The 285,442-nt window shown below is 39.3% G+C and overlaps 4 protein-coding genes across 5 annotated transcripts in view; 2 read left to right on the forward strand and 2 right to left on the reverse strand.

Annotated features, from left to right (window-relative positions):
- Positions 1-1,347: 1,347 nt before the first annotated feature.
- On the reverse strand, positions 1,348-20,689 carry LOC127635822 (telomerase-binding protein EST1A-like). The gene is made up of 19 exons (XM_052116058.1): positions 20,597-20,689; positions 15,894-18,192; positions 15,408-15,600; positions 15,058-15,168; positions 14,781-14,887; positions 12,192-12,270; positions 11,889-11,999; positions 11,416-11,634; positions 10,113-10,174; positions 9,727-9,872; positions 9,491-9,607; positions 8,758-8,932; positions 8,155-8,371; positions 6,206-6,373; positions 5,854-6,009; positions 5,462-5,606; positions 5,164-5,381; positions 3,021-3,102; positions 1,348-2,914 (listed from the first exon to the last, which is right to left on the reverse strand). Exons 1-19 carry the CDS (start codon positions 20,685-20,687, stop codon positions 2,784-2,786), a joined length of 4,827 nt encoding a protein of 1,608 aa, XP_051972018.1. The 5' UTR covers positions 20,688-20,689; the 3' UTR covers positions 1,348-2,783.
- Positions 20,690-45,155: 24,466 nt separating this feature from the next.
- Positions 45,156-46,378, reverse strand: LOC127635832 (esterase OVCA2-like). The gene is made up of 2 exons (XM_052116072.1): positions 46,051-46,378; positions 45,156-45,829 (listed from the first exon to the last, which is right to left on the reverse strand). Exons 1-2 carry the CDS (start codon positions 46,214-46,216, stop codon positions 45,318-45,320), a joined length of 678 nt encoding a protein of 225 aa, XP_051972032.1. The 5' UTR covers positions 46,217-46,378; the 3' UTR covers positions 45,156-45,317.
- Positions 46,379-139,389: 93,011 nt separating this feature from the next.
- On the forward strand, positions 139,390-236,525 carry LOC127635748 (reticulon-4 receptor-like 1). Its single transcript, XM_052115979.1, has 3 exons — positions 139,390-139,456; positions 231,531-231,982; positions 234,862-236,525. Exons 1-3 carry the CDS (start codon positions 139,390-139,392, stop codon positions 235,741-235,743), a joined length of 1,401 nt encoding a protein of 466 aa, XP_051971939.1. The 3' UTR covers positions 235,744-236,525.
- A 44,686-nt stretch (positions 236,526-281,211) lies between these two features.
- Positions 281,212-285,442, forward strand: part of smyd4 (SET and MYND domain containing 4) — a 6,681-nt gene continuing 2,450 nt past the window's right edge. The window contains exons 1-4 of one of the 2 annotated variants that reach the window (XM_052116063.1): positions 281,212-281,435; positions 281,626-281,770; positions 282,047-282,136; positions 284,337-285,318. In XM_052116063.1, coding sequence (XP_051972023.1) covers positions 281,296-281,435; positions 281,626-281,770; positions 282,047-282,136; positions 284,337-285,318 — 1,357 coding nt within the window. In that variant the 5' untranslated portion in view covers positions 281,212-281,295. The remainder of the gene's footprint in view (positions 281,436-281,625; positions 281,771-282,046; positions 282,137-284,336; positions 285,319-285,442) is intronic. The other variant, XM_052116064.1, reaches the window with a different exon arrangement.

The following is a 285,442-nucleotide window of genomic DNA, read 5'->3' on the forward strand; positions in this document are numbered from 1 at the left end:
CCAGAGATGCTGTCAGCTTTCTGAAGGTCAGCTTTCTCAGTGGAAAATAGACGTCCAAGCGGGGGTATTCCTCCCTAATTTGCTGTAGCAGGTGCACAAGTGTCATTCACTATAGAAACAGCGATGTCCTCCACCATTTTAAACAGTATGTATCCAATGTGGAATCTCTGATAAAAGGTAAGCACCTTGAGTTCTGTAATAAATCAGTTGTCTCTCAGCTGCGATGAGCCTTAATCCTGAAGTTGTCCATTTAAAGCTATTTCCTAACTTTGGTAATGTATTAGTAAACGGGCGATTATGGAGCGCTGGTCTGTCAACAATGACTAATGATTCACTTTACATCACCAACTGGCTCATATTGCACACGAAAATGATATTTTGCCACCACCTGCTGGCTAACATATGTAATTTAAAAAATAAAGACAGTAACTCCTAACAGATCTGGACTGCTCTTACACTTTAGTTTAGAACAGCATGAACACAAGCGGAGTGATACACACATACACCGTAAACCGTCCGATTGCTGATGGTGTCAGACCATCAGTGCTCATGGAATGTCTCTTGTCCAATCAGATTCAAGGACTGAAACTATCTGTGGTATATTATTTATTCTTTAATAGACTACTTTCCTAAGACCTGGACTTAAAAAATAGTTCACCAAAAAAATGTAATTCTCTCAATTCACTCTCATGCCATCTCAGATATGTATCTAACCTTTAAAAAAAACTAAGAGTATCGTAGCTCTGTAGGTCCATACAAGGCAAGTGAATGGTGGCCAGATGGTTGAAACTCCAAAAAGGACATAAAATAATCTGTACGGCTCCAGTGTTTTAAGTAATGTCTTCACAAGTGATATATGAACAGATCCACATTTAAGTTATTTTTTGCTATACATTTTCCTCCCTGCATTGTAGGTGATATACACGAAGAATGCGAATCCTGTTTTCTATAAATCAGGACCTAAATATTGGTCTATTTCTCACCCACACCAATCATATCGCTCCTGAATATATACATTTAACCACTGGAATCATATGGATTACTTTTATACTGCATTTATGTGCTTTTTGGAGCTTCAAAGATCTGGCCACCATTCACTTGCATTGTATGGGCCTACAGAGCTGAAATATTCTTCTAAAATGTTGTTTGTGTTCAGCAGAAGAATGTAATTCATACACGTCTGGAATAGCATGAGGCTGAGTAAATAATAAGTTTACATTTTTGGGTGAACTATCCCTTTAAAATATTTCAAAAAGTACCACTGTATCAGTAATCAATGAGAAATAGCGACATCTAGTGTTCAAATGAAGCAGGAATCACACACAAAAGACAAACAACAAACTCCAGTGTATTTTTAATACATTTTACAACATTAAAAACAAAAGACCTCATGTTACAACAGAACAATGGTATCAAAAAAGGAACAAAAAAGTGAGGAAGATACTTAAACCATTAAAACAAATGAGCTCTTAAATGATTAATAACTTTTATTCTTAAGCGTTCACATTAAAACTAATATTTATCTGTGGAAATGGAAAAAAAAAATTGTAAGGAGACACAAACATATTAATACAAGCTTGAAAATAATTCTATTTTTGACCTTTAAAGCTCTACAGGAAAAACTATTAATTAAACACATTTTTAGACTCTGCTGTGTTTGTGAACAAGCTGGATGACAATCAAACTAATGCATACATCTGGTTTCACCATTTTTGGTACATTGTCCTTTGTCTTTCAAAATGTTTTCCCAAAGAAATGTTTGAACAACCACAGAAAAAGTGCAGCTTTTGTTTTCCATTTAGAGACAGATACACTTGAATTTTCTGTAATGCAATAGAAGCACCGTGACATTTAGACTCTTCCTTAAGCATAAAAGTGTAGAGTGTTAAGACTACTCTCATAACCAATTAATTACATCAGTATTTACTTCACATCAGTGTTGAAAATACTTTTATGTATTGAGATTATATTCTTATATCTTGACATAATTACATATAGAATTTGTGAATCAAAGATGTTTTCATAGAACTAATACAGAAGATTAGATGGTTACGACCGTGTTAGAACTAAATTGTGATTGATAACTGATAAATGAATTGAAATGCAATGCTGACTTAAATACACATGTCAAATAAACATGCTTGGAGCAAACAAAAGCATGCACTGCGGCAATGAAATGACACAATAAACAGCATTACACACGTGCCTTACAGGCCACAGAACAAGAGCGAGAGGGGACATCAAACTGAATGTCTCATCGCCCTGAACCCCTCACACTGCCTCCTACTGGAGCTCTCACCTCATAACAGACCATTGAGGCGCGAACTAAGTTCTCTATTTGCATAGAGATATCTTCCTCACACTGAAACGAACTCATTCGCAGTGCAACTGGCCAATATTTCTCAGTGATTTCACACAATCACTGCAAGCTGGCACTCTAAACAGCAGATGGGTCGATGCTGGTTTCGCTCTAACACCCTGCATGCATTCACTGATGTCTCTTCATCCAGGCCTTCTACACTTCAAACAAACCCCTAAATCAGCTAAACTGGTTTCACCCCCTCCATTCTTTCCTTTCTCTCTTTGAAGCAAGCTGCTGTCCATGCACGCTGCATTTTTAGGGGAAGATAAAGTGGTTTGGTTTCTCACTCTGTGCTCTTTCTGTCAGACAAAAAGCTTGTATTTTCCCCCTTTATATTCATCCTCTCCCTCTCAGGCATAATTTCCTCTCCAACTGTAGTGGAGGACGAATGGTTTGTACAGCGGTAGATCTGGTCTGTGGTTCAGCCTATTTTAGCCCAGCTCAGGAACACCGGAATATCTCGGACCGGAACGTTGCGTGTGAGAGCCTTGACTCGCAGGTTGCGGTCGTCTGTGAGCAGGACCACCTCCCTGCGCAACCTCACCGGCCCATCTGGAAGAGAATTCACAAATGTGTTGGTCAGATCAGAGAATTACAAAAGGAAGAAAACAAGATAAATGAAACTAGTAAGTATTAAGTAATAAGTAAGATGGCTCACTTCTCTCAGCAGGCATGAAGTCCTTGGCTTTGTCCTGACAGTAGTGCAGACAGCAGGACAGGATGACATCATCGTTGTTGCCCTAAGGAGACAGATCCACAATGAATGAGTGGGTTTAAAATAGAGCATAACATTTCATGAGCATATAAACCTTAAAATTATCCTCTAAGGGGCTGTTCGCTCTGGATGCATTCAAAAATACCAAGAACAGAATGCTTGAAATGTGTTTTACGACTTGTGTCATGATTTATGCACTGTTTATAAGAGTAACTTTCATTTCAGCCTGATCTTCACACAAAGTGATTGTATGGCTTCAGAAGGCTTGGAATATACTGAAAAATTCACATCAACTACTTTTTCTGTGGATTTAAGATGTTTTTGCATATTTTTGCAAACTCATAGAAAATAACCACAACAATCCTAGGTGTTTATTCAGTACTGTGGCTAAATTGGTTAGGAATAAAGCCTCAACTGAATTAGATATGACTTCATTAATTTCTTTACTGATAAAATTGAATCAGTATGGAATTATGAGATTATACAGCACCTCAGAAAACAGTCTCACAATTTTCCTCACGAGCAACTTCAATCCTACTCTGTCATTGATCTTGAAGAGCTAACAAAGCTTTTCGCAAACAGCAAATGCAATAACATGCATGTTAGATCCAATATAAACTAGGATCTTAAGAGTGTTCCCTGCTATGAAACATCATCTATATAAATACAGCTCTGTAGAAATGATCTCCACAACACCATTTAAGTAAAAGGTTTGCATAAACATTCATGGGGCTAAATACTAAAATGTACCGATGCACTTTGTGGCCGATCAGGGGAAGACTGGCCATCGAGAGAACCCAGGGGTCCGCGAGAACCTAAAATGAGCAGCCGCTTTATGCAGAAAGGAACACAAAATGGTGCTGTGATATGCAGAAAAGGACAGCGAAACTCAGGCAGCTTTGTCAGGCCAAAGAGGATGCTTACAGAAGTGGGGATAAAATCTTGTACAATCCAGCCAAAAACTGACAAAGGAGATTAGAGTGGCTAAAAGAAGCTACTCTGAGAAGCTGAAAAACAAGATTTCAGCTAATGACCTTGCATCAGTGTGGAGGTCTGAAAGATATTACCAACTACAAGACACCCCCCCCAACTCTGTAGGGAAACAACAACTGGCTGATGACCTGAATGTGTTTTAATGTAGATCTGAAAAGCCCAGTCTCACACCCCACACCCACGCTGACCTTCACTTCACACAAACACCTCATGCAACCACCATCCTCCCCTCTTAAACTACTCAACCTGCACTTAAGATCTGTGAAGAGGATGTGTGTCTTCCGGAAAAAACTCCCGGCCCGGACAGTGTTTCACCCAATTGTTTATAAGCCTGTGCCAAACAGCTGGCCCCCATCTTCAAGACATTATCGAGAATGCAATTGACAGGACATTGTAGATGACATATTAACCCCACATGAAATATGACCCCACCCCCCTTTTTATGGATTTACACAATTCACGTGGGTCATATTTTTAGGTTGGGAAAAAAATTGTAATTCCGGATTCATCTGGAAGAATCACATCCCTGTATTATTAACTCTTCGCTACCCTTAGGACGCGTCCCAAGAAACTTCAAAACGGCAGTTATCAAACCACTTATTACGAAGTCACAGCATGATGCTGGATGATTGGCTAATTATAGGCCGAATCAAATCTCCCATTTATGTAGACAAATCGTGAAGTGTTTAAAGCGACATTTGAGTGAGTAAATAAATGACAGAATTTTCATTTTTTAGGTGAACTATCCCTTTAACAAAACAACACTCATGGCATGAGATGTTTAAAAAATGTGTTAGATGCAATAGAACAGCCAAATATGTATGAACTACCGATGCATTAAAAAAACAGTGCAGATGGAACACAAGACAGCATCCTGTGTGAATGCTTCCCAAGACCAGGAAGTAAATGAGAGCCATTTGAATTTAAGTTAATGATGCAAACTTTCTACAAGTCAAATAAAACGATGTCAAAAGAGACTTTGAGGAACTGAAACAAGTCAAACTCCAAATCAAACTCAACGATCGAACCTGCATTCATTTCTGTAGATCAGTAATACCATACTATTTCTAAAGGGAACCTCCCACACACAGACCTTTTGTCCAGAGGTGTCTTCGCTGCGAAAGGCAATTGACTCCAGTGTGTTTCCTCTGCTGGTGAGCGCTCTGATGCAGGGATTTCTAGACTCAAAGGCTTTTTCCAGAAACATAACTGATGCTTTGGCTTTCTCCTGCACCTGTCTAGTATGAGCGCCATTCCCGATCCCTTCACGACTGTCCTGCCCTTTAGCTAGACCATCCAACTCGGTGATCACTGATGGAAAGAGAATGCAATTAAATTAGACCAAAAAACTAAGAGGAACTGTGCATCTTGATTATCAGTGATGGACTCACCAATAAGAGGCACAACCAGGATGTATGTTCCACAGGCCAGAAGCTTCCTCAGGCCATCCAAGTGATCTATGAAGCCGTTTGTGTCAGGGACCAAATAGAATGGTCTGATCTCAATCTCCAGCTGCCCACCTGTCTGCAAAACCGCCTGAAGGACAAAAAAAATGCATGTACTCTATCATCTTTAACTGGACACATCAATGTCAGAGCCGTAGCTTAGCAGTTGGCACACATGCTCTGACATATTGAGCTGAAACACAATTGAAAGATTTTCCTTTCTTTTAAAATTGAGTTTGAAAGTTTATGTGGCCATTTAAAAAAAAAAAGTGCCACTGTGTATGCATAAAATGTGTTATAAGTTACTTATAAAAGATGGTATTGTGAGATAGAGATACCTGAATTTTGTCCCTGCGTTTTTGCTGCTGTGCCAGCTTGTGTGTGAGAGCATGGCGCCGTGCCCTCAGCTCTCTAATATCATCCTCACTTCCGTCTCCTTCCATCTCTCCTTCCGATGCCGAGAGAGACGATTCCTCCACAATAACATCATCATCCTGAGAAAACAATGGAATTAGTTGAGCCCCACCCAGATGGTTAATTATACTTACACACTGACGGATGGGTTTCTGAAAAAAGATTCTGTTTTCGGAAAAGCACAAAACCAATGATACAATAAAAAAAATTAAAATAAGAGTAAACAAACTGAATAAACTTCTTTCAGGTGTCCAAGAAATCTGAGTTTCACCTTACCTGTTCTTGTGTTTGCATCTTGTCCTCTGCACTTATTCCGGGTGTAGTATGTATTGCCATGGAAACATACTTCCCTCCCTTAAATGCCAGCAGCGGCTCCTCCTGTCCGCACAGAGCCTCCAGGAAGTACTTCAGAACAGTCACTCTTTTACAGTCAGCTGCTATGGCCTACAACAGAAAAACATTTGTTTTTCATGTGTTCAGGCTGCTATAGAAAACATCCTAATTTATGATATTAATTAAATGTGCTTAACATCATCCTATTTATTTAACACATAATTTGTGTGCGATTTCTGAAGTCTGGTTAGAATGAGCCTGTTTACACCTAGTATTAAGATTACCGTTTTGGGTGATCCGATCACTTGTGGTCAGCCCTATTTACAGGTCTAAACGGTGTTGAAAACTTTTTGTGATCAGATCACACAAAACGCATATGACAGTGGTCAAAAATGCATGTGACCAAATTGCATTTGAGGCGTGTAAATGCTAATTCGTCCCAAATCCGTCACTCATTCCTATGTATAAGGAAAATAACTTCTTATGGGCTCAATAATTTATAAATGAAATACAGATGGAATGTTTCACAAAATTAAAGTAATTTGCACTCTTTGAATTGAATAATTTAATTACCTATCATCACAGCTCAATAGGACAGAAATATCACTAGTCAGAAAGTTTGGGCACACCTACTTTTTATTATTAACGCTCAATTTAACAATATAAAATGTTATATAACAAAAATAAAAAATATTAATAATATTACTCTTTATTATTTCCTAAATTTAGAATAATAGCAAAGTCATCAAATCAAGCATCACAGGTAGATGGGAGGAGAAGACTATATACATGTACATTTAACAACAGCTGGATGGAAGAATTGAATTTCATATCCCGAAGCCATATCGACAATGCCCACGCCTTTTGCAATGTGTGTCGCACTGATTTTAATATCGGACACGGTGGGAAAAATTACGTTAAATCACAACGGCACAATTTGTATGTGTTTAGCCTGCCTCTGCCATCCAGCACCCCCCTTCCCCTCTCCCGGATTTGTGTACCCAAATGTTGACAGATAACAGGCTGCGTGTTACATGACAGGAGATTGAACAACTCGGTCAACGCGACGTTGGAAAGTACCTCATACTCTGTTTTGAGGAAATTTAGCAGATTTCTGCTCCCTCTGTCCTCAACTATGGAGAACAGCTGCTCATCCAGGGCCATGAATTCCATAATTTTCCTCGTAATTGCTTTGGTAGTTTCGCTGCTCATTCCAAGGAATGATAGGAGATGCTGCTGACTTGTGACTGGCTTTGAGCTCTGGCTAGCTTTAGCCGCTTTCCCTTTTTAGCTTCTTTTTTAAAATGGGCATTTTCAGCAGGGTGATGGTGTTTTAAATGTCTAATTAGGTTTGTTGTTCCGAAAGTTATTGTGGTGGTTCCCCCGCGGTTTAATTATTACACATTTCGAACTTTATGTATTCTTCACTCACACAGTGAAGATCTTCCACGCCAATGACATTTACATGCGGCTGTGACGTTATAGCCTGCGCCGCTGGCAACAAAACGGACCGGCTTGGAATCGGACAGACGTGAGGCTGACCGGCCGGTTACTGGTCCGGGCTGAGCATGCGGAAAATCGGCTAATTCCGGTCCCTGGCCGGTCGATCAGTGCATCTCTAGTAATAAATATTTAGATCAAAATTATTTTAAGATAATGAAAACCATAAATTCAGTCTAGTGTGCCCAAAGTTTTGACTAGTAGTGTATGAGTGAAACACATGGTTGATAGTACTAAGGTCACTAGAGGACAGCAGCAGTCATGAGATTACAGCTTGTGCCTGAATCACCCAGTACGCAATATGGCAGAGCATACGGGTGATGCAATGGATTACTCGGAGAAGATGTTTGTTTATAAGCCATGCTGAGTGTGCCAGTGTGTACATTACTGACCGTATCTGCTCCCTTGTCTATATAGCAGGGGTCCTGCGGAGCAGCAAGCAGAGGGACAAACCCAGCCAGCATTTTATCCTCCTCTAGCTGCAGGACTCGGAGCTCCTCGTCTCCATCTCCATCTGCATCGGCTTTATACAGCAGAGACTCACTGTGATACACACGTGCCAGAGAGTTGCACAGGTCTGCCAGGCATTGCCACACGTCTGGACTTCCCCTATAAACACAATCACAGATCAGGGCACAGTATTATCCAGAGTTCCAAAAAATGTTTAGCAATAAATATCATTCATATTAATCGGATAAGGATTTTTAAAACCATTTTATTGAGATTGCACTCACAACAAGCACTTTCTGACAGTTTAAAAATATTTTAGAGCCGAGTGTAACTTAAATTGACAATATACATTTTTATGACTTTTGCACCCATTCACATTTTGTTTGGACCTACAGAGCTGAAATATTCTTCTAAAAATAATAATTTGTGCTTTGCAGACGAGTTAAATTCATACACATCTGGGGTGGCATGAAGGTGAGTAAATGATTAGAGAATTAAAATTTTTGGATGAACAATCCCTTTAAATCAACACGAGCAGTACTTACGGCATACTGCATGGAGGTGGGTTCCATTGTTCTGGGTGTCCAAGCATCCAGTCAGACCAGACCTTGATGCTCGGCAGCAGCTCTCTGAGATCAGGGGTGAACGCAGACACACGTACCATCCCCTCCTCATCATCCATCTCATCAAACTCCCCCAATTCTTCGGCAGGGATTGGCTCTAAGAGAGATAAAAAAAGAGATTACATCATTCACAGTAAAGATAGTTTATCTGAATGATAAAATGAAAATGTTGTCATCGTTTACGTGACTTACTTTTTTCCATGAAACAACAAATGTTAGGAAGAATGTTCACCTCAGTCACTCTTTTTTGCCTCTTTTTTTTTTTTTCTCCATACAATGAAAGATAATGGTAACTGAGGAAAACTTTTTTTGATTTTCACAGCAGAAAGAAATCATATGCGTTTGGAACAACATGAGGGTGACAGCAAATGATGACACATTTTCCATTTTTGGGTGAATTATTCCTTAAACATGTTTAATTTCTGAGCAACTAGCAGCACCAAACAGAATCAGAAAAATAATGACTGATTTCAAACAAGATTCACACAGCCCTTCTTTTCCATTGTTTGGTGAAATCAGGTAGTCCACCCCCAAATGCATAGCATTGTTTAACCCAGTCAAGCCACCTAAACAAAAAGATTGCAATTCCATTTGGTCCTGCTAGTGGCACAGAAATGACACTTCAACTAAACTCACAAGATTTTACCAGACTTACCAGCCGGCGTTTCCTTCAAAAGTTCAGTGCAACGCTGTACCAGCAGACCAAACATAGCTAAGCCTAAAGATGTGGTCTGCTCCTCCAATACAGATCGAGTTTCACCCTGTCCTTTAGCTAAGCAAGATAAATTGAGAGACATGGCAGAGAAGAGTGAGAAGCAAGGAAGACTAGGTAAAAGAGAAAAAGTCAAATCTTTGAAAATGAATCAATACTACACATTACTGTACTTTTACCTCTGATCTGTGCATTATGGATGGCGAACATGTTGATAGTGATAATCTGCAGCATGCGTGTGCTGCCGAGGGGGGAGGGGCTATGCTGGAGGAGGGCCCGAAACTCCTGCAGTACTTTACTGGCTACAGCAGGAAAACTCTCCATTCTGAGGACCAATTACAATACAATGTGCAAATGATTATTAGACCGATTATGTTTCTGATATTTCTAATAATGAATTAAGATGCCGTTTCACAGCATAGTTTTTATTTTTTAAAACCCTAAAGGTGTTCTGAGATGATTTGCATTTGGCATTTGATCAAAGGGTTATGAATCACATTAACAGCAAAATAATACATTTAAAAAAATGAAGCTTTAAAATGAACCTGTATATATTAAGACTTACCCTACTTTGGTGAAGAGCTTTCCATGAGAGTACAAGAAACTCAAAATGAATCTCTTATTAAGCTATAAAGAAGAGACAGTAATGAGGAATTGTATATAAAAGCAGCAGAAACTGTTGAAATTACAGTGATCACTCATTATAGTAAAAATGGAACAAGTTTTTCCACATGAAACCAACTGCTCCTTACGGGTAAACAATCACCACAGCTTGATTCGAAAACAAAATGATCAGAAAACTAACTCACCTTGTTTATCTGATCAATCTAAAATGCTCTCATTCAATTAAATCAGTGTATAGCAAGAAGCAATTGATAAATGATGAATGGATGGGCGAATGGAGGTGAAATATCTTAGTATAAGTGTGCATTTAATGCTGACGTGGGAAAATATTCAAGGTTATGAATATGACGGCTGCCTCACAGCCCACTGATGCCCTTTTCTGCCATGTATGGGTGACTCATAGTGAGTCTCAACCGGTGCGAGTCTCACAAACAACTCAAGATGACCTCTTCTAATGTGTGCATGTTTTTGCACAAGCATGTCAGCGCGTATGTCTGCCTTTATTTGTAACAGCGGTCAGCTCACAAAATATTTTCCTTTGTTTACACGTACACTCATTTGACAGATTGTAAACTTAGAAATACAACGTCAGGACACATGGGGTAACGTCCTCGTGGTCGCGATTAGTAGTTCTCGCTCTCAATGGGGCGCATGGTAAGTTGTGTGTGGATCGCGGAGAGTAGCATGAGCCTCCACATGCTGCGAGTATCAGCAGTGTCATGCACAACGAGCCACGTGATAAGATGTGTGGCTTGACAGTCTCAGAAGTTGAGGCAACTAGGACTTGTCCTCCACAACCCGGATTAAAGTGAGTAACCACACCACCACGAGGACCTACTAAGTAGTGGGAATTGGGCATTCCAAATTAGGAGAAAAGGCTAAATTTTACTAAAATATACAACATAAACTTTGACATGTTACTTGAGCATGTAGCTTAAATGTTACAAGTAACTATTTTACTCTGACAAGTGAATGACCAATTTACTTGTCCAGAGGACAAGCACATTACAATGCTTAATGTCGAGGCCTGCGTTATATCAGCCACTTAGTATTTATCACTTTAACCCAGTGCATATGATTGGGACATGTTGTTAGGCCAAGGATACTGATGAAAAAATTACCGGGGAAAAAAAAAACAAAAAACGAAATGAATAAATTACAGTACATGATATAGTTGTTAGCATCAGAAAGGAAATGAATCAACAAACAAGTGGTAAGAAAACAGGTGTTATCCAAGCACTCACATCACTGGCACTCAGAATTCCCAGCTCTCCGTCCTGCTCTGAGTCTTTTCCCGATTCGCTTCCCTTTGTACGAGACGTGCCTGGATGTCCGCTCGGACGAATCCAGATCTCTACACGGGTAGTGTCTTCTCCCCGACCACCACGCCCACCTGCATGACCTTTAGGACCTCGAGTATCTCCATCTATATTCTGCTTCTGTCTGCATTCAATCTGGTCAGCCTGGGAAAACAGTGAAAATTCTCCTTGAACAATTTTGAATGTTCTCCTTGAAGAACTCATAAAAACAATTTCCTTGAACAAAAAAGTGAAAAGTTGTCGAACTATTGCCAACAAATAGCCAATTCTAGTTCTAGCACACAGGAGACAATCAAGCTTTCCCCAAACACAGATTGCAAATATTTCTAAATGGTGATGTCATGCACGATGTGTTATAACTGGCTAATTCAAATGAAGCAGCAGTGTAACATGTATACCTTGCGCTTGGCTTCCTCAAACAAACTCATCAGGCTCTCTTTGGCTGTGAGGATTGGGTTACTCGCAGCTAGACTACGCATGTAATAGTAAACAGCATCAAGCTTTCGCTTCTGATAGAGATTGGGGAAAAAAGAACATGCTTAGATTTCAATTATTATTCATAACTGAAGCAACACCAATAACTAGCAAAATAAAAAACATGGTTTTTAAAATATACATTAATTAAAAAATCATGAAGAAACTGAGTGGCAAGACTGCTCGGTTATTAGACTGTTTCAATAGGTAAATGATTGTGTTCTCACCGTGTACAATGCTAGCAGGGCCAGCTGGTTGTAAGGTCGCCCGTTTTTCGGCGCAATCTGCTGAGCTTTCAGATACCAACTGCACATGAAAGCAGAGAATGATTGCTTAACTCATTAAAATATGCATTTCTGGGCTGCCGCCTGCAATGATTCACACTCAAATTTTAAAGCTCACTATTCACACACACTGTGGACTAAATTAACAAATAATAATAAAAAAAAACTGAAACCCCCCCCCAAATAATAAAAAGACTCCAATTATTCATATTTTTATGTTTATCATAAGATTAAATGTTTATAATCTTTTTTTTTGTCCCAAATTTGTAAGCATGTAATTCTGGTTCTGTTTACTCTATCTCACTTTGAAATTCTTATTTTGTTCCAATAGATGACAGCAAGTACTTTCACATTCCATCACAGTATACAGATCTGATATGTAGGTGGCACTCTAACGCATTTTAGCCCTCACAAATTTGCTCATCCATAGACATTGTCCTATTTTCAGTTTATGCATCACCCTTATCGTTTTATTGAATATCTCGGCCACTTAGTGGAATAGAAGCTGAGATCATCACATTTGATGATGTATAACATTTTATCATCAATAGTCGATAACATATTTTTATGATGATTTGTTTAGCATGCTTTTCCTGCTGGATGGCATATTTTGTTCTGGACATCCAAGATACAATATTGGATTATTCAGTCAAGCAAGCTCACAGACAAGTAAAAAGTGGCTAATTTTTTATATACTTTACCTTTAATAAAGGTAATTAAGGTAAAAGTTATAATGTTTTTTGGCTTACAGCAGCAATAATCTGTGCATAAATGAGGCATGATTTACAGAAATCATTTCTTTGTGATTCTTTTGAAAATCTTTCAAACTGTGGTATTAGGGCAAAAGTCACATTCCTGAGAATAAGATATTTGATATATGACTTTCCATTTTTGTGCCATGTGAAACACTTTTATATTCAAATGAATATTTCTACCCCATTACCTCTAGGAGGTCTACTTTGCGATGCACATGTTTTCAGGCATTATTTTGTTATTTTGTGTAACATAAATGCAAAAGTGTTGGCATTCTCTGAAACGTTCAGATTCTAAGATTTCAAACGATACCTCATATGCCTGATTATGGGGGCTTTATAGGGCTGGGCGATAAAACAATATCGATATATATCATGATAAAGAAAATCCACGATAAGCTTTTGAAGAATTTTCGATATTTACAGCGTGTCGCTAAAACACAAGCAGTTCAGTCCACTGGGGCGGACGAAATCCGCTCAAAGGCGCTCCCAGCGCTAGGAGAGAGCTTGCTCCGCACCGCTGCCAATCCTACGATCCACCTTGCGAGCATGACGCTCTGCTTTCATAGGAATTCTCTCTCAGCATCTCTCACAGGTGCCAGTGGTAACGTAGGGTCAGACTAGATGAACTTGCTAATGCTAGCTGCCGTGCTAACAGTTAGGTTACGTCGGACACCGGATTGATTCCATCTGCAAGACTTCATGACAACGGTTGCGCCCTCTCATCGTCTCTAGTCAAGATCGCGACAGTAAAACAGTAATGTGGACAACAGCTCTGATCTTTCTGCGCTGTAATCTTGAATATTGTTCTCTAGCACCACACATGCATCATTTCTGCCCTGTCCCGATCCGCTCGCGTTGCCTCTTTGCCCTGCATGTGTGTAGACATGAAGCACCGCATGAGTTAACATGGTTTCAAAGCACCTTTTAGACCATAACGTTTTTCCCTTCTAAATGTATCTTTATTAATCAGCATGTTACGAGTCTTTAATAATAAACAAATCGATTTCTGTTCTAATTTTGTGAAAATTAATAAGATGTCTGGAATGGATAAGGAAAGACTAAAATTACTAGTTGGTAGACTAGTCTCTCACTTTAATGAAAATATAAAAATGTTTAAAAAAAAGTATTTATTTTTTTGTTCTAAATTTTCTCTCGGCACACCCCTGAACCCACATTCAGCATCATTCCACAGTCACAAGGGCTTCTATGCCCCATACTTGGGTATCTGAATCTAAAGAAAATAAAAAATATTTCATTTTAATTTAAAAATATTCCAACAAATACTGGACTGCTGTCACTATACTTCAGAACAGACAGATGGTCTTTTAACATTCATTTTCAATTGATAAACTATTAAATATTTTTATATTTTGGAAAAAAGATCCCGCAGACACCACTGCTTTGGCCGTCTCTGGACCCCCAGTGCAGTTTTGTAGAGACTATTTTGAAATAAAAAAAAGAAAGTGCAATGTGTAAATGTATATCGTGATAAATATCGATATCGAACAATATGAAAAAGATGATTGTGATAAAAATTTTGGTCATATCGCCCAGCCCTAGGGCTTTAACGTTTTAAGTTAAATACATTTTCATGAAATGGCAGGTCCACAGAGTTTAAGGGTTTACATTGAACATCTACACAACACAAAAGAAATGGGGATTATTAAATGGATATTATTAAAAACAAGAAATGACAGAAGAATTTATATTGTCATAGGTCATAATAAAACATGTTTGTTCAATTGTATCCTGTGTATCCCCTCTGAACATGACTCACCTTCGTGCCTTCCCATAGTTAGCAGAGTCACTGGCCTGTTCACGATATCGTGAGATATCTCCCTGACAGATCATGCAGCGCTGGGCACTAATCAAAGCATACTTCACCTGCAACAAGGTAAGAGGATTCACACGTGCTGAATTTGTTTGTACAACTTTCAGCTCTTATATAAAAATTGCTTGATCTAAAATGACAGATCAGTTTTCGTACTTTTAAGATGATCAATATAATATTTGTTTGGCTTGAAGTAATAATGTTAAGTATTAAAGGTGTGTACCGTCTTGCGTAAAGGTCTTGCTCGTATAGCCATGCAGTCCATATAGTCTTCCAACTTGAACTGAAACACTGTCTGCAGCTTTTGCAGCAGTGAGTCGAAGAATAATGACCCCTAGATCAAAAAATATACATTGTTCCTTACTTTCCTCCAGCATAAAATCAATATAATCCAGTGGAGCTATATCAAACCACAAGAAACCTCTCTTTCCCAACACAAATTCATAGTTCAATTCTACAATGAAGACCAGTGGTGATGAACTATGACAATTACGAAAGGCAATTAAATAAAATAAATTAGGCCAAGATAGTTAATTTCACAAAGAGGAATTAGGCTGTTTTGCACATGTATACCTCTTCCAGTATGGACATGAGCATAGTTTTGATATGTGGGGAGGTATCTGAGGTCTGGTCCTTCAGTAATTGTCTAAACCTTTCAATCACTTGGTAGAACACATTCTTCCACAGCACCTGGTCCAGATTCTGAGAGTCTGAAAACTCTATGTCTGTCAAAATCACCCGCTCGTACACCGTTAGAAGTTCAGCCCTGTATGAACAAGATAAAAGACAAGGAATGCGTTAGAGGAAGACAGAAAAGTTTAGACTTCTAAGACTACTATAATGTCCAACAAAAAATGAAGCGATGCTATTCAAAGTTACCATCTATAAAGAAACTGTTAGTTTTTTTTGGCTGAAAATGTTTAACGGTGTAATTTTTTTTTATAGTGCTCTAAATTACAATCTTCTAAATGGAGGACTCACCTTCTAATTTATGGTAATCTATTAAATCAATTCTAATATATGCTAATCCACTCACAACTTGGTTAAATTCTTACTCACCTGAGCTGGGCCATCCTCTCCAGTCCTTCCAAGCTCAGTCTGTCCCGGGACAACAGATTACTGAGCTGCAGCTCTTGACTGTCAGCCAACCGCAGCAACTTTCCCAGCTCCCCTACGGTTTGCACCTCTGCCTCTTCTGGGGCAAGAGAGGACCCCGCTGGAGGAGGGTAACTTTGCCCACAGGGTCCATAAAAAGGTGGCATAGCAGAGGGGGGATACATTCCATTAGAACCAGGAATTTGGTAGGGAATACTATATGGGTATGGATAACGTGGTGGGGTGTTCGGGGTATTGGCTGCTAAGGGATAGCAGTAGGGATTGTCAGAATTCTGGAATTTGTAGTAAGCCATCGCAGTAGCTTGCTGATTTTGGAAGTACTCCCCGTGGCTGACCGGAGGACTTCCAGCCGTTTCATCATCAGTGTCCAGGAAGTGCAAGGTGCCATATCCACCCTGTTGAAAATACAAAGCCTGATGGAGAGATGCATTCTGAGACTGCTTGCTTGACACAAGAGCTGGTTTCTTATCTGGGTTGTTTGGGTCCCAAAGGCGTCTTGTCCCACCTCCACGACCCCCTCTTCCTCTGCTCAAACCCATTCCACCTCTCATTCCACCAAGCTGAGTGCCAGGCTCAGGGGCCATAGTCAGATCCGTGTGGGCGGGAAGTACCAGGATGCCCCTTCCATGACCTCTTGGGTTTAGTTTTTTCCGGCTTGCTCGTTCCTCATTAGCAGCACCTGAGGATGTGTTTGAATGCTTGTCCAAAGACACTCTCAAGATTCCTCCTCGACCACAAGATGCTCTAAGGCCTCTACCGCCCCCTTCAAGACCCCTGTGAGATGTCCTTGCATCTTCAGCATCTCGATCTCTTAGATCACTTTTATCTTCTCTCTCCCAAGCCTCATTTTCCTCCAGCGAGTCGGTGGACGACAAGGTTCGAGCTGTCCTCCTCCTCTGCCGGGCTTGGCTCCCTCGGACAAACTCCCTCTGTCCAGATGTCCTCTCTGTAATGCGTACCGCTGACTCTGTAATTGCACCCTCTGCCCTCCATCTCTCAGCCTCTGCAAGCCCGTCCATGCTGGTCCCACTACTGGCCGAACTCGTGCTGTAGGTGCGGTTTCGAGGTCGTCGGATATCCGACTGAGAGTAACGCTTTGATGTGGAGTTGATTCTGTTTGAATCTGCTCCTTCAGACATTTTCCCTCTGTCTCCACCCTTAAATTTCAGTCTGTTGCCTCTTTGTTTTTCATGGTTAAGATTCTGGTCACGGCTTCCTTCTTTTCCACCTACATTTCTCTGTCGTCTTCCCTCTGGTCTTTTACATTTCTCTTGCTCAAGTTTAGATGTTTCAGAGCCTCTTCCTCTTACCTCCCCTTCCTCTTTCTTTGGGAATACCTGGTTGCTTTCCTTCTCCTTTCCTGGTCTGGATTTCCCATTTCCCTTTTCTTTTTTTTGGTCCTCTCCCGCCCCAGCTTGGCTTCTTCGACCTTCTCCACTAGGATTTCTCCTGTGAGGACCATCCTGCTTACATTCCTCTCTATTTTTCTCCAACTCTACTCTAGCTTGGCCGCTGATGCTGAGATTGTTGACTTTACCAGTTATACTCTCGACATTACTCTCGCTGATGTTTGTAGAGGTGGAGTATACATTTCCCTCAGACTGTTTTCCTTGATCTTCCTTTTTCCTGCTATCTTTTCCCCATCGGTTTCTTTGCTTTTCCTCTTTCTCCTTCACTTCCTCCACAGGTAAATTCATACAATCATCTTTTTCCACTGATTTACCACCCACTGCTTCTTTCTTTTTGTCCTCTCTAATGGCACTGTCAAGTTCTTTGCTTGTCCCAGTTTCTCTGTTTCCTTGAGACCTCCGCCCCCCTGGCTGATATATCTCCCGGTCAGGTTTACGCATCTTTCGAGACTGCTTTGGAGACCTGGATGTACCAGCACTGGTGGCGTCAATGTTTTTAACAGCGTTTCCATCCACAAGTTGGTGGTTTTTATCGCTTACACATTCTTTAGGATTATGATCCTTTGTCTCAGGTTGACTGTCATTTGGAAAGTCTCTGCTGTTTATTCCATGGCTGTAAGTGCATTCAGGACTGGTTGGTGAGTTGCCAGTCCTTTTCACGTCATTATCAGAACTGCAATCTCCTTTGGGATGCATGCTGTCTGAAAAAGCAATGTGTGCTTCTCCTGCACTGTCCTTGCATCTGCTTGACTGACCACCACCAGGTTTGTACCGCTGCATGTCTGGACGCTTACTGTCTCGTTGCCATTGTTTCTTACCCTCCTGTCGCAATTCTGAGAAAAAGAAGAAATGAACGCAGTGAAAATTACTTGTAATAACTGGTTGGAAGTAGTGCAGCAGGATTAATCACATTGCAATCGCGATGTCAGCCTGTTCGATTATATGACGGCAAATTCTGCGATTTTATCAAATAAATAAGTGCATGTGTGGATGTGACAGCCCATTCTCTCTGAGAGCTGTTTGCCCATTTTCTACACCGCTAATAAAAAGATGGCCAGTCAGTCTCAGTTTAGGGAGTGGCACATGTGGTCATGTCAGTTTCCGGTGTTCAGCATGGAAATCAGGTGAAGATGGATATCGAGCAGACCGACACTGAGCTGGTGGTCAGAAAAAATAACACAGAAACCCAGATCACAGCTTGGTGATATGTCTTTATTTCATCAATAATTAAAGGTAATATAATACGGGAGTGTGCCATGTAAATAAACACAAACTCCAAAACTGTCATTCTCTGTGCCGTCAGAGCTGCTTCAACCAGTCGCGGAAGAGACCCAATCTAAGCGGGAGTCCAGACCGGGAGAGATATAAAGTTCTGCCGGCTGATGCGCCCACTAACATGGAGACGCTTGTCTCTCACTCCCGCTGTCTGCAGCTCGAGTGTCTGATAGAAACACAGATCACAGCTTTGTGATATATCTTTATTTTATCCTTAATTAAAGTTCATATAATATGGGAGTGAATCATCTCGGTGCTGTCAAGCCACTTCAACCAGTCGCGGAAGAGACCCAATCTGAGCGGGAGTCGAGACCAGGTGAGATATAAAGTTCCACCGGCTGATGTGCCCTCTAACACGAGACGCAAAGTGTTGCATCATTGATGAGATCATCATAAGATCAATCTTATGTGAAAAACAACAACAACAGTTTTAGTGGTTTGATTGAGTGAACCACACTTTTACATCCAGTTTCCTTTTCAAAAGAGTTTATACAAAGTACATGTTACATCCTGTTTAAATGTCCCTGTTTGTTTGTACAATTTATTTTCGTGAAAATGTGCATGTTCTTATTTATTGTTCTATTTTATTTAGGTGTAATATTGAGAAAATAACAAGTTTGCAGTAATGCAAAGATATTATTTAATTTAGTAAAAATATTTTAATTTGAAAAAACTGTGCATTTATAGTTGTTGTTGTTGCTAGTTTGTATGTTTGAGTTGAAAAATACACATTTCAGCATTATCAGTAATCTATTTGTGCATTTTCATTGATAACCAAGCATGTTGACTCATGATACCATTTGTTTATTATATCGCAATCGCAATATTAACCTCAATAATCGCAATATGACATTCTCCCCAAATCGTACAGCCCTCGTTGGAAGTGACAACGTTCCAATGGGTGGCTGAAAAAATAGTAGGGCAGACAAAGCAAGTTATTACATATTGATGAAAAAAATTGTCTTTGAGATAATATGTTGAAGCAAACGATTCACATTCAAGGAATATTACAGGTTCAATACAAGTTAAACATAATTGATGAACACAATAAAAAAAAATGGAAAACTCAAACCGTTCCTTATTTACAAATCACTGCTCCAATAAGGCACTTACAATGGAATTAAATAGAGCCAGTCCAATAAAATTTTAAATACAAACGGTTTCAAAAGTATAATCACAAGACTATACTTTTAAAGTAAATAAGGTCAATTTTGATTTCATGTTGACTTCAAAAACATGAGATCACAATTTATTGATTGGCTTAACTTCACTTAATAACATATCACAAACATACAAGTTATTTAGTCAATATGTAGCGAACTTTATGATTTTGTCTAGTTTAAAATTGGTTCCAGTTCTTTTATATATATAAAAAAGGGTAAGCATCAAGCATGGAGAAAAGGTCAGAGTCAGATCACAACATATGATGCCTCTAGTGATCAAAAAATCAATAATGGATGCTGTTGCTATAGCATCTGAGGAAAGCAACCTGTTGCATGCACTCTAGATTAACCCAGCAAAAGATATTGACTATTCACACAAGGACTGCAATGATTAACTAGTGATTTAAAGTTGAAGAGTTGAGATCTGACTGCTGGCTATATATAAACTCTCCTATTAAATCTACAACATACATGAAGTTGCCGCCTTCTAAACCAGAATGATAATTTGCATTACGCTTGCTTCTTCAAATGCAGAAGCTGATCACTTAAATGCTTAGTTTGATTTACGTGCGGCTGCAAATATATAAGCTTGTTGTGTTACAGGGGAAAATCACGCAGAGGTGGATAATGTTTTTAAAAATAGAGACTCTTATTCCGCTTTAGCGAAGACTGTTATGAACTATTATGCTAGCTAGCTATTAGCCAACTGAACCCTAAGTTTACCGTTTCATTTAAAAATGGAACTTGTGACAGACAATAAGCTTTATTACTTATTAAAGAATGTTTAGGGGACTCTGACCTTTCAAGCTGTCGCGGTGTAAAGTAAAATTTGACGCTTCTTCTCGGAGCTCCGCGGCTGAAATTCGTACTCTCTCCAGCTCGTCGGCCATTTTCGTCGGAACCAAACACAAACAAACGGTGGCTCGGTAGTCCCAACAAACCCCAGAACGCGTTTAGAAATTGACACTTTTCCATCCGTCATGGCCACAAGCGAGGCTGCGTGGCTTGTCATGACGAACAGCCGTTCTGAATAGTCAGTTAAAAAAATGGTAATTGCATCACACTCTTAAAAATGATGTAATAATATTGCAAAAGAATACCTTGCTACGACCCTGGTAATAACATGGTGCTTTGATTCTTTGGTAGTAAATGGTGAACCATGGTATTTACGCAGTAGGCCTACTACAAGGTACTTCAAAGACTTAAATGGAAGTACAGCGTCCAAATGAAAAAAGTAAAAGAAAAACTTGATAAAACAATGTTATTTTATTTATTTATTATTATTATTATTGGTTCCTAATTTAGAATTTAAAATAATGTATATTGTAAACATAAATTGCAAATGGGTTCATCTAAAACAACACAGTGTTTCTAATTGTTTATTTACAAGGGCAGGTTTACGATTTCTGAGGCCCCAAGCATCCGACCAACCCAGGGCCCCATTTCAAAAATATTTGCTTAAAATATGAAATAAAATGTATTTTAAATCATAATTTAAAATTCATCCTATCAACCATTGTAGTCAAGTACATTCAAAATGTAGCATTGTTTTATATATATATATATATATATATATATATATATATATATATATATATATACACATACACACACACACACACACACACACACACACAAACTGGACAACAATAAATAATTGTTTGGTTATAATATTAATAAATAACAACTGAATTCCAAAATGTTACTGGGTGAAGTAGTAGATTTTGCTAAAAAAAAAAAAAACATTGTTTTGTAAAAATATATGTAGGGGAATATATCACTGATCTATATAGGTCAGTGGAATATATACATATTTTTTTTCAAAACAATTGTTTTTAGTTTGTTTTACTACTTCACCCAGTAACATTTTGGAATTCAACTGTTATTTATTAATATTATAACCCAACAATTATTTATTGTTGTCCAGTTTATTACTTTGAGGATTTGTTGTATACAATAGTAATATATCCCTGCCTTATTTACTTTACTTTCACCTGAAGTTTATATTAAATCATTGCCGTTTAGCAAGCGTTGAAACTTTGTTTATTGCAGAACAATCTGGAATACTGTTAAACATTGTAACAGTGCCCTCTTTGCAACCTGAACATGTTCAGAACGTTAAATCTATCTAGACTATGAGGGCATTTCAACGCCATTAATACGAGGAAACGGGAGAACCTGCGCGCGCATAACATCGCGAGGACATGCCTGACAGCAAGACAATTCCCCAAAGTCTCCCGCTCTATCGAATCTAAATGAACTACATTGCGCGCCAGGGTTTAAAACGCGCGCGCGAGTTCTTATTTTTTTCCTTGCGTGACGTTAATCTTTCGCGAGTGCGAGCGTCAATAACGCCTTCATACTAGACACAGTGCACTGATACAGAACGCAGGTCTCGGCATGCATTTTTGAAACCTGGAACTCTTGTGAATTTGACCCAGTGTTTAAAAATGTGCCAGTCCTCCGTGAGACACTGAAGAAACAGCGAGACGCGGTGCAGCATGTATGGACGTTCATCCAGCGCGTTTACACAGGAAAACAATGGCAAACCATTCACTCACAGATACGCGCAAACGGTTTAGGGGCTGTTCACACCGAACGTGTTTTTGTCTGCAAAAAGCGTCTGTCATTTTTTAAGCAAACAATTTCGCTTGGTCAGATGCTTAGGGCCTCAGAAATATATATATATATATATATATATATATATATATATATATATATATATATATATATATATATATATATATATATATATTATTATTTTTTTTATCTCCATAAATTTCAAACTCGAACCCTACTTTCAAAACTCACCTGTTACTAATTTCGTGGTTTGCGTGGTGGTTATAACCGCTACTGTTTATTTATTGTGTATACCATTGTCAGTTTTAGAAATTAACCTTTACATTAAAGCAAGGGCATTTTTTGTCCCCCACATTTTTTATTTCTGGGACATTTTGGTGGCGTTTTACATTTCTGACCCTGATGCGGATGAGAGACATAATATTTGTACTTAAAAAATACAAGACTTGAGAAATGGTAACATATACAGCACCTAAAATATAGGCTTCACTTTCCATTATGCATATACAGGTGAAACTCGAAAAATTAGAATATCGTGCAAAAGTTCATTAATTTCAGTAATTCAACTTAAAAGGTGAAACTAATATATTATATAGACTCATTACAAGCAAAGTAAGATATTTCAAGCCTTTATTTGATAAAATTTTGATGATTATGGCTTACAGCTTATGAAAACCCCAAATTCAGAATCTCAGAAAATTAGAATATTGTGAAAAGGTTCAGTATTGTAGGCTCAAAGTGTCACACTCTAATCAGCTAAACACCTGCAAAGGGTTCCTGAGCCTTTAAATGGTCTCTCAGTCTGGTTCAGTTGAATTCACAATCATGGGGAAGACTGCTGACCTGACAGTTGTGCAGAAAACCATCATTGACACCCTCCACAAGGAGGGAAAGCCTCAAAAGGTAATTGCAAAAGAAGTTGGATGTTCTCAAAGTGCTGTATCAAAGCACATTAATAGAAAGTTAAGTGGAAGGGAAAAGTGTGGAAGAAAAAGGTGCACAAGCAGCAGGGATGACCGTAGCCTGGTCAGGAAAAGGCCATTCAAATGTGTGGGGGAGCTTCACAAGGAGTGGACTGAGGCTGAAGTTACTGCATCAAGAGCCACCACACACAGACGGGTCCTGGACATGGGCTTCAAATGTCAAACGTCTTACCTGGGCTAAAGAAAAAAAGAACTGGTCTGTTACTCAGTGGTCCAAAGTCCTCTTTTCTGATGAGAGCAAATTTTGCATCTCATTTGGAAACCAAGGTCCCAGAGTCTGGAGGAAGAATGGAGAGGCACACAATCCAAGATGCTTGAAGTCCAGTGTGAAGTTTCCACAGTCTGTGTTGGTTTGGGGAGCCATGTCATCGGCTGGTGTTGGTCCACTGTGCTTTATTAAGTCCAGAGTCAACGCAGCCGTCTACCGGGACATTTTAGAGCACTTCATGCTTCCTTCAGCAGACAAGCTTTATGGAGATGCTGACTTCATTTTCCAGCAGGACTTGGCACCTGCCCACACTGCCAAAAGTACCAAAACCTGGTTCAATGACCATGGTATTACTGTGCTTGATTGGCCAGCAAACTCGCCTGACCTGAACCCCATAGAGAATCTATGGGGCATTGCCAAGAGAAAGATGAGAGACATGAGACCAAACAATGCAGAAGAGCTGAAGGCCGCTATTGAAGCATCTTGGTCTTCCATAACACCTCAGCAGTGCCACAGGCTGATAGCATCCATGCCACGCCGCATTGAGGCAGTAATTAATGCAAAAGGGGCCCAAACCAAGTACTGAGTACATATGCATGATTATACTTTTCAGAGGGCCGACATTTCTGTATTTAAAATCCTTTTTATTATTGATTTCATGTAATATTCTAATTTTCTGAGATTCTGAATTTGGGGTTTTCATAAGCTGTAAGCCATAATCATCAAAATGATATCAAATAAAGGCTTGAAATATCTTACTTTGCTTGTAATGAGTCTATATAATATATTAGTTTCACCTTTTAAGTTGAATTACTGAAATTAATGAACTTTTGCACGATATTCTAATTTTTCGAGTTTCACCTGTACATCCTGTAGTTTTTTCTTTCTTCAAATTAACAGATAGACATGTTTGATGTCAAATACCAACAAACCATTAAGACTAGCAAATCTCACAATCTGAACAAAATGTGACTTCTGGTTACATGCATTTCCAGGATATGGTACATTATTTTGAGAGTTTCTAATGAGGAATATTAAAATGGCACTCTGTTGTGTTGTTCATCTTTTAAAGTTTTGTTTTCATTTGTAAGACACTGTTTAGAAAACAATTACAGCTCCAATCTAAGTGCTGAGTCGGAAAAAACATCCCAACCAGCAATTATGTTGTTCAGCTATCAAGTGCTGATGACAAATGATTGAAATTAATGAAATCTCTCCACGTCTCACACACAGCCTTCTCTCACCCATCACTACAGAGAGGTGGGTATTATGAGTCATCCTTGTGAGTCATGTGCTCTGTTGTCATGTGTGTGTGCGTCCGTGCGTGCGTGCGTGTGTGTGTGTGTGTTTGTGGGAATGTTTATGTGGTTTACGACGACAATTTTTTAGGTTACAAACTGGTAATTACAAGGGTATTATGCTATAAATGTGGTTTATGAGGACATTTCTAGTGTCCCCATAATTTTAAAAGCTTAAAAAACATATTAAACTGGTTTTATTGAAAATGTAAAAATACAGAAAGTTTTTGTGAGGGTTAGGTTTAGAGGTAGGTTTAGGGGATAGAATCTATAGTTTGTACAGTATAAAAATCATTATGTCCATGGAAAGTCCTCATAATGATAGGTAAACCAACATGTTTGTGAGTGCGTGCGTGCGTGCATGTGTTGAGAGGAGTGAGGAAAAACCTGAAAAATAAGGAACAAACAAAGATCATTTTTTTTTTTGCAAAATTTTAGCAATTTTGTAGGCTACCGTGTCTTGTTTCAAATTTTTTTGCATTTAATAAAATTGCCAATGCAGTTCTTGCACATGGCCAAAGCTGTCACTGTTGTTGCATTTTCAAGAACATCCTCAAGGACGTTCCTCAGAAATCACTCTGTATTATTTTTGTCTTTAATTCTGTCCTCACATTGACTAGAATATGCAGATATGTCTCAATGCAGATCATAAACTATTAAACATATCACACCCTTTTAAAAACTGTGATGTCAGTTTTCTTTTTCTTGCGTGATGGAAGTTAGTAAAAACAAAAGCAGAAAAGAGTGACAGAAAAGAAAAGAGAGAAAACTCTGCTTCATTAAAATGTAGTTGACAAGGTCAGTTTGTCATCATTTCCCTCACCCTACTCATTTCTAAGAAGCACATACCAGTTCTGTAATTGCACATGCATAAATCACCAGTAACAGAATTAATTAGCTTATTCCTCTTTATTAAATTGGCCTTTTCTGACAGTGAGAGGCAAGTAGAAGGAAAAACAGCACAGTTTGAACATGAAGTAGAAAGAACTAGAGAGAGAGAGAGAGAGAAAACATGGAAGGACACCAGAGAGTCAGTTAGCTCACAGTGATGTTGGAGTAAACAGCTTCATTTCCCTAGCAACATGGCATCAGCTAGGCATTTAAAGGGACAGGGGCCTTTTTCACCTTTAGTCTGAATTGTTTAATTTTGGAAGTGCTTCCTGCTGGAATCATGCTACCAAGCTTGTGGATTTGACATAAGGGCATACAGTACTAAATGACACGCTGATGTCCCATCAAATAACACATTTTTAAATCTCAAATGAAATCGAATTTTTGTGAATATAAAAAAAAAAAAACTTTCGTGGTACCATGGCGTAGTGATGTTTCTGATGGTAATACCAATATACTTAGATATACCATGAAACTGAATGATATCAAAATTCATCTAACACTGCATTTACGTTGAACTCGTTGAAAAGTGTACTTTTTAGTGCCTGTACTTTTACAGTGCCTGTAATTTTATGCCATCTTATTGTACCAATTTAGTACAACTGTAATTAAATAATCTACTCTCGTGTATCAAGTGTGGAATTTAACAAGTACTGTATTCTCAGGGTAAACATGGTATTTCCGGATATATGTAAAAAAATGGTGTAACCATGGTGCATGTTCAAATATACTACATTAATACATACTACTTTTTAAAATCATTTTATATGCACTTAATGCACCAATATAGTGCAAATAAATGGTGATTCATTGGTTCACTCTCATATAACAAGTGTGGATTTATTAAATTTTTTTTTTCCTTTTTTATTTATTTATTTATATGTGGTATTACCACATTTACACGTTGGTTACACTGAATTTATTTTCTGTTTTATCACAGGGCATACATGTCCAAAAACATGGTATTGTATAATCATCATACATGTTATAACCAAAGTAATACTATTGTATTTTATATCTGCAATTTTATACTAGTTTAATGCACCAATGTAGTACATCTGAACAGTGACTATTTGGTCCATTCTCATGTAACAATATAATTTTTGTTCTGTTTTATGAACATTGTAAAGTGTAAACTGGATACTGATGTTTCAGGACCTATGGGGCTGCACTGTGAAGCAGGTAAAGTAAAAATGAGGGACAGAACAGAGGGTGGAGGGGGATGAGATTTTGAGGCTGGTGGAGGGAAGGAGGGAGAGCAGAGAAAAGGCTTGGAATACAGATGAGCCGAGCGGAGGTGGAAAAGACAGGGAGTTTTCTGCAGGTGAATACAGAAGACCAGGGGATTTTTCCTGCCCCCTCATTTAACCATCTCTCTCTCTCTCTCTCTCTCTCTCTCTCTCTCTCTCTCTCTCTCTCTCTCTCTCTCTCTCTCTCTCTCTCTCTCTTTCTCTCTTTCTCACACACTGCTGTTCTCTCCCCCGCTCTCCCTTGAGATGTAAAGGACAGGTGGGTGATCGGCAGCAGCCAACTTTTAAAAGTAATGAGAGAAGAGGTGGATGATGGTGTAAGGAGGAATGGAGTGATCCAGGTGGCACATGGGAGAAACGAGACAGTGATTAATATAAGATATTTAAAGAAGAGATAGCAAAGGTGCTGCAAGAACAATGAGCAATGCAGAGAGATAAACCAAGCAAAAGAAGAAGGGAGGACAAAAATGAGGCATAGAACCTATGACGTACATACACATCCCAATAATCTCAAACCTCGGAAAGCTTTTAAATGTTTAATTCACATTAACAGCTCAAGGGATGAGAGAGAAAATAAGAGGAAAGAGAGAGAGAGAGAGAGAGCATGAGAGAGAGAGAGAGAGAGAGAGAGAGAGTCAAACAGGATACCTTTCTTATTATTATTAATATATTATTATTTTAGGTTTTTTATGTATAAATAAACATAAATACCTAATATACATAAATATTTGTTTTGGTTTGTTAATGAATGCTTTGGCAACATTGTACATTGTATTCATGCCAAAAAAGCTAAACTGAATTGAATTTTATTGAATTGAGAGAGAACCCAACTTTAACTAACCCCAACATTATTTAATATTTATATAAATGAATTGGCCACAATGCTTCAAAACTCTTCTAGCCATGGACTCAATCTAGAGGACAGAGAAATCTGTATATATATATATATAGAGAGAGAGAGAGAGAGAGAGAGAGAGAGAGAGAGAGAGAGAGAGAGAGAGAGAGAGACAGAGAGACAGAGAGACAGAGAGAGACAGAGAGAGCACCCAACAGACATTCTGGATCTTTGAAGCAAAGGAAGTGTGATTAATTTACAAGCCGCTCAGATACCACAGTGTACCAAAATCAAGGGAAAACATTGTAACTTCATAACATGACTAAATTAATTCAGTTCTCAGATAAGGCATGAATTATTCAGAGTGTTTGTAGATTGTGTCATAATTTGCATATTAATGTTTATTTCACTTTTAAGTGCACAAAATATATTATTTAACTTATACTGAAACTTTAACTGGAATTTTTTGTAGTACTTACAAACATATTCTGTATTATTATGTGTTTAATGTGAATGTTGCCTATTATTTATATACTGTGCAGTGGGCTGGGTCAAAATATTGATTGTCCGATTAATAACAATCTTCGTTTGATTGATCCTGATAATGATTATTAAAATCCCAAAACATTTTTACACAATGTGCAACCCACTACATTATGAGGAAATCCCTCACACATGCACTCTGTTTTGCACTCTACGTCTAAAATGTTAAGCTACTGGTTGGTAAATTTTCAGATTTTACTCACCTGTAATTGAGTGGCAAAATTGCTCCGCACCGAGATCCTTTGACTGCATGTTGAGAGTTAAAGTCCAGTTTGACTCATTCTGTGTACCAGGTATCCAAGACAAGATGCATACAATACTTTTGTCATTTAATAATATCACTTTAATAGATATTTCTTTACATGTATTGTATTAATTCAGTGTGATTAATAAATAACGGGTTTAAAAACATTTAATACAATTAATCATGCCCTCGAACAGTAATAAGGAATATTCCTACCATCATAGCAAATCAAGCTTCAAGTACTGCCTTCATGTGTTCAGCAGTGGGCAGTAAGCACATGTGTAGCTGTAGAGATGCATAGCTGTAGAGGCAACAATCCACACTTACAGACAGCAGAGAGCTCAAGATGAGGACTCATACTTGCATTCAGTCACAATTGGATGGAGCCCACCTCTAAATGCAGGGGTCTCGAGTGTAACTTGAGACAACGTCTTAAAATGCAGTGTTTGTGCAATCAAAATGAAGCACTCCAAAAGCATCTATCTGTTGCATGCTTACATAGACGCGTCCATACAAAAGCCCTTATAATAAGTATACCTTGGAAATATTGACAAATCAAATTGCAAAATGGATTGCTGTATACTGTAGGCCAATGATAGGTTTATGTTCAACATATTGCCTTCTAAAACCATTTTTATATTCCCTAATTAATGCTGTACTTGTCTTCCAAAATAATGTTATGTATTTTAATTATCTAAATTATCATGTTAATTATTTATTTGATATAAAATGATTTAAATATAATTGTTTGTAATTATTTAATAATTTATTGAATTATTTTTATTTGGGGATCTCATCAAATATTGATAGTTGTGATTAATTTGATTAATCAATCTTTATATCATGTAATAAATTTGATTACAATTTGTAATCGATTGAGAGCCCTAGTATATATCCTATTTCAAAACACAATATTTATTGATGGAAAAGATGTACATTTTTAAAAAGCCCAAATGTGACTAAAATGATAAAAAAAAAATATGATAAAATAAAATTGGTAAAATGTAATGTACTAAGTTAAGGTACCCTTTATAATTAACAGCAAAATGTAAATAGACATTATAAATATAATGTACCCAAAAATGTTATAAATATACCCAAATTAATCAGAATCTAATTGAAATCTATTTCTATATTATACATTATATTATACAGTATATTGTGTTCTTCTGGCTCTACATCACCACAATGTTGGTGGAACACACACCCAAAAAATTTTTGGCATTTCAATGTATATTAAAACAATACCACCTCATTGACAGTTATTGGTCAAACTAGAGTTACACAGCGGTCCAGGTGTTGATAGAATTTGTTGTTTCGATGTATAATAAATGAACTTTCCGCCTGCATCGGTGAGTGTACATACTTGCATGTGTTGGGCGATACAGGTTGGTGTGGTAGGAGGACTAGGAATGTGTGTGAGTATGAACACGCGGGGGTGGAGGGGGTTTTTACTAATCAGAGTCCACTTGCCTCCAACCCGTGTCTTTTTTCTTTCTCCCTTTCTCTTCAGCAAACCTCATGATTTGCAAGTCAGCCGTGCAATCTGAACAAATAAACACAAACTAGGCTCAGGCATGCAGGGATTTCTGCATGAGTTAGAGACAGACACAGAGAGAGAAAGACATGGTGGGTGGGGGTGAAGAGAAGGGAGGCAGAGAATAAGGCAGGTGTGTGGATTTTTTTTATTGATCTGAGGGCATTCTGTGTGGTGAATACGGAGCACACACACACACACACACACACACACACACACACACACACACACACACACACAAATGAAAGTGGGAAGGGAAAGGAGACAGAGATAGGGTCTGCAAAAAGAAAGATGGGGGCATGTAGAGCAGTTACTCATTGACTTCAGACATTAAATATTGCCGTATTTGAATCAGCCTTAGAAATTCTGTTATCATTAACGGCAAGTATGAAGAATTTACATGTTTACATTGACCATGATATAAATATTGGGGAGGTTACCTCCCCCCATCCCCCTGGAATCTATGCTCCTGATTTTCGGTGTCGGTAGCAAATTGAATACACAATACAGTGACAACGTGGAGAGACACGCGAGAAGGAGGGAGAGAGAAAGAGAGTTAGGGAGGGAGGTGACAGTTTCTGTGGGGGCGATTACATTGGAGAGGGAGGAAGAGAGCAGGATGATAAGGGTGGGCGGAAGTGACAAAGAAAGAAAGAAAAAGAAAGAGAGCGAGAGAGAGAGAGAGAGGAGATAACAAAATTCAGCATAGTCTCGTTATAAAAAAAAAAAACCTTAAAGGGACAGTTCACACAAAAATGACAATACTGTCATATTTGACTCAACCTCATGTTGTTCCAAAACTTTTCTTTTCTCTGTGGAACACACGGCCACAAAAAAAAAAAAAAAAAAAAAAAGATGTTAGCCACAGTCACCATTCACTTTCTTTGTGTGGGAAAAAAGATACAATAGAAAGTGAATGGTGACTGAGACTGCCTTTCTGCTTAACATCTTCTGTGTTCCAAGTAAGAAAGAAAGTTATACAGGGTTGGAACAATATGAGGGTGAGTAAATGATGACAGGATTTTCAGTTTTAGGAATGATCCTTTTGTTCGCACACTATGTTATTGAAACTTTAATGATCTCTGACAATTCTACACGTGTGTGAGTCTTAAAAGTGGATATTTGGCGGTCAGAACGTCTTCATGAATCACTCTGTATTTGAGGCAGTCTACAACATACAGTCCAACAAAAAAAAACTTCTCACAGCTGGAAGTAACTCATAAACAAATACGAATCAAATAGCCAAAGGATGGAGAGATGCAGAGAGTAGGAAGGGATGACAAAAAAGGAGCCCCTGATGAGGAGATGGGCCACTGAAAATAGAAACGGAAGAGAACGCAGCCTGCCAAAAACTCTTCCCACTCAGCGTCTCCGAGTTATTTTCTCTTTGCTGCTCTGAAATAAAATAGATTGAAACCGGCAGTGAGCTTTCTGCAATCTGCAATGTGTGTGTTTCTCTGAATTTAAAAAGGAGCACAACACGTGTTTACCCGAAATACCCTGATAAAGTTCAGCGAGGAGGCTGTGTATGTTAAAGACTAATGCTCAAAAACACCAAACCCAGTCTCTCAAAAGAGAAAATATTCAGTTATATTAATTCTATGATAACAGCTTATTAGTCATATATTAATGGAATAAGCTTCGAATCAACCTGCTGCAATTACACATATAAGGCTTTTGTAATTATTTCTAATGTGCAGGCAACAAGTGTGACTACTGTAAATATACACCACTTAGTATCATGACAACGACTAATAATGTGTGACAAATTATGCTACTATTCTACTTTGTAGTTTGGAATCATCATGACCTGCTCAAATAAGGGAAAATTTTATTGGCTTTAAAGAAAGAATCTTGGAATCACAATGTGCTTGTTGAGCAACTGTGTATGTAATTTTGTATAATTTCACAAATATAGTATCAAATCTTACAAACAACTTGTAAGTATATCCTCACTACTAGAAGCCTAAATAAGTTCTTAAATGGGCCAAATTCAGTGATGCCTTGATTAAATAAAAATAAATAACAGTAAAAAAAAAAAAAATACAATTCTGTAATTTACTCAACCTCATGCTGTTCCAAACCTGTATGACTTTGTTTCTTCCATGAAACACGAGATGTCATGCAGAATCTAAGTCTCAGTCACCATCCTCTTTAATTGTATGTAAAGAAGCAAAGAAAGTGAATGGTGACTGAAGATGTCAGTTCTGAAAGGTTTTCCATGGAAAAGACAAACTGGTCTGGAACAACATGAGAGTTGTAAAATGAACATTTGAACATGGGACATTTTTAGGTTACTTATGGTTATTTGCTTAATTCATGAACAATAGAAGGCAATGGGCCGTACACATTTAACATTTGCAGCTTTGTGTGTGAATAGCCTCCCTTATTAAATTCCAAGTCATTTTTGTTCAAATAATACGTTCACTAATGTAATTTTCTGAATTAGTTTGCATGAAAGAGCACAACGAATGCTCAAAAAGCTTCAAACTTCAGGGGCGTACCCTTTGCGGGGGCACGGGGTGTATTCCGCCGTCGTATTCATCCCACGTTCAAGGAGGAGGATACGAGATATCCGTACCTGACACGTGCATTACGTCTCAGGGTTCCCCAAATCACACTCCAGAATTGGTCATGAGGACGTAGACTACCGGTTGTACATATTTGCGAGAGACTTCAAATCGAGATAAAGTTGTATTGATTTTAGGCGGCTGTGATCAATACGATTCAGTTATGACAGCCTCCCATTGACGTCTTTCTAAATAACTACGCGAAAACGCATCTTCTTGGGATCCGTTGAGATTTTCGACATAACTGCGCGCTCTGGTCGAAATCTGCTCATTACAACTAGTGAGAAATCTATCCCGCGTCATTCATAAGAAATTGAACAGCGATTTACTGTTCTTGCTGGAAATTTTGCGTCCGCGGGTTCACCAAAGGGTGAACGCACAGAATCAAGACCCATGAGAACGTTCCGGCGGGACAATCGATTCAATAAAATGAACTTTATCGCTCGAATATTCGATTTATTTTTCCAAATATGAACCAAAACTTTTAGAGACGAGCATAGGCTATATAAAATGTGTCCCGAATGCATGAATTTCCATAACTTGAATGTTAATATTTGTTCTCAGTCTGCTCTTAGGCAAACAAAGTAGAGCTACATCAAAACCAGCGTTCATTTAATAATTATTTGATGGCCCTAAAACGTATTTAACTTCATTTCCAGACTTGATCGTTTAAATTACAGGTTCAGAAACAGGAACAGGGAACATACAGGCTATTTACAGGTAGAGAGTCGTTTTAACATTGCTCCAGGAGCATTGTGAGAATCCAAACTCTCTACTTGGTCTGTATAAATAGCAGCCCCGTTGACAAAATTCCGTCAATGACGTAGAACACGCGCGTAGTTGAGGAGGTGATGCTTTTTAGTGAATGAGTCCCCCTCCCTCTTCAGCTTACTAGTACTACCAGATCTCTATAAAAAGCGCACGGTAGATGGGAAAGCTTGAGAGTTGCTTGTTTCTACCAGGAAAAAGAAGACAAGACGAGATTGACGAGTGTAGACACTGGTGGCCCATATGGAGAGAGAACAGTCCGGCTAAACTTCTCATTACGCAGCGCGCCTGTGGCAACCGTGCTGCAACACTACTGGAGCGCAAACGTTTAATAGACAAATTACGAGAAAACAGACAGCAGTCATAAAGATCCTGTCGCAATTTTGGACGAGGAGACTTCTATTTCAAGGTAAGTGTGATTTGACACTCTTGGTTGAAATGGGATATTATTGGCTGAAGTTCATTTAAGAAATGCCATTTCTATCGTAGAAGTTTATGTCTTAGAAGTTTTTTCAGGTAGCATTTTTATGCGTGGTTATTAAAAGCTGTACGGTATTTTGAAGATGACCCGAAACTTACTGCAGTATGACTCACTTTTCTGCACGTGGGCAGCATGAAGCCCATTTAAAGAGAGCAGCCTAATGGACAATGCAGTTGACGTTGAAACAGTTCTCTCTCTCTCTCTCTCTCTCTCTCTCTCTCTCTCTCTCTCTCTCTCTCTCTCTCTCTCTCTCAGGGTGAGCAAATTTTAACTGAAAAAGAAAAATTAAAATGCACTTTTATTGTAGTGGATTTTAATATTAATTTGTAATCCAGTGGCATAATTATGAATTGAAAATGGCAGGCATGATATTCAAATATTATTTCCCCAATGTATTTGCGTTTATGAACTGAATATTGTGAAATAAGCCAATCACTGATAGTTGCTGAACATCTGTCTGTACAATGCCCTCCAATCTTCGCTGTTAATCTCTTCTCTCGTCAATGTGTGACATCGGGAGATTTCCGCTCGTCGTTTTTCTGTACACCTCTGTATCCCCTCCGCCCCCTCCCCCCTTCTTTCCGGTTGATACATTCCACATAAACCATCCTTTCATTGTAGCTGTAATATTCAACGGGGTCGTTCTCTTTTTTTCGCTTTACCTCCCTCCTTCCTCTCCTGAGTGTATATGAGTTTCCTTCCTATCTAACGTTTCTGTTCACCTTTTTTTCTACACAGTTTCTGACGTGTTTTCAGGCGTTGAAGTCAGGTCTGCGTCACTCTTGCGCACTTTGCAGATGATTCGTAGTCACCTACAGTAACCCTTTAAAGAGACTCACACACAACACACAAAATGACTGCAGTAAAGCCCTCTAGTTTAATTTTATGCAGGGGTGATACCGAAGGGAGTGGGCGTTTATTTTTCATTCACATGTAAAACATTTATTAATTGATGCCTTTGTGTATTAATGAATATAAAACTGAATTCGCGTAGCCAACACTATTACGAACATTTTGAGTGGCTGAAACCCATATGAAAACACTGATCGTTCCACTAACGGATCAAAGTTGGTTATTTTTCGGGGAACCGATTCCTAACGTTCGAAGAGCTTTCTTTTTTAGGTTTAATAATTTTGTTTTATAACCAAAAGCGAACGTTTCCAGAATGTTCTGTGAACCAAGAAAAAGAGTAGGCTAGAACTTGTGATTCCGAGAGGCAGTTACAACACAAAGTAATAGTCTGTCTTTGGGACGTTGTAACTTTAACAACACCGAGGCTTAATAAAAACGGAAACAATTTAGCAATAAGCTAGGGCTGCTATTTTACATTGGTTTTCTATTATAAGAAGCGGATGCTGTTTTCAGGACCACGGACAGCGGTTCGCGCGCTTTAAAAGCTACATCCGGCTCTCACGCTGGAAGTCTCGAGACTGAACAAAATATAGCCGTCTGCCAACAAAAGCCACTGCAATAAATTACATAGAAAATTAACAAAATTGAGAATAAAATAAATCAAAAAATCTGACAGGAAATGGCCCTATATTTTAAAGGGGTTCAAGCCAGCATTTACGTCACTGTCTCAGCACTGTCTTGTGCTCTTGGAAATCGATGTTCCGAAAACATTCTGCTTGGTCAAACCATTTATAGGCCTAGAGATATGTTTCTAAAATAGATTTCTTTCAATTAACCAATAAGACAAATATTATTATAACAACGAATATATTCTTTTCATCTCTTTATGTCTTCTCTTAAAACAGAGCTAACCCGCAATTATTAGCTCAAGGATCTATTTCTGCTAGACGTTAGGTGCAACCTAATTTTTCAGGTATATTTAGTGAGATTACATGACTTTTTTGACTTGAATAAAACTTTGCTTTTTAATTGAATAGATGTTACCACAATAAGCAAGGCTGGCTGCTCACAAATCATTTTGTGTATATTCTTTGTATAATAAAACTTCTAATATTAGCTTACCTATGGTGCAGTGCAGGTCAAAGATAATCTTTTATGTTAATACACTTAAAATTGCTTCTCTTCAATTGCAGTAGCTGTTTTTTCTGTCTTCCAGTGATCTGAATTGTTCCTGATGTTACCCAGCATGGCTGTAATGGGAGTCTTTACAGAGTATGCCAGCATTTCATGACCTTGGCTCTAGACTGCTTACTGCTTAGGGAGCCCAACAGTACAGTAACAGTCTACAGTCATGGCTACTGAAGTCTGGCTCCAGCCGCTGTCTTACAGTATGATGATGGGTGATTAACTTGCTGTAGGCAGTGATACAAATGTCTAAACATCACAGACATATCACATTCATAACAGGCAGTACTGGTGTTAAATCGGTTTTAGCTCTGGAAACCTAATACTGTTTGGAGTTGCAACTGTTTTATTGTCTTTTACAAAGCTGTAATCTGAATTACAAAGGTTGATGTTGGTAAATTGGAGATCATTGAAAAGGGAACACTTTGTAATAAGGAGCTTTCTCTCTTTCTATCTCTCTCTCTCTCTCTCTCTCTCTCTCTCTCTCTCTCTCACACACACACACACACACACACACACACACACACACACACACACTCACACACACACACACACACACACACAGCTATCATTATGAGGACTCTCCATAGACATAATGAATTTATACTGAACAAATTACAGATTCAATCCCCTTACCCTACCCCTAAACCTAACCCTCACAAAAACCTTTCTGCATTTTTACATTTTCAATAAAACATTGTTTAGTATGTTTTTTAAGCGATTTGAATCATGGTGACTATCACTAGAAATGTCTGTAGAAATGTTTTTAACCTAAAATAAAGTCCTCGTAAACCACTTAAACCTGCCAACACACACACACACACACACACACACACACACACACACACACACACACACACACACACACACACACACACACACACACACACACACACACACAAATACTAAAATATCTAAATACTCTGCTGTGATGGCAAACAGTTTTGTATAACTGAGCCTGTATTGGGGGAGTTCTGTGCTATGGAGGCTTGCCGTTACATCTAACAAGCCAATAGGACTGCACTTTTTCCAGTTACCATGCCAACACCCCCTCATCCCTACCTCTGCTGTCTCCATGGTGACCGTGGCTTTAGATTGTTACTGTAGCGACGGCACGTGGTAACAGTCTACAGCCATGGTCGCCAAGGGGCAGGTGTTCTAGCGACAACTGGAAGCATCAAAGTTAATTGTGAATTGCATGCAAAAATGTGTAACATAAGTGTGACCAGAATGGTGTAAAACAGTTTGAAGATTAAGTGGCAGAATGATTTGATGTTAGAAAGTAGATCAAGTTCTCACTTTATTTATTTATATATCTTTTCCCTCTAAACACTTCTGAAATAGCTCCCTGTTTCTGCAGACATTAGAGTAACTCCAAGATTTATTTCTTGATTTATTTTCTTGTAATGTTCTTACTAATAAGTTTGTGATCCCCCAAAAGAAAATAGAGAAAAGGTGAAGAATGTAAACTTTATTCTTATTAAAGAAAATGGTAATACAATTCAATATGGGCAGATTCATGAAACTGAATATGTTTTCTGTTGTAATAAATGTAATACCTGTACAGTATCATTTAGCTTGTTATTCTCTCTAATGTTTGTGTGATGATGCAGTATCCTCATGGCCAAGATAGTCATTCTAATGTTGGATGCCAATGATTGCTCCTTTTCCAAATTATTTCCTGTGCAACAGGGAGATTCTGTTTCATTTAAACACAGAAAAACTGTGTTATTGACGAAATCCATACATTTTACTGCTTACATTTACATCTATGAACATCAATGTGTTTATTTCAGAGAAATTAACAGATTATAAATGGCAGGGTTTTCTTGTATAATTTCATTTCAATCCACAGAATATTTCAGTCTTGTGTAGCTGAATATGTCCCAGATGTGAAAACGGTTGTGTTTTAAACGTTAATATAACGTTTTGCAGTATTATAGCGCCCTCTGGAGAACAGACACTATAATTGCAGAATGCAATCTGTAAAGTAAAATCGGGCATTTTGTGCATGGTGCCAAAATTAAATCAGAATTAAATTATGTATTTGTTTAAGAAATCTATATAAGAATTCAATTAAATAAAATCCCAGAATCCCAAGAAAATGTCCCATGTTTTGTTTTATTATTTCAAATTATTCAAGTTCTTGTTGTATCAGTTGAAATGAAATCATTTTGGTTATGCTCTGGGCTAGATGCAAACCTTGACCTGAGTCATCTTAAATTAAAATTAGTTTTTAATTATTTTTAACCAGGTATTAATATTTATTTATCTAGATTAAACCATGTTGATCTTCCAAACAACAGATGAAAATATTAGTATAGTTACACAACAAGATGTTGATGCAAGATGCTCTTTTCCCTATAAGTAAGAGACCATGTGCCGATATTTAAACCTCAGCACATAAACTCTTACTGTTCAGGGCTAAGGGCATTATATTGGATAGATACACTCTTTCACACACAATAATTCACAGCCTCTCTAAGAATTAGTTACACATTAAGCCTCTAAAAGTGGTAAATAATCTCACCTGGCAGTGTCAGTACTAGAGACAGAAGAGCATATGCAATAAAAAATATTTTTTGTTTAAAACAAAATACACCATTGTTTAATTGCACATATCATCAAGCAAGTCTGTTCATTTTAAAGACATAAACACCTTAACCAGACATTAAATTTAGTCAGTAGAAAATAAAGTAGTCTCTGATTTATCAGCTCCACCTCCAATTGACCCAAATGCGCCCCTAGAAAAATAACCAGATGGAACAGCCAAACCACAAGTATTTGTATTTTTGTCCAGGTCAGAGCAATCTGGCCGCCAAAACCTTACAGATCATTCCATTGATGTCACAGAGAAAGAAAGAAAGAAAGAAAGAAAGAAAGAAAGAAAGAAAGAGACAGACAGACAGACAGACAGACAGACAGATAGATAGATAGATAGGACTGTGGTATTAACTGTCCACATAAACAGGAAAACCATGTAGCAGCAGGATCGTGTGTTTGGATCAGGCTGGAAATAAACAATAAGTAACTCAAACCACACTGTTCTGGATGAATTCCTGGCATGAATTTTTTGTATGGTTATAAGACTCTGCCTGAACCTCTGGAACAAATAATCAAATTGCCAACACTATCATAAATACACAAAAACACAACATGCCTCATGAGTTATATGGAAGTATCCTGTCCTGACAATACAAAGGGATAATTCTGAAACAAACAAGCTTACTCCACTATACAACTATGATAATTTTAAATAAAATCTTTCAATTTTAAGCACATTCTTCTTATTATTATTATCATTATTAAATAAAAAGTACTAATACACCTTTTCTCATTTTTGTGATCAAAACTCTGAAGTATCAGTCTTCAGTCACTATCATTTTCTTCACTTCTAACTCTTTTTGTCATTCAAAGTATTTGTCACACTAATCTCATACCTTTGTAAACACTGAGCATGCGACTCAAAATGGCATGACATCACAGTGACATCATAGTTGTCCCTTAGGTTCAAATCTACTGCTTGGGAAACTTAAGTGCGAAGTCTCCCACCATCGCTGCTGAGAAATCATTGGTCAATCCTGCCAAACTGGTCCTCACAGTGACCTCTTCGCATTAACACATTTCTTGGAATTAACGTGTTTACTGAATGCTATTCTTGGAAACCTCAAATATAAAGAGTCAACATTCCACATTTCCATTTCTTTGATATTTTCTTCAGTTTTTCCCACTCTTTTCTACTCTTATCATCTTTATTAATCTAAACCACATCCATCAATTCAAACCTACAGTTATCCAAGTGATGTCAGTTCACTTGTTTACTTTAGATTAAACAAGATCTAACCATACACATAACCAGACATGTTATGACATTTAAAATGGAACAAATCGCAATGCCAACTTAAAAAATGTGACTTTCGTAGAATCCCAAGTGACTCAAGCCTTTATGCAAACATTTTTATTCTAAATTCTATATATTGTATAACAGTGAAATTTGAATAAATATATTCACACAGCAAATAAAGCCATTCTGGTATGCTGAATCCACAAGATCCTGGAAAGTCTGCATACAGACATGCAAACACTTTGTTTTACCAGGCAACGTCTTTTAGAGGAAACCATGAGACAAACAGGTTGCTGTGAGACCCAACACATGACTCCGACATAAAAATAATAGGCACCCAGGATCATAACTGCGCCACATGCATCGCTCCTCAAAACATCCTATGAAGTTGTACATTTCAATATGGGTAGCATGAAGGATCTGAGATAGGTGTTAAGAGGCATCAGTGCAATCTTGTGATATAGTCCATTCTGAGATGGAAAGTGAGCTGTGCCTTCTGGATGGGAGAAAGTCACTTCAAGTAACATTTCAGGAAGAAACTGGGGTCTACTATGCTTATAAAAACACTCAGTTGCTCCACCCCCATTCTTAAAACCACTCCTATTTCTTTTAATACAGGTTACTGGCATTCTTCCTAATGCAGTGGCCCAAAAGATTCAAAATCCAACCTGATGCACACACTCCACCTCCTCTCCAGAAATTCCCCAATCTTACACAACCCTCTCTCACCCTTTGCCACTGCTGTTGTGTAAGCCAATGGATTCCTGAGGCTGAGAGTCACAGTCCTGTTGTAAAACTTACTGGCAAGAGGGATTTTCTGTGTTTCTCCTCTTCTCTTGTCTTCCATTTGATCAAAACCATGTGTTTGAGTGCAGAACGAGACACGTGGCACTGAAAAGAACAGAAAAACAAAAGGAGAAGGATATAGGAAGAACTGACAGAAAGAGGGGGGAAACAAAAAAAAGGGCAAAAAAATTCTTAAAGTTTACATGATCATTGACATGATATTAATAGCCAAATGTTCTACTGTAATATAAGAAATTGTTGTATAATTAAATGAAATAAAAGATATTAATGTATTACACAGCTTGTACATTATCCCTAGTACTTCTAGCCTATATATAGCCATTTAAATTCAATAAATGCATATACAGTATATGCATAAAAATTATATACATTTGCCAAAATTGTAAAAATCTAAATGCAAATAAATATTCTGGGATGAAATTTAATTGATTAATTATACAATTGTGACTGGCTGACAGTACATTATCCCTACTTATATAATTTTATATACTTATTTTTATTCTATAAATATATAAAAATGAAGTACGTTTGCTACCATTTTAAAAATCCAGCAGCAAATGAATTATGTTTAGATGATAGAAGATAAAAAATGACAGGTACAAGGGTAGATTTGTGGTATGTGGTTAAAGGAATAGTTCACCCAAAAATGAAAAATGTCTCATCATTTACTCACCCTCGTGCCATTCCAGATGTGTAAGACTTTGTTTTTTTATGTTGAACACAAACAAAGATTTTCAGAAGAATATTTCAGCTCTGTAGGTCCATACAATGGACGTTAATGGTGATCAGACCTTTGTAGCTCCAACAATCACATAAAGGTAACACACAGGTAATCCATAAGACTCCAGTGGTTAAAAACATATCTTCAGAAGCAATATAAAAGGCGTGGTTGAGAAACAGATACAAATGTAAGTCCCTTTTTACTCTAAATATTCACTTTTACATTTGAAAGTCTCATGTGGTGCTTTTTGAGTTTCACTTTCGCATCTGAAAGTAAGTTAAAGTGGAGATTTTGAGTAAAATAGGACTTAAACATTGTTCTGTTTCTCATCCACACCTATTATATCACTTCTGACGATAGGCATATGGATTCCTTTTATGTTTCCTTTATGTAATTTTCTGGAGCTACAAAGGTCTGATCACCATTCACCTGCATTGTATGGCCTTACAAAGCAGAGATATTTAAAAAACTAAATATTTGTTTGTGTTCTGTTGAAGAAAAAAAATCATACACATCTGGGATGGCATGAGGGTGAGTAAACGATGAGAGAATTTTCATTTTTGAGTGAACTATTCCTTTAAGAGCTTATTTTCTTGAAAAGATAAAGCAGTTTAAAACCACACTACTCAGACATCTATCCTTTTTTCAGTCTATTGAGAGGCTGAATACAAACACATCTACGTACAGAGAAACAAAAACAGAGCAACCAAGAAAAAACACAATTCATATTTTTTCACATATATTTGTCAACATGAAATTACTCTTACAATCAGTATTATTCTCATAATGTGAAGTATTGCCAAGTGAAACGGGAAATTCAAAAATGAAGAAAAATGTAGTGAGGTATTTTATCTTTTGGGAGTTCATTAAACTCCAGAAAGGAGCCAGAGTTTAACGTGAGTTTACAAAAATAATATCTAATGGCAAGAATTGGTCAACATACTCTGTAATGTAACAGAAAAGTTGTTTCAGAGGTGAAGCAATCTATTAAAGAAAGTTTACGAAGACAAACCTTTTTTCTTTTTTGTTTGTAATAACATCTGCAGATGAATTGTGCAAAATTAGACCAGAAGCATGCAGTGTGGTCTGCTGAAAACAATACATCACAGCCTAATACACAGAGCTGTTTTATTGCCATTTACAAGAATTAGAGAGGGATGGAGCCAGGGAAGGCGAGAAAGAATCAGAGGAACAGTGAGAGATTGTGTCATTAAAGGGAGGGGGAAGGTGTTGGGACGCTCTCTAGAAGGAAAGAGTGAGAAAGAAGAGAGGAGTGCTTTCCGCAAACATCTGGAAATCATCACGAATGCAATCCTGGACCACAAACTCCCCTCAAGCTACAAGAGAACACAGAGTTCCCATTCTGCCTGTGAGTGCTCACAAACACACACACACACACACACACACACAGACTAAATTGACAAAGAAATCAAAATGATAAACGGCTGCCAGTGACAATAGGGCCACTCACTCTCAACTACCCCTGCTGGGAATAGGAGGTACTGCACTAGTCAGAGCTAAAATGAATTTTATGGGGCTTCTATAAATGCAGGTCATCTCAGGTACATTACATTATTTTAACAACACTAAAAGGATGATTTAGGCAACCTAATAGCTCAAATAACGTGCAATTTTGTACAGAGGACTTTATAAGTGCATTAAAGCTGAAATGTGTAATTTCTGCACCCAGAAGTGTAATTGCAAAAATAAGCATTGTTTTCAAACAGAATTCCTCATATGCCATTAATCAAAAAGCAGACAGTCCCGCCCGAAAATAATTGTATTGGTGTTGATGGACAGGCAATGGCATACACCATTCATTTGCATTGAATGGACCTACAGATCTTTGATATTCTTCTAAAAATCTTCATTTGTGTTCTGCAGAAGAAATAAAGTCATACACATCTGGGATGGCATGAGGGTGAGTTAATGATGAGAGAATTTTCAATTTTGAGTGTTCCAGGTTCAGTACAAGTTAAGCTCAATTGAAAGCATTTGTGGCAGAATGTTGATTACCATATAAAATTAATTTCGACTCGTCCCTCCTTTTATTTAAAGAAAGCTAAAATTTGAGGCACTTACAATGAAAGTGAATGTGGCAATTTTTTTGAGGAATTAAACACAGAAATGTGCAGCTTATTCTGTTAGAACTTGTGTATTATTTTAGCTTTAAAGTTGTTTAAATGGAAAATTTGACAGTTGTGTTAGTGTTTGTTGACATTACATCATCATGGTAACGAACTTGTAAAATCATGATCGCACTAAAATCATGTTTATATTATACTTTTGAAAAACTGAGTAGGCCTATTTTAACATTCAAAAATTGGGCCCATTCACTTCCATTGTAAGTGCCTCACTGTAACCCAGATTTTTGCTTTTAAAGAAAAGGAGGAACAAGTCCAAATTTATTTTTGAGGTATTCAACATTATAACACAAATGCTGTTGATTGAGCTTAACATTCCTTTAAAGGAATAGTTCACCCAAAAATGAATATTCTCATTATTCACTTACCCTGATGCCACCCCAGATATGTATGACTCTCATTCTTCAGTAGAACACAAATAAAGATTTTTAGGATACAGAGCTCTGTCAGGTCCTTATAAAGGAATTATATGGGTGCCAGCACTTTGATGGTCCAAAAGTCACATTTAGGCAGCTTAAAAGTAATCCAGGTGACTCCAGTCAATCAATGAATGTCTTCTGAAGCAAACTGACAGGTTTATGTAAGAAACAAGTCGATAATTAAAATGTTTTTAACTTAATATCTGCGCTTGCATCCAGGGCTCTGATGCTGTTTGAAATGGCCGAACTCTCGTATGACATTTCGTTCTTCTGTTGTAAATAAGTGCCATCAAAGCCCTTCTTATAGTGAAGCCTACAAGGTTAGCAAAGATTAGCGTAACATGGCCATTCCATTTTCATTCTATGGTGGTACACTGGTGAAGAGACAAGATGCCAATCTTTTTGAATGAATTTCTATGGATGAGATGCTTCACAACGCTGAATAAACCACTGTTTCTGTGCAGAAACAGATCATTTAATGAATTAACTCTCCGCTAAACTTCAACATGTTTATCACTAAACAATTCTTTTGGAGTGAACTATGTGTGGAGTTTACTATGATAAAATGCCTTTTAAGTCACGATTTTAAGTCCGGAAGGTTCTCTCCATTCATTTGTATTGCACCAGCAATCTGTTGTAAAATGCTAGTTGACCATTACAGGCATTAAGCTCTGTCCAATGATAGAACCGCAAACGTTATTATCTCGGTACTATAAGATCTCTGGAGCCATTTCCGAATCCTCGCGTGAATTTGCCGACGTGCTTACGTCACAGCTACATGATATAGGTCAACTGCTGGCAGGAAGCACTTATTAAAAGTTAATAATTTTTTAATTATCGATTTATTTTTTACACAAACTTATCAATTTGCTTCAGAAGACATTAATTGATCGACTGGAGTCTCCTGGATTACTTTTATGTATGTGACTTTTAGACCGTCAAAGTGCTGGCACTCATGCGCTTGCATTATAAGGATCTGACAAAGCTCTATCTTCTTCTAAAAATCTTTATTTGTGTTCTGCTGAAGATAGAAAGTCATACACATCTGGGATGGCATCAGGGTATGCGAATGATAAGAGAATTTTCATTTTTGGGTGAACTATTCCTTTAACTTGTATTGAACCCAGAATAATCTTTTATATATCGATACTGTCAATCAAATGAGCTGGAACACAAATAAAACAGACTGAAAACTTGTGAAAGTCTTTATTGAAGTGCTGTAGCTTTTTCCCTGAGAACAAATTACTATAAAACATCCTTTAAGTTTTTTTTTTTTAAGGCTGTAATTATGTTTAAATCACAGCACATTGTATACGTTTTCAATGATTACTTCCATAAACTCACATATTCTTTGATCCCATCACTGAAACTTTTTAAGAAAATCTTGGTAGGTCTGTCTGTGCGCGGATGCTGCAGGAACAAAGTGTCCACCAGGGTGAACAAGGATTTGAGCTCCATCAAATGTGGGCAGCAAGTCTCGACTCATTTGCTCTGGAATCACACGGTCATCCTGTCCAAACACATGCAGAGAGGGGATAGTGATCGCCGGCCCCTTGTAGAACCGCTGATGCTGGGAACAGACACTACGGAATCCAGCGACCAGTATGGCAAAGCGGAAATTAAAGTCAGGCTCTAGTTTGTGCTCCTGTAGGGCACACAGCATAGCCACCAGGGCGGCGCCCTGACTAAAGCCCAAGATGCCATCAAAGGGGCCAAGCTCCTTCACTGCAATCTTTACTGCCTCCAAACTGTCTTCCAGACCCAGGCTGCTCTCACACTCCTGATTAGCATTGAAACTTCGAGCCTGGACATCAGAGAACCACCAGCCCCTCTGGTCCTCATCACCGCCACCCTTTTCTAGCTCCTGATTGGCTGATTTGTAAGATAAGCAGTAAACAAAAGACACAACTGTGACAATGATGTGTTCAATATGATAAGAATGTAACTTAAAGTGTAACTCTGTTTTAAAATAAATGTCTGTCAGTCTATCTGGACTGCATTTTTGGAGAGCACACTTTTTAATGCACATAGGATGCCCAAAAATGCTGTTTAGCGCGCCATAGGGTTTTAAGACAGACAGTTTGGTTACTTACTTTCGTGTTTAATGGCAGGCACTTGGTGTGGTGCACTAATATACACCAGCTCCACTTGTTTCTTTAACAGTTTGCGCAAAGCACCTGTCTTCTCTCTAAAAGTGTTGCTATTTTGACGGTAACCGTGAATACAGAGAATTCTGAGAGGAACAGCAGCTTTAGACATGTCTTTAGATACTTTTTTTCAATTGAATAGCTATTATCCAAATTTGACGACGGAACTGATTACAAGATAAGACAAAATAGGACGTCTTAAAATGACAGATAAATTACCGTTTTAGTTATTGAAATTAATATTACAAAATTTCCGGATGCTTCCTCTGGTGACGCTAATATATTTAGTCGTGCGGAAACAAGACGCATCAAGGGTTCCGCCTGTCCAAGCATTTGCTGGTATTTATTTATTAAACTCACCGGTTTCGTTTTTTAACAGGGTTATCGCTATATGTTATCATAACGTAATAAGGTTATCAAGCTGAATTTGTGATAATTCTAATTTAATTGTGTAAATTGGTGTGAAAACTAAATCTATTTGATAAAATGCTGTTTTTTTATATTATAATTGTTTTAAAATACTTTTCACAGATTTCATAGATAATATTTAATAATATCTATGAAATATTACATAATCAAAGCTTTTATAAAAACTGAAATTGAAACTTCCGAATGAAGACGCCAGAGGGCAATCTGTCCCTGTAGAAATGTGCAATCTGCAAAGTAACTCGTCTCGTTTGCCTCTCATATAGGCCTACATATGCCTGATGGTATATATACATTATAGCAAACAACGGAATCAATTTAATCCTCAATAAATATTCTGTCTCAAGGCTTATCAAAGAATGTACAATTTGAAAATGAGAGAATGTTATCTAATAAAATGTAATGCTACTTTTAAGATTTTGGTAGAATTTTACCTATGTATGTATGTATGTATGTATGTATGTATGTATGTATGTATTTATTTATTTATTTATTTTCACTTAGAGACCTGTAACAAAATTGAGTTCTGTGTAAGAATGACACAGATTGCATTGGTATTGGGATGAATGAGTGACCATGTCAGAGGGGCACATGATGTTTGATTTGAACAAAACAACAACATTAGGCTACATTGAAAAAAAATCTATGGGCAAGAAAAGTTCAAGTTCACAAAGAGTATAATAGTGTTGACAACAGACATAGTGGTATGAAAAGCATGTTTGGAGTAGTAAAATCTAAACGAATAGCCAAAGCTGATCAGCAGTTATTATTAGATCAAGAGCAAAATAGGCAACTTAGCATGGATATGAAATGCTAGATAATTTAAAAATAACTGAAGAACAGAGACAAAGCAAAATATTTATGCATTTCTACAATAATGCATAGCAATTTAAGTATTCTGTGTTTACCCATATTTCCAAATGTTCGCATAACAAAAGAGAAAAACACACCTCTAAAATTTCAGATGATATAAATATCCGAGTCAAAGAGTTTAACAAAAATCTGTATGCATTTAATATTTCATGCTATCCTGGAGGGAAAGGTACTTAATTTGGTTAGATGATTATTTTTGTATGTTGATGTCAGAATTTTCTAGATGATTGTGCCCCCTGAGCACTTGACAATTAATCGAAAAATGAGCAGATACCCTGGAGGACTGATGTCGGTAATCCTTATACCCTTATACAACTCAGTTTATCTGTATGAACAGGGTGGTGCTGCTCTGAGTCTAGTTTAGCAAATTCTTCTGAGATGATAGATAGATAGATAGATAGATAGATAGATAGATAGATAGATAGATAGATAGATAGATAGATAGATAGATAGATAGATAGATAGATAGATAGATAGATAGGTTTAAATCCATATCTTCAAAAGTATCATAATAGGTGTGGGTGAGAAACAGAACAATATTTCATTTAAATAAGTCATTTAGTACTCTAAATCTCCCCTTTAACTTTCACTTTCAGGTGTAAAGTTAAATTTAATAGGCACCACATGTGACTTTCAGATGTAAAAGTGAAAGTGGAGATTTAGTGTAAAAAGAGGACTTACATTTTGATCCGTTTCTCACCCACACCTACTATATCACTTTTGAAGATATGGATTTAACCACTGGAGTTTTATGGATTCTATATTTCCTTTGTGTGATTTTTGGAGCTACAATGTTCTGATAACCATTAAATTGCATTGTATGGACCTACAGAGCGGAGATGTTCATCTAAAAATATTGGTTTGTGTTCTGCTGAAGAAAGAAAGTCATGCACATCTGGGATGATATGAGGGTGAGTAAATGATGAGAGAATTGACATTTTGGGGTGAATAATTTCTTTAAGTATAGAGTACTGCATCTCACCCTTGATGGATTCCTGTTTCTGTCAATTGATAAAAAGAGAGAAGCAAAAAAAACAACACTGAACATATGCTTCAAGCCATAATTAAACCAGGGTTTGTTGCGATGCACCATGTTAACTTAAATTAGTAGCTGTAAAAGAAGAAGAGGTTTAATTAAGGATAGAGGCTCTCATTCTCATTTATTGTCTTGTCTGTACATATTGAAAATATATAATTAACCAGCCATTCCCTATGGGTAGCCACTCTACCTCACTCATTTCATGAACAGATTCACTGAACACATCTATAACTATTTTGCCAGTGCAAACTATCACACATTAAATGCACAAATTTTAACTGAAACGAGGATTGAGTAAATGATGATAGAATTTTCAATTTTGGAGTTAACTATGTCCCTTCAACGATCTTCCTCCATCAAGCAACATCTTGTTCACACCAGTTTATTACCTCTGATTTTTCCCTGTCCTCTGTCTGAACTGCTGCTTTCTTTAATATTCACCATGATCAACTGGAAAGATGAGACACAAATGAGACCAAATAAATAAAACAGGCCCTAAGGCCAGCATTCCTTTCAGTGCTGTTTAAGTGATTTATTCACAAATGCATCTTGTTAGCGGCAGGTAAGGGTGCTCCATTCTCACCCTTTGCAGCAGGAAGTAACCCCTGCAGCAATGTCAGCGCGGAATACAGATGAGAAAATGGATATCCATACTAACACACATGAAATGGGAAAGCATGATTGCGCTGATACACTTGTTCCCACACACAGTGTAATGGACCACTGGGTAAGGATGACACGGATTGCATCATGATTGGGATGAGTAACCATATTTTGTAAAAAATGTGTTAATCAAAACAACAAACAATTTCCACCATTAGCGGGGGGAAAAAATCGTTATAGGGATTATATGGAGGGGCAGTACCAGTCAGTAATATTTTAGATTAATAATACCAAGACATTGACCATATTCAGATGGTCTCTCACCACATTCTTCACAGTTTTTGCAATAAATGCTTTTTGAGTTATTAATAACAAAATGTGTATATATTTTCTAATATGCTGAGAACTTCCCTGACCCATGACTAATAGAAAATATATTTATTTGTATTTCTTCGATTATTTATCGTTATCTTATTTATGTATACATCTCTGCTTATTTACATGTATTTTGAATTTTTTGAATTTTAATTTATTTTAATTTGCACCTGTACTTCTTGTTTTTATGACTCAGTGACTATATTCATACATTGTTAGATCTGTGTAATTTTTTACATCTTTTTGAACATTTATTTTGAACCTTCTGTTTTTGTTTTTTTTAATCCACAGCTTTAGCACAATGTGTGGACTTTTAAGACAGCCCTTTGCCACACCATCCACAGTATTAGCATGTTTCAGCACAATGTGTGGACTTTTCCGACTTTTCAGATCATTGTAAAATCAAAGATCTGGAACGATTTCACCATGATGCTATCTGACCAGATTACAGGACAAATTATTTTATATTTAAATACGCGACAATCTGATATTTTACAGGATGTGTTGCATCCCTACCTGGAGGTCTACTACATTTTCATGAGCAAAGTGTGGATACGGAAAATCGTGAGTTTATCGGGAGAATCTGTAAATCGGGATTTCAGCGGGAGGAGGGGTGGAAAACAGTAGAAACACGGTAAAATTGGGAGTGTTGGTAGGTATGGTTGATGAGTTGTTGTGGTGGCAGTCAGATTCAAATATCTACCACATGTGACATCACAATATGGAGTAAGTAGAGAATGAGTTGTTTTGGAGGCTTGCTTTCAACAAATGCTCTTTTTGCAGTGAGGAGGAAGTTTTGAGTTCTGAAACTTACAGTATGTTTTTATAGTATAATGAAATATTATGTCAAGAGATCAAGGAAAATTTGATTCCTTATGTCATGACCTCTTTTAAAAAACATATTTTTTCAAAAGAATAGCTACAAGACATTAACATTATTTGTGTTAACACGATTTTAGCATGATCGCTTACTAAAACTGCTTACTAAACTTATCTGTGCAAAGTTATAAACAAAATATATAAAAGTACAACTTAGTTTTCAAGAGAACGTAACTGGACATCGTTTCAATATATTTAAATATAAATGGACTGGCCCCATTCACTTCCATTGTAAAAGCCTTACTGTAACTGCAATTTAATAATTTTGATAAATGAGTGACATGTTGAAAAACATTATGTGGTAATCAACTTTAGAGCTTAACTTCTTAACGTTTCTTTAAATGAGGTTCACAGTATTTGGAATTGTTTCAAATTTGGAACATTTCTGAATACAGTTTAAAACCCTGATTGTTGTGTATTTTATATTTTCTAGCAATACACATTAAACAGACATGAAAATTAAATAAACACACAAATGAAATACAAATGTTGAAGGTTCTAGTAAAGATATAAATACCCCAAAAATAATAATAATTGGGACAATCTTAACTCTAACATCAGATAATTCTATATTCCATGGGATTGGGATATACCTCATTCCTTGAAAGTGCCAAAGGTACATGGCTTAAAAAAATACATAGCACAAGGCTTCCTGAAAAATACAGCATCCTTTGACATACATATATTAGAAGCTGTGTTATATCAGATCTCATGAGACTTCACAAATATCAAATTATTAGAGCAACTGTCCATTCCCTTACAATAGAAATGCATTAATGTAGTTACAGTGCATTATAAGAAATGTATGGATTTCGCATATCAGGTAATGTGTTGATGAAGAGAAATAAAGAGGGAGACACTTCAGACAGTTTGGATGCAGGAAAGTATAAAAATAAATGGCATTAATATCACAGTTCCAGTTCAATTGCGGCCATGGAATTATGATGTACTATAAATAATATCGTAAGTAATTTGGTCAGTAAGTTCCTGTAAGTGCATGAGCACATTGCAATAACAAAGCTTCTTTATCATAATCCAAAGTCATACAGTATCATCTCAGGTTTAAACCTCCATATGGTTACTACTCTCAAACAGATACAGTGCAGGTTTTACACATCGAAAGAGATATCACAGCATGTTACCTGTAATGCTGTGCTCTCAAAGAGCTGGGATTTGCTGTAGCTTCTTGCTTGTTTGTGTTGTACCATGTCGCTATCTTTGTGGGTGGGAAGCGCCTATTCCCGTTCCCTGCAGCTATTCTGACGAATAATATTTATGCCTCTCCTGAGTGACCTCGCTGTTTGGTTCATATCCTATCAGCTCAGTTCAGAAAGCTAGCTGTTACAGTTTAATAACAGCAGTGTATCACACAGTAAAATGATGACAATTTGTGCTATTGACTTGTCTATAAACATAATATCTGCAGTCAGTTTGCATCAATGTGGTTTCCTGTCAATGTGGTTTTAAGTGCATTACTGTAAATGTTTCCTGTCCAGAATTATTGTTTGTGGTAATCAACAGGACACCACAAATGCCCACAGGCCTTAAACTGAAAATAATCTGCAATATTCTTTAAATGGTACTGAAATATACACTCAGTGCCTTTGAATTATCTTCGTAACTGTGCTGTCTTAGTACATGGTAAGTGGGTTACACTGATAATTAGGACCATTCTTAAAGTTTCCCCGGAGGACAGGGCAATTAGAGCTAACCATTACACCGCTATTTATAGCATGATATTGTGTCTGTGTTTAAAGTAGAATGGAAGAGAAACTGGAGTGAAAGACAGGTCAAAAGGTTCAATGAATGACATCTATTTTGCTTTTATGATGGTGCTATCCAGAGTCAGCAATTTAAAGACATGTGAGAATGGATAAATGATCTATTTCACAAGTAATTTTATCTGAGGTTTCTATTTGTGAGGTGCAGTAATGTTGTACGACTATGAAATTGTGATGTGAGAGATATTGTAAAAGCAGATTTAGTCATTGAGACTGATTCAATGTTCAGAGATCTGTGAACAGCAGAGCAGAAGAGGAGCTCGTCTTAAACCAAGATAAATTTGATCAGTTATGTTGACTAACTAGAAATAGATTCACCGGCAAAAATGTATTTCATCTCGGCCTAGGTCCCTATCTGGCCTGCATTTTTAGTTCATGCCAGGGTTTTGCCAATATAATATTTAGCCAAAACAATCTTTAGCCAAGACTCATAATTTATTCCGTAATGTGAAACAGGCCTTTATGAAATCAGAATTGGAGTTTTGTGGCTCTTTGTCCATGTCTTTAAGGTCATATATGCTAGTATTCTAAATTTGACAAAATGAACTTGTAGCAGATATACACTGGCATCCAAAAGTTTGGAAAAATGTACAGATTTAGCTGTTTTGGAAGGAAATTGGTATTTTAATTCACAAAAGTGGCATTCAACTGATCACAAAATATAGTCAGGAAATTACTGATGTAAAAAACTGCACCATCACTTTTTGAAAAAAGTCATTTTTGATCAAATCTAGACAGGCTCCATTTCCAGCAGCCATCAATCCAACACCTTATCCTTGAGTAATCATGCTATATTGCTAATTTGGTACTAGAAAATCACTTGCTAATATATCAAACACATTTGAAAACCATTTGGATTGTTTTTGAGTTGTCACAGTATGCAATAGACTGGCATGTCTTAAGGTCAATATTAGGCTAAAAATAGCAAAAAAGAAACAGCTTTCTCTGGAAACCCATCAGTCAATAATTATTTTGAGGAACGAAGGCTATACATTGCTTGAAATTGACAAAAAACTGAAAACCAAAAAACGTTGGGTTATTTATTTTACCCAATAGCTGGGTTAAACATATTGGGTCATTCTGTTGGGTTATTCCTAATGTTTATTGGGTTGTTTCTATAAAAACGCACCCAGTTGGGATAAAATTGTTCTCGCGAGGACATTTTAAATTTCAACGGTCGACCAGTGCCACTGCCAACAGACGATACAGAGGTAAGTTAATAATATCATGTTATATGAATGCTTTTGGTTTTCTTTATCAACATACAATAATAGTTGATTAATTAAATAATTAATAATTTCCCCTTAATTTTGGGTCTGGTGTATTGTTGCTCACTTGGCACATAACACTTGCTATGAAGCCAGCCTATTTTAAACTGTGGCATAGAAACTATTAATTGGGATGCTCCTCCTCATTTTCTGTGTTCCTCCCAACACTTTTTTTTGGAAATCATACATAATATTTCATATATTTCGCCGATGCGCGAAGAAATTGTAAGACGCCTCGACTTTAAGACTCGTTATCTGGTGGTGCAGGCACGGCAGTTTTTCATCAACTGAAAGAAAATAATATTGTAATTTTTACAGTGTAACATTAAAATACTTAAAGCGGAAATCTGAAACATTTTATCTAGAAAGTTATATCTGCAAGGCACTAAATTATATAATACACAAATTGGACTCAACAAGATATTACACCAGGGATCGGCAACCTTTTTGACGTGGAGTGCTATTTTTTTATTTACTAGTCAATGGCTGTGTCGATGAAGGATTAATAGTGGTGTTTTCCTTTTTACATGACGTGTTGTCGGAATGTAGGCTGTCATCTGCGCAGTCTGACCAAAGCAAAGCGGGCGCATTTACGATTAATCGAAAGTGAAGTGCTGCTGGCTCGTGATGTGTGAACGGATTGCAAGCGCAGGGAGTCTCATCACACTTTGTTAGTGTTCATATAAATTATATAAATATAGTCTACTCCTCTCTCGCCATTGCTGGCATGCCAATGATTACCCCTCCAATGCTGGCAGCGTGCCATAGGTTGCCTACACCTGTATTACACAATAGCCAGCATCTACATGACATTGGGTGATAGCCTAATCAGAAGCCATTTTTCAGATAGTTCTGCACCCCTGAATTCACGACGGTTATTACTTTTTTCACGTCGTGACATTTATCACTTTTATTGTGACTTTTTAATGCCAAAAAGCAGCAACATTTTGATGGTGTTCTTTTACCATTGCAGGAAGGTGCCTGGCTACGCCAGAGTCAGCTCCAGGCCATGTCACAGCCACACCAGAGTCAGATCCAGGCCATGTCACAGCCACGCCAGAGTCAGATCCAGGCCATGTCACAGCCACGCCTCAGCCTGCTCCATGCCATGTCACAGCCACGCCTCAGCCTGCTCCACGCAATGTCTCAGCCAAGCTCCAGGCTGCTCCATACCATGTCACAGCCGAACCGCAGTCTACTCCATGCCATGTTTCATTTGAACCACAGACTGCTCCATGTCACAAGCAAACCTCTGCTCACCGGTCCAGGCCCGCCTCTGCGCCACAGTCCAGGCCGCCTCTGCGCCACAGTCCAGGCCCGCCTCTGCACCACAGTCCAGGCCAGCCTCTGCTCCATGGTCCAGGCCCACCTCCATCCCTACGACTCCACCTTGGCTCCACCCCTCGAGCCTCTCATGCTAATAATAATAATAATAATGTCAACAATAATACTAGGATGATTAAAGCAACATTTTGGTCCCCCCAAAAAATAAAACCCAACAAATGAGTTATTTTATAACCCAATTTATTGGGTAAAACTTGCTACCCAATGCATTGGGTTAAAATAACACAACAATGGGTCGGTGCTATATCAACCCACCATTGGGCTATGTGTTTGGTCATTTTTAACCCAACTGATTTTAGTGAGTACACTACAGTCTTCAAAGACAAAGGACAACTGGCTCTAACAAGGACAGAAAGAGATGTGGAAGGCCCAAATACAATTAAACAAGAGGATAAGTACATCAGAGTCTCTAGTTTGAGAAATAGATGCCTCACATGTCCTCAGCTGACAGCTTCATTGAATTCTACCCGCTCCACACCAGTTTCATGTATAACAGTAAAGAGAAGACTCAGGAGTTCAGGCCTTATGGGAAGAATTGCAAAGAAAAAGCCACTTTAGAAACAGAAAAACAAAAAGGAAAGGTTAGAGTGGACATGGAAACAAAGACATTGGACAACAGATAATTGGAAAAGAGTGTTATGAATCTTAAACTCATTGAGCTTTTGTGGGATCAGCTAGACTGTAAGGTGCGTGAGAAGTGCCTGACAAGACAGACACATCTATGGCAAGTGCTACAAGGAGCGTGGGGTGAAATGTCACCTGAGTATCTGGACAAACTGACAGCTAGAATGGCAAAAATCTGCAACGCTGTCATTGCTGCATGTGGAGCTTAAGAATTCTGAATTTTTATTTCCAATTTTAATAATACATTTTCACATTATTAATGTCCTGACTATACATTATGATCAGTTGAATGCCACTTTGGTGAATAAAAGTACCAATTTCTTTCCATAAGAGCAAAATCTGTACATTATTCCAAACTTTTGGTCACCAGTATACATAATTTCAAAATTTGAATCTTCCTCTTCTGGGAAAATGGACCAAAGATATTGATGACTCATCTTGCGGGTATATACAAATTCTTGTTCAATAAAATGCTTTCTAGAATGAGAGGTCCCTTCCACCTCATGCCACCTACCACTGTTACTCAAAAATAATTATCTAAAACTGTAATAATATTGCTTCACTGATTACTACATTGGAAAAGAAACCACAATACTTAAGACTTGACGTTTTACTAACTTTCTAAAGCACTTTCCTAGAAAAATGCAACAAATTATTTTTGTTCACTGTCACACGCAAGCTGTACACTCACATGTTTCTCTTTATGATGACTCATTAGAGGGCAAACACCCATCAGCTGTCACAGAAACACATGCAGACATTAACATGATTCATGTTTTAAATGTACACATATTGAATATTATTCCATAAATATATGTAACCCAAGTAATGTATTTTGAAGTAATTAACTTAAAGGGATATTCTGGGTTCTATACAAGTGAAGCTCAATTAGTAGCATTTGTGGCATAATGTTGATTACCCCAAAACATTTTTTTGATCCGCACCTTGTTTATTAAAAACACATGTTACAGTAAGGGACTTACAATGGAAGGGAATGAGTCCAGTCCATAAACATTATTATGCATTCAGGGTTGGGGAGTAATGGAATACATGTAACAGGATTACGTATTTAAAATACAAAATTTAAGTAACTGTATTCCACTACAGTTACAATTGAAATCATTGGTAATTAGAATTCAGTTACATTTAAAAAAATAGTTTGATTACTGAAGAGTTTACTTTGCATTTTATTGTCATTCGTTTCATTTAATATTTAGTCCTTTCAGATGGAAAACATTTATACATATAAATGATGCAAAGTGCATTTGAAAAGCAGTGAAACACTTTCTTATGATGTGTTACATTCATACGAGCAGACAGAGAAGTACATTTGAAGTAAGTTTGGAGCAGAAGAAATAGAAATAAACCTTTAGTAAAATGTTTACTTAGCTTTGGGCTAAGTTAAGTTCTAGCCATTTTACATGTACGTTACCAGGCACAATCATGTTTTTTATCAAGAAAATTCACGTTGGATCATAATTTCTATTTTTCTAGTAAGAACTTTGATATTAGGGAAAAAATCCTATTCTTGATAATAATTGTTTTATTGTTTTCCTGTAGAAATATCTACAAATCCTTAAAACAAGATCAAATTGATTTTTATTGTTTTAGAAACAACACTGCATAAGATATTTAGTTTTTTCAGAGAATGTATTTTTAACATGTGTATTTTGTCTTACAAAGCAGAGTGTAAAGTGCAGCCCAGTCTTTTGGTTGTTTATTGAGGAAGTGATATCAGCTGCCCACTGTTGAAAGTATGTGTGGTCTGCAGAGTGAGCAGGTGTCAGATAGCAGAAGGTCAATAGATGCTAAATGTTCTGCAACGAGGCGATGTTGAACTCGCATTCCATTTGTGATTCCCTCTCCGTCATCAACTTCCTCTTCATACATGTATACAGACAGCCTGGACTGACTGTCACCTCCCATTAGGATCAGTCAGTCTCTCTCTCTGTCTCTATTTACGTTCACACCTGGACATAACTAGAGCTCACTGCCTGAAATCTCACAAATAGGACATTATATAGTAACCTATTAAAAAAGCTGGGGTTATTTGATATTTATCCTGCTCTTTATCAAAACTGACTGGTACTACCTCATTAGGATTGTGCTTGTTAAAATGAGCCTAATTTTTGAGCTTGCACAAAGAATCCATATACAACTCCCTCTAGTATTATTTTTTTACTCCATTTTACTTCACAACTGTGTTTGCACAGCGATAGGCTTCAAATTACAGTAAAGAAACTTCAGATTTTCCCTTGATTAAAGGCAGTGACCCTAGGGTGGATTTATAGTTGATTTAATGTATAATTAATCAGAAATACAAAATTTAAACAATGTTTACCTTATGGTTTCACAACATGATCACACAGGAAATCGACACGATGCTTCTGAAGTTCATGTACCCTAAAAACAAACCCATTCAGCTGAATTTACCAAAGCGCATTTAATTTTGGCGCCACTCTCTGGAAAATTCACCCAAAAACTGGAGCACACATGTGCCCATACATTCAACAACACTTCCAGCTTCAGCCACTGGGGGCAGTGATTCCAATTTCAGTAAGCTCAGACCAATTTCATCTGAAGAACTTTCGATCCACTTTTGTTGAATTAACAGTGAGATCAATTTGAATTTTTATGGATGCCTTTTCAGTAATATGTCTAAGGTAGTAGAGAAACTTTCTGCATGGTGTTAAAACAAATGCTCACAGTAGCTTTGTAAGTGTAGATGGGACCACAAATAAGCTTACACAAAAGCTCCAATGCTTGCAAATGCAGGTCTTAAATAAATAGAAAAGTGCCTAACATATATCGGAGTGTTTCTAAGACCCCAGAGTTCTGAAATATAGATGTTTAAGTGGATGACTAGGAGCATAACTAATTCACATGCACTTAGCCAAGCAAATAAGAAAAAAAAAAAATCAAGAGAAGGATTACATATGGTACTCACTGATCCAAATATGTGAATTATTTAAGGAAGTGGAATCTTCATTAATATATTATTGTATATGCCTTAGTGCAGTAAAGCTAGGAAAAGCAGAGAGAGAGAGAGAGAGAGAGAGAGAGAGAGAGAGAGAGAGAGAGAGAGAGAGAGAGAGAAACTGGAGTAATTTTGGAGTAAAATAGGTTTGGTTATTGACAGTGCAGTTGTTAATATACAGAGAAAGAGTGTCATGATACTTTTATCTCTTGCACTGTTCATTTTCTCTCACAAGACACAAAGTATAAACCTATCCTTACTTCACTCGACACTACAGCAGAGACACTGCATTAATCTCACTGGACAACAGAGAGAGAGAGAAATAGGGTGAAGGAAAAGAGAGAATAAGATTCAGAGGTATGTGAGGAAGACAAAAAGAAAATAAGAGGAAGAGAGGAAGAGATCTGGGCGGTGAGTTGCTACCAAATGAGAAAAGAAATAGGCCTGCATGTCAATAGATGGGCAAACAGACAGACTAATGAACAGGCAGACAGACAATCAGACATATAGATGAAGACAGAGGGATAGGATACAAACAAAATAGAGCTAAAAATAGTTATTTATCAGTATTAAAGGTGATATAATGAAATGCAATAGTTAAGAGTTTTATACTTACCTATCAACTAAGAGAACAGGTGATCACATTGTTTGGTAGCTTGTAACTAACTTTGGTTAAGTAAAGAAAGATATTGCAGAAAAGATAGATATTTTCTCAATTTAATTAGTTTGTTTAAGCGTGAACTTGAAAATATTATTAAATTCTACATTTGTTTTTAATTGCAACATTCCTACAAAATGTATGCTCTAGCTTAGAAGCAAATGTTATTAATGATTCTTTGTTATCTTAACAAAGCACCATAATGTAAAAATCTTAAAGATATCATGTTTATTCCTTAATTTGAGTACATTTCAATGCTAAATAAATAAGTACATTTATTTAACTTTCGAAGCTGCTGTTCCCAATATGCACCAGGCTTGAATAATTAATAAGCCTGCATTGCTTAACTGTTTACAAGTTTATTTCCATCATTTTTATTGATGATATTGTTGTTACATTTGATAACTTCTTGTTTTGTGAAGTCTGAAGTTAGTTGTCTGCTCAAAATGACCAGTTCATGATCCAAAAAGTGTTGAGGTCTGCTTGCGCAACTTCATGTTGTGATCTCATTGCCAGTTCAGCAAGGTGATATTGTCTGAAACACTAGAGCATGCATTAAGCTTTTTTATGGAAAGCTTCTGTAAGTCATGTGGTACATTACTTAACATGCTAATAATGAAAGCTCAAAATGTGGAATGTTCTAGTAAATGCTCATATAAGTTTTGAACTTTCAAGTACATTTTATGTAATTTATTACCATAGAAAAACAGAAACCTAGACCTTAAAAAAAGCACTTCTTAAGTAAATCGTACTCGTCATTTGTTTCATTGTAGGACAAATTGATGCTCATGAATATTTGTGTGGGTAGATGAGATGCATACCCTGCCCTTTTCTGTACCATTGCCCAAGGGCGTAGATTTGGCTTGAACATTGGGGGGTTGCAGCGTGAAGAATTTGCATTTTTCCATTGATTACCTCCTCCCCCCATCCCCTCCGGAGTCTATGCCCCTGCCATTTGCCTTTGTATGATCGAGCTTGCATTTATTGTTTGAAATTTGTTTTGTAGACAAAAATATAACTGTGTCAACATATACATTTATTTAATTAAAAAACTAACATTTTGTTTAAACAAAAAGTTTTTGAAATGGATGACTAAATAATTAAGAAAAGCAGCCACTTAAATGCCCAAAATATAGATGGCAACTCCTTCAATACTGTTTAAAATGCAACCAGGGTGATAAGATGTTTGAGAAAATGCCAAGAGTACATTTCTGCAAAATCTCGGCAAAGTTTGGCCTCTTTGAAGATGCTAAAATATAACACAGTTTGATTTATATTGGCTTTTTTTTTGTCACAACATAATTCCCATATTTCCATTTCTATTATTCCATAGTTGTGATGACTTTACTCTTATTCTAAAATAATAATAAAAGATAAAGAATAAGTGACCCTAAACTTTTGAATGGTAGTGAATGTGTGTCTGTATAAAATGAAGATATAAACACAACAAATGAGACATTAGACACTCCATCTAATGATTGTCAAATCATATGCTGACTTCATATTGATGATACATTGTGCATACAATCAAATACACACCAAATGAAGACTATCTCTGAGACATATCAAAATGTTTCATATCAAATAATGACTGTGCATCAATGTCTGTAATGTACTTTAGAGTTGTGGACTTTAAACAATTTTGTATGTTTGAATTTAAAACAAATAAAGACTTGTTTAATTGTAAGGCACAATATACTGTACCTTTATATATATATATATATACACTCACCTAAAGGATTATTAGGAACACCATACTAATACTGTGTTTGACCCCCTTTCGCCTTCAGAACTGCCTTAATTCTACGTGGCATTGATTCAACAAGGTGCTGAAAGCATTCTTTAGACATGTTGGCCCATATTGATAGGATAGCATCTTGCAGTTGATGGAGATTTGTGGGATGCACATCCAGGGCACGAAGCTCCTGTTCCACCACATCCCAAAGATGCTCTATTGGGTTGAGATCTGGTGACTGTGGGGGCCATTTTAGTACAGTGAACTCATTGTCATGTTCAAGAAACCAATTTGAAATGATTCAAGCTTTGTGACATGGTGCATTATCCTGCTGGAAGTAGCCATCAGAGGATGGGTACATGGTGGCCATAAAGGGATGGACATGGTCAGAAACAATGCTCAGGTAGGCCGTGGCATTTAAACGATGCCCAATTGGCACTAAGGGGCCTAAAGTGTGCCAAGAAAACATCCCCCACACCATTACACCACCACCACCAGCCTGCACAGTGGTAACAAGGCATGATGGATCCATGTTCTCATTCTGTTTATGCCAAATTCTGACTCTACCATCTGAATGTCTCAACAGAAATCGAGACTCATCAGACCAGGCAACATTTTTCCAGTCTTCAACTGTCCAATTTTGGTGAGCTCTTGCAAATTGTAGCCTCTTTTTCCTATTTGTAGTGGAGATGAGTGGTACCCGGTGGGGTCTTCTGCTGTTGTAGCCCATCCGCCTCAAGGTTGTGCGTGTTGTGGCTTCACAAATGCTTTGCTGCATACCTCGGTTGTAACGAGTGGTTATTTCAGTCAAAGTTGCTCTTCTATCAGCTTGAATCAGTCGGCCCATTCTCCTCTGACCTCTAGCATCAACAAGACATTTTCGCCCACAGGACTGCCGCATACTGGATGTTTTTCCCTTTTCACACCATTCTTTGTAAACCCTAGAAATGGTTGTGCGTGAAAATCCCAGTAACTGAGCAGATTGTGAAATACTCAGACCGGCCTGTCTGGCACCAACAACCATGCCACGCTCAAAATTGCTTAAATCACCTTTCTTTCCCTTTCTGACATTCAGTTTGGAGTTCAGGAGATTGTCTTGACCAGGACCACACCCCTAAATGCATTGAAGCAACTGCCATGTGATTGGTTGATTAGATAATTGCATTAATGAGAAATTGAACAGGTGTTCCTAATAATCCTTTAGGTGAGTGTATATATATATATTTATAAAATTTTATATTTTAGAAAATTATATTGTGACTTACAATCCCTACTGCAAGTCTCTTTTTTTTATACATTTCAAAATTATGGAATTAAAAAAAATCTGATCTATATATAAAATATGGACTATCTAAATGTGTTAGCAAGAGCAGTACAATTCAAATGTATGCAATAAAATAACATTGTCATTATTATTGTATCATTATATGAAAAAAATAAGTTGATGGATATCAGTATTATGCCACAAATGCTGTCGATAGAGCTTGACTTGTATTGAAACTGGAATATTTCTTTAAATACAGTCTTTCAATGTAACCCGACCCGACTATATTAAAGAGAACAGAAATGTCTTTAATTTTAAACTGCACAGTTTTTTCCATTCTGCAAAAGCAATATATAACCTACAAGATATATTAGTTAACATTTCAGAGTCAAGCTCTATACTCCTTCACAGTGACTCTACAGAAAGAATGCAATCACCCACTCTTCTCCTCCTCTCCCATTTAAGAACATATACATTGATCCAGAAGTTTCTTTGAAATGGACCACTTTGAGTTTAAGAGTAGAGGAAGGAGAGAATGTAATTTGCTTTACCATCTGCTCTGTGTAATGTTTTCACATGGTGTGTGACTGGTGTGTTATCAGAAACTAAATCTTTAACATGACAGATGCTACACTTGGTAAAAAAAAAGAATAAACAAGAAAAGTAATAGCAACCAAATGTATTAAGGTGTTTATCATGTGTGAACCTCTGTTAAGAGTTTGAAACCCATCTCTGAAGATCTCATTGTCAAGTTCTGTAAAATTCACTTTGTAGAACGCTTCAGAGGCATCATGCACATTGAAAATGTAATAGTAATAATTTGAATTATTTATTGTTATTATAATTAATAAATGATCTTTGATAATGAAATTACACAAGTATTGTACATCTTTTCTTTTTCTTTTTTTTATTGAAAACAATTAAACAATCTACACTGTAAAATCTAATAGATGTCCATACTTACAAACATTTACTTGGTTGCACTTCTTTTTATGAAGTAACAGTTACTTGCATGGTGAATAAAACAATTTACTTATAGTTTTGAGTGACCGTAACTTAAAACAAATAAGTAACAAAGGGAACAATGACGTTTTTTCACCAGTGGGAGGCAGCAATGCACTTAATTGAGCAAAGTCTGCTGAAAAGACAGAGGAGAAGAAGAAGCAGCGGCAATATAACTATAATATTTTGCTTTCCCCCAGTCAACACAGATAACACATTTTGATCACTATGCTGGCACAACTAATAATTTTTTTAACACACAATTAGGAAATGTTGCTGTTGTAGAAAAGTGGTCCCCAGCCACCGGGCCTCGGCACATTCGCTACCGGGCCGAACATGATACATTTAACCTGAATATGAAAATAATATTCTGTTATTATTGTGCTGTTTGTGCTGTAATTACATATTGAACTTGGTGCAGTCTGTCGGTCCTTTTCCATCCATCTCCACTATGTCTCACACACACACACACACACACACAACCGTTTAGGCTACAGATTTTGAATTTTTGAAACGTGTGCTCTGTGAGTTCATCATGGCCTGCGTAAATTGAGTTGCCTCCTAACTTTGTAATAGCTTGCTGATATGAGTAAAAAACTAATGTCGTGCTCCTTCGGAAGGGGTAAGAGAGTTAAATGTCACCTGAATTTAACCGCGTACTCAATGGCGTTATTGACGTTCTCAATCACATCAAAGCACACGCCCTGAACTCGCGTCTGTTTGATAAAGCTGTGTGAGCAAATGGACAGACAGCACAACCGCCTTCTCCGATTCAATGCTCTCTAAATCAGCGACATGGTGAGATGCAATGTTTATATTATAGGGTCGTTCATGAAAAAATATGTACTTTGTTTTAATAAAATCATTATGTTAGACCAACTTAAACAAAAATGTTATATATAAAAAAAACGTATACATTACATTTATAGGCCTAATCAATATTTTGTGTGGTAGTGTAGTGACCTTTCCCCCCACGACCACCTGATGGTCGGTCCGGGAAAATATTGTCTCTATTAAACCAGTCCGTGGTGCAAAAAAAGTTTGGGGACAGCTGGTATAGAATGAGACCTCATAGATATTTATCTAAATGTATTTACATTCATGGCAAAAACATGTGTTTTCATGTCATTTTTGTAAAACATGCGCATATAATTGGATGTGTCTCTAGATAAGTGGAAATTGCTTTTTACTTAAAAAAAAATCAAATGTGTCTATTGCAGAAGAAGTGGTCACAGCAAAAGCCCAAGTGCTCTTCAATGCTTTGTCACTCAGTACACAGGAGGTGAGACTCCAGTAGTTACAATCAGCAGTAGAGCAGTTATTAAAATGTTTATTGTGCTACTACTAAATTAGAGAGACTATCTAATCTTTCATTCCTTGCAGATGCAGTGGACTTGTTTTGGAGTAAGTTGTGGAGGCAGAACCACCAGTGAAAACTTTGAAGGAGCGATGGCCAGCTCTTTTTACAGAGAGACAAGTCACATTCTTTCAGTCGCTGAATTGTCTACAGTAGATGTAGGACAGTGTGACCCCATTTTGCTGCTTCTGTGCTGAGACTCTGTCTGTTTCTCCAAACTGGAGGCATGCTGACTGCCATCTACTGTAGCTTCTGACTATGGATATGTACTGTATACACGGCCCCACTTCAAAATTCCAGAACTAGCTCTTGAATATTTATTTTGAGGAATAACTGAGATTTTGACCAAAAACATTTAATGATGTGGCTGTTGTTAAGAATAACGATGTGTGTTATATTTCACATCTTCTACATTAATACATGCACATGAGCAAGCAAATTATGTTACTAGCTAAAGATAAATAAAAATTTCTCGAAATTATTTATTTTGAGCCTTACTTTATGCCACCACCTCTGTCCTGTCACTCTGCCTGTTGATTCAATAAGTTTCCCATCTACTGGTGAAATTTGGCAAAAAATGTATGTTAACAGTTGTTAAGGTTTGCACACTGGGTTGCAAAAATGTCCACACTGGCACAAGCCTGATTAGTCAATGTTTTTTGCAATGTTGCAGGTGTTTGCAGAGTTCAACAAGATAGCAACCACAAACCTGGAGAATGATTTTTATGATGCATTGGACCAGCACACGCCACGCTTTGTCACAATCTTCAAGTCCAAGAAAGGAAATGTTGGAGAAACATTGGCTGAGCTTCTTCAACAAAAAGATTTACGGGTGAGTCTTCAAGAGGCTTCTTTTATATCTTTATAATGGTGAGTTGACTAAAAATTGTGTTTTACTTTGGTTTTTGCAACAACACTGTTTAAGGAGAAAAATAAGATTGAACTGTCACTGTCACAACTATTGTATATATCTATACAAACAAGTGTAATATAACTTGAATACTATATAATCTTGAACTTTATTTGTTAGTTATCACTTCTAGAAAAAAGATGTGACAGCACTGCTCACGCTTGTGCTCGGATGCCTCCAGATCCTACTTGGTGATGACCCAAGTAAATTCTACAACACTTGCTTAGTAAGTTTGGTTTGGATTTCATCAACCCTCTCCTGCTCTCACGCTTCTGTTACTATGGAATAAAGTAAACATGCCCCCAAAAAATCTTAGAAACTTTTAGATGTATATGGAGATGGTGAACGGTGTTTTGGTTTCCTCGTTTCACATGAACTAGGGCTAATAACATCACCCATACTATGGAGCATATATTTTCACTGAGTTTCACTGCTGAGCTCAAAAGTCTGCTTGATATGCTGCATTTGTGTATTCTGCACAAGAGGTAGAACATGATCACTCTCCCTCACTAGCAAGAACAAACTCCTTAGGACAGCAATGTGAGGAATATTTTGTATTTTGTTTTGCACTCAAAATCTTTAAACTGAAATGTTTTAAGCCTACTAATGTTGATAAACCTTCTAAATACAGGTGCATGTGGATTGAAAATGGCTGTAAGTTCATTGTAGGCAGGGCAGATGACAGTGTGACAATGTATTGATCTTGCATATGGACATCTTCCTGATGTAGTGTTTGTTTTGTTTTTTTGTACAGACAGTGACGAGACCTGGGCAGAAGTTTCTGTTGGGGTGCTGACTGTCATCTCTGAAGATGAGCCTGGCGTGCCAAATAATCTCCACCTAGACAGTAAAAGGGCATCTTTTGTATACTCTCATTTACATAGTCTGCAGAAGCCAGTATGTTCCATGACCATTGTTTTAAACCAGCACAATACACTATTGAACTATTTGTAAAGACCTCTAAAAAAAAAAACCACACACACACAGTTGAAATTGTGTCACTATCATGATTTATTACATGTTCGTGTAATGGATGTTTTCAGCACTTGAGTTACATGAGTAACAGTTACTTGATATTTTTAAGGCAATCGGTTTGCATGGTTTAACAAGTAAATGGGATGGCTGTTCAAGTAAATACAACTGATAATTTCTAAGTAGCAGGAAATGCCACATTAGTTATCCCAACTTAGGTTGGGTAGTGTTGTAAAATAGTAATTGTGAGTAGACTAAACTAATCCAAGAGTACATCTAAAGTACATTTTCAAGTACTTTCAAGTCTAAGTGTACTAAACTAACTTAGCATTTGTTAGTACAACATATAATACTTATTGCACTTTGTTTTTTTAAGGCAATCGGTTTGCATGCTTTTTCTAAGTAAAGTTAACTAATTAGAATTTACAGTGTACATTTGGACAGTCCAATCAAGACTGGACAGCTGCTTCACACTGTAAATCATTTCTGCCACAAGAGTACAAGACAACCCTAAAGTACTTCAGCAGACTGATTCAAACTCAACGTCTAAACAGAGAAAGAGATTTTATAAATCAACAAAGTAAAGATATATTTGAGCAGGTGATGCGAAGTGTGAAAAAGAAGAGAGTGAACAGTGAACAGTAACATATCTGGGCCTCTGCATTCAAGTATGGTTATCCTCTGTTTAATCAGGGAAGGTTAACAACAGTTATGGATGGTGTTAGCAATTTAATATTGTTTTTCTTCTTATTCGTTTGAATCATTTGAAATTTTATTCAAATTTATTTAAAAAAGATTTATTCTTATTTCATGTTCTTAATTGATTTTTTTTTATGCATCTTCTATTTTCTTTAAAATGTATATGCATTTTGAATTGCCATTACGTATGAAATGTGCTATATAAATAAACTTGCCTTGCCTTGATGGGAACCCTGCTGTCAGTCTGATTTATGAAAATGAAAAATGTATAGATCACAATTAGCTGGTTGTATGTTAGGGATAGACAGAAAGATTTAACATAAAACAGCCTAGATAAGTACATGATAGCACAGATTTCTATGATCCTCTGTGGCCTCATTCTACGTTATTTCATGATGTATTCACATTAGACACACATCCTGGCATTTCATATGGTTTCAGTCGCTGTGAAAAATGCAAATATTAAACAGCAAATCTTTGTTAGGGTGAGCGTCATGACATCTGTCAAGAACATGTCCAGGTTCCAGGTCCACATTATGTTGGTGTTTCATTTAGATTATGGATTGAAATATGACCTGGACATGTTTTTGTGAGATTCACTTGTTAAAACTTCACCTGCAAAACACATGTGGTATCCCTAACAAAACTATCATCTATAAATCAGTTCCCTCAGCACTGAACATTCTTTGACATATTGCACAAAATCATGTTTCACGAGTTCGTTTATTTTACAAAAACATGTCCGTAGTGAGTGAGGATTCATTATCGTATCAAGGCCAAGAGCACATCTGCTCTGTGATGGTAGACTGCTTTAGAGTGATTTAGTTTTGTTAAATAATCTTTTCACTAAAACCGATGGTGTTGGAGGGAGAGTGTGTGAAAATAAGATAGGGATACATGAATGAAAGTGATAATCTTGAGGAGAGACCTGTGAGCGATAGCGCATCTATTTATACATTGCTGTTCCACACACACCCAAGCAAACACTGTGTCACTGCTGTCTCAAACCCACAGTGAGTGCCGTTAGACTGAATGAAACAGAACATTGATCACAAAGCATGAATAATCTTGATTTTTAACATACTAGTAGGAAAACACATTTGAACCTTGTCTTGCCAACTCTTTTATTTGGGAATTCAGATAGCTCTGTCATACTTGAATACAGTACATTGTACTCCCTCTTTTTACATAAGTGAAGAACATAGATGGTCTCAGTTGGTCTCCCACCCTAGGCAAGCTAATGATCGGCTGATTTAACTGGTCAGCCAGCTCGTCTACCAGCACTGAAAGCTAACAGTTGCACAAACAAAAAAGTACACCGTCAATTCTGCGACAGTCAGTCGAAAGTTATAGAGCCTAAATTCGTCTATGCTTCCTAAAATTCAAACTCCTGCCCCCAGTCCCCAAAGCTAGAAGTGTTGTGAACGTATGGGCCAAATAAGCTTCAGTTTCTGGAAGGAATATCCACAGAGTGGCACCAAAAACAAGTTGTATTTTTAGTTGGAAATGATGAAATATAGTCAACAGGAATGCATAGTTTATTAAATGTACAGCCTAATGCAAACCCCAACCCTAAATCTAACATCGGTGTAGTAAAAATGTAATTTTAGAGAGAAAATGCACGCACCGAATTGTGCGCACTATTCTTTATGTGATTACTTCCTGGTTCCCATGGGACCAGAACAGTGCCTCTGAGGTTGCTCGCGCAACCTAGCACTAGAACTAAATGTTTTCAAGTTTGAATTGATGCAAAAAGGTCTGATGGGGGATGGCGCGTGCCAGTAAATTGACTGCATTGGGTTGTTTTCAGAGTACATGAACTTTCAGAAGCAACATGTGGATTTCCTGTGTGATCATGTTATACTAGTAAAACTAGTAAAAAAAGGTATACAAGTGCTTCAAAGAACCAAGAAACCGATACATTCATCTGAAGATTGTATCACCAAGAACTTTATAAATCTCTAAAAAAAACTTAGAGCCAACTCAAGAAGCCTAAATGTAAAAATAAAAAATATTAAAGAACACTGAAAAATCTTTATTTTAAAGAGAGTTTTGCAGTCACAAAGCAGTCGTTACTCATTCAGCCTGTAATGATTCAAGCCAACTTTAATATGAGCCAAATTTGAGTTCAGACACTTCTTTTCGCACTGGTGCTCTGCTTCGGCACAATCCATCTGGGGATATATGTGTCAGAACTGGGCTCGTGCCGGTAGAAGGCGATAGAGAAATGGGCCACACGATTCCATCTATCCAGCCCTCAGTGCCTGCTGTTGGGTTTTGGGTCGTGAGCTGGCTGATGTCCCTGCACATCCATGGAGGGCTGGTGTGTGTGAATCGGAGCCTCGCAGAGCTCCCAGCGAATGACCCAACTGACTAAAAAGTTGCACAAGGGCACGGTATCAGTGCATCTAGTTGAGGGCCAGGAAAGAAAGGAAAGAAGAGAAGGTATGGCGGGATCATGCAGCAGGAGAGAAGAAATGGATGGTTGTGGTTCTCAGACATCTTATAGGAGACTGATTAAAGGCATGTAAGACATATCTCTGCTCCTTATATGCATATTATGCTGTCTGCATAGGGCACCAACTCCATAGAGGGGCACCATCTTGCCCTAGGGGCACCAGAAACTCCACCGGCTGCCCTTTCCCGTACATTATACGTTATTCAAGGACCCGAGAGCAGTCACAGATCACAGATGATTGCCTCACAGCACACACCGCGTCATGATCACCTCGGATCCAACCCACCCCCCCAGTATGCACAGTATGTAGTGAACAGTCTACAGTATACTAGAAATCTATTCTAAACATTGCTTGAGATTGAATGAGATTAAATTAAGAGAGGTTAAATGAAGACAGACATACCAGCTAGAGAAACGATAACATCAATTAAGTAATTATATTAACACTAATATAATTACACATCTAATTATGACCATGGCTGTTTTTCAGAGAGGGGCTAAAAGAGAAACCAAGCACAGTACATGTGTGCATGTGTGCGCGTGTGTGCGCGTGTGTGTGTCTTTGAGTGCATAAGGGCTACAGGATGTCAAGCTGAATGAATAATTCAAGTGTACCATCTTCTGTGATAATGAGGAAGCAACAGGCAGGTCAAGACAGATTGAAACATGACAGGAAAGTAATATAGCAGTAAAAGCCATATTCCTCCAGCCCGACAAGCCAAAGTTTGTCTGCATGTGCAGAGTTAAGTGTCATGACAATTTGAAATGCGTGACATGCAAAGTTTAAGGTGAAGGTTGATACCGAAGAGGAAATTGCTTAAACTATATTTTTCACATTTGGAGGGCTTTGGGAGAAAAACAAACTATACAATTTATGTAATTTCTCTGAGATGTAAATCACTGTTGTCACTATTAGCAATTTAAACACTTTTCATGGCAGACACAAATGTAATATAAAATATAACATACAGCTCTTTTCAGGGGTTTAAGCACAGGTTTAAAATTCCTGCTAAAGTCGATAAAAAGATGCTCGACAAATTACATGACCTTAAAAACAACACTTTTACATAAGACAGCTGTTTGTATGCACATGTACAGTATGTGTGTGTTTATGCACATGTGCAAAACAAACAATCTAAACTGCAGTAGGGTGACACCTTCAAATGAGTTGTCCTTTAGAAAATGTAATTGTGTTTTTCAAAGGGCAGGCACAGCACTCTGTCTGTAGTGTGGAAAAAAACAGTAATACCCCGCTCTCTTTTGTTCTGATAAGAACAGTGTTGGGCTAAATTATGATAATGTAAAAGCTTGTTATAGAGTCAGAGACCCTGGTACAATTCCAAACAATTCTCAAGGACAAACCCATACACCTTTCCCCTACAAAAAAATATAAATAAATAATCCACCTTGTAAAATCATGGTTATCTACCAGGAAGAAATGCATTTGTGATATAAGACATTTTCTAATCAATTTAAATGTTTATTCTAATCTGTAGTTCAAATCATATGGACCTTTATCTCATATTTGAGATGCCAAAACAACAAGCTTGTTAGCAGTTTGCCTATGCAGTGAGATCTTCTCACGACTCAAGTGTTTTTCATACTTAATGATGTAGCGTGTCCCTCTGGTAGCATTCAGAGTTCACTGGCACCAGTGAGAAACTCTGAGTCCCATGAGTCACGAAAACCAGCTTTCCTCAGTAGTCTGCACCATCTCCTTGTGTATTCATTATCCCACTTTTCTTGGCAATTAGGTCTGATCTCTCACCTCTCCCTGCTTCCAAATAATCCTTTGCCCTGAACTGTGACAGGAGAGCTGGGGAGAATGCTCTCACGGCTTCCTCGTGTGCCAGGGCTTTTTGTACAGTAGCAGTATGAGGGAAGGAAACTGGTGTGATTTTTACAAATGTGTGCTGGGAAATGTGGCGGTCGAATGCAAATTGCACATGACATACTGCTGTTTGTCTCTGATTTATCCTCTGGGTGTTTTGCATCATTACAGGCGGAATGTTTCGCTTGATAACTTTGCTGACGCAAGAAATGTATTTAAATTACAAATGAAACATGTAGATGCTTCTATCTTAGAATATCTTTGTTAAAAATTTTTTTTAAGAAAGTTACTTTTCTAATGGGACAGAAAGCTAGTCAAACTATAAATAAAGAAATGTGAGTCGTACTTGCCTGTGCAAAACTCGCCGCCAAGACTCGCAGCAAGTGTTGTGGCTGATTAACAGGCTGTTGCTAGGTGATTGCTAAGATGTTCTAAGTGGTTTTTAGTGTATTGCTATGTGGTTGCTTGCATGTTTTGGTAGGTTGGTGTGTTTCTGCTCCCACTTTCAATATAAGACAATAGCAGTTTTGGGCCAGTTTTATCATCCACTGGGGAAAAATCTGAGAAGCCAGTTAGCTTAGGAAAGTAATATCATGCCTCTCCTCAACAAGCCACATGATTCGAGGTCTAACTCATGTTTGTAGCACGAATTGTGTGTTTTTTTTTTTTAAAAAAACCTAATGTGCAATAGTAATAGTGAGGCTTGTTTTAAAAAGCAACACAAAGCATATGTGCATATGTGCACAACTCAGTGCATATGCTGTATCTAGTGTAAAACATATGATAGTGAACATGTATTTATACCACAGTTAGATAGAATTAATTTAAGCAAAATCATACTGTTGGCACACTGCTTGTCCAATCAAATTAGAGGCCTGGAACTAACTGTCGTATAATTGAGATTACGAACCATGTAGAGAAAATACGGTGATGCCAGCTAAAAAAATCTGATGATAATCAAAAGAAAAAGCGAATAATCATATATGGCATTTTCAGGACAAATAAGCGCTCTTAGATTGCATACAGGAAAATAAACTATTTACATAAAAAAATGTGGGGTCCCTTTTTGTCATTTCAGACACACTTTATTTAGCCGAGCTACAGAACCCTACAGTGCTGCAGTAAATAGGATCTTCAAATATATCAGATCCATCGGTCAGGTAAACAAGATAGCATTCGATAAATGGCTTAGAAACAAGCGATGGTGTGATAAATGAAATATCTGAGGAACACAAAAAAGGAGTTGCACTGATCGGTCTGTCTGTCTGTCTGTCTGTCTGTCTGTCTCCTAGGAATGCTTTGTTTACAGAGCTTCCACATATTGACTGACATATCTGGTGGGCGGTGAGCCACGAATGTCTGTAACCTTGGCAGAGCTGAATGGGACTCCCACGATCCACACAACACACGTATTTTAGCTAAAAGTGCAACAGTCGTTGAAGTTCACTGAATTACTGATCTTTTTTCACAGAAAGGAGGGATTGGCAAGGAAATTGAAGACAAGCCCATCTGTTTAAAAGGTTGAGGTCTGAACATCTGACTTGGATGTTAGGAAAGTAGAGCTACAAAACATTCATTACAAGGTAGATATTTGAGGAATGGTCAATAAAAGGTCAGCAAAAGGTCAAACCCCCATCAGGTCAACCAATTATCTGCCAGGAGTGGACACCTTATCTGTTGAGCACAGAGTTCAGTGTTGAAATGTTATTTCAAGGTCAAGGTAATTTATAAATACAAATCTGCGTCATCAAATGTGATCAAATAATATATCATTAATATATTATATATTATTACAGTGGCCTAATATGAACTGCTTGTTTTAAGAATAGTTCACGCTGTGCCAAAATCCATAACAATTCTTCAAAAGCTCAGAAATACACTGAACACAAATTGAGCGTACTCTTGGACTTGCGTCTCTAGAGTCCAATCCTAATATCTTTTCTTCATGTATAATAGGAACCCATGAGACTAACTTTTGAGAGTAAATAGTATTAACAGATCTCAATACATTTAGTAGAATATGATAAAAACAGACTCTGCACTAATCTTACAGTCATAAAGTGCTCACAAACCTGCTGCAAATCTTTGAAAGGTTATTTGTGAGAATTGGTTAAAACTTTACTATTAATGTGTTTATTGCTTTGCTAAGCAAAATAATCCTCTTCCTGTGTCTTTCACATTTGAAAGGGAACCTGATTCAACAGTATTTGTGGCATAATGTTGTATATAAGGCATTTACAAATGGGGCCAGTCCACAAACAGTAGAATACACATTGTTTCAACAGTACAGCCACAAGATGTGCATGAACACTGTACGTGATTTCAGTGTGATTAAATTGCTTACTAACCTTAGCTGTGTAAAGATAATGTATATAAAATCGTACAACTTCATTGCATGATGACGCAACACTGGTAAACCCAGTAAGTAATTTCATCAGACTAAAATCATGTTAACATGTACTGTATAATGATTACATCTTGTGGCTTTTAAAACTGTGTATTTTAACATTTATATACTGGGCCAGTTCACTTCCAATATAAGTGCCTTTCTGTAACCACAATATTTACTTCTTTTTTTAATAAATGAGGGACAAGCCTAATTTTTTTTAATGTAATCAGCATTATGCATTTGTTGATTGAGCATAACATGAATTGAACTCTTCTTTTAATGCAATTATAAAAAATCTGCCGAAGTGAAAAAATAATCCTAAAAAGTCCATGCAAAACTCAATTATTCAGCAACCCTGCTGGAGTGTTATGTGTGGTTGCCAGGACAATGCAATGCAGTTGCTAATGTGTTCAAAGGAGTTTTAAGCATATTGCTATGCACTGATATGGTGTTATGGGTGGTTGCTAGGCCATTGCTAGGGTGTACCCTTATGTTTCTTACTGACCCAAAAGCAGCCTTCCATTCTAGATATGACTTGGGTCCCTCCTTCAATGTAAGTCTATGGAATCATTTTGCCCATTTTATTGCCTACCAGGCGAAAGCTGATGTCCAATACCTTAGAAAAGTGCTAGCACACTTTTCTCAACAAGTCCGTTGATTTAAGGTATTATTTTTGTCTGTAGCACAAATGGTGCATGATGAGGTACATACCGAAGTTTGCTACATAGGGGTAAGGGGTTTGTTCAAATCCCTAATCCTAAGTGTGAGCATTAGTGATGCTTGCATTCAAGCAACAGTAAAAAAAAAAAAAAGTGTTTATCTGAACTGCTTTTAAATTCAGATGGTAAACCCAACAAGACTCCAAGTGGAAGAGAAAGAGAGAGAGAGAGAGAGAGAGAGAGAGAGAGAGAGAGAGAGAGAGAGAGAGAGAGAGAGGGAGAGAGAGAGAGAAAGCAAAAATCCAGACTGGACAATCAACATCTGATGTATCTGAGCACATAGTTCTTGGTGCCCTAGTGTGTGACCAGTTTCTAAATGTCTTCATAAACACTTTGAAACACTAATGTGTGTCAGTTGACCAGGTTCCCCTGGGAGGACAGGCAGAGGCAGCATGACTTCTCCTCTCACGCAATGTTGTTTTGTCTTTCTTTTCATGCATGTCTCAGGCTTTGTTCTTGTTATATGATAAAAGTATCTCTTTGTCCATTTATATGTGCAATGCATGGCAATTAACTTTCCATATATAGTAAATTACCTTGATTAAATTATGCAAAACAATATTAAACAGTTGGCAACAGGTGAATCTGAGATTTTATTTTGACAATTTTGTAATGATTACAAAACCTTCTCTTTTCCTATTGTGTGTGATCACAAATTCAACCCAAAACAGTGAATTAAAAGTGTATTTTTTATTTTTTATAGTCAACATAAAAAGGTGTTCACAACCCATTTTTACTTCTGTAATCTGACATATTTTCACGTGAAACATGATATTCATTAAAGAAAAGTGGTTTTATTTATCCGGAAATAATTTGGATCTGGGTTGAAATGTGGCTATTACAAACTGTAAACAGAATGGAGCCACGTGGTTGGAGGGTAGGGTTTGGTGATGTCATCCAAAAAGTAAAGTAGTTTTGGAGGCGGAGCAAGTTAGGATGTTTTGATAAAAGATTACCAAAACAAACAGTTATTCTCTTTGGAATAACATGCATTGAAGAATCACAATAATACACAATAATACCAGGAACATTTAAGGGTCAATTTTGATTTAATGTTCACTTTAATGCATTGCACTGGAAAGTAACTGATCTGAGAGCACTGTAATATTCATCAAGTTAATTTTAAGTAAAGGTCATGTGTGACAGCGTCTGCAGATTGAGTGCAAGAAAGGCTGTATGTTAGCAATTAAATGTACTAAGATGTACAGTGTGATTAAACTACAGCCTCACAGTAGTTATTCGCTACTCTGCTCGCTAGAGATAAACCAAAATGGAGACTGAAATAGACCACAGGGGACAAAGAACAATTTCTATCTATCAGTGCCCATCCTAAACCCGGCCCCCCAAGGGAGAACGAGAGCGAAGGGGAGCATTATCCTCTTTAAAATGGCCTTGTGAATGACCCTGCTACTTTCTGGATTGTGTGATCGTGTTGTGGCAGATGCTTGTGTCAAATGATGCTTGATAGGGACATTAACCCCTTTCAGCCTACAGAGAGACATACAGGACATGGGGACATTAACACTCTCACCTTACACAGACACAAAGATTAACAGCTTTTTACTGAAGCCACTTGGCTCAACAATGCAGGACTGGTGCTGCTGTGTTGGCAAATTGAAGAAAACAAATATATCCTTACCTGAACCAGACAAGTGCTATTTTTCATTGTGTTCTTGTGTGTTCATTTTTTTTTTTTTTTTTTTTTATAATTGTATCCCCCTTTCTCCCCAATTTTCCATGCCCAATTCCCACTACTTACTAGGTCTTCGTGGTGGCGCAGTTATTCACCTCAATCCAGGTGGCAGAGGACAAGTCTCAGTTGCCTTTGCTTTTGAGAGAGTCAATCCGGAAATCTTATCACGTGGCTCGCTGTATGTGGAGAATCATGCTTTTTTCAACTTACCATGCGCCCTATTGATAGTGAGAACCACTATTTGCGACCAAAAGGAGGTTACCCCGTGTGACTCTACCCTCCCTAGCAACCGGGCCAATTTGTTTGCTTAGGAGACCTGGCTCTAGTCACTCAGTACACCCTAGATTTGAACTCGCGACTTCAGGGGTGGTAGTCAGCGTCAACGTTCTTATGTGTTCTTAAATTCTCGTGGACGTGTTCAACGTCATTATCCACTGCTGAAGTTCAATTCCAATGCTCAAGAACACAAGTACCGACAATACATAAAATCTATCTATCTATCTATCTATCTATCTATCTATCTATCTATCTATCTATCTATCTATCTATCTATCTATCTATCTATCTATCTATCTATCTATCTATCTATCTATCTATCTATCTATCTATCTATCTGTAGTGCATCTGGATAGTATTCACAGCGCTTCACTTTTTCCAAAATTGATTAAATTCATTATTGTCCTAAAAATTCTACAAACAATACCCCATAATGGTAATGTGAAAGAAGTTTGATTGAAATCTTTGCTAATTTATTAAAAATAAAAAAATAAATCACGTGTACAGCATTGTATCGAGGCACAGATCTGGGGAAGGGTACAGAAACATTTCTGCAGCAATTGAAGTTCCCAATGAGCACAGTGGCCTCCAGCATCCATAAATTGAAGAAGTTTGGAACCACCAGGACTCTTCCTAGAGCTGGCCACCCGGCCAAACCGAACAATCAGGGGAGAAGAGCTTTAGTCAGGGAGGTGACCAAGAACCCGATGGTCACTCTGACAGAGCTCCAGCGTTTCTCTGTGGAGAGAGGAGAACCTTCCAGAAGAACAACCATCTCTACAGCACTCCACCAATCAGGCCTGTATGGTAGAGTGGCCAGACGGAAGCCACTCCTCAGTAAAAGGCACATGACAGCCCGCATGGAGTTTGCCAAAAGGCACCTGAAGGACTCTCAGACCATGAGAAACAAAATTCTCTGGTCTGATTAAACAAATATTGAACTCTTTGGCCTGAATGGCAAGTATCATGTCTTGAGGAAACCAGGCACCGCTCATCACCTGGCCAATACCGTCCCTACAGTGAAGCATGGTGGTGGCAGCATCATGCTTTGGGAATGTTTTTCAGTGGCAGGAACTGGGAGACTAGTCAGAATTGAGGGAAGGATGAATGCAGCAATGTACAGAGACATCCTTGATGAAAACCTGCTCCAGAGCGTTCTGGACCTCAGACTGGGGTGAAGTTTCATCTTCCAACAGGACAACGACCCTAAGCACACAGTCAAGATAACAAAGGAGTGGCTACGGGACAACTCTGTGAATGTTCTTGAGTGGCCCAGCCAGAGCCCAGACTTGAACCCGATTGAACATCTCTGGAGAGATCTGAAAATGGCTGTGCACCAACGCTGCAAAGAAGAATGGGAGAAACTGCCCAAAAATAGGTGTGCCAAGCTTGTAGCATCATACACAAAAAGACTTGAGGCTGTAATTTGTGCCAAAGGTGCTTCAAAAAAGTATTGAGCAAAGGCTGTAAATAATTATGTCCATGTGATATTTTTCAAACATTTCAAACAAACTTCTTTCACATTGTCATTATGGGGTATTGTTTGTAGATTTTTGAGGAAAATAATGAATTTAATCAATTTTGGAATAAGGCTGTAACATAACAAAATGTGGAAAAAGTGAAGTGCTGTGAATACTTTCCAGATGCACTATGCAGCCATCCATCCATCCCATTTCTGAAATATTAAGAAAACAATTTTGATCAAGACTTCATCTTGCAAAACAAGAGCCTTGATTGCTCCTCCCATCTTTCCATCGTCAGAGGGGAAAGTCACAGGACCAGACAGGTAGCGCAACATCAGTTTCATCTGAACGGAAACTAAACATCAGACAGACTCTCAAACGAATGGACATAAATTTGATTTCCTAATAAATGATTCTACCATAGAAAGAGAGAGAGAGAGAGAGCCGAGTTAAGAGTTAAGAAGGAGGATAGACATATATTTGGAATATAGGGGAGGCGGGAGAGGGCAAACCTCTCTCTCTCAGTCTTTCCTTCCCCGACACCTCCCTCCAGAAGTACTCTCTATCTTTCCTACTCTGGAGGAAGCTGAACCGGGCGGCTGTCCAATAACGACCCGAGCATCTCTGGCATCCAACGTATTTAAGAATTATATCATTATATCCGCGCTGCAATCGTCGTTAAAGTGGCATACTGTTAGATTTCGTACCACATCGTTGTTTTCTTATAACATCGACCGACATTATGAAACTTTAAATAGTCTTTATGGCTATGTGAAAGGTTCCTGAGGCAATTATAAGTGCTTGCTGAAACCTATACGAAACATTTTTGGCTCAAATCATTCGAAGTGAAAATTTCCTGTCATCGCGAGCTTGGGGATCGCGCGATTTCTTCGTTGGCGATGTTATTTTCTATTTTAATCGATACATGAGACCCGAGGTCAAGAGTCAGGAATTTGCGTATTTGATGTGGATTGCCTCACTTTGAAGATAACCCATACAGCTCAAACTTTTATCACATATGACACGGATTATTAAAGATGAGATGCTTATTTTGACCATTACAGTGGAGTAAAGAGCAGAGCATCATCACCACACCTTCAGGATGTTCAAGCGAGGTAAGATCAATATTTTTGATTTGCTATCTTTTTAATATAATTTTATTTTACGCATACTACATATATTTTATTATATGTTCACGTGTTATGTAATTGCGTTTGTTGGTGCAGCTCAAGCTGATAGAAGGTTATTTCTATTCATCGCGCGCGTGACACTTCCACGCGCATTTCAGAAACTCTTTGCGATATTGTAGTCGGGTTAGTCTCTGGTTCCTCTGTCTCTTTAGGTTGTGGTGAGCTTTAAGACTCTACGACAATGAAATACTCATTAACAGCACGTAATATTTTTCTTAAAAATAGACAAGCATTGCCGCACTGCAGCTGACAACTACTAGAGCTTACTTGATGGCCGTATTTTAACTAGTCCGATTAAAACAGTTGTAAACACTTAGTGATTCTCATCAGGCGGTGCATGGAAACTGCTGGCGCCCGGGGGACCATTGTTTGTGAACTCTTACACATGTTGTGTCTGACTCAGAACAAATATAATTATAGATGCATTTTTATCTGTTTAATTACAATCTCTAAACACGAAAAACATTTTTTGTCTACCTAAATGTGTTTCTAGCATACTGTATTTTGCTTTGTTACTTACATAGTTAAATGTTATTCGTCATACCTACATGGCACATTGCATAAGAGATATGTTTTGGTAGTGCCTTGATTTCAAAACAAACAATATACGAAATAATTCAAGAAACATCCAGGTCATAAAAATGATGGATGTCCACATAGGGGAGCTGTTTTACCTAAACATTTGTCATATAACTTTAGAATAACGTGTGATTACCAACAGATAACATTGAAGACATGGTAATTTTTGGAGTGTTTTTACACACACACACACACACACACACACACACACACACACACACACACACACACACACACACACACACACACACACACACACACACACACACTTGTTGGGTTTCCATGTTTTATGGGGACTTTCCATAGACATAATGGTTTGTATATTGTACAAACATTATATTCTATCCCCTAAACCTAACAGAAAACTTTCTGCATTTTTACATGATCAATAAACGAAATTTAATATGATTTATAATTTGTTTTCCTTATGGGGACTGACAAAATGTCCCCACATTGTCAAAAATGTTGGGTTTTACTAGCCTTATGGGGACATTTGGTACCCATAAAGTGATAAATACACGCTCAGACACACACACACATTTTGTATGTGTGTGTGTGTACAATTTATATGCCATTCATATCAGCAAGAACTACTTTTCATTTCAGTATCTTTTTAGTCATAGGCTTCCATGTTTTTTTTTTTTATTCTGTTAAACATTTGTTTTTATTGACAAAGGTAAAAAAATACCACATAATAACTCCTACCTGTATTAAAACAATAGTTTTGGTGGGGAAAATGCATTATGAATACTAAAGTCACACAAAATTCACCTCAAAGCAAAATGTGCTTAAGGTTTAAAAAAATGTAAATCAGTGGCTTCCTAAAAACACGTTCAAGGAATAAAAAAAGAATGTTAATGCAAACACGTGAGAAGACAATATGGTGACTGAACATTGTAGATTACAATTGCTGGCTTTTCACCCAACTATTTTTATGCGAATTTGAAATTTGCACATAAAAACCTGAATAGAAATGTTTGATATGTGCATAAACTCTCAAAATTCACTTAATGGTTTATGAGCTAGGCAGAGGTGGATTTTTTTTATTTTTGCGTATGACAAAATGTGCATTAAGGTGATGGAAATTAGCCCTTGACATCTGGAAGTGTTTAAACCACAGCTGGTCATTAGAGTGGGTCCTCACAATCGACCAGAACAGTGAAACATTTGGAAGGAAACCCAGCAAATGATAGCCTTATAAAAAAGTACTGTGGCGTTATGGCAATACCATGGTGAATGATTACCATGTTAATTTATCATGGTGATTTGGTGCCCTGTAAAATTATTGTGTGATTACTAAATTCCACAAATTTATTGTAGTCAAAAATATTAGGAGAAAAAACATTTTCCATCATCGTTGAGATCAAAGAGCTTGCAAATTTAGGAAAATATACTATAACTTTCAGAAATCAAAACCTAATTTCAGTTAGAAAAAGCTCTTTATGGAAACAGCTGCACACTTTCATTTCTTACCTTACTCCAAGGTACTTCATAGAATACCATGGTATTACCATGGTACATCTCCAGAAAATCACGGTATTACCATAACACCAAGTCTAAAACACAATGGCCTTTTTTTGAGCAAGAAGAGCCTAAATGTATGCTTGGTAGTCCAACAACTCGGAGCACCAGGAGATCACTAACTGCTTGGATTAAAGAGCCTGTTTCTTTTTCTGCCCACCTCTGTGAAACCATCTCTTAACCTCAGATTGCTCCAGGTTCTCTACAATATACCGCCTCTATTTCCATTATCTCTGCACCTGTGCAAGAGCCTCAGAAAGAGTTGAGACAGCTCAGATTAAATAAAGGGTTGGAAAAAAAAAAAGAATCTATTGGTTGTAGTGCAGACAGGAAACAGGAGGCTACTTACCATACAAAGTGCAGTGGCTGGGCAGTGATCCGGTGCAGCTCGTTGGCCCATTTTAATAGCTTGTTCAGTTGAAAGCTTGTTTAGTCAGAGATCTCTACAGCCAAGCATTTGGAGAATGACACAGAGCCACATACACCCCCACCTGTGGCAGAGAATATCGCCCGTACTTGCCGGATTGCAGACATACTCTTAATGATGATTCAGTGTCAGTGTGTGTGAATATTGCCCTTCTCGCTCTATAATTTCTAAGCATTTATGTTTGTAGGTGTCTGTGGCTGGACTCTGGAGGCATGTGCACTTGCTTGTGGCCAACTATTAGTGTGTGTGGAATGCATTAAAATAGTCCTGTACGTAACTATTTTATAACATGCAATTTGAAAGAGATTAAAAGGCTTTTAAGTAATTGTTCAACAGGTCTTAAAAAGATTATGTACAGCCGATTCCCTTCATATGTGGGAAACAGGCAATAGACCATGCCTGCCTTGTGGAGCCTTGAAACTTAAAACATTTACTCAGTGACATGATATAAACTTATAAAGTTTTGATTTTAGCACTAATTCTAAGTCTTCAACTTTTAAAAGTACTATCATGGCCCGTTTTTACCTTTCTCGCATATACTGCATGCTTTCATTTCAGTGCCCATATTAAAAGTTTACAGCATTCACATTGCGCATACTGTATAAGCAGTGTGTACAAGTACAATTTTGGTAGAAAATAAGATTAAAAAAAAAACTTTAAACTTATTTATTAATTAAAAAATTTGCAGGATTGGCCTTTAGAAAGCTACATAAAATAGTGTTAACTACTCACCCATTGTCTGAAAAATGACATCAGTTGGGTGTAAATGACAAATGTAGTGACAGGTCTTAAAATAAAAAATTGTACATTGAACGGTGGCTAGAAACTACTTAAATTTCCGGAGTGGTGGTGTAGTGGTCTAATGCACATAACTGGTAATCTGGTAATCAGAAGTTTGGTGGTTCGATCCCCACAGCCACCACCATTGTGTCCTTGAGCAAGGCACTTAACTCCAGGTTGCTCCGGGGGGATTGTCCCTGTAATTAGTGCACTGTAAGTCGCTTTGGATAAAAGCGTCTGCCAAATGCATAAATGTAAATGTAAATTGTCTGTATTCAGTCAGATTGAGGAAACAGAAAGTCACTTTAAAGGAATATTCCGGGTTCAATACAAGTTAAGCTAATTCGACAGCACTTGTGGCATAATGTTGATTACCATAAAAAAAGTCTTTGAAGTCTTTAAAATCTGTAATTCTTTTTAATAACATGTTAAAATAAAATAAGGTGTTAAAAGCGTAACCACAAGATATAAACAATATGCATGTTAATGTGATTTTAGTGTGATAAAATCGCTTACTAACCTTTTCTGTGTAAAGTTATATCGTATTTTACAATTCTGTTGCCATAAAGACGTAACGCTATAAACCATAAAACACTGAAACGACCAAATAATACACAAGCATAATAGAAGAATTGATGTAAGTGCTTTTATAAAATTACAAGCCATTTAATCCCTCCAAATAGTGGCCCCATTCACTTCTATTATAAGTTCCTCACTGTAATCTTCATTTTTGCTTTATTATTTTAAGAAAATTAGGGGTGAGTCTAAACTATTTATTTTTGTGGTTATGCCACAAATGCTGTCGATTGAGCTTAATTTAAATTGAACCCAGAATATTCCTTTAAAGCGACTTTCTATTTACTCAATCTGACTGAATCCAGACAATTTAAGTAGTTTGTTGCTACTTCGGGGTATGGGTTCCACGCAGATTAATTTTTATGTAAATGTGATCTTCGTCGTCATGCAAATTAGATGCCATGGCAATCAAGTTTGTAATAGTTCTCAATGGCCCACTTTCGATTATCATTTTATAATTTGTGTCCATTATTAAAGGAAATGCTCAGTGTAGGGTAGTAACTCAGAAGTCTTTTATTATCTTTATAGAGTCACAGATCTTTTATGCAGATTTAGGATGTGTAAAACCGGCATAATTGCACAATTACTGAGCAGTATGTGGAAAAACCATGACCCTTTTGCTAGTATTATACAGTGACTCATACACAAGAACAAATATGTTGTTTGGAAAAGGTCACAGTCATGAACCCATTTGAATGCGACACTTCTCTTTTTAATATATATATTCATAGCCCTTCACCTCATTGCGGATAATTACCACAAGGTCTACTCATATTTTAGCATTTATTCAATCATAAAAATAGACCCACCCAAGTGTGACCCCTTTACTGTGTCATACAGATTTTGAACCTAAACTCTTGGCAAATATTTGGTCCTCTCTCTCTCTCTTTGGAGTGTTAATTAAATCTGAAGGGTTGGAAGGTGCGGTCATTAGCTGATGATAATTAGCAGTCAGCAAGAGAAAAAGCGAACAATAATCTTTCGACAGAGGTCTACCATGTCACAGCCTATTGAGAGATTAATGATGTATTAATAGGCGAAGAGGGAAACCGTGCGGCGAAAGGTGACACGAGTTCCCTTTGGAAATGTTGGACCTGCAACTCTGCATATCGTAGAAGTCATTCCTACAATTCGGAGACATTCCGGCTTTGAAACTTTTGAAAAATAAAACATACTTATACAAATATCTTCATGTTTAATCATTACAGGGAAATGTGAAAGATTGTATTAGTCATACTGATCAAGATAATGACAAAAATGTCAGATGTAAATCCAGTTAAATGGGCATGGTCATGTTGGAAAATAACAGGGTGGAAATTCAGTGGATAAATGAGCCACTACATGGTTTGTGATTGATATCTCGCAAACATATTTGTAAACTAATACTGATGATTTTATTTTTGTTAGCATAAATACTGTATATTGAAATTTTTAATTACACAAATTTCCCACATATCTTCCCATAACAGGGGCATATATGACTAACACAACAAAATAAAGTAAAACATGAATCAAATAAAAGAGATACAAACTTAAAAAAACGATTGGCTGATATCACAGTGTGTGTGATGTCATTTCATAACATACAGTATCTTCAATGAAAGGTCACGGTATCATGACATGACAGGGTTGACAATAAATCAAGGGAATCACAAAAAACCTCCACTATCAGTGTTAAAATCACACATTTACTACAAATGAATACATTTTTAGTGAGAGAATTTAAAACTAAACTCTTAATTTTATGGGGAAACAAATAGAAATCCAATGATTTAGCACTTATATTTTGTCAAAGATGTTTGACGTGTAGTTTGGTGATATGAGGAAACGACTGATTAGCTGTAAACTAATACTGATGATTTTATTATCTCACCGATATCTCGCCGATATCTCACACAACTCATGCAAACGTTGTGTGTGTTTCAGGCCCATTTGTTGATATGTGAAACATTCTTAGCAGTTTGGGTGTGTGACGCTAAAATACTGAACAAACGGCATCACTTATGGATTTCATACGAAACAACAACATTTTTCCCTCAATTATGAGACAATTACTTATTTTACAGGACGTTTGGCAACATATATTTTGCTAATTAATTGTACCTGATACTAATTCAGCGTGAGGGTGACTCCACTCACTGTCATGATTTCTCTCAGTCGAAGACAGTGGTGAAAGTGGTTATCAGGGATGAGGAATGGTATAATTCAAGTGATAGTGCACCAGTTACAACAAAGAATCACCAGTTTCACAAAACAGCATCTAAACTAACACACCAGTAGATTATGGACTTCTGAAGCAGCAAAACATGTGGGTGTACCGAGGGTACACAAATTTTTATATCATACGCAAACAGCCCTGGGAAAAAAGTAAGCACATGGCGTATACGTGCGCATGGCCCCGACTACACCACTGTTCTTGCATATGATTGTCATTTTATTAACTTGATAGTGAAGGTAGGAATGAACCAGCCTTTGACAAATGAAAACATAAAATGCACCTCCAGGGGCATTGCTAGACATAAAGAACATTAGCCCATTAGTTGCATAATGCTACCTAGTTTAAATAATACAAACTGGCCATCCATTGTTTAGGGATGTGGGTAGGTATTGAAAACTCATTTTGCACACTTTTGTTTTGAAGCTTGTCTTTTTATGACCCAAAAATAATAGAGTCAATTAATGTTCTTTACACATGTTTATCCAGAAAAGATTAGTTTCCATTGACAAGAAATTTGCCTGTGCTCACTGATCACAAAATTGCTACATGACTCTGCACAATTACAGCCAATCAGAACATATTTGATGTTTAATATACAGTTATATGGAGCGTGACTTTGGAAAAATGTTATTTTATGGTGGGTGGGACTACCCAGTACGACACAATAGATAACAAGCCAAACAAACCACAAAATGTCATGTGTCGCTCATCATTTATTGTGGCTGTTATGGGGCGAAAACTCAGATTTACATGGCTTTTAGTATGTTCTTGTCACTTCATTGAGTCGCCTAAGGACACAAAGTCAAAGACTTTTAATACCTAATGAACATCACTGGACCACGTTAGTCCCTTTCAAGTCTTCCACTTGCTCTTAATAAAGGTGAGTTAAACTACAGAATGTACTCGTTTGAACTGCCCCATCTGAAGTGAATACGTTGTCCACAAGACTCTTAAATTATATACTACATTCAGAAAATATTAGGGCCTCTCCTTGATCCTGACAGTTTAAAAATTAAGCATTATCACAGACTGTTAAAAGACAGAACAAGGACATGAGGTGTGTTTTATTTTTTTACATTTCTCCCAAAAAAACTACACCCCTTCAACATTAAGATTGTTTGACAGACAACTTCCAGAACTCTGATTCAACATGGCAGCCTTCACTTTCCTTGAGACATGACATAAAGACGTGTTCAAACACATCTAAGACTTTCGACAAAATGAGCTCAAAATCACAGTGCAGGAAATAATATAAAAGGACGTTGCGCTCATATTGGCGTGTCAGAGGTCGCTGTGAGTGTTGGGTATGTTTTATTTTGGGAGACAGGAAGAAGAAGGAACTTTCCCCTTGAATGGCTTCTTTTCCTATTTGTCCTGACACATCTTGTCAGGCCTTTGCCAATGCAACCTGACATAGTTAATGCAGCGGTCTGCAATCAGGTAGCTACCCAATGCAAAACACCCAGAGATACCTTCTCGTTTTCAACCCATGCTTACGTATATGTATTTAGTATGCACACACACACACACACACACACACACACACACACACACACACACACACACACACACACACACACACACACACACACACACACACACACACACACACACAGCGCTTCCCTTAAAATAGTCAGGTGGAACTAAACCTGTTAGCGGTCCCCATCCATCATAGAGTGCCGTGAATGAAAACCACACACAGATAAGCACAACATATAAGCTGATAGAACTGTTATCTGTACATGTGAATAAAGCAACTCTCTCTCTTTTACACACACAAACATGAAGGCTTTGCTTAAAACCACCAAAAACCTCTTTCTGATTCACTTGTTACAGTAGGACCACCAAACTCAACTCTGATACTGATACCCCTGATTACCCCGATTCACTACGGTAAGCCTATGATTTATATTTTGAGTTTTCGCATCGGAATTAGTGCGAAATTGCAGGCTTATTTAATTTGTGTGTTTACGCCATGTTCGTAAGCGCAGAAAACAAAGGTTGACTGCTGTGTTGCGTGTGTGTTGGCAGGGGAAACTGCAGAAGTCTCCAGATGTTTAACTGCTAACTGTTTGGCAAAGTTGTTTACTGGCTATGATGCTTTGATATGTTTTCTAGCAGGGTTGTTCAAGCTTATATTGGTTGGTTGTGCTTTAATGAATCGAACGTTACTCTGAGAATATTGTGTTTACCTATCATGAGGTGTTTAATAGTAACATATTTACTAATATTCATGACTTCTGAATATTTTATAACATTGATGTAATTTCGGTATTCCCTAAGTGTGTGTGTCGCTGTTTAAAAATGTATTTTACTCAAGTTGCAGAAATGCACAAGGTGTTGTATCAATGTAAGAACTGTCGATTTAATGAGTTTAATTAATTTTAAAAATAAAGTGTAAAAAAAAAATGCTGCAATTAATCATATCCCCGACCTGTATATAAATTCTTAAAATAAGGAGTGTACTTGCAATTAGAGCAATTCAAGCTTGATGTACCACATTGATGCAGTAGGGGGCAGTCAGCGCTAAAAGCTGTTAAAAGTTTTCTTAATTTGTTTTTCATTCTGTTCATCGCTTTTATTTTCTTTCTTTGTTCTTATTTTATTACAGACTGTTTACTTGTCTTGAATAATTAATTGAGAACTCGAAACAGGTCTTACTGTACAAATTGAAAAAATTTGTTTTAGTATATGTTGTAGTATTGAAATTGGTATCGAGAGTTGTTCAATTTCAGTGCCAACTTCTGAAATGTTGGTGTTGTGACAACAGTGCTTACAAATATATTTTTTAGGGTAGACCTTGCTATAAAAACATTAAGAAAAAGTACATCTCATTCCTAAGCATGAGCATCCGTTTTAAGCGCTCAAGATTCACTTTAATTTCACATTTTTATAATTCTAAATATGTTTCACTGCTACATGTTAAAATACAAATACCAAAAATACACCCTAAGGCGCAGGGAGGAGATGTTAAAATGAGGATCACGTTACACTGCTGTTGTGAATACAGCTACACACAGAAACTCTTCATGCAGATGTCACTAAAATAAAAGCTCAATGGTTTAGATCTCTTTGGTTTAACTAGTAGCAATTCCCTATGCATTACAGAAATATATTATATTTGTTTAATAAATAATAATAACATTACAGTAACATAATATTCAAGACGACTAGGTTAAAAAAAGTATGATGATGAATAGTGGGCTGAGACAGTATCACAAAGTGGACAAAAACAGGTACACAGTGGACAAGTACAATGTGAAAACAAAGAAGACTGTTTTTTTCTCTCTCTCTTTGTTTCACTGTTTTATTCATTTATTTGTTTGTGGCTGCAGTGAAATTTGTTCCTTTTTAAAAGGACTCAGGTGTGAACCCTCAAAGTGTAGCCTAAGTCTTTTTATTGGCAGTAGATCGTGGGAAAACATTACCAAATTTTGGTAAAAAGGAATCCTGTATTAGTATATCGCAGTTCAAATCGCAATATTTTTTTAATTAATCGCAATATGACTTTTTGTCCAAATTGTGCATCCCTAGTCAGTTTTCACAATATATGTACAGTGTATGATGTAACATACTTATAATATATTTACTAAATATATTTATTATATATTTATAATTATTTAAATTTTTATATTCTAAAATACCTTTTTTGGGGGGCCTTTCACTGTAAATATTGATATACAATTAATTTGATTAATTAATCGGCACATCATTCATTAATTTGATTAAAAAATAAAAATCGATTCACAGCCCTAATCAATCCATTGTCCTATTAACCAATTTTTTTAAATGCCATTATAGGTAATTTACTACAAGGTAGTTCCCCATGAGTGTATGCTCATCTTTAGTTTTTTTTTTTATAATGTACCAATTTCATTGCACAGTAATGTACATATTAATTTGTTAAGCACAAAACCATCTCTCAATTATAACTTTACTAAACTTTAATAAAGAAACGGTTTATTGTATTTATTGTATTATTGTAATTTTTATATTGCATGGTTCTGCATGTTATTTTCAATTATTACAGTTTTGGCCATTGAGGCTGTAGATTGTAATAAAAAATTATTAAGTGTCTTACATTTTAATCAATATTATAAATTACATCTTTTAAATTTAAGATATACGTAGTACAATACAAACATTATTTTGTGAAAATAGCACTCCGGCTTTGCAGATGAATATTTCTGAGTTATCAAAAGCATAGTCCAGGTAACCTCAAACCATAAGATTCATCCACCCAGAAGACCAGTGCAGAAACACAACTGCCTTAAAATATTTTTACGCAAGCAATAATTTTTTTTAGTTTTCAACCACAAATGTGAAAACACATAAATCGTAATTACTGTAGTGTATAATTTTGGTGAAGCCAGTGTTGCTGTGTCAGTCACTGGCTCATTGTTTTGAGTGTCACTGAGCCACATTGTTCACAAGTTGGGATAGGAGAAAAAAATGTAAAGTACACATGTCACATTTAAAATTATTCACTGTTATATTATAGTTTTGAAAAAAAGAAATGAAAAAAAGTTTATTTTCATTTCCAGATATAAACTAGTGAAATGTACGTTTACATTTTTAATTTGGAGTTATCATTTTGTGTGAAATGTCATGCTGTCTTACACACCCATTTTAAAGCGACGCAATAGAGCCCCCTACACGCCCATGTGTGAATTTTTGGCCAACGGCTCAATGTGTGTGCAAAATTTCATGAAATTTTAAGCATGCCAAGTGCCTCAAAAACACCCAAATATAGGAAGGAATAATAACAATTAATGCATTGCCATGGCAACAGTATTTAAGATATCAAATATCCTTTGACAAATATACATCAGCAGTGTCTTGACATTATTCTAAAGATTTTTTTAGCAATTCATGTAAACATAAGAGGGCTGTTTCAAAGTCTGTTCAAAGTGCCATATTTCCTGCTGCCAGTTGGTGGTTTCAATTATGTTAAGTACCCCAAAAATACCAAAAACTACTACTACTAATAATAATCCTTATAAGAACAATAGGGTCTCCACACTTTCAGTGCTTGGTCCCTGAGAAATCAAATCTGCAAAAGGTCTTTTTGTGCTGAACCCCCCCTAAACGGCATATTAAAACAAAACAAACAAAAAGTCGGTTGCTTTACATGTCTGTGTCCTCCTATCTAAGTGGGTGTTTCTTGGCCAGAATAAGTTGCAAAGACCAGACTTCATGCCGATAGTCAAAGGTATGGTAGGTTAATAGATTTGGCAACAAGCTCCCATTGAATGTTTGTTGTTCAACATCTATCCACTCATGTAGACACAACACTTAAACTACTGTTTTTTATATTTTTTTTATATCCATATGAAGGAGTACTCACTCTCTGACTATAACAGATTAAATCTTCCAAGACCTGGGTCTAGATTCACAAAACATTCTTAAGAATACATTTCTTCTTAACTACCATTTCCTTCTTAATTTCTAACTTCAGAAAAAAATTATGAATATTTTGTATTCCCGAAAATCTTATCTTATCTTTTTCTTAAGACTGTTCTTAAGAAAACACATAAGCATTCAAATAAAAAAAAAAAATATTCTTAAAAATCCTCGTAAATAACATCTTAAAGTTAAGATAACCTCACAGGTTTTTCATGAATTTGTTTCATGAATTTACTGGGTTTATCATGTTGAGTCTGAAGTTGCAATGCGCTGATTTTAGGAAAGATGAAAGTTTTGTTTTTAATGATATTTTTATTTTCAACTGTCAAATCATGTAAATGTTGTTTTGAAGCTTCTTAATGTGGTGACCAATCATATTTATTCAAGCATGTGCTGCATATAGTGCTCTCCCTCCACGATCTTCAGAGTTCATAGAAACATAATTATAACAGTAGAAAGCTGAGACTTTCTTTTTCACCCCATCCACATCCCTATTGGAGTAGGGCACAGCGGAGACAGCCTCCGTCACCCTTTACCATTTACCCGCCGCCTCTTAATTTCCGACTTGATATTATTATCAAGCTTCCCAAGGAGAACTTTTTCCTTGCAGTAATGTCCTCAACAAGGACATCCAGCTCTTGTCTACTGAAGTTTTTGTTTCTTTCCTTTTCCTCCATGTCAAATGAAGTTATCAAATGGTTAGCAGCAACCAATTTCTCAAACACATCTCATGCACTTTACATTCAAAATATTACCATCACGGTAATGCTTGCTGATTAAAAAAAAAAAAAAGGTTCATAGATAAATGTATCATTATGATTTACCAGTGTTGAAGTATTGAATTTGTTGTAGGCTATTAGACAAGGCAAGCCCATGTGCAGGCTGATCAGACAATGTCAAAGCATGTCTTTTTATTATTAAGAAAAAAATTAAGAAGTTCTTAAGAAAGAAGAAAATATTTGAGAACTTTTTAAGAATTTTTCAAGAATTGCACATTGGAGCATTCTTACGAACTTCTTAAATTTATCCTAAGAACTTTCTTAATTTTTTTCTTAAGAACATTTTCGTGAATCCAGCCACTGATGTTTATAAATGGGACGTGGTGAGCGAGAGATAGTGGAGAGTTCTGCCTTCACTGTAGGTAAAGATGTAAAGCTTTATCTTAGATATCAAGAACAATGGAGAGCTTGTGTGTATGTGAGTGTAAGTCTACACAATATGTACATGTTTTTGTCTGTGTACGTGAATTATTGTGTGACACTTTTACACTAGTCCTTAGGGGAAAGCATGGCAGAGGCTGTTGGGAAAGCGTTGGGGACAACTGGTGCAAATGTCAGACCAGAAACATGCAATTCTGCTCCAGATAGATGTAACATGCACAACTACAGTAATCTCCAGAATAAAAGGGAATGACAGAGTTGAGCATATTGTGAGCACACAAGAGAAATTGTAGGGGGTCCACAATGCTTGAGTATAAAAGCAACACAAAACAGAGAGAGAGAGAGAGAGAGAGAGGGGGTGTTTATTTCTCCCAATGGGAGACCTGAGACTGTGGTTGGGGTCTAACCCCTGAAGCTGTTAGAAAGAGAAAAATGGCTGTTAAATACACTCAGACATCTCTCCGAAATCCAGACTGGACCGAGGGAGTTTGCCATACACTGTTAGAGACAGAGAGAGAGAGAGAGAGAGAGAGAGAGAGAGAATAGGACTTTAATCGCATAAAACCTTAAAAAAAATTACTCCCCCTCATGTTGTTCTGTTGTTGGTGACTGAGAATAACAAAACGATAGTTATGACACAGATTGTCATCAAACTGAGTTTCAGAGACTGAGGCCATGCCACCACTTATATGTGTTGGTCTGAAAATGTACTTTTCAGTTTCCTAACATCATGGTGTGGCAGGGCGGAGGGAGGGACGAGGCCGTCATTCTGTACACCCGGCCCCTAATTAGGCTGATTAAGCTCGAGAGGGATAAAGGCGACCGGAGATGGCAATGTGACAGAGGGAGAGTTACGGGCAGCTGCCCGACACCTGTGTGTGTGTGTGTTTGTCTTTTTGCTTAAGTTTATTATTAAAATATGATTTATATTGTTAAACCAGTTCTCGCCTCCTCCTTTCCATAGAACTGTGTTACACATGGTTTTCCAAAGTATGCAATAATGTTGGGCATTGTAGGAAAATCCATCTGCCTCTATGTGAATTCCAGTCAACGCAATTTGTGTAGATACACCGCTTCAACCCAGATGGCTTAATTATCATACAGACGAGCAAACATCCACACCTTTGTGTCACATGGGATATCATGTTCTCAGAGACAACATACAATTATAGCTAGGGAGCAACAATGGGACATCCAGAACCATCCCGGGCGAATGGGCACCAAAACTTTTATCAAACCGTAATTTACATGAAAAGCACAACTTAATTTACATTGTGAGTGGCAAACTGTTTCACAGACTGGTTAAAAGGTTTGAGTTTACAATGTTCGTTGTTCAGTCTGACTCTGCTGAGTCCAAGGTGCTTCATGTACTTTGTCACTGCTACACTACAATAAAGACTTCAGCATCTTCAACTTAAGACCAAGATGTCTGTTCCTTCTCTTCTGTATTTATTTCTTACTGCATTTTCGAAAGTTTCTGTTTTTGTTGGAGGAAAACACTAGTCTGAGTGAGAGGTAAACTTAGCAAAATCAATGCATTATCAAGTGGAAAAAAAAACATATTAGTGTGGATGTAGCTTTAGGGCTGTCACACACTTTCAAAAACCCTTGCATTTTTCCTCTTTGTGACTCACCATCCCCGTTGAAATTAATGGATTTCCAGAGTTCTCTGACAAAGCGTGAACTCTAGTGTAGGTACTTTTATTCCCAACATAATCATAAAGAACCTGAGAAATCTTATTGTCTAGTAAAAGAAACCGCACAAAAACAAATAAAAGTTCCCTCAGGCAACATAGTGTGCTAAAATCCCTTCTACCTTTACTAAAACGGTGTGTTGGTTTTTATATTAAAGGTAACTCTGATGGTCACAGCAGCACAATAGAACCTTGTTAAGCTCCCTACAGATTAAATAAACCTTGAATTATTTAGTATAAAATTTATGAGAAAGAAAAAACTGCGTTTCCAGTGCCTTTGTGGAAATGAGAGCTAGTAAAAGGGACCCAGGAGACTGTGTGTCCTATCAAATGCACCCTGACCTTGGCTATTGATTCCTGTGGCTTTGCCTGGCCTTCCTTTACTGTCAGCGTAACTTTATAGCCCTTTACTGCCCACCCCACCACCAGCACCATGGTAAACTGACATTCCAAACACAAAACGTGGGATTGAGCATGTTTCAGACAATATTCATACACAAAGCACGACATTGGTGTTTGCGGTAAGGGGTGTCTGCTGAAGAACATCTATTTGAGAAACAGAGGCAGAGCACATAATACTAACCCTGCATAAAACCTCAACCCTGGTTTAAATTAGTTTAGTTGGTCTCCCTGCCAGGCCAACTGGTGTTTAGCTGATCAAACTGGGATTCCAGCCTGGTTAAGCTTGAGCTAACTGGTTAAAGCTGGTCTAGAGGGTATCCCAGCCTGGTAAAGCTGGTGTTCGGCTCGTTTAAGGTGGTTTAACTAGTCTCCCAGCCAGGCCAAGCTGGCATTTGGCTGGCTTAAGCTTGGTCAATCTGGTGTTTAGCTGGTCAGCTAACTGGTCTCCCACTATGACAGCTGAAAAGTGTCCAAAACTCCTTTAAAACCAGCACACACAAAAAACGCCTAACCAGCTTGGCTAGGCTGAAGACTATCTAACCACCTTAGGCTGTTTTAAGACTTGAATCTCATTTCTCAGGTGTCAAAAGGCATGTTAAAACAGTGTGGTATTTTAAAACAAGCATTGAATGACACAAAGTTTCATTGATTTTACGCTTTTGTAGTATCTAAAGGCCATTATTGACCCCCATCAGACTCTTTCAACTTTCCCTCAAAGCCCTAAATGCTGTACATACCACGAAAATGAGACATGCTGCTGTGACTTTTCACACTAGCATCTGCAAGCTTTTGCTTTGTTATTAATGCTATTGATGAGTTATATTCAGTGTTTTTTAATGAAGTTGCATATTGATTGAGATATGCAAGCTCCTTTCACTTTCCTGTGTTTTTGTCACAGGCGCGTCTCGCAGCCCTCTGTTTGTCTCTCGCCCTATTTTTCTCGGTTTCCCTCACAGTCTCTGTTCCTGTTGAATTATTTAAGTATGTTTTGATTGCAAGAATGATTGGAAATCTAAAGCTGAAACTTTCAACAGCTGTCTTCATGCCTTCCTCTTGTCTCGTCCTCTCCTTCACCTCCCTCTGCTCCCTTATCTATCCGTTTCTATCCATCCCCTTACTGTTTGTAATTGATAGTGTTGAAATAAGTGTGTTTAAAGACAACATAAAGTCAACATTGACCCTAATTACTTTCTAAAATAAAGCTTGAGTCATATTTTAACCCAAAATCGAAAGAAATTAGAAATTTTATTTTGCATAAATGCATTGAGGCTCTTTTTTTGGCTGATAGTAACATAAAAATAATTGTATTATAGTAATTTGTTTGTAAAATTATAATGAAAAAAGTATTTTGAGAATCAATAATGAGAATTACAAAAAACAAACAAAACCTAGTAAAATGTATTATGCCAATGAGAATTTGTGAGAAAAATGTGCTTAACTGGTATGAAAGTATTGTCACAAAAAAATCATAAATTACCTATAAATGCATTACAATTATTTAAAAAAATGGTTTTGATGTGAAAGATTACATGGTCTAAACAGGTTTCACAAGATTCACCCTATTGTGCATGATTCAATTTGTTTTCATAAACTTTCATCACAATGTCTTTACCATCTCAGTCTGTGAAAAAGGTTTCATTTTTTGATGATGTAACCTATAAACAAATGCAAGCTTTGAAACTAAAAGCAATGACAAAAGACTGAACTGAAGCTTTTACCAAGTCTGTTTGTGTGTTCTCAGCTCCGTATATTCAGATTTACGAGAATAAAGATTCCATTATAATACTCCCCCATGTCTGTAACTCCAGCAATGTGTGTATTTTCATATCATAAAACAGCAAAATGTTGGCATCAGAGCTTTGCTTACATAATGGACTGCACGTCTGTTGTCTCTGAGCTCATATGGCATTCACTGTCAAGCAGAAAATTACTTCAACCCTTGTTTCTGTTAGTAATCAAAGGTGTTTGTGTATTGGAGTGTATTGTTAACATTGGCTATGTAAATCTTAACTGTGTGTGTGTGTAGCACATTATCATACTACTTATACTATTGCAGTTGCAGCAGTATATAGTGTAAACTATGCACAGTATGCACATTTTCTGTGTTCATGGAATACTAAAATGACCTATAATATTCACCAAAATACAGTATTCTTGGACTTGACCTTCCATTTACATTCAATAAATGTTGAAACATTTAAAAAGCAAAATAATTTTTTTTCTCCTTTTTTTTTTTTTAGATATCTGTATGCTGAATTTAACATGCAACATAGTAAGGTCATGTGACAACAATGTAGCACACTACAGTTTGAAGTGTTAAACATTGCATAGTGCATATTGGTAACACTTTACAATAAGGTTGTATTTGTTACCATTACTTAATACAATAGTTAACATGAACTAACAAAGAACAATATCTTTACAGCATTTACAAATCTTGGTTAATGTAAATGTTTACATACTAATTCTCTTTTACCTTAAAAGTTGTATATGTTAACATTAGCATTATGAACTAACATTAAGAAACAATTAAGAATAGTATTTTGAAATATATTAGCCAAGCTTATGTACAATTATAAGCTAGTATTTGCTGTAATTAATTTATATATATATATATATATATATATATATATATATATATATATATATATATATATATATCCAAATACTAGCTTATAATTGTTTCTACAATTGGGATAGGGGAGAAATATGAAAGTAGGTTTCATTTTCTTTATGCAGAATGTAACTGCATTTTTTCCTTTAGATTTTGGGGTAAAATATGACACAGATATTTCTTTATGAGAGTATATCTTCACCAAGTATTCCATTACGAACAAAGCCATTGTATTTGTATTCAATGTAAACTAAAACTATTAGGTTTGTTTAATGTTTGTGTGAAGACTCAGAGGACAGAACTGTGCCCATACTCTGAACAGCTCAGTGTGATTCAGGAAGAAAATCACATCAGCTATTCTTTTTCAAGTGAAGGTGTTTGTTTTTAAGCTGCATGTTTGTACTATGTGTATGTGTGTGTGTTTGTGTGAGAGAGTGTTGAATAGGTCAGTAATGCCGAGTTTACACTACATGATTGTGAAGATCACTGACAAAAGCCCGAAATCATAGGCAAATCGAAGCTCGCTTCTTATGAGTGATGATCGCAATGTATGAATTATCAAAGACGTGATCTGAGAGAAGTGCTGACACATCGCTGATGTCAGCGAGATATTCAGCATTTTAAATATCTGGACCTGTCTGCGATTCCAAATCGCGCAATGTGAAATGTGTTTTGACTGAATACAACTGCAGCGTTGACCTACAGCCAATGAGAGATAAAGAAACGGGAAGTTACAGTGTGAGGAGTCTTGATGTACCTGCAACAGCATGGCTGCGGTATCAAGAATGTCGTACTGGACCTAAGAAATAGAGGAAAAATTTGTGGAACATTGGCATGAGCACCAGTGCCTATTTGATGTTTCCTCTGAACTCTACCACAACCAGGCGGAGATAGAGAAGAGTTGGAAAAAATTTGCCAATTCTCTTGGACAGTAAGGTAAGCAAATAGGTCGATTTTTCATATTGTTACCAATAAAATATATGATCCCTTTAGGCGATTAAAATCATACACATCATATTCTGAAATGCATAACATATAATTGTGCATTTGTTTTCATATCTCATATCACTTCTCACGTGTACTCTGTTGTGAAATGTCATTTGGAGTCATTGGGGATTTGTCAATAGTGAAATGTTTTGTAATGTATTCACACCTTTTGCCGATTCCTTTTGTAATTTTAAAACTCTACAAATTCAATGACAAGACAGACAGTTGTGTAATACAAATGGTACCACAATCCAACATCTTTGAAAGCCGTGTAGTGTGTAGGTTGCATAAGAGAAAAGCCTGAGATGGCTCTAAGGACAGCTGAGTGAGATAATACAGCACTTATTAGACTGTGACAGTGTAGGGACAGCTGTGTACTGTCACAGTCACATCTCAGTCGTTTAGAGAGGTCATTCAACTTAGAAACACACCATAAAACTACCAGAATAAAACTCTATACTAAACTTAAATATACATTTCCTGAAAACAAGTCTTACTTATCTTACACAGTTTGGCTTCTCAAGCAAATGTATACTGTTTTAAGCATGTTTAGATTCTTTTACACAAAAAAATTATATATATATTATTATTTTAATTTTTTTAGTTTGTCCTTCGTCTCTTATCCTGGCACTAAAAAACATTTTGACTCTGTAACGCAGTTCAATGGAAAGGAGGAGGCAAGAACCGGCCTGGCTATATAAACAATACTTTAATGATTAACTTAAACAAAAGACAAACACATACACTTGACGGACATGCCCGTAAACAATCTCTCTCTCATCGCACCACCGTCCACAATCGGCCTTTATCCCTCTCGGAGGCTTAATTAGCCTGATAAGGGACCGGGTGTGTATAATCACGACCCGGCCCCGCCCTCCTCCCTGTCACAGAAGCATCTTTGCAGTAATGCGCATTAATTAACATTTTTCAGAGATGATGATAGATCAGCCTATGGTGCACTTGTTTCTGGTGGGTGGATGAAGGAATGAATATTGCTTGAAATGGAGACTAGCTAAATGGAGGTATAACAGTCTGTGGCATAGGGGGCGTGGTCAGGTGACGAGGCTTACCGCTCTCTCTCTCCCGCAGACCGACACATGACCATGCCCCCCCATGCCACACAGTCATTCTTTTGAGACTTGTTATTTAATAAGTGAATATATGAAAGGAGATTTTCTAATCATTAAACCATTTCTGTTTTTAAAGGCTTTTGAAAATGACTACATTTATTAAATTTAGTTACATTTATTTCAGTGGTTCCTCTGATTTGTTTTACTGAGTGTTCCCTTTTATAATTGGTTTGACTCAGCATTTTGAGCAACTATAAAACATAATTGTTTTAAAAAGACCTTATTGAGAGATTAGTACTGGCAGCCCTCATTGATCACCCACTCCATCCTTAACGTTTTGTCTAAAATGAGACATTTCGATACAGTTTTAATCCCGCACTAAAAAACCATCCACATAAATACGCTGAAATATAAATTATTGACCAAAACAAGCACAAGTGAAAATAGCACTAAAATACTGTACAGTATATAATAATAATATGAACATAACAACCCTTTAAGTTCCTATAACTTTTAAATTCCACAAAAAACATGTTATTCCTAATGATAGATTTACTCTGTTTGATTGGCAGATTTATAATTGCTTGTTCCGCAGTTGGTCAATTCCTTATTAATACATGTATGTAATAAAACATTTGTGTTTACAAATAGTCTTTGGAGTATATAGGGTGTAAAATGTGTTGAAACTTGTTTGATTATTTTTGCAGTTCTGTTCGGTGACGAAATAGTGGTGCAGAAATTACACACTTCACTTATAAAGAGCCTAGAAATACAATATGCTTATCTGATATTATCTGCAATAATATTACCATTAACTGCACGGCCTCAAAATGTGCAAAATGAGCTCAATAGGAAAAGTGACAATTTTGATTTTGGAAGGTCTGTTGAACTTTGATGGTTTCGCGTTTTCGGCAGCCAGTAATTCACTGCACAAAACTCCAGTGGTTGGAACAAAAACATTTTTAATTCTTGATGCAAATGAACCAATTTTTTATGTAGTCTTGGTTGTATTTCATTTTACCTAGTGCTTTGTTTTCAATGCATGTAATGCAACCTGTCCGTGTTTCCGTTTTTCCGTGTTTTCTTTGTTCAGCTTTGAGCAATTGAATTTGCAGCAAAATACTGTTAAGTTTGATAAGACGAAACTCAAACAACCAAAGATATGAGAAGGTTCTCCTCCTGTTTACAGTACATGTTGATAAGCCTATGTACGTTGCTATCCTAACTATGCAAGATTATATGATTAGTTGCATTGTATTATTTGCATTAAGCATTGCTTCCCTGCTTTCCATGATGGTTTCAAAACAGACATGAGACCCATTTTTGGGTTTCGACCCACCAGTTCAATCACTGGTCTAGTTTACAGAGCCCCTTAAAGATTAAGTGAAAATTACCAGAGATGAACTAAACTCTACTGAAACACACACACACAGTGAGGATACATTGAGTTAATTGCTTCCCAGGGATAATGGGACAAGAAAGATAAAAGAAATGCCTAAGTAATAGAGAGAGAGAGATAGGAAGAATAATAGGTAACGCATCGAGGCATTCATTCAGTCAATATGTTAAAAGGCTAATCAATAGTATCTCCATGTGTCTTGTAATGGCATAACATCAGATGTGTCATTCACTTTTATGAGAGAGCAATCAGCTATAAAACACTGTGGAGGATACACGCGCACTAATACACAAAGTCTGATATAACCTCCTGAACTGTGTAGACCTCTTGTAGTGACGAACATTGAAATGATCAGGTCCCTGTTCTGTTGTCCACTAAGATAATATCTCTGTTCTCAGTAGAACCCTACAAGTCCAGAAAACATGTATGACCACAGAACTCTTTTTGCTCCTGCTTTACTGTCCTTGCTGGAAAAAAAAAGTTCTTAGCAATCTAAAGGCCTGTTCACACCAAATCCATAATGATTTTGCGAGACAAACCTCTGACGGAAGGACTATTCACACTGAGTCTGTAACAAAATGAAATTAAAAACTATTTCACCCCTGTACAGTAGACGGCACTGTTGCTGGTCTGCAAACATTTATTCCAGTCTCCTGCCCGCACCTTCAGCTGTTGAACATAGTTAAAGCATTTATTTTCCTAATTTGGCCTAACTGTTTCACTACGTTCTTTCAATGATGTTGATGCATTTTGACGAGTATATATTCTGTGTTTTTTCCGAGCAAGATGAGTAAAAAGTGCTGTTGCATATTTACTGTATTTGCTCATTTATTTTGCTACAAGAACAGACAGTTTGTTTGTCTACTGTAGTAAAAAATTGCATGTAACTAGTCTTTATATGGGATATTTTTCTACGAGCTTATGCTTATGAATTGCCGTACCTCACTGCTGTTTTAAATGCCAGGATAATATAACAGTGATATAACATACACATTAAATAAAGTAAGAAAAGAAACCCCCAAAAAACATAAGCAGGCTTTCAAAAACAGACAGGGTTACGTTTGCAGGACAAAGGGTTCATGAACTGTAACTATTTTTAAGCTTATAATTTTCAGGGATATGTATCAGCAGCACATCCAATACCGGTGTTTGCCAGTTGATTAGCACCACCAACGAGCTGGACTTAGCATCTGCAGCAACTCTGGAAAAAAGACAAAAAGCTTACATCTCTTATCTCAAACCTTCGGATTGTAGGTGGACGATTTGTCAGACCCAATGTGAATAGCACCATGGCAATCCATTTTTCCCGTTAAAACTTGCTTAGTAGTTGAAGTTATTATACAAATCTACAAACATGGCATGGAATAACAGAAAAGGAGGAGATTGCATTGTTTCAGGGAATGCAGAACATTGTAAAATGTCCAATACACATTTGCTTTTCTGTGTTGAAATAAAAGCTCCTTGTGAAGTTGAAGTAACTACGACAGTACTTTCGGTGTCAAAATAAAAGCCTCCGGGAGAAGATGAAGTAAACAGGACAGAAATATATTACTTTTGTATAATGCAAATCTAATAATCAGAATAATAATGATAATTCAGCATTATATTATAACAATCATCCTAAAGTGTACCACGGTAATAATGTAGTATTATGCAATGTTCAACTTTTTTATTAAGTTACTGTGTATCATTGTGTATGAAATATAAATTTAAAGTGCATATCAATGAAAATGATTTAATTTCATTCTCTCATGTTTTTATTTAATGAAAAACTAATTATTAGATTTATATTTAATGTCTTTAAAATAATGTAATTTACATTACTTTAATGTCCAGCTGGGAGGAGCCCTCGGGGAAGACCCAGGATTGGGTGGAGAGATTACATCTCCACACTGGCCTGGGAATGCCTTGGGGTCCCCCAGTCAGAGCTGGTTAATGTGGCTCGGGATAAGGAAGTTTGGGGCCCCCTGCTTGAGCAGCGGGCCCCGTGACCCGACTTCAGATAAGCGGTTGAAGATGGATGGATGGATGGTCTTTCAAATATTTAATCTACTTGGCTTTAATGTTTGGATGAAATGATTGTTCCTCTGATTAAACAAACAAACAAACAAACAAACTTTTGAGCCATTTTAGAGTAAATACATAATTATCTAGATATATATTTAATATCATCTATAGGCTGAAAAATATAGAGATATAATTTATAAAACATACGCCCAGCCCTAACCCAAATCTCCACTGCAGCCTTTAAGAGCCTTTGGTCGTTTTGCCCCAATAACTGAACGCTTGTGGCGTACAGTTACCTTTTCAGTGCTTGCATTTCCACTGCAGTTTAGTGCCCCTCAGCGTGGGATTTTAGGCTGATCGTCATGGTTGCACCACCTCTACTGAAGTGACATCATCTTAAACATGACACAAACTGACCAAAACAATAACACAACTGCTAGCTGTTAGCTGCTAGCTCATTGAGCTGCATAAAGCAGTTGTTGCATGGTGATTTTACACAAGTGTAACAGTTAAATGGGAGATTTAGAAGCAAGCTTCCAGTTGCTAGTCAACTAAATAAAGTGAAGCTTTCAAGCAGATTATATAGTTAACATACAAAATGTACCATCCTCCAACTTGGCTGAGTCTAGGGCACTCTCCCTCCCATTGCTTGCCGATTAAGATAGAGTCCATTTGGTCAAACCACTTCCACATATCCTTGATGGTTCTGTAGTCACTTAAATTTTTTTTTTTTTTACCTTTTTCCTACACTGTTGGTAGGTCCAGTGGTAGCCGTGTGCAGCCAACAGCTGAGACACTTCCTCAGAGACTTTTCCTTTTTCCGTTCATCGCTAACGAGTGGACCGTCTGCACCTCGTTTATTGACTACGGCGTGGTTTGCACACAGCCATTTCTTTTTTCACAATTCGAAAGTCGCGTGAACAAATTATACTGTTATCGCTGTTGCTAACTTTAAAACTAGCGGGTTTATATCGCGTGTTGGAAAGGTGGTACTAAAAAGGTTTCAGTACCAGGTACTATCCACAGTGGAAAACCCCAAAAAAGCGTTTAGTTGAGTTGTACCGTGCTGTGGAAAAGCCCCATTAGAGGCAATCAGAGCAATGAAACCATCAACCCTGATGAGAGTCTTCCTCACATCCTCAATGGAAAGCCCATAAACATATTGATCGGCCATTAGCTGTTAACATTGATGTGCATCTAATCATGTACTCTGTGACTTCATCACCTCTTCAGCTCATCAGCTCAGATGCTAATGCTTACTCACTAGTCGTTTCGCTAAGTGGTGGCTAATGCAACATAAAACTAGCCATTAACAGAAGCTAAATTTAAGACCACTGGTAGTTATGGAGAGTTCACTTTACAAAATATTTATAGCAACGTTTAAAGTTTTCATGGTGTCCCAAAGGAAAGAAAAATTACAAATATTTCAATTCATGGAGAACTAAATGGATACTAATGTTTAAGTCTACTGCTTTTCAGATTTTCCTCCTTAGAAAACACCTCAGTAATCCAATATGTGTCAGCTCAAGAGTTTTAGAAGAGATCTCAACAATATCTCAAACAACCCAAATCTGCAATCAAAAGTCAGAGACAGAGGTCTACCGATAATGGATTTTGACAATACGATACTATGGTGGTAGGAAAGACCGATAACTGATTAATCAGCTGATAGTTAAATTGATGTCTTATTCTTTCATTACTATGACAGGGACAGACAAAGAGTACTAAATGAAAAAATATCAGTTTATTGTTCAACCAAAATCCCCAAAATAACCTTAAAATAAATCTGATTTGGTGCGTAACACAGGACTTTTAACGATAAACCAGCCAGAAACACACCAAAGATTCTTATTTTGAAATGACGAAATAAATTATATATCATCATCAATTTTTGCCAAAAATGATAGTTCCAAAAAGCAACTATCGTCACCAATTAATCAGTAAAATTGATATATCCCTCTACCTCTAGTCAGTATGTCAACAATTGTCTCGTTTGTGTTTTTAGGAGAAACTTCTGAGCCAAAATTGATACTTAAATACAGTATAGCTAAGAACTCAAATTCTTCGAGATGTGAAAGAGCAACTTCTTAGGAATACAATTTTTCAATGGGTGAGTGACGCAATCCAAATAATGGTCAATGACAAATAAGATTAACAAAATTGCCTTTAGCTTTTTTTTTTAAAGAGCAAATATATATTTTATGGTTGGAGGAAAGCTAATCCCAGATTAGCACTTTTCCACACAGTGACTTCATCAGTTTTTAAGAAATCCTCAGGATATTTTAATGCAGCCCATGTTTGGCAACACACACAGTCCATATGCAGGTGATTGAGTGTGTCCCTCAGTTCTGAAGATAGAGTCCAGAGGTGAGACAGAGAGGGGACTTTTTATGTAAAGCTCCTTTGCTTTATGCAGGATGAGGGTAGTGCTCTGTGGGCCCTTCTGAATAATGCAGAGACAGGCTGAGCCCCCTGGTCTTTCGTGGAGAGGCATAGGGGGATATGATTAAAGATTTATACCCTCTGGGCCACTGGAGAGAGTCCACCCTGTGGTCTTACTTGGCTGAGGTCCTTTGTTCCTCTGTCAGAAGGGTCATATATGTCCTATGAATAAGGCTGAGAGGACAGTTGGCCTGAATTATTAAGATGTGAGGCACTGTATTAACCAATCACATCAATGTTTCCAGCAAAATTACTGGATTTGGAACAGTTCTGCACTGGGGTTTTCTTTAGAGGTGTACTAACTACTTTTCCACTAGTTTCACACCTGAAGTATTTTGTGTAATTGTGATTTTTGTTGTTGTTGCAATGATGTACACTCACAAACGATCAAGTCTTTATAAAAATGCTGAAGAAAAAGCTGTTTTATTCCACATTAGTGTTGGCCTCCCTTTATGGTGGCTGCCATATTGAGATTACATGATCAGCCGAACACTACTCACTTTATCTCCCGAGGGACGTCTGTCGGGTTAGAAGTCCCCTATGTTTTCTATAAACAATAATAAAAAATCTGTGTTACAGTGAGGCACTTACAATAGAAGTGAATGGGGCCAATCCATAAACGTTAAAATACTCACTGTTTCAAAAGTAGCCACAAGACATAAACTATATGCATGTTATCATGATTGTCGTGTAATAAAATCACTTACTAACCTTTTCTATGAAAAGTTATATGCAAATTTACAACTTCGTTGCCTCTACAACGAAACACTGTAAACCCTAAAACCCTGAAACAAGTGTAATAAATTAGATTAAACAACTTTACAGCGCAAATAATACACAACATTTAACTGAATAATTAATGTAAGTGCTTTTATAAAATGATAAGCTTCACATTCCTGTCTTTAAACCCTTTAAAATTGTCCCCATTCTCATGCATTCTAAGTGCCTCACTTAGTCCTTTTCCACCGACATGGTTTGGGTTCTGTCTCGTGCATTTCCACCGCAGAAAAGGCCATTACAGGGCCAAAAACCCGGTCCCACACCAGCCCCGAAAGCTTCCCTACACAGGAACCGATTACATCAGGGGATGGCGGGCGGGATAATATTTCATCACCATGGTAAAGTTTTCCCAAACAAAAACAGTAGCTACCGTCTGCAGCAAGGAGTGCTTTTTCGCTCTACAAGACATCAAAAGCGTTCAGGTAACATGACGAAATGAGTGCTCTACTTGCAATATGGTATTTACGAATATCCAAGATAAACTAGAGAGATCGCATAAGGAAAAAATACTCAACGAGAATGAAGATACAGCACAAAATGATGCATGCCACCTTCAATCGGACAATTGACCAAATCATTTACAAATTGAAAAACTCTTAAGGGAGTACAGGGACCATAAAAATTACATAAGCAAAGCAACAGTGGACGGAGCAACGATGTTTTGGACTCAGACACCAACCAGCATACTAACTAACGGGGGCATTGAATTCAGCCAGTAACGCTCGTGATAAACAATGAATCGCCAGTGTCCTCTGCAGCTGATCTCAGCAAGTTATTATATTTGCCAACTTTGTAAGCTTTTCTTACAATGCTTTTAAGGTTTGACAGTGTCAAACAATGTTTGTGCTTTTTTTTTGTTCTGTATAGGGGATTTTTGACCAGCTACTCACTAAGTTTGGAAAATCGCGGCTATCTGTTAATTAAAATGGTGGGATTCTCATTCAATAATATGATATGGTATGGCAAAAGTCCAAATAAAACCATCTGCTACACCAATGTTAATAATGATTCCACTGTCAGGGTTGGGAAGAGGTTACTTTTTAAATGTATTCCAATATAGATTACAGAATACATGCTGTAAACTGTCATTTGTAATGTATTCCATTAGATTACTCAAGGTCAGTAACGTATTCTAAATACTTTGGATTACTTTATCAGCACTGGTCGATTTTTTCTAAAAATACACATTGTGGCATCATGAGAGGGCGTGTTCTAGAGGGCAGATACATGGCCCTCAGATGGCTGGAGCAAGATGGCCGTCTGTTAAGGACTACAAAACCCAGGCTGCCTTGAGAGTACAGCTGCAGCTAATGAGACCAGCATGAGGCTCTAATAGTGGGTGTGAGAAACTGTTGGAGTGTGTGGTTGGAGAAAGGACGCATACCTCTGTGAAACAAAGACGAATAAGTTACTTTTGAGCTGAAGAGATTTAAGTTGTAAACCTTTTGTTAAATTATTAAATACACCGACATACTGAAGAGACTGTTGAAGTGGTGTTTACTGGGAACTTGCACACACTAAAGATTCTGACCCTCTCATGCTGTCACATTTGGTGGAGAATGCGGGCAAGTGGATGACTGCTGATGTTCCAGAGTGACGTGGAGGACCTCACAAGCCTGTTTGCTAAGCTAAGTACACAATCAATTGATTCTAAAATGGAAGAGTTACTGAAAACAATGATAGAGCGTAATAAAGTGCAGCAGCAAATCCAAGCTGGTTTGCTGGAGGAACAGAGGCGGGCTAATAACCTTAAAGTTAAAGAATTGGAAATGAAACAAGCCCAAGATGTTAGCAGGATACGGGCTAGTGACTTTATTCCTAAAATGGGAGAGAATGATGATGTTGAAGCTTACTTGCATGCCTTTGAGACAACCGCTCTCAGAGAAAAATGGCCAAGAGCTCAATGGGCCAAATTATTGGCACCTTTTTTGTCTGGAGAATCACAGAAAGCCTTCCTAGATCTAGACCCAACCTTGGCCAATAGTTATGACTCCTTAAAGAAAGAAATATTAAGTCGCAGTGGGCTTACAGAATTCGGAAGGGCCCAGAGGTTCCATGCATGGTGCTTCAAGAAAGAACAGCCACCCCGTACACAGATGCACGAATTAATGCGTCTGGCAAAGAAATGGTTAGAGCCTGATAGGCACTCAGCAACAGAAGTGGTTGAGTCCTTGGTGATGGATAGATTTGTAAGAGCCCTACCCGCTGAAGCAAAACGATTTGTCTGTCTGAATAACCCAAATTCACCCCAAAAATTGATAGAAGAAGTTGAAAGATACCAAGCCAGTGCAGAAATGCTGAACTCACGGTTCCCAACCAGTGTGCAGCCCCAACAAAAGTTTTTCCCTAGAGCCCCTACTCCCAGATGGGCTAGTCCACAGGGAAAGGGTCCAGCCAGCAAGATTCGCCAGTCGAAAGTACATTGTATAAACTGAGAACCTGTTACAAGTGTGGGGAAGTGGGACACATTTCATGGCAATGCAACCAAACAGATGAGCCTATGCCGACGGCTGAGTCTTCAAGTGGCTTGAAAAATAACCTTTTTGCTGCTTTATTGGGTAACTCTGTGTTCCAACCTATGACATGCCCTGTATCACTAAATAGTCAAGATGTAGAGGCATTGCTGGACTCTGGAAGCATGATTACCCTGGTGCACCAATCCTTGGTCAACCCAAAGCAAATCTCACTAGAAAACCCAGTTCCAGTGTCGTGTGTGCATGGTGACACCTGTACATACCCCACATCTGCAGTAACACTAGTCACGACTAGAGGGAAGTATGAAGTTCGAGCTGGGGTGGTGGGATCCCTGCCAGTACAGGTGTTAATTGGACGAGATTTTCCTGTGTTTCACATGTTGTGGCAAGACGTACAAACAAAGAGAGCAAGAGAACCCCAGCGGCACAGGGGTAAAATCAGACAAAATATAATAAATCAGGCAAGTCAAAATGTCCAAACTCTAACACACCATTGCCTTCCAGTGCAGACACGGACGTATAGAGGAGACAACCTGGAAGAGACGGAGTCGGCCTCAGAACAAGCAGATGAGCCACCACCACAGCCCATCACTCAAAACAGGGTACAGTTACAGACGGAACCCGAGGAGCTGGGGTCAACCCAAGGGAGTGATAGTGGTCCAGAAGTGCCAGGGCACCAGAGTTTAACAGGCCAGTATGGAACAGCCCAACTGAATGACCCTACACTCGTTAATGCTTTGAAAAATGTGAAAGTGGTTGATGGAATAGTTCCCAGTAATCTTCCAGTAGTGTACCCATATTTTGCAATTAAGAATGGGTTGCTCTACCAAATAAAAAAAGAGGGGGAGGAGACTGTAGAGCAGTTGCTGGTACCTCAAATTCATAGGGCCACAGTACTGCAACTAGCCCACACTCATCTGCTTGGGGCACATTTAGGTGTGGAAAAAAAACAAAGAAAGAGTGTTAAAACGGTTCTTTTGGCCTGGTGTGCATAAGGAAGTAGAGAACTACTGCCGTAGTTGTCCGGAGTGTCAGCAGTCAGCTCCAAAACCTAATTTTCGAAGTCCCTTGATTCCTTTACCCATCATCGAAACCCCCTTTGAGAGGATTGGGATGGACATTGTGGGGCCTCTTCCGAGGAGCAGCAGGGGTCACCAATATATTTTGGTGATGATAGACTATGCAACCCGCTACCCTGAAGCGGTGCCGTTAAGGAAAGCTACAGCAAAACAAATTGCCAAAGAATTGTTTCTGATTAGTACTAGAGTGGGTATCCCAAAAGAAATTCTTACAGACCAGGGGACCCCATTCATGTCTCGTGTAATGAAAGAGCTCTGCACCCTCCTAAAGATAAAGCAAATAAGAACATCAGTGTACCATCCACAGACAGACGGCCTTGTGGAGCGTTTTAATAAGACCCTTAAGCAAATGCTTCGTAAAACCATTGACACGGATGGCAGAAACTGGGATCAACTCTTACCCTATCTGTTGTTCTCAATTAGAGAAGTACCACAAGCCTCTACAGGGTTCGCCCCTTTTGAACTTTTGTACCCATACAAGCCAAGGGGTCTGCTGGATATAGCAAAGGAAGCGTGGGAAGAACAGCCTTGCCCCCATAGGTCGTTCATTGATCATGTGGGGGAAATGAGAAACAGAATGGCAGCCATTTACCCTATGGTAAGAGAACATATGGAGAAAGCGCAACAGGAACAACAAGCTATATATAACCGCCCAGCTCAACCTAGAGAGTTTCACCCAGGAGACCGAGTGTTAGTGCTGGTGCCCACAGTAGAGTGCAAATTCCTAGCCACATGGCAGGGACCCTTTGAGGTCATAGAGAGTGTAGGGGAGGTCAATTACAGGGTTAAGCAAACAGGCAAGAGAAAGCCTGATCAAATATACCACGTCAACCTCTTGAAACGTTGGCACCCTAGAGACGCGATGGTGTGTTCTCTTCCCCCAAGGAAATCCAGTGATCCACCACGAGAAGAAGTCCGTTTGAACCCAGATCTGAACCCACAGCAAAGACAGGAAGTAATGGAGTTAGTGGATCGTAACAAAGATGTTTTTTCCCCAGTCCCAGGCCATACTCAAGTGGTCCAGCATGAGATCCATACTGTCCCAGGGAAAATTGTACAGCAGCGGCCTTACAGAATCCCAGAGGCCAGACGAGAAGCCGTTAAGGACGAGGTGAGGGAAATGCTTAAGTTAGGGGTTATAGAGGAGTCGCAGAGTGCATGGTCGAGCCCTATAGTGATGGTCCCCAAGCCCGATGGCACAGTAAGATTCTGCAATGACTTTAGGAAGTTAAATGAGATCTCAAAGTTTGATGCATACCCTATGCCCCACATTGATGAATTGATTGACAGGCTAGGTAAAGCACGCTTCATTTCAACACTAGATCTGACAAAAGGCTACTGGCAAGTTCCCTTATCTTCAGATTCCAAAGAGAAGACTGCATTTGCAACACCAGAAGGGCTATACCATTATACTCATCTACCCTTTGGCCTTCATGGGGCCCCAGCCACCTTCCAAAGGCTCATGAACCGTGTTCTTCAACCCCACCAGCAGTATGCTACTGCTTATTTAGATGATGTGGTAATCCACAGCACAGACTGGGAAAGCCATCTTGGAATGGTGCAGAAGGTGCTGGATTCCCTCAGAGAGGCGGGCTTGACTGCAAACCCCAAAAAATGTAAAATTGCCTACGGTGAAACTGAGTATCTGGGCTATACAATAGGCAGGGGTGTAGTACAACCTCAGGAAGCCAAAGTTGGGGCCATTCAGAACTGGCCTAGGCCACAAACCAAAAGACAGGTAAAGTCCTTCCTTGGCCTAGCCAACTATTATAGGAGATTTGTGCCTAACTTTTCAAGTGTAGTTGCACCCATTACAGAGCTAACCACTAACAGACACTCCAGACTGGTAAGGTGGAGCAAAGAGGCAGAGGAGGCCTTTTCCCGGTTAAAGAGGATGTTGTGTTCCAGGCCGATTTTGAAATCCCCAGACTTCACAAAAGAATTCCTGGTGCAGACTGATGCCTCTGAGGTGGGTCTAGGAGCAGTCCTTTCTCAAACACATAAAGGCGAGGAACATCCTGTGCTCTATATCAGTAGGAAACTGGCAAAGCACGAGAAAAACTATGCCACAATTGAGAAAGAGTGCCTGGCTATTAAATGGGCACTAGAGGCACTCAAGTACTACCTATTGGGGAGGAAATTTGTATTAATGACAGACCATGCACCTCTGCAATGGATGTCCCGGAACAAGGAGAGCAACAGCAGAATAACTAGATGGTTTTTAAGTCTGCAAGCCTTCAATTTCTCTGTTGTCCACAGGCCTGGTCGATGCCATGGAAACGCTGATGCCCTCTCTCGCAAGGATGTCCTCTTCACAGGGGCCTGCCAACCAAGAGCCTCAGAGCAGAGGAGGGGGGTATGTGGCATCATGAGAGGGCGTGTTCTAGAGGGCAGATACATGGCCCTCAGATGGCTGGAGCAAGATGGCCGTCTGTTAAGGACTACAAAACCCAGGCTGCCTTGAGAGTACAGCTGCAGCTAATGAGACCAGCACGAGGCTCTAATAGTGGGTGTGAGAAACTGTTGGAGTGTGTGGTTGGAGAAAGGACGCATACCTCTGTGAAACAAAGACGAATAAGTTGCTTTTGAGCTGAAGAGATTTAAGTTGTAAACCTTTTGTTAACCTCTTCCCAATCCTGTAAAATTAGCCTAAAACGCCTAATCAAGGCATACCCAAAGTAAATTTAAAGCTGTTCTTGAACCGTTTGGAGTACATGCATGGTTTTGGTCACATTTGAAAGGGGACACTCTGAAGTTTTTTCTCCAGCAGTCAGAATTACTGTAAGTGCTACTGATTTTGAGTAATAGAAGTTTGAACACAATGAAATAGAATTTTCTTTTTCCGCCTGAAATTTTTTTTGCATACAGATGCCTGCAGATGACTATAACTTGTAGCTATTAGCTTGAGAACACAATGGGATCACAGCATGAATCCTTACCTAGTCCAGGTTCAAATGTTATAACAATATCATAAAAAAATGAATATTTTACACATGTTTTTCTAAGGGTACACCCAGGCGTTTTACAAAAGTGCCTTTGGATACTCCAAAAGGTCACTTTGGAAACCTAGGACAAAAAGGCTGCAACTTTTGAACGCTTCAACGTACAGTCATAATTTTGGGCTCTAATGAAAGATGACACTTAGAGCTATCATATTCCATATCCAGATCCACTATTAGTTTTGCTGACACAGAGTAACTGATGCATAAACACATTAGAGTGCCTTTTCCTTCTTGAAACTAAATGTTGTGCATATAAAAGAGTCAAAACTAGTGCTATGGTGGACAATTTGTTTATATAAAAAATACACAACAAACTATTTACATTAATTTTTACATAAAGTATTTACAAACCATTATAAAATTGTACATGTTTCTAGCAACATGCCAGTCATTGTAGCAGTCACATTTGTGTACAAAGCACATAGGCACAACACAGGAGAGTACTTCACTGGTGTCTTTGCATGACACTGCCTGCACTTCAGACGACCAGCGGTGCAAGATTTGGTGATGTGCAACAGCCTGTGATGTGCTCTTCGTGGAGCAGGAGATACGGGTCTGGCTGTGGATTGAGACCCCAACTCTGCCATGCTCCTCAGCAAGGGTCTCTCTGAAAGCCCTCCTCTCTTGATGAGGTGCTGTCCTGCTGCTCCACTTTATGTGGCCGCTTGCTGAGTGGGGGATAATAAATAAATGTAATTTACAAAGCTAGACACAACTTCTCCATCTTTTCTGTATTCTATATATATATATATATATATATATATATATATATATATATATATATATTAGTTTTTCTTTTCGAGTGTGTAAAAATGTATTATTGTATGTATATTTACTGTAAATACTGTATACTTTGCCAATGTACTATGGAACAAAGAGATGGGCCTACACCTCCCCATGAATTCAGCACTGTAACAAATAGATGGCCCTACACCTCCCCACCTCCCCGCATTGTAACAAATAGACTCTCAAACACAACATATATTCTTATTTTCAACTTATATTTATTGATTTATTTACTATATATATATATATATATATATATATATATATATATATATATATATTTTACAGTAAATATACAAAACATCTATATAGCATGTCAATAGATCTGAAACAAACAATGAACTAAAAACACGCACAAACGGTTCAAACACTCACTGAGGAAACACAGGACAAAGGGTAATTACAAAATGTGTATTCATTATTCAAACTAAAGCTTATTTATGCGGAATATACAGTAATATATGTTATAAACACAAGAAAACACTTACTTGTCCAGAGCCGTGTCTCATCTCTCCATCTGCCTCTGAATCATCTGTATTGTTTTCAGAAATTTCATCTCCAAACTCAGAATTTTGACAATGAATGCCTTCTTATATCACATCCTGGGGTGAAAATCCTGTTTTTCAGGTCCGCTTTCACCATATTTAAATCGCCAAATGTGTAAACAGTTCCAAAGCAGCTCTGCATGCATTTACGCACGGAGGCGCACAGCAGGGGTAAACTCGAGGAAACTTTATGCACAGGAATAACAGAGCCGTCATCTAATAGTTCCACTAAAGCCGCATATCACTGTTTTCAGAATTTCATTGGCTATACGATGCGTCAGTCATTTCCACTCTTCAATGTAATTGGTTTGATCAGTAAACAAAGGAAAGTGGGTATGCCCTTACACTCGACACAGATGGTGGTTGGGTATTGAAGGCTGTGGACAGGACATGGAAGCTCCTATTGGGTCAAATGAGGTGTCAATCGAAAGGCCAGAGTGCGTGCTTCCATTTTGATACCGGATATAGGAAATGTTTACATCTGAACTGAAGTTATTACCGGTAATATGTGAAAGATTAGGCACAGCTGCCAGGTGCTTTGAAATGATGCAACAAGAGTCTGTGGATATTTATTGATGTAATACTGTGATTTGGACTAAACATTTTACTTGATTTGATCATTTGGACATTTGACAATGAAACAACACCGTTTTTGTCGGGAAGTTATGGCTCAGTGTACAACTATGAGGCATCATAGGTGAGTTGCCTAAATTTTGTTATTGGTTGTTTATATGTTGGTGGTCTGACAAAGATATAGATTGTACCTGCTGTTGTGATTGTATCTTAAAATGGTTTATATCAATAGAAAATCAAGAAATGTAGCTTTCCAAAGATATGTGGCATGTGTACCAATGTAACACACAGCTGTTTTGTTTATCGCATACTTTTATTTTGTACATTTAAGGGCCCGTCCGCGGGCCTAGATTTCCATGGTGTTAAATTATTAAATACACCGACATACTGAAGAGACTGTTGAAGTGGTGTTTACTGGGAACTTGCACACACTAAAGATTCTGACCCTCTCATGCTGTCACAACATATACAAAAATAAATTCTCTGAAAAACCTAAATATCTTATGCAATGTTATTTCTAAAACAAGATAAATCAAATTGATCTTGTTTTAAATATTTTTAGATATTCTTACTGGAAAACAATAACAAATTATTTTCAAGAATAATATTTTTGCCCTAATATCAAAGGTCTTACTAGAAAAAAAGAAATTATGATCCAACGTGAATTTTCTTGATGAAAAAAATATGATGCCTGGTAACATGTAACATGTAAAATGGCTAGAAATAGCATTTTAGCTTAGCGTAAAGCTGATAATTTACACAAGGTTTATTTCTATTTCTTCTGCTCCAAACTTACTTCAAACTTACTTCTCTGTCTGCTCGTATGAATGTAACACATCATAAGAAAGTGTTTCACCGCTATTCAAATGCACTTTGGATCACATCCATCTGAAAGGACTAAATATTAAATGAAACAAATGTCAATAAAATGCAAAGTAATCTCTTCAGTAATCAAAATACTTTTTGAATGTAACTGTATTCCAATTAACCATTATTTAAATTGTAACTGAATTGGAATACAGTTACTTATATTTTGTATTTTAAATACGTAATCCCGTTACATGTATTCCGCTACTCCCCAACCCTGTCCACTGTTACATTTTACAGAACTTAGCAAGTTGAGCCATAGTTCATACAATATACAGTAATGTAATTACATTACCTGTCATCTTAGGTGTAGATGTCTGACAATCTTGTTAAGCAATGTAATAATGATGGATTTCATTAATCCGTATGTTTAAATATGTCCTCAAAAACAAGAGTAAAAGCTGTTTACAAACACATTGTTACATGGCATGTTTGTATATGTTTGAGGTAGTCACGTGAAACTACCATGTAGGCAGTAACCTGTTCATCACCGTTCAGCTCTCAGGTCAGTGGAAAAGCATGGCCGGTCAGCATGAGAACTATCGCAATTTTGGTGGAAAAGGGCTAACTGTGACATGCATTTTTGTTTCTTCTTTTCTTTTTTTTTTTTAAGAAAAGGTGGAACAAGTCAAATTATTAGGTAATCAATATCATGCCACAAGCTTAACTTGTATTGAAATTTTAGATTTGAAAATTGTTTAAAAGTATTTTGGTGACAACAAACACCAAGGTGTGCAACAGTACAACCGAACTGTATGACTTTCTTTCTTACATGGAACACCAGATATAGACAGATTGATTCTTTTTTTCTATATAATGAAAGTGAATTGTGACTGAGACTTGCTTTCCACAGAAAATAACATATTCATTTGGGTTTAGAATGGCAAGAGCATTAGTAAATAATGATACCATTTTTTGGGGGAATAAACTATCTCTTTAAGAAGCCTGGTAGAGACACCAACACCAGCATCCAAAACACAACATATGCTCCCACACTTTCCACCTCCTCAACCTCTACACCTTGTGCAGGATATTTTGATGCATCTCTTAAAGTAAAAATATTTCACCCGTCAGTCGCGACTCTGGTCCAAGGCAGAGGACATGTAACAGCACCTCACTGTGCTTCTCTCTCTGCCTCACATTCATCCAACAGACAGATTTAGGGGTTGAAACCTCTCTGCATGTCCTCTCAAAATGAAGCTCTGCCCTTTTCACACAAAGTCCTTTCATCTAATACTGTATATCATTACTGAAGCCCCACATGTGAAAATACACACACCAATGCCTTCTTGGATGTGTTCCACGTAAGAAAAAAATCATACGAATTTGGAAAAACAAGGGTTGAGTAAATGATGACAGAATTGTCATTTTTGTGTGAACTATCCCTTTAAGAGATGTACATGGTGTTCCATAAGTCTTTAACACAGAAACCATAAAAACATCAAATGAAACATGAATTTACTGACAAAAACAAAAAAAAAGGTTCACCACACACGCGCAAATTCTTGTAATAGAAACAATGGCCACTAGCTACCTCAAAGCTAGACAGATAGTGAAAGTGGAAGTGCAAGACAGTGAGGGCTAGGGTGGTGTGGGAAGGTTTGATGATATCGATCAGTTCTCTCGGTCTGAGACGACGCTCGAGTAATTGAGGACAAAGCAGGCAGAGCATGCTGCTTTCACGGGCCACATCACCAGCTGTAGCACACTAATGGAAAAGGAGCTGCTCTTGTCAGGGCTATCTGCTGAGTGTCCTTAGCACAGAAAACTGAAACGTCTCACACACATAATGTATTTCCCTTGAACCACATCCAATTTTTCATCAAGCTACAATCCTTTAAAGGGTTAGTGCACCCAAAAATTCTGTCAACAATAATTATCCTCATGTTGTTTCAAACCCATATGACTTGCTTTCTTCTGTGGAACACAAAGGGAGATATTTTGAGGAGTGTTCAAGCTGCTCTTTTCCTTACAATAAGAATGAATATGAAAGTTGTCGAGTACCAAAAAACAAAAAAGCATCACACAGGCACCATAAATGTAGTCCACAATACTTTTGTGCTCTATTTGAAGTTTTCTGAAGCTCTACAATATAGAGTGTGAAGAACACACCAAAATCTACATCTTTATTCACTTAAAATCTTTGCCTCTGAAGTAGTTCTTAAATTCACATAGCTTGTCCGCTCCCATTCAGTCATTGAATGGAATAGTAGAAAGCAAATCATATGGGTTTGGAACAATATGAGAGTAAGTGATGACCGAATTTTCTTTGTTTTCTTTATATTTTTAGGGGGAACTATCCCTTTAAGGTTACTGAAAGTGAAAAATGTGTTTCAATCTATAGTCTTGTAAACCTGCATCATGCATCAATTCCATTAGAGGACCTGGTTGACTCACACTACATTAAATTGGCCTGTCATGTATTAGCTAAATTGTTTTCACTCTTCACTTGCTGTGTCTTGTTTATTGATTTGTATGGGTTTGTAAGACATCTGGTTTTGAGGTTAAAGGGTAATTTAGTGTTTTAATACATTGAGGGAACATGTTACAGACAATTTGACCCAGAAAACAGGCATTTGTCATGGTATAACTGACTCTTTGTCTGTTTAAGTCATCTTGCGGCCCAATTTAAATGAAGGCTGAGCTCCCAGATAGGCCTTTTTGAAAACCCCTGTCATAAGACATCAATGGCCATGCGGAGCATCAGGACTGATCTAAATTAACAGATACATTTAAGGGGCGTGAAAAAAGAAATGGAGGTGGCACCCATGTCAAATCGTCAAAGAAGAAAAAGGATGTTCTCTATCTAGTTACATTCTGCAGTATGTATAGAGCCCTGTCGCTGTATGATTGAGGAGTCGATTGCAAATGGTCATGAATAATCATCCATCTCTCTGTAACGTCAGATACAAATAATTCAAGCCTATGCCCAACCCATTTTTTTTAAATCTTTTAAAGCTTGAAGCCGGCAAACTTAATCACCAACCCTGACAGATGATCCATTGTGAACAGTGATGCTGTTTTGTGTCCTTGCAGCTTTGATAAGTTCAGACAATATTGCTCCAGAGTGGCAGTGCTCTTTTCACAGGGCCATTCAATTAGCCAGTTAAACGCTCTGCCAGCTCTCATTGCCACTGAGCACACACTCACACAGGGCAGAGAACATAAACTTTTTCATTAAGTGCATAACATTTTGCCCAGTAGTCAGATATTATGGAAAATCTCAGAGTCGGCAAGCTGTTTTAGTTTACGATTATTGGCCTACTTAGTCTGTTTCTTTAAAGAGTATTTCTAAGAAATACTATAATATTGAGCTATTTCTCGGGGAATGTATACGTTTGCCCTGGATACAGTGTGTGTGTGTGTGTGTGTGTGTGTGTGTGTGTGTGTGTATATATATATATATATATATATAAATTATATATAGGATATACTGTATATGTAATGGTCTTTTTGATGTATGTAATTGGCAAAAAAGCATGTTTATCTATGACTCTTTAAAGTAATTATAGAAATAGTCCAGTTAAAACTAAAAAGCATATAATGACCAGTGGTCGTTTTGCTCCAAAAAGGATAAGAAAGCACCATAACAAGCTGCATCTGCCCTAAATTTTTAGACATAGTCACAATACCCAGACTTTTGACTATCGCATAAAGTCTGGTGCACATGGTATCTTATTCTACAACATATTGGAAGCTCAATTTAATTACAATTTAATAGCACAGCAGTCTGTCCTGCAGAGAACAGCAAAGAACTTAATGGTAACTTAGTTTTGACTTAATGGTTAAAGTGTTCTTTCATCTTAATTCAAGCTGCATTCCCAAAGTTGCTGAAGAGAAGGCAATAAGATGGTTTCTATATATAGAGTATATAGAGAGAGGATCATTTGAAGAGGGCTTAGGACACCTGGTTGGATATGGGACAGCATGAAAGGAGATTTGTGATGCTACTCCACACAAATGAAAAGAAGGAATAGAGAAATTGACAGTGGAAGTCCAGATATTGCTGCACAGTTCTATTTTCTGTAGACTTCGATTGGTATTTACACATATATTAAATATATATAGGCACACAAATAAGCAGGCATACCTTATTGTAATAAACAAAAACAAAACAAAATACAGTTTAAGCCAGCCTACGCTAGTTTGCTGTTTTTGCTGAAAACCAGCTTGACCAGGCTTGGAGACCAGCAAAAGATCAGCTTGGCCAGGCTGAGAGACCAGCTTTGCCAGCCTGGGAGACCGACTAGTCCAGCTTAAAACTAGCTTGACAAGGCTGGGAGTTCAGCTTATACCAGCTCAGACCAGATCCTTTCAGCAAGGTAGGCACGTGCACACTTGCCGCCCACTGTGAGATGTGAAACATTGTGATCATGGATGTGGAGCTCCTATAGGTCTAGTGTTCTTGTGAGTGAGCTTCCCTACGATGAGAGACACAGAGAGAGAGAGAGAGAGAGTGAGAGAGAGAGAGAGACCTGCTTGGTTTCCTCTATTACCCCCTACTTTGGCTGCAATCATCCTTGCATTCAGCGGAGAGCAAGGGCAGGGCGGTCGGCTGCTCCAGCAGTGCAGGCCAGTAGGGTAAAAACCAGGGAGCAGGGGTGCACAACATAAGCCTCTGCATGAACAATCTACTTGTGTACAGAGGTACATGAACAAACCTTGGAAAGGTTCTATTTGCTCTGTTCCAAAAGCTAGTGGCTACTTAGGCAGCGGCCTTCTAAGACAATATCTTAACTGAAATTAAACCTTATAAGTAAATGATTTGAGATAGCTAGTGAAAGCTCATCATAAGCAGCAACTCAACTAATGCTGAAAGGAATGTTAGACCGGTTTTACTCACTGGATTTTAAGGAGAAAATAAATGCATATTGAAGCTGCAACTTTTCATATCAAACTCTACCTACATTAATGCATGTGTGTGTATGTAAGCGAAAGAGACAGAGCAAATAAATGACAACTCTGCTGTGTTATATTATCAGTTTTGCCCTGTTCAGTAGTGATAATTCTCTTTAGCTGCAGACAAGACAGGTTTGAACAGCAGGGTGAGCTAATTACAGGCCTGCATAAAACAAGACTTGCTGGGACTATACCTCCCCCTTCATCTCTCTCTCTCTCTCTCTCTCTCTCTCTCTCTCTCTCTCTCTCTCTCTCTCTCTCTCTCTCTATCTCTGTGTCTTGCTACAAGTCAACCACTTGCCCCTTTGTCTCCATCTAATTCTCTGTTTATTTCATGAACCTTTCTTTATTCTTTGTCCTAACCATCTTCTCTTCAGGCGCTTTAGTTTCGCCTCTCAGCCTGTCCTTCTCTTCCTTTTCTTGCAAAACCATCGTCAGTCTCTCCCCGAATAGAAACGCCATTACTTACATTTAAAGCTCAAGTAATACATTGTCAAAAAAATCGCAGGCTGGCAGATTTGGATTAACCTCAGCTTTTCGTACATCAAAAGAAAAATGCTGTCTCCCAGCAAGTTATTTGCCAAAAAGAAGGGGTAAAAAAAATTTTCAGAGCAATTTTTTTTGCATTAAATTGCTTTTCTGGTTGATTCTTGTGAATCAAGCAGCTTTTCATGGCTCTACCAAAGATGTGCAGTCACAGGCCAAAAGTTCAGCAACTTCATCAAAAACACGAGTTGTTTTCTGAAACAGCTCATTCAGTGTGTGTGTGGGCAGGTTTGGGTGGTTTACAAGGACATTTTTTTAAGTTACAGACTGGTACTAAAAGGGGTATTATGCTATAAATGTGGTTTATGAGGACATTTCTAGTGTCCCCATAATTCAAATCGCTTAAAAAACATACTAAACTATGTTATTTTAAAAATGCAAAAATGCAGAACGTTTTTTGTGAGGGTTTGGTTTATGGTTAGGGGATATAATCTATAGTTTGTACAGTATAAAAATCATTATCTTTATGGAGATTCCTTATAAGGATAGCTGCACCAACATGTGTGTGTGTGTGTGAGAGAGAGAGAGAGAGAGAGAGAGAGAGAGAGAAGATAAATATACAAAAACATATCAAATAAGAGATAGATAGATAGACAGATGGACGGACGGATGGCTAGATAGATAGATGGATTGATTACTATTTTTGACTGCAGACAGACAAACAGATTACCAATAGATGGATGGATGGATGGAAGGATTTGTGTACCATTTTGACAGACAGACAAACAGACAGACAGACAGACAGACAGATTACCCTACTGATGGATGGATGGATTACTCTACCATTTAGATAGATAGACAGATAGATAGACAGACAGACAGACAGACAGATAGATAGATAGATCGAGAGCAGCAAACCATCAAGCATTTGAAGGTTGAACATTTTGCTTGGAGTAAAAAGTGAGTCAAAGCTGCAAAACGCTGAACGAAGATGCCTGTGTTTGCTGATGAAACTGGATCATTTAAAGCTGAACACAGAACGAGGCAGGGAAAACACAGTGTAGGAGTAACTGTATTATTTGCAACATTAGAATGTGCATATCCTCAACTTCATTACAAAGTGTGTGGGCGATAAGTGTGCAATCTTATTTGACCTGGCCAGCTAAAACAGACTCCCACTACCATTGAATGTGTACAGTATTTGTGTGTGTGATGATGGGAGGCTATTGGTGAGGGATTTGTGAGAGAGAAAGAGCTGTTTTGCTTGTAAATATAAGGCTTAATATCTTCTAAATCTCCAACATTTATTTTCTACTACACAAAATTTAGATTACCTGATTCAAATTGATCTGGCTCATTTATGATATATTTCATCTTTTTTATGACAGATCACTACAGACATTGATTTTTAAAAGAAATTATTTGTTTTCAATCTCAACTATATATTCTATTTTGCACACATGAGATATCAAGCCATTCTGTTATTAATTTCTATCTCCAAAGGAGCATCTGTAATCTACATGATCTTCTTAGCTATCTATGGTTTGCAGCAGCAATATCAAGGACGGCAAGCAGATTTGATGGCTCAAATGAGCATTCTGATGGGCTGTGAATCCTGCAGCTGTCCATGGTGCTGAACTCCAGGCGTGCAATACAATCCTGTATTAATCAGTGTCTGATATTCATCAAATCCTATTGAAGCAGTGTATTAGCTCATGCTGAAGCTGTCCTTGGTGCTGATATTTTGGTATTTTATTCTGTGCTCAGTATGAAGATCTAACATAATGAGAAGTGCTTTATTTGACATTTCTTTCTAGAAGAGACCTGTTGCTGTATTAGTCAGCACATTATCATATTTGCAAGGCAGCAATGTATTGATATTCCTTAAACGTTCTATTTTTATTCTTCATCTTTTTGCTATTAATATAGCTCAAAACTATAAGTGTACAAACTGATTCCAAACATATATATTTTTTCAGTCTTAGCTGTGCTACCTTTTTTCTTAACTAGAAATGTTACATTAAAATTTGAAAATCACTCTGAAAAATTATCTCTTTCATAAGAAAACAATTTTACTGTGATATTTTCATACTGAAGTGTGATTGGTCTTTTCTTTTTTTACCATCTATTTACACTGCAAAGGTCTTCAGAAGGAACCGTATATGTTATGTGTTGATTCATGCACATAATCTCCTATAATCTATGTAGTTCGTAGTTTTTGCCCCCAGCATTCTCCATTGTCCTCTCACTCTGGAATATGTTTGCAAGCGAAGAGACTCTGACACAAAATTGATATCAAAGCATCTTCAAAGGTTTATTGACATTCAAGCATATTTATACCATGTGTCAAGGATAACAGACATTTCTATATGTGTGCCAGTCTAAACAGCGCTCTAAGAATACCAGTGCTATCCGAATACCAGTTTATACCAGTTTGTACTAAAGGACGAGCTTAAGAAATCCTTGAGCTTCAGATCAGGAGAGCAGAAGGAACAGAAAAACAAGTGCTACGTGTCAGTAAAGACTAGTGACATTGGAGGCCCAAAAATGAAAGAGCAGGCCTGAAACTGAGAGCAAATCTTTATTTCTTACCAAATTAAAAAAGAAAGAAAGAAAGTGCAAGATGCTTAATCAGTAACTCAGAAGCTTAGTAACAACATAGAAGACATTTCACACAGAACGTTTCAGTACATTTCCTCTTATTTATATGTGCATCGTTATTTCTCTGACCATCAATATTACATCTCTATTCATCAGTCAAAATCTACGACAGCTCATGTTTCTCAATGCGTCCCTCAGGGTTGTTCTTGTTCCACTGCTCTCCATCACTTATATGCTTCTCCTGGGTCATTTTCTCAAACTTAACACTGACAAAACTGATGCATTTTAGTTGGTTCCACAAATCTTACATCTCACCACTCTGATCAGTCTGTTGATATTGATGGTGTCCTGGTCAGACCCTCCTCTACGGTCAGAAACCTGCATTATTTTTGATTCTCTTTTCTCTCTCACACTTCTTCTCTTATGTTTTCTTTAACCTATGTAATATTGCCATACTACGCCCCATTCTCAGTATAAAAGATGCAGAGAATCTTGTACACGCTTTCATCACTTCACGACTCGACTACTTTAAGGCCCTATTTTCTCTCCATTAAAACATTCAATAAACTGCAATAAATTGAGAATTCTGCACCTCAGATTCTCACTTATTCCAAGAAATCATCTCACATCACCCCCATTTACATAGACTGCATTGGCTACCTGTCTCTTACTTCATTCAGTATAAATGACTCCTCACAACATTTAAAGTTCTACATGGTCTTTCCCCTCCATACATCACAGATCTTATTCATCCCTACACACCATCTGGTTTACTACTCATACATTGCAAGCTAACATCACTTGGGTGGCAGGACTTTTAGCACTACTGCTCCAACATTATGGAACTCTATCCCACAATCCCTCCATGACCTCAACATCATACATGATTTTCCCAGTTGACCTGAAGCCCTAGACGGCTGCGGTGCCTGAGCACCTGGTCCCTGTTGGTGCACAGAGACTCTCAAGAGTGAGCCAGAATCAGCCAGTCATCGAGTAAATCGAGTATGCGTATGCCCACTTCCCTTAGCGGGGCAAGGGCGGCCTCTGCTTTCTTCGTAAAGACACGAGGGGACAGGGATGAGCCGAAGGGGAAGACCTGGTACTGGTTCATCGGACGCGAGCAGTAGGAAGGCTCTGTGATGAGGCAAACGTGAGACGTGAAAATACGCATTCTTCAGGTCTACCACTGCGAACCTATTTAAATGCTAGACTGGGTTCCAGTCCAGCCCCACGCTCACGGCGCCCGGGCAAGCATAGCTGACATCTGTGCGTCAGGCTCAGACTGGATGAGCAGACCCGAAGGTGGCAGTCCAGTCGAGTCATCAGCATGAGACTCCTCTGTGACGCTCTCTGATGCAGCGGCGAAATCATCATCCAGCTCGTGGCGTCTGAGGGAGACATCAGACTGGCCGTGGGGTGAGCCAGTCTTGCGTCGGATCCGGACGGAAGCAAACGAGCGTGCTGGAGGGGTGGGTCTGTGGGTATTTACCCACAGGAACCGAGCCTGCTGCACTCCCCAAATCACCTACAACGCCATCTGTGCCAGCCCCAATCCCGCAGGAAGGAGGTGCAGCACGGGGAGGCGGCTGAGGTGGCTTTCTCTTGGAGGAAAAAAGCCGCGACCGCAACGTTGCCATGGTTATGTTCTCACAATGAGAACACGAACCATTCATAAAATGCTGCCTGCATGTGATCGCAGCCCAGACACGCGAGGCAGCTCTTATGACCATCAGAAGCAGAGAGATATCTGCCGCATCCAGGAACTACACAAAGGCGAAAAGACATCTTAAAAAAGATGCTCCTTTAAAAAGACGTTCAATGCCAATGTGTATACTCTTTTAGAGGAAATATACTCTTTTACATGTCTATTTGCTCTTTAAGGAAACGCTGTCGAAGTGCACAGGGGCGTAGGATCCAAAAGCAATGCTCTTAGAGGCGAGTGGAACAGTATTGGAACACCAGCTTGCTGAACACACAACCGCCCGTCTCCGAAGAAAAATCTGAATGAACAGATGCACGATTCCCTCCTTTTATACACGTATGTAGGGGGAGGGACATGCAAATTCTGTCTGCCAATTTCTCATTGGCCTTTTCTCAAGTTCAGGGGTAAACGAGGCCTTCAAGAAAGACCCCTAGTGTCGCTTTATTCGGCCCAAACGGGGAACATATCTCTTTGCCCTATGTCATTCTGACTCTTAGTTGATCTTCTCTTCTGTTTATAAATATATATATAATATTTTCTATTTCCAAAAGTTATGTTTGGGAGTCTAACATTTATATTTCCTATTGACACACTAAGCTGAAGATATAAATAACCATCTTAAGACAAATGATTTTGTGAAACATCTGTGAAAGACTTTTGCACAGTACTGTATATACAGTATCTCACAAAAGTGAGTACACCCCTCACATTTTTGTAAATATTTGATTATATCTTTTCATGTGACAACACTGAAGAAATGACACCTTGCTACAATGTAAAGTAGTGAGTGTACAGCTTGCATAACAGTGTAAATTTGCTGTCCCCTCAAAATAACTCAACACACAGCCATTAATGTCTAAACCGCTGGCAACAAATGTGAGTACACCCCTAAGTGAATATGTCCAAATTGGGCCCAAAGTGTCCATATTTTGTGTGGCCACCATTATTTTCCAACACTGCTTTAATCCTCTTGGGCATGGAGTTCACCAGAGCTTCACGGGTTGCCACTGGAGTCCTCTTCCACTCCTCCATGACGACATCACGGAGCTGGTGGATGTTAGAGACCTTGTGCTCCTCCGCCTTCTGTTTGAGGATGCCCCACAGATTCTCAATAGGGTTTAGGTCTGGAGACATGCTTGGCCAGTCCATCACCTTCACCCTCAGCTTCTTTAGCAAGGCAGTGGTCATATATATATATATATATATATATATTTGCTCGATACTTGTAGAGCGACCTTGAGTTTGTAGTAAGGCGCTATATGAAATAAACATATTATTATTATTATTATCATTATCTGCAACCAATATTTACACCTTATACTAAACCTTTATCCCAATATTCAGAAAATAGTATATTTAAACAAATCTTTAAGCATATGATTATCTCAGTAATTGCTACAGAAATATAATGGGTAAGATCAATATAATGTTATGCCTGATCTTGCTGTCACTCAACTGTGGCTAAAATATTGATAGTAAGTGGCATTATACATGAAAGTGGGGCTGAGTTTAATTGACAATCACTTACAGCTTCATTGCCATCTAACCACACAAGATGTCTGATGTGTAAATAATGTACCCACACAGGCAAATGAGTGTGTTAATGAGAGAGCATACGCTAGTTAGCCCCTGTATTACAGAGAGAGTTTTTCTTACTTTGAAGCCATTAGAGCTGAACGCATAATGTGTTTGCTTACTAGTTGCCTCATCTGCAAATTTCTGAAGCCCAGCACTGGGATCTGACCAATGGATTATGGGTAATGTGGGTTTGCCAATGCTCTTATGAAAGGACGTCACATGTCACTTGCTGAGCTTGCAAGAGTCGGCATCTTTTGAACAGATGTTTGTTTAATAAGGGCTTAGAGTCTGTAAACATGCTCTTCATCCACTGAGAATGTCTTTTGAGTCGTTTTCATTCGGACTGATGTGTAAACCGGTTCTGCTGTTGTGTTTATCTCATTCTAATGTGGGTTTTTATAATAGAACAGTAAATAGAGAAGAGTAATGCAAACGTATGGGGCTTGGCAAGGAAGATAAAAAGGAACTGGTCAACAGAAGGCTAAATAAACTGAATAACATGGACAGTATCTCTTTTTGCAAAGTTTATACCACAAGACAAAGCCCCAAACTGCTTCTTGACATAATTGAGACTTTCAGTGTGTGTGCGTGTTTGCATGTGTGTATGCTGTAAGAAGATTTTGGAAAGCATATTAAAATGACAAATAACATGCCTTTTATATCAAGCTAATTTGACAATGGATGACGTTGGATTATTCTGAGATTAAAAAAACAGAAGCTCTTAAAGGAATAGTTCACCCAAAAATGTATATTCCGTCATCATTTACTCGCCCTCATGTTGATCCTAACCTGACTTTATTTTTTTGTTCAGTTGAACACAATATTAGAAATGTTTTAATGCACATAATTTGTATATGTGGAGGCATAAATAAGATTTTAGAGCTATGTAGGAGGGCAACATTTTCAGTGAAATGACACAATTTCTGCCTGTTACTCATACAAAGCTATCATATGTGTTCAGAAGACATGGATTATATCTCAAAAGTCAGATGGTTTACTTTTGTGGTGATTTTTGTCCTTTTGGAGTGTCTCTGATTTGGAGTGTCTCTGATCACTATATACTTTTATTGTACTGAAAAGAGATGTGTTAACATGCTTCAAAATGTCTCCTTTATGTTCTGTGGAAAAAAGAAAAGAATCCTCCCATTCACAGAGAAACAAAATGAAATTCTCAAGAATTTCTGTCAATACAGTTACACACACACACTGTTGACTGTCTCAAGTTTAGTTGACCATAAAACTAAGGTTTTGAAGGTCCTTTAACAATTCTGTTTTTGCATTTCCTTGGAAAATAATGCCATACAGATTTGAATCGACATTAGGGTGAGTAAATATTGACAGAATTGAAAATATGTTTTTGTGATTTTAGTGTGATAAAATCTGTTTATATGCGTGTAGTGTGATAAAAATCGTTTACAGAGTTTACTCTGTGTTAAATCTTCATGATATGCCAATTGTAATATTGCATATAACTTTACACAGATAAGGTTAGTACCGTAATTTCCGGACTATTGAGCGCACCTGAATATAAGCCGCACCCACTGATTTTTAAAAAAAATATTATTTTGAACATAAATAAGCCGCACCTGTCTATAAGCCGCAGGTGCCTACCGGTACATTGAAACAAATTAACTTTACTCAGGCTTTAACGAAACACGGCTTGTAACAAAAATAAATAGGCTTTAACGAAACACGATGTGGCAGCGGGGGCGTGGTCAAGCGCCCGTCCGGGAGAGAAAAGCGGTAAGCTTACATCTGAGCTAAATTATGTCTAACACCGGTGTCTAATTTCAGTAAACATGGGGAGAGCGGCATAAAAAGGCAGCAGCCACAGAGCTGAGAGAGTGACACACGTCAGTCTAGTGTTGGCGCATAGAAGAATTGAGAAACTTTATAAAATTGATTGTAAACATTGCTGTGGCCATTAAAAGCCTTACCTGGAACGTCAAGTGCCCTGCTGAAAACTGTCACACTGGTGCCCGTGTGACAGTTTTCCCAAGAAGGACACGTGAAGCAGGGCACTTGAAACACACGGCTTGTAATAAAACATTTGCAGTAAACAGTAGCCTACCAAGAAAGTCATTGGTCACTATCTTCCTTGTCCTGTGCACTGAAACCACTGAAGTCATCTCCTTCGGTGTCGGAGTTGAATAGCCTCAGAATAGCCTCAGATTTAGTTGTCTTTTGCACTGAGTCAATTCCTCACGCTGCTGTTTCCAACGTCTTATCATCGACTCATTAAGACCAAGCTCCCGTGCAGCAGCTCTATTTCCTTCTCCAACAGCCAGATCAATCGCCTTCAACTTGAAAGCATCATCATATGCGTTTCTCCATGTCTTTGCCATGGTGAGGGTGACAAAATTACTACCGTAATCAGAATAATGGGAAGTTTGAGCGCGCTCGATTTAATCTAAACGGTAAACAAAAAAAGTTGTTTTGACCTTAACCCGTTCGGCAATTTCATTGGTCTAATGAAAGCTTCACGCCGCCAAAAAACTGAGCACGTCACAGAAAGTTTTTTTTTTTTTTTATAAAATCTGAAAGCGGGAAAAATCCATATATTAGCCGCGTCATTGTATAAGCCGCGAGGTTCAAAGCGTCGGAAAAAAGTTGCGGCTTATAGTCCGGAAATTACGGTAATCGATTTTATCACACTAAAATCACCTTAACATGAATAATGTTTATGTCGTGTGGCTGTACTTTTGAAACTGTGATTTTTAATGTTTATGGACAGCCCACATTCACTTCCATTGTAAGTTTTTAAATAAATGAGCTGAAATATTTGCTGCAATCAACATTATGCCACAAATGCTGTCCATTGAACTTCCAGAAACTTGTATTAAACCTGGAAAATACCTTTAACCCTCCAACCATAACTCTGCAGGAGACATATCAGAGGTGATTGTAGACAAGTATTCCTACATTTATCCTCCAAAGGAAGCTCATTATATAGCTGTTGAGCACCATCTCCTGTTCTGTGTCTAATCTGGGCCACTGCACCATCTCAAATTCCACCTTCTTCAGTGTATTTGCAGGCTCGCGACGAATGGTTGCTGGTTTCAGTTGTTTCCAGGGCTCTGAAATCAAAAGACATTAGGAGATAAATACTGTATAAGGAACCTGCTGCTCCATGTTTATGCTGCTGCCACATGCAGTAAACAAGCTGTACTTTTGAATTCACTCTTGAGATCGTCATTTAATACATGAATAAATTAAATCATTTTCATCCAAATAAATGTACATTTGGCAATGCATGGAATTACTCTTGGATTTTGCTGCAGAGGAAATGACAACACAGCTCTCTCTGTTTGACACAGTGTGGAAAGAGACAAACAGTGACCCACTTAAAGTACATTGAAAACCATGCATCACACATTTGCATACACGCACACAGCCACGTTTGTTCTTCAGTCATGGTAGTGACTTTCCATTGACTTGTATTGTTTTTATACTGAGCTAATGATATTTTCTATCCCCTTACCCTAAAGATAACACTCACAGAAATGTTGCTATTTTGACTTTAAATAAAACATTATTTATTATATATGTATCAAGGCTTTTTGCAAGTGGGGACCATTAGCTGGTGATGTAGGTGATTTTAGGTTTTACCATGTAGTCTTGTACATTTTGTGCAAAGCCTGATGATTCGTGTTATCCCGGCATGAATTTAATGTTACAAAGAGCATCTTATGCTGCTTCAATGGAAGAAAGAAAATCTGACCTTTTGTACAAAGTTAACATGGCTTAAATTTAATTTGTAACCTAGAAATAGTACAGAATCATAATTATTTTGTATGCATTTGACATCTTATATACAGTGTATATATATATATATATATATATATATATATATATATATATATATATATATATATATATATATAATTATTATAAATGTTTTTTTTTTTTTACACACACTACCGGTCAAAACTTTTGAAACACTTGACTGAAATGTATCTCATGATCTTAAAAATCTTTTGATCTGAAGGCGTATGCTTACATTTTTGAAATTAGTTTTGTATACAAAAATGTAATTGTGCCACCATATTAATTTATTTCATTATAAAACAAATATTTTATTAAAATAAAAATGTATGACTTGGACCAAATAATAAAGAAAAGCAGTCAATAAGTGCCCAACATCGATGGGAACTCCTTCAATGCTGTTTAAAATGCTTGTTTATTTCCAGGATTAAATCCGATTATGAATCCTAGATTTTCAATGTGGACTTTTGAATCCCACCATATATACCCAAGGACATTCGGCCAGATGTCCAAACCATCATGGATTTATTTTATTTGTGTGAGTGAGCAAGTGCATAGTAGTTCCAGGGACAGATGTGTGTGTGTTCACGAGTGTTACAGAAAGGTAGCATTTGTGACGGATATGTTTGGATGGTGTTCGGGTCAGGCCGTGACACAGAAGAGCTGACATCAGCATATTAGGATGCCTACTAATTCCAAAACGTTTGATCTTCTCCTCCAATCAGCTTGATTCAAGGACACACTCTTCTTCACTCACACACTATGTCCACACATATATATATATATATATATATATATATATATATATATACACACACTCACCTAAAGGATTATTAGGAACACCTGTTCAATTTCTCATTAATGCAATTATCTAATCAACCAATCACATGGCAGTTGCTTCAATGCATTTAGGGGTGTGGTCCTGGTCAAGACAATCTCCTGAACTCCAAACTGAATGTCAGAATGGGAAAGAAAGGTGATTTAAGCAATTTTGAGCGTGGCATGGTTGTTGGTGCCAGACGGGCCGGTCTGAGTATTTCACAATCTGCTCAGTTACTGGGATTTTCACGCACAACCATTTCTAGGGTTTACAAAGAATGGTGTGAAAAGGAAAAACATCCAGTATGCGGCAGTCCTGTGGGCGAAAATGCCTTGTTGATGCTAGAGGTCAGAGGAGAATGGGCCGACTGATTCAAGCTGATAGAAGAGCAACTTTGACTGAAATAACCACTTGTTACAACCGAGGTATGCAGCAAAGCATTTGTGAAGCCACAACACGCACAACCTTGAGGCGGATGGGCTACAACAGCAGAAGACCCCACCGGGTACCACTCATCTCCACTACAAATAGGAAAAAGAGGCTACAATTTGCAAGAGCTCACCAAAATTGGACAGCTGAAGACTGGAAAAATGTTGCCTGGTCTGATGAGTCTCGATTTCTGTTGAGACATTCAGATGGTAGAGTCAGAATTTGGCGTAAACAGAATGAGAACATGGATCCATCATGCCTTGGTACCACTGTGCAGGCTGGTGGTGGTAGTGTAATGGTGTGGGGGATGTTTTCTTGGCACACTTTAGGCCCCTTAGTGCCAATTGGGCATCGTTTAAATGCCACGGCCTACCTGAGCATTGTTTCTGACCATGTCCATCCCTTTATGGCCACCATGTACCCATCCTCTGATGGCTACTTCCAGCAGGATAATGCACCATGTCACAAAGCTCGAATCATTTCAAATTGGTTTCTTGAACATGACAATGAGTTCACTGTACTAAAATGGCCCCCACAGTCACCAGATCTCAACCCAATAGAGCATCTTTGGGATGTGGTGGAACGGAAGCTTCGTGCCCTGGATGTGCATCCCACAAATCTCCATCAACTGCAAGATGCTATCCTATCAATATGGGCCAACGTTTCTAAAGAATGCTTTCAGCACCTTGTTGAATCAATGCCACGTAGAATTAAGGCAGTTCTGAAGGCTGAAAGGGGTCAAACACAGTATTAGTATGGTGTTCCTAATAATCCTTTAGGTGAGTGTGTATATATATATATATATATATATATATATATATATATATATATAGTATATATAGTATATAGTTATATTGCTTATATACAACAGTTCAATGAACAAGTAAATTTAGAAATTAGGAAAAACTGAGTACGGTCATACCGTACATGTGCATGGACTACTTTATTACGTGGTGGATCAATATCTGCCATTGCTGGTTCAAACCTAAGGATGCATCCAAGCCTTTGTTAGTCATTTAAAAAGTTCGCTTCAGAAATAGTATCACGGATTGTGCTGTTTCTAACAAGTTATTGTATAAACAAGAATGGATGGATGGATGTGTGTGTATGTGTGTGTGTGTGTGTGTGAAAGAGAGAGAGAGCATGTGTGATCACCTGTTGCCACACTGTCAGATGCTGTCAGCTTTCTGAAGATCAGATTTCTCAGTGGAAAAATGGTGGTCCAAGCGGGGGTATTTCTCCCTATTTTGCAGGAGCCTTTTGCCACCACCTGCTGGCTAACATATGTAATGTCAAAAAAATACATGTAAAAAATAAAGACAAACCATAGCTCTTAACAGATCTGCGCTGCTCTTACACTTTAGTTTAGAATGGCATGAACACCAGCAGAGTTATACACACACAGTGAAGTGTCCGAGTGCTGATGGTGTCAGACCATCATTGCTCATGGACCGTCTCTCGTCCAATCAGATTGAGGTCCGGAACTAACTGTTATGTGTGTGTATATATATATATATATATATATATACTGTATATATTAGGACTGGGAAATGTAACACTATAATTTCTGCAATTTTTGTTTAGTGCATTAAAACTAGGTATGCACCGATCCGATACCTGGATTGGTATTGGCTCCGATACTGACATTTTTAAATGGATTGGTATCGGTCCGATGTGCCTGATCCAAATCCGATACTGTGTGTTAGTCATGTTCGTTACTGTCAAGCTCAAATAATGACATAAAAGAACCATTAAAACACAATTAAAGTAGTTTATATGACTCTTGCATTTTATTCAAAGCCACTTGAAGACGTTCAATAGCTCTGTGAATCTCAAAAGGCTGTGTTTATAAATATATATACAAGTAAATATATATAATGCACGCACAGCACCAGCGCATTATTGAATGGCGCTGCTCTGTTTACACACACACACTTGCGGCTATTTTTAGCCTTCACAGCGGTGCACATCATTTGAGCACTACTCACGAACAACATCTCAGATATAGATGCTCAATTGTTTGGTTCACTTATATGCATTTTTACCAGAATTAATTAAACTACTGTGAACTTGCCTACAAACAGACACATACAGGACTTCCTGGAGAGCTTAGAATACCTAAATAAAAGCATGTGGTTTTAAAAGTTAAAGGTGTCATGGAGGCAGAGATATGAACTCAGTTGCAGGGTTTATTGAACAGATGATTGAGACAGTGATGTAAACATTGTGAGTAAATCCAGTTGAGCACAGTGGCAAACAGCAGGTGAGTAATATCCAGACAGGGTATAGACACTATGAACAGACAACTCACAACAGTCTTATGATGCTTGCAGGTAATAATGAAGACACAGATATGGTTGACATAGTAGAAAGGTCTGGAATCTCAAAGATGTCATCAACGAGAACAGACAAAGAGTGTGTGTGAAAGTGGGGTATGTATATATATGCAGTCCTTGATTAGCCACTAATGATATGCAGGTGCGTGTAATCAGAACTCAGGGGAGAGTGAGTGCTGTGACTGCAGCTAGGAAGAAAGCGAGAGAGAGAGAGAGAGAGAGAGAGAGAGAGAGAGAGAGAGAGAGAGAGCGAGAGAGAGAGAGAGAGAGGTGGATCTGTGACAAAAGGTGCGCGATTGAGATCTATTACTATTATAATATATTACTATTATTAGCATTTGTTTACAAATTCTAATAATATTTAAGTTGAATGGGTTCCAAAAAATAAATGTGTGAATGAAAAGTGGACTGATGTCTTACATCTAAATTGAACAAAAAAAGAGATCTGAATCCTTTAAAGTCCAGATACAAGTTGAAAAACATAAAAAAAAAATAAATAAAAAAAATGTCTTCTTTTCTACTGATAATTTATGCTGGAATTACTGTTAATTTTGCTGCTACATTATCCAGTATACTAGTTAACAATAAAGTGTTTTTAATAAGCTATACATTTATATTGAAATAATTTGTAGTTAGAGGTTTGTGTTTCTTTACATATTAAAGAGTACTCCCAATTATTTCCACACAATAATGTAAAGATATTCTAAACTGATTATGCAAAAAAACAAAAAAACACTGGTATCGGATCGGTATCGGCCGATACTGAGATTTCTGATATTGGATCGGAAGAGAAAAAGTAGTATCGGTGCATCCCTAGTTAAAACAATTAACACAATTAATGTAATATAAATATTTTTGTTTTTATTTCCTGACACTTAGGAGACAGGTGTCCCGAGTCGTTCCTGTCAGGCAACTCAGCCTTACAGGCTCCGATTTGGGTGGGGCGGGGTTAGGGCAACTTCTAGGGCTTCACATTTGTACAATGGCCGAAACTTCGCTATGTTTTCCCCCACTTTCTTTGGCTAAAATTGGCATATATCGATTTTCAGGAGGTACACACGTGACACAACTGCACATCCTTGCACAGAAACTAATTGTTTGAAGCAGTGCACTCTTATTCATTCTAATAATAACAAGAGGGTATTTACTGTACGGAGGATGGAGACTTCACCCGCAAGTGGAGAACCAGGTGTGGCAGAGATACGGGCAAGATTCGCATCATCCAAAAACTCTCACTTACAGTCATCTGTAGCAGTTTTAAAAACGGAACCACTCGAGTGAGACCCGGTGTGTGCGTGAAAGAGACTGGACGTTCAGCAAGCTGCTGGCAGGTATACTTTAAGAGACTGAACAGCAGCAAATTAAACTTCAGTTTTATATCTTTATGAATATTGTTTAATAATGCATTGGTAATGTACACTTGCCAGTAAAGTTTATAATTAATTGAATCTGCCCATTTCATCCTGTTATTTAAAAAAGTCCACTGGAAAACACCAGAAGATTTTGCCCAAATTGTAATTGCAAAATTCCCTCTAATTTTATGGCATGTATGCATATACATGTATCAAAGTTTAAAACCTGTAAAAATGTGTGTAATTAACTTTATCTGCAAAAAAAATTTTTTTTTTTTAAATATACCTATTTAAATAATTAAAATAAATGATGACTAACCAATTTCTTGAAAGGTTTTTGAGACAAATTATAAAGTACATGTTTGTTGTAATGTTGCGATTAATCACAGAAAACTGCAATTAATACGTTTTAGTGATTCAAAGCCCTATTACAGGTTTACTTAGTATTTAAAGGAATAATGCACCAAAAATTTCTTATGGTTAAAACATTTAATAAAAAATGCAATATAGAGCACATATGATTTATGGTCCTTTTTGGAGTTTGACAGCCCTTGGATTTTTAAAAACGAACATTCTGCAAAGCATCTCCCTTTGTGTTACTTGGAAGATAGAAAAATCATTCAAGTTTAGAATGAAACGGGGGTGAGTAATTGATGAGCGAAATTTCATTTTGTGGGAGAACTATTCCTCTAAGACTTTTGGCTACCACAGAAAAATACTGCACATCAATATACTGGTACACTGTTCCCCACCAACCTGATAATGTGTAAGAAGACAAATCAATATTTGTCTCATCTACTCTGAATCCAGCAAATTGGCTTGTGTTTCATGTGCAAGTACTTTGATTACAGTTCTAATTAAAGTATGCTAATCAGTGTTCAGGGACACTGTGACCCAGCACGCGTGTAATTCTGTAACACACTTTTTACTGGACAGATATCTCTAGCAATTAAATCAACATCATCTCTGCTTTGTGTCACTGCATTCAGAAGAGCTATCAGGTTCATCTACAGAAGAAAAATAAATGCATACTGTTGGATAAGCTACTCAAAATTTAAAGATGTAAAATTTCAGTCAAGCAACACTTTTAAATAAATTGCTTCAAGAAAAAAATCTAATAAAGGGATAGTTCACTCAATAATGAAAATTCTATCATCATTTAGTCACCCTCATGTTGTTCCGAGCCTGTATGATTTTCCTTCTTCCGTGGAATAAAATAGATGTTATGTAGATTACCAGCATCAGTCACCATTCACTTTCATTGCTTTTATTTTTCCTGGATGTTGAAAGTGAATGGTCACTGAGGTTAACATTCTGCCTTATATCAAAGTATGTTGTAGTGACAAACAGAAGGATTTAACCAAATATTTCTTTCTAAAAATGTTTTAAAATGCCACACAAGGATGCCTGTGCAGGGACTCAAATAAATTGATTTATATACATGAAATGTCTAAACGAACCAATTCACTATATTGACAGAAACAGACGTTGGCAAAAAAAAGTGACAGCACTGTAACAGCCAACTGAAAGACATGGAAGATTGGTGATGCTGTCTCGCTTTTGTTATGTCTGAATTACACCAAGATTACAAAGAGATAGAGAGAGAGAGAAAGAGCGCAAGATATACATAGAGGCGAGAAAGTGGGAGGGAGGCAGGAAGTTCTATTGTGTTTGCTTTAACAAGACAAGTGAAGAAAAAAATTCAAACGAATGGAAGGGTGAATGAAATGGTCAAAAACATGCCAACCCACTATCAGTTCCTTAGTTTGGCAGTGCGTTTACAATGCTTGCATTTGTGTGACTCGTTCTGTACAATCAAAATGTGAATTGACAAAAGCTATTTAAGTCGTTTCATCTACTCCGTCATGTTTTCTTTTCCAAAAGCAGATGACAGTCAATCAATTGTGAAACACTAGACAAAGTGATGCTTTATGTTGTTACGTGACCCCCTAGGATATCGCTCATTCTTTGTTTTGTTATTCTGTCGTTTATCATTCTTCTCAGCATGAGTGAGTGTTTAGTTCATTTGAAGTTTTTCGGTCCTTTCATCCTGCATTTAGTGCAGATAACTCACATTTTCATGTAATCATAATCTACTAAAGAGAATGGAAGGAATAAGCTTTCTAATTCTCTCTCTCTCTCTCTTTCTGTGAGTAATAAGTGTTTCATGAGATTCACTCACGCCTTTAACACCTTCCAATCTGTTAATCTGTCCAATCTGTCATAGGAAGTGACAAAACCTTTGTGTTTGGATCATGGCACTGAAATGTTCAAATCATGTGCTGTTAAAGGGCATGTGCCCACGCCTCAAACATGCACAACCCCCAGAAACACTCATTATTTGTCTGAAATCGGGAGTTGGTCTTGTATAAACTTGGCTTGATGATAAACTTTGGTAAATTTGACTTTAAAGAGCCCATATTATACTAATTTACAGGTTCCTAATTTTATTTTGGGGATCTACTAGATTAGGTTTACATGCTTTAATGTTCAAAAAATACATTATACTGTACATATAATTTCTCATACCATACATTTACTTTCCCTGCTCTTCATACTCTGGCAGAAATGCTTTGAATTATTTCCTGTCCCTTTAAAAGCCCCCCTTTCCAGAAAGCCCAGTCTGCTCTGATTGGTCAGCTGGTTTAGTCTGTTGTGATTTGTCAACTGCGTAGAGCAGGTGTTGAAAATGTAATGCTCATTAACATAACAGAGTTTCAGAGACTTCGTGAGCAGCTCTGTAAACACTATTTTAACTATGGTAACAGTGCCGTCAGTTTTTGCCACACCAGCTCTAATAAATGAAATAATGAACGTTTGGAAGAACAAGCTGATCGACCCGAACCACCTTCGCAAGCATGACTTGAGCAGGACGTTTCACATTGGTAAGTTTGAAATTTGTAGCTTTCTTACAAGTACACTGTTGATTATTGTGCACCTAACAAAGCTTCAAGGAAAGACACGTAGTGCATCTAAGTCATCTTTTGCTGGAATGGGTGCAGCCGAACTTTTTTCACCCACTACGAACGGAGAACTGAGGCTTCTCCGGTTGGACATTACTGGGTGTATTAGATCATTTGTTAGCCGTGGACTACCGATAGCGGCCGTAATATTACAGCTTGTAATTATATAAGACTCTTGAGATTGACCATTTGGTTACATGAATTTAGGTAAAAGCCAGTCCACAGTTAAGTAAACCATTACCAAAACAATAACATACATAACAAGTTAGCCGAGCACTACCATGGATTGCAGATGTAAAATAAATCCATCTCCACACTATTCATGATAGTAAGAATGACAAACAATCTGCACATATACACTCACCTAAAGGATTATTAGGAACACCTGTTCAATTTCTCATTAATGCAATTATCTAATCAACCAATCACATGGCAGTTGCTTCAATGAATTTAGGGGTGTGGTCCAATCTCCTGAACTCCAAACTGAATGTCAGAATGGGAAAGAAAGGTGATTTAAGCAATTTTGAGCGTGGCATGGTTGTTGGTGCCAGACGGGCCGGTCTGAGTATTTCACAATCTGCTCAGTTACTGGGATTTTCACGCACAACCATTTCTAGGGTTTACAAAGAATGGTGTGAAAAGGGAAAAACATCCAGTATGCGGCAGTCCTGTGGGCGAAAATGCCTTGTTGATGCTAGAGGTCAGAGGAGAATGGGCCGACTGATTCAAGCTGATAGAAGAGCAACTTTGCCTGAAATAACCACTTGTTACAACCGAGGTATGCAGCAAAGCATTTGTGAAGCCACAACATGCACAACCTTGAGGCGGATGGGCTACAACAGCAGAAGACCCCACCGGGTACCACTCATCTCCACTACAAATAGGAAAAAGAGGCTACAATTTGCAAGAGCTCACCAAAATTGGACAGTTGAAGACTGGAAAAATGTTGCCTGGTCTGATGAGTCTTGATTTCTGTTGAGACATTCAGATGGTAGAGTCAGAATTTGGCGTAAACAGAATGAGAACATGGATCCATCATGCCTTGGTACCACTGTGCAGGCTGGTGGTGTAATGGTGTGGGGGATGTTTTCTTGGCACACTTTAGGCCCCTTAGTGCCAATTGGGCATCGTTTAAATGCCACGGCCTCCCTGAGCATTGTTTCTGACCATGTCCATCCCTTTATGGCCACCATGTACCCATCCTCTGATGGCTACTTCCAGCAGGATAATGCACCATGTCACAAAGCTTGAATCATTTCAAATTGGTTTCTTGAACATGACAATGAGTTCACTGTACTAAAATGGCCCCCACAGTCACCAGATCTCAACCCAATAGAGCATCTTTGGGATGTGGTGGAACGGGAGCTTCGTGCCCTGGATGTGCATCCCACAAATCTCCATCAACTGCAAGATGCTATCCTATCAATATGGGCCAACATTTCTAAAGAATGCTTTCAGCACCTTGTTGAATCAATGCCACGTAGAATTAAGGCAGTTCTGAAGGCGAAAGGGGTCTAACACAGTATTAGTATGGTGTTCCTAATAATCCTTTAGGTGAGTGTGTGTATATATATATATATATATATATATATATATATATATATAGCTCTGTGATGAATGCTAGGAATTACATGCTAATGGGAAGTCCGTTGTCCCACATGGTGGTTCCCCAAGCAGCGGCCCTTCCAGTGAGGAGCGTGATGACTAATGCAACCTTCATTGACTCTGGTAAAACAGAGGGCTGCAATGAGAAGTACATGGAGTATTGTTTAAGGAATGTGCAACAAGAGTCCAAATCACCTGAGAACAGGGCTGGAGGATAAGGGCATGTCTCGAAGCATCCAGAAACGTGGGAAATCGCGGGAGCCGGTGAGGGCACTTTCTAGGTGAGGCCGGTATCGGGAGACTGGCGGAGTTGTTGGAATGCTGAGGTGAGCACAGCGAGCTGCGATACCATCATCTCCAGAGCCTGGTTATTAGTGGATATTTGATCCTGCTGACATCTCAGTAAAGATCTCTGCTGAGACAGGGCGGAGCAAAGAGTAGATTCCTCCACTGGGTCCATCATGGCTGGATTGTTCTGTCACAGAGCAAGACAAAGATATCCAAGAGTAGAGGAACAGTTCAAAGGATTTATTCACAATAAATATCATCTTCAACTATGCTGGCGAAGTATGAAGATCCCATCACCAGCTGCAGTAGCAAGGGGAGAAGTCATGGCCACACAGGTAAGCTGACATGCAGCAAACTGGAATGAAACCACACTCCTGACATGCGGGCAGAGATGAGCAACCAAATAGAACCACTAGAGACAGGACCAACTAGGCAGAGAGAGTGAGGTAAGTACTTCACATCAAACAGCTTTCAATAATGATAACACACAACATACTACAGACTACATACAACTACATTCAACAATCCAACAATATAAATGAGGAGATTAAAATAAGCAGAAACAAACAAGGAACAGGTGCCGCTCGCCAGCTGAAAGTTGGCATGATCAGTGTTCCCATGGAAAAAATCAGGGTTTCCATGGAAACGCATGCCAGCGGCACCTGAAACCCATGAGGCAGAAACATCAACACAACTAGATCAAAACAAACAGAACATGGAGCATGAGTGTCTGGATTCCAACACAGACCGAAACTTAACCATACAGGAAGTCACTATCCAGACACCATGCTCCAGACAGGAAACAAGACCGACCGAAGAGCACACAGTGGTAACTCACAATCGGTTTTCTTAATATCTTTTTTAGTTTTCAGTTGCATTACGCTTACATGTTGTCAAATGTCTGGCGAGTTAGTAAAAACTAAAATGTACTTGCTAATGACGATTCTTTATCCAACATGTCCATTAAGGGTTGTAGTTGCAACACTAACAAAAAAAGTACCAAAATGTCCCAACATGTTTTGGACGTGGTGCCATGCTAATGTCATGTTTGTTTGTTTGTTTGTTTGCAATTTAATGCAATAGTATTCTTTGAAGTACCATGAAGGACTATGTAGAAACCATGGTATTTATCAAAGCTACTTTGGTATGACAATCATTGTACCATTATGTTACCACCTACGATTTTGTAAAGGAAGGGTACCAGCAAGATTAAAAGTACTCCTCTGGGTACCAAATAGCCTTCAACAGTGATGCGCAGTTGCTACAAACTTAACCCTAAACCTGACCCTAGCTTATAGTGCAACCAGCTACTTTCTCTATAAAGTGTAGCTATCAAGTCTCTGGTAGCTTAGCTAGCTACATTTTTTCAGTATCTTACCCAATACTGGCCTTCAAAGAATACATTATGAAAATTTACTAAATTATCAAATAAAGATAACTCATAAATACAGTAAAATTGTTTTTGTCTACATACACACAAAAACACACAATCATGGTCTTGGTGTGGCTCAAACATCAAATTAAAGTCAACATGAGATCAAAATTGACCCTATACATACAAAATTAATACTCTTTGTAATCTTTCATAAAAATTAAAAAAGCTCCACCTCTGCAATGACTGTCCTTTTGACCATTTTTCACAACCCAATCAATTTCCGATTAACAAAATTATGTCCTGCCCTCCATGTTTTTCCTCATTGAAGGTAGAGTAGAATAGAACAAATTAGAATAATAATTTCTATGCCCCTTGTTGCTGGCCCTGATATGATATGCATGAATTAAAGTTAGTATTTTTAGTAAGCAGGCTGTGTAGTGAAGAGAAGCCAACTGTAAACTATCAATTTTGAATACGGCTCTTTACACAAACAGACAGCTGTCTAATCTTTTGCTCACATTCTTTTGCTTCTTTCTTCCATTCGCACTTTGCCTTACACAAAACATACTCAAAAAGCAACTTGGCAATGTCGTCCTACAAATTACACCACAGTTCTCAACCAGATAAACGATGCCAAGACAAGAAAGAGAAGAAAGCGATCGGAAGAATTGCACAAACATTTTCATGCTCAATGCATTCAGCAGCTAGCTTGATTTAACCAAATTATCCAAATGTGCTCAGCCAAAATCCAATCTCTCTATCCTCACATTCTCCTGCAGTCCATTATGCACCTTTCCAACCTGCCCAAATCACTTAGAGTTAATTTATTGTTAGGAATCTTCCAAATGGCTTTTTCAAAATCAATTATTCATTTACCCTGCACTCTTATTGGAATTAAGCCTTGTTAGATGCTGCTCCTTTCACTGCTGTCGGTGTTGGAAATGGAGTTAATGATTGCTAATGCATGCTAATAAATGCTAAATGGGCTGATCTATTAGGTATCGGGCGGCGCTGGCTAGTGACACCACCCTTGCATGAACTAACACGCACACATGCACACACATTAGTTTGTGCTATGCAATTATTTTTACCATAATGACTGAAATTGCTGGGTGATCACAGTAATGGATGGTGTGGTGAAGTGTTCTGGGCTGCTTACTGAAAGGGTTTAATATTGCCACCTTCAAGTCATGTCAGAATTAACATAGTTATGTACAAGATGGGCACACATGAATGCCACCGTAATGTTGTAATTACCAGTAGGAAACTCAGGATTTTCTTAGAGCCCCGAATTTGAGCCCCATGTCAATAAGAGAATCTGGCTAATTGGTATTGATTTAGTTGGTTGATGAGGTGACACGCTTGTTTGACCAAACAACATTCTCCATCTTTTTCTGTCAGCATGAGAATAATAAATTACAGCATCAATTGCACACCTAAAGTGTGTCCTTTGCTCTTCATTTTGTTGCATTTGAACTAAAACACATCCAGCATTGGAGGGAAAATGAATATGAATTGCGCAATTAAATTAGAAATATGAAATTGTCTAATACGTACATTTTATTCCAACAAAAATCACTTATCCTAATTATACATACTTTTGGACCTCATAAATAGTTAGGTACTTCCCAGGAGGTATTTAAAGCAGCATAAGTGTACTGTGAGTTGCTCTGGGTAAAAGTGTCTTCTAAGTGATAAATTAGCAATTTTTAATTAAAATGGTGTTAAGTCACGTCTAGGGAAAGAGTGCGATATTAATGGGATGCTGCAGACAGAAATCCTTTTTGTCTTTACTATATTTAATATTTTTTCCGCCTCCCACACTGGTTTGAATCTTGCTCGGAGCGGATCGAGCAGGACCGGTTACACTCACTAAGCACAAACCAAAAACACACAAGTTATCCACAGAAAACAAAACAGCCCTCACCTCCTACAGCTTCCTTACATAGTATTATTAACTATTTACAGTATACAGAATGGTTTTGTCAAAGATCTAAGGCTTGCCATCAATGCCACACTGCTTAACTCCACCGATTAACATCAAGTGAATACATTCAGTCGATTTAAAAAGCAGAAATGTGTGCTCGAGCACACACACAAAACAAACAAGTACGATTGTTTGCTAACTGTTATGTCAATGGGGGCAGAGGATCTGTTGTTTTAGAGTAAACCCAGTGCGCTCTTAGAGCATAGGTCACATGGATCAGGCTTGTGTGGTGTCTTAAAAAGCTTTAGTGAAATATGAGGGAGTCTTCTCCCTGAGCTGATGAATGAGCTAGCTGCTATTATTGAGGTCCTGCTCTTCTGTTCCCCTCCGTAGAACGCAGGATTGTGTACCCAGCACAGCGGATCATTGGCAAATTTAATTACCTTTCTGAGAGCTCTTCAATCACAAGGATTATTGTGTGTATGTGTGTGATTGTGTGAGGAGGGAAGAGAATAACAGAAAGTGAACTTACAAGTGTATATATTTTTTAAAAGGTGTGTGTGCTTTTGTGTGTGTGTGTGTGTGTCAACTATTCTGTTGAGGCAATAGAAAAAAATCCTCATAGCTCTAATAAAATCTGCCTGTTTTTTAAGCAGAATTCCCTGAGGCTCTCTGACTAACAAACAGTCCTTGTGATTGTGAGTGTGAGGACATTTTTAACCACTGTTTTAAATCAGAATTAAACTATGCCTGTTGAAATGTCCAGCTTTTACCAGCATGAAAGCTGGTTTTCAGCCGGTCTAGCTGGTCGTCCAGCCTGGCAAAGCTTGTTTTCAACAGGTCTAGCTGGTCTCCTAGCATGGCCAAGCAGGTTTTTAGCAGGTCTAGCTGGTCTCTAAGCCTGGCTAAGCTGAATTTCAGCAGGTCTAGCTTGTCTCCCAGCCTGGCCAACTGGATTTCAGTTGGTCCAGCTGGTTTCTCAGCCGGGCTAAGCTGGTTTTCAGTAGGTCTAGCTGGTCTCTCAGCCTGGCAAACTGGATTTCAGTAGGTCTAGCTGGTCTCTCAGCCTGGCCAAGCTGGTTGCCAGTAGGTCTAGCTAGTCTCTCAGCCTGGCTAAGCTGAATTTCAGCAGGTCTAGCTTGTCTCCCAGCCTGGCCAACTGGATTTCAGTTGGTCTAGCTGGTTTCTCAGCAGGGCTAAGCTGGTTTTCAGTAGGTCTAGCTGGTCTCTCAGCCTGGCTAAGCTAGATTTCAGCAGGTCTAGCTGGTCTCCCAGCCTGGCCAACTGGATTTTAGTAGGACTAGCTGGTCTCTCAGCCTGGCAAAGTGGGTTTTCAACAGGTCTAGTTAGTCACCCAGTCTAGTAAAGCTGGTTTTCAGTAGGTCTAGCTAGTCTCCAAGCCTGGCCTTGCTAATTTTTTTTTTATGTCAGTCTAGCTGGTCTCCCAGCCTGGCAAAGCTGGTTTTCAGTAGGTCTAGCTGGTCTCTCAGCCTGGCCAAGCTGGTTTTTAGTAGGTCTAGCTGGTCTCTCAGCCTGGCTAAGCTAGATTTCAGCAGATCTAGCTGGTCTCCCAGCCTGGCCAACTGGATTTTAGTAGGACTAGCTGGTCTCTCAGCCTGGCAAAGCAGGTTTTCAACAGGTCTAGTTAGTCACCCAGTCTAGCAAAGCTGGTTTTCAGTAGGCCTAGGTAGTCTGCGAGCCTAGCCTAGCTGTTTTAAGTTAGTCTAGCTGGTATCCCAGTCTGGCCAAGGAGGTTTTCAGCAGGACTTGCTGGTCTCCCAGCCTAGCCAAGAAGGTTTTCAGTAGGTCTAGTTAGCCACCCAGCCTAGCCAAGCTTGTTTTCAATTTGTCTAGCTAGCCTCCAAGCCTGTGTGACGATGGCCTAGTATTTCTTATATCATTTAAGTCCAATAGCACTGATTACGCCACATTGGGAATTACACCCAAGGAAATATTAAAGGAACACAGGTTCGGTGGTGCAGTGAAAAGACAGAGTCGCTTCATATGATAAACAAATGAATAGTTTTATTTATATAGAGAACATGGCTCTGACATTAATTAATCATAGTATAAATCACGTTTATTATAACAATAAGAAGATCACAATATAAAAAGAACATTCCTCCAGACACACCTGAAAGCCAACACGGAATCACATCAAACAGAATATCACAAAAAGAAACTACTATACCGTCCCCACCAAACGAAATAACAAAAAGAATAAAACTACAAGATTAAGCTTACCTTAGGGGCGGCAAACTAGCTGTAACAAATTGTGCTCTCAACCAATTGTGTACCCGGCAAACAAAATAGGGAGAGGTGCTCCAACCCTGGTGTTCCACACTCACAGCAAATGTGTTTCACCCAAGTGACTAGCCTCCCCTTCGGCGCACGCAGCCTTGACTTGAACAAAAAGAAAAGAGAAATTAGTGGGTACAGGACAAATACAAAATAAATCACAACAATCACAGCAGACACACATATGATGATTGGCCCAAATCAGTTGGTGCACGGATAACCCGTCCTACCTCGTCGGCATTGAGGACCCAAACACACTGGTCAAACCAACTCAAACTAAGAATACCAAAATAACCCAAACCATCAAATAAAAACAGACAACAACACAAACTAATATATATATTAGTTTTTCATAACTTTATATATATATATATATATATATATATATATATATACACACACACACATATTCACGAAAGACAAAGTAACCTAATCACGAAAAACAGCAGCACGACCTGAATTAACCATCACGTGGTACGTGAGAGGCTGCAAAACAAAAACATAACAATCAGCCAAGGATTTACTCCAGTCGAGAGATATAAAACCTTCACTAAATCATACATACCACACAAGAATCACATGTCGCGATGTCAGGATGCACTCGCGAATGTTCTGCTAAAACACACAATAACCCCCATTAAACTCGACTTATGCCATAGAAACCACACCACAACACATTACGATAGCCGACATACCTTAAAGCTTTCAATGAGCGCGAGCGTTTAACGCAACTCCCAGGGCACGCCGCTACGATGGCTACAGCAATCACTTCAAAGATAAAAACAGATACTCTAAACACTTTAAAACCACACAAAGCCATGCATAACCTCAGTCACTTACCTCGACTATAGTGACACCGGTAACCGGAAGAGGGGCAGGTATGACAAAGCCTACATGCTAGGGCTTCCTGACTACACACTTAAATACACCGGCCCTAATTACCTCATCCACCCCTTCCCATATAAGGGTAACGAACGCAAAAAAAAAGAAAAAGCAAATCCCCTACTACTACACCTGGCCTAGCTCTTTTTTAGTTAGTCTAACAGATTTCTCAGCCTAGCCAAGCAGGTTTTCAGTAGGTCTAGCAGGTCTCCCATCCTGATTTAGCTGTTTTTCAGTTGGTCTAGTTGATCTCCCAGCCTTGCCAAGCTGGTTTGGCGAAGCTGGTTTTCAACAGGCCTAGCTGGTCAATCAGTGATTCTTCCAGCAGGATCCCTCTAAAACCCTCTAAAACCATCAAACTAGTTCAGTCTGACCAATGGAAACCAGTCTGATGGCCAGTTAAAACCAGCATGAAACCTTAGACTGATTAAATCTGTTTTATCAGAAGAATGGTGTTGAATAAGCACCTGGCTATTTTGGTGCCTAGAAAGAAAAGGTCTCTCAGCTGAGATGCTCTCTTTGTGAGATTTTGGAACAAGTTGTTGAAGGCAGCAGATTTTGCAAGTACAAATTCAGAAGCGTATTTACTCTGACCCTGTACTCTGTTTTCTCATAGATATGGTGGTTTCGCCTTCAGTTTACCTGATATTTTATTTATTTTGTGTTTGTGCAGGTAGTCAGAAGTCTGTGTGTGGGATTAAATGTGTGTGTGTGTGTGTGTGTGTGTGTGTGTGTGTGTGTGTTTGTGGTTAATACATTCTAGGACTCTGAAGGGCATCTTACTCTTTAAGTGTGAAAGTGAAAAGTGTTTCTCCTTGATGTGCGTCCTTGTTTTCATGAGACGTGGTTCTCTGTCTGAAGACCTTTACAAACAGCTTACTAGCATATTTTTCATGTCTCTCAAATATCCCCTTCAGTATGTGTGAAAACACACACACACACACACACACACACACACACACACACACACACACACACACACACTACTTTCTTCAATTGTACTTTGACCCTTTTCTCTTTAAACCTTCACACTGTTCTGTGTCATATTCTTTTTTGTTTGATGTTTTTTTTCTTTCTCTGAATGTCCTCTGATCTTTGGTTCAGAGTGCTGGACACACCAGCTTTTCTAATTACAGCTCTGAGAGAGAAAGAGAAGCCACTGGGTTTTGTCATCCAAAAACAAGGTCATGTCAGTTTAAGGTGGTTAGGCTGGTCTGTTGCTGATCCAAGGTTTTCTACCCAGTCTAATGAGCATGACCAAGATGGTCTATCAGGTCAGTACCAGATCCACCAGCTGGTAGAGAAATAACCATCAAGACCAGCTTGGACCAGCTAATAACCATAAATGATCAGCTTGGACCATCTAAGAAAAATATACTACATGTGAGTGTGCTTGCCTGTGCAAAAGTCTCTGACATAATGCCAGAGTGTTACTATGTGGTTACTAGGGTGTTCTGGGTGGTTGTTAGGGCATTGCTAAGACATTACTAACTGGGGTGTTCTAATTCCATTTGGGTCTGTAGACAACAGAATTTAATATACTGTATAGAACATCTAATGATTCACTAGGGTTGTTAATGAGTAAAGCTTGTTTTGAACAATGTAGCAGGTGGGATGGAGCTTTTCATGTACTAACATTAATTGCCTCAAAATGCACAGTAACATTTGGTCGAGCGGTAAATTATTGACTTGACAATTTTGCCAGCAATAAACTGAGATGGTGAATTTGTGGATCATTATACCTCTAGCATGACAACACAAAAACAATTTGTACTTGTTTTTGCATACTGCTTTAAGTTTCCTGCTTGTACTCGTAACTCTGTGTCTCAGCTCTGCTTTTTTCCCATGTCTCTGAGATTTGCAGTGAAACATTCTGGTGTGAAATGACCAACAGGAGAGAGATTAATCCAGCATCTCCCTTCTGTCCCTGTGCTCAGGTTATACTAAGGGACTGGTGACTTTGTGCTTTACTACTCTGAGCCAGGGGTGAAAATTTCATCAAAATATAGGGGGGGGGACAATAAACATAACAATTCTCAAGAGCAATTTTTGAAGGGGACACCAAGGGGTTTTTTGTTGTTGTCCCGTTTGCATTTGTATTATTTTATTTCTTAAACAATTATTTTAAGAATATATCATTATATTATTTACAATACACATATTATAATGATATTTTAGGGGGGGTCCTGATCCCCGACCCCTCTGCAATTTCCACCTATTTTCTGAGCTAATATATATATATATATATATATATATATATATATATATATATATATATATATATATATATATATATATATATTAGGTCTGTCAATCGATTAACATTTTTTATCAAAATGAATTACATGTTGTCCCGATTAATTAGTCGCGATTAATCGCTTATACAAATATTTGCTGAGAAAGCCCCTCATATAACAATAACTCAATATATAATGATTATACATATTTATATCAATATATAATTATACATGGTTATCTTTAAATATTTGGCATACAGTTCACAGCAATCCATTTCAAAGGGAATTTGTCAAATTTATTATGAGGGCTTGTTTAATGGCCCGTTAATTTACACCTACGACAGACGTCTCGGGTGTGTTGCGTCATAAACATGAAATGTTTAGGTCACTGTGTCAAGGTAAATATAGTTTAATACTCAATCTTTAAACACATCTTGAGATCCCTTAGATCGCATTTGCACTCCTTCGGGTGTTTTGATCACAAGAACGTAACGCATGTTTGTGTTGTTCTGCATACTGAAGTGTTTTCTTCACTCTATAAACTGCGCGTTGCTCATACAGCTGAAATTTCACTTACTGCCCTCTGGAGTAAACAGGTAGTACTGCAAGCTTGCTTTTCTCAGGAATCTTCCTTATTATGGTCCGTGGGTATGCAATTAATTGCTCGGCTCAGCGACGTGGCCAGGAGGACACAATGTCTCGTTCCATCCATCAGGGAATGGAGGTTACATCCGTAACATAGACGTTCCCCTTCTGTCGCTCACGAAGCGACACTAGGGGTCCAATTTAAATCACGCCATGCGCTGAGCCGTGTACGGGTGCTGCTGACACAGGAGCCGGCAGGTACTTGACGTGCCAAAACGACCAGCTGTACCAGACTGCACATAACCTTTCCCAATGCCCCATAGAGTCATCGGAAACCCTTATAGTTACCCTAGACAGGGGAACAAGGCAACGCTTGCCAACATGAGAACGGGCCGAGCCTAGCCGGGCCTCTATTCTCTCCATGTTTCTCGACTGAGCAAAACGACTGGGGCCCTTACACGCATCGTGGGAAGGGGTTCTTACCCAGTTTCCTATTCTTTCATGGGGGAAAGACCCTGCGGAGACCACACCACGGAGAGGTAAAAGTGACGAAATACACCACATGGGCTTTTAGGTCACATGTGGGAAGTGGCGTGGTGGTAGATCCCGCCTCTTCCGAGGGAGGCGTTGCTATAGACACGGCGAACGGGGGGCAGCTGGAACTGCCCAAGGGAGACGCGGGTCCACTCATAAGGAGACCGCACTGCGGAACATACACATTGGTGGAATGTCCATGTAGGAGCCCTAACCTGCAGAGCACCTATTCCAGTACAGGGTAGATTTGAGTACCCGCAGTGGATTGGGTCGGCGAATTCCACCGCCGAATTATGGACACACAGGGCTAGGGAAGAGTCATCCAGGGAGCCCAGTGAGTGGGCTCTCTTGGGAGAAAAAGCGCACGGTATTACCTCAGTGGCATTTGCAGGTTCACTACCTGGTCTCTGAAGGGCATGGTAGGAACCTTGGGCATGTAGCCCGGCCGCGGTCTTAGGATCACATGTGTGTCTGCCGGACCGAACTCCAGGAAAGTGTCGCTGGCAGAGAACGCTTGCAGGTCCCCGACCCTCTTGATGGAGGCGAGTGCGATCAGCAGGGCCGTTTTTAAGGAGAGGGACCTGATTCCAACTGATTCTAGCGGCTCGAAGTGGGGTCTCTGAATGCCCGAGAGGACCACTGAGAGATCCCAGGATGGAACAGGCTTGGCCGGGAGGGATTTAACCTCCGGGCGCCTCTTAGGAACCTGATAATCAAGTCGTGCTTACCCAAAGACTTGCCGTCTACAGCGTCGTGGTGGGCTGCGATAGCAGCTACATACACCTTCAAGGTGGACGGGCACAATCTCCCCTCCAACCTCTCCTGCAGAAATGAGAGCACTGACCTGACTGCGCACCTTTGTGGGTCTTCAAGAAGGTCTTTCCTTAGGGGAATTCGCCAGGGAGGGGCTGTCGCGTGGAGTATGAGGTCGGAGAACCAATAGTGAGCCACTAGAGTGACATGTTCCTCGTCCTCCCTGACCTTGCATAGCACCTGTGTGCCAGTGCGTCTGCCCCGAGGGGAGCCTCAGTTCGGGCATACCAGAGTGGGCAGTGGGAAGTCTCTCTGGAGGCGAACAAGTCTACCTGAGCCTTGCCGAACCATTCCCAAATCAACTGGACCGACTGGGGGTGAAGCCTCCACTCTCCACTGGGCAAGCGTTGTCGTGACAGCGCGCCCACTACCACATTGAGGTTACCAGGGATGTGAGTGGCACGCAGCGACTTGAGTCCAAAGGAGGAGATGATGGACGATTTGTGTACGCTTCCGCGGTGGTGCTGTCTGATTTGATCGACGTGTTTGCGCTGAACTAGCGGGAGAAACTTCCGAGGGTCAAAGAAAACAATCATCAACTCCAGGCAGTTGATATGCCAGCGCAGCGGGGGCCCCTTTCCAATGGCCCGCAGCTGCGTGCTAGTTGCACACGGCGCCCCAACCCAATCTGGAGGCGTCGGTCATGACCAGGATGTGTCGGGACACCTGCTGCAATGGGACTCTGACCGCAGAAAGCAGAGGTCTGTCCAGGGTTTCAATGTTTGGCAGCAGTCGGGGGGTGACCCTCACACGGTGCATGCCGCGGCGCCATGCTCGTCTCAGGACTCAAGTCTGTAGCCAGTGCTAAAGCGGTCTCATATGCACGACCATCGGCTCCGAAGAAAATTTCTGAATGAAACAGACGCATTTCTCCGCCTTTATACCCGTATGTCTGGGGGCGGGACATGCAAATTCTGTTTGCCAACTTCTCATTGGCCTTTTTTCATAGTTCAGAGGTGTATTCGGCACTCAAGAGAGACCCCTAGTGTCGCTTCTTCGACACAACGTCGAAGTGAGCGACAGACGGGGAACCAACAATTGGCAAACTTTGTTATCTATGCATATTAGGTTAGGATAGGAAAAAGTATTTCAACATCAGAAAAATTAAACACGTCACATTTAAGTTGTTTTTATTTGTATTTATGTTATGTTATGATGTGTATGTTTTGCTGTGATCTTACAATGAGACTGTATGTAAAATGTATTTACACATTTATTCAAGTGACAAGAATCCTTTTACCTTGTGTGGTACACCCCCCCCCCTCAGAAATTCATATCCATTTTCATACAGTTAGTCACTTTAAAACTAAAAGCAGTTCATTATTTGGAGGAATATTCATGCAAAATATCAATATTTATAGTGTCCTAACTAGAGGAGTTAGCAGCAGCAGAAGAATATTCATGTAATGCCACGCAACATTTTAAACACGTGTCAATGGGCGCAAGTTGTTACAGTTTTCATAGTGCTTGCTAGAACATAATATACACTTTTAACCAAATCGCTCTCTTGTTCTCTCTGTGTTTCACACAGACACGCATTGATAACCCATAACCGATGTCAAGCTTCATTAGGAAGCTATTTGTATGCCCTCGGGAATGACTCCCCATCTCACATGGCATTCGTCTTGACAGCCATTAATTCTGACCTCTGCTGTCTCTCATAAAAACATTATTTTCTGGCGTTAGCCCCCTGTTCTCATTACAGCCGGACTGACCAATAGGTGACGAGAAGTAGGTAGAATGTGTTAGGAGAGATTACGGTAATCTACTGTGTAGGGCAGACCAAGGATAAATTAGTGGAGTGTAATAATATATAATTCACAGAATCATTGCCTTGGGAAAAAAGTATAATATCTCTTTATTTTGGCTGACCTGCTGTTCATGTAATTTATCTAATAGTAGTACAAAGTACACTGTAACACATTGCCTCAATTACCTTATTGCTTTTATGAAACGGCAGCAACAGCAATATTATAAAAACACCAATGCTCAATAAATAGGTAAATCTATTATTATTAATAATAATAATAATAATTATAAATATAATCATCATAATCAAAGAATATTTTTTTCGGTAAACGGGAAAAGGTGAAAATGTGCAGATTTTATCTTAAAAAGTTATTTTAATACTCTTTTTTTTATGAAAAATTTTTACTTTGTTGGTTTAACCTAATGTGGTCGGGTTGAATCAGTCCTAGTAAAGTATATTTCCAACTTCAAAATAACCGATGTTACAACATTGTTGGTTACCTGAGAAATATGTTTACATATATGTTTACATATTTTAAGATATGTCCCTAAAACATATCTATTTGGTAACATTTCACAATAAGGATCTATTAGGTATCATGAACTAGCAATAATATTTTTAATAGCATTTTAAAATCTTGGTTAATGTCAATTTATCAATAAAGTTTAATTTATTGTTCAAGTTAGATTCAATTGTTATAATAATGCATTATATTATTGTTAATATATTTACATTTTATTATAAAAAAAAATGTTGTAGTGTCTTTAGAAGTCCTCCAACTTCCATTCAAACATTTTGTCCTGCCTGAACTGTTTTAACAGAGAAACCGTCATGGTTACTGTTGTAACCTCCGTTCCCCGAGGGAAGGAATGAGACGTTGTGTCGAATGAAGTGACACAGGGGGTCTTCCTGTAATGCCAAACATACCTCTGAACCTGAGAAAAGGCCAAATGTCAATCGTGTAGCCGAGTCGGATGGTCCTGGCCGGCCAGCCAGTGCTACGGATTGGGAAGTGAAAGCCACGCATTGGGAAGTGAAAGCCACGCATCTAAGCTCCGCGCGAAGGGCACTAACGGGACGATCGCTTTTGACGTACCGGGCGGGGCTTCGCGGCGGGGGGGGGGCAGGGAATAGCTCGACATGGGCCCAGGTTGAGGCGGAGCACATGAGTACATGAGCCATCAACAAACGCAGCCTCAGTGTGAACGCTGCCCAGGCACACGAGGCAGCATCTGTGGCTGTCGGTCTTCCAGGAACAACACAGGGGCGGAAAGGCATCTTGAAAGACCCCTTGTGTCACTTCATTCAACACAATGTCGAGTGAGTGACAGAAGGGGAAACCTTTTTTTTTTGTCCTGTATCAAAGAGGTAGTCATAATTACCATCTCTGTTTCAGACCAAGACATACTGCCACAAATCATTTGGTTCTCATGAGGATTTCCAATTTAGTCTTTAACCTCTAGTCGTTACGGAGAGGAAGAAAGAGAAGGAGAGATGCATGAGAGGTAGATCTCTGTACATGTGTGATGGAGAGTGCTAGAGAGAGCAGAAAGAAGGAAAGAGAGAGGAGGCCATCTGTGAGGAGGCTGCATAGAGGAAGATTTAGTTCAGAGGTACAGGGTATAGCCCACTGACTTAGCTCAGCCTGTGCCTGCAAAACATGTCAATTATACAGTGGGGCTTTTAGACAGCTGGCCTGTGGAAAAAAAAAATAGAAAGCATGAATATAACATAAAATAGTGGTGTCTATTAAAGGCTTACTGATCTCTTTTCATTGAACACAAGTGAGAGTTATTGCAACACTTTGCGGAATGATAGCTTCTGCCACAGCCATGACACAGTTTTAAAGATCACATTCACAGATGAGATGATAAAAAAATTACTTTTTAATGCCTTAGCAGGTCACTTTCACTGTACAAATGAATGACAGTGATTAATAGTATGTAGGTCCAGGATTATCTAATTCATATTCATCTGCATTTGAACTTAAAGGGTCTACGTACAATGAAACAAACAATATCAACCTATTGGCAGCATCTAAAATGTAAACACTTGTTTGAGCAACTTCAGGAACATTCAGTCAAAGAATAACTTTTTAATGACCAATTTATGGGACTAATAAAAGTAGTCATTTGGATGGCTGAATTTAATCATTGTTAAACTTTTTTTTTTTGTCCACCCACTTTTGATAGGAAATAATTGGCCCTGATCACAAATCAGCTGTTTTTAGAGAATCTGAAAGTGTAGATAATTGCTTTTCGGGCAATTCCCATGTTGTCCTGAACAATATTGTCTATCCAAACATAGAGAAATATATGTGTGCTAGAAAAACACCTTATGTATGAATATAGGTTATAGTACTATTGAGATAGCATTGCTATTTGCTCTTAATTTCCAACAATGTTGCCGTTCACTGCAGTGGGATGACAGTAAAGGTTGTCTATCCAAACACACAACAATATATGTATTATAGAGCTACAGTTCATGTACCTATTAATACTAATGAGATCATGTTGGTAGGTCTTTGGGACATTATCGTTCAGTGCAGTATGGTGATGGGAAAGGTTTTGCTCCATTTGCAAGAGGTGGGCTGGAAATGTGAGCATAAGCATAGTGCTATCAGGAAGATCTCAGGATTCATTCATCAGACATCACATCCAATCACAATACAGCCTCCGCTTTATAAGCCTTTCAAATGCCTCTCATTGTTCGCATACTTCTGTTTTACTCACGTGCATGTGAGTAAAACACACATCATGTTACACGCCTCGCTTCTCCAAGCAACAGTCACTTCAGGTTGGATGATCACTCACCTTGACGTTCACGCTTTTCACCAGCCAATCTCAGCTGTGTCATGTCTCAGGTGTGCTTTCAAGTGCCTTATGACACCGCAAATGCGGTTTATATAAAAGCATTTCAATTCCCATCACATGGCAAAGCATTGTTTATCTATTTGCAGAAAAAATGCTTGCATTCACCGTAGGGCTCAAACATAAAACGTTGTCTAACTCAAAATGTGTTCAAATGCAAAATGTTGCTATTCTTACGCAAAGGTATTGGACAATGTTGCCCTCATCAAAGGCTCAAACGCAAAACTTCTTTTGTACTCCAGCAGGGGTATTGTACAAATGAAGTCACCCTTATCGTAGGACTCAAACGCAAAGCATTGTTTCGAACTTTTGCTGGGGCATTGCAGAACCATGCCCACCTTTTGCAAGGGCCAGTCCAAGCAAGGGCTCATTCGCAAGCATTGGTTACCCTTCTGGAAATATATTGCACAAACAAGGCTCACCCATTCACATAGGGCTCTACAATACTCATAGGCTAGCCTACCCTTCTGCAAGGTATGACACAATGGTTGCATGTCGTACACCCTTACATGCTAATGTTTGCATCATTTATAGTTATTTTATTTCAGAGGGGGCTTAGGTTAAATTAGGTCCTAATTCCTTTTGGGGCAAGCTCCACTCCCCTGCTGCAATCACCTCTGGCAGGATCTGACGGTTAAAGCAACATTGGAGTGCTGAACCATAGGGCGGGGCTTCCACCAAATTATACAAGTATCTTTTTGTTCGTATTATTCCAATAATCTCAAGCCGTTCTGATAGAAATAGCTTGAGAGATGGCAGTTGTTTCATTGTGTTCAGTCAGCTCAAAGCTGGCATTGTTGTATGGCTGTCTTGAGGGGTTTGTAGATTGTACCTGTATAAAGTAAAGTGTAGTTGCTTTTTTCTCTGTTATGCAAAACCGGGTCATTTAAACTGTCAGGAAGCACTAATGTGTACTTAAAGCTCGCCATGAGCAAAAAGTATTGAAATTCAAATCAGCGATCAGTACATTTGAACCATGTGGCAGCTATTCAAAGATGAATATGTTGCCAAGAATTAGAATTTAAGGATAAAGAGGTTTGATAATACTCCTGAATGGCTAGGAAACAAATCTCATCTGTAGTTTTCGTAAAACACACCCATTTGTTTGTGCCCACCCATGCAAACTCTGATCTCTCCAAAGAAAATAAGAATGAAAATAAACTAGATAAAAATATTGAATAAACCGTAAAGCACTAGGGAACTCCGAGATTTGAAATTAGATTTACTTGGAAAAAGTTTGGCTTGATAGCGGATCTTATTGCCATAAATGTAGACATATGCAGCAGCACTTATGTATAATACTGTAATGAGTCATAGGAGTTGATACATGTGCAGCTTTATTAATAATGAAAACGGGTAACCAGGCAAAGGTCTAATCACCAGCAGTAGCAGTATCCCAAGTATAATCAAAGGGGTGTCACAAACAGGCAAGAAGTTAGGTTAGGCAGCAAGCAATCAGAGTAGTAGTCCAAGTAAATAGTAAACGTAGGCAGGCAGCAGGGAATCAAACGGGGAAATCAGACAGGTATCAAAACACAGGCAATAACAACATTTAATAATACTCAGAAATGCATGCAGGCCAAAACAAGACTTCTCAATGATAGCGAGCGAGCGTCTTATATAGCGGAGTAGATGAGGAACAGGTGAGCATGTAATCAGAACCAGGTACAGGGTTATGGGAAATGTAGTTTGTTGAGTGTAAGTCAATACTCAGGTTATGGAGTCCTCTGGTGGTGAGTGGAAGGAACAGTGGAGGTGGGATTCGTGACAGAGCCTGGACTAAGGAAACAAGGGAGGCTGGAATCCAAAAACACATTGGAAGGGAGTCATGCCAGTAGATGGTTTACAGAGAGAATTCTGGGCATATTTGCCCCAGAGAAGGTAACGACTCCAGTCAGATCGATTCTGATCGCAGTAAGTTCTGAGGAAGCGGGTCAACTCTTGATTCATACGTTCTGTTTGGACATTGGATTGTGGGTGGTAACCAGAGGTTAGACTGATGTTAATGTTCAGTTGTTGGAAGAAAGCGGTCCATAGATCTAAGACAGTGTCCTCGGGTAGACCATAGAACCAGAGTACATTGTTGCATAAATGCTCTGCGGTTTCAAAAGCAGAAGGTAACTTTGGTACCGGGATTAATCAACAAGACTTTAGAGAAATTATCCTCTAATGTGAGAATGGTAGTGTGAACCTGAGAGCGAGGAAGATCCATAACAAAGTCTATGGCGATATGAGACCAAAGCCGTTGAGGTATGGGTAAGGCTGCAGTAATTCGGGAGTTGCTTTGTTGACTTGTTGATTTTGCATATGGGAGAGTTTTGGACCTCCTGGATGGTGTCTGCCTGTTATGTGGACCACCAGAAGTGGTTGCGTACTAGCTGGAGAGTGGCGGTGATACCTGGATGACCAGAGCTGAGTGAAGAGTGAACTCTGAATAACCCTCTCATGAAGCTGAACAAAGGTTTGGTGGAACTCACATTTTCCAGTCTTGGCATAGTTTGTGGGCGATGAGGCATTGTAGAAAAGCTTGGATATGTGTGACATGCTCTTCATAAGAGTTGGAGTAAATGAGTATATTGTCGATGTATACGATTACACCCCGATTAAGAAGACATAAGTTGAGAAAGTTGTTTTCCTCTCGAATGCAAATGAGGTTGTTAGCGCTGCAAAGATAGTTTAGTGAAGAACTTGGCAGTGTGCAGTTGTTCAAGGGCAGCTGGAAACAATGGCTGGGGATAATGAAACTTAATGATATCATTAAGACTGCGATAATCAATGCATGGGCAAAGCCCTCCTTTCTTACCCATGAAGAGACCAGCTGAAGCAGGGGAAGTTGAGGGTCGGATAAATCCCTTGGCTAGTTCTTCCTCATTGCAAGACTTCATTTCCTCAAACTTGGGTTTTGACCCTTCCTCGTGCGAGTGAGGAACCGGGTAAAAGTTAAATGGCACAATCACAAGAACGATGAGGAGGTAGTTGTGAGGCTTTGGTCTTGCTGAAGCCTTCAATTAGATCAGCATACTCAGGAGGTAGATTCGGAATAGAAGCGAATTACACTTGAATAGCCAAAGCTCTGATAGTTTTGGAAGGAAAGGGCTTAAAGCAGGTTGAGATGCAGGTACTGGATTACTGGGTGTGTTGCTGATTGCTCCATGAGATTTGAGGGTTATGTTCCTGCAGCCAAGGTAACCTTAAAATTACTGAGTTCTGGGGTGAAGGGATGATATAAATGCGAATGGTTTCAATATGTAATGCTCCAACATGCAATGTGATATCCTCGGTAGTGTGATGCACATGACTGTCACCTAGCGGCCATCTATCTAACGCTGCCACTGTCAAAAGAGAATCACAGGGGTTAAGTGGAATATTATGAGCCCTGGTGAAATACGCAAAGTTGCCTGCTGCCCCAGAGTCCAGCATGGCTGTGGTGAAAACAGATCTCCCCGCAAAAGTTAATGTCACTGGTAATTTCACACATGATTTAGAGGGATTTAACAAACTACAGGCACTCACTGTAGTTGAGCGATTATGAAGAGGTGAAACTGGGCAAAAAACTCATTGATGTCTGACTTCACCACAGTACAAACACAGATGCTGCTGAATTCGATGATCTCTCGCAGATGAAGTAAGGTGGGTGTGTCCAATGCGCATGGCTTCAGAGTCACTTGGATAGTGTGTGGTAGTTGTATAAGCTGCAGGAGTCTTGGGTTTATGTGCTTGGAGGTTATCGATGCGTATAGTCAATTCAGTGAACTGATCCAAAGTTTTACCCTCACCGCAACATGCTAGTTCAGATTGAAGCTCGAAGTTCAGTCCTCTCTGAAACAGTAGCTTCAGAGTGTCCTCCACCCACGTAGTTTAGGAAGCGAGAGTTCGGAAGTTGAGTGAATTCAGCGGTGGAAGCATTACACTGATGCAGAGATAGCAGCTGATCTCAGGCACTTTGACCATCCACTTGATGTTGAAATACTGCACGAAATCGTTGGAGGAAACAACTGAAGGAAGGAAATGTTATTTGATCACCATTCCAGACCACTGCAATCAACCCAAAGTTTTCATGAGCAATGAACAAAAAGGAAATGTGACTCTCGTCAGTGGGGTAAAGTGCGGGTTGCTGGTTAATGAACAAGAAACATTGAAGCAAGAATCCCTTACATTTGGTTGATGCCCCATTTAATTTTTCAGGGAAGGGGAGGCGTGGATTAGCGATGGATATGCCAGATGGAATCAGGCGAGTTACTGGATTGAGTGAGGAAGTTGACTTGCTGGGTGTTGACAAACGGAGGTTTTGCATTGTTTTAACAAGTTCCTCTGTAAGCGATGTTAGTTGATGGTGGTGTGTGGCCAGCACATTGGCTTGCGCTGAGACTTTGGTGGTTAGTTGAAAAAAGCTGCTGGATTGTTTTTTGGCAAAGTCTTCTGTAATGATGAGTCACCAGAGTTGAGATCCATGTGCAGCTTTATTAATAATAATGAAAACAGGTAAACAGGCAAAGGTCAATCACCAGCAATAGCAGTATCCAAGGATAATCAAAAGGGTGGTCACAAACAGGCAAGAGGTCAGGGCAGACAGCAAACAATCAGAGTAGTAGTCCAGGTAAACAGTAGTAAACATAGGCAGGCAGCAGAAATCAAACAGGGGGATATCAGGCAGGTATCAAACACAGGCTCAGAAATGTATGCAGAGCAAAACAAGACTTTGCAATGATAGTGAGAGAGAGTCTTATATATTTGAGTAAATGAGAAACAGGTGAGCATGTAATCAGAACCAGGTACAGGGTTATGGGAAATGTAGTTTATAGAGTGAAAGTCAATACTCAGGTGATGGAGTCATGTGCGAATGTGGGATTCGTGACAAATACATCTACTTTACTTTATATAAATGAAATGTATATAACTGATGTACAGTAAATACATCAGTTATATACATTTCATAAATGTTCATAAATGTTTTTAATGAATTACCCAATAACATGTTAGCATACACAACAGATGGGGTATTTTCAGATACATTAGATGATATTAATAATCAATATTTGAAATGTGACGGACAGACATTTTTATTTGAATGATATAATAAAATACATTTTATGGACCATGATGGAAACACATTGGTATAATTTTGTGATGGGCATTTTGTGCTGTTTAGTACAATTAAAATATGTTTAGATGGCTATGTTAAATGTTTTTGTAATTTTGAACAGTTTAATGTCAAATCAGTTCAGAACAATTTATTCTACAAAGAGTAAATGAGCATAATGAGGTTCTACTCCACTGAAAATTGTCAACACTGTGGCTCTGTTGCACTTTAAACACATTGTTCTCTTTGTTTAAACATCCCTACCATCCAGACACAGCAGCGTTGGATCAACCAATGGTTTGAGTTTGGGCTATTTGCTTGTCCAACCAATGGAAGATAGAGACATTCAGTAAATCTGCCTAAAAACTTTTAGAAATTCTGATTGTTGATGCTAGTGGTGCATACATCATCTTTACACTAGAATTTTGGCCAACATTTGTCTTACACCAGACCATAACAAGAACATCTACCTCAACGTTTTCAGATCTGTCTTTCACTCTTTGTCACTCCATTTGTTTCTTTCTGTCTGCTTGTCTCTCTCTTTTTCAGTTTTTCTGTGTGGAATATAGACAGGAAGAGTCTGTGAGCTTTGTGATTACTGAAGCAGCCAGCCATGATGTACAACTCCTTCTGCTCTGCCATAACACACACACACACACACACACACACACACACACACACACACACACACACACACACACACACACACACACACACACACGTTGTGTTTTCATGTTTTATGGGGACTTTCCATAGACATAATGGTTTTTATACTTTACAAACTTTATATTCTATCCCCTAAACCTAACCCTACCCCTAAACCTAACCCTCTCAGAAAAATTTCTGCATTTTTACATTTTCAAAAAACATAATTTAGTATGATTTATAAGCTGTTTTCCTCATGGGGACCAACAAAAATGTCCCCACAAGGTCAAACATTTCGGGTTTTACTATCCTTATGGGGACATTTGGTCCCCACAAAGTGATAAATACACGCTCACACACACACAAGATAAATCAAACGCTAAACCTGTGAAAGGATAGGACGTATCAGCAGATGCATTGGCAGAAGTGTGCAATTATACAATTATACAATAACTTTCAGAAGGTTTGACCTTATAAATAAATTTTTACAGGGTGCAATTGGTCATGCAAGGTTGTCTTTGGGACCTTCAGCACAGTCTACAAACTATCAGCTATCTTAAAGTGTTTTTAAATAAAAATGTCATTATATAATGCTTCTTTAGTTTTTAGTGATATATATTTGATGTTCTTTCTTTTGTGGCAAACAAAATGAGATGTTCGAATGATAGTCTCATGGTTTGGGGAAAAAAATGCAATGAAAGTGAATGGTGACTGAGGCTGTCACCTCTCTTTTTGTGTTTCATGTACAGAGTTGTGACATAATTTGTGTAAATGATGACAGAATTTTTATTTTTGGGTTGACTGTCTGCAGATGGCACTTTTTGAGCCAGGCTGTATTGAATGAATCGTGGCTGATCAAATGGAAATGTCAAGCAGAAACAGACTTTTACAGGGAATGAGAGAGATGGAAAATTACATAAATTAAACCAGCCAGGTTACAATCAAGGGTGGAAATTGATTTTGGAAGCCTGTTCAAGCGGAACACTACAGAGAGCTAGCACATCAAAACACATGCACCCGCAAATACAAACCAAGGTTGCAGAACAATTAAAAATCTTAATGTGAATGTTTAGTTTAACTTCTTCATTGAGCATTCACTGGTGCACTTCAATTTACACTCAGAGATTAAAACACATTTTCAATGTTTCACGCTAATACTCATTTTATATGGATAAAGCGCATTTGAAATGACAAAAAATGAACATGAAATTGCTTGTCTAATATGCATAGTCACAGATCTTTTGCCTGTTATCTGGTGTCGTTAGTTACAGCAAAATAAATCCCTGATTTTATTGTTTCTTCCTTCGTTAGATTGCAGTCATAAGAAAAATAATCCATTATCCAGCCATGACTCATATCATAAAGAACTAAATGAGAAACTCCCTCGTTATCTATTGTAGAGTCATTTTGAGACTGCTGAAGGACAAGTGGTATAAAATAAGAGGAAAAACAATAATACTCCATTAGTTACTGATAGTTACTCTCAGTGATTATTTAGAGACAAGCTATATATCTCTTTCTTATTACAAATAAGATCTCCTTAATATCCCTATTGATTCTCCTAGACAGCAACAACATTAAATGGAAAGCAAATGAACGACACTTTTGCTTAAGTTTTTCTCTGGTGAAAAAGGCACCAGTAATCTAAAACAATTACTTTAGCGATTCAGAAGAAATCTTAACAAAGTCCAAAGAGCGACCTGTTAGCAATAACATTTTCTATGGGGAAATAAACAAGTGAGTAACCTGATATTTATTCTTAAGTACACACAAAACAACCTTTACCTGGTTATTGGTTTTAAATATGCCAGAGATCATTCATGTTATGACATTTTCTGCTGCAGTCTAAACAGAGGATGCTGCTTTCGCTTTTGTAATGATAATGATATAGATTGTGATGTAAGAGCTGGTCTCAGATCAGTACTGCTGATCAAGGAAGCATCATAAAGTGAGTGTTACATAGAAAGAAAATGGAAATCACCTGGGCTTTTGGAGCAAAGGCAGAAGAGAGTTTGGCAGAAGAAGAAAGGACAGAAGGGATCACAAAAACACAAAGGTAAGGCTCTTAGAAAGAACAGAGAAGACCTTTATCCCATGAGAGATGAGGTTTTTGCAGATCTGAAAGCTCAAACAAGAGTTTAAAATTCACATTTTCATTTTTCATGAAGGTGACTGATTATTCGTGCCATTTAGTGTCTTTGGGATAATTTTGTACTATCCGATATGACGTGGTCTCTCTCAGCTCTATGATCTGCATCAGCTATTGAGAGCTCTAATGTTCAAGCCTCATATCTTTGACAAACACTACCTGCTGATTGGTGTTGCTGCGTGCATCTGATTGGATAAGCACAACAGGCAGGATGCTCTGATTGGTTTGATTCTGAAAACACGTCGCCGGGCTGTTTCTGCCAGTGCTCACTGTTTATCGAGCAAAACATCTAGAGAAAGTGTGTGTGAGAGTGAGAGAAGGGAGGTAGTCAACATTAGTTTACAGTGTGCGTTGTTACATAAGCAGTACCTAAGGAGATTCTTCAGCTGCGTGCGTGGGAATGACTGCCTCTTGCTTTGTAAGAGATGCTGACTGAAGCTGAATGACTTAAAATCGACAAACTACTAAATATAATAGGCTACATACACATTGACAAATAGACCAAGACACATACCAGGGGCGTTGCTAGACATAAAGGTCTACTGGGGCACAGGCCCCCCATTACTCAACTGGAGAAAACTTTCTTGCACATTTGCATTCTTCTATATTACACATTAAACATCAGGAAAACCTCTGTCAAGTAAGTCTTTGGAATTACATTATCCAATGTCAGGAAAAATGGCCTCAGGCGAAACGGCTTTAGACAAAAATGTACCAGAATGTGCCTAGAGTTGGTCGCTGGGCAGAGTTGGTAGCTAAACTGGTTGAGTTTGGTTGCAATTCCATAGACTTGACAGAGGTTTTCCTGAGACTTGATGCTTTTCCATCTGATGTCTGAAACCTGACTGAGGCTGTAGTTTGTTTATCGTGTAGTTTGTTTACCTCCCACAAACTCATCTCTCCTTTCTGTTTCCTATCCCTGCTTCGTCCAAATAATTTTCTGATGTATATCTGTATACAGGAGCCTATAATGTATGTCAAAATAAGACCATCTGTATTATTTAGAAACTTACTTTAGTTTGATCATGTTTTCATCGCCTACCTCAATTCTGACTTGTGTGCCGACACCTGGGCAGGGTTGCACCAGCTGTGCGTGAGTTCTCACATAACTTAGGATGTAAAGTTTACATTAAGGGCTTAGTTAGTTTGTAGCGAAGTTGGTTACTGTAATTTGGTTGCACCACCTTTTCTTAAGGCAAGACTTAACTAGTAGGTCATAAACTCTCCATAAAGTAATGCATAGTCACATAATATGACGTTTACCTGTATTGAGCCAATAAACAGCCTTCAAATTTATACATAGAAGTGTTAAAAAGCCGTGAATTTCAGTTTATCTCGCTACGGTTAATGTTCAAACCTTGTCTGCTCGTGTAACTGTCAGCTGTAATAAATTCTATCTCCATTAAAATACTATACGTAATAAAAGTAGATTTAAGAAATAGTATATTTGCCCTGTGTAAATAACAATATATAGGAACTGTATCTAAAATAAATAAGGGGTGATAAATAAATGCTAATACAATAGGCTGAAAAAATAGACATTTATTCATTTTAATATCTTATATATTTCGTATATATTCACACTTGACACCGGAGGACACACCCAGAAAACTGCACCATTTGAACTGTTTCATGCTGAAGAGCTGCTTAAAAGAAAGTTTTTTTCTCTCTCTTGTAAATGTAAACGAGTGTAAATGCCAACATCATCATATATGTCGAAATGATTAATGAATATCACACATAACACAAGTGCATTTAGGTCATTAAATGAGTCTGATTTTTATTCCAACAATTACTCCTGGTCGGAGGCTTCCATAAATATTTAGTTTATACATATCAAATATTTAGTAGTGCGTAAATTGTGACTTATTGCCATTTACGCCACAACTAGGCTAAGTTGGCTTTATCCATTTGATCTTTCATTCAAAATTTTCACAAAAATATATCCTCTAATGGATATCAAACTATTGCAAACACAACACAAATCAATTTTGGTCAAATATGTGTGTGCCCCTTCAGATATTTGAGCCAAGAGGATTTTAAATGGATTATTTGAACTTCCAAAAACATATTTTTACCTTTGATAGTTCAATTAAATGATTATTGCATTTACAAAAGAATGTGTATGTGGCAGAAATCTTTATTCACATTCTAAGTTTAGTATTTTTGTCAGTCCAATTGAGTCACATGTTCCGCTAAAGGTGACGTCCCGTGGCTGCCTTGGATCATGCTCACGAGGAAGGTTGAGCACATATGGGAAAGCACAATGTTAAGCTAATTAATTAAATCAACTTATGTGCCGTTAACCTTTCCTAACTGTGTCTCAATGGAACATTCAATCTTATTTTCATAGTCTAACATAGATTATGTCAATATTTTTGTTTGATCGTTCATTGTTAATTTCCTTTGGTGCTGAAATGTGTTTGACTGGTTTTGCAGCATAACACTCTCTTCATGGTTAAAGAAAGCAGCAGTTCCTCTTCTTTCCAAGTCAATATAAAAACAGTTTTTTTAGTAATGAAAGGCAGTTGTACATATTTCCTCTGTAGCAGCAGCGGCTGAATGGATCGAGACAACCTGCGCTGTTTACGTTCTCTGTCTAAGAGAAAACTGTAATGTGTCATTGATGGAAATTGCGATAACTGGTGTGATGAAGTGATGATGTTTTCTTGGCATGTTTCAGAAGACGAAAGAAAAACAGATATGGTTTGCTTGGTGACATTTCCACTGTATTCGATTCTCTTGTTAATGGGTTCTTCTCTTTTATAAAATTGTACATCCTCGTTCCCTTTCCTTGCATTATTTCTTCACAAAGTTTCTGTGAAATATCAAGAATGTGAGCATTTTTCGGCTGAACCCCAAACCTTTCTATTTGATTCTCTCATGAATAAAAAAATATATTCTATCTGTTGATTATAAAAGCTGGCATTTAAAACACATTTCATTTGAACGTGTTGAGGCCTATGTTTAAAATTCGATGCCCTGTTCAGTTCTTTATTTATTTTAAATGCATCAAAAGATTATTTTATATTTTATTTTATACGTTATTTTATAGTCTACATATGAGCCTTTCATTTATTATCGTAGTATTTGGAAACACTGATGTTCGACCTGGAATTTAGACTTGAAGACTTTCACCTAAGAGAGATTGAGTTAGGCAACCTTTTGTAAATACATTTTTGGTTTGATTGTTCTAAAGTTGATATTTGGTATATTTTATGTCATTTTATTTCTACTTATAGATTTTTTTTATGTGTAGGTTGAAATTTTGTCAAACTTAAGAAGTTTATTCCAAACCCATGGAATTCATTTATGAAATAGAGGTAGGCTAAATTTGCGCCTCATTAAATAACATGACATTATTTCGCACCATTGTAAATGTACTAGTATGCCATATGTATTGTTGTTTAGTGTTATTAGTGCTCTCTTATTTCTTGTTTTATACTTAGTTAATACACCCGAATGCATATATTACAATGATTTTATGAGCAGCTATGCGTAATGTAACTACTCACACACTTTGTTTTAGGCATTCTAGGTGGTTTTATTTGTTCTATTGCTTTTACTTAATTTATATTCAAATGTATGAATTTTACTCATTATGTAATGAAGACAGTGACAAAAAATTTATAAAACATGCATCTATGGGTGAAAAACACAGCTACACCAAACAAAGCACCACAACAATATTACTATCTGACTTTTCCACTCAGACTTTGATGACTTGGTGTCTTGTGGAAATTACTCCAACGTAATTATACAGGGCTTTGACTATTCATTGATATAACCCACCCAGGGCTGGACTGGTAATCTGACATACCAGGCATTTTCCCGATGGGCCGACGATCTTTGGGGCCGATCAGGGGTGGCATAGCCATCGCGAGAACCGAGTGGATCAGTGGGTTGGCCGCGAAATGTGCCAAATGGGTCAAGATAAGCTAAAATGAGCCGCTGCATTATGCAGAATGGACCACAAAACAGTGCCGGGATATGCAAGTTTTTGGGCCAGTTGCCATGAAAAACCCCGGGACGATTTCTCTTCCCAGTCCAGCCCTGAACCCACCGACTGGTCGATTTTGAAATTATGACATTTTACACATCCCTGGCCATTGTGTCGTTGTGTCGTGTGTGAAATATTGCCCCTTAATGGAAAGGTTAATATATATCACTTTGGTATGATCAGTCTCTTTTAGTTATGTTTTAGCCAATGCTAAATATGTACTCAAGAAAATTAAAAACTTCCACCAAGGGAACATGCCCTTAACCCCCTTGACAATAAGGGTACACATCTTTTCTTGTACCCTGAGATTAAATCCCACAGGAAAGCGATTATATTTTCTTGATAAAGTTTTTATTTCATTTTAATAAAATAGAATTTAATGGTAATTAGATACATATTAAAAATAACTAATATTACTTTAGAGTGCTTTTAAGTGTCAACCAAGCTCCCCAGCCATGACACCTATTTCAAATCTACTGAGTTTGCGTAGATGATTTAAAGAGAAATACAAACCATTTTATTTGGTTAATTTTCTTTTAGTAAGCTCATTTAGTTTTATTATCTTAAACTGTCCACGGAAAACTGTATTTACAGTAATGACCTCAATTAGGGGAAGGCTACATGTTCACCTTCTTTAGAGATAAGCTTCAGCTCACTCTATTGATCTGAGACACATTTTGCATTGCCTCTGATGTCATGTATGGAAATATGTGCACAAAAGGAGTGGCAAGAGCACAAGAAAGTGATGTAAAACTGTCTGAAGATGTACAAATGCAATCGAATGCAACCATTACTGATACAATTGCTGATTAAAACAGGTTTTTTTATACCGTTTCCTGTGATTTACACTGCTTGTTGTTGCAATATGAACTAAATGGCGGTGGTGGGTTGGGTTTGGTTGACCCTGGTGCTCCTCAAATAAGTTAGGTGCAGGACGCCCCTGTATGGCACAATTATTGGCACCTCTAGAAATTCTTATGAGTAAAATATATCTGAAGTATATTCCCATACATATTTAAAATTTTTTAAGTACACCTGGGTGACTAGGAACATGAAAACTTTCTGACTTCCCGTTTAAGAGGGGTCAAAAGCCAAATTCCCTTAGTCATTTACCACAATGGGTAAGGCCAAAGAATAAAGATCTGATGTGCGGCAAAAGGTTGTTGAGCTTCACAAAATGGAAAATGGCTATAAGAAAATAGCAAAAATATTGAAAATTCCCATTTCCACCATCTGGGTAATAATTAAGATGTTCCAATCAACTTGAGATTTTAAGAATAGACCTGGAAGACGGCCTGGGTAGTTCAGCGTGTATTGACGCGGTTACCACACCTGGAGTTGCGAGTTTGAATCCAGGGCATGCTGAGTGACTCTGTCCAGGTCTCCTAAGCAACCAAATTGGCCCAGTTGCTAGGGAGGGTAGAGTCACATGGGTATCCTCCTCGTGGTCACGATTAGGGGTTCTCGCAATGGGGGTGTGTGGTAAGTTGTGCGTGGATCACATGAGCATCTACATGCTGTGAGTCTCCACGGTGTCATGCACAGTGAGCCACGTGATAAAATGTTCAGATTGACGGTCTCAGAAGTGGAGGCAACTGAGACTTGTCCTCTTCCACCCGGATTGAGGTGAGTAACCATGCCACCATGAGAAATATTTACCAAGGGTGCTAATATTTTTGGCCACCACTGTATATTTGTTAAGAACTGTATATAATTAGGACCAATTATTCTTATGTACTAAATGAATCATTAATGAAATCTAGGACCATTAAAAGGGTGGTTCACAGAAAAATGTAAATTCTGTCATCATTTATACACCTCTTCAATTTACTCTTTTTCCATAAAATCGCTGCTATTGGTGATTGCCGTTTTTGGGTGATTTATCCCTTTAAATGGATTTGAAATGGTCCCATTCCTACACTGAGTTTTCAACCTTCTCTCTCTCTCCCTCTCTCTGTATCTCTCTCCCACATATGAATCTCACTCTCAACCACTGAACTGGCAGTTACATATCAGATTGGCATATGCGGACATGATAAAATGAAGGTCAAAGGTGCGAGCAATATCTGCTGTCAGTTTAAGCGCCTCTGGGATTGAGATTACGATCTCTGGGATTTTATGGGTTCAAATAAGGCAGAATTATAAGGTAGAATTATTCAGCATCTGTTCAGTGACAGCACTGCGGAATAGCTGTACCGCACTAACATGTACTGTGTCTAACTGATTGCTGATTCCATCTATTAATGGATATAGATAGATCTATTCTATGAATTCTATAGGTGGATCCATAATATAGGCTATTCTCTGTTCTACTGAGAGCAACAGAAACATGATTGAAAAATCACTCTGTGATCTATTTTCAGTGGAATAAATGTGGAGAGAGAGCAGGAGAGAGGAAAAAGCTATAGAGCTATAGAGTAATGGACAGAATGATTGCATAAAGAGTGAAATGACGAAGGCCGGTATGGAGAGAGTGAAAATATGTTTATTACATTTTCATTAAATCCAAGAGTCCCTTCGTCTGAACTGAAACACACTGAGAGAGAGCTGTTATTTATAGCAGAGCTCGATCACTCTCTCTCTCTCTCTTTCACACACACGCACGTTGGTGCGGCTATCCTTATGAGGACTCTCTAAAGACATAATGATTTTTATACTGTATAAACTTATATTCTATTCCTTAACCCTACCCCTAAACCTAACCCTCACAAAAAAAATCTGCATTTGTACATTTTCCCAAAAAAACACTGTTTAGTGTGTTTTTTAAGCTAATTGGGGACACTAGAAATGTCCTCATAAACCACGTTTATAGCATAATACCCTTGCAATTACCAGTTTGTAACCTAAAAAAGTCCTCGTAAACCACCCAAACTCGCCCACGCACAACTGTCCAGATTTTCTTGAGCCCATTACTAGTATGCTGAATTCACGATATACTGTACTTTCAACTCTGAAATTCCTGCCTGAAAAAAAAAACAGCATTAACAAGCATGATTTAGCTCATCCCCCAGCCTGACCAACTGAAAACCTGCCTAAAAACCTTCTCAAACCATTTTCTTTGAACTAATACATAAAAACAAAAAGACTTGAAAGTATACAAATATTCTATACATTTCAAAAAGTGTCTTTAAATGTGGTACAGTAATGTTATGTTAAACATAATAGACAGTCTAAAGAAAGTTTTACTTTCATATTGGGCCCAAGGTTGGCTTTGCATCTGGGGGGATGCATCTGTAAAGGTTGAAAACACCTAACCAGATCAGCTTGCTGGCCAGCTAAGACCAACAAACCACCGTAGGCTGCTTTAAGCTGTTTCTGAAGCGGTAGTATCACTCACACAATATCAATAAATCAGCCTCACACTAAAATACCTTTGTCAATACAGAAATTAACATGCCTGATGGTGAAAACCACTCTGGATTTTTTGCCGTTGTATCGTTATGCCTCTCCGATTACATGCTTTTCTTTTGGGTACTCTCATTGGCATGTTATTTTAAAACACTCAGTTCAGAACAAGCTCCCTAATTAAGCTATAATTAGTTAGATTGATCAAGCTTAAGTCTTTGTGGCTTAGCTGACCCTGTTTGCGATAGGAAAGCATCAAACACCTGGCTTTATATGGCGAAAATGGCATGATTTGGTGCAGAGGACAGCGTAAACCCCCTGAGAACACATTAAAGTCAGGAATGAAATTACATTATGTCCTGTGGTCAGCGGGAAGTCTTCAATAAAGGCTTTAATCCTTTGGGGTGTAATTCTTAAATGTGGGATTGCAACGAAAAGAGAGGATATTAGATGCGTGTGTTGAATCGACAAGAGCGCAGGAAATTGTGACAGTCTATAACAGCTGGCAATCAGTAGAGCATACACAAAGAAAAGGCATTAATAAGCCTTATTCGAGGCCTTTCTTTATTCTTTTGATTTACTTGTTTTTCTTGTTGATCATTTAATAAACTGGCTGATGCAAATATGAACAAAAAACCCCTGCAGAGACTTAAATCCTGTGGCTGATTACGGCTTGTCTACCACTGCTGTGACAGCACACAAAATAGATTTTTATATGTTTGGCGCTTGCTTGTGCAAAACTCGCCACCATGAGGGTAGGGTGTTGTGGGTGTTCAAGGCGGGTTCTGGGTGGTTGCTAGGGTGTTTTGAATGGTTGTTGTGGTGTTCTGGGTGGTTGCTTAATGGCCAATGTCATAGTGTCTTAGCACTTACCACTTAAAAAATTTAAATGCAAAAACAAGTGAACAAAAATTCAAGATGATTGTTTTGTAATGAAGTTAGCCAATGACTTGGCATGGGTAAGGACATGCACCAAGGGAGTCTGAGGTTGACAGATGTATCTAAAAGGATGTATATAATATATATATATATATATATATATATATATATATATATATATATATGGGAGTGAGACAGTCAGTGCTTATCCAGCAATATGAAACTAAGCAGGCCATGAGGCCAGAACAGTTTTAAAAGTGTTTGAAAAACCTGATGGTTGCAGGTGATGGTAAAAAAATGGAAATGGAGAGAGAGGGAGAAAGACAAAAAGGATATTAAAAATGTAAACACAAAGCAATCTGCACTTCCAATAGAAAGCAGCTACAGAATAAACGACGATGTACCACACACAGATTCTGTCTCCCTCATCATATTCTCTGTTATGATTACACTTTATGTCCTTGCCATCGATCAACATGAAGTCCCATCTTATCTAGCGTTCAGCTCTATCAAAGCTGTCATCTTTAAGGGCTATTTTAAGACCTCTATATATCTCAATGGTGCCTAGCAATCACTGTATGGCTGCATCCACTGATGAGGATATATGACAGAACCTCAGATCGGATGAGGGCACCATTTGGTTTTATTTATGTTTGGAAGAGGTCAAGAATTTATTGACATCTGCGTCTGCATGCATAACTACAGAACCATGCTGGGGAATCCAGCCTAAGCTGGTAGATGTGTTTTGGAACATGATAGCTGAATATTAGCTGGTCCAAGCTGGACAATAGCTTGTCATGATCTTATCCAAGCTGGACAAAAGCTGGTCCAAGTTGGTCATTAGCTGCTTCAAGCTGGTCATTGGCTGGTCCAAGTTGGTCATAAACTGGTCTAAGCTTGACATTAGCTTTTCCAGGCTGAACATCAGCTGATCCAAGTTAGTCATTATCAGGTCCAAGTTGGTCATAAGCTGGTCCAAGTTTGTCATAATCAGGTTGAAACTGAACATTAGCTGGTCCATGTTGGTTATTAGCTGATTTAATTGGGTCACTAGCTGATTTAAGCGGGACATTAGCTGTTTCAGGCTGGACATTTGCTGACCCATTTTGGTCATTATCCGGTCCAAGTTGGTCATTAGCTGGTCATTAGCTGGACACTAGCTGGTCCAAACTGAACATTAGCTGTTCCAGGTTGGTCATTAGCTGATCCATGTTGGCCATTAGCTAGTCTAAGTTGGTCATTACCTGGTCCAAATTGGACTTTAGCTGGTCTAATCTGGATATTAGCTGGTCTAAGTTGGACATTAGCTGGTTCATTTTGGTCATTAGCTGGTCCAAGCTGGACATGGGCTTGTCTAAGATAGATATTAGCTGGTCTAAGCTGGACATTAGCTGGTTCATGTTGAACATTAGCTGGTCCAGGTTGGTCATTAGTTGGTCCAAATTGGTCATTAGTTGGTTCAAACAGGACAATATCTGGTTCAAGTTGGTCATTATCTGGTCTAAGCTGAACATTAGCTGGTCAAAGTTGGCCATTAGCTGGATATTAGCTGGTCCATATTGAACATTAGCTGGTCCAGGTTGGTCATTAGCTGGTCTAAGCAGGTCAATAAGTGGTGCCAACTGGACATTAGCTAGTCCAAGTTAGTCATCAGCTGGTCCAAGTTAGTCATCAGCTGGTCCAAGCTGATAGACCATCTTGGACCAGCAACAAACTAGCTACCAGGTTGTCATACGCTGTTTAAAAGGGATAGTTCATCCAAATAAGAACATTCTGTCTAAAATGTACTCATACACTCATATTATCCATACAACAAAAGTGAATGGTGACTGAGACTGCCTAACATCTTATTTTTTGTTCCATGGAAAAAGGAATTCAGGTATAGAACAAAATGAGGCAGAGTAAATCTAAATTCTGAAAAAGCTGAATTTTTCATTTTTGAGGAAAGTATCTCTTTAAGATCAAGATTTATTATGAACATGTTCCAAACTACCATTTAAAGCTGGATTTTTCCAGCAGGATAGTGATTATTTGCTATGTTGGCTATTTAGCGCATACAGCACGTAACAACTGACACGAGGGTGACCTTTCACATGCTGATAAACTGTGATGATGACAGTGTTTGACTAATAGGACAGTGACAGGCTGCCGTGAACACGCATGACAGAGCAGACAGGGAGGAAGCAGGAATAGTGTACACTTTGCCAGAGGGGACAAGGCATGAGTGAAGGGTACAAGAAGGCAACTGGGACACTTCCACAGAGAAGGGACACTTGTGCTCTCAGTGTGTCAAGGGTATAAATCTATGGAATGCACACCACTAACCAGAGTCACAACACCCGAGTCATCCACACAGAAGTGGACAGAGGGCAGCAGTAAAGTGATGGCAAAAAGAGCAAATGATGCCTTAAATGACTGAATACTGGATGAATCATATAGATAAAGGGAAACATGATTTATAACTGCCTGTAGGAAAGTGAAAAAAAAATCACAAATGAGAACTCTGTAATGTCTGAATCGTCTCTCCTACACAGCAGGGCTGAAATAAGACTCTCAGGGCGACACATCCCCCAATATTCATATTAGTGGTTGACCGATGTGTTGTTGTTGTTTGATTCTTAAATTAAATTTGGTTCCCACAATCCTGAATATGCATTTACAATCTTGTTAGAGCACTGAATGTGGATAATGGTAGCAGACCACAGCGGCTACAGAACAGGCCTTGGGAAGATATATGGATCTCACAAAACACTACAACAGAGCAAATAATGAGAGACAACAAGAAAGAGAGTCATGACTGTAATCATATTTATGTTGCTCAGCTTCATCCAACATGTATACTGTACATGCTAATTGGACTGCAATTGACACAACTGGCATTATGCATATGCTCAGAAAGACAGAGGTGATGTGTGACATGTATTACTGACACTTCCTATGTTGACGTCCTTCTTTCAAATATTCACTTACGGACTGTGTCATGAATACTTGGACAGACAGATGAAAACTGTAGCTCGACAATGCAAAAACCTGATTATAACTGCACATGTAAATGTACTGATTGTCTTAAACAGACCTGAAGAGTTCTCTGTGCTTGTGATGACCTGAACCCTCAACAATGGACTGAAGCATGATCGTTGTATAGTCATAATGAGAGCGCCTATCTAGGAAGAGGAAGTGACCCATCATGCACGTGGTGAACAGCCGGTGATGTGGTATTGAATCCTCACTTTTGGCCTTTTTGTGTTTGACCCACGAGTGTGACAAACCAAACGACCTGAGCACAGCTCCAACAAACAGATATGTCACATTGGTGTGAAAGGCGTGTTTGTGAATGTTAGTGTTGCTTTCAGGCTTGTTGGTGTTGAGTCTTGTTCGCACTTAGTCTGATATGACTAAATGACAGTAAAGAATTAAATATACAGAGACAATATTTTGCACCAAAACTATTAAATTCAAGTCTGAAGTAAAGTTTTCATCAAAAGTATGGAATTGTTTGGCAACCTGCAAGAAAGAGAAATCATACATGAGATCACAATGTTTCTCTAAGAGGTTAATGAGATTAAATGGAGAGCAGATGGTGGCATTTGCTGACGTCTCCAGTTTATCAGATATTTTACATGAGAAAAAGGCCCCAATAATCCCACATGTCTCCTGTAGAGTTTCAGAAGAGATTTCAATAGCGTTGCAAACTGTGCTCAGATGTGCCAATTGATTCAAGTTCTTAAATCAAAAGCCTGATATTTTAAAATGAACTAAATATTTTTCATCAAATTCTTTCAAGACCAAATGATCTGAGCTGATAAAATTTTTTGTCTAACATTCAAATGATACATTTCATTTGTTTGTTTGTTTGTTTTTAACACCATGCCAGCCTCTATGGCCATTTTCATGTCAAAATCCAGGTTAAAACAACTAAAAACCTTACCAAAAAAATTTGTGAAAAGAAACATACATTCCAAAACATATTATGCACATATACACACACACACACTCCTTCCTACATCGACTCTCCCTCCTGCAGTTGTTAAATTGGGACCCCTAGAGTTTCCATATATTAAGCATTTATACCTACAGGACATCAAACACACACGCTCCGTGATATTTAATCATCTCGGCTGCGCCATCCATCTTCATTAGCTGGTGGGACCAAGAGCCTATACAGACACTCTCAACAATTAATAACATAAAAAGCACATCTCAAGCCTTAGGGAGAGCCAGCATAAGAAGGAGAGAGCTATTAATATCCAAACACTCACACTTTGTATGTACACCCAGACTCATATGAAGAATCCCACACATACATAAGTACTCACGCACCAACCAACCATACGCTCAGAAGAACACATAATAACCTCAAGCAATAACATGCAGTGTGACCTGCGTCCACATTCATTACCTGGCTCACAAACTCCCTCGCTAACATAATGATGTTGCCGTGCTACTTCTGTCTGTTTTTGTCTAATGTTCAGACTTTTGGAGTGTGATGGTAGATTGCTTTTAGCGCAGTTAAGAGGCAATTACAATGTTTAATTCATTCTCATGAATTTTGACTAGCAAGTGTTTTGCTGTAAGCAAATCAGCAGACGTCTTTCCTCTCTTCTTCCACAGCACTGTTAAAGGAATAGTTCACCCCAAAATTATTAATAATTAATCATTATTAATTATTAAAATTATGCCATTATTTACTCACCCTTTTGTGGTCTTGCAATACAACAATTCATAGTGACCACAGCTGTCAAAAAATCCCTAAAAACACATAAAAGTACAGTTGTTCCTTAAATAATAAATAAATATGTAAATACATGTTGAGTTGTTTGAAGTTGTTTGAAACAACATGCATATCTACAATAAGAACATTCAACATACACTTAAAAAAAAGAGTAACGCTGTAACAATAGTACCTACACTGGATTTGAATATGGTAATCATTAAATTCCATGATATATACTAAAGGGTAATATATATATATAATATACTGTATATAGACTATTTCAAGGACTGTTCATTAAACATAATATTTCTGAATTTTTGGAAAGAAGAAAGTTATATGCGCTAAATCTGTTTATAAACTAAAACGTGCTGTGTTCAGCATGACGGAAGCCCACAGAGCACAGCATCATCACCACACTACAGCAGCTTGCATAAACTGCTGCCAGTGTCTTCTCTTCCCTTGCTTCTCTTAAGACTTTTTGCCCTGTCACTACATTGTGATTTTCAGCAAAGGAGTCGTTCATTCAGGTATGAGGGAACCATCTGAAATGTTTAGCCACTGATCAAACTTCACTTGTTTTAAAGGTAGGCAATGTTTTAACTGTGTCAAACATTGACACAATGTCGTTTGACACACACTATATGTGGGGATATCTTGTTTATTTGCTACTATATGTCTAAAACAAACTTTTAAATACCTTGGATAGATACAATGCCAATAATGTCGGAAATTAACAATAACTCGGGGCAAAAATGCCACCGAAATTAACAACATATCCCAGAAATTCAAAATATGGAAGCAAAAATTGCCCACACAATGAGTTTTAATAATATTTGATGTAGTTACAATTACATACATTGTGATCTTCTTTAGATTTTTCACAGAAATTTTGTTTTGTTTCCCACCATCCGGTTCATCACACTATTGCATGCACAGATGGGCTGTCCGCTTCTATCAATCCACATCAGTTCGGTATTGTACTCCCGCATTAGATTCCGTAACCATTCATCCCTCTTGTTCAGAATAAACTGTCCTATCGGGTATTGCTCTTGCTCTCGCTCACGGTGCTGTACTGCACTTCCCTACCATGTGCTGCTGTTTATCTGTCTGTAAAGCCTCACCCACTTGTGCACAAGTGATGTTATTTGTTATTTATTTGCCATCACGGGTAAAGAAAATGTTTTATAAATACAACTTAAACAATGAATGATTTTGGCAGTATTTTTGATCAATTTAATGAATCCTTGGTGAAAGAAAGCATCAATTTCTTAAAAAATAATGTCTTTGTGTTCTAAAAATGGAAGCATAAATACTATATCTAATGTAATTTTCATAAAGTAACTTACTTGAGTACATAATTACTTAAGTACTTTTTTGAGTTATAATATTTCTACTTGTACTCAAGTGAATTATTTCTTCAGTAGTATTACTTTTACTTAAGTAAAAAAAAATCAGTACTATTTCAACCACTGGGTATGTCAAAGTAAAATGGTATTACCGTAGTACACACCCACAGTACTTATTTATAAGAATATCACTCAGTACATATTAGTTTTCATAAGTAATCTTTGATGTCAACTGATTTATTTCCCTTAATGCAGTGGAGGATTTAAAGTCTCCCTTCTTAAAGCATCCTCAGGGTTACAAATCTAACATGAAAATGCAGCTTTCATGGTATTTAATCTGCATGCACCTCACAGCATGGAATGTTTGAGGAATGCATGTTACATTTGGGTGTCTTCAGGGTGTTGTGGAAATATGAACCCTTAATAATAACTGTATTCTTTTGTTTACTGCTCATATTTTAAACTACAAAGCTATTGGGTAATTAGAAACAGGATATAAGAATATAAAAAGCTGGTGTCCTGCAGAGCACAGGCATCATAGAAGACTGCTTTTTATCACTCTTTATTCATCCTGTTGTCCTTTACTGCCACCCTCCTTTCTATTTCCTGTTCATTGTTCTTCTGTTTTCCATTTGAATCTTGTGGGAGAGTGCAGTTTGCTCTGTTTGTGAGTTTCTATTGCAAGTTTTCTCCTCGCTGGTTCATTATGTATGAGCATGGCAGATTGGCAGATCTGTGCTGGAACTCTTGGAAATGCTATCTTAGCTCCCTCTCCCCAGAAACAGTCCAGGCATGATTATATCACAAGTCAGAACACATTCCAGCACAAAGCCTGATCTAGCACTGTTTCTGATGTCAGCAGACCTACGGTGCAGCCCTGATGTCCATCCTGTTTCACCCAGCCCTTTTACAGCGAGTAAAAATAACACAATAATATAAAAAAATATATATGCTTTTTTAAATGAGCCAAACTCTATTTTCCTTACAGATTTATAATGGTACATGATATAAGAACATAATTACGATTATTTTGCTCAGTTGAAGCACTTTGTTCACTGAAAATTTTTAATTCTATCTTTATTTGCAAACCTGTATGATTTCTTTGTTTCGTGGAACATAAAAGGAAATGTTATGCACATTGACAACCTCAGTCACCATTCACTTTCATTGTACAGAAAAAAGTATATTTAAGATATAGACAGCAAGGCAGCTTACCAGGTTTTGAAAAAGAGGTTATGTATTTGTGCAGTCGCTACCTGTTAATGGATTAGTTAAAGGGATAGTTCACCCAAAAATAAAAATTCACTCACCCTCATCCCATCCAAGATGTCTTTTTTACTATAAATTCTTCTCCATGTTCAGTCAATCTCCACTTTACTTTCGCTTTCCCATTCTTCTTCGTCTATATTTGGCGATTCACATTCTTTGTGCATATTGCCTTCTACAGGGCAGAGAGGAGAATTTTTAATTAAAAACGACTTGAAAATGTATCCTTTTCTCACCCGCACCTATCATATCATGTCTGAAGACATGGATTTAACCACTACCTTTTATGCTCCCTTTATGTGGCTTTTGCAGTTTACATTTTTTGGCACCCTTTCACTTATATTGTGAGGACCAACAGAGCAGAAATATTCTTCTACAAATCTTAATTTGTGTTCAGCAGAAGAAAGAAAGTCATACACATCTGGGATGGCATGAGGTGAGTAAATGAGAGAATTTACATTTTTGGGTGAACTATCTGTTTTAGTAGGGTATTAGGGTATTTAGTAACTGTATTAGCAGCTATTGTGGGTTTTTCATTGTTTTAAGTTTCTACTGGTCTTAGATGCCTAGTATAGCATGCAAAATATACTGGTACTCTCAGATCCCTGGCAGTTGGCACTTTATTAAATGTTGCTTTGGTAAAAGTGTCTGCTAAGGACAAAGTCTAAATATAAAATGCATCAGTCTTGTCAGAGTTCTTGTAACATTCTTTCAGCTTCAGCAAACACAAATTCAGTCTTTTCACAACATTTGTTTAGTTAAACTGCAACACTTCAAGCACCGCATGAACAGCCAAATCTCTGTGAAGATTGAAGAGAAAAGAGAAATAAACAATACAAAACTCTGGAGTGAGAAAACAAGACAGAACTGGCACAATATTTAACCTTTGTGTAAAGAGATTACAGCTGCAGGTTTTTTCAGATTAACAATTTTTTATTGATTCACATATACACTCACCTAAAGGATTATTAGGAACACCTGTTCAATTTCTCATTAATGCAATTATCTAATCAACCAATCACATGGCAGTTGCTTCAATGCATTTAGGGGTGTGGTCCTGGTCAAGACAATCTCCTGAACTCCAAACTGAATGTCAGAATGGGAAAGAAAGGTGATTTAAGCAATTTTGAGCATGGCATGGTTGTTGGTGCCAGACGGGCCGGTCTGAGTATTTCACAATCTGCTCAGTTACTGGGATTTTCACGCACAACATTTCTAGGGTTTACAAAGAATGGTGTGAAAAGGGAAAAACATCCAGTATGCGGCAGTCCTGTGGGCGAAAATGCCTTGTTGATGCTAGAGGTCAGAGGAGAATGGGCCGACTGATTCAAGCTGATAGAAGAGCAGCTTTGCCTGAAATAACCACTCGTTACAACCGAGGTATGCAGCAAAGCATTTATGAAGCCACAACACGCACAACATTGAGGCGGATGGGCTACAACAGCAGAAGACCCCACCGGGTACCACTCATCTCCACTACAAATACGAAAAAGAGGCTACAATTTGCAAGAGCTCACCAAAATTGGACAGTTGAAGACTGGAAAAATGTTGCCTGGTCTGATGAGTCTCGATTTCTGTTGAGACATTCAGATGGTAGAGTCAGAATTTGGCGTAAACAGAATGAGAACATGGATCCATCATGCCTTGTTACCACTGTGCAGGCTGGTGGTGGTAGTGTAATGGTGTGGGGGATGTTTTCTTGGCACACTTTAGGCCCCTTAGTGCCAATTGGGCATTGTTTAAATGCCACGGCCTACCTGAGCATTGTTTCTGACCATGTCCATCCCTTTATGGCCACCATGTACCCATCCTCTGATGGCTACTTCCAGCAGGATAATGCACCATGTCACAAAGCTCGAATCATTTCAAATTGGTTTCTTGAACATGACAATGAGTTCACTGTACTAAAATGGCCCCCACAGTCACCAGATCTCAACCCAATAGAGCATCTTTGGGATGTGGTGGAACGGGAGCTTCGTGCCCTGGATGTGCATCCCACAAATCTCCATCAACTGCAAGATGCTATCCTATCAATATGGGCCAACATTTCTAAAGAATGCTTTCAGCACCTTGTTGAATCAATGCCACGTAGAATTAAGGCAGTTCTGAAGGCGAAAGGGGGTCAAACACAGTATTAGTATGGTGTTCCTAATAATCCTTTAGGTGAGTGTATGAACACCATAAAAAAATACATATATACACAGAATCAATCTTAACCCCCACTGTAATCCCTCTCAATCCTACCCTGACCCCAACAACATCACAGTGGTCTCAAAGTATATAGACACACACAACAAATAAATAGATAAATAAACAACTAGAAAAATATAATAATAATCACATATCTATAAATGACATATACCTGCCCTTTTTCTCCACAAACATGTTGTACCTCCCCATTCTTCTAAATGCACCTTCCTCAAAGGCCACCACCCTTCCCATCTCTGAGCACCACTCCTGAAAAGATGGCGCTCCAGCCAACCTCCACCCCCTTAAAATGGTCTGCCTGTCGATCATGACACTGGTTAAGACCCAACTCTTTATGTGTCTACTTTCAATATTGATGACCGCCCCATCGCCCAATATAGGCCGTGTCTGGGACAAAATGATACCCGAGAGCCTAACACATCGTACACCAGACTCTGAACCTTTAAACAAAACTTCTGTATCTTAACACATCCCCAAAAGTCATGGTTTATGTCTCCGTCCTCTGATTGGTATTGCCAGCAGGTGGGTGTGTCTTTAAGACTAAGCCTATACAATTTAGAGGGGGTCCAATAGAACCGATGTAAAATCTTGAATTGTATAAGGTGCACCCTTGCATCTCTAGATGCAGTTTTTATGTTTTTTAGAATCCTAGCCCACACTTCCTCCTCCAATTCCAAGTTTAAATCTTTCTCCCTTAATCTCTTGACAGTGGTCAAGGCTCCCTCCCCAGACTCTGAATTAACAAGGAGTAATACACTGATGCCTCATGACCTTTTCCAAAAGCATTAATCAACTCTCCTAGACTATCTGCTGCTTTAGGGGGGTGTATGCCATTCCTAAAAATAGTACATAGCAAGTGGCTCACAATCCACTTTGACCAACAGAAACAGGACGTATTAATGCATAGTTTGGGGTCAGAGACAAATAATAAAATATAGTCTGCAAAAAGCAGAAGCTTATGCGCCACAACTCCTGCCATCACCCCTGGAAAATCATCCTCCTTTCTTATCGCGGCTGCTTATGGTTCCAGGGCAAGACAGAACAATAATGGGGAAAGAGGGCAACCCTGCAGAGTAAAATAATCTGAAATTAATCAATTTGTTTGTACCACTGCTACAGGGTGTCTATAAAGTATCTTGATCCAACCAATAAACATACTCCCAAATCCATACATTTTTAAAATCTTTTAAAAGATAATCCCATTCTACCATATCAAATGCCTTTTTGGCATCAAGTGAGATGGCAGTGATCGGAGTCTGATCATTTGCCACTGACCACATGATATTGATGAAATGCCTAATGTTATCAGAAGAGCTACGACCCCGAATAAACCCCACTTGATCTATATGTATAAGAGATGTCATAACTTTACTTAATCGATTAGCCAAAATTGTTGACAAAATTTGTATGTCTAGCTGGATCAAAATCGAAATTGGACGGTAACTTTTACACTATTATTTTTTAAGAATCTGACTGATCCGGGCTTGTGTCATGGTTGGTGGAAGCTTTACATTCTTTACATTCTTTAATGTTATAAACTTCTAACAAAAGTAGAGCCAGTTCTGTAGTATAAGATCTAAAAAATTCAGCAGCAAAACCATCTGGCCCCAGAGCCTTGCCTGTAGGTAAGGCCTTAATTACCTGGTCAAGCCCCCGCAGGTCAAGGATTACAGCCAGCAACTCTAGGCAGTTCATGTGCCAATCCAGCTGTGGCCCCGTCTAGGAGCCGGCAGCTGCGTGCCCATTGCACACGGTGCCCCAACATTGTTTGGATGCTTCTTTGGTGACCAGAACGCATCGGGACACCTGCTGTAGGGGGACTCCTGTCCGCAGAAAACAGAGGTCTGTCGAGGGGTAGAAAGTTTGACGGCAGATGGGGGTGATGTAAACACGGGATGTGCCATGGCGCCATGCCCATCTCGAGACTTGAGTCTGAAGCCAGTGCTGAAGCGGTATCATATGCATCAACCCCATTGGCGTGACCGCCGCTGAGGATGCCATATGCCCCAGGAGCCTCTGGAATAGTTTTAAAGGAATCGCACAAGCTTGTTGGTGAGGCGTGCTGTGATTGAGATTGAGTCTAACTCCATGCCGAGAAAAGAGATGCTCTGAACCGGGGTGAGCTTGCTCTTCTCCCAGTTGACCTGAAGCCCCTAGACGGCTGAGGTCCCTGTGGGCGCACAGAGAGTGGGCTAGGCTGAGCCAGTCATCAAGGTAAATGAGTATGTGGATGCCCACTTCTCTTAGCAGGGCAAGGGCTGCGTCTGCGACCTTCGTGAAGACGTGAGGAGCAGGGACATGCCGAAGGGGAGGACCTTGTACTGATACGCCTGGCCGTCGAACAAGAACCGTAGGAAGGGTTGGTGTGGAGGTAAGATCGAGACGTGGTCTTACAAGATAAAGTACACATCCTTCAGGTCTACCGCTGCAAACCAATCTTGATCCGGACACAAGTTAGAATGTGTCTTTGCGTGAGCATTTTGAACGTGAGCATTTTGAACGTTTGTGCAAGGCCCGGTTGAAAACTCGCAAGTCCAAGATCAGTTGTAAGCCGACTTACGACTATATATATATATAGTACTTTGTAAAAGTTTTAGGCACTTGGGAAAAATGTTGCATAGTGAGGATGTCTTCAAAAATAATTCCATAAATTGTTTTTAAACAATATACTTCATACAGTCAATTAACTTAAAAAGCCAAATCAATATTTGGTGTGACCACCTTTGCCTTTAAAACAGCACCAATTCTCCTAGGTACACCTGGGCACAGTTTTTCTTGGTTGTTGGCAGATAGGATGTTCCAAGCTTCTTGGAGAATTTGACACAGTTCTTTTATCTATTTTGTCTCAATTGCTTCTGTCTCTTTATGTAATCCCAGACTGACTCATTATTCAGTGTGGGGCGGGGGCAGGGGGTGGCGGCTCATATATAAAATGTGTTATGGATAGGGTTACTGTTTATGGTGGCAACACCTAGTGGGACGTGGCTAATTCAATTCAAATCCCAAATCCACAGTTTTTTTCCACAACCCTGACCATTACTGTACTAATATTTTAATATTGTATAGTATTTTAATATTGATTTCCCCATGCAAATATCCATAGAAGTGGCACAGCATTACAAACTGTACCATAATGCTGCTACAGTAGTGGACGAGGAGAGAGAGCTACACAGCTGCCGGGTTTGCGTTTGTGTTGTGTGTCTTTTTGTTTCATTAAATAACATTTTGACCATTCATCCGGTTCCCGCCTCCTCCTTTCCCATTTTTAACCTTTTTACATTGGTGCCCGGGAAGGAGGAGGGATGTGCTGTCGTGGAGTCCTCACCACTGCCATCCGCACACACGGCAGCTGCGTGTGGATGTCTCTATCCCGAACTGCCACATCCTGCTGCACTTATCCCTCTCCTCATCTGATTAGTCCGATTGGGGGCCGGACGTGCATAGGCACGGCCAGGCCCCGCTCTCCTCCTTGTCACAAGAACTTTTTTGTAATGGATGTGCATTATACTGAATACAGTATAATACAGTTGAAGTCAAAAGTTTACATACACCTTAGCCAAATACATTTAAACTCAGTTTTTCACAATTCCTGACATTTAATAGTAGAAAACATTTCCTGACTTAGGTCAGTTAGGATCACTATTTTAAGAATGTGAAATGTCAGAATAATAGTACAGAGAAGGAAAGAATGTGTCTTTTTCCTGATTAGTATGATGGCTGAGTGGTCCCATGGTGTTTATACTGGCGTACTATTGTTTGTACAGATGAACGTGGTACCTTCAGGCATTTGAAAATTTCTCCCAAGGATGAACCAGACTTGTGGAGGTCCAAATATTTTTCTAAGGTCTTGGCTGATTTCTTTTTGATTTTCCTCTGATGTCAAGGATAGAGGCACTGAGTTTGAAGGTAGGCTTTAAAATACATCCACAGGGACACCTGCTATCAGAAGCAAATTGGCTAATTGTCTGATGGAATTTTCCAAGCTGCTTAAAGGCACAGTTAACTTCTGACCCACTGGAATTGTGATATAGTAAATTAAAAGGGAAACAATCTGTCTGTAAACAATTATTGGAAAAATTACTTGTGTCATGCACAAAGTAGGTGTCCTAAACGACTTGCCAAAACTATAGTTAGCTCATATTAAATCTGTGGATTGGTTTTAAAAAAAAAGGATATGTAAACTTCTGACTTAAACTGTACTTCTGACATTTTGTACAGGGTGTTATACATTTTTCTCTTCTTAATAAACCTTTATTATCTATTATCTGGAGGTCCCCTTGAAACTCTGATGGATGACCACATGTTTGATACCAGGACACTTTAGGAAAGGAAAGATGAGAGCCTTTAGTAGCAGCCAGAGAACCAAAACGCACCATGTATTACCACCTATATTTACACACCTATTCCAACATGATTTGCTTGCATGGTTATTCAGCTGATAGAGTGTTAGACTTTAGACTTGAAAGATAACAGTGCAAGCCAAAAGTGTCACAGAAACGACATGAAATTATGTGGCTGGTTCAGATATTGTGCTTTTCATATTGTATTTGCTTTTACGACACTATCGGTTAGGTTTAGGTGCTGGTTTAGGGTAAGGATATCTGTTTTGTGTCCCTATCATTTGCTTTTAGGACACTATTGGATAGGTTTAGGTTGAAGTTTTAGGTTAGGGAGGTACATTTACTCATTAAAGTACCTGTAAACCTACAGGTAAAATTCACCTTAAAAAACTTTCACGCCCCCCACTGGATATTTCAATGGGAAACTACTGCCAAACGTGTAGGGCTAATGAAGCATGAAATTTAATTTTGCAAAAATGTTGCCATGTTCACATAATGTTAATGAGATCAGGATGTAACGTTTGGCATGTAATTCACCCTGTCTTGTTTGTGCTACAGGCCTGAATGATACTTCAAATCGTGCACTTTTTTTAAAGAGACGTGAGTAGTTACATGTTTTAAGCAATTGGACTTATAATTTTCACATGGTGGACAATAAAACAGGCAAAACATACCTAAATACTTGCATGATGAATAGACCCCAGCCACCCTAGCCATATATCAGTATTGAGAGACTTTGAGGTCATACCTGGCATTTGACTTGAGCCAGTAAGAAACCACCTAGCAACCACCCAAAATACCCTAGCAACAACCCGGTACACCCTAGCAATCGCATAAAAGTATACTAAAAGCATGCAGAACATCTTTTTGCATGGGCCAAAAAAAAATTTTGGGGGGATCTATTTATATTTTTTAGGGTTTGGCGGTTAGATTTGTTTATTGTTTTTCAGTTTTTCTATATATAATCTATGAATCTATGTTGTTTCAGTGATTTCTTTCCTAATTTTGTAATAAGTATACCTAGACTGATTGGGCTATTGTGATAGTGATGACAGATGCATTTGATTTCAGTGTCACTGTGTTTCTGATAAAATTGTATTTCCTTTCTAAAGCTTTTACCTTCATTATTAAACCATTTGTCACTGCCATTTCTCATTGACTTGATGTCTCTTTCTCTGTCTGGATCACACTATATTCCCTCCTCACTTACACAGCCTATTTTTATCTTTTTAACACCTTTCTTTTGGCTCCTATGATCTCTGTTTCCACCTTCTCTTTTCACACAGTCTTTCGTCCCTGGTCTGTACATTCACTCAGAGCTAAATACACACACACACACTGAAATCCGGCCCATATGATGGCAAAGCCTGCCTCAATTAAACGTAGAAATCATATGAAATATGAATTTAGTTGTCAAAGACAGATTACAGCTTAGTTGAGCTCTCATCCAGGTCACCACTGCAGACCTGAGCGATCAAAGAAAGCTGCTCTGCTGTAGACAGACAGGTGAGAGACTGAGAGGCAGCCGGTGCACATTGGGGCCCTCAGACCTGAGATCAGATTAGTGTGGCAGGCCAGGATAAGGAACCGACTGCTCTATTCAGAGGCTAAATCGCTCTCTACAATCCCCCTGAGGCTGGAGGCTTCCTTGATAAGTGCTTGACTACACGAGGAAGGCAAATGTTGCTGTTTGTGTGGGAGGAAAGATATCAAACTACTGAAGCAAGTTTTACTCTTATTCGATCTCTCTTGGCGTCTCTTTGAGGCTGACAGTGCACCCGCTGTTCTTTACCCACACCTATCATATCACTTATGAAGACATGGATGTAACCACTGGAGTTGTATGGATTATTTTTATGCTGCATTTATGTGCTTTTTGGAGCATCTAATTCCAAAAATGTTAATTGACCAACAGTGCTGAGATATTCTTCTAAAAATCTTTGTTTGTGTTCAGCAGAAGAAAGAAAGTCATACACATCTGGGATAGTTTAAGGGTGAGAAAATGATGAGACAATGTTCATGTTGTGTGAACTATCCTTTAAATAGCACTTGTTTTCAGCTAGTATATATTGAATTAATTAAATTTTCCCCACTCCCCTTCTCCTCATCATATCCTGTCCTCACCCCACTAAGCTACCAATAAAATTGGTCAAAATGAGGCCATAATTTACTTGATAACTTTGGCGTAGCTATTTTTTTCATCCCGCTCATCTTTCGCTCTCTCAAGGGGCTCTCTCTCTCTCTGCATCGCATCACACTACATCACAGGAGATTAATGTCAAACCCTCAAACACTACTCTTTGACACTAAAACACGCTCCTCCCGCCCTGCAAACTTCAATTCGTTCAATTAAAAAAGACCGTCACACACACAGCCACGAATAAACCATGAGTAGACACACACAGACAGCGCTGTCACTCATAATGGCTTGAAAGCCCTGCCACCCAAATGTCTCCTGTCTTGTCCTTTTGGAAATGTTGAAAAACTGACATCTGAACGCTTCAACGGTACTATCACTCCATCATTCATCTCTATCTTCCTCCTTCCTGTTTGCCTGCTGGTGCTGCATGAGGAGAGTGAGCATGTGTGTGAGCGTGTATTTATCACTTTGTGGGGACCAAATGTCTCCATAAGGATAGTAAAACCCGAAATGTTTGACCTTGTGGGGACATTTTGTCGGTCCCCATGAGGAAAACAGCTTATAAATCATACTAAATTATGTTTTTTGAAAATGTAAAAATGCAGAAAGTTTTCTGTGAGGGTTAGGTTTAGGGGATAGAATATAAAGTTTGTACAGTATAAAAACCATTATTTCTATGGAAAGTCCCCATAAAACATGGAAACACAACATGTGTGTGTGTGTGTGTGTGTGTGTGTGTCTGTGTGTGTTTGAGAGAGAGAAAGAGAGATTCATGCCAAAATAGAGAATAACTGATCACAACTACATGCTGGACACACTTATACACAAACATGTCCACCAAACAAAACAAGGAAAAATATTTGGCTGCTTTATTGATTTATAAAAAGCCTTTAATTCAGATTGGCATAACGGATTCTTCCAAAATCTGATTCAGAGTGGATTAGGAGGAAAGGTTTATGATTTAATAAAGGACATGTACAAAGACAGCAAATGCTGCATTAAAATAAACAACAGGTAAACTGATTATTTCAGCAAGAATAAGGGAGTTCGTAAAGGCTGCAGTCTAAGCACAACTTTATTTAATACTTACATAAATGTTGGCCACAGTGCTTCAAATCTCATGTAGCCCTGTACTTACACTATAGGACAGAGTGTATGCGGACGACCTGCTGTTGGTCTCACCTACTAAAGAGGGATTACATAAAAGTCTTCAAGACCTTCAAGACAAAAAATATGTTGGGGGAACAATTCTTACCCATGTTACCAGTTACAGTGATTTAGGTCTGACAGACTATCTCGGCTTCTGGACAATTTGACTTGGCAGTAAAAGACCTAAAAGTCAAGGCTCTTAGGTCATATTATAGTATAAGAAAATAATTATTTAAATGTAACCTCCCTATGAACCATACATCAAGCCCATACATTTGTATGCCAGTAAAATCTGGGGCCCCAAATATAAACTGAATTTTGAATCCTGGGACAATATTTCAATTGAAAATTTCCACCTTGAATTGTGTAAAAAATAACCTGGGAGTCCACAGAAGTGCTTCTAATCTGAGCTGTAGGGCAGAACTGGGCAGAATCCCTCTCTTGACTGACATTCAAAAAAGAGCCAGTAAATTCTGGTTCCACCTATTAGACTCTTCCCCAGAAAAATCACCATCACTGTGCTTTTATACACAGAGCAGCTCACCCAGAGAGTGACCCTTTAAAGTATTTAATGGACAAACACCAACTATCATCAATTCAATTAATGCAGGCAACACTATACAAACACAAAAGACAACCCAAGAAGCATTCCTCCATTACTGGCATAGTAAACTTCAACAAACAAATTGAAATACTTAAAACAAAATTAAGACTGCCACCATATCTGACCAACATTAAAAGACTACTGTCACAGGAAGCTTCTGACGAAGTATCGTGTGAGTGAGCACAGTCTAGGTGTAGAGACAGGTCAGCACAGCCAGAACTGAGAGGACAGACTGTGTTCACATTGTTCTCAAGGAGTCATAGAGGATGAACTACACTTCCTCACTGTAATGCTGAGTAACGAGGCTGACGAAGAGGTGCGGATCCAAATGCAGTTTGAACTTTATTTAGCTGAATAGACAGGGCAAAACACAAAGCAACAACCCACGATGGGGAAAAGAAACGTAAACTCGATAAGGAAACCACGGTAGACACAAACAGGGAACTAGGGAGAGAGGCACACACCAGGCTAACATCAAACGACGATCGACAAAGACAGCACAAAGACACGGGGTATAAATAGACAAACGTGGGAAAGGTGGCCAATGAAAGAACAGAACTCAAACAAGGTAACAAGGTGATAAACAGAAACCAAAGGCAAATTAACCAGGGCAGGTGTAAACAATGAACAGTGAATACGAACGCTAACAAAGGGTTGTGGAATCAAATAAAGGACTAAAGTGACAACAAGATGGAAAACGAGAGGGCAACAGTGAAACGAGACAGGGTGGACTATGGAATTAAATAAGGGACTAAAGTGAAAACTTAAGAAGTGAAAAGTGACAAGATAGAAAACAAGGGGGCAACAGAGAGACAAGACAGGTTAATCATTACATAGCCCCCTTTAAAGATCGGATTCCAGACGATCCAAAACAATAAAAAAAACACAAAAGACAAAAAGACCCACAAAGAAAAAAACAAAATGAGGGCACCAGGGGCACACACACAGAGACAGTCCACGGGGGTACAAGGGGCACTGCGACAGTCCACGGGGGCCATTAGGCAGTACAGGGAGGTGGAGAGGGTAGACTGGTAGACCATGGAGGCCGAGAGGGCAGGCAAGCAGTCTATGGGGGTGTGTCAAGGGACCAGGGTCAGGTGGCCGCAGAACAGAGGCCGGTTTAGATGGCCCGGGAGCTGGCCACCTGGCAAGGACAGGGACCGGGTCGGGGGGCCTGGGTGGAGGCCACAGGACGGGAACAGGGTCAGAAGCCCTGGGAGGAGGCCACAAGACAGGGACCGGGTCAGGAGGCCTGGGAGGAGGCCACAGGATAGAGGCCAGCTTCGGTGGCCTGGGAGGTGGTCGTGGGCCAATGGCCGGTTCAGGGGACCTGGGAGGTGTGGCCACTGGGGGAGCTGGCGGAGCTGCGTGAGGCGGAGCCAAGGAGGACCTCTGAGGCGGGGCAGTCGAAGACTTGGGTGGCGGCGCCGCGGGAGGCATAGGCAGGGCCGCAGGAGACCCTGGGGGCGGAGCAGAGGCAGGCAGAGCCATGGTGTACCCTGTGGGCGGAGCCGTAGAAGGCTTGGGAGGCGGCGCCGTGGAAGGCTCGGGAGACGGAGCCGAGGGAGGCTCGGGAGGTGGAGCCGGGGGAGGCGATGGCGTAGAAGGCTCAGAAGGCGGAGCTGAGGGAAGCTCAGGAGGCGGAGCCGAAAGAGGTTCTAGAGGCGGAGCCCTAGAAGGCTCTGGAGGCTCTGGAGGCGGAGTCGTAGGAGGCTCGGGGGGCGAAGCCCTGGAAAGCTCAGGAGGCGGAGCAGAGGGAGGCTCTGGAGGCTCAGGAGGCGGAGCTGAGGGCGGTGGCGCCATAGACAGTTCTTGAGGCGGAGGCCTGGAAGGCTCCGGGGATGGAGCCGAGGAAGGCACAGGAGACGGAGCCAAGGAAGGCACAGGAGGTGGAGTCGCAGAAGGCTCTGGAGGCGGAGCCGCAGAAGGCTCGGGAGGCGGAGCCGCAGGAGGCTCGGGAGGCGGAGCCGCAGGAGGCTCTGGAGGAGGCTCGGAAGGCAGAGCCGTGGATGGCTCGAGAGGCTTGAAGGGTAGAGCCCTGGGAAGCTCGAGGGGCTTGAGAGGCGGAGCCCTGGAAGGCTCGAGAGGCTTGAGAGGCGGAGCCCTGGAAGGCTCGAGAGGCTTGAGAGGCGGAGCCCTGGAAGGCTCGAGAGGCTTGAGAGGCGGAGCCCTGGAAGGCTCGAGAGGCTTGAGGGGCGGAGCCCTGGAAGGCTCGAGAGGCTTGAGAGGCGGAGCCCTGGGAGGCTCGAGAGGCTTGAGAGGCGGAGCCCTGGGAGGCTCGAGAGGCTTGAGAGACGGAGCCCTGGGAGGCTCGAGAGGCTTGAGAGACGGAGCCCTGGGAGGCTCGAGAGGCTTGAGAGCGGAGCCCTGGGAGGCTCGAGAGAGGCTTGAGAGAGGCGGAGCTCCGGAAGGCCCGAGAGGCTTGAGAGGCGGAGCCCTGGAAGGCTCGAGAGGCTCGAGAGGCGGAGCCGTAGGAGGCTCAAGAGGCTCTGGGGGCGGAAACGTCAGAGGCTTGAGTGGATCGAGAGGCGGAGCAATCGGAGGCTCTGGAGGCGGAGCCGTAGGAGGCCCCGTAGGCGGAGTTGCAGGAGGCTCGAGAGGCTCTGGGGGTGGAGCCGTAGGAGGCTTGGGGGGTGGAGCCCTGGTAGGCTTGAGAGGTTCAGGAGGTGGAGCCCTGGGAGGCTCGAGAGGCTTGAGGGGCAGACCCCTGGTAGGTTCGAGAGGCGGAGTCCTGGAAGACTCGAGAGGCTCGAGAGGCGGAGCTCTGGAAGGCTCGGGAGGCGGAGCTCTGGAAGGCTCGGGAGGCGGAGCTCTGGAAGGATCGGGAGGCGGAGCTCTGGAAGGCTCGGGAGGCGGAGCTCTGGAAAGCTCGGGAAACTCGGGTGGCTGAGCTCTGGAAAGCTCGGGAAACTCGGGTGGCTGAGCTCTGGAAAGCTCGGGAAACTCGGGTGGCTGAGCTCTGGAAAGCTCGGGAAACTCGGATGGCTGAGCTCTGGAAAGCTCGGGAAACTCGGATGGCTGAGCTCTGGAAAGCTCGGAAACTCGGATGGCTGAGCTCTGGAAAGCTCGGGAAACTCGGATGGCTGAGCTCTGGAAAGCTCGGGAAACTCGGATGGCTGAGCTCTGGAAAGCTCGGGAAACTCGGATGGCTGAGCTCTGGAAAGCTCGAGAGGCGCTGGCTCTTGGACGGTCGAGGCTACAGGCGTTGGCTCAGGGACGGTCGAGGCTACAGGCGCTGGCTCAGGGACGGTCGAGGCTACAGGCGCTGGCTCAGGGACGGTCGAGGCTACAGGCGCTGGCTCAGGGACGGTCGAGGCTACAGGCGCTGGCTCAGGGACGGTCGAGGCTACAGGCGCTGGCTCAGGGACGGTCGAGGCTACAGGCGCTGGCTCAGGGACGGTCGAGGCTACAGGCGCTGGCTCAGGGACGGTCGAGGCTACAGGCGCTGGCTCAGGGACGGTCGAGGCTACAGGCGCTGGCTCAGGGACGGTCGAGGCTACAGGCACTGGCTCAGGGACGGTCGAGGCTACAGGCACTGGCTCAGTGGACGGTCGAGGCTACAGGCGCTGGCTCATTGACGTTCGAGGCTTGCGGCACTGGCTCATTGGCGTTTGAGGCTTGCGGCACTGGCTCATTGACGTTTGGGGCTTGCGGCACTGGCTGGGTTACCGTTGTTGGCGAGGATTCGGGCTCGCTCACGGTGACATGCATGGGCTCCAGCTCGCTCACGGTGACATGCGTGGGCTCTAGCTCGCTCACCGTGACATGCGTGGGCTCTAGCTCCCTCACCGTGACATGCGTGGGCTCTAGCTCGCTCACCGTGACATGCGTGGGCTCTAGCTCGCTCACCGTGACATGCGTGGGCCGGGAGGCGGAAGCCCGTCTTCTCCTTCTCCGGGCAGACGAGGAGGACCGCGCTGGCTCGTTGACCGGCGCGAAAGGACGAACCACGGGCGAATGGAGGGTCAATTTTGCGGGAGGCGCTACGGGGTTCTCCTCGATGATGTCCACAGTTAGATGAGAACCGCAGATCTGTAGGGTCTCCTCAACGAACGCGTCTAGCGTCCAGTCGCGCGTTGCCGGTGGCAGCCGCTCCTTCAGCCCATCATTCAGGTTGCCTCGGAAGAAGACCACGAGAGAGTAATTAGGAAAGTCTGAAATGTTTGACAGAGCCAGAAAGTCGTGGATGTGGTCTTCTATAGGTCGGTCCCCTTGCTTCAGGCTGAGCAGATCGTAATTCGCTTGAAAAACTGCTGGATCCATAGGGGGTCGATCGTTCTGTAATGCTGAGTAACGAGGCTGACGAAGAGGTGCGGATCCAAATGCAGTTTGAACTTTATTTAGCTGAATAGACAGGGCAAAACACAAAGCAACAACCCACGATGGGGAAAAGAAACGTAAACTCGATAAGGAAACCACGGTAGACACAAACAGGGAACTAGGGAGAGAGGCACACACCAGGCTAACATCAAACGACGATCGACAAAGACAGCACAAAGACACGGGGTATAAATAGACAAACGTGGGAAAGGTGGCCAATGAAAGAACAGAACTCAAACAAGGTAACAAGGTGATAAACAGAAACCAAAGGCAAATTAACCAGGGCAGGTGTAAACAATGAACAGTGAATACGAACGCTAACAAAGGGTTGTGGAATCAAATAAAGGACTAAAGTGACAACAAGATGGAAAACGAGAGGGCAACAGTGAAACGAGACAGGGTGGACTATGGAATTAAATAAGGGACTAAAGTGAAAACTTAAGAAGTGAAAAGTGACAAGATAGAAAACAAGGGGGCAACAGAGAGACAAGACAGGTTAATCATTACACTCACTAAACATGAGAGCATTAGAAACACACACTTTACATTCATAGAACAGATGAATTCAGCAGAATGAGTAATAGAGAAACTTTCATATGTTCTTGGAGAGAAGGCTAAATGTATAGATTTAGCAGCAGAGTATATGTCTTCTTATCATGATCTGAGGGAGAGAGGGTGACCCCCTCACTAAAGACATACATAATGTTATTTTATTATTATTATTTATTTATTTGTATTACAGAATGATTTGGCAACATTGTACATTCTATGCAGTCATACCAATAAAGTTAATTTGAATTGGAATGAGAGAGAGAGAGAGAGAGAGAGAGAGAGAGAGAGAGAGAGAGAGAGATTGACTGTAGAGTTGTGATGGTGCGTACGCTGATAAATGACAGAACCAGGACAGATTTGTATTTCACACAGTTTGTAATTGGACTGCTTGCACAATGTAAAATATGGTTCATGGTGGAAGAGGGACATTTATGTTTAAAAGCAACTTGTTAAAGTTGTAAAAGACTTGTGAGATGGAGGTATAAAATTATTTAATCAAAGAGAATGATATCTGGCGAATATTCAACTGGGACACAGTGGAACATGTACTACTGTTTCTTTAATTCTACACATTCCTATCAAGTTAGCAGCAATTGTTTGAATGGAATAATTAGCTTTGATGCTAATTTCAGATGCAAAGAGTTTAGCTAAGCATAAATATTTAGTTTGAATACAGAAGTATACAGTGTAGAAGTCTTAAAGTTACAGAAGCAAAAACTGAAATTACATGCTTCTGAACACGTTTGGATGCCGTTTTCAAGTGAAATTTCCATTGCAGGGTGTCAAAACAGAGCGAAATGAGGTTGTAATCAGACAAGGTTTTTAAGGTCAATTTTAAATGGACGTTTTAATAAGTAAAACATACCTTCCTAACCTAAAAATGTACCCTAAACCTAACCAATAGAGTCAGAAAAGATAAATTAAAGTTTTATAAAACAGACATCCTTACCAAAAACAAAACCTAACCCTAACTGATTGTGTTTTGAAATGCACAATTTACCTCCTTTTGTGGATTTTGATATTCTAGGAACTATTAACAGGCCAGAATTTTGCGATCGTAATGAATGTGATGGAATATATTATGGTAGCAGTTCACTTAAGTACTGCAGAGTTAGACTATTCAAAGTTTTGTACGTAGTTAGCAAAATTGTATTATTAATACAACATTTAACAGGTAGCCAATGTAATGATAATAAAATGGGGCTAATATGATAATTTTTCTTGGTTCTAGTCAGCACTCTGGCTGCTGCATTATGAACCAATTGAAGTTTATTTATTGAACTTGCAGGACATCCTCCCAGTAATGCATGACAATAATTTAGTCTTGAGGTCATGAATGCATGAATTCGTTTTTCGGCATCAGCAACAGAGAGCATGTATCGTAACTTCTATATTACAATATAGCAATATTTCTGAGGTTCCTAAGTTCTTAGCTGTAGAAGACGATATAACAATAAATCCATCGAGAGTCAAATTATGTTTTAGTGGCTTATTTTAGCAGAAGCTTTTGGTCCAATAATTTGTACCTCTGTTTTGTCTGAAATTTCTGGCCATTCAATCTTTGATTTCATTGATACACTATGGGTTTCGAAGAAATGTAATGTTGGGTATCGTCGGCATAACAGTGAGTTATTCCACGATTCCTGATAATATCTCCCAGGGGAAGCATATATAAGGCTAAAAGCAGAGGCCCTAAAACTGATCCCTGTGGCACACAATAATTTACTTAACTTTTGTTTGATTTGACAATCCTGATTTAGACAGAAAGTGGCACGTACAAATAAATTTGCAAAAATGTATATATAGTAACGTTCATTCTGTGAGACCAGGTTGAGAAAGTTATAGGGGGCCCCTTGTGGCCTGAGGGGGAAGGGAGAATGTAAGTGCAAGGAGAGAGTATTAGCTATATGTGACAGGTACGTGGACACTAAAAGGATTTTATTTGTTATTAATAAATGCATTTTTTTTGTTTTGTGTAATGAATATATTCCAATTTTACGTTAATATATTTAAATTTGTTGAAGGCTGTATTGTGGTGTGATTCTTGGATGGGCCAGGTTCTGGGGCAGGGAGTTGCTGGGGGCTTCCAAGTAGGATTTCACTTAGTATAGCCCTGCGTTTGGGAGAAATTGATACTCTGTTTTAGCACCACACAATGGACATTTGACCTCCAAATTGCCACGAAACATGTAATAAACCAGAACCACCTGTTATAATTTAGCAAAAATGTCAACATTGTCACATGAGATCAGGCTAAATGCATTAAGTGTGGATGTGACCTTGTGTTCAAAATATCTAGCACAACAAAAGCCGTTAATTTTACCTGCGTTTTCTGAGTTAACATCAAATGTTACATCCCAGAACATTGTTTTATAACAACAGACATTCTAGGGTATCAACTTAGCAATTTTTGGCATTCTGCAACTTTCTCATCACTTGCTGAGCAATTCCTCAAAAGTGTTTGCTAACCCAAACCGTCTGTCCTGTCTGTCACTGTCCTCATTAGCAAGCGGATTCACATTTCTGGCTTGTTTTTCCGTTTCTCCGGTGTCGTTTAAGCATGTTGGATGCTGCAAAATCTTCAGAAAGTGAATTCAATAATGTAATTTCAGAATGCATCAGTGTCATGTCAGAGCAGTCGAGCATGATTTTGAAGGAGCTAGTGCAATGCTGGTAATGCTTTTAGTGTGGAGATTTGAGGAATTCGGGTATATAACAGCGCTGTTGGGATCTGGGGGCTGCAGAACAGCACTTGCAATTAATGAGTATATTTTGTGGTGTGGCTGAACTGTTCTAGGCTCATCCTGGCAGCTCCTTTTTCATTTAATGAAAGTGAAAGGGGACTTATGTTTGGGTTTGTAAAGCTCCAAAATGACAAAAAAAAAAAAAAAGTAGTGTATTCCAGGGGTTTTCAAACTGGGGTCCAGGGACCCCCAGGGGGCCACAGTGGAGTTTAACGAGGTTTAAAAAAAATATATAGTAATACATTTGACATTACCGGTTTGACAGTATTAATGTTTCATTCTGCTTTCTAAAGACTGGTTGGAAATCATGAGATTAATCATGATTATTTGATTCTATTGACAGGTTTAGTTTTAAGTGTAATAAATAAAAATATATATCTGCATGTAGGTTTGTAAAAAAATATTTCTACAACCCTTTGTTGTAAGGCCATATTCTCAGTAAAGCTGCTTTGGAATTATATTTATTGTGAAAGCACTATACAAATTAATTGAAATTTTAAGGTTTATATATAGTATGAACATTTATAGTTGAAAGTAAGATGACGAATAAAACCAATGTAAACTTGATACAAAATAAATATTAGTGGAGTATTTATATATATTAGGAACAGGTGTCTCTTGCAGGGGGATCATCATATTTGTGTGTCCTAGGCATTAAAAAGTTCAACTCTTACATTAATATATTCAAATTTGTTGAAGACTGTATTGTGGTGTGATTCTTGGGTAGGCCCGGTGAAAATCCCTGATTTATATGACTCGTGCACTATATTCCAAATCTTCTAAAGACACAATAGCTTTGTGTGAGGAACAGACCAAGTATATGTATATATCCCCTATATGGCATTGCTTTCAAATCAAATATTGTGCCATTGTTGTCTATGACGTTTGGTCATGAGACGCATCAATGCCGTTAACTCTATATGATTTTTGTAGTCTGTTACAGATCTTAGCTGGAGAGGAAAACAATAATGAATATCCACTTAAATTTTGGTCTGTTATTTACCTAAAGCTATCATATGGCTTCAGAAGACCTGAAATATAGCACACAATCATATGGACCACTTTTACAATGTTATTATGATGCTTTTGCGTACTTTGCGAAGTTTGAAGGCCTTATTTACAATTAATTGTAACTGCATGGAAACAAGCAACCAGTACATTTTTCAAAATTTCTTCCTTTGTGTTCTACGGAAGAAAGCAAGTCATACATGTATGGAACGACATGAAAGGTGAGTAAATAATGACAGAATTTTCATTTTGCACACACACACGCATACACACACACACACATACACACACACGTTGGTGTGGTTATCCTTATGAGAACTCTCCATATGCATAACTATTTTTTATACTGTTCAAACTATAGATTGTATCCCCTAGCCATAATCATAACCCTACCCATAAACCTAACACTCACAAAACGTAAAAACATTTCAGCTTTTTTATATTTTCAAAAAACATCGTTCAGTATGTTTTTTAAGTGATTTGAATTATGGGGACACTAGAAATGTCCTCATATTTATAGTATAATACCCTAGTTATTACCAGTTTTTAACCTAAAAAAAATTTCCTCGTAAACCTCCCACACACACACACACATCAGTATTAATTACTTTTTAACCTGATAGATGAATATCCTATCCCTGTCACCACTGTCTTTTTCTCCCATAATCTTCTAAGCTCTCTCTGTCCATCTCTCCCACACTCTCTCTCCCTCACACACCCATCTCTCTTTTTTCTTGTTTTCCTCCTCACTTTCTCTCTTCTGTCCTTTGGCTCTGTCATTGGTATAATCTTCAGTCAGACAGCGGGCAGGCCATTAAAATCAGCTCAAGCTCTGTCATTGCTTTGCTCACTTCCTGTCTCTCCTCTTGTCTTGTTTCCTTGTCAACTACCACGACAGCAGCTGAAAATATTTTCATGCAAACGCACACTTACACACACTTATGTTTTATGCATACACACACGATCGCACATTTTGAGGGCCCAAGGATGGAATTCCATACACACTTACTGTCAAATTACTAAACCGGTGGTAAAATGCATGCAATACTGGCCTTGCAGAAGGGGGGTGGGAACCGAGCTCATGGAGGCGCTAACTGTTCATTTAATTTCAATGAAAACCAACTCATTTAAACATCCACACACACACAAACACACGAACGCTATCTTATAGGCTCAGAAACATGCAATTACTGTTAATTGAGGAGAGAAGTCTCAGTGAGGCAAAATGAATCAATTTCACACTTAGTGAGTACAGAGAAACATGCATTGCAGTGAGTGGGAAACAGAGAGAATAGGGTGGGTGTGGGGGTGATGAAAATGTATACAAAGCATATGAATGAATGAACAAGCAACAAAAGAGAGACAGGTAGATATATTGTATGTATTGTGTGAATGCCTTGATGTGCTGTTTTCTTTCCTGTGTTAATGTATTGCCTAAACATTATGTTTAGGCAGGACACATTGAATGGCTCATTCTTTGTTTTTGTTTGTTTTTAAGTTAACGGCACATTTGTGAATTAATTAATTTATTCATTTATTTGCTATTGGTAGGCAAGTGGTTACAGAGGGAGAGCCAAATTAATTCTAGAGAGCATTTCATTCTGCGTTCTGCTCCGTTTTGCGGCCAACCCATCGGGAAAAGTCCCTGTCCTTCCTATGGCCAGTCCGCCCCTGGATACGCCCCTAAGAGCAAGCTATAGAGTAATCAGTATTTTACAGTATAGTAAGTCCTATTTTATGGTCCGTTTTCCTTGAAGAAAAAGACTGTAAAATTTTAAATGCCTATCTTCTAAAAGTTTAATTAATTTTGGCAATTTCTGGATTACACTAGCATACAGGTAATCTCAAAGCTATTATTCATGGATTGAACACCACAAAAGTCCAATTCTATTCATATGTAAATATATTTAGGTGTTTAAATCATTCATCTTTATCTGAAGGTGTTTTCACAAATTGTATGTTTGTGAGTTACTTCACGTCAGTATTAGATCATCTGAGTGTGGATGGGGCTTTTCATACCTCCGCTTTTAAAATAGCTTTAAGCAATGCAATAATAATAAGAACATTAAATCTAAACTATAAATAGATATTAATAATGTATTAATGCAATATATTGAGTCAATATCATGATGAAACTCTATCAAATGTTGTTGTCAGTTTCTATTCTCTTCTATTGACCTTTGTAGTCGGGATGTTTCTCTGAACAGCGAACTGTGTATGTTCAAATAACATGAGCCGGTATCTAATAGCTTCTTATCTAAAACAATTCCAAGAAATTAAAAGAGATCCTTTCATAGTGATACCACACAGACTGTATAGTTATTGGGCACCACCTCTAATATGCACAGTGACACCACACGATTCTAAATTGATGCTACAAGGGCCTAATACAATCAGAGTGGCAATTCAAAATGAATTAAAGCACTTCAATGTAGATGCAATCAACAGCATCTGAAACTGTTCTATTGAGAGATATCCATAAGAAGCTAAGAGATGTTTTTTTTTTTGAAAGCCCTGATCATTTATGCTCCAAGTGTGTCCAACTAATGAGATATTGTTGTATTAATTAAAATATGTTGTAAATATACAGTATTTGGAAATATATAAATGCATGTTCTTTCTGTTCATGCTTTTGCCTTGAAAAGTGAGAAAAATACAGAGACCATACAACTTAGTTAACTAAAGACATACTTAAATAAAAGCCATGGAGTTTAACTAGGACACAAACACTAACCACCCTCCCTGCTACATGCACCTGACATATGGAGACATTAATGCAATATCCTCTGAATCTGAGCACACTCTTGCTCCCCGTTGCTAATTAGAACCCTTAATTAGTGTCTGGATGGAATTTGCTAACATCCAAATGACCCAATTACGTGGTATAAAGAGCTAGTTTTATTTTTGCTCAATGTGCGCCTAGAGACCTTAGACTAACAGGGAAACTGAATCAGGAGGGTCTGTTGGCATTTTCATATCTGCTAGAGAGAGAAATAATTTATCGCAACAGAACTCACAGTATAGACTCTTAGTCAGAGTTGAATTGAAACAGTTTAAAAGGCAACATGAAATCAAGATTGACTCTATTTACAGGAATTTCTTGATACTGTAAATGTTCCTGGTCTTATTATGAATGATTCTGCTGAGCAGATTATTACAAAGAAAATAATACTTTGTTTTTAAACTCATTCATCAAAATAGGAATGAGCTTTTTCTGCCTCTGAAAAAAAAAAAAAAAAAAACCTTGTGTGGACAGGGAAATATTAATATTAAACAGTAATATCATAGCTTTCAATTTTTCCCACCCAGGATGTCCAATCAATTCCTTATGGATTAAAGACCTGGGGCCGGATTAATGAAAACCTTAATAAAAAAAAAAAAGAGACCTAGAAGTAGGAAGTGCCAGTCAGAGCGATTTCACAGCTGGATGCGTCTATCCCCAGGTACAACTACACATCTGTCTGCACTAGACACAAACACACCGGTTTTATTCACAAATCTCGATGATGTGCATGATCTAATTGTACCTGGAGTTCAGTGTACCCGTGTATTCCTGTAAATCCTTCGTGTTCGTTTTTTGATTGGTTATTACATGTATGGATTTGCTTGCGTGTTATTACAGCGGGTGCATTTGTTCTGTGGTGTTAGAGATTAATGCAGCTGTCTCGAGCCTCAATATTGTTCTTATTGATATTCTATATGCATCAGATTAAATGTGGAGCACATATAAGAATAAATCAGTTTGCACAAGAAAAGCAGCATTTCAAAATCCATTAGACCTATAGCCTGTGGATCTGCAAACATTTATTAAGCGCTTCACATCACAATAGATCATAAAATGATTATGCACATATTACAGAGCAAATCAGATCATGTTTTTTAAGTGTGGCTGCTGGACTTTTTTTGTAGTCTGAATCATTTCAGTATTAATCATATTTGTATTGTCTGAAATACAGACAGCAATTTTGGTATTCACTTTACAGTATATACACATTTGTTCCCATTAAAACTGAGAATAACCATATATGAATGGGTAACTGAATGGACATGACCGAAACATAAGATGGGTTAAAATGTTTATGTTATGATTATAGACCATTTAAAGATTAAAATCCATATAGCTGTAGATGAGAGGCATTAGCCAAGTTTTTGTAGGGTTGCATGGATTCTGTCTAGTAGTTAATCAGAATGTCTATTAACCTTCAGATAGGTGCTCAAATCGTTCTCAATCTCCATTACCACGTTGTCTCACACTAAGAGGAAAAAAAGTTCGAGAAGAATAATTATTTCTCATCTTTTCTCTCTCACTCTCTCGCTCGCTCTCTCTCTTTCACATACACAGATGGGTAGATAGGAAATGGATGGGGATCAGTCTCAAGGCAGTTATGATGAAGGTCAAAGAGAGAGAGACAAAAGCAAAACCATAGAAGAGAGAGAACCACTCATTACCCAAAGTTTCTTGATGCAGTCTCTCAAGAGGCCCCCACAGGTGCCATTGTGGTCACTCCATGTAGTTTTAAAGTACTCCAATTACCCGAATCTCAAGGCTTGAGGGTCCTTTTGCTTGGCGGACATCAGTGTGATTGACCACTACAGTGTTTGGAATGCTTTCTTGGATGAAAGTGGCAATCACTAAAAAAGCATTCCAAAAGAGTGTCTGTGGCTTTTCATTAAAGACTGGATAGATGTTCCATAGTGGCCACCAAAACAAAGGGGCATATACAGTATGTCCACATCTATTATTGGTGCTTTTGTGCTGTGAGGGGTTTAGGCTATATTATGTAATTATTAGATTTAGGTGTAGAGATGAGAATCGTAAAGAATTGAACAATTTCATTTCCTTGACGATTCCATTAATGATACTTTTAGTTATTTTGAGGAAGAAATACTTGGAAATATGAAATAAGCAGCCTGTTACAAAATGATTGGATAAGTTCATATTACAGGTGAAACTCGAAAAATTAGAATATTGTGCAAAAGTTCATTAATTTCAGTAATTCAACTTAAAAGGTGAAACTAATATATTATATAGACTCATTAGAAGCAAAGTAAGATATTTCAAGCCTTTATTTGATATAATTTTGATGATTATGGCTTACAGCTTATGAAAACCCCAAATTCAGAATCTCAGAAAATTAGAATATTACATGAAATCAATAAAAAAAGGATTTTAAATACAGAAATGTTGGCCCTCTGAAAAGTATAATCATGCATATGTACTCAGTACTTGGTTTGGGCCCCTTTTGCATTAATTACTGCCTCAATGCGGCGTGGCATGGATGCTATCAGCCTGTGGCACTGCTGAGGTGTTATGGAAGACCAAGATGCTTCAATAGCGGCCTTCAGCTCTTCTGCATTGTTTGGTCTCATGTCTCTCATCTTTCTCTTGGCAATGCCCCATAGATTCTCTATGGGGTTCAGGTCAGGCGAGTTTGCTGGCCAATCAAGCACAGTAATACCATGGTCATTGAACCAGGTTTTGGTACTTTTTGCAGTGTGGGCAGGTGCCCAGTCCTGCTGGAAAATGAAGTCAGCATCTCCATAAAGCTTGTCTGCTGAAGGAAGCATGAAGTGCTCTAAAATGTCCCGGTAGACGGCTGCGTTGACTCTGGACTTAATAAAGCACAGTGGACCAACACCAGCCGATGACACGGCTCCCCAAACCAACACAGACTGTGGAAACTTCACACTGGACTTCAAGCATCTTGGATTGTGTGCCTCTCCATTCTTCCTCCAGACTCTGGGACCTTGGTTTCCAAATGAGATGCAAAATTTGCTCTTATCAGAAAAGAGGACTTTGGACCACTGAGCAACAGACCAGTTCTTTTTTTCTTTAGCCCAGGTAAGACGTTTGACATTTGAAGCCCATGTCCAGGACCCGTCTGTGTGTGGTGGCTCTTGATGCAGTAACTCCAGCCTCAGTCCACTCCTTGTGAAGCTCCCCCACACATTTGAATGGCCTTTTCCTGACCAGGCTACGGTCATCCCTGCTGCTTGTGCACCTTTTTCTTCCACACTTTTCCCTTCCACTTAACTTTCTATTAATGTGCTTTGATACAGCACTTTGAGAACATCCAACTTCTTTTGCAATTACCTTTTGAGGCTTTCCCTCCTTGTGGAGGGTGTCAATGATGGTTTTCTGCACAACTGTCAGGTCAGCAGTCTTCCCCATGATTGTGAATTCAACTGAACCAGACTGAGAGACCATTTAAAGGCTCAGGAACCCTTTGCAGGTGTTTAGCTGATTAGAGTGTGACACTTTGAGCCTATAATACTGAACCTTTTCACAATATTCTAATTTTCTGAGATTCTGAATTTGGGGTTTTCATAAGCTGTAAGCCATAATCATCAAAATTATATCAAATAAAGGCTTGAAATATCTTACTTTGCTTGTAATGAGTCTATATAATATATTAGTTTCACCTTTTAAGTTTAATTACTGAAATTAATGAACTTTTGCACGATATTCTAATTTTTCGAGTTTCACCTGTATAACAAAACAGCTTCTTGCAAAATGCATTTACCTAGACCTTTTGTTGAGGATGTTTTATTCATTCATTTATTATTATAAAATACCACTAATTACAACAAAACCCATAATGTGTATTTTTAACTCCACATTGTCATATTAAAAACCCTCTGGTAATTACTCTGATGTACAGTGAGTCTCACAAGCTTTAACTGTAACACCAACACTAACAGTTCATTTAAAGTCGGACATGACGGCAATAATGACTTGTGGTTCAGTTTCAAGTTTTTCATTCACTAAAAGAGCCAGCTGATAAGAGTCAGGAGAAACCTCTGTATGTTTTGCAGTATAGATTCAAAAGAACTGACTCATTAGAGCCATTTGTTCTGAAATTGGACTACATTGGCTGTACTTTAAGTTTTGTGGTTTAGATTTAAAAGAACCAGCTCCTAAGAGCCATTTGTTTGGGAATTGGGCTACACTTGTCACATTTTATGTTTGGCACAGTACATTCAAAATAACAGAGCAATTTGGGAATTGGGCTAGTCTGGTATCTCTATATTTTTTACACTGGTGATTAAAAAGAACCATTAATTCGGGAATCTGGCTACACTGGTTGAACTGTTTGTTTTGTGCTGTGAATTTAGTTGCAGTGTTGAGGTGTCGCTGAAGGAAACACTGTAAGAGTATTTTAGCAAGGTGTCCCATCCATATCAGCAAAAGAATGCACGTTTGAGAACCGTTAACGGTACCGAAATTCCAGTTCCAGTATTTTTTTCAAGAATGGAACATGTTCTAAATAAGAACTGGTTCTCAGTTTCCAACCCTTTCATGCTCATACATACATGAATAATACAATAAATTGTTTTTGTAATGATCAGACTTATGATTTTCACCTGGTGGGTGATAACAGAGGTGAAGAAATCCAACAGATTTACATCAAAGGATGGAATCAAGAATTTCAGATACAGGGGCTATTTTGACTTAAGCCAGCAAACAACCACATTGCAACACTCTACAATACACTCAAAACACCATAACAATTGCATAGCAACGTTCAGAAAGTCACCCACAATGTTTTGCATGGGCAAGCACCACTCTTATTTTTTATTTAGTTATTTATTTTTTCACAAAATGAAAAATCTGTTTTACACATGTTGTAGCATTAATCCTTGATGTGATTTTCAGTGAGAAATATTACTGAAAAATGTCCATTGACAGTATAATTGTAGCAATTGTCAAAAACAAAAGGAAATAATTCCTTCAGATTGCATAATCCTAAAGCCTTGTCTGTCTTTAGGATTGACTGTCACTTACAGAAACTGTCGCATACAGAAAAATGGAGCACTCGTGGTTCTCGACAGATTTCACAACTGATACAAAGTACTATAGCATCTCTTTCAGAGACCTCAGCATCCTGTTGTGACTTGAAGGACATTATGTGTCTGTGGCAGGGCGGAGGGCGGGGCCGGGTCATGATTCCGCACATCCGGAGACAGAGACGGCAGTGCGACAGAGAGAGAGCTGTCCGACACCTGTGTGTGTGGAATCATGACCCGCCCTCCGCCCTGCCACAGTGTCCCTTTCCACAAAGAAAATTATAACTACAAAAATGTTCGGAAACATACAAGGCATCTTAAAGGAGAAGTATGTCAGACAGACATTTTTCTATCCCAGCTTAATATGCTGAGACAACTGTAAGTAAGCCAGTCTTTGGTTGATTTGCCTGAAAAGTGTAAAAAGCATGCTCTGCTAAGCCTTCAAAACATTGCTTTGCTTTTGAGCATCTTGACCAGCAACACTGACTCAACCAATGGCGTAAGTTTGGAAAGCTTTAACAGGAAAAGTGCAGGCAGGGTACCTGTCTGTCCCTGTCATCTTACTTTTTTGTCTACTTTCTCAGCACTTGTTTGTCCCTGTACTACAGTGACATTTCCTTTCTCGTTTCCTGCTTTATTTTTTAAACTTACACGATCCCCCATATCCATTTCAGTCGGCTGAATGGTCAGACACTCATTCCCTGCTTGGTGTGGCAGCATAAAAGTCCTTTCTCTCTCTTAATGCCACATTCTCCAACTCAGACAAGCAAAACAATCAGTGTGAGACAAAGAAGACCACCAGGTCTCCCTCTTGGTCTCCTATAGCAGTCTAGAATACTCTGAGGCTTCTAAGAGGGTTTAAGGTAAAATTTTTCCACTGTTAAAATATTTTCTCCTATTTGAGTTTAATGTACAGAAATAACTGTTAGTAGACCTCTGTGTGTGCTTTTTTTGTTTAAAAGATCCGACGTGTCAATTTACAAAAAAACATGGGGAAAAAACATCAGACTTACATTAAAGGATGGATCCAGACCATATCTCAGGATTGCAATGTCATAGAGACTTTAGGGTGTGCTCTTTTGACCAGTAAACAGCCACCCAGAACACAGTAATGTCCTAGAAACCACCCAGAACAACCTAGCAACCAAATGTTTTGTGTTACGTTGCTTTAAATACAGATTAGTAATCTGAATGTTTAATAATGCTTACTTAAATTTGTTACTGCAAGTCATGTTTTATTGTTTTATTTTCCTTTTTCTTTTGGTTGGTGTAGAATATGTTGGGAATTTGTGGCCGCAGAATATATTGTTTGAAAACTTGCCAGCCTGTGAACTGTGCACTTTGCGTTTATGAATGTTTCATAAGCCTTCTGTATGTGTGTGGTGGCCTTTAAGTGAGGGCGTGACACACAGCCCACACCAGTAAAAATCATGGGACCTTCACCATCAAAAACATTTTCAGAAGGAGAGAGCAATAGGAAGATAAAGGCATGAACATTTCAAAGTTATCCACATTTATAGCACCTAGAGAATACAAAGTACTATAGATTTGGACAAAGCTGAACTGTAAGCTCATTCCTGCAGTATACAGGCTGAATTGTTGGACTCTGTATTCAGGGCTGCATTTTCTGAGACTACTAACTCTTGTTCACTTCCCTACAGCCATCAAATCAATGGATCATGATCCACTTTTTTTCTACAAGTTTAAGAAAAGAGAGATGGGTAGACTGGCAGATATGGGGGCTGTGTGTGGATTGATGAAGTGGTGTGCCAGGCTTTGATGTTGGCATGTGGCGTGGGGTGGGATTGCCCGGAGACACAGAGGATTCAGGGGGATAAGTGACTATCTCAAAGGCCCAGATACCTCATGCTAAGACGAGAGCCGGGCAAGGGTCTTAAATACAGCCCACAGTGCTGTATCAGAGAGAACAAGAGAAACAGGAAACACTTCATGGTTGTGCTTTTGTGTATGTAGAGTTTGTATGGTTGGCTTATTTTGGATAGATTACTTATTGCAAAATGTCTTTGCTTTTGTTTTTGTTTTTTTAAGACGGAAAAAAAATGCCTTAAAAAAAAATTATGCTCTAATGTTTTACATGCTCTAAAAATTGGTCAAAATTGGAGGGGTGTTTTAGAACTAAAATACATTGAAAGTCTTGTCAAAATAATTGTATCATGTTTTTCAATGACTCCTATTAACTAAATGAACACAAGGAAAATATACTTTATTTTTATTTACTAATAAAAAGTTTTATTTTAATACTAACAAAATGTTTTACCTATATATTACCTATATATACGTATATATTAATATTTCTTTCTTAGTATGTTATAACAAATAATGCAATTCATGCAGTATCTATTTATTTTTACTTCCTGAAACTTCACGGGATAAGAGACACGTGTCCCGAGTTGTTCCTGGCAGGAACCTTAAAAGCTCTGATTAGGGTGGGGGCAGGTATAGGGCATCTGCTGCCATATATATATATATATATATTGCTGTCCTTTTCTGCATCGATGCCCCCTTCGGCATATTGCAGCGCCATTTTGTTGCCTGATCTGCATAACGTGGCGTCCCATTTCAATGTATCGCGTCCCATTCGGCCCTGTTTCATGGCGGCCCATCGCCCATATTACGAAAGCCATTTTAAATACCATGCTGTAACTTCTGTGAAGATGTCATGCCAAACAAATCATTGAATCAGTGTTTTAAACTAATCATTGCAAAGTATCTCCGTCTTAACACGTTAAAGCCCATCGCATAGTCTATAGGTGACTTTATAGGCAAATAAAAAGTACATGTAGATCATCACCATATTCACAATGTATCTTGTTTTTATATTGCCAACATAATTAATAAATTTGAATAAATCATAAATATTTGATATTTTGCCCTGCCCTAACTGAAAATCAGTGTTTTTGATACTGTAAAATTGTTTGACCATGTTTCTGATGATTCTTTCACGACAGGCTTGACATGACATGATGAAGGCTACACAGAGAGCTCTGTCCTGATTAAATGTGTTTCAGCTCTGTGAAGTTAATGAATAGACATTACAGCAGGATCAATGGCTCCTCTCTCACAGTCTCCATATAAACAGGCTTAATGAAAAGGGATTACACTCTTCAGATCAAGGTCTCTCTGTCTTCTCTTCCTCTTTTTTCTTACACTCTGTCTCTCCTACCCCTTCTGCTTTACCTGTTATCTTTTATATCACTTCTCACAAAAAAAAAGAAAGAAAACTGAGCTCATTGTCCCTTCAAATGTTCATTATTGTAATGTGTACGGTCCATTTCTTCTCAAAGGTAATTCTCATTAGATTCTCATTACTGTTAGACTGCAAACTTTAGTGTGCATGAAATACAGTAATCTTTTATTAGAGGGGGCATAAAGGCTTAACTTCTCATGATTTCTATCTATCGATTTGGGGTTGAAATATAACCCACACATGTTCTTGATTTCACAAGATTCACCCTGTTACTCTCTCATGCACATGGTGCACACAAAATATCATAAAAGCCATGTTGTGTGTAAACATGCTTAAAGTTTGATATTCATAGTTGGCATCAATACATTATATAGTAATATACTACTTTAATATATAAGTACTTAATCCTCCATTATGTTTTTTACTCACACAAACACACACATCATCATCATCAGCATAGTGGGAACATTACATTGACTAGATATTATTACATTGAGTTTAATACATTGAGCTAATTACATTTATAGTCCACTAATCTGATTCCTAACCTTTTTTTCTCTCTGTATTTGCGTATGTTATCACTGTGTAAAGATCTAATTTAACCCACCAATGTGACATAATTATGACAGCAGTACATGTTTTTTCAACTGACATTTCACAACATTAAAACAGCAAATTATGAAGCTACAATTTGTGGGGACAGCATCAACTATTAGATTCACTACTCATACAAATTAGCTTTACTAAAGCATTGAAAGTCTGTTGATTGCCTATATTTAAATCAGGTCTAATATGTCATTCAGCTTAACTAGCGCTATGTTTTTAGTATGCGTAAAGTAAAACAAAGCAATAATACAAAATCACTTGCATAAGCATATAACACAACACACTGATAAAGAAACAGACAGCATCTTACTTCCTGCTGACAGGGGCAGGAAATTAAGTTTGTCCAGAACAAAAGAAGAGAGGGAATGCAGGAGATAGAGCAAGAGTGAGACAGCGTTCAGTGTTGCTTCTCATTAGACAGACAGTCGGTGCTCATAAGTGCTGTCATTGAAATGCTATGCATGCGATCGCCTCAGCCTGTCCATCTGCAGCGGCACGTGGCTGCTGTGCTATTCACTTGGTCCTTAAAATAATAGAAAAAGCCTTTAGGTTTTATCTGTCTCAGTGCTGAAAGGAAGGAAAGACGCTTAGTGACAGCCAAGAACTGAGGGTCACTGACACATCCCCAACGCCGGCCTTTCAATTAGTCCCTCTCTGCACTAGACATCAGCTTTGTGTTGCACAGGGAAAAAGTCAACCCAAAATACAGCCCATAATAATACAAATTATTCTCACTTTAATGTGGAATGCATCCTATTTGCAAAACAGATTGCTAAATAGGTTATTTTCAAATAAAACCTGACAAAAACAAAATTTACTTATATTAAAGATTTCATTTACTTGCAAATTCAATGCAAAATCAACCCATCCAACTACACAAATATCACACAATGCAGTCCACAATGAAGCCCATCTGGCCAAAACAGATTCACTAGCTTTAATGCAAAACACAAGCCAGCTGATAGTATACATTTAACTTGCTTTAATGCAGTTATATAGTGATGGTGTAGTCTCACATAGCTAGACTTTTGGCTATAAAGTCTGGTCCACATTCCACATTTAGTTTTGCCAAGAACTGCATATTTACTAGGGATGTGCACGGATGGTCGACATTCAGTTAACCGTTCGACACGCTACTATTAGAATACCAAAATGACTATTTGGTTAGTCTACACATGCAATAGAGGTCTTAAATAGAGATAGATAAACTGTTTTCTGGCCGGGTTTGGGCCAGTTTTTGAAGTATAGGCCGATTTATGGGCTGATTGTCTGCACTATTTTTGTATATACTATTTACACAAGCTAGATTAATGTCTTTGACTGGTGCTCTGAATCGCACTGTTTTTCCTTTCAGCATCTAGCACAGAATCAGCGTGCATTTGGACGGCAGGTAAAGTTTACATTTACATTTACATTTACTATTATGCATTTGGCAGACGCTTTTATCCAAAGCAACTTACAGAGCACTTATTACAGGGACAATCCTCCCGGAGCAACCTGGAGTTAAGTGCCTTGCTCAAGGACACAATGGTGGTGGCTGTGGGGCTCGAACCAGCATCCTTCTGATTACCAGCACAATTGTGCTTTAGACTACTACACCACCACCACAGTTAATAATAACTTACATTTTTAAGAACGCATCTCAAAACACCTGCGTTGTGTTCCATTCGTTGGGCTGCGTTCCAAAGATGTTCAGGTTGTAAAAAGGGACTTGTGTGACTGTTATACCAGTAAACATGATTCCAGGTTGTTTTTCACTGAGCAAAGTTTCAGTCAGACAGTTTTTATTTTCCCTTTTGCTCTGGTGTGCACATTTATTTACAATAATTAGACAAGTTCAGTGCCATTTGATTTTAAACCATTTAAAATCAAAGCACATCAAAGAGGCTATTTATGCGCAACTGTGTAAATCCACGCATATGACAATACTTGCTTTCGCTGCATCACGGAAATGTTCTTTATTTCTTAATATTGAGTCAGGAAGAGACCATCTGACCGACATGTAAAGCAACAAATCAGTTTGTTTTGTTTTTACACTCAGGATAGAGGCAGGTTTATTTAAATGAGGATGTTTTTGTTCCACTTGTTACTGATATGGCCTTTAAATGTTCCTTTTACTCAGAAACAATCAATACCTGGAACACCAGTATCAGGCTCAAAAGCTGCTAATTTAGGATTTTTTAGATATTCTTACAGGAAAACAATGCAAACATTATTATCAAGAATATGATTTTTGTCCTAATATCAAAGGTCTGACTAGAAAAAAAGAAATTATTGAATTAAATGAATTTTCTTGATTAAACAATATGATCGTGCCTGGTAACGTACATGTAAAATGGCTAGAAATAGCATTTTAGCTTAGCGTAAAGCTGACAATTTACACAAGGTTTATTTCTATTTCTTCTGCTCCAAACTTACTTCATACACTTCTTACACATCATAAGAAAGTGTTTCACCACTGTTCAAATGCACTTTGGAACGCGTCATTTATATGTATAAATGTTTTCCATCTGAAAGGACTAAATATTAAATGAAACAAATGTCAACAAAATGCAAAGTAATCTTCAGTAATCAAAATACTTTTTGAATGTAACTGTATTCTAATTACCAATGATTTAAACTGTAACTGAAGTAGAATACAGTTACTTATATTTTGTATTTTAAATACAGAATCCCATTACATGTATTCTGCTACTCCCCAACCCTGTCAATAACCAATCGTGAACTTGCAGTGCCAACAGTTTTGTTGATTTTAATGGGAGCGATCTGGATCTAGTTTTATCATGTTATGTTGCTTGCGCAGACTGGTTGTGAGAGAAAGACAGAAAATGTAGTGAGAGAGTGAAACAAGTGAGACAAAAAAATGTTGACAGAAAATTATTAGCGCTGGCACACAGACGGAAACTGCCTCATTCTCCAGTCCAGAGGCATGCACTCAATCCATTACTGACAGGGTGTGCTGCCGTACAGCCCACAATCACCCCACAAACCATAAGAGATCCACACTGCCCTTTTGTGATATTTCAATCTTCTCGACATATTTTTTCCTACCTGTTTTCCATCCCACCCCTTTCCCTCATAATTCTTTCTCCCTCTGTCAGTCTATAGCCTTTTATCTCTGTATGGATCTTTTCTCTTTGCCATTCTGCACAACATTAGTCCCAGCGTGTGTGGGTCCACTCACTTCTCGTCATTTATTCAGTCTGTCACTACTGCCTACACCCACTCACACGTTATTTCTCTTGCGGCTCTGTTATACCAAGCTCCTGCTGTGTAAAAAACATATAATGTTACTTGATGTATAACTTTAATAATGATGGGCGCACTTGGGTGAAGAAACTAGTGAAAACAGGTGTGTCTGGACAAGTGTTGGTTTCTGAGTTAATTACAGTGCATGCAGGGCAGTAGTTAGGGTTTGTTCTAAACTTAAGAATTAAACTTCTGCAGTTAAATTAGCCCGAACTGCTTTATGTGCAGTCTCCATCCTAACTTTGTTTTGTGGATTATTTCAGCCTGATGAGTGCAATTTGTTTATTTGATTATTGATGTATTTTTGTTTATATATATATATATATATATATATATATATATATATATATATATATATATATATATATATATATATATATATATATATATATATATATGAAATGTAAAATTAGATAGGTAAATAGTTAAAAAGATAGACAGTCATGTAGACTTGTAGATTGATAGAATGGCAGGCCTTGTGTGTGTTTGTATACATTTGAATTTTTGGACAGTTGCTGTTCGAATCAAAGATCATTTTATTTGAACATTCTGTCAATGTAAATCTATGGGATTTCACTGTGTGAAAATTGTTATTCTGATTAGTTGAAAAAGATAAAACAATGCTGTGGCAGCGGGGGCGTGGTCAAGCGCCCGTCCGGGAGAGAAAAGCGGTAAGGGCGCTCACACCTGAGCTAAATTATGTCTAACACCTGTCTCTAATTGCAGTAGCTTGAGGAGAGCGGCATAAAAAAGCAGCAGCAACAGAGCCCAGGAAGAGCCCGACACGAAGGCCAAGAAGCTACTGTGTTACATTAGTGTGTTATATTAGTGTGTGAGAATTAAAAACAACCTTACCTGAACCCTGTTGCTGTTTCCGTCCCTTCCTCACTGGAAACTTGTTACACTGGTGCCGAAACCCGGGAGTTTGCAGGAACAGTGGTCCAAAGCTATGGAACAGAGTCGCTCCATAGAGTCCTCCCAGCTGGCGGAAGTCCTCCAGTCCCTCGCTACGCTCCATCAGGGCCACCAACAGTCTCTGCTTGAGCTCCGACAGGACCAGGATTGTCGGTTCTTTGAGATCATGCGGGCTCAAGCAGAGCCAGGAGACTGCAAGCCAGGAGGCTGCTCCAGATGCAGCCGCGACCCCGGACACCCGCGCCACACTGCCCCCACCTGCGCTACAGAAGATGGGGCCGGCAGATGATCCAGAGGCGTTCCTGGACCTCTTTGAGCGCACGGCGGAAATTTGGGGTTGGCCACGCGACCAGTGGGCAGCCCGCCTCGTCCCTCTCTTGTCCGGGGAAGCACAACTCGTGGCACAACAACTTCCGGCAACAAGCCTCCTGGCTTATACCGACTTGAGGAGAGCCATCCTGCAACGGGTTAGTCGGACCCCGGAAGAAAGTCGCCAGCTCTTCCGGGCCATGTAACTGGATAAATCAGACCGCCTGTTTGCGTTCGCCCAGCGGCTCCGTGATGCCTGTCGGAGGTGGCTGCTTGCGGGGGACCGCGACGTCGAGGAGCTCGTCGATCAAGTGGTACTGGAGCAGTTTGTCCAGTGCTTGCCCCGGAAAACGGCGGAGTGGGTCCAGTGCCACCGCCCGGCGTCGCTGGAGGAAGCCGTACGAGTCGTGGAGGACCACATGGCAGGGATTCCAAGGGCGGATGAGCCCTCTCTCTCTCTCTCCCCTTCCCCTGTGTCTTCCCCTGTTTTTCTCCCCTCCCCTCTTCCGTCTCGCTCTGCTCTCTCCCCAGGGTCCATTCCTGCCCCCCGCAGGCGCGGAGGATTCACGAGACCAACTTCCCGGCCGTGGGAGAACGCGCCTACCCCTTCCCCGTCCTTCAGCCGCTCTCCTCCTCAGGTGGGGGCGCCCGCCAGCACGAGTGCGGCCGTGGCGCCTGGGCCGGTCTGCTGGAGGTGCGGAGACCCGGACCACTTCCGGGATCAGTGTCCGCTGATGGAAATAGGGACGGTGGTGCGGGTCTCTGACTTCCCGCAGGCTGCCCCCGATCGGGCTGGAGCGTACCGTATTCCGGTAAGGATCCAGGGGGGTACATACCAAGCATTGTTGGATACCGGCTGTAACCAACCACCATCCACCAACGCTTGGGTCAACCCAGGGCTTTGGGATTAGCTAAACTGGTGAGGGTGAGGTGTGCACATGGGGATGTTCACAAGTATCCCATGGTGACCTTGGCGATTAAATTCAGGGGAAAAAACCATAGTGTGGAGGCAGCGGTTAGTTCCCGCCTCACCCATCCGCTAATCTTGGGTACTGATTGGCCGAATTTCAAAGATATTTTAGAGGGTATTTGTGCGGATGGGTCCTGCATAAAGAGGTGTGCGGTGTGCGATGCTTTGGCAGGGAGGCGGAGCCGGGCCGCCCTCGGCTGCTCGGAATGACGAGGGAAGGGGCGAGGTGGCCGCCTCCTCTCAGGGAATTCCCTGAGGGGACTTCCTCTAGAGCAGTCGCGGGATCTAAACCCTTAAACATGCTCTTGGCCAAGTGAGAGTAATTGATGGTTAACAGCTCCGGCCGGGCGTCGCCATTGCATACCCATATTTTTCGCTTATTAAAGATCGGTTGTACAGAGTGACGCAGGACGCTCAAACAAAGGAGGAAGTGACACAATTATTGATTCCACGGAGCCACCGGGAAATGGTTTTCCAGGCGGCTCACTATAATCCTATGGCCGGTCACCTCGGGGAAAGAAAGACACTTCTCCATCTAGTAGCCCGTTTCTATTGACCGGGCATTGGCGGTGACGTCCGCAGGTGGTGTGCGGTGTGCCGTGAATGTCAGTTGGTAAACCCACCGGCCACCCCAAAAGCGCTTTTGCGCTCCTTCCATTGATCGAGGTCCCTTCGAAAGAATTGGAATGGACCTCGCCGGGCCATTAGAACGGACAGCACGCGGACATCGCTTTGTGTTAGTCCTAGTGGATTACGCAACGCGATATCCGGAAGCAGTGCCCCTGAGCAACATCTCCGCGACGTAGTGTTGCTGGGGCACTCTTCAAAATAATCTCCCGGTGGCGATTCCAAAAGAAATCCTCACCGATCAGGGCACAACGCTTATGTCACGTACACTTCGCGAGCTTTACTGAACTATTGGGCATTAAGTCGATTCAGCACTAGCGTTTACCATCCGCAGACTGATGGCCTAGTGGAGCGATTTAATAAAACACTAAAAAATATGATTCTTAAGTTCGTACATGAAGACGCTTAGGAATTGGGATAGGTGGCTCAACCCCCTGTTATTCGCAGTACGGGAGGTCCCACAAGCCTCCACGGGGTTCTCACCGTTCGAGCTGCTGTACGGGCGACGCCCACGCGGGGTCCTCGACGTCATCCGCGAAGCTTGGGAGGAGGGACCTTCTAATAGTAAAAATGAAATTCAATACGTTCTTGATCTTAGAGCAAAACTCCACACACTGGGGAAATTAACACAGGAGAATTTGCTCCAGGCTCAAGAACGCCAACGCCGGCTGTATGACAGGGGTGAGATAAAGTGCTTGTATTACTCCCAACATCGAGCTCGAAATTACTCGCCAAGTGGCAAGGACCCTTTGAGGTCACACGACGAGTAGGGGATCTCGATTATGAGGTTAAACGTACCGATAGAGGGGGCGCGCGTCAAATACAGGTGAAACTCGAAAAATTAGAATATCGTGCAAAAGTTCATTAATTTCAGTAATTCAACTTAAAAGGTGAAACTAATATATTATATAGACTCATTACAAGCAAAGTAAGATATTTCAAGCCTTTATTTGATATAATTTTGATGATTATGGCTTACAGCTTATGAAAACCCCAAATTCAGTATCTCAGAAAATTAGAATATTACATGAAATCAATAAAAAAAAGGATTTTAAATACAGAAATGTCGGCCCTCTGAAAAGTATAATCATGCATATGTACTCAGTACTTGGTTTGGGCTCCTGATAGCATCCATGCCTGCCTCAATGCGTGGCATGGATGCTATCAGCCTGTGGCACTGCTGAGGTGTAATGGAAGACCAAGATGCTTCAATAGCGGCCTTCAGCTCTTCTGCTTGGTCTCATGTCTCTCATCTTTCTCTTGGCAATGCCCCATAGATTCTCTATGGGGTTCAGGTCAGGCGAGTTTGCTCGCCAATCAAGCACAGTAATACCATGGTCATTGAACCAGGTTTTGGTACTTTTGGCAGTGTGGGCAGGTGCCAAGTCTTGCTGGAAAATGAAGTCAGCATCTTTATAAAGCTTGTCTGCTGAAGGAAGCATGAAGTGCTCTAAAATGTCCCGGTAGATGGCTGCGTTGACTCTGGATTTAATAAAGCACAGTGGACCAACACCAGCCGATGACATGGCTCCCCAAACCAACACAGACTGTGGAAACTTCACACTGGACTTCAAGCATCTTGGATTGTGTGCCTCTCCATTCTTCCTCCAGACTCTGGGACCTTGGTTTCCAAATGAGATGCAAAATTTGCTCTCATCAGAAAAGAGGACTTTGGACCACTGAGCAACAGACCAGTTCTTTTTTTCTTTAGCCCAGGTAAGACGTTTGACATTTGAAGCCCATGTCCAGGACCCGTCTGTGTGTGGTGGCTCTTGATGCAGTAACTCCAGCCTCAGTCCACTCCTTGTGAAGCTCCCCACACATTTGAATGGCCTTTTCCTGACAATCCTCTCCAGGCTACGGTCATCCCTGCTGCTTGTGCACCTTTTTCTTCCACACTTTTCCCTTCCACTTAACTTTCTATTAATGTGCTTTGATACAGCACTTTGAGAACATCCAACTTCTTTTGCAATTACCTTTTGAGGCTTTCCCTCCTTGTGGAGGGTGTCAATGACAGTTTTCTGCACAACTGTCAGGTCAGCAGTCTTCCCCATGATTGTGAATTCAACTGAACCAGACTGAGAGACCATTTAAAGGCTCAGGAACCCTTTGCAGGTGTTTAGCTGATTAGAGTGTGACACTTTGAGCCTACAATACTGAACCTTTTCACAATATTCTAATTTTCTGAGATTCTGAATTTGGGGTTTTCATAAGCTGTAAGCCATAATCATCAAAATTATATCAAATAAAGGCTTGAAATATCTTACTTTGCTTGAAATGAGTCTATATAATATATTAGTTTCCCCTTTTAAGTTGAATTACTGAAATTAATGAACTTTTGCACGATATTCTAATTTTTCAAGTTTCACCTGTATATCACCTCAACCTCCTGAAATTGTGGAGAGAAGAGGCGGCCTCTGTGACGTTGGCAACGGTAGTTCCGGAGAGGGCGGAGCTCGGACCGGAGGTAAACAAAGCCCGCAATCTCAACACCCCGGTTCCTTGTGGGGACCACCTCTCACCGCGCCAACTCGCAGAGGTTTCCGAATTACAAAAGGAGTTTGCAGACGTGTTTTCTCCTCTACCGGGCCGCACAAACATCATACATCACCATATCGAGACCGAGCCAGGCGTGGTGGTACGTTGCCACCCCTATCGCTTGCCCGAACATAAAAAGAAAGTAGTTCGAGAAGAATTGGACGCGATGCTTGAGATGGGTGTAATAGAAGAATCCCACAGTGATTGGTCCAGCCCGGTCGTCCTGGTTCCCAAGAGCGATGGGTCTGTACGTTTCTGTGTGGATTATAGGAAAGTCAATGCGGTGTCTAAATTTCACCAGCCCGCTGACTGACCTCACTAAAAAGGGGGCTCCAGATCCGGTCCAATGGTCGGAGCAGTGCCAACAGGCATTTACACAGATTAAAGCTGCACTTTGTGGGGGGCCGCTTTTGCATGCACCTGACTTCTCTCTCCCTTTTGTTTTGCAGACGGACGCTTCAGACAGAGGGCTGGGGGCCGTACTCGCGAGGTGGTGGAGGGAGAGGAGCCCGGTGCTGTACATTAGCCGGAAGCTCTCCTTGAGGGAGACTAAGTACAGCAATCGTAGAGAAGGAGTGTCTGGCCATCAAGTGGGCGGTCCTCACCCTCCGATACTACCTGCTGGGGCGGGCCTTCACTCTCTGCTCGGATCACGCCCCACTGCAGTGGCTCCACCGCATGAAAGATACTAACGCCCGGATCACCCGTTGGTATCTGGCCCTCCAGCCTTTTAAGTTCAAGGTGGTCCACAGACCGGGGGTGCAGATGGCTGCCGCTGACTTCCTCTCCAGAAATGGGGGTGGTAGGCAGGCCGGATGACGCCCCGGCCTGAGTCGGGCAGTGGGGGTATGTGGCAGCGGAGGCGTGGTCAAGCGCCCGTCCGGGAGAGAAAAGCGGTAAGGGCGCTCACACCTGAGCTAAATTATGTCTAACACCTGTCTCTAATTGCAGTAGCTTGAGGAGAGCGGCATAAAAAAGCAGCAGCAACAGAGCCCAGGAAGAGCCCGACACGAAGGCCAAGAAGCTACCATGTTACATTAGTGTGTTATATTAGTGTGTGAGAATTAAAAACAACCTTACCTGAACCCTGTTGCTGTTTCTGTCCCTTCCTCACTGGAAACTTGTTACAAATGCGAATCAAAACAGTCAACAACAGTCTTGGTTTGTGCCAAGATTGGTGGATAAAGTTTGAAAGCTGTAGGAGAAATTACAGTGTTGCCTTCGACAAGCTAACATATTTAAAGTTTAAAAATCTCCCTTTCCATTGTATTGAAAGAATGTTCAGCATTGGCATCATAGTAATATTTGCATACTGAATCCTGATTTTGTGTGTGTGTGTGCGTGCGTGCGTGCGTGCATGCGTGCGTGCGTGTTTAGCGGTAGTGTAGCGGTTAGCGCACTGCTCTACGAACCTGGCGACCTGAGTTCGATTCCTGCTCATGGCCAACACCAGTGACAGTTATCTGAACCGATCCCAGGCCTCCCCTAGGTTGACTCAGCCTAAAATGAGTACCTAGTGTGGTGTGTAAAAACATCGCCAGTGGGGAGACAAAGGCGGTTGGGCGTGGTGCTGGCCACCCACCCCCTTGTGTACCGTTCTGGCCTTCATAGGTGCTGCTAACAGCACTTGCACCTACAATCTGTTAAGGCTAAATGGGGGATTTTGATCTTTGTGTGTGTGTGTGTACAGGTTTCACTATATTTTTTTAGGTTATACACTAGTACGAGGGTATTATGCTACAAAGGTGGCTTATAAGGACACCCCTAGTGTCCCTGCAATTCAAACGGCTCAAAAAAAACAGACTAAACAATTGTTTTTTTGAAAATGTAAAAATGCCAAAAGGTTTCTGTGAGGTTTATGTTTAGGTGTAGCATTAGGGGATAGTTTGTGCAGTATAAAAATCATTATGTCTATGGAGAGTCCTCGTAAACCACAACATGTGCATGTGTGTGTCCCTTTATAGCCACCTTTGCTCTGATATTTCTCATACTGCAGCATTCTCAGCTGACAGAAAACAAAAGTGTTGTGACAACAGCAAAGCAGTTAAAAAAATTTAAGACATTTTTTAAAAAGTTTAAATATTTAATTCTTTAGCTGCCTTGCAAGCACTTTTATTTCTGTCAGGAAATGTGAATCTAGAAATCTAGTTATGTATCTTATGTCTATCTGGCATATACAGTAGCAGACCCAGATGGAAACCTTTTCACGTCTTTTTTTGTTTGTTTATTTTGTTTGTGCAGGTTTTCATACAAAATCTATAGAATTCTGCAGAAAGGATATACACATGGAAAAATGTCTTAAATGACTCTGAAAATACTACAGACTTATTGGTAGCTATGGTCAAATTAGCCAATTTATTTATAAATGTACAGGCAAGGTGTAGGAAATATGTAGATCTTTGTAAATTATGACAGATTTGAATTTTTGAACAGAGATTTCTGGGGAGCCAGATTCCATGGGGGCTGCTTATAGCTTATATACAAATTTGGATCTGGCCCAGGTGTCCAATATATTAGCTCCATGACTTTGATGGTTGGGGCCCATCTGGCAGGGGCCTCAGTGGCTGAATCTTGCTAATGAGAGATCATTATTTAATAAAGAGACATCATAATATATTTAATGCATTATTATCTACTAGAGTTGAAATAGACTCCACATGTGTGCTCCAAATGTGTCTCTTTCTAAAAAAATGGAGAGAGTGGGGGAAAAAAATATGGAATAGGAAAAGAGAGGTGACTGGAAGGTTTTGCTCCATCTCCCAGAATGTGGAGGGATTTCTGCAGTTTCTGTTGGGTGATGAGAGAAAAAAACAAATAGAGTCATTATAGAAGAGTGAATAAAAAAGTGAGAACAAAGGGACAATGGATACAAAAATATTAAGAAAGTATAAAAGAGATCGGGGGGTTAAGATATGTGTGTAATTTGGCATGTGTGCAAATGCAACACAATTGACAATAAACAAGTAAACAAATTACTATTTCAAATCTCAGGAGATGGAGATCACAGTTATGCTTCATTAAAATACTGAACTTGCTCTCAGATGTTTCTCCTAAAAAGCCTTTCGAGAAATACAAATACAAACAAATGGGAAAAATATGACAAAGGGTGGGGGGTGTTACATGAACATTAAAAAAAGGGAATGGGATAGATAAAGTGATGACGTTCTTAAACAGGGAAAGGGAGGGATGGGGATGGATTAGTGGCTATCAGTGGAAAATAAGGACATATGTAATACCCTCAGCCTCGCTGGCATATGTTCGATTTAGTAAAAGCACTTTCTAAAATGCTTACTTCCTCTGATTGGATAAACAGACACCCTCTGTTTAGGCGCACAGCTGCAGAGACCTGGCATGTTATTTAGCAAATGCTAATAGCGAATTACTATTGAGTGGAAATTCAATTACGACATTGCCTGAAAAAGGATATGAATTGTAAATTAATTAAAATATCACATTTAAGCAAATCACCTCAATCTTGATCCTTTGTTACGTGTAAAATAATGATCTTTGCCCAAAGGGTTAAACAAAAACCTTTCTGTTTAAAATAGTTCATGGATGCTAACGCTTCTCACCAGTAGGTGCTATGATGTTGGTCAGGCCATGTCAGGCTGTCCTTAATAAGGGCTCTGTTTAACCTTTCTGTAACCCCGAGGACTGATACTTAAATATATTTTCATTAGCAAGTACAGCCCTGAGGAAAAAAAGAGCAGAGGATGTGCTTTGACCTTTTATTTAAGCGTTAATAATCTAACTCTTCTAAATGGCCATATTCATGATTGCCACCTCTTCCTCCGCATTACATGCAGTACGTGAGTGTGCACATGCAAAAGGCTGAGGCAGAGAGGGAGATAAAGAGCCCCACTGTCTAGAAGAGTCATTTAGGTGCAATATAGCATGGTAATATGCAATGGTTTGGCTTAAGTCGATTTTCATAATCAAATAAAGAGAATCCTATAAGACAAATTCAATTCATTGTTGCAGCAATAGAGCTGTGTATTCAATCAATCACTTTTTTAGAAGAATACACTTCATTTTAATTTTACTGCCTTTGTTGGAATGCTGTTATAAAGATTAAAGTAAGAAAATGTGTAACAGAAGCAGTCATATGTCAAACACAAATGCAAGCATTTAAACGCAAAGGATTACATATGTCAACTGAGGTTGTGTGCAGTTTCACGTTATATTAGCCATTGTAGTATGATAAAAACAAAGCTTGGTGGTAAAGATAATCTGTAAAGTGTGTGTGTATATGGAGAAGATCAGTATAAGCTTACAAAAACACAAGTATGTTGTTGTTGATCCATGTAAAATTCCACAATAATGATTTGACGACTCAAAATACAAGACATCTGAGACATTTAAGGTAAAAAACGCACAGAGAATTGCTTGCTCATGCAAAACTCACCACCACAATGCTAGTGGTTGCTAAGTAGTGGTGGTGATTTTGATAAATTTTTGTGATTTGATTCTTTTGATTCCATTCACCAAAAAGATTTGTTCAGATTCATTCATTGACTCGTTTACTGACCAGATCTTCAAGTTAACCAGTAGTGTAGTAGTGACTGAAGAGATCTGCATACTGTGAATTTATCATCTAAACCATTATCTAAACCGACCCTGAATTGGCATTCTTCTTATTGGACAGGTAAGCTTACATAACTGCAAAGCATGTGAAATATAGTGCCATAAGGATTGATCTGTGTCATTTTAGCTAGCTTGATCTTGCCTGCTAACGCTGACGAATTGCAAGCTACCTTGCTTCGTAACTTATTTTTTATACTAAAAGTCAGGTATGCTGATTCACGGTAACTGACATAATGTTAATCTGTTATTATTCAGCAAGGTAAACTACAATAACACATGAAATGAATCCTAGACAATGGTCAAGTTAATGCAAAAATCTCCAATGATTAGTGTAACGTAACGTCTAGATTACGTATGTAACCTCAGTTCCCCGATGGAGGGAACGAGACGTTGTGTCAGAGAACGACACTAGGGGTCTCTCTTGAGCGCCGATATTCACCTCTGTACTATGAAAAAAGGCCAATGAGAGTTGGCAGCCAGTATTTGCATGTCCCGCCCCCGGACATACGGGTATTTAAGCGGCGCAAATACGGGAGTTCATTCAGGATTTTTCTGAGGAGCCGGAAATGGTCCGGCCACAACAGGGGCTCGGCTCAGCGACGTGGCAAGGGGGACACAACGTCTCGTTCCCTCCATCGGGGAACTGAGGTTACATACGTAACCTAGACGTTCCCCTTCTGTCGCTCTCTTACGTTGTGTCAGAGAACGACACTAGGGGTCCACTTAAAAAGCGCCATGCGCTGAGCCGTGTACGTGATCCGCTGATACAGGAGCGAGCAGGTATTCCTACGTGCAGAACGACCAACTGTATCAGGCCGCACGTACCCTTCCCCAATGCCCCATTTAAGCCATCAGGATTCCTTATCGTTATCCCGGAGGGGGGGAACAAGGTGACGGCCGCCAACATGGGAACGGGCCAGCCTGGCTGGGCCTCTTTTCTCTCTATGTTTCTCGCATAGAGCAACTACGGCCGGGGCCCTTACACGCATTGAGGGAAGGGGGTCTTAGCCCTTGGTAGGGCGAGGAAGACCCTGCGGAGGCCACACCTACCCGGAGGGGAGGCAAATTTGAGTGGCACATACATCGCATGGCCTATACCTAGGCCTTATGCGGAACAGTAGTGCGGTGGTAGCACCAGCCTCAAAGAGGGGGGGAGCATACAGCACGGCACCTGAGGTAGCTGTGACTGCCTAAGGGAAACACGGCGTCAACTCACGTGAGGGGACAGAACCGTGGTTTTACACACAGGGGGAGTCCGAGCAGGAGGCCTTACCTGTGGGGCCCCTATACCAGTACAGGGTAGCTAGCGGTACCCGCAGTGGTTTGGGTCGGCGAGTCCCTCCGCAGAACTGCGACCCGCAAGGGCTAGGGGAGGAGCCAACCAGTGTCCCAAGCCTGGGATCTCCTGGGAAGAAGGCGCACTGTTTCCCCTGGTTAGGGGGAAGGGCGCTGGGTGCAAGCGATCCACCCGGTCAGATCGTCAGCGTGTCACCGAGTTCTACGGGCTCGGTACCTGAGAGAACACGGGACGAAACTGACTCAACTCGGAGATTGTAGAATCTCGCAAAAGTGTTAGGTGTTGCCCAGCCCGCAGCTCTACAAATGTCTGCTAGGGCAGTGCCCCTAGCCAGTGCCCATGAGGACGCCACACTCCTGGTGGAGTGGGCTCGGACCCGCAAAGGGGGGGGCACGGCCTGGGTGTGATAAGCCAGGGAAATGGCATCGACAACCCAGTGGGCGAGTCTCTGCTTGGAGACAGCGTTCCCTTTCTGCTGTCCCCCAAAGCAGACGAAGAGCTGCTCAGAGCGTCTGGTGCTCTGTGTGCGGTCCAGGTAAATACGTAAGGCACGTACCGGACACAGCAGTGAGAGGGCTGGGTCTGCCTCCTCCCGGGGCAGCGCTTGCAGGTTCACCACTTGATCCCTGAAGGGTGTGGTAGGAACCTTGGGCACGTAGCCCGGTCGCGGTCTTAGGATCACGAAAGTGTCTGCCGGACCGAACTCCAGGCAGGCGTCGCTAACAGAGAACGCATGCAGGTCCCCGACCCTCTTGATGGAGGCGAGCGCGATCAGCAGGGCCGTCTTGAGAGAGAGGGCCCTGAGTCCAACTGAGTCAAGCGGCTCGAAGGGGGTCTCCGGAGTCCCATCAGGACGACCGAGAGATCCCAGGAGGGAAATAGGTTAGGCCGGGAGGGAATCATCCTCCGGGCACCTTTTAGGAACCTGACGATTAAGTCGTGCTTGCCAAGAGACTTGCCGTCTACCGTGTCATGGTGGGCCGCGATAGCAGCAACATACACCTTGAGGGTGGAGGGGGACAGCCTCCTCTCCAGCCTCTCCTGAAGAAACACGAGCACTGACCTAACTGCGCACTTCTGCGGGTCTTCGGCTCGGGAAGAACACCAGTTCGCGAACAGACGCCACTTCAGGGCGTAAAGATGCCTGGTCGAAGGGGCTCTGGCTTGGTTAATAGTGTCTATGACGGCTAAAGGTAGGCCGGCTAGACCCTCCGCGTCCCGTCCAGGGACCAGACGTGGAGTTTCCAGAGGTCTGGGCGCGGGTGCCAGAGCGTGCCCCGTCCCTGAGAAAGAAGGTCCTTCCTCAGGGGAATTCGCCAGGGAGGGGCTGTCATAAGGAGCGTGAGATCCGAAAACCACGTCCGGTTGGGCCAGTAGGGGGCCACCAGAGTGACTTGCTCCTTGTCCTCCCTGACCTTGCATAGCACCTGTGCAAGAAGGCTCACTGGGGGAAAAGCGTACTTGCGCAGCCCCACGGGCCAGCTGTGTGCCAGAGCATCTGTCCCCAGGGGAGCCTCTGTGAGGGCATACCAGAGCGGACAGTGGGAGGTTTCCTGGGAGGCAAACAGGTCTACCTGGGCCTTGCCGAACCTGTCCCAAATCAGCTGGACCGATTGGGGGTGGAGCCTCCACTCTCCGCCAGGCAAGGTTTGTCTTGACAGCGCGTCCGCTATCACATTGAGGTTGCCGGGGATGTGAGTGGCGCGCAGCGACTCCAGTCGCTGCTGACTCCAAAGGAGGAGACGACGGGCGAGCTGTGACATGTGGGGGGAGCGTACTCCGCCTTGGCGGTTTATGTAAGCCACCACCGTGGTGCTGTCTGTCCTGACCAGGACATGTTTGCCACGAATCATCGGAAAACATTTCTTCAGGGCAAGACGAACAGCCAGCAGCTCTAGGCAGTTGATGTGCCAGCGCAGCGGGCCTTGGTTCCATCGGCCTGCGGCTGCGCGCCCGTTGCACACGGCGCCCCAACCCAATTTGGAGGCGTCGGTTGTAACCAGAACGCGACGGGACACCTGCTGCAAGGGTATCCCTGCCCGAAGAAAGCAGAGGTCTGTCCAGGGTTTGAAGGTTTGGAGGCAGGCAGTGGTAATTTCCACGCCGTGCGTGCCGTGGCGCCATGCTCGTCTCGGGACTCGAGTCTGGAGCCAATGCTGAAGTGGTCTCATATGCATCAACCCTAGTGGCGCGACCGCCGCGGAGGATGCCATATGCCCCAGGAGCTGTTGGAAACGCTTCAACGGGACCACGGTGCCTGGCTTGAAGGAAGCGAGGCATTCCAGCACTGACTGAGCACGTTCGTTGGAGAGACGTGCTGTCATTGAGACTGAGTCTAACTCCAAACCGAGAAAAGAGATGCTCTGGACTGGGGTGAGCTTGCTCTTCTCCCAGTTGACCTGAAGCCCCAAGCGGCGGAGGTGCTCGAGCACCTGGTCTCTGTGTGCGCATAGTAATTCCTGCGAGGGGGCCAGAATAAGCCAATCGTCGAGGTAATTGAGTATGCGTATGCCCGCTCCTCGTAGCGGGGCAAGAGCCGCCTCTGCGACCTTCGTGAAGACGCGAGGGGACAGAGACAGGCCGAAGGGGAGGACCTTGTACTGATACGCCTGGCCGTCGAATGCGAACCGTAGAAAGGGTCGGTGTCGAGGGCGAATTGAGACGTGAAAGTACGCGTCCTTCAGGTCTACCGCTGCGAACCAATCTAGATGCCGAACGCCAGATAGAATTTGTTTCTGGGTGAGCATTTTGAACGGGAGTTTGGACAGGGTCCGATTGAAAGCTCGCAGGTCCAAGATCGGTCGTATGCCACCGCCTTTCTTGGGTACAACAAAGTAAGGGCTGTAGAAACCCTTCTTCGTTTCGGTTGGAGGGACAGGCTCTATCGCGTCCTTGATTAGAAGGGAGGCGATTTCCTCGCGCAGGGAGAGGGCATGTTCGCCGTGCACTGCGGAGGAACGAACGCCCAGGAAGGGGGGCGGAGACCTGGCAAACTGAATTGCGTAACCGAGTCGAATGGTCCGGTGCAGCCAGCGTGACGAGCTGGGCAGAGAAAGCCATGCCTCTGCGCTCTGTGCTAGGGGCACCAAGGGGACAAGTATTTTGGACGTACCCGGCGGGGCTTCGCAGCGGTGCGGAACAGGTAACGCAGCGTCGGGAGGCTCTGTGGCGTCCCGAGGCTCTGGTGCTGAGAATAAGCTCAAAGCACTTACCTTGTTCCGCGCGCCCGGCAGGGGGCGGGTTCGTGACAGAGGAGGAGGTCTGATGTCGGCGTCCTCTGGGCTCGTCTGAACCGGCCGGCCGGGGAACAGTCGTGGAGCTGAGGGCGGGAGCACCGCATCCTGGGCGCCGGGACTGTTGAGGCCTGAAACAAAAGTGCCGTGAGAACGGCATTTGCGGGCCATGTGACCCAGAGGTAAAGGAAATAGCTCTTTTATTGAGAATTTGGGTACCGCAGCCCCCGTCAGGGGGTGCGGCAAATGAAAAAACACAGGATTCTCCTCCCGGCCCTCCACCGGGGGACGGAGCGGTCTCACCATCTCCGGAGCTAACTTCTCGTCCTCTGGGTCCGCTGTCTCAGGGACGTTTGGGAGCCTTCCGGGTCCTCGACGGGGTCCGTGAGGCAGGGGGCGTACGCTTCCTGCGGTTTGCTCGACGCTGGGGCTGAGAGCTGGGCCCAGGTTGGGGCGGAGCAGAAGATCTTCTGGCCACAGGAGGACGCCCTCGGCGAGCAGATGGGGCCTGGGCCGTGGCGGCAGGCTTGCGGCGCGGCATGATGTGAGAAATGGCCTCCGTCTGCTTCTTCACCAGGGAGAACTGCTGGGCAAAGTCCTCCACGGTGTCGCCGAAGAGGCCGAACTGGGAGACAGGGGCGTTGAGGAAGCGAGTCTTGTCGGCTTCACGCATCTCGACCAAGTCCAGCCACTGCTGACGTTCCTGGACCACCAGAGTGGCCATCGCCTGCCCGAGTGCCCGCGCTGTGACCTTCGTCGCTCTCAGGGCGAGGTCGGTCGCTGAGCGCAGTTCCTGCAGCGTGTCGGGATCAGGGCCACCCCCGTGCATGTTGCGGAGTGCCTTGGCTTGGTGGACCTGCAGGAGAGCCATGGCATGCAGGGCGGAAGCGGCGCGTCCGGTAGCGCTGTAGGCCTTCGCGGTGAGCGAGGATGTTGCTCTACAGGACCGGGAAGGGAGTACAGGGCGGCCCCGCCAGGTGGTAGTGCTTCCGGGGCATAGATGGATCGCAACAGCTCTATCCACCTGGGGGATCTCCGTGTACCCGTGGCGCGCTCCGCCGTCGAGGGTGGCGAGGGCGGATGAGCAGGTGGCACGACGAGTGGAGAGGGGTGCTCTCCACGAAGACGTCAGCTCATCATGCACCTCCGGGAAGAAAGGTACTGGGGGGGCGAGGCTGTGAGCGGCGCCCCACGCCCAAAAACCAATCATCTAGCCGTGATGGCTGCGGGGAGGATGGAGGGTTCCAATCCAGGCCCACGCTATTGGCTGCCCGGGAAAGCATATCGGACATCTGCGCGTCGGCCTCCTGCTGGGCGTGCAAGCCCGAAGGCGGCAGCCCAGAGGAGCCCTCAGCGTCAGAGCCCACGCCCTCCGATGTCGCGGCGAACTCATCTGCTTCCATCGCCTGAGGGTAGGCAGACTGGCTGTGAGGCGAGTCGCCGCCACCTCGAGCGAAGACGGGAGTCAACGAGCGTGCCGGGGCGCGGGTGGTCCGAGGGGGCGTACCCGGCGGAGCTGCACCCGCTGCCATCCCCAAATCGCCTCCATCGCCAGCCGCATCGTCCTCAATCCCGTGGGAAGAAGGAGCGACACGGGGGGCGGCTGGAGTGGCTTGCTTACGATTGTAAGCAAGCCGCGACCGCAACGTTGTCATGGTCATGTTCTCGCAGTGAGAGCATGAACCATCCACAAACGCAGCCTCGGTGTGATCACTGCCCAGACACACGAGACAACGCCTGTGGCCGTCGGAAGCGGAGAGTACTCTACCGCATCCAGGAACAACACAGGGGCGGAAGGGCATCTTTAAAAAGACGCGTCCTTAAAAGGACGTTCACGCCGCTGTGTTTTGCTCTTTTAGAGGAAATTACTCTTTTAAATAAAATCACTCTTTTATGAATGAAAGACTCGTGAGAGATCTTTCTATCTGCAACTGTCGATGCGCTCAGGGGCAGGAAGTGCACAGCCGTGCAACCAGGAGAAAGCCGCTGTTGTGCGCCGTAGAATCCAACAGCATGCAGCAGAGGATAGCAGGAACTCGGTGTGTAGTCACGCAGCAAACTGCAAACACGACCATCGGCTCCGAAGAAATTTTCTGAATGAACTCCCGTATTTGCGCCGCTTAAATACCCGTATGTCCGGGGGCGGGACATGCAAATACTGGCTGCCAACTCTCATTGGCCTTTTTTCATAGTACAGAGGTGAATATCGGCGCTCAAGAGAGACCCCTAGTGTCGTTCTCTGACACAACGTAAGAGAGCGACAGAAGGGGAACTTGGTTATATAGAAAATATTTACATTCTATTATTATAAAACAATAGCACATCGATATATCAAAATGACGGATGATGATGGAATCATATCAATACTGAATTGTGTCAACATATTTATAATGTACAGCGTATTTTATAAACAGCTGCTGTCATCATCCACCAAATTTAGCTAACAGCTATTGATAAAGCTGACATAGGCTATCGTATAGAAGAAAAGTGATTACTTCAAACTACAGTCTCGCATAGTCAGACGTATATCTACACTTTGTTTTAGCCCTGTTCCAGCACTGGAGAGTCAAATATAATATGCAGTCTTAAAGTTTGTAGTAAAACAATCATAACTGTGTCATTTTAATTATGCTACCTCATCTGTCAGCATTATGTCAGTGAATCGCGTCTGTTTGTATGTTACGTCATTGTTTTGGTCGATTCTCGTATCCCTATGGAGTGTGTGCACGAGAGCGAGCAACAGGTAGCTGGCTGCAGTTCACTTAACGGCCACAAGTGTCATTAATAACAAGGGTTTCTGAATCTTACATACTGCACCTTTAAATAAATAAATTGATTAACTGTTCTTTTAGATAACAGTATAATGGGTAACACTTTATACTTGCTCTAATTAATAAACTAATACATACATTACCTTATAGCCTACATAATAACTGTTAACCATTGTATAGGTAATGACTAATGAGTAGTAATGTTCAAGTTATCTTATATTACGATATACAGTACATACAAATAAATTTTTAGGCTATTTCATTTTTCTGTAGTAGCTTAGTAGTTTCTGTGTAGAGTGAAAAGTCTTTCCTATTAAATTAATATTATTTGATATCACAAGGGGAAAAAGGGTTCCTCTGACAGCAGTAAAAGACAGAAAAAAATTACATTTGATGCAATTACGGGACAAATCGTCATCTGCGAAGAGTACAAAAACTAGCATGGGTGCAGTGACACTCAGTATTTTCCCAAAGTTTAATAGCATACATTTTTATTTAAATGCATTAATGTTTTCACTTTTAGCAGCGAGGTAAATATAAAGAGCAAATGATGGTGACTCCAGTGCCTTCTGTTCAGCACTCCTGCTGTTCCTTGCACATTTAGAGATAATCTCTGTACATTTATTTAAAAAGAAAAAAAAAAAAAAGATTATTAATCCAAATAACTCTATGGTGCTGCGGCATCACCTTAGTATAGTTAAAAATTATGACTCAAAAGCCTCCTTTCTGTTCTGGGCATATGCAAAATCCTTAGAAAGATAGGTGGGCATACAGCATATGCCTGCGTATGCCCTAGACGGCACTACTGGTTAAAACAACAAATGAGCAAATATGTGAGAAGGAGCTTTCTTTAGTGTGTGAATATTACTAGTGCAGGAGGACGGGAGAGAGATGTGGTGGGCCGATAGAGCTGATAAACAAAAAACACACTGTTTAAAGATAAAATTATTGATTTTATTTGTTCATCTGCAAGGATTAATTTGACTACTTTTCACCAGCTTGTTATAGTTTGTGCGGTCTGTGTGGGAATTCCAGCATTATGAAGGCCAAATTTTAATTCAGAGCCTGTTATAAAAGACATAACAATAAATAGCTAGTATGTGCCTTACCTTGAAGCTTATAACAATGATGATAATTCTCTTCAATTGCCTGATCCAGTTCTTAATGTCAAAACTGGCCCGACCAATTAATCAGAGAAGGAAGACGAATGAACTGAAGCTGCTATAGCGAGCAGCCCCCTCTGTTGGTCAAAATAAACAGCACACGGTAGGCTTTGCTGCTCAGTCTTACTTGTCATGTAGTATGCAGGATGTTTTGAACACGCAGGAAAAAAAACGGGGACATTTCCAGGGATAGCTCCAGTCGGGGACAGACCACCAAAAACCAGGACTGTCCCCTGAACTGTAACGATCCTGCTCGACCTGCTCCAAACGGGATTTAAACTGGCGTCTTCGGTGTGGGAAGCGGGCATGCTAAAAAGGCTAAAGCATCTATTGTCAGTCACTAGTGTGCATCTTGAGGCCAGGGGAGTGAAGTTTACACACAGCAAAGCTACCTACCAGCTGGCTACCGTTACATGTGCATCAAAGCAATTCCATTTGTACACTGGCTCCCAGTTACATTTAGGATTGATTTTAAAGTATTATTACTGGTATATAAATCACTCAATGGGCTAGGACCTCAATATATTGCAGATATGCTCACTGAATATAAACCCAACAGATCACTCAGATCATTAGGATCACATCAGCTAGAAATACCAAGGGTTCACTCTAAGCAAGGAGAGTCTGCTTTTAGCTATTATGCCAGCCGCAGCTGGAACCAGCTTCCAGAAGAGATCAGATGTGCTCCTACATTAGTCACAGTCAAATCCAGACTCAAAACACATCTGTTTAGCTGTGCATTTACTGAATGAGCACTGTGCCACTGTGTGTCCGACTGTTTGTACTGTATTTTATTTTATTCTATTCTAAACTGTTTCAATTATTCTTATTTTTTTATTCTTATTTTTATCTCTTCTATGTAAAGCACTTTGAATTACCATTGTGTATGAAATGTGCTATATAAATAAACTTGCCTATTTAATGTAATTTTAACTGTATGTTTTTCAGTCATTTTTACATATTAATAAATTGGGGATCATGTTTTGTGTATACCTATAAAACTTGTCTTTCTCTCATTATTCACTTACTCTGATGCCATCCCAGATGTGCATGACTGTCTTTCTATAGCAGAACCCAAATAAAGATTTTTAGGATACAGAGCTCTGTCAGGCCCTTATAATTTAAGTTTGTAATTTTACAAACTTTAAGTTTGTAATTTTACAAACGTCAAAGTGCCAGCACTTTGACGGTCCAAAAGTCACATTTAGGCAGAATAAAATAATCAATGTGACTCAAGTCGATAAATGAATGTCTTCTGAAGCAAATCGATACTTTTGGTTCAGGTTTTATTTTAATTTATAGAAATCTAAGCTGGTCTTTTCAGGAGGGAAATTTCCACTGATCTAATTTAACCATCTCTTCATTTTCATTTTATCTCTCTCTTTCCATAGGCTGTGGTCTAGAGTTTCTCCTGGTGCTGTGTGGTTTAGAGTTAACCCAGGCATGTCCCCATCACTGCATCTGCTACGACTCTCCCAGCACGGTGAGCTGCCAGGCTCACAACTTCCAGGTGGTTCCGGAGGGAATCCCTGCCCAGAGCGAGCGCGTCTTTCTGCAGAACAACAAGATCCAACGACTGCTCCAGGGCCATTTCAGCCCAACCACTGCCATGCTTTGGCTGTACTCCAACAACATCTCATACATTCAGCCCTCCACGTTTATGGGCTTTACCCGCCTGGAAGAGCTCGATCTGGGGGACAACCGTCACCTCCGCTCATTGGCCTCTGACACTTTTCAGGGCCTGACTCGTCTCCATGCCCTGCATCTCTACCACTGTGGCCTAATCAGTCTGCCTACTGGGTTATTTGAGGGGCTGCACAACCTGCAGTACCTCTATTTACAGGTAGTTTTCACACTCACAGTCTTGGTAACGTGCTGTCATCTTACTTTCTTTTACCGTCTGACTTTCTTTCTGCAGTGGAACACAAAAGATGTTTGGCAGAATGACAGTCTCAAGCACCATTCACTTTCATTGTATGGAAAAAGATGCAATGAAAGTGAATGGTGACTGAGACTTACATTATGCTTAACATCTTTGATTGTGTTCCACAGAAGAAATTAAGTCATTGGGCTTGGAACAACATGATGGAGAGTAAATGATGACAGAATTTTCATTTGTGGGTGAACTATTCCTTTGGTGTGTCCCCTCTGCTAGATTTTACTTGCTGTGTAAATATATCATATTTGGTCCTCATCAGCCAAATTGATTGTGAATTTATAAAGCACTTGACTTGGCTCCGTTGTGCTGACACTTTAGGAAAAATCTGACTGGATACAAAACCATTTTGATGACAGCAAAAAATGCCCTCTTGTATGGATATCAATTCCTTAGACTGGCTTTGCTCCCAGTTGCAACTGTTGCTTAGGAATCATCTGACTTGCCAAGTAAACCCAGTTAAGATCTGCTCAAAATGTCCAATATAATATACAGTCTTGGCAGCAAATCATCTTGCTTCAATAAAAAGATAACCAGAGACAATATTTTTTCCAATGAAAATGTCTAAAAGGGGAATAAATTCTTTAGGTACCACTACGGAAACTACAAAGAATACTACGAACGCAGGACACTTGGAATTTATTTATGTGTGGGGCTTAAATGTTGCTGACTTCACTGAGGTTTCATGAGTACATTTTAATGTAGTTAAATTATCTTTTTTTCTGAAAAAGGTCTACATAATATAATTACAGCTTCAAACAATAAGAGTATCACTTTACAATAAGATTCTATTTGTTAACATTATTTAATGCATAAGGTATCATGAACTAACAATGAACAATATTTTAGTACAGCCAGGGTTGGGAGGGTTACTTTTGACATGTATCCCACTACAGATTACAGAATACATGCTGTAAAATGTAATTTGTAACGTATTCCATTAGATTACTCAAGGTCAGTAACATATTCTAAATACTTTGGATTACTTCTTCAGCACTGGTAGATTTTTTCACTTGTTTTGGCTATAAAAATTCTGCCAGTACAGTAAGACAAAATACAAATGTTAAAAATCATTCTCTGAAAAACCTAAATATCATAAGCAGTATTGTTTCTAAGAATTTTTAGATATTTAAACAGGAAAACAATGCAAACATTATTATCAAGAATACGATTTTTTTTAATATCAAAGGTCTTACTAGAAAAAATAAATCATGATCCAACGTGAATATTCTTGATAAAAAAATAAGATGGTAACATGCTCATGTAAAATGGCTAGCAGTAGCATTTTATCTTAGCGTAAAGCTAACAATTTACACAAGGTTTATTTCTATTTCTTCTGCTCCAAACTTACTTCAAACGTACTTCTCTGTCTGCTCGTACGAATGTAACACTTCATAAGAAAGTGTTTCACCGCTGTTCAGATGCACTTTGGATCACATCATTTATATGTATAAATATTTTCCATCTGAAAGGACTAAATATTAAATGAAACAATTGTCAATAAAATGCAAAGTAATCTCTTCAGTAATCAAAATACTTTTTGCATGTAACTGTATTCTAATTAAACATTATTTAAATTGAAACTGAATTGGAATACAGTTACTTATATTTTGTATTTTAAATACGTAATCCCGTTACATGTTTTTCGTTACTCCCCAACCCTGAGTAAAACATATATTAATCTTGGTTAATACTAATTCATAAAAAAAAATGTTTAATTGTTAGTTCATATTAGTTCTTAATAATGTTAAAGTATACAACTTTTCATTTAAAAAATGTGGTAACACTACATGCATTTAAGGATTATTAATTAAATAAATATTCTGGGTTCAATACAAGTTAAATTCAATCGACAGCATTTGTGGCATAATATTGATTACCACAAAAGATTATTTTGACTTGTCCCTCCTTTTCTTTAAAACAAAAAGCAAAAATCAAGGTGACAGTGTGGCACTTACAATGGAAGTGAATGGGGGCCAATTTCTGAACGTCAAAATACTAATTTCTTCAAAAGTATAGCCACAAGACATTAACAATATGCATATGTAAGTGCTGTAATGTAACTGTAATGTCGATTTTTGTTAAATTACATTTTCCGGTAATCAACATTATACCACAAATGTTGTCGATTGAGCTTAACTTGTATTGAACCCGGAATATTCCTTTAACGACTAACCATATATTATAGCATTTGTTAATCTTGGAGAATGTTAATTTATAAATAAAGGCTACTGCTGTTCATTGATAGTATATGTTAGTTTATAATGCATTAACTAATGTTACCATATGCACCTTTAATTTTAAAAATGTATTTGTATATGTTAAAATTAACATTAACCAAGATTAATATGTACTGAAATAGTATTGTTCATTGTTATTTCACGTTATATCATATAGTTAACTAATGTTAACGAATGCAACCTCATTGTATAGTCTGACAACAGAATATTTAGTTCTCTACTCTAAGGGATGTGCCCTGAGAACACAATGTATTAAAAGTGCTTTGGGTTTTCAAAGATATGCTTGTGATATTAAAAATGCTTTGGGTTTTCAAAGATATGCTTGTGATATGAGGATCGTAGTTGAAAGGGGGGGTAATCTAATATATTTAATATAGATAAAGTATCAAGATTCAAGGTCTGGCAATTTTATGAGTCATCATTGAACTGCCTTTATGAAGAAATAGAAACATTTGCATGATTAGGTTTGGTGCTGTGTATATTCATATCTGTGACTTAGTGTTTTTCTGTGGCTGTTGCTGACTGGCTTTATTTGGCATTCTACAGAACAACCAGCTGGAGTTTCTTGAGGATGACATGTTCATTGATCTACTCAATCTCAGCCACTTATTTCTGCATGGAAATCGTCTGTGGAGCCTTCACCAGAACACTTTCCGCGGCCTCGGGGCACTAGATCGCTTGCTACTCCATCAAAACCGACTTCAGTGGGTACATACACAGGCTTTCCATGACCTGCGTCGCCTGACAACCCTCTACCTGTTCAACAACTCTTTACCTGAGCTGCCTGCTGAGAGCTTGGCTCAACTACCCGCACTGGAGTACTTGCGTCTCAACGACAACCCTTGGGAGTGTGACTGCAAGGCCGTTCCGCTCTGGGATTGGCTGCGGCGCTTCCGTGGCTCCACATCTGCATTAATATGCGTGGCTCCACCAGAACTGGCCGGAAAGGATCTAAAGCGGTTCACGAAAGAGGAACTACCTTCTTGTACGGGCTCAGAGTCCCTCCATCAGAGCAAATCCAGCAACCAAGGGGACATAGGGGTGTCACCAAAGAAAGAACATAATCGCCAATCACACAATCATCATCATCCTCACCTTCCACATCAAGATCAATACTATACCACCTCCCCATCTCCTCTTCCTCGGCCACCCAAATCTGGCCGACACAGAAACTGCACAAGGCATCGTGGACGCAAGGGTAATGGTCAGAATGAGGTGTATAACCTCAAGGAGTTAGCCAATAAGGAGTCTGATGAAAAATATGACCCATCAAAGCCAAAACTAAAGAACAAGTGCATCCCACAGACTTCAGTGGGGCCCCCTAGTGGTGTGCAAAGGGCAAACAGCAAGGCGGTGTCCCTCTTGGCACCTCGTTACATCATCCCTGTTTGCTTATTGGTGTCTCTCACTGCCCTTATTTTCCGCTGAGCCCATGGAAGTCTCTATTAATGGTTTTACCATAAAGTCAGCCCTCTGTCTACTCTGGCTCCTAACACTTTAGTGTGTGAGTGTGTGAATATGTGCATATGTGTGTATGTGTGTACATGTGAATAAATGTGTGTAGTACCTTGACGAGCCCATGTTGAGGAACAGAGGACTTGGATGAACTTGCCGCCCTGGAGTAAAACAAGAGGTTAAAACAAACTCTTGGGTTTGAGGACTCAAGAAAGAGAAAAGACACCAAATGGAATCCTCAATAGTATCCCTCCATTTTTACATCTGTCTCAAAAGTGTGGGCCCTGTCTCTTTATTTCCTGTTGCTCCTGACAGATTAACTTGATCTATAACCAGGGAATAATATAACAATAACAGATGAAGATCATCTTATTTGTTCAGTGCATTCAATTTTCATTACACCTCTGCAGGATCATTAGCTGCCCACTGTGGTCAAAATCAGCACCATTAAAACCTTAATGTCCCTGCCCTACCATTTGACCTGTACACAGGCTATGGCCCAGGCCAAAGTGTGAGCCAAATACATAAACCAACCAATACGGCTGATGTACACATGCGAGCTGCTGGGTTAATATGTTTCTCAACAGTTTCTGAGGGAGGGTTGATAACACATTGAGTATGTGACAAAATAAAAAGCTAAGCACTCAAGAGAGGAATGGTGTTTTATTGTTATAAGCGGGGGGCGCATTAACCCACAGGTGAAATCTAGATGCAACAGTGAAAGCCATCCGTGTAGAGCCTTTCCCCCCACAACCTCGTTGGACATCTGGCAGAGGAGGCCCATGGGGAATGGTGAGCCCATGGGTCCTGGCATGCCTTTTTGCCCCTTTGGTTATAAGATGGATTTTTTATTACATAGGCTAAATATTTTAACCATTGTTTTGGTTGCAAGATTCGCACACTAGATTCTACTGTTCTGAAGCTGCTAAGTTTGTACTCTGAGGTCACTAAGAGAAAAAGTAACGTTTTTAAAAGTGTACGAAAGATTGTGGGATGGGTCTGGGTGTGTCTGTCCATGTGTGTTCTATATTTGTTGATGGTATCTTGAGCATAGTATTTTGGAATGAAAAGCAGAGGGACAAATTTTTCTAAAGACATATAAAGCTCAAGTGAGGCTCATCCAAAAAGCGTAGTGTGTTACTTATCACTTGGTCACAATAGTTTGCTCCTTTCTAACCTAACAAGGTCAACATAAAATGGCATTCGCAAATCATTTAACTTCCATAATGTGAGATTTCAGAGTGAAACAGTATATTCAACTAGAAAAGAATAAAGGGACGGAACATTGTTTTATCCATTAGGAATTTAAAGGGGTCATGACATGGTTTTTTTTATTGTATTATTATGTTCCCTTAGGTGCAATTATAGTATTAATATATTTTTTTTTAAGAAAAACTTTTAAAATCTAGTGATTTATGACCTTTTCCCACCCTGTTTCTCATCCTCTGATTCAAACAGTCTGTTTTGGGGGCGTTTTCCATTTAAGACTTCAGTGTTAATGCCCACTGTTATGATTGGCTAACGTCAGTGCCTATGTATCAATTATTGACGCCCCCAGCCAGAACAATATGCAAGTAAACTAAGTAAAAACACTGTGATTATTCATAATGAATGAAATTGCGCTTTAAAAAGTAGTTTAAAGTTTAAAATAGAGTACTTACAGTTTGCGTCGTCGTTGTTCCCAGAATAGTCGGCACGGACTTATCTTTGAGCAACAGTTTTCTGGCAAAGCCAGCATCATATTGAGATTTGTTCTCAAAACAGTCATCCTTAAAATGTACAGAACAAACGCTTAAGTTAACACTGCCGTGACTGGAACGTCCGCAAAAAATAAACTGCATCCATTTTTCCCTGACGTCTGGATCTTTCGGCAGCTTATTCAGAGGTTTTGTTTGACCACAGCCAGGAACAGCACATCTGTGTGGCATCGTAATTTTCCTGTGCACAAGTAGTCTCTGTCAGAGCTCGCTGTCCATCGACTGAACACTTGTGAAGCGCACGGCGATACGAAATGAGCGTAGTTGTCTTGCGCTTAAATCGTAGTTGTCTTGCGCTGGAGGCGGTCATATGCAAACGCTGTTACGTCACTTCTAACCGACACGTCACTTCTAACCATGAATCCAGAACGAGCTGTATATTGAGTTTGATTAAATAAATGATTCGTTTAGAATGGGGAGGACGTCTTAAAATATTAAACTTGCAGGACGTTTTAATGATACAAAGACCTCTTATATACCAAAAGATCAAGGCAAATTTGGTTTCTCATGTCATGACCCCTTTAATGGAAAAGGTAGTGAATAATCGTCTCTATCCTTGTGTGACCCGGCGAACACATGCACTGATGTTTTATTTAGGTTTCACTATACGCCACGCAAAAGTTAAATTCATTTAAACAGACTGATCTCAGCTCAGAAGACTCTGGGCTGTCAGTAAAGGAATAAACATTCGAAGCGCGGAGTCATGTGACAAAACAACATGGCACATGCTACAGCAGAGTTTGTCTTTGGGTGAAAAGCCAACAATACTACATCTGGCAAGAATCCTAATTAAGTTGTTTCATTGAAACCTGTTTGAGTCTCTAGTTTAATCCAATATGCCATTTTTAAAATTTGAGTGATTTATCGCAAAACACCACACTGCTAAATACAATGTACACAATATTGTACAATACCACTCTTTTTCCTTAGAAATCCTATATTTACTGTGCATTATCACATTGAGAATCAAGGGGTTCATCCAAAGCTACAAAATATTGCTTTCAGAGGCTTTATATGGAGTTAGGATGAAAATGATGTGCATTTCGATCTGTTCAGACAGACAGCACACTGAAAATTAAGTTATTTACTAAATAGGGATCAAGGGAGCATCCTATAGCTTTCCTATGCAGCCAAGTGCATTCTCTGCTAACATCTAACCAAAAAATCAGTTACAGGCTGCAGATGATGTTTGGACCACTCAACATGTTTGGCAGATATGGGACAATGGTAATCAGTACATAGATTCAGAATTAAAATGTTAATCATTGGCAGTGATTGGTTGATGCTGGCCATTATTAAGAATCAGAATTATTTATGCTAAATGCTTCAGCACTGGCTATAAAATATGTGTTTGATTGTGCAAAGAGATACAATTCTTTTTTTTTTTTTTTTTTTTTGCCAAATTAGAAAAAAAAAAAACAATGTAACAAGTAAAATCGAGTAAAATCATTTTTATTTGTGTTTTTCCCAATACACATTGTTCCAAAGCAGCTTAACAGAAAATCAGCTGTAATGTCTCAAAAACACGAATAACCAACACTCCTGGAAGAATAATAAACAATTCCAATGACTTGGTATTATATAAAAATGTACAACTTATTCCTGCTGTCCACAAATGTGAACATAAATTTTTTTGTAAAACTTTTGGGGTTTTTTTATTTTTGTTTATTATTTTTTTTACATATTTATTAGGTGCTAATTGATACAAATCAAAAAGGGAAATTGAAAATGTACACAGCAGTCGTGGTCAGGTCTCAAGAGGCTGTGTGACAGATGGTTGAAAAGGGATGGAAAAATAAGAGGGCTTGGTGATGTCAGGCAAAAAAGTATGCTGTTTTAGAGAAGGACCAAATTATACAATTTGATGAAGAAGACCATTTTTTATTTTTTATTTTGGAATAATATGCTCCAATGAATCATTCACAAATAGACTAGGAATGTGTTAGTAATTTTGATTTCACATTGACTTTAATATGGACACTCCCAGTTCTGCAGTAGAGTTACAGAATGATCCTTGCAGGAAATTGAGGAACAAATCAGTCTCTCACATTCTCTGATCCCTCCTACTGTTGAGCCATAGAATGAAATGTCTGTTTTGGAATACTATAGCAAACTGTCATAGAATAGTCATAGAGCCCCCTTTTGGACAGGTGGGGCAATAGCACTTTCCTGCTTCCTTCCCTTGAAAGACTTTCAACCTTTTGAAGATTATTCAAAAGAGAACTGAGAATATGTCCATTGTGAACATTTATTTGTTTGAGGATATTTGTCAGTTACTAAAAAAGAATTTTCACCATCTGTGGGGATGGAGGAAGTTATTTTGTATTCATGTACTCTTTATTTTTATATTTGTTTGCCTGCTAAATGCAATTTTTGACAAACTAAGTGCACCATACTAACACCTTTATATTGTCTTCCTCGTTAAGTCCTTCCTCCCTTAATTTCTCTTCTCTCATGACTCCAACTTTCTGTCTGTTGTTATTATCATACACCACCAGACTCAGAAGCTGTTTCTTAAGAACATTAAAGAGAAATATGGTTATCACCACTCATGGCTGTGTTTGTGGGTGATTCTGTTTGGATTCTGTTTTCTAACTTATGCAAATGTACAGCATTTGAGGGAAAATACATACTGAAGCATAAAGATTGAATGATGTTTAAGAATGGAAATGATTACACAAGACCGAGCTTTTAGTTTCCAGGACCAAATTCAGTTTCCCTTGAAACACTGCACTACTGTATATAAATCACATTGAATCATTACGTTGATATAAATTCAGAATCTAAAAGTCAGGCAAGATATCTCTCAACTGCATTCTCAACTGCATATTTCACCTATTCTTACACAGTGGAAATATTTTGATTTGATTTATATTTTTAAGCATTATTTCTTTAGGGATTACAGGACTTTTATATATATATATATATATATATATATATATATATATATATATATATATATATATATATATATATATATATATATATAAAATTGACATATTGAGACCCAAAGGGAAATTTTATCACAAATTTATGGTAAGCTAGAAACATACTCAAATTATGTAAACACATACATTAATGCTTAGCCAATGCATTGCAAGTATTGTCCTTTGTACATACTTTAATGTATATTCCTGCATAACTTAACATAGACATTTTACCTGAAAGAGAAAGGGAATCATAAAAAAAGACACGCTCTGCTATAAGCGCCTATTATAGCAACATTGAAAATGCTATGCACACATCCCGTTATGAAATGGATTAGTACACGTGTACAATGGTGTCCAAGAAGGACATTTCAGAGAACTGTCCAGAGAAATACACAGACATAAAGCAGAACAAAGTAATTCTATTTGAGGACCAAAAATCTTTGACACTGAAGGTCAGAATCATTGTTAGTAGATCTTATGAGGAAAAATTCAATTGCTTTCTTTTCCCCTCGGCTCCTCATGAAAAGTGACCTGAGAATTGATATACAATCTAGTTTTGTTTTCTCATTTACTTTAAACTTAGGGATGTCTGTGGGGAAAAGAAGACTTTTATGCAAGACTACAGTCGAGCCCTGAATTAGATTAAATATTAGCACTCTACAGCTTGTAATACAGTATGCTCATTTGGTCTCACTCTCTTTTCAAAGCACACACAGACAACTGACCTTCTCTCACTATATACTCCTTATTCTCAAGTGAAACTAAAACATTGTGAAATTGAAGACGATTGAGAGAGAGATAGAGAGGAGAGAGATGAAGAGTCATGATTGTAAGTCAGCAAACAGTATGGTTATGTTTCGAATAGCATACTAACCTACTACACTTAGTTTTGTTGTATTATATAGTATGTGTATTAGGAATGTCATAAAATATTAATACACTGATTATTGATCAGCACGTTATTTTCTCAATACATTTTTGAGGCATCAATATATTAATATTAGCGAACATTTAAATTAGAAGTCTAATTTCTGCTTAATGTAGTCTGGTGAATTAGCTAAAACATTTACTGTACTTAACACTAAAGGACCCAACAATGCGGTGCAGGTGGCAGTCCAAAATTGTGAATCTAGTCACCATACACAAAAAAGTTATAAAGGCTTTTGTACTTCAAGAATTAACAAAGTGGCATTGATGAGTTTGCAGGTTTGTGTATGAAACTGGTGGAACTGCGCAAACTGGACAATTAGAAATAATGACGTTTTTTATGCTGTTTCTCTGTATGTAGCCTTGATTATGTTTCATTCAAGTTGTCAAACCACAAAAAGAAATACTTGCAACTGAAAATACATTGTGTAGGCTATATGCAGGGTTGGGAAGGTTACTTTTGAAATGTATTCCACTACAGATTACAGAATATATGCTGTATTTTTACAATGTAATTTGTAATGTATTTCGTTAGATTACTCAAGGTCTGTAACGTATTCTAAATACTTTGGATTACTTCTTCAAAACTGGAATATTTTTTCACTTGTTTTGACTATAAAAACTCTGCCAGCTACAGTTCGACAAAATACACATGTTAAAAATACATTCTCTGAAAAACATAAATATCTTATGCAGTGTTGTTTCTAAATTGATTTTTACATATTTTAACAGGAAAACAATGCAAACACTATTATCAAGAATACCATTTTTGCCCTAATATCAAAGTTTGTTTTCCATCTGAAAGGACTAAATATTAAACGAAACAAATGACAATAAAATGCAAATTAATTAAAATACTTTTTGAATGTAACTATATTCTAATTACCAATTATTTAAATTGTAACTGTAGTGGAATACAGTTAATTATATTTTGTATTTTAAATAAGTATTCCTGTTACTTGTACTTCATTACTTCCCAACCCTGGCTATATGAAAGATATACACAGTATTCACTATATATCATCCAGTGATGTCTAGAGTAAATAATCTGTGTCCTTTGATAATGATTTGGGTCCAATTGTAAAACTATGCGAGTGGCGCTCTGTGGCGCTCTGTGGCAATACAGAATTTTGAGCAGCCTCCATAGTCGAAGCTGGATGCCGCCAACACGACGGGGAGTGTTGTGTGTACCTTAATAGAAAATAATTGTTTCAAATTACAGAACCTGCGTTGTCATCTATCAGATGCATCTGGTGTACGATCCCCTTTAAAGGGATAGTTCACACAAAAATGTTAATTCTCTCATCATTTACTCACCTTCATGATATCCCTGATGTGTATGACTTTCTTTCTTCTGCAGAACGTGTTTAAAGATAAACAGAAAAATATCTTAACTCCGTAGGTCGTTAAAATGCAAGTGGATGGTAATCCAGCTTTTGAAGCTCTAAAAAGAACAAATAGTCAGAATAAACGCCATCAATACATCTCCAGCGGATATGATTGTGTGAAGATCAATATTTAAGAATGTTGTAACTATAATATAATCCATCGCTTCCGGTAATCTTCACAAGAGCGCTCTCTCGTGAGACATATTCGCTTTGCCATCCTACTGACGTAATCTTACGTTATTCTCTCGGTTGAGACATCCAAGATATGCACACAAACACACCATTCTGAGTAAGGAAACATATAGAAATACAGATATAAACCAAATCCAATGAAGCTTCTGTACAGCGCTAATCCTACTCAGCTGTAAACAGCGCTGCTCTTCCGGGTATGACACACATGCATCAGTCCTCACGTATCTCACATGCCAACGTGATTATGTCACATGCGCATACAGATGATTAAGAGTTAAAAAGTACTAAAATATGTATCTTTTTCGCACCAAAAGCAATCGTGTCGCTTTTAGAAGACATTAATTAAACCACTGAAGTCGTATGGATGACGTTTATGCTGACTGTCTGTAATTTTTGGAGCTTCAAAACTCATATTATCATTCACTTTCATTTTAAGGACCTAATGAGCTAAGATATTTTTTCTATATTTCTTCAAATTGTTCAGCATCTGAAGAAAGAAAGTCATACACACCTGGGATATCATGGGTGTTGAAAATTATGTATGGAGAGATAAAAACTATTGTGCAAAGATTAGCCTTATTTATAAACGAAAAAAATGCTGCTAAAGATTGATAATCATCTTAAAAATTTTGTGATTACCGATGCATGAAAAAAACTTTGATTATTCATTAGATAAGTTTATGCATGCATTTTGCACATCCTATGCATACACTGTATTTACTTTTTATTAAGAGTTTTAAGCCTTACACCAAATATATCAGCTCCAAAATTATTTAAAAATTACAAACTTTTATTTTGAGCAAAACAGAAAAAATTATATGAAAATCATAACAAAACAGAAAGATGAGAGCTATGTTTGGTATGAAATATAGCTTACTACTTATTGAATACTGTGTAGGATAAACTGTATGCTGCTTAATGCCGAATATTTTCATAATCCTGTAGTAAAACAATTTTTTTTTTTTTAAGTTACTTCAAAAAAGATACTGGCCACCACTTTTGTATACCTCATTCCATACATACTCTGGTTTCTCATTGAGGCCTCTCTGTCAGCACAACGCATGTTTAATTAAACGCAGCAAATATTCTGCACATGAAAATAAGGGATGGCATAGAGGTGAAGGAGTACCACTTATGGAGCCCCGCCGCATAAGGTGTGGAAGGAAGGATGGAGGAAGGGAAGAAAAGAGAGGTACATGAGGAAATAAAAGTGCTCCCATGTTTCTTCTGTCTACCTTACGAATCCCTCTCTCCCTCCATCCTACCTCCTCCATGAGTCCTTGCCTCCCGGATCAATCATAAATCAAATGTCGCCTGTACTCCTAAAGCTCTTACTTTCTATAATCCTTTTATCCTGCTTATTTAGTCATTCAGTAGTTTCCTTCTGAGTCCAAGGACACCTGGCAGCATGACGATGTCTGACAAGAGGAGAGGAGAAAAAATTTAATGAAAAGGGGAAAAAACGAAAAGAAATTCAGGTGGTGACACATGGGTGAGATGACAGCACCTCCAACAGATAGGGGAAAGTATATTACAAAACCAAAAATTAAGTATTTAAGTGCAAGTCAAATTCAAATAAAATAGAATTACCTTTCAATTGTTTCTGTAACTTTCATACAAAGTTGAGATAGAATAGCACTATGAACTTATTATAGAGAAAATCTCCCTGGAGCACAAAGGAGTGAAATGCCTCAGACAATAGAGCACTATAGAGTAAAAATCTTATTATTATTTCAGTATGAACTTTACAATTTTAAAGTAAACATTTGAATTTTGTATTATACATTATATATTGTTATAATAATTTTTGTATGTATGTATATATATATGATTTAAAAGTAATTGCAGAATTATCAGTAGTAGGCCTACAACCATGTAATCTACCCATTGTCTTTAAGCGAGATCCACCAATCAGAGTCGCTGTTACCAAGAAAACGGGAATCATGGCAAAATAGTACAACAGTTAACAACCACTCCTATGCAGTATTAAGAACGATGAAATTGAGTCTCACAACACTCTCAAACAACTTAAATGTTTGTTTGTATTTGAATATTTTGCAAGAAACTTCTAATATAATGTATTTTACACTTATGGTCAATGACTTTTAGGTCATATGGTTAGATTGTACAGTATCATCAATGCAGATTCGATCACATCTTTTGCAATGCTTCATGGCATGAGTAGTTTTTATTAAGTAGTCTTGTACCTTTAACTATTTTTTCTGTTTCAAATACATTTACTTTTAAATAATTGTTATAATGTTGTGATTCATAAGCGCTGGTTAAATTAAGGCATAGAAATCTATTGAAGACTCTTTTTTTTTTTTTAAATGCTTATGAAGAAAATAAATGGGTAGAATACTTCCACAATCAAAGCTGCTGAGAGAGGGCACAAAGAAACCCCAAACCTTCCGGTTACCAGCCTTGAGACTAAACCACAACTCCACTGCCAGAATGTGACTCCCAGCAGTTTTGAGGTACACCTTTAAACAAATATATAATCACTCTTTGATTATACCTATAAAACTAACATCATTTAACTAATACACTTCTACACATAATACCATCACTGTAGTCTTTCCATGTTTGTAGTACACCCATGCTGAGAACTTTAAAAAGTGTCATCTGAAAGGCTCTTACAGAATTCCCAGAGCTCCATTATGCGACATGAGCTCTATGACTACTGATTTGAACGTATGACTCCAGAACTCTCCATTTGATCCTCCTCTCTTAGTATTTCTAAATCCACCATGCTGTCAAGTCAAAGCAACGCTTAACACAGAGAGAGAGAGAGAGAGAGAGAGAGAGAGAGAGAGAGAGAGAGAGAGAGAGAGAGAGAGAGAGAGAGAGAGACAGAGAACAAAAGAAAAAAGTAAAAATGAGAGTGCAAATCTGCACCATTATCTTTGTAAGACAATTGTGGTGAAGTGGAGTTGGATGCAATCAATCACTGATGCAGCGCTTCAGTCACTCAGGTCATCACAAGCACTGACTGTGAGAAAATCAGTGAGACATGGGAAAACAAATCTAGCACTAGAAGTGTTTTTTGCATGCATCTCTTGGTTTAGAGGGTTATCACTTCAGTAACCTCTGTCTCTTTTTAATCTCTTACAGGGGAACTTTTCTGTCTTGTTTAAATCGTAATTTTTACAGTGGTTTGTTGACATTACAGTACATCATCTTGGCAATGCAGTTGTAAAATTGGCTATAACTTTAAACAGAAAAGGTTAGTAAGCTATTTTATGACACTTAAATCATGTTAACATGCATATTGTGTATGTCTTTTGGCTATAATTATGAAATAGTGAGTATTTTAACATTTACGAATTGGCCCCGTTCAATTCCATTGTAAGTGCCTCACTTTAACAAAAGATTTTAGATTATTTATTTTTTTAAGAAAAGGAGGGGTCAGTCAAAATTACTTTATGGTAATTATTAATATGCCACAAATGCTGTCGATTGAGCTTAACTTAATTGAGTTCAACGTATCAACATTAACTATGCAAAACGTTGTTTGCCGACAGCTCATAAAGTCAGTTCAGTGATTCAAAATTTCAAATCCTCCGTTAGTTTTCTTAATTAAGTCCAGACACATGAGCTTCAGATGTGAGAAAACTGGATGTGTTTTATGCCAATTAAAGCAACTCTTCATACATTGCACAAGTCGCCCAACTGGCCACATTCATTTGTTTACAGAAAGGATGAAGAATGGCCCATATCAGCATCCTCATTACTATTCATATATCAGAAGAAATGGTATTACTGATTAAGGCAATGTTCAAAGATTAATTTTCCATAGTTGCATGAATATTAGATTAAGAACAGTAATCAGCAATATTCCGTCTGTTCAAGATCCTCCTGGAACCTCTCAGTCTGTCAGAACCTGCCCAGGGGCTCCACGGTTAGCAGATTGTTTTGCGTTTTGAATCTAGACCCAAATCTGATGTAGCCCAAAGCAGCCGGCAGTAAACACTGCTGATCAACCACATTTTTACTTGGCAAAAACACAGAAACAGCCTCGGTTTGATTTAACAGCTGTGTTCTACAAAAACAACAAAAATGGAGTTAAAAAAATTAAGGCAGAAATGTCTAAAACTCCAAGATATACAAGATCCAAGACTGAATAAAACTAATCCAAATGAAATATTAACTGCAGGGGTGTAAATTCATTATTTGACAATGACTTAATTACAGTTCTTTACCAAATGATGCAATTCATCATGAAACCTGAAATTTTATTACGATTCATTTTGATTACTTGGACACCATTAAATATTTGAGAGCGACATAGTAGCCTACTTATATAATACAACATACAATGGTATAGTTATATTAACTATAATTTTCAAATTCAGCAATCAATTCATTGAATTTTAATTGTCAGTTCAATGCATTAGTGCATTTGTACTTCAATTGAAACATATCCTTATTTCACTACTAAGTGTGTATTTCTGTCTCAAAATGTATGTTGAAAAATTCATTCATTCATTCATTAAAGAATTACAAATGGATGTGCCCGTCAAGGGGCTTTATGAGATGACACAAGTCTCCATGGATCAAACAAGATTACAGTGAATTTTCCATCTCTATCCTACTTTTCCCTCCTACAAAAACATTGGACCGATTTGTTGTGTTTTTCATTTCCCGTCTTGCATGGTAGGCACCCAATGCAAGGATGAGGCTATAATCTTTGGGCATTCTTTAACATAAAAAAAAATATATAAAATAAAATACATTTTTAAATAAAAGTCTTTGAGGAGACTAAAGCCCTGAATAAGTGAAACATTTAAAGTATTCCGTTCATGTCTAAGTAAAATGGAGCATGTGATTAAGACTAGCTCATTAGCCAAGGATCCAAACCATTTCTCAAAACCACAGATAAAAGGAGAAACAACCCTAATTAGCTGACAACCGACAACATTAGAGCCATTTGTATCATAACAAAGAAGTACAAATTGGAATGTCCTTATAGAAAATAAATTAAGAATATACCTCATGTCTTCTTATTTTTCACATCAATATATTTCTTTTTCCTTTGAAGAAAAACTCACATTTTCTTCTTTTTAGATAAGTCAAAACAACTTGTGAATTTGTCAAAACATAGCAGCCGAGCTAATCTACAGTCAGGCAGCTAGCTTTTACATGTGTAACCAATTTTGGGAAGGAAAAAAAAAAGTTCTAAAACAAGGACATTTATTTAAATCTATTGGGCAATTATGTATCTTACTAAAGACACTTAGGAGTCTTACTAAAGTTCAGCAGCACTCATTAAGGAGTGCGTAACACATTCAAACAATAATGAACAAATGAGTGAGAAAGTGCCTTCATAATAGCATATGGGAAGTTGTTTCAGAGATGGCTAAATGAAGATGTGAGAGTGAACAGATAGGGCGAGAGATGAAAGGAAGGCACAAGCAGTTCATTTTTAATCTGTAAAGATAGCGCTCTGATTAGAGAGCAGCCTCATGAGGTTATATGAGGATCTATAGAACTGTTCTCAGACTTTAAACACAACCGTGTACCAGAGACAGATTACAGTTACAGACTGATGTCTTCTAGGTTGACAATTTGCAGTATTTGACCAATGACGTAGAGGCTAGTGTGTTAAAACTCTTGCTTTTGAGCTAATGTTGCACTTGCTAGTTTAAGCTAAATAATAATAATTATAATAAAAATCTATTTATTCCATTGTAAAACAAAAGTTTTTTGCAGTACCTTAGCAGAGAATTCTCTTCTTATCAAGAACCATTTTTCACTGTATATGGTGAAAAATAATAATGTATGGAGATTTAAAGAACTTTTCAGTGAAGATGTAATCACACAGATGCTAAAAATAAAGATCAAACTCAGACACAATAGAACCCACAGCAAAGTACAGCCTTGAGAAGACCAGGAACAAACATGTAACATATGGGTTTTTGAAAAGAAAGATACACAGACATACAAAGAGACCATATTTGCCAGAACAAAAATCTCCCTGCTTTTTCTGACTTCATTTACACTTGAAATACACCTAAGAATAGTAAAGGAGAGAAAATATACATTTCTTGTTTGCACAGATAGACATGCATGAGTTAACAGAGCACTGTGTTTACAACAACTGTACATCAAATTCAGATAAGACTTAAACTGTAACAGAAAAGAGCACCATTAGCAATGATGATAGCACTAAAACAGGGAGCAAAAGCTTCCATCATCTAAACCACATGCCCACAAGTGGCCCTTCTTCCAAAAGTGTACAAAAAGACACTTATGAGCCTATAAAATGACAGGCTTATATGTTCAAGTTCTAAAGGGTGGGGATGAAACACATCCTTAATATATCTTCATCCTCAAGCCTCTCTCAATCTCTTTGACCCAGTTCCTCGTGGTCCAATATTGTCATGGTTACAGTGGTCTTTAGATCAGTGAAATTTTTTTCAGACATCAGTGGTCCAAAAAAAAAGAACAGCTTCAACCAAAGTCTAGTCTAGTTAAAAGGGTCATATTATCAAGCAGAATCTATTTTGTCTTACTGTACATACTGTAACTTTCAGAACTTTCTCAAATGATTGAAACTATAATGCAAAGCCAACTCATTCTGAACTTCCGCATCTTTTTGATGTCAGACAGAGGAATATATCAACATAACCACCCACATTTGAATGTTAAATGAAGTTAAGCTCCATCGACAGCATTTGTGGTATAATGGCAAATGTGAAAAAGAATAGAATATTTTTAACAATGTTTTATCTTAATGTTTTTAATCTGAGAGGTACAACGCATTGCCACTTTGAAAATTTAAATTGAATCAATTAATTTTAGCACGTACTTTGCAAACACTCTGTGGTAATGATATGATTATTCCATCATTTATTTTAGCTTTTTACCATTGTATTTATATATTTAAAAATGTACATATTTAGGGGCCTGGGTAGCTCAGCAAGTAAAGACGCTGACTACCACACATGGAGTCACAAGTTCGAATCCAGGGCTCCATGGGTAGAGTCACGTTGGGTTAACTTCCTCGTGGTCGCTATAATGTGGTTCTCGCTCTCGTCGGGGCACGTGGTGAGTTGTGTGTGGATGCTGCGGAGAATAGTGTGAGCCTCCACACGTGCTAGGTCTCCGCAGTAACGCGCTCAACAAGTCACGCGATAATATGACGGTCTCAGACGCAGAGGCAACTGAGATTGTGGCGAATCACTATGCCATCACAAGGACCTTGAGCACATTGGGAATTGGGCATGCCAAATTGGGGAGAAAATAAAAATAAAATACATATATATTTTTTTTAAATGTTTGTAAGGGGTTAAGATGGGCAAGGAGGAGGCGAGAACCGGCTTGTCAATATAAACGATAATTTTATGGAAACCCAAACCAAAAGCACCAACATAAACACACACGACGGACATGCCCGTAATTCTCTCTCTCTCTTGAACCATCATCACCCCGCCCCCTTCCGCTACACAATGTTTAAAATGACATAGAACTCAGCTCTCTAAACTGCAGTATGCAGATTCTATTGAAAGGGTATATGGTACAGTAATATTAGCCTCAGGTGGAATGCCCATGTACTGCCCACAGTCCATTCCCCAACCATTTGATGTATATTGCATGCAAAATATGCTGCTAATGTCAAAAGTCTGGCTGTAAAATCTACAGTGAACCAGGACCACGAGGAGTTGGATAATATAAGTTATAGTACTTTAAGCACTCTCGGGTACTCTTGGGTTTGAAAATGCAACCCTCTGCACACCATTTCCTCCATCCATTACTATATTTAAACACAAAGTGGAAGAAATGTGTGCCTGGTTGCACAGAATTTAATGAGGTGCCTTCTCAAGAAAGGGACGAGAAACCAAGAGGTACCTTTCTTAAGACATTATGTTATGCAGTTTTGACTTTACAAGCATGCATATTAGCATATAGAGAGCATAGAAGATGAACAAACTGGGAGAGTGCAAAAAAGAACAAAAAGTTCACGAAGACCAGAGGGCAGAGATGGTTACCGTGACAGCCTTCCATCTCGTAAGACAGCGTCAAGCACAAAACCGATCAATCTAGTAAAATTTAGGTGCTAGTGTATATTTGTGCAGCGCCACTGAAAACTAGAGGGGCGTTGTGTGACACAAACCCAGCAGGGGTAGTTGACTCACTCTGACAGCACACTGACATACTCTGGAAATTCTAACTTGTAATACCAAAATAGACCTCCAAATGAAATCTAAATTATGATACTCTGCAGGGCTACATATATATATAAAAGAAAGTTATGTCTTGATATCTTTCAGCCTTTTTACAAGATTCAATCACAATATTTACTGTATGTATTGCTCTGAAATGGCTTAAACTTACACACTGCACTTGCACAATGCAAGTTTAAAAATGTATTTTTGATAGACTTTTTTAAGTCAGTTTGATCCATATAAAATCTACATGAAATCATGCTGGAATATGTAAAGGCCTCAATCTTTGGGAAGCAAGACTGGAACCTTGAGAAAAGCTAATCCTCTATATGCGGTGTGACACATTTTAAGGTTCAGGTATGGAAAGGAAGAGACGGAGAGCAGTGACATGCTTCAGATAGGCTTTTATTTTCTGCCTTCAACACTCTGTGTACTCTTCTTGTGCTTTTCTTAGTTCAATCAGTTCAGTGTAACAAAAACTCTCAGTCAACATAAACTTCTTGAAATCTTCAGCTTCACAACACTTAAGCATATACTACTTGAAATCTTCAGCTTCACAACACTTATACAATAGCACACAGCAGTCACTGCACACTCATGTTGTTCTTTCTCTCCCTTCTCTGGTTTGTTTGGCTGCTTTTAAGTGCTCTCTCCGCCATCACTGTAATGAGAAACAGCTGTTAGAAAATATACCAGACAGCTTGATGAGCCATACCACTCCCTCTCTCCTGCAAACAGACACGCGACCACGCCCCCATCCCCACACGTGGTTTCATCGGCTGAGCCAGATTCATTCTGAGCATTTCAGACAGACTGGTATTATGACTTATCATTACTGGCAGAGGGAGGGGAAAACATTTAACAGAACAGCCTGCAGGAGAGGGCATGAACGTATTTAGCAGAATAACCCTCTGGACAGCTACAGTACTGATTTACAGACTTGTCAATTTGTGCAGTTGACAAGTTTATCTAGATTTTTTTTAAATGTATATAATTAGTATACTGTGCATTAGCTGTTCGACCGTAAAATCCTTTCGGAAATGTGCTTCTTTAAATTAAATCCCTTTGAAGAACCACCGTTCCATGCTCATTAAGACAGACGTCTTCGGCCACCATGACTTGCATTTTAAGACAACAGTCAAGTTAATAATAGTCCAACTTTCAAAAACAGGTCTTGAGACCCTGCATTCTGTTTCACTCCGTCCAGCTGTTTTTTAATGTATCTGTGACACGTAGTGGCCAGGCCGTAACGATGGACGCCTAATGCTGAATCAGCCCAATTAATGGGAGAGGGAGAAAGAGGAGCCGGGGACGCCGGTTTGGGAGAGAGAGAGACACATGTTGTTTAAGTTTGTTTAAGTTCACTTATGTAATTAAAGTTTAATTGACTGCTCAGCCGGTTCCCGCCTCCTCCTTGCCATTCTTACACATTACATTGGTGCCGAAACCCGGGAAGGAGGAGGGATGTGCTGTCATGGATTTCTCAGCACTGCCGCCCGCCAGGGGAGGAGCCACTGCCGGCCGCCATGAGTCAGAGGAACTGCTGCCGTCCGCCAGGAAGGGGAGGAGCCGTTTTGTCTGCCAGGGGTTCTGTCTCTCCCAGGGATACAGAGAGGCAGGAAAGACCTACCAGCAGAATGATGGCCAGAAGGGAAACACCTTTCCTCCAGGAAGGGAGTACGTAATGCCGGAGGTTTCCGCTGACTGAGTTGGGCAGTGGAGGAGTGTGGCGAGAAGGAGGGCGTGGCCAGGCCATGAGGATGCACACCCGGCCCTGAATTGTTCTATTCACCCGAGAGGGGGAAAAGACGAGCTGGAGGAACAAGATCGAGAGAGAGAGAGAGAGAGAGAGACATGCGTGCATGTCTGTTATTTATGTAATTAAAAGTTTCATCGACTGCTCAGCTGGTTCCCGCCTCCTCTAGGCCCATCCTTACCCATTACAGTATCTTATGCAAACGTCCCCTAGACAATGCGTCCGATTGGAGTCAGGCAAACCAGAAACCTTTAGCTTCCTTAAGGCAGATTAGTCACCTAGTCGTTCAGACAACTCAATAGTCGATTTTGAAAATACATAGTTTTGCGCATCAGCTCTAGGTGTGGCTCATGTCTGGAGGCTTCCTGTCAAAATGGACCCCTTCAAGACAATCACACACCTATACCCACAATATCTGTGTCTCAAAACGGATTTCTTACATATCTTGGTCTGGCAGTAATTGACAGTGGCCAGGGGCCCTTGGTGAATGTCCACTTCCACACACTTTGTTTTTATGTTATGCTGTCAAGTTTGTTGGAAAGAGGGTTGCCTGCTGATGTCTCAGACTAAAACGAGAGTGGCAATGATTGAGCGTGGCATGTCATTTAAATTTGTGACACTTGAGGCCCGGTTCAGTGAGCTCAGATAGGAGACTAGTTTAGTAGTGTGCTGGTGGTATGTAATGACAGCTTTTGGAAGTCTTTAGCCACAGACTTAAGCTACAACACTAATTCAGCTATCAGACAATAAGGTTATTTTCCTCTGAGGGAAAAAAAGACATCAGAAAGGATCTTGATTTGAGAAACAACAGGAAGAGACATGAGGGACAAAGCGGTTAAGGCTCTGGGTTATTGACCAGAAGGTCAGGGGTTCAAGCCCCAACACCACCAAGACACCACTGTTGGGCCCTTGAGCAAGGCCCTTGAACCTATCTGCTCCAGATGTGCTGTATCATGGATGACCCTGCACTCTGACCCCAGCTTAGCTGGGATATGTGAAAAATAAGTAATTTAACCATGTGTGTGTATAATGTGTGACAATTTATTTATTTATTATTCATGCGAATTTAAACGAGGCTGTGAGGTATTGACTTACAGTCTCTTCAATGGCACTGTATAAAGCGGTTTAAAGCTTGTAGTTCACATATTATTTTCAACAACTTGTGTTTTCGGGGCTATCAAAAACACTTTAAACAACAGTAAAACCCACTGAAGAGATTGTAAATCTATTGCTCACAGCCTCGTTGTTAGGCTTAGAAAATAATACAGATTTTTCGATGCATAGTGATCTTCATTTGAACAATCTCGATATTGATTCCTAAATTCTTAGATCGATCTTTTACTATATGCAAAACTTTATACAAATAAGAGACCAAATTTCACACTATACGACTAAAAATGTCTTTGATTATCCACTGGCTGGACAATCTTCAGATTTCACTCACCAGTGAATGAGTGGCAAATCGGAGTCCTTTCACAGCATGTTAAAAGTTGAAGTTTGATTTGACTCGTTCTGTTTAATGCGTGTCCAGACTCCAAATCCATTTGTCATTGAATAATGTCTCTTTTAATATAGTGTCTGTTCTTTGCAGTCAATTGTTGATCAAAAACAACAAAACATAAACATTTAATTCTTATCATGAATAGCACGGATGAGGTAAACAACTAATTTGAGTCCTCTCTCAATAATATATGCTCATTACAGAACTGCTGGTTTATTTAAAGAGACAGTACCGATTTGTAGCATGTTTTCTACAAGTCAATAAAAAAACTGGTAAATAGTGCAAATTATTCATTAAACAATAAACATGTAACAAATTATAGTATATGCAATATAATATCATATGTATTGATGGAATGCATGGACTAGTACTTTTTAAAAACTAAAATGTGACAAAAATGATGAAAAACAAAAAAATCTAATATGTGAAATTATATAAAAATATGTAAATATGTATGTAGGAAATATGTAAAAAATATAAAATGTGCCTAGTTAGAGGGTCCCCAATAATTAACAGCAGTACTTGGGAAATAATTTCTTTCATATGTAAGCAAAACAGACATTATAAATGAAATTTACCCTTATGAATCAATATAGAATTGAAATCGGAAAAGAATAAAATCGAGAGCTTGTGAATCGGAATCGAATCAGGAAATCTGTATCAATACACAGCCCTACTCATTGTCATTCCCTTTAAATGCTTTAAGCACATTGTACACTCAAATTCTCATTAGTGTAATGCATCTGGACTTTATTTATAAGTAGTTTTTTATCAGCATGAACTAAAGGCAATACAATACTATGATGTTGTATAAATACTATAGAATTTAAATAATTTCTCTGTGTATTATAGTAATGAGAATGAGATGTGTTTGCATTGTTGTAATGAGAATTTGTACTCTCTGGAGTGGTGGTGGCGTAGTGGGCTAAAGCTGCTAAAGCACTGAACTGGTAAGCAGAAGGTTGTCTGTTCAATCCTTGAGCAAGGCACTTAACTCCAGGTTGCTCCGGGGGGATTGCCCCTGTAATAAGTGCACTGTAAGTCGCTTTGGATAAAAGCGTCTGCCAAATGCATAAATGTGTTTAACACAGGATTGGCCTTTGTACTTATTCATAAAAAATAGTAATGGTACTTCAATAGGCTCCCATATATAATGATGCCTGTTTTTGCTTCACTATTTGTTCCAATGACTCCAATGTTTTGTAAAGAAATTCATAGATAGGTACAATTTAAATAACATTTAGTCAAGATTGTCGAAATTTTAGTGTAGTCTTTTTTCTTTTGATTTTGGAAGAAATATGACTCAGACACGTTCTTGACAGGTTTCCCGAGGTGGACCCATGTGATAAAATTTACACAAGCATGTTTACTCTCACCGCCTTGTTTATGCACTCTTCATGCGAAACCTTTTGAACTTCTTGTCACAGACAAACCGTCAAAAGCACGACAATCTCAACAGGCGGAACCCACCTCCCCACCCCACCACTCTACTCTCAGTACACAGAGGTTTTTGAAACTTACTTCAGAGCACAATGTAAGCCTTTAAAGAAAATTCACTGAAGCATCCAAAAGGCTTTCAAAACAGCAGGGGGCTTCATAAACAAGCACCACATTGAACAGAGATGTCTTCATGGCCATGAAAAGCCACAAAGAGTCTCTTGCTCTGCCTGTTCAGCAGCGAGCTTCAATGGCAGAGTCTGCAGATAGAGTTTCACTGAAGTTGGGAAGTTTGCTCATTGATGAAAAGAAGACTCCACCGTTAGGACATAATTCAATGGAGCACTAGTCGTAACTCAAAACCCACGACATGGACAAACAAAAAAGGAACTTAGAAATCACTTTTCCACACATAAGACATTTGGATATTTTGTTAGAACCACTGCTTATGGTCGCTATATGCCATTGACTGTAGTCCCAGCCAACCGGTTTCCAACATAGCTGCACTAGTAATTACTGTAACATAATTACTGGCTACAGTTTCTGACACTCAATTTCAAAATCAGTGCTTGGATTCAAAGATTAAATGAGAAACAATATCCGCAGAGTTAGTGCTGAATTTGAGGAAATATACAACAATAAACATGTCAGTGTGAGGATAATTCATTAAAGCTCACTGTTATCATCATCCCACACGCACAGACACAAATACACTCATGGTAATTTACCATAATCCTTTTTAATATGCCTATTATATCACCTTTATGGGTGTGCGTATACATCTTGAGTGATGGTTTGAGAATATGTGTCTGTGTTTTTCAATTTAAATTAAAAAAATATCTACTTCAAAATGCCTCATAAAGTAAATGGAATATAAAATGGATTTTTCTCTCAGTTGAATAGGTCATTACACTGAAAGCCCTATTGAGCTGGTAAATTTTTGGCTATTACTTTCAGTTGAACTCGACTGAACGCCAGCCAACAACAAGAGTTACAGTTTGAGCTAGTATGTTGCATACTTTGCACTGGGAATTTTCGTATCAAAACAAAGAGTTGCCAATCCTATCAAAAATCCAGACAAAAAATCTAACCTTTTGAAACAAAAATAGAACCTGACACGTATCAAAACCTCTCATTATTTTCACGAGCAGACATTTGTTTGACATTTTTTATTGGTACCTGTATTGAAATGAATGAAGTCGTCTCCAGGGTGACAATCAGTCACTGTTCATAAATGCTTAACAAAAGAAAGGTGAAGGCTGCCAGTCCAAAGAAAATCCAATTAAAAGTTCTTCAGAGACTCAGAGCTCAGACTCTACATTAAAATCTTACATGAAGCTGCTCATGAGGTTGTTAGGAGGTTATTACATGTCAGGAGATTATTACACCTCTACATTACCACTCTACTGTCATTAATATTATAAATATGGATCATACTCATAAAAGGTACATATATTCCAGGGACCCTTATCTCTGAGCCCTTGAACAGGACTGTTGAACCCCATGTGTGTGAGTATGTACATCCAAGCCAATAGAAAGATATTGGTATTTCCTGTCATGCAGCATCTTTTGAACCCACTAAGTTTAAAAAATGTATATCCTGGGGTGTGTGTAGCTCGAGTATTGACGCTGACTCCCACCCCTGGAGTCGTGAGTTCTAATCCAGAGTGAGCTGTGTGACTCCAGCCAGGTCTCCTAAGCAACCAAATTGGCCCGATTGCTAGGGAGGGTAGAGTCACATGGGGTAACCTCCTCATGGTCGCCATTAGTAGTTCTCAGCTCTCAATGGGGCGCATGGTAAGTTGTGCGTGGATCGCAGAGAGTAGCATGAGCCTCCACATGTGGAGTCTCCGCGGTGTCATGCACGACGAGCCATGTAATAATTAGGGTGGAGTGGTGGTGGTGTAGTGGTCTAAGCACATAACTGGTAATCTGGTAATCAGAAGGACACTGGTTAGAACCCCACAGCCACCACCATTGTGTCCTTGAGCAAGGCACTTAACTCCAGGTTGCTCCAGGGGGGTTGTCCCTGCAATAAGGGCTCTGTAAGTCGCTTTGGATAAAGAGCATCTGCCAAATGCATAAATGTAAATGTAAATGTAATAAAATGTGCGGATTGATGGTATCAGAAGTGGAGGCAACTGAGACTTGTCCTCCACCACCCGGAATGAGAGGAGTAACCTCACCACCATGAGGACCTACTAAGTAGTGGGAATTGGGCATTCCAAATTAGGAGAAAATGGGATTAAAAACACAAATAAAACAAAAAAAACAAGAATATGATTGTATTGTGATTTAAGGATGTGCTTTAAGACATATAAGAGATATTTTCTACTATAACAAACTAAATTGCATTGTGAATGACATTTTGTGTTTTCCTTTCCAATATCAGCATTTACAATTACAAATCTTGATACTGGTACTGATACTGCAGTATAATAGGATATTATAATCTATGTCTTTCCAAAGCATGAGACAACAATAGTGGTACTACACTTGATGGGTAAAGTGAAAATGTGGAACAGGACCCTTCCAATCCAACACTTCATCCAAATGTTGGCAACTCACAAAAACAAACAAACCACAAAACTTGGAGGGCTGCACTGGCTTATCACCAGATCTTGGCCTTGGCAGTTTTGACAGTCAGCTTTTCTTGAGTCTCAGTTTTAAATGAAGTGGCACTGCAGTAAGTGCAGGCATGAGTGGCACAAACCCAAGTCTAGAGAGAGGAATAAAGAAAGAGAGAGTGTTATAATCAGTAAAATGTCCCATTTTATATCTGTCTTTCACAGTACATCACTATAAATGTCATGATTCTATTCAGTGGCTTTACTTGAACATTTTAATTAGGGTGGCAGGGCTGGGCCCGGGTGTGCTTATAGTGGGATAATTTTAGTAAATCTTAAATATCCACATGTATAATTCATAGGAAGGAACTAAAATTTAGGAGAAAATTATCCTCAATGAACAACTAGGGAGAAGGAAGGAAGGAAGGAAGGAAGGAAGGAAGGAAGGAAGGAAGGAAGGAAGGAAGGGTGGGAGGGTCCTGAGGGGTCTGGTGCTCTTGGTTTCAGCTGACAACCTCTTTACCACAATGGCTCCTCTACAAAGCATGTAAAAGAGAAGTTCAGACTCAACACTTTCATTTTCCAATCAACATAACCTATCTGAATAGGAACTTTCTACTCAAAATGTCTATATATGAGGGTGTGAAAGTGAAGTTAGATAGTTGTGAGTGGGTTAATTGAAATAAGAGGGTGCAGTCAGAGGTCACACAGATAACAATGACCCCAAGCTCCTGATAAGTACAGCTTCATTAAGATAAGATCCAGCATAGCTGCTTCTGATCTGTGCCCATGACTCCAGTGACAACCACTGTCTTTCCATCTCTCCCACTTTCTATCTGCAGATGAGCAGAACTTAAAAAATACTTAGATACTTAAATACTTAATAATTTTAGAGTATGCTCACTTTGAGCTTCTAATCTCCATATGACTTGAAATAGACTGTTTGAATGTGTAAATGACCTTCACAAGAAGAGAAAGAAACATACGTTTTCACTTGTGGAGGCCCTGGGATCCTTCAGAGATACATATACTATAGAAGTAGAACAAAAACACACCCCTGTGCTAGGATTCAGCCTTCTGTCTGGTTTCTTGTTTACTCTTTATTAGCAGGATCCTGGCACTTATGTTTTGTTGTTCTTCTGTCATTGTGTCTGTTCTTTTGTCTCTCCCATGTGTTCTCCGCCCCACTTGTTTCTGTCTTGTTTCTCTGATCTTCTGTTAATTTGTTCCACCTGCCCTTCTCATTTGCCCTCTAGATTTCTCCCCCTTTATATTTCCTTCCTGTTCAGTGTTGGATTATTCCTCCTGTGTTCAAGATTCCTCCTGTATTCCCTTTGGTCAGTTGTGTGTTTACAGTCAGTCTTGATTTCTGTTTTTATTTTTTTAGTTCACTGTCTAGTTTTCTGTTATAGTTTTCCCTCTCATGGGTTGTTTTGTTCCCCTTTTGTCACTCACTTTGACGTTGTGTTGAATAGTGACTCTAGGGGTCGCTCTTGGGAGCCCGATTCACCTTCCGATCTTTGAGAAAAGGCCAATGAGAAATTGGCGAGTTGAATTTGCATGCCACTCCCCCCCGACATACGGTACAAAGGGGAGATCAGAATGCAGGTTCATTCAGACCTTTTCTTCGGAGCCGAGCTGTAGCATTAACAGCAAGCTGAATACTACTGCCGTCCTTTCACCTCTCTGCGAATCATTGCTGTTGGATATACAGTACAGCACATTCCAGCGGTTCTCTCTCCACTCTGCACTCCGCTGCAGACTACACCCCTGGGCACTTCGACAGCACTTTAAAGAGCTTTTCCTGTAAAAGAGTGTGTGTTTCCTCTATTAGAGCAGGCACAGTGACGTTGAACTTCTTTTTAAACATGCCTTTCCGTCTCTGTGCCATTCCTGGATGTGGTCGTTACCTCTCCTCCTCTGATGGTCACGATCACTCCCTCACGTGCCTGGGCTATAAGCGCAATGAGGAAGCGTTTGTGGATTGTTTATGTTCTCACTGGTTTATCTTTTTACTGCCTGAACCCGTTCCTTTGGCTCGTCCGCTCTCACTATCCTCGACATGGGGATGGCCGAGTTGAGCGCTACCACCTGGCAGACTCGCCAGACACTCCCTTCCCAAGCCTGTAGGATGACGTCGTCCCTGACAACAAAAACCCTTCAGTGCTGCCGGGCAGGCCACTTCCGCCCTTCGTGCCATGGCCCTCTCACAGGTCCATCAGGTCGAAGCTCTGAAAGAGATACACAAGGGTAGTTCTGATCCCGGTGTGTTACAAGAAATGCATTCTGCAACTGACCTCACCCTCCGAGCAATTAAGGTCACAGCACACGCACTCGGGCAGACGATGTCCACGCTTGTGGTCCAGGAGCGCCACCTGTGGCTGAACCTGGTCGAGATGAGAGATGCGCACAAGGTACGATTCCTTAAGGGAATATTTAGGTCGGCCTCTTCGGCACTTCGCCCAGCAGTTCTCAGCGGTGAGACAACAGACAAAGGCAATCCAGCACGTCCTGCACCATGCATATCCCGCCTGTCCGCTGAGGGCGTCCCAATGCGGCGACGCAAACACAACTGGCTCTGCCCCAGCCCTAGCACAGCTCTTGGTCCCAGAATAGAGCCCCCCACAAGAGGGCTACATTTCAAAGAAAAGAGCAGTTTCTTTTGTCTTCTGGTCACAATGCCGCCGTTCATGGTCCCCACTCCTGTGATTACTGGACACCTGGTGCTCACTGCCTGGGCATCACGAACGTGGCCCCCCTGCCTTTGCATGGCCAGCTGCCGGGTTCCACAGGTCTCGGCTACTCTAGAAAACCTCCTGTGTGTATTTTCCACTATACGGTCTCCCTTCTCTGTTTCGGTAGACCTGCGTTTCCCTTGGTAGAGCCTCCTCTGCCTGCTTGCTGTGCTTATAGAAAAACTCCTACCAAACGAATGTTCGGACCTACCACGGCTCCCATACTGGACACATCTCCTTCCCCCACCTCAGGGTTATGGGGAAGCACCTGACATTTTTGGGCGTCTGGGTAGGCTCTCTGCAGCCCGAATGCATCTGTTCTTACGCTCGTAGTTGCTTGCCTACACCTTCATCGGCAGTTCACTTGACCGTTCAGCCTTTGTGGCGTTTCATATAGGGACCCCCAGTGTCACTATTCGGCACAACGTAAAAGTGAGTGACAGAAGGGGAATGTCTCGGTTACTGTCGTAACATATGTTCCCTGATGGAGGGAACGAGACGATGTGTCCCTCTTGTCACAGGCTGAACTGCACCGCTGTAATATCCAGGACCTTGTCTTGCAAAACCTGAATGAACCTGCATTCTGATCTCCTATTTATACCCGTATGTCTGGGGGAGTGGCATGCAAATTCAACTTGCCAATTTCTCATTTGCCTTTTCTCAAAAACCTGAAGGTGAATCAGGCTCCCAGGAGCGACCACTAGTGTCACTATTCAACACAATGTCTCATTCCTTCATCAGGGTATGGAGATTACGACATACCGAGATGTTTTCTGCCCAGTTTGTTGTACCTGGGTTATGTGATTTGAGTTTGTTTACCCCTCAAAGCATTTTTTTGTTTGAATTTAGTCTGCATTTGGGTTCTCATTGCTTAAAGCTGACACCCTGATACACAAGTCCAAAAATATTTTAAATCTGCGAACGTGGCACAAAATTGATTTTTAATTGTCCTATCAGTTTTATAATCTTACTATAACTTATGTAAAGCTGGATTGTTCACCCTAACAATTATGGCTGGACCATGGTTTTGTGAATGTGTGCTATCATAAACCATGGACTGAATGATGCAGTCCTATAACATGGTACCTACATGGTAAAGAGATTTTGTATTTTTATTTTCCTTTTTACCTTACTACATGTAAAGGATGTTGTATTGTCAGCCAGTCATTATCGATCAGGACTTGTTTGATCCTGAAGGGATTTATTTTGTGATAATGACTGTCAAAATCTTATCCTGCTTTTTGTTGCTTTATTTTGTGTGATATGAGAGGCATGCATTTAGCACCACTGTAAGAAATTGGGTGCCTGTGATGGTCAATGAGTGATCATTACAAAAACATAAATAAAAAAAAACACTTGACAGCAGAATTAAGTTTCAGAATTAAGAATTAAGTTTTCCAGATAGATGGCATTACCACAGTAACCTGTCTGAAAACTATTTCTTAGTGACAACTCTATTTATAAACTAGTTTTTGACCATTTGTAAATCTAACTGTCTTTACCAATTATCAAGAGTAATTGTTTTCTACCTCTCCCAATAGTATAAATCCCCTTTCTTTGCTTTATTGGATGTAAATAAGGTCATATTTAATTAGACACGTTTCCTTTTCAATGATGCTTGGCACTTCAAAGCAGAGAAGCAGCTTCCAGAAAGGGTCACAGAGAGCAGGAAACACTGCGGATATGAAAGATGGTGTTTATTAAGGAAGCTGTAGGCAAGCAGTGATTTAAAAAGATCAGAGAGAGGCCTTGCATGTGTGTGAAATTCACTCGACATGCTGAAATGACTTGTTCATTTTTAGTGTTGGCAGATGTCGGAGCCTGTGCTGTGAGTGTATGTGAGAGAGAGAAAAAGGGATGAGAGGGCAGATTGTACAGCAGCAAGGAAGGGTGTTACAGCTAATTTAAGCCACACCCGTGGAAAGCAGTCATCACCAACAGAGACATGGTAAAAGCACATTCTCCATGGACATTGATGCCATGCTTTAACACACACACACACTTTTCATTGGATACTGACCTACAGCACCACACAAGCAACTCGGCAACAAAGGCTTTTAATTCGCACAGTATGAAATATTAAATGACATCCCATTTTAATGTTATATCATCCACACTCAACACACAAACACACACACAAAACGTCTCTTTTCTTAGGTTATGTTAGTTTGGAAGACTATTGACTTGCTGCATACACTGTATACTGTCTACTTTTAAAAGTGAAAAGGTATGTGTCATGCACTGTTAGAAGTTTTTTTTACTTTTTAAGGTACAGGGGCTGTCACTGGGGCGGTCCTCTCTAGGGGACATTTTTGTAGCATTAGTTCCATTTTAACTCGTTTTGGGTACATAAATGTACCCAAAGGACCTATTTTGTACCTTTAAATGTACAGTACATATACTGTATATGTATTGTTCCTCTGATAACAAAATGTACCTGCACAGTTCCATTTGTATCCTTAAAGGTAAACTTATGTACCAAAAAGAACCCCTTGAAGGTGACTGCCCTTATATCTTTAAAGATAAGCTACAGTTTAGTACTTTTGTGGCTAAAAGTGTGCAATGCAAAACAGGTTTATTTAGCATTTTTCTGTGTTTATCATATATCATTTATCATATCTGTTTTGAGTAAAGATGTGTTCACTTTTGGCAGTCCAATTTAATAGTAAGAAAGATTTGTGTGCCTGTATGATTTCCGATTATACTGTATATAACAACATTTGCAGATAATGATATCGATAGTTTGGTGGTTCTGTCTATTTTATGAAACCTTGTTTCAAATAAATGATAATTACACAACTTCTAAAGAAATTTAAACAAAACTTATTCATGATCATCTGGATTTCAAACAATCAGCTGATGTTCGACACTGATGTTTGGCAAGTACATTGGGGCATTTTTAGTACATATACTGCAAACTTAGTAGTATGAGTAGTATGTATCCTCCCCCATCCATAGCCTTAGTGCACATTCACATTGACACAAAGTACAAATGGAAGAACAAACCCTCTTTAAATGCTCATCAAATCTTTCTATTCACTCTGCTTCACAGCTGTCTCACTTTAGATTAGCATCTCTTTGCAGGAAGTAAAAATGACTACCAGGTTGTTAAGGTCTCTGTGCACTTCATAACAAACAGGAAGTGCAGATAATCCAGCTACAAACCGATAAAGAGCCAATATAAGCGTTCTTATCCTGCCGTAAAACTCAACATCTACTCTACCAGAAAACATGCACACACATGCACACACACACGCACACGCACACACACACACACACACACACACACACACACACTATGCTTGCATGTATATTTGCATGGTTGTGTTTGATGGACAAGTCTGGTATAGGCATAATGATTACACTGCACATTCACGTTTGCTTGCATTCAAATATGGACCATCAAGACACATTAAACGCTGTTGGATCTTGCATGTCTCGTCATTGACATAAGGGTGGCTAAAAAATGACAGTGTTTTTCATTTTTGGGTGAACAGTTTCTTTAAAGCCAGAATCCTTCTACAGCATTTAGAATTGTCTTTTCTTATAGAGATTTAAAAGGGTCGTAAGGTAAATGAGGTAGGTACTAATGCCGCATTTCCACAGATCATTTATTGTTGTTGTTGTTGTCGCCTCAGATGAATTTACAAAACAATATCTCACAAAATAAATCTGCCATGAAAGACCACGGCATGAAAGTGTTTCAACACTGAATTCAACCATATTTCTTCAGTTTTATTATCCGATGTATTTAATTATGACCAGAACACACCGCTAACAAAAAAGAAGAAGAAAAAGAAGTAGGTAGGAGGTGGAAAGGCCAACAAGTTTGTGTAAGTGTGTGTGTGTTTCAAACAATGCTCCCTGAAATATTCTGGGAAGTGGTTCAAAGCACTAAGAGGATTCACATTTTTTGAACAATGCATATCACAATACAGGCATATTTAAAATGAAGTGAGAAATGTACAAATGTTTGCCAAGATTTGAATTTCAGTTCAAGGTTACATGCAAACACAATCTATTTCAAATGCAAACTGAATAGCAGTGATTCACAGAAACATTAACACCCAAGGCAACACATCTAGAGCTACAAAAAATTGGAATCATTAGAGCAGGACACTTAGAGTTCTCAAAGTGAACAATGGCAAAAAGGATTTAGTTAACATAGACCTAAAAAATACAGAAAAAGTAGAAAAACATGAATTTACGCAATACAATTATCACAAACTCATACATACCAAATTAAATGTCAATAGCAAAAGGCAATATATTGGAGGATGCTTCTTTTATGTAAATTTAGTTAGCTATATACCGCATGGTGGCTCAGTAGTTAGCACTGTTGCCTCACACCAAGAAGGTCCTAGGTTCAAGTCCTGGCTCTGTGTGGAATTTGCATGTTCTCCCTTTGTTTGTGTGGGTTTCCTCTGGGTGCTCTGGTTTCCCCCACAAGTCCAAAAACATGCAGTTTAAGTGAATTGGAGACTCTAAAATTGCCCTGTAGGTGTAAGGGAGAGTCCCCCAGCCACTGGGTGTTGTGTCAGGAAGGGCATCTAGCATAAAACCTGTGCCAATTCAAATATGTGGATCATGGATGGTCTGCTGTGGCAACCCCTAATGGGAGCAGCTGAAAGAAGGTAGCTATATATCTCAAACACAATGTGAAATAATAAAGACTTTCTCTAGTTTCTTAAATTCTTATTTCTCAGTGTTCTCAGTTGTGACTGTAAGATAATGAAAAAGAACATCCTTAATGTCGTATTTACATTAGCATTGTGCCTCATTAGCTATAAGGGTGTCCCCTAAAGCATCATTACGTGAGGTAAAGAGCAACAGTGGGTGGTCACGGCAAAAAAAAAATCCCAATGCTGCTACATGCCAGAGACAAACAATCAAAATAATTACATTAATGTAACCAGCTGAGGCTTCTTTCCATGCATTAGAACTGTTAAGTATGTCAGCTTTAGAGAGAGCACAGCAGGATCTGAAGCATCTATGGCATCATGGTTCACTGTGCATTCACATCGTAGAGGGCTATTTTAGTTTCCTCAGCTCTGTTTCTCTGTATTTATGCATTTCTTTAATTAATGCTGGGGAAGGAAATTTAAGGATAAGTCTTAACCTGACTTAATGAATACATTCTTGCACACAAAATCACACACATAGTGGTCTTACTATATTTTCAAGCAAGTAAATATGCTTTTTATCACAAAAATACGTTTTTGTTTGCATTTTTAATACTCTCAATTAGAGAGAATTCAATTTCTCATCTCAATTTCAGATTTTCACAGATTCTTACAAAATGGTGTTCACTAATAATGTGTATCTTACACATTGCCATATCAACTATGGTGAACAGATAACACAGTAACAATTCTTGCTTTATTTGCGAAAGTAATGTCCATCTATTACTGATGGCCAGCAGGTCCGCCTCTTCAGAGTCCTCACACTGTAAGGACAACAGAGCACAAAACTATGCTGAGATTTGTGTGCATATTGACATTATTTTAGGGGAAATTCACTAAGACTGAATTGCGGTCTGAAAAAGTGCCGTTTATTTGCAAATGCTCTCTGCTCTGGTTTAAAATTCGTTTCACTAAATAAATTCGGCAGATCAGGCAGTGGTGCAAACGGGGCCACAAAAACTCTGCTGAATGCAATTTCCATGGCACAATTCCAATCAAGCAGGTCAGCTCTGAGTGCTATATAGCGAAGGATGCAGCAGACCACCATGATCTCTCACACTCTGCCGGGATTAACAGCATTACTCCACTACTATAAATCTTCTCTTTAACATGCTGAAAGTGCACTTGACTACATTGCTCATCTGGATATATTTCAGGCTATAATGCTCGTCTCCACCATTTGATAATTATTTCATGAATTTCTACTAATATGATTCATAGAAATGTTCACAAACATCTCTTTTAAATATAATTCAGTTTCCACCTGATTTCTTTTGGCAGTAATAGCACAATGTTAATTGAGGAACGCAAAAAAGTGTTTGAATATAGAGTAATACATAATGAGCCAAGGAATCAGACTACACTGGTAGTGCTGTATGTTTTGCACTGTAGATTTAGAAGAAGTGACACATAGGACTCATTTGTTTGGAATTCAGACTATGCTGGAAACACAGCCAGCACGGCGGGGCGTCCACATCGGCGGAAGAATGCATGTTCGAGGACCGTTAATGGAACCCAAAGTCATGAAAATCTTTCGGTTCATGTATTTGTTTAAAAATGGAATGGCCTGAATAAGAACCAGTTTTCAGTTCCTACCCTCGATACATTTCCCATCCACCAATCACTGTTGCACCTCAATTACAAACTGTCATCAAGAAAATAAGCTTCTTTATGTTTCCAATAGAGTGTGAACCCTCCAGGGGAAAACATCATCTTCTTCAAGGGAATGTAGATGTGGGAGGGCGGAGGGCGGGGCCGGGTCATGATCATACACACCCGGTATGTAATTACCCTTATCAGGCAAATTAAGCCTCCGAGAGGGATAAAGTCCGATGACAGACGGTGGTGCGACGAGAGAGAGATAGTTTACGGACATGTCTGTCATGTGTGTGTGTTTGTGTCTTCTGTTTTATTTTATTATTAAACTATTATTTATGTTGAAAAGCCGGTTCTCGCTTCCTCCTTTCCATTGACTGCTTTACACTGGTGCCGAAGCCCGGGAAGGAGGAGGGATGCCCGTTGCTTTGTCCTCGACACTGCTGTCAACCCAGGGGAGCGCTGCTGCCATCCACCGGGGGAGGGGGTAGACCGACCGCCTGGACGCGGTGAACGGCCTCCATCCGCGAGGCGAGTGGGGACTGGACTCCCCGACCACCTGGAGCGATGGAGCCGCTGCCATGGGGTGGAGGAGAGCCCTGCCATCCCCCAGAAACGCGGAGTGGTCGATGGTTAGACCAATGTCCTCGAGGGGAGGCGGGAAGTGTCTCCCCAACCGCCGGGAGCGGTAAGGCCGCTGCCAGGGGTGGAGGAGTGTCCCCACGAGTCTTTCTTTCTTTCCGCCGGGGGTCGTGAGTCTGACTCCGGTCTGCCCGGGTAGAAGTGGTTGACGTCTGCCTGAGAGGGTAGAGTAGTGATCGAGGACCATGCGATGGTGTATCGGAGAACCGGCGAGTAGTTTTTTTTTTCATCTCTCCCTCCTCTCTCTCTCACTGCCGCTCTGCGTTGGCCTTTTTGCTCTCGTTTAAATTTTTGTGTTTTTTGGGGGGGTTCTACACTGTTACAGGAAGTACCCCCCCATTTTAATTATTTCTGTTTCCCTCCCCTGGTCCCCTCCCTCGTCCAGGTTGATGGGGATGACCTGCCGGCAGACTAGGCTTAAAGCACGCCCTCCCCCAGGGAAAGGGGGGGGGGGGGTGTACGTCAGGCCGGGGGCTCCCCAGCCTGAGAGAACGAGGGAGGAATGTGGCAGGGCGGAGGGCGGGGCCGGGTTGTGATCATACACACCCGGTCCCTTATCAGGCAAAATAAGCCTCCGAGAGGGATAAAGGCCGATGACAGACGGTGGTGCAACGGGAGAGAGATCGTTTACGGACATGTCCGTCATGTGTGTGTTTTTGTCTTTTAAGTTTCTCATTAAAATATTATTTATATCGTCAAGCCGGTTCTCGCCTCCTCCTTTCCATTGAATACTTTACAGTAGAGTTTAATATTTTCAAATAAAACCCACTCTTCACGCATAAAATGATCTTCATTGTTTTCTCTCTGCTGTGTGTCTACTCAATAAAGAGCCAAAGAAAAAAGTAACTTTGTTCAGCTCAGAGTATTTTATGTGTGATGTTCTACATTGGAAATCAAATTTAGTTTTAGTTGTTAAGTTCTGCTCCCTCTACCTTGATCTCTGCATTGATGCTAGCTGTTACAAACAGCGGGTGCTATGAGTTGTTTGCCAGCATGTGTTTTTGAAGTTTGACAAATGACCCGTGTCACACTAGTTCATATGTGACAGACACATTTTGCATCAGTTTGGTGGGTCGTCTCCCCATGTCTCTAGGCATTCAGTCTAATTATGATTTATAGGGCTCATCGAGCCCCCGGCCTTGGCCATGCCTCTGTCTCCATCATTTATATTCTCTTACAGTTCCACTCTGCTTTGCTTGCCTACGTGGACTCATTTTACACAAACACACACAAACACACAATCCGCAGACTCTTAACTTTCGAGTTAAAGTATCTAGAATAACAGCATATGTGATGTATCTGTGATGTTTTTGTCATCCTGGAGTTTGTAAAACAAAGCAAAAATATCTTTACAGTATAATGGCAACCTGTGAAGCGACATATGAGCTCTGGAGTAAGGAGCCACTCTTGCTTTAAAAAAAGCAAGAATCGTGCAAATCACAAGTTTTGAGACAAGTTTTTAAAAGATGACTTGCCACTCGCAAACATGGCGCTCTTGTGCGAGACACTAGATAAATTAGCGATACACGGTGCTACAGTCAAAGACTGTAGAGTGTATGTTTACATAGAAAATTTTTAAAACAGTGCAAAATCATGTTCTATATGAGTGTTTTAAGGAAAATACAACCTACAAGGAAAATTACATTTCTGCTTTTATACTCTCCAGAGTACTTTGCTCTAGACCTCCATTGTAAATGTAAAAAAAATGTTCCTTCAAAATAATGTACAAATAAAAAAAGAAGAATGCACAATGATTATAGCATACTGTCTCTTATTCACTTGTTTTCAGCTGTTTAACTAAATACAAATTGTGATAACATTTAAAAGAAAGAAAGAAAATTATCAATAAAATTACATTAGATAAAAGCACAAAAGCATAAAAATGTGCTTCTTAAAGCATTTTAAAGCAGCACAGTTACACTATTTGATGGAGTGTGAGACTGACAGTCACATGGGCAGAGCTCCAAAAGCCCTCGTTACAGCACAATGGAAACCTGGCTTATCGAAACACAACAGATGCAACAATAAACCAAGAGAGAAGCCATGAGACAAAGGAGGGAGAAAGAGAAAAAGCAAGAAGGGCAGAATTGAGACTAAAAGGGTTTAGAGAGAGAGAAAGAGAGACGGAGACCGAGACAGTGAGAGAGACAGAGAAAGAGAGATACAGAGAGGACACTTCATATCAGTCTCATTACAGTAAATGAGAAACACAAACAGGAAGTGTGGGGCGGACAGAGCTAAGGAGCCCAGAGTATTGAGGTAAATACATCACAGATGACACATCATCAATAACACCGACCTGGTCCTAGACCTAGACCTCTTCGCACACACCCTTGCACACAGTGTTGACACATACTCATGCACACATTCATTTCACACAGACAAACGTGCACAAAAATGTTTTAAATGAGAGCTGAAAATAAATCATAATATATAAATAATAATTTTAAAATGATATCACGATTGCAAATACTCAATTAGCTATTTATTTCAATGTATTTAAATACGAAAAAACAAGTTAGGCCTAAACAAAGAGAAACGAACAAAGATCCATTAGTGTGCTCATAAAACAAAACAGAAATCTAATTGAATGTAAGGATTACCCTGGCGACCACCAGGGATCACTATGTATGTTTATTGTTTACTTCGTTTATTTCGTTTGGTTATGTGTTTTGTAGTTATTTTACTTGTCGTTGTTCATTGGTTCTTGTGTATATTACTCCCAGGTGTTTCTTGTTAACCCTATTAGTTCTTGTGTATGAAATCCCTCTGTTCTTTGTAAATTATTTTCCATTCATGGCTGTTCTGTTGTCGTCTCATGTTTTCTAAGTTTTAATTAAAAGCTTGGATTTACATCCAGTCCCACTCTTCTCTTGTTACTGCAAACATTACATTTAAAGCAGAGGCGTAGATTTAGGTAGGGATGATGGGGACATGTCCCTAACAACTTTAAGACTATAGGAAGTCACATTTGGGCAATTTTACCACACAGAAAATACTTAACTTTTATACTATGTTTTAATTTTAACAACTATTAAATGTCCTTTAACATAGTAATAATAGTAAAAAGTACTTGTAAATACGCAATATGAGAAAAGATGATGTGGGAGTGAGGGGAGTTGGAAAGCAGAAAGTGGGGGAAAATGTAAATGTTTCAATCTCCCCATAATTTGTTTATCTTGTAATGTCACATTTTTGCACATGTAAATTGTTAATTTACCCTACACTTTGTTTAGATTTTTGTTTGTGTAATGCTGGAAAACACATTTTACAGAATGTCAATTCATGTCTCTTGCATGTAATTTACTCGAGGTAAATCTTCTTGAGATGGATAACATTTGATTTTGACCCATTAATCTTAGGTTTAATCACATCAGTATCGCTGCCACATTATCCAAGTTTATCGCATATAACATTTTCCCTCCAAACCATGCAGCCCCACTGGTCAGTTATTAATATGTTTATTCTTTAGAAATAAAAAAGCCTAATATTTAGAATGGTGGGGCAGAGAAATAAGAAATGAGACTTGTTAAGCAAGGTAGGCCAGAGATGTTAGTTTGCCTATATTACCAGACAGACTTTCTCACATTTTCTTAAAACCAACATTTTGAATATTACCCTTGCAATATGTCTCTACCAACTTTAAAACCAAACCTATGCCCTTGAGCATATTGACCATGAAATCTTAATCTCTTGATGAAGAATGGATTGGAAAAAGCTCCTGTTTGAATCTTAACATTGTCAATAAAGTATTTATATAGCTGAAATCTAGAACTTGGGGTTCAACCGCCAAATATAATCTCTTCTCAACCAAACCAGCAAACTTGTAATGTGAGCAAAATCTTGCTATGCAGCTCAGCTCGACCAAATGCTCTTTTTACCATTGGTCAACCAGAAGACCCCATTTATCCTCTGAGCCAGCAGAGCAGATTCTAATTAATGAGGCAGAATTCATTAAGCACCAACTGCGTGTAATACAGACAAATTGTAAATAACCCATAATGAAATGCAGCTCCACGAAAGTCAATAGTGCTGACAATAGACAGTGAAATGAATGTAAATGAATGGTCTGATATTAAATTATTATTTAATGGAACAGTTCACCCAAAAAATTAATATCCTGTCATTATTTACTCTAATTTAAATAAAAATGTATTTCCAAACCCGTATGACTATAGAACACAAAAGGTGATATTTTATTACATTTTATTAGACTGCCACAACTTTTTTTACTATAATGAAAGTGAATGATGACTCCAGGCTGTCAAGCCCCAAAAAAGAAGAAAAACAATTAGAGAACAAAAGTCATTGAAAGTAATTCTTCACTCTCAAACCAAATCATTGATTAACTTCAGTTTGCAGCACCCTATTCAAATATGGAGAATGTGGCACAGCCATGTCATGATGTCTGGTCACGAGACACGAAAGACCAATGAAGTTTGATGTTATTGACGGCCAACCTTGATCAATGATTAACTTAATCATTGATTGGTCTGTTAATCAAACTAAGTGATCAAATTAATTGAGTGGCTTCAATAGATTTGGAATACAGTGCATTACTCAGTTTTACTGTGGTTTTTAGGAGGTTTGTTTTTGTCATTTTTGGAGCTTGACCGTCCTGAGTCACCAATTACCTTTGTTAAATGGAAAAAGCTGTGTGGGAAATCTTCACATTTCTTCTTTTGTGTTCCATGGAGGAAAGAAATCCATGGATTTGAAGTGATATAAAGATGAGTAAATAATGAATTGTCATACTATTTCTTTACATTTTAGTAACAAAGAAAACTACAATACAATATATTCAACAATACATGTAATGCTCACTTTATGGGAGGTCACATCATAAAAATGCAGGAAACTTTTAATCATTCTGAGGAGAGGCAGCATTTGTTGGGGTTTTATTTTTCTCTTCAGTTCTACTGAACTTATTCCTTTATTGACCACAGAACAATGAGACCGAAATTAAATTAAATTAAAATACAAAAGACAGGTCAGACAGATGTGCTGCATTGATCACCACACACACACACACACACACACACACACACACACACACACACACACACACACAAATCAACAACAGATACACATGCACAACCCCAATTAACCATGCATGGCAAGAGGCCAAAATCTGTCACTGAATATGACACACCAACAGAGCAGCCGCTCTCAGATAAGACAGTCAGATGTGAGGGCCATGGAAGGCTTCCCACACTAAATTAAGACTTGTCTTCTTCGATTATTGTCTGGATGTTGGATAAATAATGCTGTTACTAGAGTGTGTGCTGTAGTTTATGGCTATAAATGGACACTATAAACAGCTGGCCACTGCTTACATTTACATTACATTCATGAATTTGGCAGACACTTTTATCCAAAGCAACATACTGTGCATTCAAGGTGCAAATTTGTTTATCTGTATGCCTGTTTCGCGAGAATCAAATTCAAGACATTGTGGGTGCACCATCAATCAATGACAGAAATATGCCCAATAGAGCTTGATTCAAACTTCCCTATTTGGAAAAAGTCATTTTTTATTAAATCTAGACAGGCCCCATTTCCAGCAGCCATCACTCCATCACCTTATTCTTAAGTAATCATGCTAAATTGCTAATTTGGTACTAGAAAATCACTTGCCATTATATCATTTACATTTATGCATTTGGCAGACACTTTTATCCAAAGCGACTTACAGTGCAATTATTACAGGGACAATCCCCCCGGAGCAACCTGGAGTTAGAACCTGTGACCTTCTGATTAACAGCCCTGTGCTTCAGCCACTACGCCACCACCACTCCCTGTGTCATATCAAACACAGTTTAAAGCTATTTGGTTCATTAAATTAAGCTTAACATTGTCTTTGTGTTTGTTTTTGAGTTTCCACAGTATGCAATAGACTGGCATGTGTTAAGGTCAATATTAGATAAAAAATTGCAAAAAAGAAACAGCTTTCTCTAGAAACTCATCAGGCATTCATTGTTTTGAGGAAAGAAAGCTATACAAGGCTTGAAATGACCAAAAACTGAAGATTTCATACAAAGGTGTACACTAAAGTCTTCAAAGACAAAAGACAACAAGGACAGAAAGAGATGTGGATGGCCAGATGTACAAATAAACAAGAGGATAAGTACATCAGAGTCTCTAGTTAGAGCCTCACATATCCTCAGCTGACAGCTTCATTGAATTCTACCCGCTCAACACCAGTTTCATGTACAACAGTAAAGAGAAGACTAGGAGGTGCAGGACTTATGGGAAGAATTGCAAAGAAAAAGCCACTTTTGAAACAGAGAAACAAAAAGAAAAGGTTAGAGTGGGAAAGGAAACACAGACATTAGACAACAGATAATTGGAAATGTCATGGTTACTGTTTTATCAACTGTAGTGACACAAGGGGTCTCTTCTGAGAGCCTCGCATACCTCTGAACTTGAGAAAAGGCCAATGTGAAATTGGTAGACAGAATTTGCATGTCCCGCTCCTGGACATAAGGGTATAAAGGGGAGTGGGCGAGTGTCTGTCAGACAGGTTTTTGCTCTGAGGAGCCGAGAATAAGGTTACGGCGCATTACAGTTGTAGGGATAGTGACGTGGCAAGGGGAACACAACGTCTCGTTCCTTCCATTGGGAAACGGAGGTTACAACAGTAACCATGACATTCCCCTTCTGTCATTCACTTGACGTTGTGTCGATTGTAGTGACACAAGTGGTCCCACTTCAAAATGCCATGCACTAACCCATGTTACGTGACTGCTGAGCCAGGTGCAAGCAAGCTGTTGCGTGCTAGAAGCAGCTGGGTCGGCTGCACGTAACTCTCCGCAACGCTCCCAATAAAAGGTGTCATATACCGCACTTAGGTTCCCAGTACCCCTATAGAAACAGGTGACATGACTTGGCATGGGAGCAAGCCTTTTCAATGGCCTTTTCTCTCTCTCTGGTTCTCGTCACAGAGTTTAAAAACAACTGGGGCTATCTTAATGCTATAGATGCGTCGGGGAAGGTGTCCGTTACAATCCTATTCTTTCAGGGGGAAAAGGCCCTGCGGAGACCACAACCTGCCCAGACTGAGGGGAGGTAAGTTGTGGCCAATACACACAGGGGTTGTCAAGCCACCCGTGGACATGGTGCTGTGGTAGATCCTGCCTGACAAGGGAGGAGTTGCTACAGACAGGCGACCAGGGGGCAGCATGGACTGCCTAAGGGAGACGCGGGTCCTGCCAGCAGTGGGGACCGTACCGTGGAAAATACATCACAGGGAGTTGCCTGAAGCGGGAACTATGCCTGTGGAGCACAAGCCCAACACAGAGCACTCGACTCGTGGTGGGTGCTGTTCCGTATTACCAAGATCTACAGGCTCGGACCTGACAAAACACGGGACGAGACCGACTCAATCCTGAGGTTGTAATTATGGTTACTTTACATTTTCACTCTTTATTGTACAAAGGCACAATTGATAATAAAATAATTTAGATGTTTCGAAAATCTAAGTTATGTGGGCTACACACATCTGCTTAAAATACATTTTATTGAAAAATCTATATAAAAAAAAGCAATAAACACTTTAGAAATTATATAAATCAAAATAAACTTTTATTTAAAAGGGCAAAGTCAACATAAATTCTAAATCATAACAAAATAAAAACTTTCAATAAATAACATTTAAAAGAATTCTGCTCAATACAATAGCAAAAAAAATCTTAAATTGCATATCAGAGGCATAATAAACATGAAAACACCTAAAATATATAAATATAAAATGTAATATTTTGAATAATGTGTACTATTATGAACATAGTGAACATCAATACGGGGGAAAAAAAACATTTCTTCAGGTATTTTGTATTATTTTTTTTTACTTTTTTTAAGAGTCCTGTGAAGGAGGCACAAGCTGAACATTATTAAAGAGTCCTTTGAGATAGGTGCATGCTTACAGAGATTAATCTTTTCCTCCGTTAAAGGTGACCATAATTAATGGTTTCTTTTTGCATACCACCTGTATCAATCTTCGCACATTTCCACCAAGTGAACAAAATCAATGTTTTAACTGTATGTATTAAACACTGAAACTATCAGCGTGCTCTCCTTTTAAAAATAAGCCACCTTTAAACTTGAAATTATCGCCATTTCAAACATCAAATTTGTTTAGTGTTTTTGTGCCATTTGCAGCTATTAACAACAGGCAGAAGATTAGCTAGCTAGCAACAACCACCAACAGTCTTCAAAGTTCAGAGGTGATCTAAAGCAAATTGATGAACTGGGTGACTGTAAAATGCACATAAATATAAATGTTCCAGTTATTCATATCTCAGCACTGAAGTGACATTTTAATCACACTCGCTAGCTCGACAGCTTGCTGTGCATCAATTTTAAACATTACTTCAGGTAATCCTAACTTTATGAAGAAATTAATGTAGAAAATAATGTAAGACATTTTTTTTAATTAATGCGTAATTTGTAGATCCGATGAAGATGGTTAAAGAAGGACTTCAGTGATGTGAAGTCAGTGCATGTTCAGTGATAACAAGTGTCCTCCGAACGTACATCCTCTTCGGGGAAAAGTTGTCCTCACGAGTCCCTGATTGAAAATAATTTCTGATGTTTAAAATGATAAATTAACTTAACTTTGATAAAACAGTACTGTACAAACTTTGACCAAACTTGTACTCACACACCAGCACACTCCAGCAATTTCCAACAAATACTGCATTGTCCTGTAAATTTGTTTAGGACCAACCCACAATGCATTGCAAACTACAGTACAAACCCTCATTACATAAAAACAGTAGATTAGTGTTGAAAATTGGCGGTTTAGTGAAAATGTTGCCCAGAATGCATTGTTTTCTAAAGTATATTACTGTTTTAATGGAAAACAGTATGTTACTGTCAGAATTTGGCCAATATTTTACTATATGTGTCCCCATATATTTATTGTGCTGAACATTTATTTTTATTTTTTTATTGTAACTGTAATTTTTCATGTTATTAATGTCCTGACTACACATTGTGATCAGTTGAATGCTACTTTGGTGAATAAAAGTACCAATTTCTTTCCATAACAGCTAAATCTGTACATTATTCCAAACTTTTGGCCACCAGTGTAAATCTCCTGTAATGCAAAAAAAACAAAACAAAAAAAAAAACCTGATTGATAAGCCCTAAACATTCAGATGACTTTAAGAATCTCTGTAATTTACAGCTTTAATGAAACAAGTAACAACTTTGTGACATTAGCATTGAATAAACAGATGCCTTCTAAACAGTTTCCATATTTAAAGAGCACTAAAATTATTTAAAGAATGCTCTTTTATTTGACACAATGACAACACAGACTTGTGTACCCACTGAAATGAAAGACAAATGTAAATGTTCCTCTGGCCTCAGTGGGTCGTGAAGGTAAACTAAGCAAACCAGATCACAAGCTGGAAAATTAAATCAAACAGTCTATTTGGATAGAACAGGGATCAGCACTTCATTATCTCATGTTTAAACCAAACCTCGCTTGACACTCCCTAAACAATGAGAAACAGAGGCATGGTATTCTCAAAGAGTGAGTGTGTGGTTTTGTATGATAAAATGAGATGAGACAAGTGTGTACAGTATATGAGAGAGAGAGAGAGAGAGAGAGAGAGAGAGAGAGAGAGAGAGAGAGAGAGAGAGAGAGAGATTTGATGTGTATTTTAATCTCCACACAACTTAAAAAGTGTTTGTTCAGCTGTTCAATGCATCATGGTTCTGTGCTCTGATTAAAATTAGATTGTTCAAGTCCTAATTCATTTCATATACCTACTAAAATTATGTGATAGTACAACACTGCTATGCTCAGTAGGGTGCTTTTCACATCTGTTCGCAAGTGTTATTACTGCAGGCCTTGGAAAATGCATTGAAATTTGTCTGGAGAAACTCAAATGATTCTTTAATAATAATCTAATTACTAGCCATTTTACTCTATGGGAGGACTCCGTAACAAATGTGTGACTTACATCTTCACACATGAATACTGGGTGAGTGCAAATATTCTAAACGATTCATATAGCAGACTTCAGGTTTGGAAAGCTGTCGAGCAAGTCACAATATAACATTGAAATTAGAAGCCAATGAAATGACACATACACATTGACTCCAATTTAGACCAAATCCATTTTCACAACATCTCAATATGCACCAGGCAGCAAATAATAAAAATAAATGCAACATACCATGTAATCATGCATAGATAGCAAAATAAATAGGCTTATCAACTTTTAAAAGGGAGGAGAAAATACTTCTCGTTTCTTTTGTTGTTCATATCAAAAGCAGCGCTTCCAAACAAACTCATCGCAACTTTAACTCAACACAAATTCGTAACTTGGCAATATGGCTAATACAATATTTGGGCCAGTGTTTGTTCCACGAGTTACTGATAAATCACACATCTGTTGTTGTTTATGCACTAAGATGTCAAGTGTCCTGTTAATTAATCATTTTGCATATTGAGGAACTGGTTATGTAAAAGTTCAGAATCAGCTGACAAAATAGCATGGCAAAATAATGTCTACTTTCAAGGTAAAATGTCATGGAGAGAAACTACTGTTTTAGGAAAAATTATACCCACAGGCAAGATAAAAACAGCTGTTGAGACACAAGTATAAAACATAACCCTATTAAAAACAGTAGAATGCAAAGTTCTTTGTTGATCAAAAAAAGCTTGTACTCAACCAGATGTGTGATAAACACCATCCGTAAGGACCTCACAGATGTAATAGGTATTTACAGATACAATGCAACATTAATATTCATATACAGATATGGGGACACTTCCTGAAGTGAAACCGAGTTATAAACACAATCACATCCTTTTCATTTACAATTATGATTAACTTGAGTCTATCCCCTGACAACTGTGCCAAAGCTCAGTCTGTATGAAGCAAAGGGGGAATTCAGATTAAATGAGATAAATGGCGAACAGCGGCCCAGTTTTCCTGAATTGACTATTTATGTGCTGTAAAGGTAGTATATCTATAAAATGTGTTATATTTGTTCACTTTATAAACTTAATAGCAATTTCCTCCTTATTATCATAAATGATACTAGTGACCTCAGGTAGGACATGTGAAGTTGTAGACAGCTTTTTAACCGATAAATCATGTGGACTTGTGTGTAAAATTTTCCATGCAATGTAAATTACAGAAATTATAACATTTTCACAAATATTGTACAAGAGGTTTTTTTTATGCTGTTTAATTTTGTTAAAAAATAAACTGCTCTCTTTAATAACATTTCTCAAAGCAAAGCCAAACAAGAGAAATCATTAGCTTTGCAAATCCTGTAAATCCTCATGAAGGAGATTCAGACTTTGTATGAATACGATGCATTAAACACATTTCTAGTACATTAATTAAATCCTGTAGTTATAATAATGTCCAAGACAAAAATCTAATTATCGATGAAGAATCTGCATTAGACCAACGCGACAACTAAACTCAGATGCCTGAAAACAGGGCCTGTATCTGGGGTGACCATAAGGCGAATTGGCTCTTTTTCCCATTGGAGAACACTTTGCGTTATATTCTCTAATTACGTCCCAAGAGAGCTTTACCGACAGACGAAATATGATAAGAACAAAATGTGCGTCGACCACTGAGTAGTAACTAACCTACCCACTTGTCTCGTGTTGCCGAGACGCACGTTTCTTCGAGAGGAAGAAGATTGCACTGTGGAGCAATGTCGTCATCTACCGTAGAAATCAATACATGATACTTTCAGTGATCCAGCTCTACAGCGCAAAAACTTTTCCATTTCTTTCAAACAGATATTGATATTTGATTTACATGTGTTGATGAATAAAACAAGCAAAAACACCTTCGTTTTCATTGAATGACAAAAAAAAAAAAAATATATATATATGACAATTATAGCTATGACTTAATTATGATATAGCCTACATGTTCCGATTTATGGAATTTAGGAATTACATTTATTATTTAATCACAGAAAATTGAAATGATATAATTTACTTAACCTCATTTCGTTCCTGGCAGCAGGATTTATTTATTTTCACTCTGTGAAAAAAAATAAAAGAAGATAGATCGCGAAATGACTTCTTTCATAAAAGGTCTGAAGGGAGGGATGCCCAAGCAAATGACAAAAAGCATCATAAACACAATCCAGACACTCGTGCGCAATAGTCATAGTCTTCTGAAGCTATATAATAGCTATGTGTGAGGAAAGAAATAACTTTTTCTGTGAAAATTTGTAATACAGCACTTTTCCTACTGTCTCCTTAAGATGATTCGCTTACAGTGTATTCCTCTTTTGTCAAATTAGGCTAAATGCGTCTGCCAAAAATGTAGCCTAATAATAATGTAATGTCTGTAGCTAAATGTAAATTTTTTATTAATATTCGCAAAAAAAAAAAAAAAAAAAAAAAAAGAAGCCCTGTAAAATAGCCTACAGGATCGTCCCGTATTTAAAAATAAAATTATGTGTCGGTATCGAATCCATACGGGACGCAATTTGACCCGTATGGCTATTTAAGCTGGTCAGATGGCGTCACGGTGAAATCGTTCCAGATCGATAATTTAACATTGATATAAGTTGGGAAATGTGCCTGTGGTTGGTAAAGCACCGTCCAAAAAGTCCACAAATGGTGCTAAAACTGTGGATTTTTTTCTATATAGCCTCCATGTTCAAAAGATCAAACAACGCATAAATACCATTAAGTATTTAATGTCATTAAGACAAGTAGCCTACAGGTGAAGAAAATACGTATAACCCAAACAAAATGTATACAATAAAGAAGATAAAGGAGACAAATAATCGAAAAGATAAAAATAAATGTATATTTAACATATAAAAGTGGCAACCCTAGACTGGCGAACAAGGAAACGGATTTGAAATGACGTGAGTGATTCAGTGATGACAAAACTTTTATTTTGGGTGATCTAACTCCATAAAATTCACTATGGGTGAGATGTTTCGTTTTTAACTTGAGTTAAAACAACTCTTGAGTTTTTGTGTGAGGAAAATATAATTTCAGAGAAAATCTTTTTTGTGGATACCCCCCGAAATGTATGCTTAAATAAACATTTAAGGGATTTATTTATTTATAAAAGTTTACTGAAACCCGCGGGTCAATGAATACGGAACCTGTATTTTGAAAATTGGTAAAAGTCACAACAGGAAGTCTCTTTAGTGCCGCAAAAAGTCAACGTGTTTGAACAATTTCCTACTTACTACTTATGATTCTGCAAATTAGTATTTTTGTTGTATTTTAAATGGATTTGCCCTGTCCAGAGTGGGTTCGGCATGTTGAGCAGAAGTGGACGGAACTGAGTTCTGAAGGAAGGGAGCGCTTCAATCTGCTGACAGATATAGATGAGATATTCCACAGCGGACTGTCACTAATACAGTCAGTGTAATGCATTGTTTAGATATTCATACATTATTCATTTCAAACTTGGTACATTTTAGAAGTATGTTTATTTCTTTGAAGATTGGCATATTATTTAAAATGGTAAAAAATATGAACGTGTTGTTTCATCATATAGAGCTAAACCAAATAAACAAATATTCATCTACCTTTGTGTTATTTATCCATATTTCAGCCCAGAAGATCTCACCATTTTGTCCCGGATCTCTAAAAAGTACTCTGTGAAAAAGTGTCCTGATCTTGCATCTGAGTGTAGACAGCAAGGTAACCTCAGTTTTAAGGTTAAGGATTACACAGCTGCTGCACTGTACTATTCTAAGGTAAGGAGAAGAGACTCCAAATATATAAACACCTGCTTCATAAAATAGTGATGGAGTCCATAATGTACATGTTACTTTATTCTGTATTGGAAGCAGTTATTACAGCCTAGAGATTGAGACATTGGCACTGCCTGATACCCTTTTATGCTGAATTAAGGTCAAAATGGGAGCTTCTTTGATAATGGTTTGGATTTCAATTGGCAGGTATTTCTAGATAAGTGTGCAATGTTAAACTGTACCTTGATCATAATAGTCTCACTCTGTTTTATATTTCAGGGAGTTTGCAATGCTGACAAGAATACAGAAGAGCTATCTTTGTGCTACGCTAACCGTTCTGCGGCCCTCTTTTACCACGGCCTCTATAAGGTAAGCGCTCTATGAAACATGATGACCAAAATTTGATGATAATATGTTTGACACATATCCATAGAGTGGGGTCCAAAAGTCTGAGACGACATGGAAAATCTGATTTTTTTTTAAACCTTTAAATAAACAGAAATTCTTAGAGGTTTTGTAAAGTTTTAAACAAAACATGTTTTCACTAAAACTGTTATTCTACAGACATGATTTAGGGTTTTTTCCAAAATCACTAAACCAAGACCAAAATTTCTAACTGTGACTCCACCTAGAGCTTTCAAGCTACATCCACCAAACTCAGCACAGACCTGTTCTAACTTGGGTTGCTATGTTTTTTCAAACTGATCAGAATTAAGATTTGCACACAGTGGGTGATAAAAACAAAATGCCATAGACTTACTGCCTGTCTACACCTGATGCGAGCGTCTCAACACGTAAAAAGCAAATAGAGCCCTTCATAATCGGTGAAGCTGCCTACACTGGAAGCTTCCGTTGCGGCACATTACTTAGCTTGGCAGCACTGCCAGTAAACAGATGCCCCGTTCTATTGCTGACGCATTGCAGAGCTACTCCAGCCACTTTATCAATCCTTCAATCTGAAATAAAATTATTTTACTTACCAAATATCATATGTTTTATTCTTTTTGCCATGAATTTTGTTTGTCACATATTTAAATAACTTCTGACTGCTTCATCAAAGTCAGTTTGTGATTTTTCTACTTTAAATAAGTTGAATAATATTTTGGTTTGAACCACATGTTTACATTACATTACAATAATTATTCTATAATAAGTACATCTAAATACCAGTGGATTTCCTTAGGATAAAAGGTTATTGTCCCAGTTTAACCCTTGCTGAAGTCTACTTGAGCTCACAGCTGATTGGTCCGTGCTTTCTGCATGTCATTTAGAATGTTCAATTCGACGCATGCAGTGAAGACCTTCTCAAGCCACTGCGTTGTGTCGCTTCAAGTCAACGGACACGCCCGGTGTATACAGGGGCATTTTCTCAATGTGCGTTCTTTTGTGTTCTTGTGTTCTTGTGGACTTGTCGAGTAATCCACTGCTGAAGTTCAATAGAGCGTAACTGTCTGGTTCCAGAATTAAAAATCCCATAAAATTTTTTCCATAGACTAATTGATTTTCAACAATATCTGATAAACATTTGGAGACCTACCTTGAGCTTCGAGGTTGTTCATCGACGGTATATGCTTCTGTTGAAGCCATCCATCTGCGTTATTCCAACTTCACTGTTTAAATAGCATGTTTGAAAACATAAATCCTGGTAAACGACTGCATAACCCATGGTAAAGCATAGAACGGTTCCAATCAAATAAACGCGGCCAACAGCGACCGCCCTCTCCCATGACGCACTGTGAATGACATAATCGTTTCAGTCACCCTTTACCCTTAAACTACTTATCTAATGGTACACATCATAATATTTTGCATTAAACATAAAATATAGTGTATCTATACTTATAATCAACAACCTAAAATCAATAGTTTGCTATTACATTCCCATAGTTTTTTTATTCAATTACATCATTCGCAATGCTTCATGGAATTGTAGTTTGTACCCTTGTGAAAGACGGTAAGTACACATCCTTGTACCTTCATCTTTTAGTCATATTTTCAAATACTATTTTGCCTCAAACCAAAGTTTTTGATGTTGTGATTCACCTTGTAGCTGGTTGGTTTGGTTAATTGCTTAGAACTATTTTATGGAGAATTTTATGAAAAGAGAATGCATAAAATTACCCAGATGAGTTCGTTCTCTGCATTCTTTGCATGGAGAAACACAAAAGCCTGGTCTGAAAGTTAGTTATCAACATCTGAAGTTTCAATGATAGAAAGAAAGAGAGTGCTTACAGCGGGAAACTCTTGAGGGAAAACACATGATAAATGTCCTGCATCTGCCACCGTTGTACCAGGTTCTTGCCCACAAGTCACCATCTGATGCATCCTTGATATTCGGACTGATCAAGAACTGACTGATCTGTACTTGCGTTCCTAAGCATTGGATTGAACTTCGGCAGTGATGATGACGTTAAACTTTACCTGTATATTTTAACTTGTAATGAAAAACTTAAATTACTGAATTTCAAAGTAATGCAAAATACAAGCAAACATTAGTGGTTTACTTAAAGTGATATAAAGTTCTACTTTCTAATCTGCCCTGTCACATTAATATAATTTTTTTTTAAAGGAATGCCTTGAAGACATCCGCCGTGCTTTGGAGGCAGGTTACCCAAGCCACCTGCAGGACAAACTCACCACTAGACAGACCGCATGCCTGTATCAGCTTGAAAAGCTTAAAAAATCCAACACAATGGCCAAAAACCTTCAAACACAGCTAAGCCAGAAAAGAAGAGATTCTTCTACCTGCACTGCACATGCTGTGTCTGTTTATTTCAACCCAGAAAAAGGTCGCCACCTGTTGGCCACAGAGAATAAATTTGCTGGCGAAGTAGTACTTGAAGACAAGGCTTACGGTTGTGTACTTATTCCAGTTAACAGACTCAAGACAGAGGCCAAAAAGGCAGGAAAAACAGCTTTTGATACTGAAGCTCGACACTGTCACCACTGTCTAAGCCAAACACTGAGCTTTGTACCCTGTCCAAGCTGTAGTTATTCTCGATACTGTGGAGAGATGTGTCAAAAAGAGGCTTGGGAGCACTGGCACCAATGGGAGTGCCACGTTGGAGCAGATCTCTTGGCCATTGGGGTTTTAGGCCATCTTGCTTTAAGGGTGGCTCTGAAAGCCGGGCAAAATGAGGTCCAAAGGGCAAGGGAAAGTTCTTCTGGTATGTCAGATGCAGACCATGTGGATGGTAAATCTGGTCCTTCTAAAGGGGTTTCACCAGTCCATTTGACCCTTGGAGGCCATTGTACCAAAAATTCTGATCATACTGACTATTACAATGACGACTCATATATGGGTATCTACAGTCTTTTACCACATGTGGCAGAACACTCGCCCAGTGCACGCTTCATATTGGCGGTCACCATGGCAGCTCTTTATAGGAGGCTGCAATGTGGTCCTCCACCAGACAAATGGGCATCTTGCAAGGGTGAAGGAGCAAGTGGAAATTGGCAGTGTGAGATGAGCATGCTTGGAGCCACAGCTCTGAGACACATGATGCAGCTCAGATGCAACGCTCAAGCTGTTACTGCTATCAGGGTCAAAGGTCAGATGGAACTCTCATTCTAACTTTGGACACTCAACATTGATACACAAGCTTCCAATGTACACTTTCTTTTGATTTTGGGGATTAATGTAACCAATTCACACCATTTATCTCTTATTGCTTT

The sequence above is a fragment of the Xyrauchen texanus genome, chromosome 43 (genome assembly GCF_025860055.1).
Source record: "Xyrauchen texanus isolate HMW12.3.18 chromosome 43, RBS_HiC_50CHRs, whole genome shotgun sequence".
Taxonomy (NCBI): Eukaryota; Metazoa; Chordata; class Actinopteri; order Cypriniformes; family Catostomidae; genus Xyrauchen; species Xyrauchen texanus.

Bases quoted from the DNA above. Each gene is read 5' to 3' on its own strand.
- LOC127635822 (XM_052116058.1), bottom strand. From the start codon at position 20,687: ATGGCCGACGAGCTGGAGAGAGTACGAATTTCAGCCGCGGAGCTCCGA. The intron at 8,372-8,757 runs GTAAGTACTGCT...TTGTGTTTATAG, and splicing joins CCACCTCCATGCAGTATGCC to GGGAAGTCCAGACGTGTGGC. The intron at 5,607-5,853 runs GTATCTCTATCT...TTTGTCCTTCAG, and splicing joins AACGCAGGGACAAAATTCAG to GCGGTTTTGCAGACAGGTGG.
- LOC127635832 (XM_052116072.1), bottom strand. From the start codon at position 46,216: ATGTCTAAAGCTGCTGTTCCTCTCAGAATTCTCTGTATTCACGGTTAC. The intron at 45,830-46,050 runs GTAAGTAACCAA...CTTACAAATCAG, and splicing joins GCCTGCCATTAAACACGAAA to CCAATCAGGAGCTAGAAAAG.
- LOC127635748 (XM_052115979.1), top strand. From the start codon at position 139,390: ATGCTGGCGAAGTATGAAGATCCCATCACCAGCTGCAGTAGCAAGGGG. The intron at 139,457-231,530 runs GTAAGCTGACAT...CTCTTTCCATAG, and splicing joins GAGAAGTCATGGCCACACAG to GCTGTGGTCTAGAGTTTCTC. The intron at 231,983-234,861 runs GTAGTTTTCACA...GGCATTCTACAG, and splicing joins TGCAGTACCTCTATTTACAG to AACAACCAGCTGGAGTTTCT.